At 44.8% G+C, this 288,358-nt stretch overlaps 1 protein-coding gene across 4 annotated transcripts; it reads right to left on the bottom strand.

Moving 5' to 3' along the window:
* Positions 1 to 95,912: 95,912 nt before the first annotated feature.
* Positions 95,913 to 285,406, bottom strand: EVA1A (eva-1 homolog A, regulator of programmed cell death). Of its 4 annotated transcripts, none has more exons than XM_048935343.1 (8): positions 285,165 to 285,406; positions 238,511 to 238,725; positions 229,331 to 229,454; positions 214,616 to 214,768; positions 199,076 to 199,219; positions 112,441 to 112,605; positions 108,390 to 108,563; positions 95,913 to 99,392 (listed from the first exon to the last, which is right to left on the bottom strand). In XM_048935343.1, exons 1-8 carry the CDS (start codon positions 285,262 to 285,264, stop codon positions 99,028 to 99,030), a joined length of 1,440 nt encoding a protein of 479 aa, XP_048791300.1. In that variant the 5' UTR covers positions 285,265 to 285,406; the 3' UTR covers positions 95,913 to 99,027. The 4 variants fall into 4 exon arrangements, with proteins under 4 accessions (XP_048791300.1, XP_048791301.1, XP_048791302.1 ...); XM_048935344.1 differs by having other exon boundaries at positions 108,390 to 108,560; XM_048935345.1 differs by lacking the exon at positions 285,165 to 285,406 and adding an exon at positions 239,961 to 240,033.
* Positions 285,407 to 288,358: the final 2,952 nt, after the last annotated feature.

Here is a 288,358-nt window from a genome sequence, read left to right as displayed (position 1 = left end):
TTCAAAGTCCGCCCTCCTGAAGTCCAAGGTAGCAGTATTACTATTCCCCCTCCAGGCTCCACCGTGAATCACGAAGTCTATCATTTCATGATCACTCTGTCCAAGACAGCCTCCAACCTCCACATCTCCCACCAAACCTTCCCTGTTTGTGAACAGCAGGTCTAGTGGGGCAGTTCCTCTCGTGGGCTCCCCGACCAGCTGTATCAGGAAGTTGTCCTCTACGCATTCCAGAAACCTCCTAGACTGCTTCCTCTGTGCTGTGCTGTACTCCCAGCATACGTCAGGGAAGTTAAAGTCCCCCATGAGGACAAGGGCAGGCGACTGTGCAGCTTGTGCCAGCTGCTTATAGAATATCTCGTCTGTTTCTTCATCTTGATTTGGGGGTCTATAACAGACACCCACCAGGGTGCCTGTCTTGTCAGCCCTTCCTCTGATCTTTACCCATAGGGATTCAACGTTATCGTCCCCAGTCATAATCTCAGTAGCGTAAAAGCATTCCCTAACATAGAGAGCTACACCTCCACCCCGCCTTCCTTGCCTATCTTTCCTGAAGAGTTTATAGCCATCCATTGCAGCACTCCAATCGTGGGAGCAATCCCACCACGTTTCCGTTATGGCAACTAGGTCATAGTTTGCCTGCTGCACAATGGCTTCCAACTCTTCTTGTTTGTTGCCCATGCTGCGTGCATTAGTGTAGACGCACCTCAGCTGAGCCCCTCGCCTCTCACCTAATCCCACTACCACTTCCCCAGGCTGCTCTCTAGCAGGCCTGGCTTTATCCCCCTCCCCCTTCCTATCTAGTTTAAAGCCCTCTCTACAAGTCCCGCCAGCTCCTGGGCAAGTATCCGTCTCCCTTTTGGAGACAAGCAATTCCCATCATCAGACCTCAGGCCAGATGCCGAATAGACCACCCCATGATCAAAGAATCCAAAATTTTTACGCTTGCACCAGCCTCTCAGCCATGCATTTATAAGATGGCTTTTCCTGGTCATTTCAGCGTTCATCCCTGTCACCAAGGGAATGCTGGCAAACACTACTTGTATGCCCGCTCCATCAACTGACTTCCCCAGTCTCCTAAAATCATTTTTTATAATCCTCAGGCTTCTAACAGGGATCTCATCACTGCCGGCCTGAACTATCAATAGAGGATAATAATCAGAGGGGCGGATAAGGCTGGGGAGTTTTCTAGAAATATCCCTGACCCGGGCTGCAGGAAGGCAGCACACCTCCCTACGGGTAGGGTCAGGACGACATATTGGACCCTCTGTTCCTCTCAGAAGAGAGTCACCTACAACTACCACTCTCCTTTCTTTCTTGGAGGAGGCAGTCTTTAAACGCGGAGCTGACCGCCTCACCTTAGGCAAGCTTGGCGGCAGTGCTCCCACATTATCATCAGTCACCTCTCCCTCTGGTTTCAGGGTTTCATACCTATTACAGAGAGGGATCAGGGGAACCGAGGTAGGTCGAGAACTTGGGGGTTGCCTGCGACGCCGGGATGAGACCAGCTGCCATTCCTCATCTTCTCTCAAGCTGTCTCTCCCTGTTTGACTACAATGAGAGAGAGGGTCCATTGTTCTCTCCGTCTGGGTAGTGCAATCTCTGCGCCTTTCTCGCAGAGAGTCACTCCACCAGTCAATCTCTCGCTCGCACTCCCTGATGGTCCGCAGTCTACTTACCTCCTCCCTAAGCTCCACCACCAGGTTGAGCAGCTCATCCAGCTGCTCACACCGCACACAAGTGGCATCCTTCCCATCCTCCCCCGGCAGCAGCAGGCTGAGGCACTCCCGGCAGCCAGAGACCTCAACCGCCACATCATTAAGCAGACCCTCTGTCTGGGTTGCTACAGTCTTCGCATGGGAAGCACGTTTCCTGGTGAGGACCATGACTGAAGGGGGGGTGTCAGTGTAAACAGGAGAGCCAGTCACCTCAGAAAAAGACAAGAGCACCCACCCTTGCTGACACAAGACACAGCCTCTGCTCCCCACTGCTGCCTTAATGAATGGGCAATGAAGTGCTAGTGGCCCTCACACACTGACTACCTCCACCCAAGGTGGCCAGAGCACCTTTCCACACCTTCTGGCTTGTGTTGTGTAGGGAACACCGGTTCCCGCCCTCCCTGGTCTATTTTTATTCACACAACAAATGGGTCAAGGTCAAGCCCCAGAGATAAAGAGCAGGCAGAGCCGGCACCACCCCCGCCGAGTCAAGATCCCGCCCACAAGCTGCTAGATCCCCGCTAGCAGCGCGGCACCACTGCTAGCTTCAAACTAGCCCTAAAAAGAGCTTTTTTGGTCAGACTTTTACTTGAGATCCCTTGCCCAGCGCAGTCTTACCTGCTCTGACGCACGTCACCGCAGCAAATGGCCGAAGCCACGTGCTTGGGGTTTTTAAACTGAGCGGCGGACGAGCCGGCACCACCCCCGCCGAGTCAAGATCCCGCCCACAAGCTGCTAGATCCCCGCTAGCAGCGCGGCACCACTGCTAGCTTCAAACTAGCCCTAAAAAGAGCTTTTTTGGTCAGACTTTTACTTGAGATCCCTTGCCCAGCGCAGTCTTACCTGCTCTGACGCACGTCACCGCAGCAAAAAAAAAATGAAAAAATGAAAAAAAAAATAATGAAGGACAAGGAGACCTTTAGACAAGTAATGTTGAAAATAGACATTGAACAAAGAAAGACCAGGTGCAACATAAGCACCACTAACCAATTTCTTAAAATAATATTATAGAAAGTGAACAGTATAGGTGAGCATGTTTTCGCTGACATCAAAAAAGTGACTTTCACCAGAGTCATAGGTCTCAAGACTGTTTTAGAAGGAGAGAGGAACCAAAGAGTTGTCATTCTAGTTTTGGAAAGATAGTGCTGTCCATACCTCTAATGTGAAAAGGGATCCAAGTAAATAAAGATTCCTAGAAAAGGGAGCAAAGATTCACACCTTCATCCTTACCCCACAGGGGCTGCAGATCTGGCATCTTCAGTAATTGTAGGAGTAAATAAATTAGGAATTCATTTGCACAGTGACAAATACTCAACTCTGGTGAGGCCATACCTTGACAGCTGTGTTCAGTTTTGAACCTCCACTACAGGAAAGACATCAATGTCCTGGAGCACGACCAGAGAATGTTACCCATCTTCTGAGTAAGTAGTGATAGAATTAGAGGAAATGGCTGGCCTCAGGTTGTGCCAATGGAGATTCAGATTGGATATTACAAAAAATTTCTTCTCCAAAAGAGTGATGAGACATGGGAAGGTGATCGGATCACCAAGAAACATTTAGATGTTGTACTAAGAGGCATGGGTTCAGTGGGGAAATACTGGTGGCAGGTGCACAGTGGGATTGGATGATCTTGGAGGTGTTTGTAAACCTTGGTGATTCTATTATTATATATGAGGACAACATGATCCCAGGAGGGATTTAGCTTAAGGTTGTTGGGTCTTCTTGGAAGGAATAGTGGAATTCTAAATGGCAATTTGCCACTGTCTAGAATAAAACATGAGTGTATCAGTAATGTCCTATGTTTGGCCATCCAGCTAATATTAGTGGGATCATGTTTTCTGGTCACATCCTATACAGAACCCTATTCCTTGTTTTTGAAAAGAATGAGCTTCCGTGTGGCCAGAGGTACCCTGCAGTCCTGAACTCAAAGAAAATCTTCTCTCTCTTCATACCTGTTGTAACCCTCTTTCCTGAACTATTTCAACTCCTATGATATCTGTTTATCACAGAATCACAGAATCACAGAATCACAAGGTTTATGATGCAATACAAAAAGTCAGTAACCAAAGCTGAGACGTAGCGTTGATTTATGTGTGGCAATGGCCACAAGTATCCTCTATACTTTTATTACTATTTATTCCTTTATGTCATTGCATATTATTGGCCCTCAGAAGAGCTTTGCAATTTCCCAATGCCAGTTCATAGTCGTAGAATCATAGAATCACTTGAGTTGGAAGAGATCTTTAAAGGCCAGCTGGTCCAACTCCCCTGCAATGTACAGGGACACCACAACTCGCTCTCTGGGCAAAATGACCCAGTGCCTCATCCCTCTTATTGTAAATAAACTTCTTCTGTTTATTTACATCCATCTCCCCTCCTTTAGTTTGAAACCAGTTTCCCTTGTCCTCCCTCAGCAGACCATGCTAAAGAATCTGTTCCCTTCCTTCTTACAGTCCTTTAGATACCTAAAAGCTGCTCCCAGGTCTCCTCTGAGCCCCTTTTTTTCTCCAGGCTGAACAGGCCCAGCTCTCTCTGTCCTCATGGGGATGTGCTCCATCCCTTGGATCATTTTTGTGTTCCCCCTCTGGAAGCACACCAACAGGTCCACATCTTTCCTGTATTACAGACTCCACATCTGGATACAGAACTCTGGGTGAGGTCACACCAGCACGGAGCAGAGGGGCAGGATCTCCTGCCTTGCTTTGCTAATCACTCTTCTTTTGGTGAAGCCCAGGATACAGTTGGCTTCCTAGATTGCAATGGCAGGTTGCAATAGCAGACTGCTGGCCCATATCCTGCTTCCCACCTGCCAGTACCCTCAAGTCCTTTTCAGCAGATCTGTGCTCTCTCCTTATATCCTCCAGCTTGTATTGAGAGTGGGGGTTGCCCTGACCCAGGTGCAAAACCCTGTACATGGATTTGTTGAACCTCGTGACATTCAGCTGTGTTACTAGTGAAGATGTCCCCCTGCTAATGAATATTATTATTACTTTTTCAGAGAACTGATTTTAATCCAGCCAAACCATCCAAGTCTATATCTGTGTTTTGCCTTAGTCAAGAGTCATTACTGCAGTTAAGGCGTCCATTGCTGATTCATGGGTGTAAGACCCCACAGATATTAAATAATGCATCAGACACAAACAGCATGTCTTGCAGATTGTTTTACACGTTAATAGCATACATTACAGGTAGTTTTAGATAACTGTGCCACTGACCACATACATCCCCCGGGGTCTAGGATTGCCTGCTCTGACATGAGGAGTGGCTGCTTCTCCTGCGCAGTGACACAAGCCAACGCTGCAGATGTGCTGTGCCAGTGGCTGCCTTTTAAAACAGATCAGGCGATGGTGTTGTGAGATGAGGTGAAAAGATGGCTGTGCTTAAGAGTGATGCTGCTGGTGTTCAGTAATATTGGAAACTACTTCCTCACAAGTGTTAGCTCCCACACTCCCGGCAGAATCACTCATGTTGTTGAGGTGAAGAAAATGTTCCCAACAAGCACATCACTGGAGACATTCGGGTGTTTCTCCTCTGGGAGGAGCAAAGGCAGAATGATTGGTTGTTTTCTGCCTATCTCCTTAACCACCCGAGGCAGGATAAAGCCATATCATGAGATGTAGGAAGGTTGTTTATGTGTTTACCACTTCCCCTGCTGTTCTAAAGCGTCCCCTGCTCCTGGTGAGTCATCTGTTTCCTCTCAACCTCTGCCTTAGGACTGGTTGTGACTCCAAAACCTTCACAAGCAATGCTGTCCTTCTGTGCCACACACAAAGTTATAGCTGAACTGGAAGGATCTTAGAAAACAATAAATTTGCAGCTGGAGTCCCCCCGGTGTGGTCACCTCTCCTATCAGTCAGGTATCAAGTGTGGCTCCTCAGAGGCTCAGGTAGAGAGAAAAGAGGCTGTCCTCCTTTTGCTCTCTGCTGTTTTGCAAAAGCTTTCATATCTCTGTCCTTTTCTCCTCTCATTCCTCATGAGCATCTAAAAGGCAGCATGGACACAAACAGGCCATCACCCAAGCTTCATTTTTCAGTGCATTCCTAGTTGTAAGAGCAGAAACCTGAAAGTTTAAAAAAAGCTTCTACTTAAATAATGCCACTGAAAACCTGTCTGAAAGGAAGACACTTAAAAAATGGGATAAGTGGTACATTCAGACTGCGACAGGACTATTTTGAATCTCCTTCTCTTTGATTTTTTTTGAGCTCAAGTTCAAAGATGACAGTGCAATAGCTTCTCTGAGATGAAGTGAAATATGCGGGTGACTTTGATAAATGAAAATATTCTTTTCTATGGTTGGCCTATAAGGAAAAAGAAAGAAAAATAAGGACAAACTATGCATCAACAAAAACTAAAAGAGCCAAAAAGAACCAAATTCTGATCAGACTTCCATTTAGCAGTGATTGAACAGTAAAATCAGAAATAACCTGCAAAGAGGGCTTACAACTAGGTGTGTTTTGCCCGTAGCAAGTAGTCAAAACACGCAAGAAATCTGGGAGCTTATAGAGAGCGAGGGAACCTTGGTTTGTTGCAGATTGCTGCAGCTTTCCCAGATTGATTGCTCCAATGCAAGTCTGAAAAAAAAGAAAGGGAAAATACTGCACTGCTGCAAGTATCTGCAATGCAGCAGACAACCTCTCTGAATCAGGAACACAACAGAAAAGTGTCATCCTTCTTCAACAAGAATTGAAGTCATTATGCTTGTGCTTAATGATGTTTCTAGATCTTGTAGTAGAACAAGTCCCAGGAAATACATTGGCCTAAGAACTATGATGCTTATTATCACCCCACAGAAAGAGTCACTCTCCTAGCAAAGCATAGCATTCCCTACAGGAGGTCATTATTGTCTAAGAGAAAAGATAGGGATCACTGCCTTTGAGTCACAAGTTGTGTTACCTACTTTGACAATCTTAATACTCTTACAGTATTTGACATTTGTTTTAAAACTCAAGCTCCCAGAATGGTAACAGCATGTAAATACCAAACAACCTGTTATTTGTGTTTCCCTTGTGCCTGGGAGAAGATTTTCTTTGCAAATGTCTTATATTCCTTTCAGAGTCCTTAAGACGCCTTTTTCTTCTTTGAAAATCTCCTACTTTAGGATTTTACATGATTTTGGGATGGTTTTTTTTTGTGACATTGGTTGTACTAGTAGTAATAGTCCAAAGAAGGGCAACAAGGCTGGGGAAGGGCTTGGAGAATGTGGCCTATGAGGAGAGCCTGAAGGAACTGGGGCTGTTTGGGCTGGGGAAGAGGAGGCTGAGGGGAGACCTGATTGCTCTCTGCCAGTACCTGAAAGTGAGTGCAGCAGAGCGGGGTTGGTCTCTGCTCACTGGTGACAGGACGAGGGGAAATGGCCTCAAGTGGTGCCAGGGGAGGTTGAGGTTGGATGTCAGGAAAGACTTCTGTACAGAAAGGGCTGCTAAGCACTGCCATGGGCTGCCCAGGGAGGTGGTGGAGTCCCCATCCCTGGCTGTGTTTCAAACCGTTTGGATGTGGTGCTCAGGGCCATGATTTAGCGGAGGGCTGGTAGAGTTGGGGTGGGATGGTTGGGTCATGGTTGGACTCCATCATCTTTAAGGTCTTTTCCTACCTGAGCTGCTCTGTGGTTCTATGATTCTATGGTGAAAGAAAGACCTTTGAGTGAGATGAGCAGCTGTCTGAATGTGATTTGCTGCTGACAAGAAGTCACCCTGCAGCACCATCGTCCTACCCAGGCTGAGCCGAGCATTGTCCACTGTGATGCCACAGGGAGGCAGCACCCAGCTGGTGTGGAAGAGCTGGGAGCAGTGGGAGGGGAACGCAAGGTGCTGTGTTTCACCTCTAGGAGTGTGGCAGAAGTACGCGTGTATCTGGAGCACTCCTATTTATCCTGAGATGGGGGTGCAAATATGGGATCTACATCCCTAGTATTGCCAGAACTGTATTACTGAGGTTTATCTTGATATTGATATTGAAACTGTATGTAGTTCAACAATTTATATTTAATTATGTGTCATTAGGAATTTATCAGCTTGAATATGATTTTGGTTTAAGGCATGTGAACCTAATCCTTGTGCAAACCAGCGGCGTTACTTTTTCATGACAGCAGTTAAACATCTCATCATAAATATCTCATCATATGTAAGGGTAGTGCAGGCCCTTATTTCCACTGACCTTTTGTTCACGGGAAACACAAATTGCAGTTTAATAGCACTGCAGCGTAACAGCAGCATCCCAACCACTCCACTGCTAATAATGGTACTGCAACAGTTCTGTTTAAAAATTGTAGCTTATTTACAAATGTGTCTGAGCACAAGGTTACCTGCCAGGTTGATCTGGAGAAAATACACGTATATAAATGAATGTACAATAGTAAGGCAAGCATTGTATTATACCCCTTACATTCCATCTTCTTCAGCAGTAATATCTTTGGTCAAATTATAGCCAGTGTAAACTTTACTACTACAAGCACAAGCATGTCAGTTACCTGTTCCCACCCTTTAAGCATAGAAGTTTTGCAAACAGATATGGCAAAAAAAAAAACAAAACAAAACCTAAATCCCTTCAGCTTTGTTTATTTTGCCTAGTAACTGATGAGCAACCTTGGGGTGAAGATATGCAGCACCCTGATGGAGACTGAGTGCAAATATTAATTGTGCTCATTTGTGTGCAGTGAGTTTCTTTCATAAGAAGTTCAAAAGCTATTCCTTTATTTTCCTTACCAATAGGCTGGCATGAGGCAGAGTGGCAGTTATTTTATTTCTACTGCAGAAAGGGTCCTGGTCAGTGATCTGAACTCTCATCCAACTACTCCTGTTTGAGCACAGTAAAAGGAAGTCCTGAATGTGCCTTGACATCGCAATTAATTGCTCTATGCTGAAAGAAAATGAAATTCAGGAGATGGTTTATCTATTACTAATTGCCATTTCGTGTTGTCTTTCATAGCAACCAGTTGGACTGAAACTTCTACCTCATCTGAAATCCAAAATGTGAAGAACATATTTCCTTTTCTGTGATTTACAGATAAGATACTTCCTGAAACAGATCTCAGTTTATTTGTGTAGTTGTCTATGGATTTTTCTTTCATATAATTATGTAATTCTTTATGTTATTTGTTGCTATAGGGTGGTGCATGTTTTGTAGTCTACATAATGATGCTGAAATGTAGCCAAGCAATGACACTTATCATAAAATGGATAATTATCAGCCCAAACAAAACACATCATAGCCTGTTCAAATCCAAAGTTTTTGGATACAGAGTTTAATAAAGATTTAATTTGGCATAATTGCCACACTGTTTTCTCATGTGATAGAATAAAGGTCACTCCAGCTATGAGCAATGGGTCTCTACAGCTACCAGCATCTACAGATTTCTGGCCTTTCACTGCCTAAATTTAAGTAAAGAACTGCAAAGTTCACCTTCCCACAAGCTTTAACAGATGTTGCATCAGCAGTTACTAGTTCTATAAAAAATAGGACATTCCAGGAACAAAGCAGGTTCAAGAACATCATGAAGGCACCGAGACACCCACTGGGGAAGTGTTATTATTCATCCTCCCTCCACTAGAGCAGACAACAGCAGACGTTCTCTCCTGTGGAGGCACGAGAAGATGAGGGAGAAGATGCCTGCCATGAACACAGAGCACAAAGTGAAGTCACCACCATCTTTCTTCCTTTGGCAAAGGGAGACACACCGTTAACTATACAAGGACAGAAAGGAGTAAGAGACAGCAGTGGTATGGAAAGCAAAACTTTACATCCTAAGCCATCTGCCTAATATTGGGTGTATTTCCGTTTTTGTGTGACAAACAGGACCAGACCTATTAGTGTGTAGACTGAGTCCTTATTAGTCTTCCTTCAAGGAAGAGAAGCGTTAAGACAAAAAGGCTTGATTCCTTCTACAGTCAATGGGAAGAATAAAATGACCCCTTTCACAAGTAATTCAGAGCAGGAGTCTCCTGTGCATTTCAATTATTTCATGCTTAGAAGAAAGTGGCATCTCCAGATGAGATTCAAGCATATTGAAAATGTTGAGTGAATCTCCTACTGACTGTACGTTTTTGCTTAATGATTACATGGGAACTTCAGACATACAGATTTTAGTTATGGTTCCTGTGTTCATATGCTAACATCTACAAAGTAAATAACCATATTTTGGATCTGGTTGTCCAGACTCTAAATTTAGTGGAGACTTGTACTCAAAGGATAATGCAGTCATCTTGAGTACTTTTCCTCTCACTCTTACAAAGATAGCCAGAATAGATCAGACAAAAGGGCCTGTTGCTTTCCGCTGTGTATAAGCAATGTCCGAGATGACTGTTTTGGACACAGACATCTACACTGCAGGCATACGAAGCCAAATGGCTACCATCCCATTTTTGATAAAGTGAAACAAATTCCATCAATATACGCCTGGATTCAGTTAATCCAGACTACTGTCTTTCATAGTAGTTAAGTACAGTAAAGAAAGACCAGCTTCTGCTGGGCTGGCTACCTGTGAACCTTACTGATTTTAGGCACCTTTCTAATTAATGAACCATTTACAGGAAGCTCTAACTTTTCATCTAACATAGGGATGAATTTTAAGTATCCAACAAATAATTTCTAGACACAGCTGTGCAACTTGCAAAGTATTCATTTCAATCAATGACGGTAAGCACAGGATAAAACATTTATATTTACCCCCTCAATCAGTGTTTGAAAGAGTGGTCTGATTTAAATTCTAATGAAGTCAGTGAAGAATATCCACTGATTTAAATAGAGTTTGCCTCTTGAGCAAGAAGATTATCAAAATGTGATTATTAGGCTAGAAACTTACTGGTACCATTCATGTGAAAATGATATTCCAGAAATAACCAGTGTCTCCAAAAGTAACTGATTATTTTCTTTGGACATGTCAGGAAACTGACAGGGACAACCAACTGATCAAGGACAAAGAACTGACAATGCCATTTTTCTTCATGAAAATAGTATCACCCTCTGGCCAGTGGCTTCATTGCTAAAGCAAAAAAAAAAAAAACAAGCAAAAACCAAAAACCAACAAGGAAGCATTTGCAAGCAGAGCAACCAGCAGTGCTGTGCTACAGATGGAAAGATCTCCTCGGTGCCTGGAGATGTCTATTCTGTGCTGGGGGCCATGAAATTTGCTCTTCTATCTTGCAGAACCAGTAGAAGAGCCGTACTTTTTTTAGAGATACCCACTCTATAAGCATTTTCACCCTAAATCTGGTGTTTTAAAAGTGGCTTTTCTGCAACACCATAATGTGACAGGTATGGATCTCAGTTATCAGATCATAAAGGCAATGTCTTCTCTTCTTCTTTCTACTTCTCTCTTCTCTCTCTGTGTCAAATTTCCTATCAGCTCCTTTTTCCTAACCTCCCTATGTCATATAGCAGCCATACAGTCCATGTATCAACCCCACAGATATCAAAACTTGTTAAACTGCCTGGCCCTGTCAACCAAATTTTTAATAAAGACATTAAAACCATTTTTCCCAGTATCAAACCCCGAGCATGCTGTCTGATAACCAATTGGCAGTAGGGTTTTGTGCCACTGAACATCAGGCTCCACGCCCAGTGGTCCAGCAAAATTTCCACAAGCTTTATGGTACAGTCATGCAGCCTTTATCTCCTACATTTGCCTGTAAGTTTACCGAGAGAGATTGTGCCAAAATCCTTACTAAACTGAAGCAAAACAACAACCACTGCTCTTCTCTTGACATCTCATCACAGAAAGCAATCAGTTACTCAGCAATACGCTCTTCTGGCATTTCAATTTTTTTGCTCTCGTTTTTGTTTTTGTGGAAAGAAAACAGTGCAAATAAAAGTCATAAAGAAATCAAAGCACCGCTGTTTCCGTTTGACATCAATCATGAACAACATTGAAATGTTAATAAAGCACAAGCAGCATTTTTCTTGCCTGAAAAAAAACTAAGTATAACAAATGTATACAACAGCAGTGAGAGAAGGCTTTTAGTTCTCATTCCCCTGCCTTGGAACTGCAAGAGGCACCAAGGCACTCTGTCAGAAATTTCTAGTGCTTCAAATTCTATGTTCCTACCTTGAGGTAATAGGTAGGTGAAACAAATTAATGGACAACCTGGGTTGCAGAGCTTGGCTAGCTCTGTGAATCCCAGCACTCTGAGCTTTTCTTTGTGTTTTATTTTCAGCATTTCTAAAAGTCAAGGCAGGAAGAAAGGCCACAGTTTGGCTCCGTCTGTGTCACCATGCAAACATACAGCAATATCATACTAATCTAATGGTTTTGATTTCTTAGAAATGAAAAAATTCAGAAAGAAAATTTCTTCCCTCTCTTTCAGTTCTGAAACAAGAGCAAATCACAAAGCCAAGAAAGCAGTAACTGGCTGTGAAGTCTTTTTTGGATGTAGGCCTTTGCATGCGTAGAGGCACAAATATCTTTAATAACTGCCCTCATCCTACTTGGTTATGCACAGCTGAGGGAGGCTTTGGAGAAAGAGATCTTTCTTGGGGCACTTGTTGCTAAACTCTAGCCCTCTCTGAGCTGTGAGGATCTAGCTACGGTTCTTGTTCTCTCTGCTTTGTGTAGAGACAGGCTGCTGTTTTCACCTCTTTTCTCACAAACAGTGGTACAGCCCTTGGTCAGGGCAACATGGATGCTCTCAGACCCCCTGCATCGAGGCACCTCTGTTTCTCTCAACATCCTTTGGCCTCTAGTGCATGCTCTGAGCTCTCCAGGTCTGATAAGATACTCTCAGGGGAGCGTGGCAGACATCCCAAAGTTAATTCATTCATTGAGGTCTATTAGATTAGCGCTTCAGTGGCTGGGAAATTTGAAAAGATGCATACAGATGTCAAAAGAATTACAAAGTGTATTGTAACCCTTCATTCCAGGTGGCTCTGTTTTGCCTAAGTATCTACATGGATTGATTTTTAATTCTAACATTAGTTTAGTTGAACATCCCTGCTCAAACAGATGCGGTGATGCCAAATGAGCTCTTTGTCGGGGCTAGTCTAAACTAAAGCATGGAAGTGTTCTTTGTAGATTCTTTTTCCCAAAGGAACTTGGCTATCTTAGTAGACAGAGGACAGTCTCTGTTAATAGCTCTATGGCCACTGAATCACAGAATCGTGGAAGCACAGGGGTTAGAAAGGACCTCTGGAGATCATCAAGCCCACCCCCCTGCTAAAAGCAGGTTCTCTACAGTAAGTTGAGCAGGGAAGAGTCCAGGTGGGTCTTGAATATCTCCAGAGAAGAAGACTCCACAAATTGACTTTGTTTCAATAATTGAGCCCATGCCATTTCTGTAGGCAGTGGAACTGACTGGAGGAGAATTTGGATTGCAGAAGCTGATTTTATCGAAAAAGAAAATAAGCACTTTCCTTTCTGATTTTCTGAAGTAGGCTCAGCTTTCACTTGATGTCTGATCTTCTGTCATAAGAGGAAGAAAAACAACAGATAATGCAACAGCAGTAAGTTCCAGTTATTCCTCGAGCAAGGAAGTGTCAGGAAATGCCTGGCCTGAGAAGTTCATATTCATCAAGTCTGCTGCATGATAAAATATTTTCTTAATATTATTGTGAAAGAGTTGGTCTTGAACCCATAACAAGTGAATATGCAGAGCCTCGATGGCCATCAGTGCCAGCTTGCAGATCCGCATCAAGACTGGGTTGAGACTGGAAACAAAATAGGATTTTTAATCTTTCCATGACATGCAATTGACTTACTTTCTTTTTAAGTGAAAAAGCAATTATCATTTTCCACCTTCCACCAAAGCAGTTTCTGACTTCCCACTCCATCAATTAGAGCAGGCTTACATAGAGTTCCATGTGACAGTGAACTTCACTGAGGGAATGGAAACTTAGAGGAGGAATAGGAGTAGATATCCCAGAGTTTCACTGTGAGACGTTGCAGCCCTCAGAAACTCTCACAAAAATGTGATCCACTTAGTTCATAGGTAGATGACCACAAGGTAACAGCACTCTCCTGTTTGACATGATGGTCATAAAGAAAAGTTAAGCGTTATTCAATGGGGTTAAGTGGTAAAAATGTCCATGGTATTTACTACTGATAAGTATCTTGCATGTTTAAGAAGAATGAAAACATTTTTAACAGCTCACATAAAACCCTATGTAACTTCACATTTTTTCCCATGACGAGTTACGAATCTTTTCATTATAAATGTTCTGCATAGATATAAAAGTCTTTTTTTTTTTGCTAAAAAGCTTGCATAAAGAAATTAAAATAAAAACAGAAAAGGTATGAATAAAAATTGCACAACTGCGAATTAATCAGATTGACTGAAGATCAAACATGTAAAAGTGCTGAGCCACCAGTTTGTATTTTCTGTCCTTTTTGCTCTGCATTTCAATCTGTAAAACAGCTTTCTCTTTATTTCCAGTTCAATACAGTCCAGACACGTGTGGGAGCAGGATGGTCTGCACTTCTACAGCACCACATCCATGTCTAAATTGAAAACTGAGGACATTTAACATGCTTGTTACGGTGGGATTGCTGCTGTTGTGCCACATTGGGCAGCTGCTCACTTCTCAAACAGACCAAAACAAACACATTTTATTTTGTTCTTTTTCATGCCAGTATCAAGTCATTGCTGTTTTCATTTTTCTTTTAATTATAGAGCAAAACCATCTTTTTTTTTTTTTTTTTTTTTTGAGGTTGGCATGAAAAAATCTGAGGTTACTTCTATAGCCTATGTGATTTTTCTGGGATTAAATACATTTAATCCTGTTCAGTACATTAGAATTATAATGAACAGCCAATTGTAGGGTCTTCTTGGCAAGCTTTGAGTGCCAGAATGCTGTGCTGCACACTGCTGTCTAGCCAAAATGGGCATCTTGGTGCAGGTGTCATTTTCAGGCAGTCACTACAGTCATTACACAACAGAAGGAAAGGCACCTTTTATAACATCTTGCATATAATAGTAATAATAGAAAGGGTCTTAGTATAAATTTCTGCATGCGTGAAGTGAGCTAGACAGTGTGCATTGGCAAAAGATCAACCAATTCATCTCCAGATTACAGATTCAAATAAGAAGCTGGGAAAGAGAATATAGATTTGGGCTGCTGAAGGCAAAGTGGGGAAAAGCGGAAAAAGTGGCTCCAAAAAGGTTAGAACTCAGAGGAGAATAGAGGTATATAGAGGTATGCCCAACATTCCCAGTCAGAGCTCTCCTGAAATGAAGGGTACTCCCCAAAGGTCTTAAATGACTGTAAGCGATACAGTTAACACAAGGCGGCTCTCTGCAGTAAATATGTGCCATCTTCCTCCAAGAAAGGCCTTCACCATGTTTTTTGTATACAAGCCAGTGGTTTTAGTGTGTATCCTCCTTTTTCCAACACACACACACACGGAGGACTAACAAGCATTCAGCATCATTCCCTGTATCTTCAAACTTTTTTTCTAAGAGATGTAATTCCACTTTAATAGGAATTTGACTGGAACTGACTGTCTGGGTCACCTTCCATCCAAAATGCCATTCGTCCTAGGTCTTGCTGTTTCCATAGATGCACAGTTCAGTGACATTTTGTTCCATCTGCCCATCTGGTTTACACCTGCTTTCTCTTCACATATAGAAGCTGATGACTGTGACAAATAAAAGATTAAGCTGAAAAACAATACAGTCCTCTGATTTCATCACACGCACTATTTTTGAAGGCAAATGTCAATGAACTTCCAACTCACTTTTTTTTATCTCTGCAGATCTGCAAGGAGTGAAAGTCAAAAGGAAGATACAGGGAAGCAAAGCTATTGTTCAACCAGCCTAAAGCATCACAGCAGAGCACAACTTGCAGAAGAATTTAATCAGTTCTTTTATTTTTAGATCACAACACTCAGTACATAACAATCTGTTGCAAAACATTCTTGCGCAGAATTAATTTTGCTGATTGTTAAAGAGTTGCTATTTTTCTTCAGGATAGAACAAGTATTCAGCTTTAACAGGAAAAAAAGGCAAAGGTTCAAAAACTCTGTGCTGAAGGTTGTTGGATTTTTGGTTTGAAATAAAAAGCAAAGGTACAAAGTGCAGTGCAAATAACTATTCAATATTCAAGTGGCTTTGCATGTGAGAGAGAGAGAGGGAAGAACAGGAAGAACTTTAATTCAAGTTTCAGTACCTCGTAGTAGATTATTTTATCTGTCCCGAGCCTCATGAGCCTGAGGCCTTTACTTCCTCAAATCTTAGTAAGCAAAGATGGCAGATGCAATTCTTCCAGTCAATATTTTGCCCAAGAACTCCTGAAGTTAGAGAAAACATCAACATGCGCAAAGGAAATAAAAACAACTTCTCACACAGGTAAAAATGTGTGATATGTGGCCATAGCCCTCCTTGTCAGCTTTCTATCCAGTGATAATTCATTTTTATGTGAGTTGGGACAGTTCAGAAAGTTCAGAAAGTCTCTGAAAGGACGCTTCTGCACTTCTAGGTGTGTCTCCTTCATTGGTGCCAACTTAACAGGCTTTCAGCACTGAATCAGGATAGAAAGGAAAGAATACCTTAAAACTGTCTGTTACTACAGGATAGTAAATGTTTGCCTCACGTTTCCCTCAGCAGATGAGCCGAGTTTGGGAGGCATGGATTTCTCTGACCTCATTTGGGTTTCTGCAGACTGGCTGTCTAGATGGAAGATTATGTCCTGTGTTGGTTAATTAAAATAAATAATTATCGGGTGATATTTCCTATTTTAAAACACATACAAGATGAATTGCTTCCTAGTGCCCAGCAAGCCAGGCTTTCTGAAGGATCCCCAGCAAGTGGCTGCACTCTTGCAAGCAGAGGTGCCAAAAAACGTCCAACAGGATCTTCCCTTAGAAGTTTTCAAAGTTAACTCCTGCAAAACCTTGAATGTATGAGAACTGTTTCATTATTAGCCTAAAACTTCATTTCAACATGACTGCCTCAGTTTTGTGGAGATTTTCTGGCCAATTTTCAGATGTGATCTTAAAAAAAAATCGTAATACACGTTGTCCTGGGCTGCTATGAAATGGGGAGGTTGGTGGCCCTGCATGGCACAGGGGGGCTGGAGCTTCATGATCCTTGAGGTCCCTTCCAACCCAAACCATTCTCTGGCTGCACCTCACAGACCCATCTGTAACTGGGTAACATCAAAAAACGAAGGAAGAAACAGACAGGCCCAAGGCAAGAAGACAGCATGTCCATAAGGTCGGTGTGATTCAGCACAGCTGTGACTCCTCCTCTCAGTGCTGTGCGGGTTGGTGGCTGACCCTGTGGTGGGGTCCGAATGCACGCTGCCCACAGGCAGCTGAATAACACTGCAGTACGTGGCTGGACGACAAAATAAGAGCTTGCTGCTCTCCGTTCAGAGGCAGCTTGTCCCCCGAGTCATATTCTACTCACACATAAGCCAACCATAAAGTTCACCAGCACCTCTGAGATGAGATCAGGCCTTTTCCATTATATATTTAATGCTCCTTCAATTGTTGTTCATGAAAAATGATAACGTGTGCCACCAAGAGAGCACGCTGTGAGGAGAAAGGAGCAGCACCAACTGAAAGAAAAAGAATTGTTGAATTGAGCAGTCCACTGTCCCAGTGCTGTAAAATTAATCCCTAAGGATCCCATTCAGCAATTGCTTTGCAATTACCATAAGCTCTGAGATGACAAATCTTTGTCCTTAGCATTTGCCATCCCAATACACAGAAGCTTAGAAAAAGAAGCTTAGAAAAACAAGCTGGAAAATATCTCAATAGGTGATCTAATACCTTGCCCAGGGCCTTTGTTATTCAAACAAATAAAGTGTAATTTCTGTACTACATGTCCTCTTAAAATTACTCCACTACAATTACCACCACTTCACCAACATGACAGTAGCAACAAACCAAAGGCTGTGCCATTCTCTGAGCTCCTTGAAAGACTTACAGCAAAATGTATTCCTATCTTCGTTTTGCACCATGAAGTATCACAGAATCACAGAATGGCGAGGATTAGAAGGGACCTCAAGGATCACGAAGCTCCATCTCCCCTGTGCCACGCAGGGCCACCAACCTCCCCATTTCACAGCAGCCCAGGCTGCCCAGGGCCCCATCCAACCTGGCCTTGAACACCTCCAGGGATGGACGGGGCATCACAGCCTCTCTGGGCAGCTGTTCCAGCACCTCACCACTCTCACAGCACAGAACTTCCCCTGACATCCAACCTCAATCTGCCCTCCCTCAACTTCAAACCATTTCCCCTTGTCCTGCTGTTATCTCCCTTTTCCAAGAGCTGACTCCCCTCCAGTTTGTAGTACCTTTAGGTACTGCAGGCTGCAATGAGGTCACCCTGCAGCTTCTCTTCTCCAGGTTGAACAAGCCCAGCTCCCTCAGCCTGCCTTCATAGAGGAGGTGCTGCAGCCCCCTGATCATCTTCAAGTAGAGTGAAATTGTTAAAACATCTCACAGAAAATCATACGGAGCCTATCTAGAAGTCGGGTGAGATCTTTCTCTGCCCTACAGGTGCTGTGGCTAGGAGGTGAGGGCATGGATGGTACCACTGGGAACTGTCCCTATTCAGAATAAGGCTCTCATACCACAGTGCAGTACAAGACCATAAACAACAAAGGCATGCATGTGTGACCACACTGGGTGCCACATAAAAGCTAAAAATGGTCAGGTCTTCTTCTTGCTTTATTCTTACATCATACTGCTAGATTTTACCCTCAGTGAGGCAGAAAGAAGCTGTATGTAAGAGAATGTAAGATGTTACCAATAAAGCTGTATGTCTTTGCGTCCCTATACTCTAGACAGACAGCAAAAAAGACAAATTCTACACAATTATCCCCACACAAGCTCCAGCAAAGCCTATTGGTGGGGAGGCCTTTTCTTTTTTCCTATTTTTTTTAAACAACTCTCACAAAATGGACACTTGCACGGCTGAATGATGCATCACTCCTTATGCCAGGTCACCCTTGAGGCAGGCATTGCAACCAGGTTTTATCAGATAACATCAGAGCAGATGAGCCAGCTTACTGTACGTACAGTAAAGAAAAGCTGCTAATAGAGATGTGTGACCCTGGGGACAAAGCTGGTGAGCTCCACGACAGAGAAAGAAGCAGTGCACTGACAGTGAAGGTCCACCTTGTGATACTCAGACTAACAGAAAAATTAATTAGTAGCAGCTGAATTCTTGAATGTGACCCAGTTTGGGGGAAAGCAGAAGTGAAAATGCTTTCTTTGACATCCACAGCTTCTTCAACACCTCTGAATCTGTTCTGCAAAACGAGACACCAGATAGAAGGAATGGGAACACGCACTCAGTAGTTTGTCAGTGTTATTCAAAGTACTGCAGGGTACATCCTACTGTCCCAGATTTAATGAGCAATATAAAATACGTGTTTTCTGATGGAAAGGTCATTTTTAAAAGCAATGTGATAAATATGAACAGGAGCTGCACTGGAAAATTACCCACAAGGGGCTTCCTTAATGCAAGATTATATTTAATTGAGGTCTCCTCCTGCTCCCCAGTTCGGCTCAGCCCATTAAGACATCACCTCCAGATCACCAAATCAAGGTACATAAATATCAGGCACAGTTTTCTATCCTGCTTCTTTCAATTCTTCAAGCTTTTCATGCTAAAAAAGAAAACAGATTTCAGAAATGGGAAACCTACAAACGAAATCACAGTTCTCCATGAAGTTCATGTTTAATGAGGATCAAATCTCACATCTTTCCAAAGGTAAAAGAGATCAGGAAAACTGAGGAGTAGCGAGCAGTGCAGAGGAACAGAAGCCCAACGTAATTCAGTGCTTCGTGTCATTCTTGGAGCTGACATTTTTTGAATGCTGATATGAGAATGAACATACAGCTGTGTGGTTTGCATGCCTCTTACTTCTTTGTATAAGCAAATGAATTTAATAATAAGTTTCCATATCTTCAGTACTGGAAACCGAATTATTCTCCTGATTTCAGGTGAAGCAAATCTGGGAAAAGGAATGACTGGGAAACTTTCATTCATTGTAGATAAACCTTTATTTAACACAGCTTTTGTATCAGAATAATCATTTTCTGAGCTCTTATCTATTTGTAATGGACATGTGGCTGTTCTGTCATCCTTAACCATGAAGCTTCTTCCAGTTTGGAGGGAATACAACAGATGCTTATCGAAAGCAAACAAAAAACAAATGCAGGGTTGTGGGTTAGGGTTAGGTTTGTTGTTTTTAATCATTGTTTTATTTTTTTTAATTATTTTTTGTTTTTGTAAAATGTATGAAAAAGCAACTGGACCAAAGTGGGAAATTATAAGACTCATATGCTACTCAAAGTTATTTAGCTACTGACATCAGAACTTGTGGAGAGACAGTGGAAGCCTGGGACTGCATATTGGAGCAAGGCAGGGAAGAGTGAGTCTGTTTTGCGTAAGGTATTGATCCTTCACTATCTGCATTCATTTTGCAACAGACAAAAGAGACCTTGTACTATTTCATGAAGACAAAGCACGAGGTTTGTACATGCAGATTTACCAGTTCAGTAAGGCACTCAGAATTCAGGGATCCCATACAAACTGCAGCACTACCTGGTGCTGAGCATGGGCTTCAGATGAGGTTTTCCTCAGCATACAGAACCTCCACGAAAGCTGTAAGAGATACAACATAGACATGTCCTACCTAGGAGAAACAGGTGAGAATTTTGCCAGGATGAGCACTAGTTAAATTTCCTTATAGGTGTCAATATGGGGACACTTCTCAATAACAGGAGCTTGGTGGTATGGGAAAAAAAGACTGTTATCATAGACTCACGGAATGGCTTGGGTTCATCATCGTCATAGAATCATCATCATAGAATCACAGTTGGGTTGGAAAGGATCTTAAAGACCATCCAGATCCAACCTCCTGCCATTTGCTGGGTGCCCCCAGCTCAGGCTGCCCAGAGCCCATCCATGGCCCTCAATGCCTCCAGGGATGGGACCACAGCTCTGGGCAGTGCCAGCACCTCACCCCCCTCTGTGTGAAGGATTTCTGCTAACCATCTGAATTTTCCCCCTGTAGTATCCAGCCTGAGCAGCTTCCAGCTCTTCATCCACATCCATTCTTTTTCATTCACAGCTGTATGACATTGCCAGATGCAATCACAGATCAAAGCATCCCTGTTTGCACTTGCAGTTTAATATTTCAGCATGTTTCTCCTGTGCTGTACCTTATGCCTCTATGCACTGTGATCATGCTGAATGCTGCCTGTGAGCAGCATTGGGCTGGTTCATCCCATCTGCAGGCACTTTATCCTTTAATGAGATTCCTACCAAAACCACATCTGTGAGGGACTGGAGTGGGTACGTTTTAGCCTAGAGAAGTTCTCTTGGTGCTTTCTTCCACTATGGAAGGGGCACAAATAGAGAAGATGAAAACCTGGCTATTCTCACAGATGGGCAATAGAAGAGTAAGAAGTGAAATTTTTGTCTTCATATGAGGAAAACAAATTTCAAGTGGGACAAGTGCCCAGAGAGGCTGTGAAATCTCAGTCATTCAGATCCTGAAAGCAAGCAAATCCTTGGGCAATTCGATCTGACTTTGAAGTTAGAATAGATCTGAGCAGGAGGTTGGACTGGAGACCTGCAGAGGCCTCTTCCAGCCTGAATTATTCTATGAACATATTCACTATTCTCTTTCATGTCCCAGAATTTAATGAAAACCCTGAATGATGACCCTGATTAGAGAGGTGCATTTAGCATTAGGTCAAGGTCATTAAATAGCAAAAAGTCCCAGAGAATTCTACTTGCATCTCACAGCTTCAGCAAGAAAAGCTCTTGATGCTTGCTCAACCTCAGCCCTATCACTTCTGTGTCATGAAGGGCAGTGAGATCTAGATGCAACTGCAACCTTCTTGTGGCACTAAAAAGAAATGAAACATAAGCATATTACTTTTAACAAATTCCACACTGCAACTCATGCAGATGAGGTTGCCCAAGGAGAGAAGGCCAATGTATTTTAATATTTCCATGATATACCCTCCCAGCACCTAACCACTTCCGATTCAGTCTCATTCCTAAGCCAAATTACGTATTTTATTTCAGGCCTTTCAGTAGAATTCTTTTCCCTTAGTTGCCTGGGCAATTCTTAAACTCATGGATTTTTTCTGTCTGTGATATCATGTGTTAAGTGATCCAGGAAAGAACCTACAACAACAACAGTTCTACGTATACTTGAACTAAAGCCATCACAGACTTTTGATTAACTCATGCAATTTTTGAATGCTCAGTTTAAAAAAAAATCCAAATAATTTTGTTTCACTCAGAAGAAAATAAAACATAACCCGTGGAAAGTAATACCGTAATAAAACAATTCCAGTCTTCTAACCACTCTGCACTGCTGTGCCATTTGGAAGATGTCAGCTCAGTTAGCAAACCCCAGGCAGATGGGCGCTGTGCTGGTCTGGATCCACACAGCCACACAGTGCTTTCCCCAGCACAGACGGAGCATCTTGAACTCAGTGCTGATAAAAACAGACCTGGAAGCTCCAGGATTAGTAAGATTGATCATTTCTTGGTCCCTGCCCACATTTTCTGTTACTTTCTGCTACTTCTCAGAGAAATTTCTAGACACTGCCCCTTTGTTTGTTATGAACAGGTTTTGAGATTAGATTGAAGGGAAATGGATAGCAGGTGGCTCTCATGAGGCCCCTGCATTACTTCTGCAGCACAGGAGGAAAGGTTGGGAATGAAGCCCCAGAAAGAAGCACAGAGGTTAACACAATTTCCCTGAGATTAAATGCCTCAGAAAATCCATTTCAGAGAGACATCCAGACATTCCACGGGGATTAAAGGGTTTTTAGTGCAGTCTTTCTATCAACCCTGTATTTGATAATGCAGGTCATTCTCCTGTTTTCAGGTCATCAGCCTGGAGCTGCTCCCTGGATGTTCACTTCTGGGCCCTTTCCATAAATGAGAAGCAATAATTGCCCTATAATATCACTTGCACTTGCTCACAACTCCTAGGACCCCTCTTTCATCCTCACCATCACTTTCTCCACCAGTCTGTGCAACCCCTGTAAGCATCTTCTGCACCTCAGTCCAGCCGCTTTGGCCGGAGATGTCTGACAGCCCAACACCCTCATGGTGCTCCCAGCTCCTGGTGCAGGCCAATTGGTCCGACCAGTTCTACTGGCTGGAAGACAGGATGCAGAATCTTTGGTGAGTACCAAAGCCCCATCACCTACCACAACAACTACAGCCAGTATTTCTGTACCACACTGGCCAGCAGTTTCTATGGATCAAGGAGGCACACAGATGCGTGAGTCAGCTTTGCCTTCAGCCCAGCAAATCTTTACTCTCAGTTCAGCAATAGAGGCTTTCTGTTTTCTGTCATTGCTTTTGAAGGAGATGATCTCATTTCTACTGGAGTTCTTTTCTTCTCAGTGTTTAGTTCTGATGGATTATCCAAGGCAGACATTGGAAACCACCACAACTGGGAACTCTGAAATAAAATAATGAGACCATATTGATCAGGAATACTTAAAATCAGAAAAGACCGGACTGTTAAAAAATCGAGTGCATCAGAACTGTCAATTAAAAATATGGTTCTGCACATTTGAAATTAATTATGAGATTGCCATTTCCTTTTAACCACTGAACAGTTTTGCAGTGGGAAGCACAGCACACAGCACACACTTCCCAACAAATACAAGCACTTTTTCTGTCATGGTTGTGTTGGAAATGGATTTCTTACAGGCTTGGGGGCAATTCAATAAATCTGCCATTGAAGCCACAAGCTGCTGAAGCAGCAGCAGTGAGGCAATGGGCAGCAGGTTGCCCTTGTTTATACCAGCTATGGTTGTTAAATACATTCTTGCTAAACACACCCTCTTGACAAGTATTAATAAATCAAGGGGGAATGGTTTTAAAGTGAGACAGGGGAGGTTTAGGTTGGATATGAGGAGGAAGTTTTTCCCCCCGAGGGTGGTGAGGCACTGGCACAGGTTGCCCAAGGAGGCTGTGGCTTGAATTACTGTGACCAGGAATAATGTGAGAGAAACAGAAAAATGTGTGCATGTCTGCTCTGCCCCCTAAGAACCCATGTGATAAGTGGACAGGAAGAGAGATGCTTCCATGGTCCTACTTCAGCCAAAGGCAGATGCGTATGTGTAGGACGTCTGATTTACTCCAGCAGAATTCATTTTCTCTTACTAGAAAGAAGCATCCCTCCTGGTTAGTCAAAGCTTCCTGAAAGCTTCCTCAGCAATGACACAGCTTCACACTGAGCAAACAATGCCACTTAACCCATGGTTGCTTAAATCCTGACTGATTAATCTGTCTGTGGCCGTAAGACAAACAGCCAACTCCACTCTAAGCCACCAGCAGTAGAAATCATATCTCACAAGTGAGCATTTTCAAACAAATTTCAGGCACATATTACACAGTGGGAGACACCAGCCATGATCTGAGACCAGGCAGGAAGCTGGGAATTATTTCAGACACATTCCTTCTGCTGTGAATCAGTAGGCAGCCTCTTAAATCACCATGTCCAACATTATATTGGCAAAATATGCAAAGTGCAGCAATATAAGTGATGAGATAATGTATCCTTTGGATTTATGGCACATTAAGTACCATAAAATTCCAGGCAATAATTTATTTAATTTTTCACTTGATGAAAATGAGTGTTTCCTTCTTAAATACGGAAAACTGCAAAAGTGCACCTTATTTTAAAACACTGGCTATAATCGCAATCTTTGCTAGAAAACAAATCTGAGAGTTAAGATAGAAGGAAGCATGCCAGGTGATTTTTATTTTTAATGACTGCTGCATTTAAACGATAGCATTTGACATCTGCTTTGGCCTTGTTCTGAGGGTCAGAAAAGCTTCTTCATTCTGATATGTAGTCAGATCAGATATGGCTTTCTTGGGCAGTTCTTAAAGAGCTGCAGGGATGGGGAGGTCAACCCCTCTGAGCAATCAGTGCAAGTGCCCTCCATCCTCATAGAAAACCTTTTTCAGGATGTGCAGCTTGAACTCCCAGGGCTCTGCCTGCAGCGCATTAAAACATCTGCCTCTCCCAAGAAAAGATGGATGGATAGCCATCAAAAGTTCAGCTTCATCACACTGGTGAATGGCATCCAATTAGGAGTTGGCTGTAACTAGGTAATACTTTGTTATCAAATATTTATTTGGTTTAGATAACCTCTTATCTTCCTCACCATTTGTTAATAAGATTTATATCCTGGCATTTTTGAGTTTCATGTGGTAAAGTTATCTGGTAATTTTACCATGGCATCCACCTTCTAAAAGAGAGCAAGAATACAGGAATTAAGACCTTCTCAAATGATAGCCATTATTACTCCCTTCTAGTTTGAATTGTTTTGACTCATCATAGAGAAAGCAAAAAAATGCATTAGTGCTTTAATAAAGATTGTGCACCTGGTGTTATCTGACGTGCTGTGTAACTTGGGTGACCACTGGCAGTACAGAAGCATCCAGAGAAGGAAAGAAGACACCAGTCCCTCACTGCCTTGATTTATTGCAATATAAAAAAGTCAATTTTGAGTACAGTGAGCTGCTGTTCTCTTACCTGCTGTGAATTTAATCTCTAAGGAAAGAAATTGCTGAAATAGAATTATCACCAGAATAATGTGCGTTTCTGCTTTGCCAGCTCACTGCAAACCAAAGAGACTCCAATGTAATACCCATCCTTCCAGTTCTTACAGGGTCTATGGAACCAATAAAATGGTCCAGGGCCTGGTTTTGTTTCACTCACTACACACGTAACTTTTGGAAAGTCACTAAGACCTCGATTCATCTGATCTACAGCTTTAGATCACCAGGTTAGGGGTGTTGTTTCCCCAGTCCCTTTGGATTCCTTCTACCACCCATAGAGAGAGCCAGTCTGGTTTTCATTTCAAAGGTCATTACACGTAGAGGAAGTCTGTGTTGGCTGTTATGCCATCACACCCATGAGCAAAGCTCCTAAATGGAGCATTTCTTTCCTAGCTCTTAGTAAACAGCCTCACTCACTCCTGATCTTTACTCCCACACTCCTCTGAGAAATGCCCATAGTGCCCACGATGGCTCACAAACCTGTTGGGCTGCCACCTCCTCACAGGAATGTGAGTTACGTACAGGGGTGAGGCGCTGACTTACATCACTGCATTACAATTCAGAAGTTCCTCGTCTGAACTGAACAGTACAGCCCAGCGCAGCCTGAACTCAAGAAAATGACTCTTGAATAATTCATTGTTTCATAAGGAAGGTTTTTGAGATGTTAATTTTCCAGTATGCAATGCATCTCCGTGGCATTTGTTCCGATTTATGGTTTGCCTTTTCATGAAGAAATCATTATTATGGACATGGAGAACATTCACAATTTAAATACCCAAATTCATATAAAATTTTGAATAGAGTCCAGAAGAAAGACATCACATTTACACATTCACAGCACCTATTTCTAATTGAGCTCTAATTGGGTTCACAAGTTAACAAAAATACCCTTCTTTGTGGAACCTGTGGGTTTGGAGAGAGAGCAGACCATTCTAATTTATTGCCATCTATATTTGATATGGCCCACAGTAATATCAATCCAGAGTGTAAAATTAAGCAGTGATCCCTGGTCATTCAGCCCTCTGATCTTCCTGCTTCAAATGGAAATCATGCATCTGGATGAAAATGAAACTTGTGCTGAAAACTTAAAAAAATTCAGCATTCTTTTCAACTTAAATGGGGAAAAAGAAAGAATTGAGGTCCACAAAGGAAATATAAAATAGCACCAGGAAAAAAACTCACTGTTTTTTGTCTTAGGGCGAAGCTGGGATGGTGCACAGCATCAGGACATCCTATTTGTGTGTGTTCTGTATGGTATCTTTTACGTCTTAGAACTTTTTGGTAGGAAAGTTTTTTCATCCTTTTGCTTTGTAAGGAACATTAATTTAGTGTCACTGATGCAACTTTACCATTTCTTTCAAAAGCTCCCACCTTTTTAATAACTTCTTAGCAAATCCCAAACCTTCAGACTGTGGGTGCCTTAAAGGGATTCAGCCCAGCACATGAATTGTTTGTCCAGTTCCCCTGCAATGAGCACGGCCGAGAAGCATGGAGTAACACAGCCTCCTTTCTGAAGTTTCTGTTTCTATCCAGGTGATGTTTGGGATCCCAATTGCACTGTCACAGACCCTCTAAACTACTCCTACCTCCAGCATTTTTCAAACAGTTCTTCAGGTGTCTCTGCACCACTCTGTCCTTTGTTAGCAGTGTTTTGTTTGGGGTTTTGTGTATTTTACCCATTATTCCTTTCTGCAGAAAAAGAAACAAAGACACAAGTGAAGAAAAGGCACTGAGGTGCAAAGACTGCAGCTTTTTTCTACTGCTTTATCTGCATGGCACCATCTCTGAGCTAAAGAGCATCAGCTCGAATTTTCCCCAGAGATGACTCACAGATTTTCCTCTTCACCTGCCTATTCTTTTCCTTCCCCACTCTGCCCCAGTAATAACGGAATCACATTTTCTGGCTTTGAGAAAAGGTGAGTAGAAGAATTCAATATTTTGTATAAAGCCCTAAAGCCCAACTTCTGGCTCTCAAATAACAGGAAGGGCAGTTCATTCTCTGGGATCACTTGGCATTTGCCCTTTCTACAGGAAATAAAAACAAAAAAGGAAAAAAAAAGACTAACATAAGACGTGATGCAGGCTTTGCAGTATGTATTTGTCTACTGCAGCAGGAACAGCACCTGTAGCCTGGGCTGTTCACATTTCATGACAAATAGCACAGTTGCTCAATTCTTTTTTTTTCCCCCACAAAATTAAGGGAAAAAAATGAAGAGTTCCTAGAGACACATTTATTATTTGGCTTTGCCCAAAAATTACTGTGTTCAACTAGAGGCTGATGATGCTCAAAATTCACATGGCATTGCTGAGAAGAGACAGGAGAGATGAGTCTCATTTACAAGCGCCTGTGTCTGTCCTTAGATGACTTCAGTAACGTTGGCTCAGTGCTGTGTGCTTCAATATTCTCTTTTGTGGAAGGGGCTGACCCCAAGCTGATCTGAGTATTGCACTTTTAAAGCAGTTCAGTTCAGTTCAGTTTTCTCTTCCCTCATTGCATTACAATTCACAGATTCTCTTTCCACAATAGAGAAGGCTGGAAAGATTTCCAAAGCAAATTTTCTATCAGCAGGAATCCTAAGTTTTCTCCTAACAAAATTGTGAGTTCACAAGAAAATTGTACTCTGCCCTGGACTGATTCAAAACCTTGCTTTAAAATAGATCAGGGCCTTAGTTGTTCTAAACAGTCCTCACCACTTGCATTTATGGATATTAAAAGTCCAGGTCATAAAAGGTGATGGTGAGAAGACTGTTATTAGCTCTTCTTACTCCTCAGAACAAACCAATCTGTGCTGAGGGGCACAGAGTGACACTGGGAGGATGTCAGTAATGGGAATGTGTCATCAAAACAAGATGAATGCATGCAATTAATTGCAGGAGTACACAGCTGAGATTAGGCGAAGAGTGCCCAGGTTCAGATGTACAACCCTGCATAGCCTCAGCCTGTGCTGCTCTGAGCATCACGAGGATGACTGAGAGCCTGCTTAGGCAATTCCCAGCTCCTTAGCAAATCAGCTCTGTACTTGATGGGAGCACTTACAGAGGCAACCTGGCTGTAATGAGACAAGCTGTGACCAAAAATGACTGATGAACACAGACTGATAAACACAGGAGAATGTGTCTGCCAGTGGAAAAGTCAGCCTGGAAACAGCCTCACAGCTCAGCCTGGGAATGAAGGACATCCTTGATGTGCAGGGGAATACCTCATAGCAGAGGAATCCTAAAAACACCACTGTTGAAAATGAAATAAGAAACTGAGAGACAACTTATCACCTGAGAAATTGGGAATTGACATGAAATATTAAACTGTGTTTAAAGAAAATAAAGCAAAACAAGGAATATAATGACTTTCCTGTTTCAGGAGGAAGACCGAAATGAGTGGCACCCATTGATTCCACAGCAGGTGGTGTCCTGTGCCCTCTTATATCTCAAGGATAAAGTTCTGATTTGTACCCAACATGGGCATTCTCTCCAAGAAAACTACCTTTGCCGCGTATGGTCCTTTTTCTTTCCTCTTCTTTTCTTTCCTCTTCTTTTTTCCTTTCTCATCACATGTTGAATCTTCACTGGAACATCAGATCAACCCCACGACTCCATGACACTGACTATGAAAGTCAATGACACAACACCCTTCATGATTTTCGTGATGAAGATCAACTCTGAAATAAGACCCTGTCCTTCCATTTCGACCTCCTTTCTGGGTCCACCCCTCAAAGAGGTCAGTCTCCTTCATGGTTGGCTTTGGACACTTTTATCTTGGTCTTTCCACAAGGTTGGTATAAATCTGACACTCTCATCCAGGATTGGTTTGGTTTGCTCAGTACTGGTGACTTTATGAATAAATGCATGTATAGCTGAATATCATAGAATGATAGACTGGCCTGGGTTGCAAAGGCCCACAGCGCTCCTCCAGTCCCAACCCCTGCTGTGTGCAGGTCGCCAACCAGCAGCCCAGGCTGCCCAGAGCCACATCCAGCCTGGCCTTGAATGCCTGCAGGGATGGGGCATCCACAGCCTCCTTGGGCAACCTGTGCCCAAGAGTAAACTCTTCAAAAGGGCTGACAACAGCAGGACTAGGGGAAATGGTTTTAAGTTGAAGGAGGGAAGATTTAGGTTAGATGTTAGGGGGAAGTTCTTTACTAGGAGAGTGGTTAGGCCCTGGAACGGGCTGCCCAGGGAGGTTGTGGATGCCCCGTCCTTGGACGTGTTTCAGGCCAGGTTGGACGGGGTCCTGGGCAACCTGATCTGAATGTGTATGTTTGGTGGCCCTGCTAGGCAGGGGGGTTGGAACTACATGATCCTTGGGGTCCCTTCCAACCCGGGTGATTCTGTGATTCTGTGATTCTGTGATTCTGTGCCAGTGCCTCACCACCCTCTAGGGGAAAAACCTCCTCCTCATATCCAACCTAAGCCTCCTCTGTCTTAGTGGAGTTAATATGTATAGTGGTAAGTATATTCTTCTTGTTAGAGTTATGATAAGTATACTTCTAACAAGCGTATCTGTGATAAGTGCACTTGCTGTTATAATACTGTCTGTTAGTCATAATAAGTCCATTCACTGTCATGGTATTATTTACAAGTTTGCTGAGCTGTAATTATCCTCAAACCCTATCTGTTGCTATATTACTGGTTCTCCTACCTCAAATGACCTTTCTATTACTGTTATTATATACTTAGATATACTTGCTGCCTGGTAATATCTGTAACAGTTATTTATCCATAAATATATAGATATATATATTTGCATTATTAATTACAGTACTCTTGCTAATGGTGATTTGTAGTGAATAGTAATAAATAGGAATTTTTGGTAACCAAAGCCTCCATGTCCTTGTAGTAGGGATCCCTAGAGACTTACTGCTAGGATCACTGTACACCTGCTGGCCAGGTTGCAATCCCCTTTGGATTGTAACTGTATTTAACTTACCAGAAGGCTTGAGACCTTCCGCATACTTCATACCTGAACGTGTCACACCTCAGCCTGGAGGGCTCATCTGCTTGGAGGACAACCAAGTTCAGTACATCCCTTCCCTCAGAGGGAAATCTCTATTATCTTCCTATTTGAATGAATGCCTAAACCTAAGAATGTGCCTGCCTTGCGTGCAGCACATCCATCAAGCTGACAATTGCTAAAATAAGCAGCAGAAGCCTGTTGCAGTGTTCACAGATGGAAAACACCAGCAGTATTCAGTTAGCTGCTCCATTTCCCCAGCCTAAGCAAGACTGGCTTTGCATCATCTTTTCTACCATTTTGTTCTTTTTAAGGCTAGACTAACTGAAGCCTTTTAATGTGGATGTTTGCTAGTCTGAAATCAATAGAACATCCTACTGAAGACTGATGACATTTTTGCACAAGTTGCACACTTTTCTTGGGGTTTTTTGACAGCATTAGAAAAATGAGCTGTCAACAAAGAAAACGTAGAGAAGTGGAGAAAGGGTTCAAAAATGAAAGTTGTACTACGTTGCACTATGAGTACAAGTCAAGTTAAAGCTCTCAGGACCTTGGAATATAAATGGCATTTTTGTTGCTTAGTTAAATAGGTTGGAATATGGGACTTCTGGGGTCAGAGCCAATGGTACTCAGAGAATTCTCTTTGAAGCCAATGGGACCCTTATTGTTACTTCCAGATGAGATCCTAGACCAAAACAAGGGCCCCCAACACAAGAAGGACATGGAGCTTTGGAGCAGATCCAGAGGAGGCCATGAGGGTGCTTAGAGGGATGGAGAACCTCCCTTAACAGGACAGGCTGAGAGAGGTGGGGATCTTCAGCCTGGAGACAGGAAGGCTCTGAGGAGACCTTATTGCAGTCTGAAGTGACTTTATAGTGCCTGAAGGGGCCTGCAGGAAAGCTGGGGAGGGACTGTTTATAAGGGCAGGTAGTGACAAGACAAGGGGAAATGGCTTTAAACTGGAAGAGGGCAGATTTAGACTGGATATCAGGAAGAAATTCTTTACTGTGAGGGTGGTGATGCGCTGGCACAGGTTGCCCAGTGAGGCTGTGGATGCCCCCTGCCTGGAAGCACTCAAGGCCAGGCTGGATGGGACTGTGAGCAGCCTGGGCTGTGGGAGGTGTCCCTGCCTACAGCAGGGGGTTGGAACTGGGTGATCTTAAAGGATGCTTCCATTCCAAACCATTCTATGCACACAAATCTCTTTATGCTGCTTAGCATACATATGAGGCAGAAGTAGAACACTGCTTTCTGCAACCAGTTTTGAGATACTGCTTGTGGCAGAAGGTGAGCTTGAGGAGCACCATGCATTCTGCTCATCTGCTCACACCCTTTGAGAAATAGTGTCACCAGGATACCTCAGAAATGCCCTTTTGCTTCAGGAAAGGGCTTTCCCTCCCCACAATTAATTGATTTATTAGTCCTTCCTTTTTTCCAGGAAGCATTTTATTTCCTGGACAACCATTAATGAAACTAAGTTTTAGTAGGTGACGCAAAAACACAGGTGGAGGTAAAGGCCATGTATTAAAAAACTTAAAATTAATTGCACAATAGAGAACATGTAGGGGAGATAAATGTGTGCCAGGGACTACAGAACATATATCAGATTGCAGATGATAATATTGTTTGAAGTGTCCTTATTACATTTATAAAAATAAGCAGTGATGTTTAAATTAGGATTGTTCTCTTCCATGATTATAAAAAAAAAGGCACTGAATTAGAAAAAAATTCTCCATAATACAAAAAATCTCTGCAGTAATAACACAGGAAAATAAAGTCCACATACACTTCTGACAGTATTAATGATCCCTTTTACAGAACTACTCTGCAAGCATGGAAAGAATAACTGCTTACATCTTTTACCAGCAGCTCTTAAAGTCAGTGTTGGTTTTGTGGGCATACTGAAAGTACGCTGCTAATTGTAGAAACACATTTATTCAGCACTTGCTGTATTTGCAGTACATTTACAGTACTTTTCTCGCATTCCAGAATGAGACACCAATGCTCCATCCCTGCCAGGTTCCCTTCCATGCCCTAAGGGAAGCGCAGCACGGCCACGCACTGCTTCCAGCTGCCCTGCAGGTGCCTCATCCCTGCATCTACCAGGAGCAGACTTTGGCCCACACGTTCCAGATGTGGAACAGAAACAGTCCAGAGGCGGCCAGCAGGGACAGGGAGGTGATCGTCCCCCTCTGCTCAGCTCTTGTGAGCCCCATCTGCAGCGCTGCGTCCAGGGCTGGGGCCACAGCACAGGAAGGACATGGAGCTCTGGGAGCGGGTCCAGAGGAGGCACTGAGATGTCAGAGGGCTGGAGCAGCTCTGCTGTGAGGAAAGGCTGAGGGAACTGGGCTTGTTCAGCTTGGAGAAGAGAAGGCTGTGGGGTGACCTCATGGTGGCCTTGCAGTGCTTGAAGGGAGCGGATAAACAGGAGCGGGAACGGCTGTGTGTGAGGGTGGATGGTGATGGGACAAGGGGAATGGTTTTAAAGTGAGACAGGGGAGGTTTAGGTTGAATATTAGGGGGAAGTTTTTCCCCCAGAGGGCGGTGAGGCACTGGCACAGGTTGCCCAAGGAGGCTGTGGATGCCCCATCCCTGCAGGCATTCAAGGCCAGGCTGGATGTGGCTCTGGGCAGCCTGGGCTGCTGGTTGGCGACCTGCACACAGCAGGGGGTTGGGACTGGAGGAGCGCTGTGGGCCTTTGCAACCCAGGCCATGCTGGGATTCTATGATGATACTCTGCACATTTTCCTTCTCTATGTCCTGTCCAAAACCTCATGTCTTGCACTGGCATAACAGTCGCAGAGAAGAGGGATTTTTAAGTATGGAAGTAATAATCCCTTCCTTTGGAATTAAAATAGAGGAAGAATCATTTCAAAGTAGTGTCGTTATTTCTAAGCAGATGCAGCAAGGAGCACAACCCCACATTTGCCTGAAGTGAGCAGCACATCCACCTGCAGTGGCTGCTGCCATGACAGACAGGGATGTCATCCCATCTCAGACACCTTGTACACTTCAGAGGAACACTGATCACATGTTTCTTGCATTAATAAGGCCATTCTGGTTCAAACCTCAACATATGAAGCAGTAACACCTCGTGGAATGAAGCTGAGGTAAATTATTTCTTGCTCAACAAGACAACAACAAAATATTTCAGCTGTATGGAAGGACAGGCTGAACAGCCCTCTCTGCAAGTTAATGCCAGTTTTAAACAAGAGAAATGGATTTCTTACCTCAAGCAAACGATGGCTCCCCTTCCTGTTTCAAAGCATATTATCTGCCTGCCAATAAGCGTTTCTCCCTAAATGCTGAATGGAGACTCTGTCACTGTAGTGACTCTGTGTCAATACACACGTTCTTCTCAGCGTATGTGTATTTTCAAACACGTTGCCAGGAAGGGACAGGAAATACTGTGCTCCCAGGGACAACCCAAAGCCTCAACAAATTCTTTAAATTGAAGGTGTGTCACCGAGCAGTCATCAAAGCATGCCTCTTTGTAGCTCATGGTGCATGGATCCTCCTGTACTGTGTTTCTGGACTGAACTCGAATGGATATTTACTGATCCTCTTTGAAAGTCATGGGAGCACAGCTTCCAGCCACAGATATTAGATTTCAATTTATGGAGCAGTTGAGTCAGGATCCAATGCTCCTCAGGAAATTGTATTCTTCAACCAATAAAAGACATTATAATTTATGAGATTCCTATGAACTAATGGCAAGGGAGCACTTTGTAATGAATCAGCAATGAATGATTACCTCTGGTTGTATTGCAGCTTTCACAGCAAACTCTGGATTGTCACCAACGCTCCCGATTGCTCTGACATGAAGTAACACCAGCTTCCCATTGTGTAAGACTAGCTGCCAAACCCCCGGCCTGAAGCTGAACGAGAACTTTTAAATAATGTACCAATAAAGTAAATTGTACAAGCAGTCATTCCAGAAAGTGTCTGAACTCATCAACAAATTAGATAACAAAGAGGTCTTTTTTCAAGTAACTTAAATAAGCAAATGGAAATGGGATTTCTTCAAGAGCTTCCTCAGCACTTTCTCAGCAGCTACCTGAGTTTCCTAAGCAATTTCATTAACTCTGGGACTTGCAAAGTCCATCATAAACACTGAAAATCCCCATCTGTTTTTTTCTCATGTGATGTTAAGGCACTCTCCACTGGCTGCTGGACCAGCTGGCAGTGTGGCAAATGGCCTTTCTTACATTCCTCCCTTTTGCATTAAGGGCATGGAGCAGGAGGTGAATCCAGAGCATCACAGCCCCAGCAGGCTCAGGGCTGCAGGTTGGCACATCACTGCTGTGACCCTCAGCATCCAAACGGGTGAGCAGGCACTGGAGTGACCCATGCAACATGGCAAAGGATGCTTCACTGACCTTGTTTCTGCTGTCCAGTGTCATTACATTGCCATTACCATGGATCTCATCTCTAAAAGCCCTTATAGAGAGATCTAAGCATCTTACAGGTTTTCATCCCTATCCCCCTTTTGTATTGAAGAGAACTGTCATCCTTGCTTCCATTTCAGGCAGATATGAGGAGGAAGTTTTTCCCCCAGAGGGTGGTGAGGCACTGGCACAGGTTGCCCAAGGAGGCTGTGGATGCCCCATCCCTGCAGGCATTCAAGGCCAGGCTGGATGTGGCTCTGGGCAGCCTGGGCTGCTGGTTGGCAACCTGCACACAGCAGGGGGTTGGAGCTGGATGAGCGCTGTGGGCGTTTGCAACCCAGGCCATTCTAGGATTTGTTAGAGGAGAAATTGTGTATCCAGCTCTACAAACCGTTTGTAAACAGCCAGCTCCCACTTCTTTTTAAGTTAGATAAACTAAAGTCTTAGGTAAAGACTGTTTCTGGGTCTCAATTAATACATTTATTTCAAGCATTTAAGTGACTGCAGTATAACCTGGACATACTGTTTTCACAACCCCAAAGAGAGATTGGAGTTCAAAGGTGTTTCCCCTGTTATACTGCCAGAAACATGATGGACCCTGAGAGAAACCTGTCTTAGAATTTTAAGATCAGGTCCTCAGACTCTCCCATTCTGCAACTTAGTGGAGAAGCACCTCACTGGAGTTACGGGTGAGAGTTCTGGGATGGACCAGAGCCTCTATTGCTGGAAGCCCTTTCTTTGGGAACAGTATTTCCACAGCTTTCCAGTCACCTTGTAATTGCTCCAGATGGTGGACAGACCTTAAGAGAGGAAAATATTATTGTTATTAAAGATAGATGAGCAAATGCACCTGGTTACTGGTATGTGAAGGGGCAGATCTTCTGTGCCACCCCTGACATCTATTTCACAATGCGAAAAACCACCCTCTGGAGATACGTATTTCTTCCTACTGACTCTATGCAGTCTGAGATGACCAGCTCAGATTTAAACAATGAATTTTTAGATGAGTAACCTAGGTGACATAAATCCAATGCAAAAAGGAGAGGATAGTTTTATGTGTAACAGCTGCCAATGACAACGAAAAAAATCCCATTTTGGCCCAACATCTGATTTCTGTAGCTTCAGCCCATACACAAGGCAGCCTTCCTCCACATTGAAGTGATAAGACGTTATCATAAGATTCATACTATAAATATACGGCTGAGCTGCAACAAATATATATTCATGTTTTTTATGATGTACAGTGCTCTCAGCTGTAAGCACTGACATTATAATGGAGAGCAACGGGGGATACATTGTGTTAAATGGCCTGCAGTAATTGTGTTACTGAACTGAGCTAATAACCATCAAAATGTGCCACAGCATCTTGGAAGAGCATCTTTGCAGCTTATGCAAAAATGTAACAGGGAGATTCCTGGGTTTACTGAAGGCACATTTCTCCTCACCTGTGAAGCGGCCTTGGGCGAAACCGCTGTTCTGATGCTTTATTTTCAGCCTGTATTTGGAAGCCTGCTGTAGGAATGGGTGAGGACTGCTGTGCAGCCTGGCTCCATCACACAGCTCTGCGAGACAAGAACCCACAGCCACCAAAAGCACTGCGTCAGGAGAAGCCCAGTCCCTTCATCTTACCTCAATTTCACCTTGTGCAACACAGCCCCAGTGACCACAGTGCAATCACACCCGACTTACCAGTAGGGAAACATCATACAGAAAGAACACAGCTTTCATCTGTGTCATTAATTTCACTTTGTGTAACTGGAAATCAGCCTAGATTTGCATAACTGAGCCCAGACTGATCTTCTCAGCTCCCAGCAGCCCTAGAGAGGACTCAACAGCTTAGTCAAGGCACTTTCATTGTAAATATATTTGTCTGAGAATGGAAAAACTAACCAACTGAGAAAAGGAACACCGATCTTTTGTCTTAACAGAGTGCCTTCTAATTATTGTTCCTGCTCCTCAGACTTTAAGTGGGAACAGTAAGTCTTCTCCTGACTGAAAAGAGCCCCGGAGCCTGGCCCAGGGAAGCCAAGCACAGAGCCCAGCTCCCAGTCCAGCTTCCTGCCTTCTTGCAGTCCCCAGCCAGGCATAGTGGTATTTCTCTGTCAGCAACACAACCTAAGCTGACCAACCCCCATTTCCAGCCGTGCCTTTTCGTCAGCCTTACCACTCTTCTCTTTTTAATTCTGTTTGCATCAGAAATGACAGAGTCAGGAACATGGACTGGGCTGCCCAGGGAGGTGGTGGAGTCCCCATCCCTGGCTGTGTTTCAAACCGTTTGGATGTGGTGCTCAGGGCCATGATTTAGCGGACGGCTGGTAGAGTTGGGGTGGGATGGTTGGGCTGCGGTTGGACTCCATGGTCTTTCAGGTCTTTTCAACCTGAACTATTCTATGATTCTATGTTGTGCTGCAGACACTGAATGGAAGAGCAAGCTGAAGGAGAAGCATGAATTTAGCTTCATATTAAATTTGCTTTCCTTGATGTCAAGGAGCTTCGTGGTCTATTGGCAAACTATGCAAGTTGGTCTCTGGGCCAGAGAGCTCGTTTATTAAGAGCAGGAAAACAGGAAAGCAGGAAGGTCCCACTTCCTTAGAGCTGCTTTTTTTTCCCCACAGCAGGCAGCTCCATGTCATTCCTCCTCATCTTTGTACATTCATCATGGACAAGGAGCAGCCCAGGGCCCAGCTGTCTCTTCTCAGCAGCACCACCTTGCTGTATAACTCTCCTGTAACCAGGAACCAGGCTTTCAGGCTCCTGCAACTCTTTCCTTTCCCACTGTTGGCACAGCGTGGAGCTGGCTAATAAAGAGCAAAGGTCTCTAAGCCTTCAGTCCATCAGATTCATTCCCCATTTGGCCTGTACTTTAATTCCCCTTCCAAATGGTTTTGGTAACAGCACAGAATAACTCACCACATTCAGGTTGCTGGAATACCACTCTCGTGCCGTAATGCTGTTGTGTATCAGTGTAAATGCCTCAGCCTCACAGTCCTCCTGCAATGCTCACATGGCAGACCTTCAGGAGAAAGGCAGGGGCATCATGTGGGCTGCGGAAGGGAGCAGCGTTGCCTGCTCAAGGCAGTTTGCACTAGCACTTAGCAGGACTGACCCTCAACATGGCTGTGAGTCACTGCTGGGCACCAGCTGTGGGTCAGACATCATGATGCACTTTTATTGACTTAGTCTTCCTAAGCCTTGCCAAAAAAAAAAAGCTCTTTAGTGACTCAAGCAACTGTATATGAGAATAATTGTTTAATCAAAACCTCAACTAGAAAAACAAAAAGTAAGAAAAGAAAAAAGATAGGGCAATGATGGGTCATTTCCAACACAAAACCAGCAATGACCCAATAGACCTTCTCACCAGTAGGACAAAATTACAAGCATGCTCTATGTTTTTGCTGCTAAATAAATCAGGAGACAAAATATCTGACCTCCACCAGAATATAAGAGCAGTCAAGCACCATGAAAAATCAGTGGTGCAGTGCCCTCATCCACACCTTGCTCTGATTTTCTAACCTATGTATTTGATTCCACAGAGAACAAGCAAAGCAAATTGCAGGAGGGGACTTGTACAGGGGACTCCTGCAGCGGAGAACTCACTATGCAAAGGAAAATGAGAGGCAGCTGCAGCATGGAGCTGAGTGTGAGGGGAAGTGGGCACCTGGTTCTCCCAGTCTCCTGGAAATGAGGCAGTAATAAAACATGCAAGAGGAGCAGATGCATGAAACACCACAAGAGAGCTTTGGGAGTGATGAAGTAATGGAACCCAAGGCAAAAAGAGCTTTGGTCGAACGAGTGACTAAAGGACAGGGAAGAACAAAAGAGAAGAGCAGAACCTGTTGTCCTAATTTTGCTTTAAAAATAAGTGTGTCCTCTTCTCTTCACTCCTACCTTAGCTTCAGCTGGGATGGAATTGTTTTCTTCAGAGCATCTGCTATGACACTGTATTTTGGTTCTAGGAGAAAAGCAATACTGCCAACACCCCAGTGCCATCCATCACTAAGCAGTGTGTATGGACCCAAAGCCACTCCAGCTTCTCAGTGGAGGGCCCAAGGAGGGGGGAGGATAGAATCAACACAGCTGACAAAGGGGCCGAAGGGATATTCTGTACCATGCGACAGCATGTGGAAGGAGAGTTCTGAAGGGGGCAGGACTTCTGGCTCCTCTGCTCGCTGGGGGGTGAGCAATATCACTTGTTACAGACATTTATCTATTGCAAGAACTATAATCCCTTTCTCAGTCTGCATAAATGGTCTATCTCAACCTACAAATTCTCCTTTGTTTTTTCAATCCTGTCCCCCCACCTGCATGGTGTTTCACCACCTGCTGGGTTCAAGCACAGCAGCTCCTGTCCCCCCTGCACACACAGGACAGCCAGCTGAAAACACTGGCATGCAGATCTCTCTATCATGAATAGTAGGGTGTTTAAAATCTTCCATTAAGCAGTTTGTTTCCCCTACAGATCCTACACTAAAGGTCTAGCTAACGTATGATGCAGTTATTCAACAGTAGGGTCACTAAAAACAAATGTCCTAAATCTACAGATGGATCTGCTAAACTCTCATCTGACCCAGCAGTGTCCTCCAGCACTTTTTTTCCCCTCCTGAAACTGAACTGAAAAATCAAATTGTCAGGAAGCTGCACTTGCCCCATATATCAATCCACTAAAAAACAGAAGCTGAAGGGATGCAGAGGAGGCAGAAACTGCAGCAAGGCATTTGTCAGATGCTGCTTCTGCTCCCAGGCAGATGCTAAATGCAGAGGGTGTAAGAGTGAGCAAATCTAAACAAGAATTTCCTTCCCTCACATTAGATGTTTGTGCTGAATAACATCAAGGGCGTGTTACCAAGAGAGAAGTTCATTTGCTGTTAGAGAAATGCAGATTTGGAGAGATTTAGGTCACAAAGTGTTTGGATGGGGGGAGGGGGTGTCTGTGAGTATGAACAGAAACACTGTTCATTTCCAGTGGCTGACTTCAGCCTGAGGAAGTGGAAATGCAGAACGCTGGGTGCTTCCAGGTGTAGTTCTACAGCTGAGGAAGCTTCAGCCTGTAGGTGTACCCTCAGGCAGGCTGAGAGCATTCGTGAGGTGAGAGCATTTAAGGCTGTTCCAGCTGTGATTTAAGCAGAGGGCATTATGAACATGGCTCATGCCACCGTCGGTAGGACAGGAAGCAGCTGCACACTGTGCTCAGAGCATGGCAGCATGCGGCAGAGGGGGATAGCTGGGGGCTGAAAGCAGACATGTCTTCAACCAACGCAAGTGAAGCATCAGAGGATATATGCCACGGCCTGAAGAAAATGAGGTGCGAAGGATAACGTCAGACTCTTGCTACTCCAAAAGCACTCTGCAGATAAAAGAATCTCCAGTAATAGGATCTGTGAAGTTATCAAGTACAAGGGGGATTGATTTTAACATCACCTCAAGCCATCCAGCACCATTTCTCATCTCAGTCCTAAAGCTGCCAGGGCCACATCAGAACCAGACCTGTTCAGAGCAGTGCCAGACTAACTAGGTACTACGAGATGTGAAGCTGTCTTCAGAAATATTACTGAAATAAGCAATGTTCAGCACATATCATAGTGAAATACCAACAATTTGGTACCTTTTTGGTGCCTTCAGAAAATGGGTATGAGGATAACAGCCAAAAGATGTTACACAGTAATGAGACAGACTGAGGAGTTCTGATTTGATGAAAACCAGAATTATCTTGGGTCAAAAATGTGGAAGTGGAAGATAGTTTGATTTGCACAGAAATTGAGATCCCTGAGAGTGATTGAAGTGGACACATTACAGGAGAATTTCACAGAGGTTTGGAGAACAAGTAACATTACTCATAGACTTATTCTTAGATGCAAGCAAATCTTTTAACTACATAGTCATTGTGCAATGGCTAGCATTGCACTGCCTTCCGTCCAGATAACTGGGAAGGAGTTATAAGCACACAACAGTCTAAGAAATGCTTTTAGATCAGATATCTTAAAGGAAAACAAAACAAAAGGGGAAAAAAAAACCAACAGGAATTTAGAAGGGCAACAAAGCTGTGAAGGGTCCAGAGCACAGATTGTATGAGGAGCTGCTGAGGGAACTGGGATTGTTCAGTCTGGAGAAGGGGAGGCTCAGGGGAGACCTCACTGCTCTCTACAGTTACCTGAAGGGAGGCTGTAACAAGGTGGGGGTCAGCCTCTGCTCCCAGGTAATGAAACAGGACAAGAGGTGATAGCCTTGAGTTGCACCTGGGGAGGTTCAGGTTGGCTATTAGGGAAAATTTATTATCTGAGAGAGTGGCCAGGTGCTGGCACAGGGTGCTTGGGGAGCGGTGGGGTCACCACCCCTGGAGGCGTCCCAGAAGCGTGGAGATGTGGCACTGAGGGCTGTGGTCAGTGGGTATGGTGGGCCTGGGCCGGGCTTGGACTGGGCGACCTCACAGGTCCTTCCCAACCTTAATGATTCTATGATTCTACATACTCTCTATTTCACCGCTGTGACAGTATAACAACCAATAATCTCTCACGTATCTCCACAGCTCCAAGAAACAGATAAGCACCTGTCCTGTACGGAGCCAGGATTTCCACTTAGTTATCCTTGTGGGTCCCTTCCAATTCAGGGTATGCGTTTATGATTCTATGATCTATCTTATAGGCAAGAACTGGAAATAAAGGAGAGGGATATGACCTTACTCACACCTTCCAGCACCTAAGGAGCCACATTAACACAAACCAGCCTGAGCAGAGGTCTCTACATACAATGCCATGTAAGTAGACTCCAGCCCCAGCTCTCCTGTCTGTGTCCTGGGGAGCTCAGAGAGCAGAAAAAATGCTTCATCTGTAGGAACTGGGAATGGTGAATGTGTCTGGCCTGCTCTGCATCAGCTGCTCCTGATGATGATGCACATAGAGCAGATGGTAGCATGGGTAGCTCTGGGCAAAGCTGGAGCAAACTATCCAATTCCATTAGTCTCTCCTCTGTCAGGCTTACTCTCAATATATGATAGCTACACTGGCAGCTGACTCACCGTTCATCCCTGTCTATTGGCACAGGTGTTAGCTATATCTATTTGATAAGACCATATTTTTTTTTATAATTTTATCATTCTGAAATTAAAACCTCTTTAATACACAACTAAATAGCCTAGAATGGGCTCTCACTGCCCTGCACCCTCAGCCAGCCTTTGACAACTTCAGCAAGCAGGTGTGAAGTGGCACCACTCACAAGGTAGAGGACAGGGAGGATCAGAGCCAGATCACAAGTGATGGAGGCTGGCAGGTTTCCACTGAAATCCCTGTGCAACTCAGCAGTGGAGACCACGCCAGCTTCCAGAGAAGCAGGTTTTCTCACAGCCCTAATAGCCAAAGCGCTCTGCACATTTTTTACCTAACCACATCCATTACTAGAGCTCTCATCACCCCTCACACCTGAACACGTGGGGACATTCACACAGCCTCACCTTCTTACACAGATTATCTTCTGGTGGCACAGCAAAGAGAAGCAAGGCAGGGCCGCAGATGGAAGGAGACACCTGCCAGGTGCTTTCTCATCTTTGTCTCTGGCAGTTCTGGTCTCCTTTATTACTCCTAGCATTCTACGGGTGTTCCTCTCTGAACTTTCAGTACTGCACAATTGTCCAGATGTCCCTATTAAACCTCAGGTGTCAGCTGACCCTGCTCAGACCACTGTGAATAATGAACGCCACGGAGATAACATCTGTCAAAAAGAAAGCCCTTGTGAGTGCTTCATTGACTGCTCTCCACTCCTGTTCAGCATTAACACCATCAAGAGCAGAGACCCCATTGATTCCCTCCCTGCTTGCCTAGCTAGAGATGCTTTGCAGCAGCAAGAGGCACCCACTGCGCTCAGAGCTGCTCATCACATGGCACATTCCATCACACAAAGTCCACAAAGGACAACACCACACACAGAATCTACAGAGGCAGTAGCCATTATCAGCCGGTAAGGATATGCTCATCATTGTGAACTGATGCTGTCCATATGGAAAGCTTTAGTTCTCATCTTGACCCAACCAAACTTGGTATTTGAGGAGTCACTAAGGTAATAAAACAATAGCTAAAAAACTACTAGAAATCTGCCAACAGACTGCACTAAGGCAGTAAATTCCCTAGCACTTAGCTGGTTGGTTCTTAAACCCATTCCTGCAGCATTAGGTAGTAGCCATTTGTAGCTCGGAGCTACAAGCCCCAATAAGCACTAAGGGGATGCAACAGCTCTGAGCTACCAGCTGCAACCCAGTACAGCAGTCTGGCACTTGAGCTGTCGTGCACTCAGGCTGCGCAGTAGCCAGGCCAGGACCCTTTCAAACACAGCCCATAGCCTGTGTTGGCAGGCAGGGTGAGCACTTTCTAGCCTTGAACTACCTGATGCAGAGTTAGTGTAAACCTTCATGGTTTCACTAAGCTCACTGGAATGATACTGATTTACACCAGCTGAGAATATAGCCCATTTATAATTTCTTCATCACTTCAAACCAGCATGATAAAACAGACCAGCTGAGAGTGAGCCACTTGCACCCTGTGGGGCTCTGAGGAGCACCCCCTTCTGATCCAGATAATAACTCAGACCATTTAATCACTGAGGTGTTTTTCTTTCCCACTTTGATTCAGAATTTGTCAGTCATTGTGGAGAACACAAGGCTGTGTGGCAGGTGCTTGGAGACCCGCACTGAATTACGCACAGCAGAAAATCTGCAAAATATACTTCAAGAGCTGGAAATTCACCATGTGTGACGGAAAATTGCAGGAAGACAGAACCCTCATTTCCAGATTAAATATTTCATCAATTAAAGCTGCATTTGCAATCCTTTCTTATTTGTCTGCCAATCTGCATCTACTGCTGAAACAAAACCATCATCGTAACAGAAATCAAAATGGATATTTGATGCCCTGTGCATATGGCAGCCTAAGGGTTTGGGGAGGTTTTTTACGCGTTTGTTTTAAAGGAGTTTCAGCTAATTAATTTTTTTCCATGTATTTGCTTTAGATTGTGGAATTCCATAGTTCCTATTAAGTAGAGACAGGTAATTAAAGGAGAAAATGAAGCAAGCTTTGCCACACACATTGTGCTTACAGAGTTGAAAGGGCAATATCCATATTTAGAATAATGCAACAGCTGCTTGCACAAGAACAAACAAGTCCTGCTGATCCATCCCATTCACAGCACATTTTGCAAGCATACTTCAACCCTCTCATGAGTCCAGCTGCATCCTCAGCATGCATTCCAGATCTGTAAGGTCCAACCCTTGGTGTTACCGCACTTAACAGTGATATATTTTGCTTAAATCCCAATTACAGATTGCAAAGCCTCAATCGAGATGCTGTGAGCTGAGGCAGCCCAAGTATTGCCAAACTCCTTGCAAAGATGTCATTAGTAAAAAGCAGGTTTGCAAGTGAGAAAATTGGTTCTGAAAGCAGTGGTAATGGGGAACCTTGCACTCTGCATCCAAACTCAATTACTTTAATACATCTGCATAGTGTTAGGTTTACGTGACAAGGTTTTGGTAGCAGGGAGCTGCAGGGCTGGGTGCCCTCTGTGAGCAGAGCCCCGCACTGCCCCATCCATGTCAGATCACAGCCAGCTCCAGCTGCTCCTAAGCGACTGCCAGTGGCCAGAGCTGAGCCCTGAGCAATGCTGGGTGCGCTCTGGGAGAGCAGACTGAGGAGAGGGAAAAACTGCTGTGCAACAGCAGCTGGGAGAGAGGATGAGAAATGGGAGAGAAGCAGCCCTGCAACCCCCAAGGGCAGCACAGAAAGAGGGCAGGAGGTGCTTCAGGTGCAGCTGAAGCTCCCCACAGTCCAAGGGATGCTCACAGTGGAGCAGGCCATCCTCCTGTGGCCCACAGGCACAACATGGAGCAGATCTCCACACGCAGCCATGGAGGAGCCTGCAGTGCAGCAGTGGATGTGGCCGGGAGAAGGCTGCACCCCACAGAGCCCCACAGGAGCAGCCTGGGTCACAGCTGAGCCCATGGAGAGGAGCCCACGGTGCAGCAGGAGGGCCGGGGGAGCTGCCGCTGTGGGGACAGGGCTGGAGCAGGGCCTGAAGGGGGACGTGTGGTACCGAGCTGTGCTGGGCACTGCCTGGAGGGCTGCAGCTGTGGGATGCCCAGGTGGGATCAGGAGGGGAAGGGCAGTGTGCCCACGGGAGGGACAGCTGAAGAGGTGACAATCAGCTCCCGGGGGTCATTGTGCCACTGCCAACCCGAAGATCAAGCCTGAGAAGGCGAGAGAGGGAGGTCTGCAGCCACTTCTGCTGCTGGAGCTGAGCAGAGCCTCACAGGAGACACTGAGCCTCAGCCAACAGCACCAGGCACCCACGGCCGCCTGCTGGCCTCCAGCAAGATGCTCATCCTGGCACGTGACAAGCCATGTTTTGAGGAACTGTTGCTTCATTCTAAAGTTATCTTTTCAAACCTCATCTGTACATGCCCCCTTTAAACTGATTAGTCATTATAACTGACTAAATTTTTTATTTAGTTTTGATTCTGATTAACTTCTTTTGAACCTTGTGCACATCCTGAACCTCCATACACATCCTTATGCTGAGATCCCATGTCTTTGAAATTAATGACACACATTCTGTCACCTTAAAAGCTACATGCTTTTTGGCCACAGGCTAGAAAGACCAAAACTCTGAAATCCTGAGTTTATGTCTGTCTTCTTTTTTCATAACAAAAAGTTAATAAAAAGCATACTGCCTTGAATATTTATGCTGGGACTATATATCTAAGAAATTGTTTGCAGTTCCAACTCAGCGAGGTTTGTTGAAACTTGGAAGGGTAAAATAATGGTGAGGAGATTGGGGTTGAATTATTGTTGGAATATCTGCTCCAACCGAGTCCAAAAAGAATTTGATATACTCATAAATCCAACCACTTTCTGAGGTACATTTTGGAATTTTTACAGCCATCGTGTTGGGCAGAGTACAGAGTACATGGACTTCTTATAATTCTAGAACAGAATCAGATGAACTGCCCCCTTGTCCATAAATCACACACAACATTACCAGAATTACTCAAAAACCCACAGGCTCCAGCTGAGATTCAGCCCTTATTATCTCTTGCCACCTGTCTGTACAATATCTGTTCTTAAGAATTTATGATATACATGAGAAAAAAGTTAAAGGCTATCAGCAGTATTTCCATTTTTCACACAGAAAGCCATGGCAGGGTAAGCTGAGGTGAACTGGATCTAATTCCATCTCACTGAAATTCAAACAATTCACTCACTGCAGTCTACAAAGCATACTGAGATCCTCTACGGAAAAGATGCAGAAATACTGGCATTTGGTAATCATGCCTTCTTAATTCACCCATTTGCCCACTGTCTTTCTTAGTAACCGCCTGCTTGCTTTAATGAAAATCCAGAGGCAGGACCTGTTCACCAAGGTCCCGATGTTTGAAGTTATTCTACCATGCCCTGTCAGATACATAACATGAGATACCTCCTTTGGAAGTTGTATGGGAATTGCTAGGTGATGGCCTGAACCAATGCTTGAGCACCAGGTGAGAAGGTGTGGCGAAACCAGGGAGCTCAGGTGCAAGCAACGTACCTTAACAACCAAAGGGCCACCTCTCTTACGCTCATTCAAGGCTTAGCAGCCCAGGGAGCAGCATCTTTCTTTAGAGATTGTGCTCTTCTAGAAATCAAGGAATTGCTCAGGTTGAAAAGACCTTAAAGATGATGGAATCCAACCGCAGCCCAACCATCCCACCCCAACTCTACCAGCCCTCCGCTAAATCATGGCCCTGAGCACCACATCCAAACGGTTTGAAACACAGCCAGGGATGGGGACTCCACCACCTCCCTGGGCAGCCCATGGCAGTGCTTAGCAGCCCTTTCTGTACACAAGTCTTTCCTGACATCCAACCTCAACCTCCCCTGGCACCACTTGAGGCCATTTCCCCTCGTCCTGTCACCAGTGAGCAGAGACCAACCCCTCTCTGCTGCACTCACTTTCAGGTACTGGCAGAGAGCAATCAGGTCTCCCCTCAGCCTCCTCTTCCCCAGCCCAAACAGCCCCAGTTCCTTCAGGCTCTCCTCATAGGCCACATTCTCCAAGCCCTTCTCCAGCCTTGTTGCCCTTCTTTGGACCTGCTGCAGCACCTCCATGTCCTTTCTGTACTGAGGTGCCCAACACTGAACCCAGCACTCAAGGTGAGGCCTCACCAGTGTCACCAGCCTTCAGAAAGGATGAGTCACCTTCTCCTATACTGCTTTCTAAACTAATTCATAATGCATACCTTTTTAAATGTGCTCCTGTCGTAGTAGAAGGCATTATCTTTGTTTCATAGTCCTTAAAGAAAAATGGACATGATTTCTGGATGATTCTTCTGACCTGTTTCTCACCTCATCTCATCTGCAGTCAGATTAATTTTCCTCTAAGAGCGCTCATTTCTCTCTGTCTTCATTAACAGGGTCTAGGCATTTTGTCAGATTTCTGCAATCACGCAGAAGAGTCCCACCTACAGAACTTTGAAAGAAAGAGAGCTATTGCAAGGTTTTCAAGATCTCCTACTGATGTCTAAATGTACCACAACCCCTTTTAAAATCCAGGCTGTAATGCCGGAAGGCTTCCCTCTGCCCACCTCTGCTTTCCCCTCTACTGTCCATGTCTCAGAGGTCCAGGCAACACAGCAAGCAGCTCTGCCAGCCCTGGGCGAGGGCTGCGTGCCTGGCAGGCTGACTGCAGAGGGCTCCAGCTGCCAGAGGTCCTTTCCAGACCTGAGCTGGAAGCAGCTCTCAGTGCCAGGCTCTCACGTGTCTCTGCTGGAGCTGCTGTGTCCCACACGTGATCACATTCAGCTAATGAACCACAGAATCACAGAACGGCCTGGGTTGCAAAGGCCCACAGCGCTCCTCCAGTCCCAACCCCTGCTGCGTGCAGGTCGCCAACCAGCAGCCCAGGCTGCCCAGAGCCACATCCAGCCTGGCCTTGAATGCCTGCAGGGATGGGGCATCCACAGCCTCCTTGGGCAACCTGTGCCAGTGCCTCACCACCCTTGGGGGGAAAATTTCCTCCTCATATCCAACCCAAACCTCCCCTGTCTCACTTTAAAACCATTCCCCTTGTCCCATCACCATCCACCCTCACAAACAGCCTTTCTCCCTCCTGAATGGTGAAAAAGTTGCTTTGTTATTTCACTTGATTGTGTTTGTTTGATGCACTTCAATCAACACTGCTTAAGACAAGCAGAGGTGAGCATGAGAAATACTGCAGAAGTTTTCCAGAGGCTGAGCTTTCCTAGTTGTCATGGTTTTGACTGACATGGAATTAATTTTATTTGTAGAGGCCCACGTAGCGCTGTATTTTGTATTTTTAATTAAAACAGTGATAACCCACTAATATTTTTGTTAGTTAGTTTAGTGCTGCCAGCAAGGGGCCGGGAAAGGACAGAGCCAGGATGGGCAGCCAAAGAGATGTGCCACACTGTATGGCTTTGTACTCTGCAATAGGAGGTGGGGTAAAGAAAGAGGAAGGGGAGGGCATTCAAAGTGAGGGCATTTGTCTTCTCAATAAACCAGCGTATGCAATGAGCCCTGTTTTCCTGGGAGCGGCTGAGCAACTGTCTGCCAATGGGAAGCAGTGAATTAATTCCTTGTTATGCTTTGATTGAGTGCAAAAACTTCACGTTAGCCAGAAAAGTGTCTTTTTTTCAACCCCCAAGTCCATGCACTTTCTGATTCTCTGCCGCATCCCATCTGGGGAGAGCAAGCAAGCGGCTGCATGATGCTGAGCTGGGTTAACACACAACACCAGCCCACCAAAACCCTGTGCTCAGAGCTTGTTGAGAAAAAGAGACGCAACCAGCTGCTCTGTAGCTCTGAAACAAGCAGAAAAAAAATCTCTTTGCATTTTTTATGCCTAATTTAATGGAGTAACCTTCTGCTCTGCTCCTCTGGAAGTCAACAGTACATCCACAATATCACTACATCAGCAATACCTGTTCTGAAAGTGAACTCCTAGGCTATTTTTATGAGCTGAATCAGCTGCTTTGCTATTCCATTCTAAATGGCAGAGGGAAGCAATCCTGGAGCAACAATCCCAAGAGCACCAGTCCCTACAAGTATTTCATAGCAGCAAGAGGTTCAAAACAACCTGGAAAGGTGACTTGGAATCCCTGGATGAAACAGTAAGAGCCTAGCAAGGTTAGTAATTAAGTGCAGAGTACTATATATAAGATCAACACAATAGTGAGTCTAATGTGTAATACAGTGAAAGTGAAGGGCTTTCAGAAATATGAAGTTATGCTCCCTCCTAGATTTGATCATTGGACTTGATTGCATCATTTTCCAGGTAGATGCACGATTACAGCTTGCAACAGCAGAAGTGTCTCTAGACCTCAAGGCCTGGTTTCCAGAGCAAAAAACAGACAAAAGAGGTACTGTATGTGGACTTGCTCCATCTTCCACCCCTTTCAGTATGCACGCATATCTCAGAACCACTGTATGCTGCCTGGCTGAGCAAGCCTGGAAAGCTTTCTGCAGTGCAGTTGCTGTAAGTTCTGGGTGCTCCAGAGGGCACACTCCAGCAGTGCCTGCAGCCACTGTTACAAATATATTGTTTGTGCAACCAGCAGAACTGCCTGGCCCTCAGGTTAAATCCTAGCACCACTAAATGGGTTATCATCTTCCTTTGGATCATGAGAGTATTAAGGCCTCAAGGAAACTGATGCACCATCACTAATCTGCAGGTTGGGAATAAAACCATTCAGCTCCTGAAATGCCACATGCTTCCTTCTCCCTTCTGCTCTCAGCAGAACTACGTAAGTGCTCACAGTAAAGTGAGCACACAAAGTCATCAATCATCTCCTTTCCCTCCTGCTCAGCAAATCTTACATATACTCATCCAAAGGGATTAAAATCAGGAAGTCCAGATACTACCAAGTCTGTAAACTGTGCAGAAATACCCAGCTGTCCCATGCAAACACTGCAGGAGTTCAAACGTTCAAGCTCAAGAAGAAACGCCAGGTAACCTGCAGGAACGGCTGGAACATTACTGCAGTGTTCACTGTAAGAGCAGGATAATCACAGAGAAAGTGAGAAAGATAAACAATGCAGGTACTGTACTGAAAACAAAACACTGTCTAATCCTTGTCAGAATATAATGAAATAAATGCATTTATTCGATAAGCACAGGTAAGTGTCTCTCACCTGGAGGATATCACACACTAACAAAAGCAAATTAAGTCATGCAGGCGGAGGTGGGACTGTACTAACTGCTGCAAAGCAAATTAGGAATATTCAAGACACAGAAAGAGGTTTGGGTAGATTAACCTCCCTGAGCTCCAGGAGGCACAGCTGAGCTGCTGCCTCTCCCTGAGATGGTTCATCAGAAGCTGTACTGGGGCTTCTTCACTGCAAACATAGCTAAATATATACTGCCTGGTTTCACGTACAGCAGGTAAAACAGCAGCAGCTGACTCTGCTTGCAGGGGGTTGATAGCTTTCTGAGCCGGAGAAAGGCTGCGGCTGTGCGCTCTCCTCTTTGGAGATAGCTTTCCAAGGCTGCCTGGACGCGAGCCTGGGCACCTTGCAGGGTACATCACTGCTGGAACAGGGATTGGGCCAGATGGACTCAGATCTGCCCAGCCACCTTCACCTGCTCTGCAATCCCAGGCTGTACTCCTCTGTGTTCTGACTGACCAAGTGAGTGAAAGCCTTTTTTATACCAAAGTAAGTCAGTGTAGCTATACCTGACCTCATCACAGAGATGGGCAATGTAAATGCTTACGTTTTCTACGTATTAAAGCTGCATCCCACCTGCAATGCTACAATGGGATGGAAAGTACTGTAATAGTAGCAGGGTGGCAAAGCCTTTAACTACAGCAAATGAGAACAAGCCCAAATGCAGCAGAGCCACAGAAGCGAAGGAAAAGTTCTGCTTACCTATGGAAGGCCTTAGGTATGCAGGGATCTCCAGCAAGGGATTCTCACCTCCACTGTCAGCCTCTAAATGAGAGCTGGGAAGGCGTGGATCCTGGCTGCACCCCTTCATCACTCAGTGGCACTGCATGCACCTAAGCTCCTCTGGGATGGCCCTGCCTTCTCACCAGGTGCTCCATCAGTGCTTCATGCTGTGATTTAGCATTGCCACTACACCACCTATGATGGGTTGTGGTCTCAGCAGGCATCTCTCAGCTGACAGTAGTAGAAGAAAAAAATCCCAATGAACCAGAAGGGAGAAATGAGATCAGTTTTAGGATGTGCCACTCTAATACAGAAAATTGGTGCAATGGAAAATCAGTTATTTCACTGAACTTAAAAATAGAACAAAAGAAAGTAAAAAATGAAGGAAATATCTGTTAAGAATCATGTTTATTTTCTCCTCCATTTTAAGCACTAGCAACAGAAAATCATGCAATCTTTTAAAAGCTTACCTATACCCAAAGCAGTTGTTTTTCTGTAAGAAAATTAAAAGTCCTCCATCTGAGACTACAACAGGAAACAAATAAAGACTATGTATGTTTGTAATGGCAATGGATTTTTAAAGGAAAATTGTGAATCAACTGTAAAATATACTTAAAAAATCCTCTATTAGCAAACAGCCATTGAGAACAATATAAATTTAAAGGCACTCTCCTAAATTTTGAAAATTCGTTTTGAAAATGGAGTCGCAATATGATTTTCGCAAGGAAAAAATCGAAAGATATGAATTTCATAGAGATCATTTTTCTGGAATCAATGAAATGTTTCAGACATATCAGCACACAGAGTCACCCAAAAGCAATAAAAACGAATGAATGGACTTACAGAACGGTTATCTACGCCCCTGGTTGTCCAGAGGGGTAAAGCATAGCGCCTTTGGTGGAACGTTTTGGCCAGCTTTGCAGGCAGACAGCATCGTCGTTAGGCCAGGCAGCAATAGCAGCAATATTAGCAGATAACTCGTATTTATGTCAGTTCATGCAGTGCCTCAGGAAAATTCAGATACAATCCTGCTCTTTGCAGTTCCACGTTGACATCAGCACTGCAGCAGACAGCTTCCAAAGGCCACATAACCCACCTCGCTTCCCAAAAAATCTCTCTCCAGCAATTCTGCCTGCAAAATAATAAGCACAAGGTCCTCTCGCTGTCCATGAGCAGCTATTGTCTGGAGAACATCGCTTGCTTTATATCTGTAGGACCTACAGGAGTCCTAGAGGTCACAGTCTGGACTGCTGAAGAGCAGCAACAATCAGAATTCATGCTCTGGTTTCAGTGGGTGAAGTGTTGTGTTTTCATACATGGCGTGCATTAGAGCAAATTCAAAGGGCTGCTCAAAGGACTCAGCCTGAAATAAACAAACACTGCATAGCCTCTTCTCCTCTGAGTCGCAATCCAAAGCTTGTCTGAATGAAAAGAACTCTTCATCTCTATTGTCTGTCTCAACTGGAGCTGGTGGCTTTTATGCAGTGTTTGCCTGTGAGCTCCATAATGCTACTTTTGGAAGCTGGGGTGTTTCTAGGCTGATAGATATAGAAGAAATATCTCTATATATAGCAATTTTATATGGGTATACCTTTAGTATTTTACAGGTCCCCATGACTTCTATTACAAAGCATTAAAGCAACAATTGACTCAATATCATCAGGGAGCACCCAGCTTCAGGATTGCCATAGGATTTTGGAACAGCCAAAGACATTCTTCCCTTCTCTTCCCTTCCCTGAAAGGTTATTACAAGATGCTTTTCACATAGGCTTCTGCAAGAAATGATGGTTAACATGAAATACGTTGCACTTTTTTTTAACACTTATTTCACCTGTCTGCTTGTTTTGTGTTCATTCCAAGATACTGACTTGCAGAATCCAACTCTATAACCCAGTTAGGCTATAAAGCAGGTGCGTTTCATTCAGCATTTGGCGCCAAGCTGGGCGCAAGGGGGATCGCTCCTCCTGCACCCCTAGGGCAAAAGCTTGGTGCACACAGAGGTTCAGAGGAGGAACACATGAGCAATGGTTTTCCTGGAACTCGTATCCATATTCATTTTGTGTCTGAGACCCCCCAGCATACGGCCCCTCATCCTGGGTCCTTCAAGGTCTACTGTACTTCTTTCTTTCATTACAATCCCTGCTTCTATATACTTTCCAGGCCCCCTCATTTAATTTGTCCAGGTCCCTTACTTCAATTCCTTTCCCCTGTATATTATCAGGGGAAAATAAAGATATTCTTGCTTGGACTAGCAAAAGACTCAATATTATGCATATAAAACCTACTTTTAAAATAAACCCTTCTGTTTGTTATTACTGTGCACAGATTCTTGAAGGACATTTTAAGGATATATTAACTGGTGCCTCTGGGGTTGGTTTACTAGTTAATTTTTAAAGTGCTGTGTTACTGAGCCATAAATATTCCTGTAACAGAAACTGAGTTCTGAAAGGTTTCCTGTGGGACACTTTCAGGTTTTTCCTAATGAAGGTAAGGAATAAGGTAAGTAATAGTCTAAATACGGTAAGTAATAATCAGGAGGAGAATGCATTCAAGTGGCAGGAGCGCACTGACTGCTCCCCCCATCACTGCAGAGCTCTAATAGATGTTGCATTCACACGTCCAGGTACAAATGTGACCCCTGCCAGCACGGCCATCTCCACTTTGCTTTAGCATCTGACCAAAAACACAAGGATGGGCTTCAGAGAAACAAAACAAATGCCTTGGAAAGAAGGGACGTCTGGATTCCCATGGCCAACAAGGCCCTGCAAAGAACACAGCTGGTGACACCAGTGCTGTTAAGGCCATAAGAGAGCAGCTCCAATGTTCTGAATCAGCTCTACAACTGTTGCATCCAAAGGCACCACTGTCAGCGTGAATGCAGGATATTTCTGTTTAAAAAGAAGTTGGCTGCTGCCACAGATTGGGAACCCCCCCCTGCTGTCACTCTGCCAGGTTCCCATTTTGTTCACATCCAATTCCCCACACCATATGAAATACAGATGAAAATTTTGCTGCAAATTGAACAAAAAATTCTTAATAAATCTCATCCAATCCATGGGTTGTTTTTTTTTTTCAGCTTATTACACTTCCCACATTAAACTTTTCACATTAAAACTTCCACTAATTTCTTACAACTCCTGTGGTTTTGTCAGCAACAAACCCAAATACTGCAATTCCAATTTCCAGATCTGATTTGACCTCTACAGGAGGAGCAGAGTTCCAAAGAAAGAATTTATTGCTTGCAGCAAGTAATAACAGATCAGAACTGTAATATATCAGAATATGTATTTTTAAATCTTTAAACCTTCAACTCGCCATTTTTTTCTTTTCTTTTTTTCCCCTTTCAAGATTATTTAACTCACAGGATTGAGTGCTTAGGAGCACAGGTGTGCTATTGCTTCTAAGGTTGTTCAGTGTTCTTCCTGGCCATTCAACTTGTGATGTGCCATCAAAAATAGAGGCTAGGAGCCAGGTAACAACCAACCCCATTCACTGGAGAACAGCTGGAACTCCCCCATCTCAGTGCATGGGGTTGGCATGGCACCAGACAACAGAACTCAGTTCTATTGAGTTGAAAAACAAAAGTTTGTTTATAAGAAAATTGTCTCCTTTTTAGCTTGTCAGACCTAAGGAGCTTCTTCTACAACAGAAATGTTTCAGTGCTGTGTTTAAGACTCATAGGCAAGATAGAGTAGGGGAATCTTTTGCAGTCACAGCCTTTAGTGCATCAGAGCTTACACTCAAACAATAGACTGCTATCTTCGTATCTTCAGTTTGGCCCATGTGAGCAATATTAAGTTCACTTCTGAATCAGCAAATGAAAAGATGATTGAATTTATATGAAAATAAGAACTGTTGTTACCTTAGCTAACGTAGCTGCCATGGACACAGAATTAGACTGAATTGTTAAATATAATTGAAAGATCCAAGATCAGAACAATTACCTTATACTGCAACTGTTAGGTCAGCAATGTCACCACTTACTGTCTTAATATCTCAATGTTAAGTCTTAGCAGCACAGATTTCATACTTCTGGCTTCAGCATGGAGCAATTTGTTCTGTTCCAGAAATACGAGGAAAGACACTCGGTTTCCTGGATCAGCAGATAAGGACCTGGGAGGGCAGTGAATTGGGCTACGTATTTATTGGATTATCAATTCCACAAAGTCATTTTTAGAAATGCAAAGACTTCTCTCTTATTTGGCTCAGTGCCTTATTATCCATAAAAACTGAATTCATGAGCCTTTAATTTCCAGTCTAAATCTGGTCTAAGTCTGATCTGAGAGCTGCACACTTCCAGCATCTCTCCTAAAATCCTCAAAGTCAGTTCCATCTAGACAAGCAACCTCCTTCTATTTCAGTTTCTGAAAATAACAGATGCAGTGTCTAGAATGGGTTTCTCTTGCATGTGTATGGAAATCACTTCAGAATTTGCCAAACTGTCCTACCCTGTTCACCACACATCTCTCATCTTTCAGCATCACCATGCAGGAGTAGGATTTTTTTTATCAGTCACGAGTCCATTCAGGATGGTAACTGTTGTCAGGTAGGGCACTGAACAATAAGAACACTTACATATGGGTCAGAACTGAACCTCTGGAGAGTGACAAGGGTAAATTTGTGGTAGGTGAGAAAGGCAAATTAGGAGGGGAATTCAAAGACAAGTTCTAGCTGACCAGCTCAACGTGGAAGACGCTTTCAGAGATGCCCATCTCTCTGTCTTTAAAAAGCTTAGACGCCTTGTCTATATTAGATGTCTGCTTTTGGAATCTAAATTTCTCAGAGAAGATCCCCACCCATAATGAAAGCTAATAACTTTTAATATCAAAGAGTCGGAAATAAGAGAGATTGATCATGTGTTCAACCACATTTAGCATCAGACTGAAAAACTGCTTTAGATGTGATAAAAGTTGGCCAGGAAGAAGATAAATAAAATCTTAACACCTGGTATTTAGCAGTTTTCATCAAGGACGGTATTTAAAGTTTGTGTGAGGTAATTAGTATTGCTGGAAGTTGTAAAAGAGAGGAAAACAAAGCTTTCTTGATCAATCCACCAATTCCTCAGCTAGTCAGGTCCGTGAGGCTGGAGAAGATTGGAACCCTAATGCAACAATTTGGAATAGAAAAAATGATGCTGCAGTTCCTCAGCTCTAAGTCTAAGGCGTTAAGATGAATGTAAAGCACAGATGATTACAGCCAAACTTTCCTGCCTCAGAATTCATTCTGAGCAATTGTTTGGGTCAGGATGTTGGCTTTGGACAAGCTGTGAACAATTCTCATGGTCTGTGCTTCAAAACAATAATAGATGCTGAGCTGCACAGCATCATTTTTCGACGCCAAAGTCTTTAAACAGCACAGTCTACATTTGTTCTACTTGCAGCCAGTGAAAAAGGTCTTGTGTTCTGTTGGAGAAGGATGGGGACCATTATTTGACCAAATTACTCTGGAAATTAAGCCAAATCTTTTTATTAGTTTTGAAATAAATGCTACTGAGCCTCAGAGAATGTAAGGCTCTAATCAGGCAAGACCATTGAGTTTACTTAGTTTATTGCTGGGTTTTAGGAGGCAATTTGACCATTTGATGTAGGCACACCTGGAAAAGTTGGTAAAGGTTTTGCTGTGGGGAAAAGAAAGCTGGACAAATTTTACCTTGAAATTGGACATCACTTCCCAGCACAGACAGTGGTGAGACATTGGATCATATTGCCAGAGAAGGTCACGCCTCTACCAGTCTTTGTCCTATCCTACTGTAGACACCGAAATGAGAAACTTCAGAAGGAAACAGTTTCTTCAGCTCCCTGCCAGTGGGGACACAGAGGTACTTCCAGAGAGCAAACCACACTTGAATCAGGCTGAACCATTCTCTAAAGTGCTTCTCCTCCTCACTGATCATATGTAGAGCCTGTGTCTGAGATCATGAAGCAGTGCTGAGTAAAGACAGCCACACCACTAATTGAGAGGTCTCCCTTAGATTGCAGAGTACAATCCAAGTGAGTCATAGATCACCAGCCCGGGTTTTCAGAGCATCTCCTCTTGTTGAGGAGTCTCCCTTGTCTGAGATCTTCTAGCACTGTCTGGACACGGTCCTGAGCACCCAGCTCTGTGTATCCACAATTGAGTAATGGTGTTGGACCAGATGGACACAGGAGTCATTTTCAACCTCAGTCATCTTGTGATTCTCCTAATGACTCCGCAAGAGCCTTCAGCACAATGTTTCCTGCTTAGAGAAGGTTGTTCCCTTTAATTCCAATATACTTCAGCTTGTCTTTGCTCTAGGGAGATTTTAGACAGGAGCAAGGGCTTGCAAGAGACAAGCAAGTTTACTTTTCACTGTTAGCAAAGCAAAGACATCTCACTCTGGATGTCTGCCTCTTCGTCCTGCTGATGTTCTTCAGCGTCAGGGTAATGGAAACCTGCTTATATTCAAACAGGCATCCTTTGACTGTAATTAACCTTTGGGGCTTATTCCAAAACCTATTCCAAAAATCAGTTAGCCACAGATTTGTAAAACTTCAGTAAAGGCTCTCGAGAGAGCAATGGCAGTCGGTGCCCCAGTTTTATTTCAGCGCAGCTGTGTGCGCGTGAGTTGGCACGAGGCAGCAGCAGAGTTGGGCTTTGGGCTCTGGTTTGCAGGAACGCCCTGTGCTGCAGGAAAAAGGCTGCACTCGGTGCTTAACTTTGCATTTGTGCTGTTCAGAGAAGCTTTCAGCTGCTCCCTGAGTGCACCGCTGAGACACATTGCTGATACAAACGCTCTCTCCCTTTCCTGTTGACACGTAATAGAAAGATGCAGTTTCCAAAGGATTCACTGCGCTGTGGAAATGGTGGCCCTGCGAAAGGTGGGATGAGTCAGGGCTCCCAGCTGCCTGCTTTACTTCTGCCCTGGTTCTCTTCCCACCAGCCTTAGGCCTTCTAGGTCAGTTTGCAACTTCACCTCTCTGCTATCAGCACTTTCTTCTCTGTTTTTTTGATGGAATTACTGAAAACTCAAAACATTTTTCATGTGATTTTGGGGTATCTAGTGATGAGGATGGGACTTTAAGTTACCCAGACTGGTGTTTGGTTCTGCTGGCTGACATAATTAAAAAGCTCACGATGTATTTAAGTATCTGCAGTTCCATATCATGTTCCCTGTTCTCCACAGGCTCTATTCCAGTAGGCTTCACTTTGTTTCTTAAAAGTGTTTTCTGGGTACAGTTTTGGTGGGACCATTAGCACTTCTGGTATTCCCCTGGTGGATATGAATCTTCATTTGCCACGCTGAGTTCAAAGCTGACTAATCTCACTTTGCTTGCAAAATGAGCAAAAAGATGTAAACTGTCACACATATAGGCTGTACAGAAAGATTTATAAAGCCTCAAGTGTCAACACATTGGGATTAATCTAACTCAGCTTCAACAATCTAAAAGTCAGCTGGACCAATCCAGGTGATAGAGAGAAGAAAGCACTGGCACAGGGGCTGTTAATGTCGTAGACGGTAAAGATATGAGCTAGGTCTTGTTATTGTTTTCTCAAATAGAGGGCTACTTGCTAAGACTACTCAGGTATTTAAGTTAGGTATCTGAGTCCAGTGAAAGTAAATGGGAATCTCACACAAAACAACTATGTCCCTGTTGACTGTAGGGGAGTTGAACTAGATGACCTTTAAGGGTCCGTTCCAACTCAAAACATTCTATGATTCTATGATTCTATTCATAGCTGACCTCTGGTTACTTGCCAGAAGAGTATGCTGGGAAATGTTCTATAAAATGGGAAATATGAGGCAGGGAGTTCAGAAGGAGCCAAACAATCAGAAGGAAAGCAAACTGGGGTTACAAACAGGATAAGTGAGTTTTTACGATCTGCGTGCATATAGCTTGAGTTTGCAGAAACAGGCTGTGAACGTGAACTAATCCCATCTTTCTTCTGTGCACTCCTGACATGTTAATAAATGGTCCCTTTTGGAGCTGCTATTTGCTTTGATGGAGGTTATCACTATTTCACTTCAGAAGAAATGATTATATGTCTTCACTCATATGTTACTATTGCTTATTAATACAGATTACTACCCATCCACATGCACAAAGCTAAAGACTGTGAACAGGACTCTGAAGATAAAGCTAACATCCAAATCAGCCAACCTTTGACTCAGTGAGATGAGCACAGTTCTTTCTCTGCAGGTAAAGTTCTGGCCACGTAGGAGTGAATGCATGTTTCATATTGACTTAAACGGAGCTAGAATTTCCTGAATGTGAGGAGGACATTTATTAAACTTCTTCCTGAAATGGAAATACTCTCCTTGTACCCCCAGGGACAGAATTCCCTCTGGAAAACTCTCAGGACACAGAGGTAGTGAGCAGGTTGCACAGCAAATCAAGGAAAAACGGAAGGTAATTGCTCGGACTTTATCTATACAATCCATGCAAAATGTATACATTTCAGCTGTGGAAATTAGGGAGAGAAAAGCAGATATCCAAAAGCAATCTTTGTTCTGTATATATGATGCAGACGGAGGAAACAGCACAGGATGGGACAAAATCCACATCATTTCAACATCTGCACTAGCAATTCTTGTGTTACATCGTGCTCCTAGCTAACAAACAACTGCCAATACAAAGAACAATCCTCAGTGAAGCAGCAGGTTCGGACATCTGCACTGCGGGTGCCAGAAGCCCACGCGTCTTTCGTGAGCGCTGTCGTGAGCGCCAGTTTGTGGCGTGGAAACGAAGCAGTGATTCTACGCCCTGCCACGGGACCAGAGGAGGGAGAAAGCAGCCCGGGTAGGACAGCAACGCCGACAGCCTTGTCAAAGACACGGAGACTCGTTTTTCCGAACGCGCTTTTATTTTCTCTGCAGACAGCAGCCTGGAGGCAGATGTCGGCCTCCCGGCCCGGCGGAGCCCCGCTCTGACGGCAGGGATGAGGCCTGGCGCTGCCGTCGGGGCCGCCTCTCGCGGGGCGGGGGCGAATCCCGGGGGCTGCCGCGGCTCTTCCTCTTCGGGGAGCGCCGGGGCCCCGCGCGAGCGCTCTCCGCTCCGGACGGAAGGGCCGCCGCCGCCGCCCGCCCGGCTCTTCCTGCGGCTCCTCCGCCGTCGCGGGATGCCCGGGTCGCTTCTCGGTGCCGGAGGCGGGAGGATCCCGACGGGAGGCGCCAGGGCCGGCTGCGAGACCGTCCCTCCCGCGGCGCGGCCGTCCCGCTGCTCCGGCCGGCATCGGATCCGGGGCCGTACGGGGCTGCGGCGACGTCGAGGAGGAGCCGCGGAACGACGCCGCGTCGCCGTCGCTGATCGCCTGCGGCTCCCGCACCAAGGCCGCCCGGTCGAGCCCGTGCTCGCAGAGGAGGCTCACGGTGGCCCGCGGTCCCGCCTGCGCTTCCCGCCGGTCGCCGCCGGACGCGGCCCGGATCTCCTCCTGCAGCCGGTGGAGCAGGGCTGCGAGGTCTGCCGGATGTCGACCGAAAGCCGCGGCCCGGCCCTCGGCTGGGAAGTTGTGCTCGGGTGCAGGGAACGCCGGCTGTGCGGGCCCCTGCTCGTCCTGCGGGCCGTCATCCGAGTGTCCGTGGGCTGCGGGATGGAACGCTGGAGATCATCCTCATCCGACCTCACGGAGCAGCGGATGCCGGTTATGTTGTGCCCGCATACGGCGTGACTCGGCTTGTGCTCGGCCCGCCAGGTGGCACAGCCGTAGCAGAGCCGGTGTTCGCAGAATCACAGAATTGTAGGGGTTGGAAGGGACCTCCAGAGATCATCGAGTCCAACCCCCTGCCAAAGCAGTTCCCTACAGCAGGTCACACAGGTCGGCATCCAGGCAGGTCTTGAACATCTCCAGAGAAGGAGACTCCACCACCTCCCTGGGCAGCCTGTTCCAGTGCTCCGTCACCCTCACTGTAAAGAAGTTCTTGCGCACATTGGTGCAGAACTTCCTATGCTGCAGTTTCCAGCCGTTTCCCCTCGTCCTGTCTCCACTCACCACTGAAAAGAGTCCGGCCTCGCCATTCTGCCCCCCACACCTTAGATATTTATAGACCTGGATCAGGTCCCCTCTCAGTCTTCTTTTTTCAAGGCTGAACAGACCCAGTTCACTCAGCCTTTCCTCATAGCAGAGATGCTCCAGGCCCCTCACCATCTTTGTGGCCCTCCGCTGGACTCTTTCCAAGAGATCCCTGTCTGTTTTGTACTGGGGAGCCCAGAACTGGACGCAGTGCTCCAGATGAGGTCTTACCAGGGCAGAGCAGAAGGGGAGGATCACCTCCCTCAACCTGCTGGCCACGCTGTTTTTAATGCACCCCAGGATGCCATTGGCCCTCTTGGCCACAAGGGCACACTGCTGGCTCATGGCCGACCTGTCATCCACCAGGACACCCAGGTCCCTCTCCACAGAGCTCCCCTCCAGCAGCTCATCCCCCAACCTGTACTGGTGCATGCAATTATTCCTCCCCAGATGCAAGACTCTACACTTGCTTTTGTTAAACCTCATCCGGTTTTTTTCTGCCCAGCTCTCCAGCCTGTCCAGGTCTTGCTGAATGGCAACACAGCCTTCAGGCGTGTCAGCCAATCCTCCCAACTTCGTATTATCACAAACTTGCTGAGGGTGGCCATTATCCCCTCATCAAGGTCATTGATGAAAATGTTGAACAAGACCGGACCCAGCACCGACCCCTGAGGAACACCGCTGGTTACAGGTCTTCAGCCAGACTCTGCACCACCAACAACGACCCTCTGTGCTCTGCCAGTCAGCCAGTTCTCAACCCACCTCACTGTCCACTCATCTGTCCCACACTTCCTCAGCTTTGTTATAAGGATGTCGTGGGGGACAGTATCAAATGCCTTTCTAAAATCAAGGTAGACTACATCTACCTCTCTTCCCCCATCCACCCAGCATGTGACAACATCATAGAAGGCCACCAGGTTGGTCGAGCATGACCTCCCCCTGGTGAACCCGTGCTGACTACTCCTGATAACCTCCTTTTCTCCCAGTTGTTTGGAGATGGCATCCAGCACCAGCTGTTCCATCACCTTTCCAGGGACAGAAGTGAGGCTGACAGGCCTATAATTACCTGGGTCTTCCTTCTTGCCCTTTTTGAAGACAGGAGTGACATTGGCTATCCTCCAGTCTTCAGGCACCTCCCCCATTATCCAAGACCTCTCAAAGATGATGGAGAAATGTTTGGCAATGACCTCTGCCAGCTCGCTCACGCACCCCATCAGGTCCCATGGACTTGTGGACCTTAGTACTGCCTAGGCGCTCATGCACCACCTCTTTCCTGACTAAAGGGAAGTCTCCCATTCCCCAGCCCCTCTCACTAACCTCCAGGGTGTGGGAAACCTGAGGGAGAGCCTTTTCACTGAAGACGGAAGTAAAGAAGGCATTCAGTATCTCTGCCTTCTCAGCATCCCCCCCTCCAAACCCTCCCCCCCTCACTTAGTAAGGGGCCCACATTCTCTCTCATTTTCCTTTTGCTGTTAACATACTTGAAGCCTTTTTTATTATCCTTCATCACTTTAGCCAGATTCAGTTCCAGGTGGGCTTTAGCCTTCCTCGTCGCATCCCTGCAGGCCCTGACAACATTCCTGTATTCTTCCCAAGTGCTCAGACCCTTTTTCCACATTTCATGGGCCTTCTTCTTTCCAAACTTCTTCGAGTTTGTGCACGAGCTCCTTGCTCATCCACACAGCTCTCCTCCACCCTTTCCCAATTTCTTGCTCACAGGGACACACTGATCCTGAGCTTGGAAGAAGAGCTATTTAAATGCCGACCAGCTCTCACAGGCCCCCTTACCTTCTAACATCCTGGCCCATGAGACAGCTCCAAGTAGGTCCCGGAAGAGATCAAAGTTGGCTCTCCTGAAGTCCAGGGTAGCAATCCTACTTTTTGCTTTGCTTCTTCCACTCAGGATCTTGAACTCCACCATCTCATCTCAACCCTACAGTTGACCAGCTAACCTGTCATTACTACTCAGTAGTGCAACAGACAGTATTTCTGCTATTCATCTATCATAAGCTTGGTATGCAAGACGAATGGCATGTGAATTCTGCAGTGGTGCTGAACTGCTTTTCAATTGCTTCTTTCAATCTGCTCACCTGTGGGCAATCTCGTCCATGCTCTCACATGCGTGTTTTTTGTAGGTTTTTTTCACATGAAGAGGTTTTGAAAGAGTACAAGGAATAGGGAGACAGTGGCTTGCTGGACTTGGATTCAAGATCACAGCTGATGTAAAAGCAGAAAAGAATCCTACTAAACTGTGAAGTACTCCAGTCAAACCAATCTTGTAGCAATCTACTTGGAAAAATAAGGCCCTTTCAAATTACAACATCTGCTGCAGCTACCTTTACTTGCAGTAAGATGCAATGTACGGGCACAGTTTTGAAACCTGCCGTGTTTCATCGCAGTGCTGTTGTGTTCGACCAGCAGAGATTTGCTTTTGCAGGCCTTGTAATACATATCTACTTTCCAGCAAGCACTTTTCAAGACAGCTTCATTTTCAGGATGAAAACCGCCTTCAGATCTGCCTCTCCCCTCCGCTTTCAACAACAACAAAAATAATCCCAATTTCTGCTCATTAATCCTTTAAAAATCACTTTTTTCTTTTAATTCTAGTCTGCCTAGAAATTAAACAGGTGCTATTGTTAAAATGTGGAACTTAACCACTAAATGTAGTCTATTTAGAAAACATTCATTTTGAAATTAACCCCCAAAAAGTGCAAAGGGCTCCATTCCGAGAATGCTGAGCTGGAACTGAGAACACAGGCTTCGATATTCTTGTATTTATTTATTGGCTATAGAAAAGAATTCGACTGATGTGTTCCTATTAGAAAGCGTACGTTGATGGACCTGCATGTTGTCATTAAAGGGAAATGTCAGCAGTAGTCCTGAGCACGCAGTTAAGTCCACCACCTCAAAATAAAGCAATAGATATGATTATTTGTAAAGCATTTCCTCGCCCAGACAGACATCATAGATTAGCACTGTTTTCAGCATCAAACTTTTACAATATCCTCTATCAACTCGTGCTTCAGCTTCGCTGTCTTCATTTAGCACATACAGTGCAGTGGGACCAGGCTAGCCAAAAACTCCTTGTGCTGTGTTGCAAAGTGCTGTGTAATAGATATTCAGAAGACATTCATTTGCCTGTCTCAGCAGGATTATAGGAGAAGGAAACCAAAACAAATGAATATAGCATTAGGATTAATTTACTCGTAATTCTCTCTCTACTATTTACCCTACCATTGACTAGCACATGAAGGAAGATATGACCATGCACGTCAGCTCAGCCATACCGCTGTGGTTTTCAGCAGCTTTCTCCAACCAGTCTGTCATCCACTGAAGTCTTTTTTAAAAGGAGCTGCAGGCTCCCGTGTCTTTCTGAAGTTCATCCTTGCTTTTCAAGGGACAAATGCTAGAGCAGGGGAAGGTTCGGTCCGGCGCCAGTGCTGCACGGCGCTGTGACCAACATCTGCAGAGAGAGCATTGCCATCGTGTGGCGGCACGACCTCACCGCAGCAGTGAGATTTTTCACCGCCATATCGGATGTGACCAGAATTGTGCAGCGAGGGAAGAGCCTGCAGATCCCTCTCATTTCCCCACCTTCTCTGATCTGCTTAAAGACATCTCAAGCCAGTTTGTGCGTCTCTGCTATTACTTCATCATAGTGGGAGATTTAGGAGTCCTCTACTGCAAAAAGAGCATATGAAGTTAGAAGTCCTGGTGCTACCACACCAACGTGACTTTGCCTCCAGGGATGCAGAAAGGTCCCCCAGGATGACAGCCACTGCATCATCCCAACTATTCTCCAGCCTCCTCACCCCTCTATGATGGGGACAGTTTCTCCATGACAGCATGGTTGTATCAGAGGAGGTTTAGGTTGGACGTGAGGAAGAACTTTTTCTCTCAGTGGTCAGGCACTGCAGTGGCTGCCCAGGGAGGTGGTGGAGTTGCCATCCCTGGCAGTGTTCAAGAGGTGTCTGGATGACGTGCTGTGTGATATGGTTTAGTGCTAGTGGTGGCAATGGTGATGAGGAGACGGTTGGACTAGATGGTCTTATAGGTCGTTTCCAACCTTGTGATTCTACGATTCTATGGCAGGCACTGGTGAGCACAAATTTATACAGATGCAGGGCCTGGTGGCTTTCTTATCTCCTCTGCAACCACATAGTCGGGGTGGTGCGGAGAGATGGAGCCAGGCAGGATGGCACAGCACCCTGCCCTCCACACCAGCCCTTCGTGATGTCTCTTGGCCATCACAGAAATGGCAAATGGCAACTTCACCAGCACAGGCTTACTGAGAAGCTCCTGGCAAAGAGAATTCTGCCATATGAAGGTCTGTTTTGGTCACAGCACCCTGAGCTTCCCCACGCATGCTACGTGAGCTGTGCCTCTCCTGATGTCCATGCTGAGCATTTCTGAATGGCCATGGCAGAGCAGGGACATTTCTGCAGGGAAAGGACTGCATGCAGATCCAACATGGTGTGCTCAGCCATTCACAGCAACATAGGTATGCAGCAACCAAACAGAGCGGGGCCATGGGGATGACTGGTGTTGCAGCCTGCTATCAGAAGAATAACTCAGCAACAACCTTTCTGCTATGATGTACTAACTCTGAGAAGCAGCAAGCTTCAGGTGACCATTATTCATATGGAAAGACACAGCTAGAAGATATCAGCCGATGTAAATAATGTTACTGACTTCCATACTCTAGAATTCCTAACACCATATTTGTTCTGTAGTTGAGAGAGTTCAGTTAAACTTCTAAGAGCTTTGTAGAAAGCGTAAACTTGTTTCCTGGCCTCAAGAAAATACATGACAGAAAAAGGGTCAAAGCAGGATTTGGGAATTCCAGGCGATGAAGGTGGAAAGGTTTGCTGGAGGAGATCATTTGTCTTTAAGTCAATGGAGTCACCTTTGGAGGTGGAAGAGCTAGTAAACAAGAGAGACATTCCGAAGTTGACATGTCCAACACTTGGGCTTGCCTGGGCCACGTGGAATGAACAGCAGTTGCCTTGCTTTGCATATAAAAGATATAATAAATTTGATGTATTTAAGTAACAAAGCTTATTTTTTAATGTATTTTTTGTCAAAACATAAAAAGCAGGGACAACAAACACATAAACAAACACATAAAACTAGTGGGATGATTGTCCTTGTATTTCTGAAGCCAATGCATCACTCTTGTTCGGTAGCAGTGGCTGCCATTCTTAGTGAGTTCTCAAGGTGTTTGTCAGAGATTTCTCTTGAAACATTACTTCTCCTGTACAGCATCCTTGATAATAATTGTTCACAAATGTACATACTGCCAAAAAGTGCTGAAGTGAATAAGGTGTGGCTGTGGACAGAGGGATATTTTTCTCTGGAAAGAGAGGGCTTATGAAAGTCTGGTAAAGAAACATGACCATGTTTTTCTTTGAGTGTCTCTATGCATTCCATGTGAAAATTTGCACGCAATGTGTTTATGTTGACCGTTTACAAATACACAAAAATATTGATTAGTTTTATAAGAAATCTTTAAACCTATTCTCAAATTTATTTGTGAAAGTGGAAAGCAGTGCTGCACATTTTTCACTGTTCACAGGGCCGTATTTAAGCAATGTATCAAAATGCAGGAAATCATTTGCCATAACATGAGCTTGCCGTAGCTTAAGTTTCATTTCAAACACTGTTATTGTCTGAAACATAGCACAGATGGATTGATTTTCACTTTGAAGACTCATGTTTGAACAGCCAAATCCATCAAAAATGCTAAATCTGAGTCATTTTTAATCTTCATGTTCTGACACATATTTTCCTTTTAATTCCAGAAAGGACTTGATGTCACTTTGCAAATCATAGCCTTTGGCATTTTTCCTCACCTTACTCACTTTCCTTCAGAAAAGGGAATGATGACCCCATAATCAGCATTTATACTTATAAGGAGCTCCTAGAATTAGTGTTGATTCGGTCTCTTGGACCTTATGAAATTCACAGATTTTGTTATTTGCATGGTATCACCCATTTTTTAAGCTTTTGCACATGAATTTTATTGCTGTCTGATGCAGTGATATTTCATCAAACTTAAGTTACCAGTGGTCATTGCATCATCTTCTATCCGTTTCGTAAGTTCCTCTTTTTTACCAACCATCGCCTGGGCACCATCAGTAGTTGTACCAGATATGTTGACGAAGGTTAAAGAAAATCACTTTAATGTAATTTTTAACTGCTTCATACAAATCTAGATATTTAGTTGTGTCTTTTAATGGCACCAAAGACGCCATTTCTTCAGTGACATTATATTCATTAGCAATGCCTCTAATGATAATGGCAAGGACAAAATTTGAAATTAGCAGCTTTTCTCTCCAAATTTATTTCAACAGATGTTCCTTTTCCTTCAGTTCACCTGCCTCGTCTGGTGAGACAAACTAATTTTAGAAAAATCCATTTTTTAAATCAGGACATATTATGTTGGCTGTGCTTTCCATACATTGCTTAACGAACTTGCCATCAGGAAATGGCTTTGATTTTTTGCATCAGTTCAGCTACCACGTAACTAGCTTTTATAACAGAGTCCGAGTTTTAACTTTTAAAAAATATTTTGTTGAGGTGACAGACTTCTTTCAATTCCACTGTTTTGTATTTACAAAGCATCAGGATTGGAGGGCTGGAGCCCCTCGTCCACAGGGACAGATTAAGGGAGCTGGAGCTCTTCTGCCTGGAGAAGAGAAGGCTTGGGGGAACCTCATAGTGTCAGTGCCTGAAGGGGCCTACAGGAAAGCTGGGAAGGGACTGTTTATAAGGGCAGGCAGCTACAGGACCAGGGGATACGGCTACGGTACACCCAGGAGGGGAGTAAACTCTTCAAAAGGGCTGACAACAGCAGGACTAGGGGAAATGGTTTTAAGTTGAAGGAGGGAAGATTTAGGTTGGATGTTAGGGGGAAGTTCTTTACTAGGAGAGTGGTTAGGCCCTGGAACGGGCTGCCCAGGGAGGTTGTGGATGCCCCGACCTTGGACGTGTTTAAGGCCAGGTTGGACGGGGTCCTGGGCAACCTGATCTGAATGTGTATGTTTGGTGGCCCTGCTAGGCAGGGGGGTTGGAACTACATGATCCTTGGGGTCCCTTCCAACCCGGGTGATTCTGTGATTCTGTAATCTGGAAGAGGGCAGATTTAGACTGGATATCAGGAAGAAATTCTTCAGGGTGAGGGTGGTGAGACCTGGCACAGGCTGCCCCCTGAGGCTGTGGGAGCACTGAAGGCCAGGCTGGACGGGGCCATGAGCAGCCTGGGCTGTGGGAAGCGTCCCTGCCTGCAGCAGGGCTTGCAACGAGGTGATGATCTTCAACATCCCTTCCAACCCAAACTGTTCTATGACTCCTTGATATGCATCAGCTTTGTAGCATGTTTCTGCATACTGTGTCTTTCCAAACTGTAATCTTTGAAAACTGATAGGATTTCCTTGCAAATTAAGCTCAGCACCACAGTGTCAGCACTGCGCTGCACCCTGCCTGTGTCAGGCCCGGCCCGGTGCTGGTGGGGCCTGGCGGCTGCCGAGAGCAGCAAGAAGCACAGGCTGCAGTCGAGCGCTGGGCCGCGGGCGGGACGGCTGCCTTAAAGGGACCTTCCTGAATGCTTTCTCGCTTGAGTTATTTCCGTAATCCCCAGACAGATTATTTTAAATCTAATCCTTTAACTCTAAGCTATTGATTGAGGCAGCCTCCAAGAAAGTAATTGGATCTGTCTCATTCCTCAGCCTTCTCCCCCCTAATTTTAACTCAATATGCACCTCTTCTGGCTTTCCGCCAGTCTGTCCCCACAACCATCCCATCCCTTCCTGTGATGGGAGAAGAAACCCAAAAGCTACACTGTTTCCTTCCTCCCTCTAGATGGTGCCATGGGCTTTCCCTGGGTGGTCTATGACCAAAAATCAAGGCTCTGATGTGAAGGGATTCTGAGAGCAGAGCTCAGTGATTCCACCCCAGAGAGGCTGCATTGCCCGATGGCTGGAGGGTATGGATGACCGGGTGCCCTTTTCTGTTGTAAGATCATTGGTCTCCTTTTTTCATTGCATTTTGATTTCTCGCCATCATTTCTTTATTGTCCAAGGTCACCCCTCTCGATGCAATATAAAACAATTTATAGCAGTGTGTTATACTGAACTTTGAGACCCATGGAGCGGGGTTAATCCATTCATAACAGTATTTGGCCCAATCAAGGAATTTTTATAGTCAGCAGAAGGAAATAGAAGTAGTTCCCTGAGGCCTAAAGTAGATTTCTGAAATTGGACAACAGAGAACCAAGGACGAGTTTTGCAATCAGTCCCACTAAGGGGTGCGATTTGCCACTGCATTTTTCCCTCACCCTTTCTTCTGTAGGTGCCACGGGACCATAACAATTAATACATCTTTCCAAAGCAGGATTTGAAAGTGTGGCATTGCAGTAACAACCTGCATTTGGTTCTGAGTGGGAGTCTCCCCTGCACTTTTCCTGGGAATGGCATGAACTGATGTTGTCTTTGTCATTTTGAAACAAAATCATTTGTAATGTTTCTCTGCTTGCTGTTTTTCAGGAAATGCATGAGTTATTGTTTCCTGTGTCTTTCTGAAGAACATTTGCAATGCTTTTATAAATGAGGGAGTTTGAGGAAATTGCTTCTCAACCAGTGGTGATATGACACTTTTATTTACATTGGAAAGCAATAAAATTGATTGTTTCTGAACTGAGCAAAAGTCGTTTGGCTGGAATTCAAGATAAAAAGGTATGTGGGCAGCACTGCTATCCAACCCATGTGGGAGGGGACTGCCAGGCACTAGTCTGCTCTCTGCCTTGGACAGGACATTTATTTGACACATTTTATTTTATCCACATGAGAACAGGGGCTTAGTACTAATTGTTTTCATAGAAATCTTGTAATACCTAATTAGACAGTCCTGTAAAAATCAAGAGTGCTCTGAATTTTAGAGTGGAAATATCTTCACCTGATGGGCAGGTGCTGGAGTAGAGGCACCAGGAGATTGCAAAGACAGCCCTGCATGCAGCCTGGCACAGCTTGATATTAAAACCAGGCTGAAAAAGAAATAGCAGCAAGAACAGAATAAAGTCAGAGATTCAAGGGCTAGGAAAAACACCTTCCACTGAAAAGCCCTTTAAATTATGTTTTGTGTTTAGTGTTGGAGAACATCTGAGAGTGCAAATGCATTTATGAAAAAAGCAGGAATCACCGATAGGTTTTTGGAGTTCTTAAGAAATGCACAATAAGAACCAGTATGTGGGAACTAAAACTGAAAATTACAGATTAGCAGCTGGCATGCCTGCTAGCAATGAGCAGCCCTTGGGACCTGGTGCCTTGGCACAAGTCATAGGCTTGCTCTGGGCTCACCGCTGGCCTGGCATGTTCAAATGTAAAGGCTGGGAATAGCAGAGATCAGATTAACTGAGCTAAAGATCATTGCTAGCCTCTAAAACCCCCACTCCTGCATCTAGATTAGGCTAAGAAAGTGCAGTTTTAAAAGAAAGCAAGAGATGCCCAACTCTCCTTGAGAAGTACCTTCTGCTGGAAGCAATGGGACAGAAACCCAGGTTATCCAGTGACTGTCCTCAGTGCAAGACAGCTCTCATTTAACTATTATCATGTAGAGAGGAAGCTGGTGGAAATCAGAAAGCCTGATCACACAATCTTGGCTGCAGCAATCCACCAGAAAGTTGGGAAATTGAGTGTAGACATAGCAAGAGGAAAGGATTTTCCTTCCCACGCTGTGACACAATAATGAGAGAGTAGGACTGGTTTGCTGACAGAAATGTTCAGTGCTGTAATTTTTGAGTAAAGCAAGGCTTGTGGAGAGAGTTAATGTATTTTATTAGATCATTTGGTATAGCCAAATAGTACCTCCCAAATAGCGTGGGGACTCAGGGGTGGGAAGTGCCTGTATGCAAACCCATGTTTCTCAGCATGCTTCCAGTCACTAGGAAAGCAAGCTCAAGTACACAGACCCCACGCCAGCATCCCCTTGTCCTTTTTCCCTCTCCAGCTTGCCTAAAACTCTGCCTGAAAATGCGTCTTACTGCAGCTACATTCCCCTCTGTTTCCATCAGGAGAAAGATGCACTGAACACACTGCTTTATAACCATTCACATCTGTCACTGGTTGTCTGACAAATAGACATACTAGCAAAATATACACCTGAATGCAGCTACTGTTTTTGCTGAGGGACTGTTTCTTTCTGCAGAACCCACGGAATGTGTACTGCAGCTGTAGCAGACCTCCTTAGAGATGAATGGCATCCAAAAACGTACCTCGATGCAACAGCACTGCCGGGAAAGCGAGTTCAAAGGCATCCAGCTCTCTCCGGAGGATACAGCTATGTCAGACCCTACCAGAGAGATGACTAGGTACCTGTTTTAGCACCAAAGTATTACAAAGAGCTTTTTCTGCCTCAAGGCAGTAATTTGCTGCAGCACATAAGGCACATTTCCCATTGGCAGGATGAAAAGAAAACTTTCACCCCATTTTTTTTTAAACACTACATTATGTCATCTCTGAAAAGAGCTCTATTGTACATGTGGGCTGCAGCAAATACGGATGGGAGAGAAGTGAAATAACAGCTTGTAGTGCTTGTGTAAGCACACATTAACCCTGCACATCCAGGGCTCTGCTCAGCCTCCAAGGCTTGGCTCACACCAGAGGCTGCCAGCTGCAGTCAGCAGCACCGAGCAGCCCACTTGCTGAGCTGTTAGCCTGCTGGAGTGCTTCATCCATTTCTGTCTGCTTCGAAGCAAGACTGGGAGAGGTAGGAAAAAGTCTTTATTTTCCTCTCTCAGATAGATGGAGCATCTCCCCTACGAAGACAGGCTGAGGGAGCTGGGCTCATTCAGCCTGGAGAAGAGAAGCTGCGGGGTGACCTCAGTGCAGCCTGCAGTACCTAAAGGGAGCCTGCAGACAGGAGGGGAGTCAGCTCTTGGAAAGGGGAGATGGCAGCAGGACAAGGGGAAATGGTTTGGAGTTGAGGGAGGGCAGCTGGAGGTTGGATGTCAGGGGGAAGTTGTGTGCTGTGAGAGTGGTGAGGTGCTGGAACAGCTGCCCAGAGAGGCTGTGATGCCCCGTCCATCCCTGGAGGTGTTCAAGGCCAGGTTGGATGGGGCCCTGGGCAGCCTGGGCTGCTGTGAGATGGGGAGGTTGGTGGCCCTGCATGGCACAGGGGGGTTGGAGCTTCGTGATCCTTGAGGTCCCTTCCAACCCAACCATTCTGTGATTCTGTGATTCTGTAATTCTGAGATGATGTGCTGTGCCAGTTTCCCATTCAAATACACTGAGAAATATTTTAAATCTACATTTCAACTTGGAAAAATACAGAGCAAAAAGTAAATTAGATTTTACCCAGTCTAATTCTTGTCTCATTTCCTTCAGTTTTACACCGGTGACATTAACATAGTTAGCTTTCAATTTGTATTGTTAGAAGGGAGAGAAAAATGGGCCCTTGAAGAGCTGGCTTTAATTCAAAGCAGTTGAGCAGAAAAAAGGTGGACTGGGAAAATCTTATTTTCCTGGGAAATGAGAGCTCACAGAGCTATTAGCTCTCCCTAAATTCCATTTGAATGCATTGCTCAAGGAATGTAGTTGGTAGCTCCTGCTGAATCTATAACCCACTGTGAGTTACTGGCTTAAGTCAGTGTTAGCAAGAAGCCCATGTCCAACTGCAAGTGCACATTTTTATCCTTACCCACTTTTCAGTGCTCAGTTTAGATGATCAGACGGGGGATTTGTTTTAAGATACTGAGCTGTACAAACTCACAATTTAGCAATTAAAATTGTGGAGATTATTCTACATAAGCTAGGAAAAGGTTTGTCACGCATTCTGCCAAAGTTACAGCCTTTGCAATCTGCTAACTTGCTGAAAATTGCTGTTAGCTTCTAACAAGACCTGAGGGAACTGAATAATTTCTGTGTTGATGAACATGCATTAAGTAGAGGGGCAATAATTCTCTGGTAACAGAAGCTGTGATTTAGCAGATAAGAGCACATCTAGGAAGTGTATGGTCTGTTTCAGTCTGCACATCAGTTTTATATCCTCATTTTTCATGATCACTTTGGATTCTCATTACCTTTTAGAGTCAGATCACATTTATTCTGGTGCCTGCATATGTTTCTGCCTTTAAGCAGTGGATTTTGATATTTTCTAATATTTTCTAAGCTGCTTGTTATCATTTCAGTGCAGCAGTGTTTTCCACACTCTGAACCTCTGGGTGCCCAGCACAGTTTCTGGGGATGTTGCTGTGACGCACAGCATGGAGCAGCAGCTCTTTATTCCCCCAGGACTCTGGATAATCCAGGCTTTTCTCTGGAGCAGCTGCTATCGTGGGAGCTGGTCAGGAGCCATGTATTACATGCTCAGTCCAAATGACTTCCAGGGCTTTGCTAGCAGCAACAGGCAAAAAAAGAAGAGAATGAAGTGATCCTCGAGGTCCTGATGTCTCCACTGCAATGTCATAGAATCACGGAATCACAGAATGGTCTGGGTTGAGAAGGACCACAGCGCTCATCTCGTTCCAACCCCCTGCTGTGTGCAGATCACCAACCAGCAGCCCAGGCTGCCCAGAGCCACATCCAGCCTGCAATCTCCTGTGCCACAGCTGTGGAGCCACTGGAGATGGGTGGCACTTCCTTGAGAGAGGCAGGAGAGTCTGGAGAATCAGAACGCTGTGTTCATTACAAAATATCAGTTCAGCAACCAGAGATCAGGCTCTGCCTGATGAATTTCCCATCGCACTTTGTTTCCTTGGCCACGAGCGAACAACGTGCCACAGGCTCCCTCCTGTGGAAATAAGCAAGGTGAGCCCCAGCCTTGAGTTCTATTAGCCAAAGAATTGAGTGAATTTGCAAAGCTGTGCTACCCACAACTTCTCCAGGGCTTGCACAGCGTACTGGCCCTGCCTAGGTAGCTTTTCACACACGGATAGAGAATATTAATGGCCTTGCCCCAGCAACCAACGGGCTGCCAGAGGAGCCTGCTTAGATATGACTACTGCATGTGGCATGCATTAGCAAATGTGGTCTGGAATCAACTAGAACCCCTGTGGCTTTTTAATGTTGAATTTGCTGTAGTGAGACGAAAAGGCACAGATGGTTTTACTCATCACGCAGTCTGTGTTGCGCAGTAGACCTTTTAACAGCTCAGGCAGAAACGCTGGGACTTTCATGCACCTGTGGGGACTGTCAAATCCCAGCTCCAGCCCTTATCAGTCACCCTGCTCACTTCCTATGTGCTGTAGCCCATTAACGTTGCTCTCCTCCAGCCCTCACCACATTCAGCTCTGTAGTGGCAATGAACTACATAGCCAAGCCCAACACATTCCCTTACTGCACCATCATCTGTCAGATGCCTCACCTAAAAGATTACACAATTCAAAAACCAAAAATAACTCCTTGTGCTCTTTAAGGTTTTATGGTCGGCTGATCCTGAGCAAAGCCTGAGACTGAGGGATGGAGTGCAGATCAAACTGAATTTAGGCAACAGTTTTTCTTCTCCCCTATGGAAGAGCAATACAGAACTTAAATTTTCTCACATGTTTTCTCACCTTTGTCTGATTTGCATTCTCCTTCCAAGGCAAAAGAAAAGGCATATCTGTGCCCTAGCAGAGCTTGGGAAGCAACTTGTTATTTTTTCACTTAAATCCCAAATCTTACAACCCTGGAGTGAATGAGCTGCTACCGGAGGGCTCAGAGATCCACACAGCCATGTGTTTTTAGCTGCTTGGCCAAACGTCTTCTTGCTCTTCAAACATTTGCAATTATTCATAGAGCGAGAGAAAAGATTGTTGAATATAGATACATGTATTTGCAAGACACGAATCTCCAATCCATAGTATCCATGGAACTCTTTAGAGCAGCTCTCAAACATTAAGGACGCAGGGACAGCCTCCAAGGAAATTCTCCATGAGGGATATTCTATAGAAAAACCCTCCTTCAGAAATGAACTCTCAGAAGAATACAGTCTGATAAGACATCATTCTCCTTTAGCAAAATCTCAGTCAGTTTCCTTTTTTTTTCTCTCCATCTCTTCTACAGTGAAAATACAGTAATTTCAATTTCACAGTGGGTTAGAAATTACAGACTCGCAATGCTGTCCATCAGTTCAGTGATGCTGAAAGGAGTATCTAGAGGGTCATCAAACCCTGAGAACACCCTCACCACTGTCAGAGCAAAGCCTCTGCTATCTGCAGATGACACCTTCCTCTTCACCTTGTGTGTGAAGGAGTTTTCTGCCTCTTCTGGTCCAGTCCGTGCCGCCCTGCTGTTCAGCTGGATGCACGGCTGCGATGGATGTTTGGTGCAGGGGCAGTTTTGTAGGCACACCTCTCTGTGCAGTTGCTTTCCTTTGAACAGCACTGAAGCTAATGCTCAGACATTTCACACCAGTGACATAGAAGCATTTCACATGGGGTTCTGTTTTCTTTACTCCTCACTTCATTGGCATCCAACCACCACTTCTTCGTGCAGGAAAATATAAGGAACTCTAGCAGGAAAATGGAACCAAAAACTCCAAACACACCAGGAATAACTCAAAATAAAGGCATAATAATAGTAGTAATTAATAAATAAATAAACCTAGCTGGATTTAAGGCCGTTCTTCCAAACATGATTGTATTATTTCTTTTTCCTACTGGTAATCCTTCTACAGCTTTGGGAGGATTTAATAGGAAATTGCCTCCCCAAAGATTCATATGACATGTAGGGACAGTTCCTTGTATTAAATATCCATCTGAGAACTTCCAGCACATTTAGTTTATTTAGGGGCATCTGAATTCAGCTATGTGAAAGATGTGTATCCAGAAGAATTTTATGAAGGATTTCACCTCCGGTAGAATTTTACTAAGATTTACCATGAATTTGCTTCATTTAGTTCCTTAGAAGCTGGAAATCACACACCACCACAGATGTCCTCAAACCCTGAAGGTAAGATAGATGACCTGTGTAGCACATGGATTTGCATTCCCCAAAACTGCCCCTACATGGCTGCATGCATTGTTAGTTGTCTGCTAACAGAAATCGTTAGCTAGAAACTAGAATAACAGCCACGAAAATACAGCATGAAAAAGCCTTCACTAGAATACATAAAGATCCACCAGCTGTGTTTGGAAGCCAAAGCTTGTTGCCACTCATCATCAGACAGGAGGTCTTGTGGCCTAAGAAGCTTAGGAAGGCTTAGAAGCCTCTGTGTGCTTCTATTCAATCTGGTGGGGCCTGGTAGCTTTGCATGGCTGTTTCAGGTCTGCAGAGCCCCAAAGAGCTGTGCTTGCATAGCAGTAGAGGACCATAGGACCCCAAACTCAGTCCATCTGCAGGCTGTAGCCGTACTGCTTTATAACTGCACAGTGCAAATCAGCAGCTCCGTGCTTGTATGTGACCTCAAGACAACTGGAATCAACGTGTCCTGAAGGCCGACAATACAAAAGATGCATTTATATCATTACGTTGGGTTACTTCTTTACGAAGGGAGGCTCCAGGCTGCCCTCGGTTCTTGACTCCTACATTGTCCTCTCTGCCATTGGCAAGGCTCAATTTTCAGGATCCAGCATGACATACACTGACCGTGCCCAGAAACACAGACATTGAAGGAAACCATTCTGAGCTTCAACCCAAACCCTCATCAAGGCCGTGCCTTACATAGCCACTATCACATCACCTGGGAAGCTGTCTGGAGTCTTCATGTTGCACTTAGCGCCTCTTTCTCTGCACCTAGTGTCATGCCCATGTTCTCTGAAGAGTAAAAACAGCAACACTCAGTACAGGACACTTGGCACCCACTCAACAAACCCCTGTGATTACCCAATTTATAGTCTGAATTTATAGTCAGGACAACAAGTTAAGCCAAAATTCTTTCTTCCTCTTCGCTCTCAAGCACCATTTTGAGATGTCTACCAAGTTAATTCTACTAGTTGGAGGTTTTAAAAAGTAACTGAAATGAAATAGGGAGCTGAATTACTTCAGAAAGGAAGGACATCCCAAGTGCAACGCGCACATCCTCCTGTTTGCCTGAGACCATTTCTACTTTTGTGTTTATTTCTTTTCTGAACGCTTTGTCCTCATAGACAGCCAAGAGACCATCTCTTCCCCAGGGTTTCATCCACACCAGAGCCTGGCAGGTCTTCTCCTCACCAGCAGCCTGACTCATGATGTCTTGAGAAACAGCTGCTCTTTCACAGAGCAGTTCATGTCGTGACCCTTCCCAAATACACTTGTGATCTTTACTAAAAATACCACAGTCCATTCCAGCTTGCATGCCTTCCCAGAGGGAGAAGCACCAGCCCCAGTGCTGTAGCAGAGGATACCACAGTTGCCAGGCCCAAAAAGAACAGAGCATGCTTCAGAGGCCAGCAGCTCAGGGATGATATAGGAGAAAGGCAGGGTCTCCACTTTTGTTCCATCACACTAGTGTGTTGTTTTTATCCACTCCTCCCAGCCTTATTTGTAACCACAGTATCATGACCTGGGATTTTTTCTCCAGTATTTCTTACATTGCCAGTCCCCTTTCCTGAAGAGCACTGGAAGTTCACTGAATGACAATCTCTGCTCTTGCAGCTGGGCAGCTCTGTGTTTTCCATGCAAATTTGCTGACCTCCAACTACTTGTAAACTTTCGAAGAAGCCTACAGCTGCCAAAGGACAGGGCTGGCACCTCTCCTCTCCTCTCCTCTCCTCTCCTCTCCTCTCCTCTCCTCTCCTCTCCTCTCCTCTCCTCTCCTCTCCTCTCCTCTCCTCTCCTCTCCTCTCCTCTCCTCTCCTCTCCTCTCCTCTCCTCTCCTCTCCTCTCCTCTCCTCTCCTCTCCTCTCCTCTCCTCTCCTCTCCTCTCCTCTCCTCTCCTCTCCTCTCCTCTCCTCTCCTCATTCAGCCTCTCTTCCCATTGGGTCTATAGCACCTTTCTGTTTCTGTAAGACCTAATATAGGTGATGAGGCTTCCAATATTCGGTCTGGAAAGGGTGAGAGCTTCAAAGGAATCTCCAGTGAATCTACAAGCTGGATGTGGATCAGCAGGAATTAATCCTAAGAAACACTAAACCTCTCTGGAGAGCTTCAACACCAGCCTGTGCTAGTGGGAAGAGAAGTATCATCTACCTGACACAGATAGCTTTGTGTACAGGGGCTGGAAGCATTTCATTCCCAGCTTCTCACCAAGGCCTCCTGCCACAGTAGATCACAGAATGTCTTCACCTGGATGACATTAAGGATCATCTAGTTTCAGATGCAGCTCTGCTGTCTGTTCCTTTGTTATGGATGCATCTTCAAGAACTGTCCCAAGAGACAGAAAAATAATTAATGGAGAAGGAAAGTATCCCCTGAGCTGGATAACTTTACTCAAACAATCAGGGATATCTCCTTTATTGCTCCTGGAGGTGGAGATAAGTTCGTGCTCTGGGTGTAATGTGTTTTGTTGATCAACAAGACTGTGAATTTATTTAGGTTTTAGGATGAAGGATGGGATTTTCTCAGGTTTCATTGTTGGGCACTGTTGTTTGGAAAGCAGTTGGCTACAGGAGCACTGACTCCCAGAGTGCTTCCCAAACATCTGCAAAAATAAGGGACATCAAAGATCACGAGTGGAGGTGGTGACGACATGTCCACCCCTTGGAAAAGGAAGTGCAGCCAAGATGGCCTGGCCTCGGTAGCTTAAAGAGCAGATCAGCTGCTTACAGGAACAGAGGGAGTTAGGAAAGCTTCTGGGAGAGAAAAGCAATAAGCATCAGTGAAGCAGGCCAAGTTGGAGGCTTTTTAAAGAGTAAAGGTAAGACCCCTGCTACAAAGAAATCCTAAGCAGAGGTGCTGAGTGATTGCTTTATTGTTTCTTACAAACCTTGCTGTGAAATCCCTGTAAATATGTTTATGAGCTTGTTGGGGTGGCTTCCCCACTGCCAACTGTACTGTAAATAAACATACATGCCTTTGATTCACGGAAATTCGTCTTCTGGACTGCATTATAGTTGCTGGCTCTGCTTCCAGCTCAGCCTTGGGGCCCCTCCTGCTCTAGCTCGCGAGGAGCATGATTTTTCTGCTCTCCACTGAATAAACTGGAAGAAGCAGTGCACATGTTTAGGTTTATACATCCCATATGGCAGCCCCACTTGCCTCCGCTTCTCTTTTGCTTCCTCCAAGAAGAGCTGTGTGAACCTCACCAGCTCTGAAAAAGCAGCTCGTAGTGAGGCTACCAGATCTGGAGACAGATTGAATGCACTGTCCTCCTTCCCCCCACGCAGCGTGGACATTTGGGCTTGACCCCCTGAGTTTGGATCAGCAACAAGATCCCGCAAGCTCTGAGGATACATCCGTGGCAGATGTTTGCATACACATCATGCATGTAGTGTTGAGGGCAGTCTCAAGAGATCATGTGTTTTGGCCTTCATTGTGCAGTTTCCCTTGGAATAATCCATGCCAAAGCTGTATGACCAAAGAGAGCTGACACAGCTGCTACCCCGAGCAGTCTGCCATGTCCCTCTGAACAGCCAAGCTGCCTTTGTATCATCACAGCTTTGCACTTAAAGCAAGGTGGGTTTGGAGCTATTTTATATTAAGAGACGAGATTTTGTGATGTCGAGAATGTTCTGGCATTGCCAAATGAGTGGCCAAGAATGACATGGGAGGGGATCTTAACAGAGGGAGGGACAATTCCTTTCAAGCCATCCCAGTGCTCACAGAGAAGGAGCTTCCATATCCCAACACAACCCTGTATAGGTAATTTATAGGTACTTGTAAGTTTCAAGGTTTCAGGGTAAATGAGTGGTTCCAGCACTGGATATACCCATGAACTACATTAAAATCCCTGTTGAGGGATCCACCATTCTCTAACCAAACCAGCACCCAGCCCGGGTAGCAAATGATGAGGCTGTTTGTCCCTATTGCTAAAGCTGGATTCCTAACCATAATATTGAAAAAAGGGGAGGGGAGGGAAAGGGAAGGGAGAGAAATAGAAAAAAAAAAGAAAAAGAAAATCTGAATAAAGTATCTCAGAAATGCAACAGCAACAAAGTGAGATTTTATCAGCTTCTCTGTTTCCACCCACTCTCTCATTACTGAGTTTGAAAGTGAGGTTGGTCCAGGAAGCAACATACATCAAAATAAAACCAGGATATTTGCCCATCAATATAAACCAAATGAGAGACATTAAAAACATTGTAAAGAATTCCAAAAGCAAAGAAATATCTTGTGCATGCAGAAAGAGAAACGCTCCTATTTTGTGCAGTACCTCACAACCCTACTGTGATCTGAAGTGTTTGCACCATAACTTAATGAATTGTCATAGCTATAAACAAGAGACCAGAGAGATATTTCTTAGCTGACTTGTGAAATAAAACAGAATAGGTGCTGCAGGAAGGCAGCTCCAGAGGACCAAACACTGAACAAGAAGATTTTGAGACAGAAAAAAAACCCACAGGAACTTGAGGATGCTTAGTAGTGTAAGAAGCCACGTGGTGGTGAAAGGCTTAATCATAGACTCATAGAATTATCTGAGTTGGAAGGGATCCTTAAAGACCACCCAGTCCAACTCCCCTGCAGTGAACAGGGACACCCTCAGCTCAGTTGGGTGCTCAGAGCCTGACCATGAATTTCCCCATGGATGGGGCTTCCTCCACCAATCTGGGCAACCTGTGTCAGCTCCCCACCACCCTTCTTGGTCCTAGGCACCAAATCCCATCAATGCCAGTGGGGAATCAGGTGTGCATTTTCAGTGGGGATTCTTTACCTCTCCAAATTATTTGACTCTATGTAATTTGGTTGTCAGTCTCTATTTCCTATCTACAGGGCAGTAATAATTGTCACGCAGTTCTCCTGCCGGCCTTGGCTACATAGATTTCAGATTTTTTTGGCTAAAGATTGCTTTCTACTGTAGGGTTTTGTTCAGACCATGTGATAATAGGAGATGCACTGAGGGCCCAGGAATGTTGTGGTAACCATACCATAACCAGCAGATCCCTTTTTTACATAAGCAGGAGGAAAACTCATGAAGATATCGGTCTGGAACCAGCAGCAGATGGAGCCTGGATGCCATTTGTATCATCTACACACTGCAAGGATACAAGGAAAGAAGAAAACAACCAACGTGTCTCCTTATTTTCTGTATCTGGAAAGAGAAAAAGGCTCTATTCTGCCTCCTGAATACTCAGTGTAATTAAGAAAGATGATTGATAGACAGGAGAGGTCTGGTGCTGGATGACTTACTTGAATGGTTTGACCCTGGGGTGTCAGACCACTAGCCACAACGCAGAAGGTTCCCCTTACTTCCCAGCTGTCAGCAGAGATCTTCAGGAGAAAAGAGGACAGGAGAGGAAAACACATGGAAAATGAAAAACTGACAGAGCATTTCTAAGATATGTTTGCAGGAACGTCCTGGGAAACCACCAGGGTTTGTCCAGTCTGGCCCTTTGCAGTGCAAATGAACATGTCTCCAAAGAGTAAATCTGAAGTCTGTTCCTGCTATGTTCTCTCTGGCTCAGCCTGCCTGCAAACATTCCCATTGTTTGTAGAGACTAAGGAACAACTCAGAACTCTCTGGCATGGCCACATCTCTAATTTTAGCATCTAGCCATCTGGACTACACAAATGTAGGGAAAGAAAAGCGAAGAGGATTTCCCTCTCCCTGCACATAGCTACCCGCTGATTTCAGAAAAGAATGGGATTTACTGCTCCTATTTGCTGGCTCTTGGGAAAGGGATTGGCTCCACAGCAGTAAGTCAGAGGTGGGGAGGGGCAGCCCCTGAGCGATGTCATCGATGGCCACAGAGCAGAATTTTCCTTGCTGTTCTGCAGGCCTCTTACTATCCCTTAAACTTTGAGCAGATGGATGGTGCCTGACCTTTGGAAGCTCATCTGAAACCTTGCCTTCCAGGTTTTTTCTATTTCTTTTTCTATTTTCACTCAAGCAAAAATTTCTTTTTTTTTTCCTCCTCCCTTTGCTTTGGCTTAGCCAAGCCCTGAGGACACAAGACAGCAATTGTTCAGCATAATTCTACACCCTGCATTATGCTGGTAGTCAAGTGAATGATGTAATGATCCTTTCTGGATGAAAATCTCTTCAGGTGAAATCCATAATGGTAATGCTCATGTAGACATTTTGCAGATGCTCATTTCAGGATATGCATGCTTGCAGTTTACTTCGCTTGGTCTAGGAATAATTAATTCAGTTCCCAAAACAGCACTGACAACCACATTCATTAATTTATTGTCAATCGCTTCATACTTATTTTGTTTCAATATAAATTACTTATTCAAGAAAAAAAAAAAGCTTTCAGCAAGCTGGCTGTATTACTTCCTTGTATGGCTGAGCATTGGCTTATTCTTTTTTAAACAAGATGGTTAAAGTCAATTAGCTGTAAGGAAATGTTCAATCCTCCTCTAGCCTACAGGATTCCCGTGTCAAGAGAAACCGAACCTGTACTTCTAACCAGTATGAATTCGCCTTGAAAAGCAGTAAATCAGATAGTTCTTCCAACTATGGGGTACACTTTGTCACAGTATTACACTCTTGCAAGTTTCATATCTGATGTAGAAAATGGTTATTCAGAATCAGTCCTAAAAATCTGTGTTTGATGCCCGCTTTCAGCTCTGATCATAAAAATGAAGCTTGAATTAGGTTATGAATTTATGTGATTCACAGCATTCTTCAGTGGAGGTTCCCCCCTCTGTAAAAACACCTCCACAGGACCAGTGCCCAGGCCTTACACACAGCTGGACACCAAAGATACCCCAAAAAAGAGAGTGTGTGGAAAAGGGAGAACAGAGAGATAAATGTCAGGTTAATCCAAACACCGGTTTATCCCTCAATCCAGATGCTTAGGAGATTTAAGGGGGAGCAGAGCTACCACGCAGCCAGTGTGTTTGTACTGCAGAATGGTTGATGTGCCTGAGAGTTTGGTAATCTGGATAAAAATGGATTTGAGAAATTGATTTGGATTAACTCAATCTGTGTTTTAGTGACAAAGATTTGGAATCCTAAACGAGCAGCTTAGCCACCATCAGCTCATTTAAATACTTTCACAGCTGAATGTACCAATGCCCCGAGCTGTTGAAGTTTTACACTTTGGGGATTACACTGAAGCTTATCTGGGGTTTCTCCTGCTCTCCTCCACATCCGTCTGCTCTGCAGACATCTCCTCATCATATCCCCTGTGTCCTTCCTTTCACTGTGAGGGACTGACAAAAGGAAGAGATGGGAAATTCTACCTATCCATTCCCACTGGGTGAATTCCTCTCCCACCATCTGGTCATTGAGGAGCCCAGCAGCAGAAACAGCCTTGCAGATGCTGTCTCAGGCAGATCTGAAAGGCCTCCAAAGGGAGCGGGGGGATCAGCACCCACATCTCTGCTGGGACAAAATCCAGTCATAACCACAGAGCTGTAGGGGCTGGAAGGTACCTCTAGAGATCATCAATCCAAGCCCCCTGCAAAGCAGGCTCCCAAGACCAGGTTGCACAGGTGGGCATCCAGGTGGGTTTTGAACCAGTCTCCATAGAAGGAGAGCCCACAACCCCCCTGTGCAGCCTGTTCCAGTGCCACCCTTACTGTGAAGAAATCTGTGCAGAACTTTCTATGTGTCAGATTGTGGCCATTTCCCCTCGTATTTATTTATAGACATTGATCAGATCTCCTCTCAGTTTTCTTTTCTCAAGGCTGAACAGACCCGGGTCACCCAGCCTTTCCTCATAGAGGAGATGCTCCGGGCCCTTTATCATCCTCATGGCCCTCCGCTGGACTCTTCCCAGGAGATCACTGTCTTTTTTTTGTTCTGGGGACCCTAGAACTGGATGCAGTTCTGGTGAGGCCTCACCAAGGCAGAGCAGAGGGGGAGGATCACCTCCCTCAACCTGCTGGCCACGCTCCTTTTAAAGCACCCCAGGATCCCATTGGCCTTCTTGGCCAGCAGGGCACACTGCTGGCTCATGGCCAACTTGTCGTCCACCAGGACCCCCAGGTCCTTCTCTGCAGAGCTCCTCTCCAGCAGGTCAGCCCCCAACCTGTACCAATGCATGCAGTTATTCCTTGCACCAGTTATTCCAGGTGCAAGACTTTATACTTGCTCTTGTTAAACCTCATCAGGCTCCTCTCTGCCCGACTCTCCAGTCTGTCCACGTCAAAGAATTAGTCCTTGAATTATTTGCAAGCAGCCTGAGCAGCTCTGCTGATGTGTTCTGGCCTGTGGACCTGGCAGAACTCAATGTCTATGCCCATACCAGCAACCTGAATGACAGGAGGGCACGGGCCCAAAACATGTCAAGTAATTCTCCATGCTGTGTCATTATTTGCATCCCCCTCAGCACTGTGCAGACGCAGGGCAACTTTAAATGCATGGGCACGGCTCACAGGTCAGCACAGGGTCTGAGATTACAGAAATTGATATAAATATAAATTGCACAAAGCTTCAAAACCAAAGAAGACTCCACAGCCTTTTTATTTGCTAATATGGATGGAGCTGCTAATAGCAAACCTGGAGTAAAAAATACCACTTTAGGAGTTCCTTGAGGCAACCGAGATGCTGGGGAAGGCTCAGAGATGTTGCTGGAAGGTGGGAAAAGCTGCCGAATGCTTGTGTGAGGTACTGCACCTCCCTGTTTACTATAAAGAGAGAATCTGTTGGGAAAGGAAAAATACTCATTTCACACCATAGGTTGCAATGCACACTTATAGTGCTGGGATAAGGAACAAAAGCACTCACCAGCAGTTCTGAAGGAATTAACACTGAGAGCCAAGAAGTTCTCTGCCAAAACTGAAATATTTTCTGTCCATTAGATTGAAAGTGCTATAATTCCCAGTGCCAGAGCTCATCAGAAATAGCTGCTTTTCCTCATAACACTTTTTTAAATGAAAGACTGTCTTGTTTAATCTCTACAGGAATGTGCTGGGGCTTTGTTTTGTCTTGTTTGTTTCTTTTCCAAAGGAGAGGAAAGATCTGTTTTTTGGACTAAAAGCACCTGGAAATAACATGTATGATTTAAACTAGACCTTCCAATACTGATGCTTTGACTCTGCTTTTCTAGAGGCCTGCTGGTGTCCCTGGCATGTTGAGTGCAGCCATGGCCCATTACAAGGCAGTTCTTAAGCCTTATGCTTCTCCTCAGTGCAGACACACAGTCTGTGCTTTCTCATTCGGACATTGTGTTTTAATTATTTTCTTTTGCTTTATTGCTTTTGTTTTTAGTGGGTTTTTTTTAACATTTTTTAATTAAAAAATATATCTTTTTTTTAGCAAACCAAAATCAGAAAAGAAACAAAGCAAAGTCTTGAGAAGAGAGCACAATCTGAACCTCTCCTGCAGGATCCAGCTTCTCATAGCACTAAACAGCAAAGTCAAGCTCCAGAAGCTGTCACAAGATGAGGTATAGAGAAGGCCAAATCTAATCAGAAATGTAGCTTCTTTTGCTCCAAATAAATTGTACGACTTATGCAGAAACTCCAGCTACTACACCAGCCACATGATTCAATCCAACAGTTATAAAGCTTTTTCCGCTTAGTTTTTTACTAAAACATTAATATAAATGTCACATCTCCCAAAGGCACAGGATTTACTCCTCTCTGGGGTAACAGCCTACAAAATATCGTGTCAAGGAGGTCTGCAGCTGTAGCAGGAACGAGGTTCCTGACCGGAACATTGAACTCTGCTGCAGCCTTCAGGATCCACCAGGGCTGTTACTGAACACCCACAGCTGCCCTGGACAAAACCACCGAGACACTGCATTGCCTTCCAGCAGCTGCATCAGGGGCAAACCAGACCATGAATGCTTGGAAGCCCATGTGTCCAACAGAGACATTCCCTACTTATTCTTGGTGCTGCTGTGAAACATGGCAGAACACATTGCTCCAGATGGGAGCAATGAGAACCCAAAGGGCTGAGGTACTGGGTTAAAAGAGTGGGAAAAGGTATGAGCATCCTCTGACAAGTGGTACTAATGTGTGGCTGGCACACATATGCATGTGGAGAAGTAACCACAGCTGGTAACTTCAGGGCCTTGCTGGATGGTTCCCAGTCTGCCCAAACACAGGGCAGGTAATGAGCCAGTCTTCAGGTGTGTTTTCATCAGGAGTCCTGCAGCAAGCAGGAGATGAGGAGGCAGTGCTGCAGCTGGGTGTTGTATTGGAGGCCTGGTCTTCTACTCAGGACTGTGAATTTACCTACATTATACACTAGCTAACATTTAGGCACTGCAGTACCCAAAGCATTTCATGGACACTTCTTGATCTTTCACAAGAGAGCTGGAAAAAGAATGAAAACTTTCCAGTGCTCTGCTCCAAGCAGAAGCTTAATCGTGACATACTCTGTCTGGTTATGTAACATTCAGAACAAACCTTGAAATTATTTGCCCTGCACTTACTCAATTTCAAGGTTATTATTCAGAGCAGTTCATTTCTTTCAGCATAAACAAAAGCACTGATGTCTTTCATGGTGTCTATGATTCCCTTCTGTTTTTGTGCTTCTGCCTTTAGTATTTTTCCCCCAAAGTTCAAGATGATTATAAATTCTTGCTCCACACAAGGAAATGAGCACTAAGTTGTGTGCGTGGCTTCTCCTTTCGAAGGCCTGGAACAGAGTTCAGGAGAAAATTCCCAGGAAGCCAGCCTATGCAATGCTAGCCATGCCATGTTTTTCTGTCTATAATTATCACAGGAAAGCTGACATTGCTTAGCTCAAATGGTGTTTTCAGCATAGATCTGGGAAGGATCCAAAGCTTCTTTTTGTTGATTTGTCAGAGTGGATTAATTTTTCAGCAGCCCATTACTGGAATGCAGCCTGCTCAGCTTCAGGCTTCATTGTAAAAAGCCAGCGATACTGAGCTGACAACAGTCATAGGCAGACAGAGCCCAGATGTGGTACAGAGCTGCAGGAATGTAGTGATGACATCTGGAGATCAGCTTCCTCCTCCAGAGTAAGTCTTGGAGGATGTATTTCAGCCACTTCCACCACCCAGCAATCCCTTCCCAAACAAATTGATCCACTTAGAATCACAACTGCTGAGTTTTGAATATCATCTATCCTCATCTGGTATCTTTAATGGTACATCCCAAATGAGAACATACAGCATAAATGCAGTTTCAAGCATTGGATACTAACCTGTGACAAGGTTTTGGTAGCATGAGGCTTCAGGGCTGGGTGCCCTCTGTGAGCAGAGCTCCGCACTGCCCCATCCATGTCAGATCACAGCCAGCTCCAGCTGCTCCTAAGCGACTGCCAGTGGCCAGAGCTGAGCCCTGAGCAATGCTGGGTGCGCTCTGGGAGAGCAGACTGAGGAGAGGGAAAAACTGCTGTGCAGCTGGGAGAGAGGATGAGAAATGGGAGAGAAGCAGCCCTGCAACCCTCAAGGTCAGTGCAGAAGGACAAAAGAGGCTCCAGGTGCAGAGCAGAAGTTCACTGCAGCCCAGGAGCAGCCCTTGCTCTCTCACTCCATGTTCTGAACCAGCCAGCTCTGTCCCACAATGCAGAACCATATCACAACATGTAATTGCTGTCTCTACATGACTGCAGCTCACAGACAGCTAAGAACTGAACGAAAAGGCATGGTAAGCATGTCTTTGAGGCCTGGCGACATGCATTATTGAGTCCTGAAGGAACTGACTGATGTAGCTGCCAAGCCACCCTCCACCATATTTGAAAAATCATAGCTGTCAAGAGAAGTCCCAGAGACTGCAAAAAGGGAAGCATCTCTCCTATCTTTAAGAAAAGGAGAAAGGAAGACCCACGGAGCTACAGGCTTGTGAACCACACGTCTGTGCCTGAGAAGATCGTGGAGCAGATATTTCTGTAAGCTGCATTAAGGCACATGCAAGGAGAGGATGTTATCCAGGACATCTAGCATCACTTCACCAAGGGCAAATCAGGCCCAGTCAATCTAGTGGTCTCTATGGTAGAGCAATGCCATCAGTAGACAAAGGAAGAGTGATTGATGTCCTATACCTGGGCTTCTGCAATTCTGGATATGGTCCTACTCCTACATTCTTATATATAACTGCAGAGATATGGGTATACAGTGGATAAGGATTTGGTTGGAAGGTTACAGCCAGAGAACTGTGGCCAGTGCCTCCATGTCCAGGTGGAAGCAGTGACAAGTGGTGCCCCACGGGGTCTGTTTTTGGACCAGTATTCTTAAACATCTTTACCAGTGACATAGATGATGGGATCAAGGGCACCCTCAGCAAGCTTGCAGATGACAACAAGCTGAGTGGTGCGGTTGACAGAACAGAAGGAAGGGATGCCATCCAGAGGGACTTCAATGAACTCAAAAAGTGGGCCATGTGAAACTAATGGGGTTCAATAAGGCCAATGCAAGGCAGTGCACAGGGGTTAGGACAATCCTGGATACAAGTGCAAGCTTGGAAAATAATTCAGTGAGAGCAGCCCTGCTGAGAAGGACCTGGGGGTCCCAGTAGATGAAAACCTTAACATGAGCCATCAGTGTTTTCTTGCAGCCCAGAATGCCAACGGTATCCTATAAGGATATGAATCTGTCGTAACAGATCCAGAGGAGGGCTGTGAGGATCAGAGGTCAGAGGCTGGAGCACCTCTTCCATGAAGAAAGGGTGAGGGAGTTGGGCTTCTTCAGTTTGGAGAAGGCTGTGAGGAGACCTCATTGCAGCCCTCTGCTACCTGAAAAGAGCCTGTAAACAGGAGGGGGAGAGACTTTGTACAGTCTGATAATGATAGAACAACGGGGAATGGTTTAAAACTAATAGATATTATACATTAGGAAGATAGACATTACTCAGAGGGTCTGAGGCCCTGGCACTTCCGCCCAGAGAACCATGGATGCTCCATCCCTAGAGGGTCTCAAGGCATGAGGCCCTAGGCAGCATGGTCTGGTGGAGAGCAACCAGACTGCAGCAGGGGTTTGGACTGAATGGGCTCTGAGGTCCCTTGCAACCCAAGCCTCCAGCCTCCCAAAGATCGGTGTAGTGGAGACCACCATCCTCTTTCTGTAAATTCACACAGTGTTGTGTGGCTGCCCAGGGAGGTGGTGGAGTCTCCTTCTCTGGAGATGTTCAAGACCTGCCTGGATGCCGACCTGTGTGACCTGGTGTAGGGAACCTGCTTTGGCAGGGGGGTTGGACTCGATGATCTCTGGAGGTCCCTTCCAACCCCTACAATTCTGTGATTCTGTGATTCTGTGATTCTGTAATGAAGGCCTGGTTTTCTCCCTCTTGTCTGCAAAGCCACAGGTATGTCTAATAGGCCCATAATGTTATTCATGAGACTTAATATACGTGAGATGTCTGTGAGAGGGCTGGGTCTGCTTCAGACATGAACGTGGGTTTCTATATAGCAGAGCCAAGCTATACTTTTCAGTCCTGCAGATTCATTAATTGCAAGGAAGCTTTAGCTGATTTCACTGATGTATTTGTGGACTACTTTCTCTCCAGTACAACATCAGTTAGCATGAAATATCAACCACTAAAAATAATGTGACATAAAAAAGCAGTATGAAGTGCACCAGATCATTAGTATGCATGTCAGAAGGGTTAGGTGTGAAATTTATGAGCAAACAGCAATTGCAAATCAGTGATCAATGACAAAAGAGCAATTTGGAACACTGCAATGCTAAAAGTGAGTATACAGCTCACAGAGATCAACAGTCAAGCAATTTGGATGTATTTTCTGTAAACACAGAATCATATTCTCAAAATCTGAAGCTTTCTGTGGCCACTTACTGCTCCTCACAAACCTCATCCGTCCTTATGAGAGGAGAGGTGTTGTTCAAGCAGGATGCTGACACACAGTCCTGCCCAATAGTCTCCTCATTGAAAATAACTGGATGTCTTGAGCTTCAGTGCTTGCTTAAATCTGTACCTTTCCAACACTGAATACAAAATTGCTAAGTTCATATAAAAACACACAAACACGTTGGGTCTCTTCTGCCAGAGACCCAGAGCCTGCTCAAAGCACACACCACCACTAAGTCACTTTGCCTCGGCAGTCATAAGGCAAGAAAGGACAATGTGCCCTTTGAAAGAAAATGAACACAGGGATAGATAGGTCAATAAGGAAATGTTTTATTGCTCCTGCCACGCCATGAATAAACCAAAAGATAACACAGAATCATCGAATGGCCTGGGTTGAAAAGGACAATAATGACCACTAGTTTCAACCCCCCTGCTATGTGCAGGGTCAGCAACCACCAGACATATGACTTTAGACTCAGAAGGTGTATGGGACAGAAGCTGAAGGATGAAAAAGCTTCACAACCAGGACAATCTTGTCTTATGAAGTTTGCAGTCATAAATCCCGTTAAAAAGATGCCTCTCTCCAAAGAGAACTTGTTCTTCAGATTAATGACTTTAAAGGAATATTTAGTGCCCTGAGTTGAGCTCATCAATGCAAGTCTCTTCCCATGCTGTCAGTTCATCAATATTTCATGCATACAAATGGATGCCCCATTAGCATTTTAAGCTGTTTTGCCCTGAGTAGTTTTACTTCACACAGAAGTGCACCTTCACTTCTGCCTTCCCCAGCAGATTCAGATCCCTGCACAGAAACAAAAATATCACTCTTCCACACCACCAAGACCTTCAGGAAACAGCTCACACTTACTGTTAAGGTACTTCAGTTTTCCCTTGAAATTGCTCCAGATTTCTTCCTACCTGAGTTTATACAATCCTTTCCTACACAAGTAAAACTTGCAGGAACACCTTTTTCATCTATTGGTGTCAGAGGGGCTTAACTTCAGGAGCTTTATCTATGAAGCTGCATTCTCAGCACTCAAGAACCAGTGCAGATTTCACGCTCTTCATAAATATTTTTAGGCTTTTCTTGTCTGCCGGCTTTGGTTTTCCCCCAGCTCCTACAAGTGCTTTCTCACACACATGCTGAATGTAATTTCTGCAAAGCAACCTGACCTTCCACAAGCCTGCAAAGGTAATGAGAAGCCACTGCAGACCATGCTGGAGTTTCACAAGGATTTGGCACACAAAGCCAAAGGAGGGAGCAGTAGCTGCAAGGAAATACCACAACCCATTCTGCTTATAAAACTGGAGCACATAACCATGTTATTAATGATGACATTGTTCTCAGAAGAACCTGTTCAAAGAACGTGTTCAAAGGAGGGCAACAAAGCTGGTGAGGGGTCTGGAATACAGGCCATATGAGGAGAGGCTGAAGGAGCTGGGAATGTTCAGCCTGGAGAAGAGGAGGCTCAGGGGAGACCTCATTGCTCTCTATAACTTCCTGAAGGGAGGTTGTAGTGAGCTGGGGGTCGGCCTCTTCTCTCGTGTCATTAGTGATAGGACCAGGGGGAATGGTTTCAAGCTACGGCAGGGGAGATTCAGGTTGGACATGAGGAAGTATTACTTTTCAGAAAGGGTGGTCAGGCACTGGAATGGATGCCCAGGGAGGTGGTGGAGTCACCGACCCTGGGGGTGTTCAAGGAAAGACTGGATGTTGTGTTGAGGGACATGGTTTAGTGGGAGCTATTGGGAATAGGTGAACGGTTGGACTGGGTGATCTTTTAGGTCTTTTCCAACCTTAGTGATTCTATGATTCTATGATTCTATGAACCTAGTGGTGGCTGCTTTCATTCTGGTTTTCCTTAGGGTTTGTGTGTGCCAGAACCCCTCCAGGGGTTTTGCAGAGGCTGAAAGTGGAGTACAGCCTGCAGAGGAGTCTCAGTGTTGTGGGGTCTGTGGGTGGTAAGAGCCATTCTGACCATCTCACGTTACTTCTGTATCACATATGTTGACGCTTTCCCTGAATTTCCATCTAACTTGGAATCTAGAATTTCATTTAGAAGTCATCCATCCCAATTACAATTTTCCCCATCACAAGCAATCCACCACCTGCTAAGGTTTTCCAATCCCAAATTATTGTCCCTATTAAAAGAGTTCACTCTATGCCTACTCTGAGCTTCAGCCCCATTGGCTCTTGTTAGTAGAAGTGGCTGAGAAGTTTTCACCAAAATATTTGTTTATAAAAAAAGCAGACAGCAGAAAAGAGTTATTTGTCATAAGATTTCTTAACTCATCCCTCTTGGGCAATTTTTAGTTGAAACTTTCCAGGTCAGAAGACAAAAGATATGATTTGTCCTCCTGCTTTATATAAAACAGAAATAGTCCAAAGAAAAATGACACAGCTAGAAATTATTTGCTCCTTCCTTCTTTCCCTAGAAGCCTGTGTGGGTGCCTGAGACATAAACATTGACTGCTGTCACTGCTGCTTCTGCTTTTGAATGGCACTTTACCATGAGGATGTAAACAGAAATAATTTACATTCAAATGGCAATTTTTCATCCTGAAAACTGAGTGTAGTTTATAGGCAGTGCATATGCAATGGAAAGCACAGCAATGAGAGTGCAGTAGCAAAGTCCCAGGCTGCAGCAAGCAAGGATATGCTTACATGCAGCAGGTGCGGACACAGAAACAAAAGAAAGAAGCTGCTCACCCTTGAAAGGCCTCCGGGACATAGAAAACTCCAGCAAGGTCCCCTCATTTCCACTGCCAGGCCTTAAATGGGGGCTGGGAAGTGGCACCACCATCTTCCCACCAGGTGCTCCATCACTGCTTCAACCCAAGACAGCAGAAAATGCAACCTTTGGAGGTTCTGCTCTGTGAGCATCAAAGCACACGAGTTCCTTGGACTTCAAGCAGTACCTTTAGTGGATGGTTTTTTTGTTTTTTTGTTGGTCAGTTCTCAGAGGCTGATTTGGCCATTCCCAAATCCCAAATTGTGCACTGGGTTTAGATGCAAATCACCCATTCTGACTCACTGTGGTTTACCTGTGCCCTCTTGAACATTTTCTCTTAAATTGTCCTTTTAGAAGATGCTGTAAATGCACAAACTCCTTGCTAGTACCAAATTGCACTGAGCATTCAGAGACCAGAAAAGCTTTTGGGATGGAACAGCAGCATGCACAGCCACTGCTGGGCTGGGTGCTTTGAAGCAGCATAGTGTGATTTCCAGAAATGAAAGCAATTCATACAAAGTACAGCTTAGAAGAAGTTTGGGATGCCTCTGAGTGCTGTAAGTGGGTGGTCTGAAGGCAGAATCACAGGAGATGGAGGAAGGAGAATCACCTCTGTTATTTCTAAACAACTCATTCATTTAAATAAATGTCCCGCATAAAAAGCGGAATGAGGGGGAGGGTTTAAAGACCTCTGCAAAAAGGAGATGTACAAATCACTGCCTTGTTAAGAGCCAGAGGATGTTTTTCCAGCATGGCACCGCACCCACAGAGCAGCGCTGCACGGATCTTACATTTTACACACCATACGGAGTAACACCAGGCTCCAAACATAACCAGAAAATTAACAAGCTGAGTCACTGCGTCACTCAGATATCCTCTGTAAGATGCTTTTTTTAATACCAGTTGATATCACATCATTTCTCCATATAGTCATAACAGAAAGGGAAAGGTGTTTTCTGATGGCTCAGACACACAAACTGACTTTGCTCCTCTCTGCTATCACTGTTTGTGTTCAGAAAGTGTGTGCTCCAAAAACAAAAGCTTATTACAAAGGAGAAAAGCTCGTAGCTCTCAGGAGGTGCCAGAGAGGCAATGATTGCACTTGGCAAGGGATGGAAGGCCTTGGCAGAAATAGTTCCCCCTTAGAACGGAGTGTGCTCTGAGCTCAGCCACAGCCTGAGGTTTGGTTTGCTGTGCAGCCACTCAGCTTTGCTCAGAACAATGTACATCAACAGGAAAAAATATACAGAACTGGGTCTTGATTCCTCCTTTCCACTCCACAGCTATTTGTTGTTCAGTAGGAAAATGGGAGAAGTAGTGAAACCCAAAATCCTCTCCAGTGTCATGAACAATGTGACTTTTCCTCAGCAAAAAAGAAAGGGTAGCACAGATCCCCACCTCAAGCACTGTGTCCAGTTTGGGACCCTCACTACAAGGAAGACATGGAGGCCCTGGAGCGTGTCCAGAGAAGGGCAAGGAAACTGATGAGGGGTCTGGAGCACAAGTCCTCTAAGGAGCAGCTGATGCAGCTGAGATCATTTAGTCTGGAGAATGGGAGGCTCAGGGGTGACCTTAGTGCTCTCTACAATTACATGAAGGGAGGTTGTAGTGAGGTGAGGTCGGCCTCTTCTCCCATGTAACAGCGACAGAACGAGAGGGAATGGACTCAAGTTGAGTGGGAAATATTGGTGGAAGGTGCACAGTTGGACTGGATGGTTTTGGAGGTCTTTTCCAACCTTGGTGATTCTGTGATTCCATATACATGGGCAACTTCCAACCAGTATATCCCCACAGCTCAAACCAGTTTCTCCAGCACTAATAAGCCAGATTGCCCCTTGGAGGCTTATCCAAGAAGAGCATAGTTACAAATCTTGTCACATTTGACTGTTGTATTAATAGTGATGGAGATCTGACCATGTCCACAGCCATGCTCTTCTACTGTCACAGCCTCTCGCCATCAGCATGTGGCTGTGCTCTACAGGTGCTTGAGGAAGCTACAGCATCAAATTGGTGAAGATAAACCTGGCAAGCTCAAGTCCCCCATTCCTATCTGACAAGGACTCTGCTTGGAGTTTCAGTGTGAAGCACATTAGTCCAGGATTCTCTCCATCTGGGGCCATTTCTGAGAAGCCCACTCATGTGCAGAGGGAAAAGAGAATCATTGATGACATCCATCAGATATCTCTGCGGTGGTGCTGGCCACATTTCCAAGCACTGCATCATGGAGTCTCTCGTGCATTTCCCCTCAGCCATCAGAGACTTCTATAGGGAAACTGTGGGCCAGTTGAAAAATTCTACATTGAGAACGATAAAACCGTGTCTGCTTTCCTTTCTGTCCTTCGGTTTTCTTCTGAAAAGGACCACAAGGGAGCCAGTAGGCATCTGTAGTAGGCACACAAATCTCAGAGCAGCATTCAGGTGGTCCTGTTTCTTCCAACACATAACTCACTGCAACACTGTACCCATGGACCCGTGCTACTTTAAGCAACAATCCAAATGGTGGCAATAGCATTGCTGTGCTGCCACACGTCCAGGCAGTAATGGGCAATGCAAAATCCAAAAAGCAACTGACTTGCTTAAATTCTGCTAAGGCACCATGTCGATCCAGAGCAAGCTGTACTGATATTAATGAGCGGACAAGGAAAGGCAATATTTTGACAAGTCAGCCACCTTCCCTAGGTAACAGCCACAGGACAAAAAATAATGGCTTTAGCTTGTGCCAGAGGAGGTTCAGGTTGGATATTAGGAAAAATAACATCTCAGAAAGAGTGGTGAGGTGTTGGAACAGGCTGCCCAGGGATGTGGTGGAGTCAGCATCCTGGAGCTTAACAAGAGAAGGGCAGATGTGGCACTGAGTGACATGGTTTAGTGGTACGGTAGTAATAGGATGATGGTTGGACTAGATAATCTTAAAGGTCTTTTCCAACCTTAATGAGTGTGATTCTGCAACACCACAATCTCAGATCACCTTATTAAAACTTCACTGTGATTGAGACCTCAATATTGACTATGAGCAGAGGGATTTCTGGGCCAGCCTAAGATGATTCATTGCATGTGATGCCTCGAGAAGCTTGGGAGAGTTCATGCAGCATGAGGGGAAATTCGTATTCCCCACTGCACCACGAGTGTATGCTGCACATCCCGGCAGCACAGCAGCTGAGACAATCTTTATTTGTGCAGCCCCTGGGGTGCTGGCAACAGCAGCAGGCAAGGAGTTAAGTGGTGGCATCAAGCAATCTGGAAGGGAACACATGCCTTATTAACTGGCTGGAATGTCTGGAGGATGTGAGCAGCATCGTGGACATGGGAAAGGCAATGAACACCATATCAGTGAGATTTCCAGGGAACAGTGAGCACAGGTCTGCAGGAGAGGTCAATGGAGCAAATGATAGCAAGAGCTGAAAATGGCCCTGAGAAGCCAAATGGCAATGCAGAGAGAGCAGCAGAGCAGTGGTGATCCAACTGGGACAACTTACCTTTTAAGACTCTTGTGGGATGAAGAATACGGGTTTGATCCCATTCTGCAGTGAATCCAGCTCCTCTGTGCTCCAGCTGTGTGGTGTTGCTCTGCAGGTTTATAGAGTTAAACGCAAGCCACCAACTCCTGCCCTGTTCAGCTTGATTGTGTTTCTTTTTCCCCAGAACTATTCAATAGTTTTGGATCAAATCCAAGAATAGTTACAGAATGACTTAAAGTATTTTATTTAAGGCAGCTCAAAGGATTGTGTTTTTCTTTTTCTTCAATCAAAGCCTTATTAGAAATGCATGGCCCTGAGACCAAAGGAGCTGTAAGTGCACAGCAGTATGCATGCACTGTGAAGATGGTGAGCTGTGCTACACACTGATACCCACGGAAGGCTGAGCTGAAAGCAGTGTGCACAGCCTGCTGCTTTGCCTCGCAAGCTTCAGCTGGAAGATTTACAGCAGTGCTCACAGTGCCCAGGGTACATCCTTCATCAGTTTGCATCATGCGCTTACTCGTGATTTACAGTTGAATCCCTTGGTTGTATCTGAAGTACACTCAGGCTTACTGCACTTGCTCTTTCCTCTGGACAAAAGAATTTATTTGGAAAAGTTGCATACATAAATCTATTCATTTATATCATTTTTAAAACCAGTTTTGCAATCTCTCTCTCAGGACACAGCACTCCAAATCCAAATCTCTACCATTCCTCAATCACCAAAGTTGAAGGAATGTATTTGTTACAGCGGAAAAGACACAGCCAACAAAACTGATCTCCCTGGCCTCATCCTGTCACTTTGCTCCTCTCAGCACAACACAACACATTGGAAATTCCAGCTAAATCACAGCACCTGGTGACTCACCCAGGGTTCAGGACTTGCCTCCTGCTTTATTTCTAAATATCAGCTGTAAAATTACATCCCATGTCAATACCGAATCATTCCATATGAAACTGCACAGGCTCAGGAACAGGAATCACTCTGCAGAAGCCAGCCCCGCTCTCCAATCCTTTGTAATCCTGTGGACAGGTCCACCCACCTCCATCTCCCCACGAGGCTGTGGAAAAGCTCTGGGAGTTCAGAGCTTTTGGTCACTGACACTGTTCTGCAAACTTAAGATACAAGTATGAGGAGCACATCCCAAAGCCGTGTGGGCTAAAGCAGTCTTATGCAGACCTGGAAAACATCAAGTCTTATTACTCATCCAATCACAGAATTACAGAATCACAGAGTCACCAAGGCTGCAAAAGACCTACAGGATCACCCAGTCCAACCATCCACCCACCACCAATAGATCTCACTAATCCTTGTCCCTCAACACAAAAACACAAAATCCAAACGTTCCTTGATCACCTCCAGGGTCGGTGACTCCACACCTCCCTGTGCAGCCCATTGCACTGCCTGACCACTCTTTCAGATAAGCAGTATTACCTAACATCCAGCCTAAACCTCCCCTGGCGCAGCTTGATGCCATTCCCTCAAGTCCTATCACTGTTACACGAGAGAAGAGGCCGACCCCAGCTCACCACAACCTCCCTTCCGGTAGTTATGGACAGCAATGAGGTCTCCCCTGAGCCTCCTCTTCTCCACACTAACAATCCAGCTCCCTCAGCTGCTCCTCATAAGGCCCCATTGTGCTCCAGACCCCTCACCAGCTTTGTTGCCCTCCTTTGAACATGTTCCAGGGCCTCAATATCTTTCTTGCAGTGAAGGTCCAAAACTGGACACAGCACTCGAGGGTGCAGCCTCACCAGAGCTGAGTACATAGGGACAATCACTGCCCTGTTCCTTCCTGCTGCCAGCACTGTTCCTGATGCAAGCCAGGCTGCCATTGGCCTTCTTGGCCACCTGGGCACACTGTCGGCTCATGTTCAGCCGAGCATCAATCAATACCCCCAGGTCCATTTCCTCTACGCAGTCCTCCAGCCACACCGCCCCAAGCCTGTAGCGTCGCCTGGGGTTGTTGTGGCCGAAGTGCAGGACCCGGCATTTGGCCTTGTTGAAACTCATCCCATTGGCTTCAGCCCAGCTCTCCAACCTGCCCAGATCCCTCTGTAGGGCCTCGATACCCCAAGGCAGATCCACACTTCCAGCCAACTTGGTGCCATCCACAAACTTGCTGAGGGTGCACTCGATGCCCTCATCCAGGTCATCAGTAAGGATACTGCAGAGGACAGGCCCAGCACCGACCCCTGGGGCACACTGCTCACAACCGGTCGCCAGCTGGATTCAGCTCCATTCACCATCACTCTCTGGGCCCGGTGGAATGTGTCACTAACCCACTGAAAATTCCACAGGACAACTGAAAGAGCACTTCCACCTTTTTTTTTCTTCTCATCTATTACTTTGTTTCATTAACATTTGCTTCTGGCTCAGGTATGATTTGGGACTGCTGTACAGGCTGAAAGCATCATGAAATCACTGGTACTCTTTCCCTTAGTGCAGGTAGGCTTTGGGATGGCTGTTGGGAAGCAATGCATCGCTCAGCTGCTCCTGTGCACTGCAGAAGCAGGCTGATGGGCTGAGGCCAAATAAAAGTGCCTCCAGGTTCCTGCTTGCAAGGCATGTCAGCCTGGATTGCCTGCAGAGGTGTGTTACTCTTCCAAACCATTTTCCTTGAGCAACAAAAGCATCAAAAGTGAGGATGCAAATTCAAATGTATTGAAGCAAACTAGAATTTATTTAGCATTTATTACCCATTCTGTTGTTATATGTGGCTTCTTTTGTCTCAATTTTCTTCTAGTAAACATAGACCTTTTCCTTTTTCATTTTTATTAATAAAATATATAAAAAATTGTGCATTGCTATCCATAGGAAAACCTCAGTTTAACAACAAAAAAAGAGTAAGGCACACTCCTGTGCAGCATCTTCATATATATATATATATATATATTTAAAACAAAACAAAAAGAAAAGCCTTTTCAACCTCTTTGAGGTTGTTAACATCTCACCAATCACTGACACATCTCCTATATTACCATAATTTCACTGTTGGAGGTGAGTTGGGTTGTATTTGACAGGGACCAGCAGGGAGAACAGACTCCAAAAAAAAAAAAAAAAAAAGGTTTTATCCCTGAGGTGTTGGTTAAAAAAAACAATGTTTCCATTGAAAAGGAATATGAAAGAAAGACAGCCATAAATAACTGAATACACTATGGCAAACATCCAAGCACCGAGATGATTTCATGATGGAAGAACACTCCCCTCACTCCGCAGTTCTTCACAACTCATATTTGCCATTGGTTTTTAATGGGGTTTATCTCATGGCTTCTGAAGTCACAAGACAGTCCATCAGGATGTCCCCCCCTGCCCTCCCCAGTCATCTTTCCAGAGCTGTAGCTTTGTTCACAGTTCTCCCAGAGTCCACAGGAAAGGGAAGCCCAACATTCCTAAATGAAAACCAAAACCTGGATGACTTTGCTCCCCCCACAAGTGGCAACACTCGTACTACGGCGTGCCAAGCTCTGTGCTCCACACTGGGGACTCACACTGTCAGCTCCGTGCCAGCCACTCAGAAACGAAGATGGTCGCCACCTCTGATGTGACCAGAAGGTGTCCACGAAGGGGCTGATAGTCATACGTCAGGGAAAAGGAGACAGCGAAAGCTTTACTGCTGTCCATCGCACAGCACTCCTGGAAGGAGAAGAGGAAGCACCCCCACGGCATTCCTCAGCACCTCCCAGCTGCCCGGCAAGGCTGGAGGAGCCCCGTGGCGCAGCGGGACGCCGGGCGCCCGGCTCTCAGTAGTAGCGGTTGAGGCTCCTGGTGCCGGGGATGTCGGGCTGGCCGTTCATCCAGATCTCGCGGATGATGCGCTCCCGCTCCTCCAGCCGCTGCGCTCTCTCCAGCTCCTCTGCCGAAGTGAAGACGTTCATGTTCAAAGTCCTCTCGAACCTGCGGTGCCTGCGGGCCGACACGTCCGACGTGCTGTCCGAGTCCCCATCGCTGTCGCTGCTGTCGCTGTCGCTCTCCCGGGGAGGTTTTTTGGTGGAGGAACGTTTGCAGTCTGTGCGGCAGGACACCCTCAGCACCAGGGCCAGCAGGGTCAGGACGAGTCCAATGCACACCCCGGAGACAAAATACAGAGCGGCGCGCTCGGGGTTTTCTGAAAGGGGAAAGGAAAGAGTGCTTGAGAACGACTCCTGAACAAACAAAACGCACGACTTGTTCCTCTGTGCAAACACCAGCAATGGTCTCCAGAGGGGCAGGGTTTCTAATGGTTCTGTTTGCTTCCAAGCCCTCCTTCACCTCCTTTCCCCGGGGAAGCCAGGGAGGGGATTTTATGTGGTAGATCTGCTGCCGGCAGTGACCCACATGCAGAATGCAGGTTAGCTGCAGTTGTCTCTTGGAGTTATCTGGAAGGATAAACTGAATTGAAATTGAACTGAAAAATGAATTAAGTGCTAATTCCAGTTCCTACAAGAATGGTGTTGAAACCTGAGAGCAGCGCAAGCAAAAGCAACTGAATGCATCTTTCTGTCATAGCCATTATCACTGTGCAAAGAATAGAGTTTATTATAAAGCTTTACATTCGCTCTGTGCTGTAGCTCAGCTGAAATGGCGAGCCTTGCAGCATGGAAAAATGCATATTATTTATCTGTAAGTTTCTTCTGCTTATCCGAGGCGAGTGCGCTGGCTTTCTGCCCAGACCACCAAAAAGAATACCTGTGCTACAGGAGCACTGCTGGGGTTTGTGCCCTGACACGATGAGTCCTGCAGAGCTGCGTTTTGGGGTGATACAACAAGACTCCAAAGGATCCACAATGCCTTTTCAACTAGGTTATCTTTTTATTTACTACAGGGTGGTGTTTTTTGGTTCATGAGACTGCTAAGGAGTGTAATTGTGATAAATGTTGTTATTGCACTTGCCCTGGGCTAAATCACCTCAGCATATTTCACGTTTATAGACACCTTGAGTGGGTGAAGATGAACCAAGCAGAAGTGTCACAGCCAGCTCTGCTTTGCTGTGTCTGTTGGAAGTCCTGAGTACGAGGATGGACTCAGCTCCTCAGATGAGCCTAATCCCCTGAACTCAGAGATGAAGCTGACCTAGATCCCCCCAGCTGATAGACCAGTATTTGGTCCCTGGAAAAACTAAAGACTCGGCTCTACCTTCACCCCCCACACTATGCTTTTAGATCATTCTCCAAGTGATTTCCTTCAAATAAACTTTTATAGGAGAAAAGGAAAACAGCAGGAGCAGGGAGTTGGACCAGCTGATGTCTGGAGGCCCCACACAACCTAAATTATTCTGATTCTGTGTCCAGAACCCAGACACCAACCTGTGCATGGTTTAAGGCAATGCGTGGTTCAATGCCCCAAGATGCTCTTGGAACAGTTACGTGAACAAGAAGTATTTGTGTTCTGTGTTTCTCTCCTACCAAATGGATTTCAAAAGTAAATGACAAGCCATGGAAGAGGAAGATGTCATGACAGTATGAAATATGGCTAATAAAACATGAGACTTGCTAGACTGGATAACGGGGAAGGCATGAGGAAAAAAGAGGCTGAAGACAGACTGCAAAAGAAGGAGGAAAGAACTGCAAAAGATGCATTTAGCAATGCAGAAGAGGAAAAAAAGGCAGCAATAGTTGGAGAAAGAAGGGAGGCCAAAGCTAGAGACTTTAAGCTAAGGTATTTTGACAAGAGTGAGTCAACAAAAAAACAGAAGGTAAAAGAGAAGAAAGCTATGAGAACAATCATGGAGAATGTGCTGATAGCTCTGCAGCAATGTGACTGAAATCCTGGCCCCAGTGAAGTTAATGGAATCCTGAACTCAAGGGGCAGAACTTGAATAAAAGCTGCAGCCCAGCTTATGCAATAGCAAAGCCATTGTCCATCTGCTACCACGTGCACAGTGAAGCTGTCTTCATTGCAGGACATTGCACATCCCCAGGAGAAGTGTCATCATCCCCTTTTACCTCCATCTGGACAACTCAGGACAGCGAGCTGCCCTCGCAAGTAGGCACAAGGAGGACTGCAGACTGGGAAGCACAGATGAGCAGCACTGATCCGTTTGTCCTGGAAGCCAGTAAGTGCAGTGTGCCCCTGCTCTGCCTTGGGCTGACACGATGCCCAGCACTTTCCTGAGCACCGCATTCCTGCACACACAGGGGCTTCGTTTGGTTGCATTAGTTCCACTGTTCACTCTTTTTAAAGCAACTCATAAGATAACATGGGTTTGAGCTTGAGAAGGACACGTGGTTTCTCTCCTCCCATTTTTGTCCATGTCCTGCTTTTCATTTCTCCTCCCTACTCCTTTTTCCATGCTACTGTATCCTGCTCATGTGCAAGCAGCACCTCCATTGCTACTTAAGCAACTTAAGCAACTTTTTCATCCCCTGCTCGTCCTCTTGTGTACAGCTCTCCATGCAGTGCAAAGGCTGTAATCGAATCTTTGGGCTTTGCTGGCATTTACGAGCTTCTCCAGCTACTCTGTCAACATCTGAGACACTGTCTGGACTTCCTCATGAGCTGTAACCCTCCATTCAACTGCAGCCTCGGCATTTATCATGCATACAATCCACTTGTGCAGCAACATCTCTCATTCTACAGCAGAAAGAGCAACTTAAGCTAAAAACCAGGGGCTGTTTTTTTCTCAGCTGAAGCAGCCAAATCAGCAACCCCCTGGATTTGGGGGATTGATCAGTTCGCCTCCTCCTTTGCACATCCTCTTTGCGAAGAACAAAAAGCAGCATCCTCTTCAGAAATGGATGCTCAGAACCTTCCAAAACTCAAGGGAGCTCACGTTCATCATGCCCACAGTAACACGTCTCAAAGTATTTCAAAAACTCTTTAAAAGCATATGGATATCAGTTAACAATAGTTTGATATGAATTCATGTGTATGTGTGCCCCACTACCCCTTTAGCACACGGATTTTGATCAGTGGAGCTCTTTCTTCCACTGCTGTGGATGACAGCAAGGCTATGTTTTCCTCTTACGCTTCTGGAAGGACCCAGCTGCTGCCAATCTCTTTAGATGGGGTTGCCTTCCCTTCTGTGGTATTTCTCTTTCTGGACTAAAAGCGTTGATAAAAGTCACTGATTCAAGCCTGAATTTAATCACTGCAGACAAAAGATACATGCTCTTTGTAAACTCTCTACACAAAACCCACCACTTTTGACACAGTTTGACTGCCCAGAAATTAGAAACACATTTTATTTTGTTTTTCCAACCAAACCAGCAGCAATTGTGGAGCCTGTTTCCTGAGGGCTAACAATCTGCTGGGAGCATCAGCCCAGACTGCCATTAATTCCCCAGGAAATGCCACAGGCCAAGGTTGTTACTGGTATTATAATAAATCGTTTCAATAAATACAAAGCAATCTAGGCATTAATGCTGCTGGCTTCCTGTGATGGCTTCATATATTCAGAAACCTCAGTGGGGAGGGATGTTTCAGAGCTCCCAGTGAAAGGCTCAGCATTAAGCACAGTCACACAAACAGTAGCAATAACATCTTCTTGGGAATTTACAGTCAGCCCCACAGGCTGCCGAAATCCCCTGGCCGGACAGAGGAAGCTCTCCAGCAGCCCCTTATTAAGAAAGCTCAGGCCAAGCAGCCTAAAAGTTGGAATGATCCCTCCCGGGTTGTTTTTTGGAAGCTCCTTGTTAATAACTTGGCACCAATGGTTTAGGGCTTACGGAAGAATGAAACAGGGATTTGTGGAGGTTTCCCTCTAACTACTTTATCCTGAATACAAAACTAGGGTAAGTCCTCTATCCAAAGGAAGGCACTGGAAGTGATCTGGTACAATTTAGACATTTAATATTTATGTAAACAGAAGGGATAGTTCTGGTCCTGCTGGAAGATTGTGACTGCAGAGGCAGGTCCAGCTGTCACTGAGAGCAGTGAAGTCTTCTCAGATACTCAGACAGGTTTTGGATCAGGTCCGTGACAAATAACAGGACTGAGATTTACACACAGGGTTTGCATCTAATTCTAATCCTAACTCTGTAACAAAAATGGCTTTTAAATTAAGGGCATTCCTCAGCCTTTTGCAGGACCACACTCCACGTAAGACTCATTTGTCTGATCAGCTGATAAATCCACTTATCACAAGGCACTGCTGACTCCTTCCCTCTGTTTCTGAGGAAATGTTTTCGAGGCTCTGGAAACTGGGTAACACTTAACAGGCTGTGATGCTCCTAAACACGGTGATAGCCGCAAACAGATTTGACGGTGAAAACCAACTCTCCTGCAGAGAGGCTTTGCTTCCTGCTGTGCTGTGATTTTTCACCCCTTGGTTGTCAACAGGAACATTTCCAACATTTACATGGCAACTGCAACCAAAAAGATTGTAGAAATGAGCCCGGAGGCTTTTGCTAATATTGGTGCTCATCCACTCCGTGTGCAGTAAGACTCTGCACGTGCCAACTGTGCAAACAACAGAGCCTGCAGCTCTTCATCTGCAGCTTCCCAACCGATCCTGTCATTTTGTGCAGAAGCAAACGCCAGCGTGGACGTGGATTTTAGTGCTCTGCTCAGGATAAGAAACATTCCACTGCCAGGAGGCAGGAAAAGTAGCAGAGTGGAAGATCTTTTCAAGCGTGTACTTGATCCATGCAACACCAAGTGCCCCTAAGGTCCTTCTCTTGGAGGAGGTCTGAGGCTGTACACCATCCTCTGTCTCAAACAACAAAAAAAAGTGTACGACTCTTCCCTGTCTGTTTACAACTTGCCTTTACAAAATATTGTTTTGAGTCAACTCACCAGCACAGGCAAGTCCTGATCAGCAGTTTCATAGAATCACAGAATGGCACAGTGTCAGTTTCAGTTTGCAGAGTGTACCTGAGGGACATTTCAGTATCATGAAGCAGAGCACTTCTTGCATTGTTTCCCTTTGGCACAGAGGCTGGGGTCAGGGGTGGTGGAAGATATATGAACCAAAACCTCCCTGGCCATCCCTGCCTCCCTTAAGCCACTGTAGTGACTTCTCTATGGGCATCAACAGCTGCTGTGGTGTAAGCCCTCTTCAAGGCTGCAAACTCAGGCAAACATGAAAATTTCCAAGTGATCTCAAAGTCTGCAACAAGAAGAGAAGTTGCTTTGCAGTGCCTTAGTTTTATCCTATTATATTTGTGCCCTGTCACACATCGTGCCTTTGAACTCATAACCTAAAGCCTCCTCCCCATACTAACATACAGTAAAATAAACCAGGCCAAATCCATCCTCCTTGCGAAGAGCAAATGACAACATTACATGTAGCAAATAAAAAGAGTTTACAGCATCTGCTGTTTCAATCCATAGGACAGTCATCAATTATTTTTGTGACAAATACCAACCTGAACCTACATACCGCTGAGATTAAAACTCATCCAACATTCACCGTTAAGTGCACTGGAGAACACGAGCAAGAAGCTCTGGAACTCATCACTGGAAGCCAAAGTGGTGAGGTCTGAGTTATACCATTTATCTGGCATTTAGTGAATCTGAACATATCATAGGGAGACCACTTTATAAGAGGGTAAGCAAGTAAGTCCCGCATCAACACGACAGCTAAGGCTGTCAATTTAGGGATGCGATGAGGAAAGCTAAGGCCCTCTTGGAATTATACCTTACGAAGAAGGTAAAGGGTAACAAGAAAGGGTTTTTGTAAGTATGTCAGCAGTAAAAGGATGACTAGAGAAAATGCGGGTCCCCTGCTAAACAAAGTGGGTATGTTGGTAACAGAAGACACTGAAAAGGTAGAGATTCTGAAGGCCTTCTTTGCTTCAGTCTTCAGTGCTAAGATGGGCCCTCAAGAATTCCTGACCCTGGAGATGACAGAGAATCCGGGGGAAGGAGGATTTCCCATCACTTGAGGAGGACCTGGTCAGAGAATGTCTAGCCAAAATCAATGCACACAAAACCATGGGCTCCGATGGGATGCACCCATGTGTGCTAGGAGAGCTGGCAGAGGTGACTCCTGAACTCCTATCATCTTTGAAAGGTCCTGGCAAACAAGAGAGGTGCCTGAAGACTGGAGGATAGCCGATGTCATTTCAGTCTTCAGAAAGGGCAAAAAGGAGTATGCAGGAAACTACAAGTCAGTCAGCCTCACCTCCATCCCTAAAAAGGTGATGGAACAGCTTGTTCTGGATACCCTCTCCGATCAACTGGAAGAGAAGAAGGTTATCAGGAGTAGTCAACATGGATTCACCAAGGGGAAATTGTGCTCGACCAACCTGGTAGCTTTCTATGATATCATCACTAGCAGAGTAGATGGGGGGAGAGCAGTGAGAGTTGTGTACCTTGAGTTCACCAAGGCATCTGACATCATCTCCCACAACATCCTTGTTATGAAACTTAGGAAGTGCAGGATAGATGAGTGCATGGTGAGGTGGATTGAGAACAGTCTGACTGGCTGAGCTCGGAGTGTGGTTATCGGCAGTGCAGTCTGGTTGGAGGCTGTAACTAGTGGTGTTCCCCAGGCGTCAGTACTGGGTCCAGACTTATGCAACATCTTCATCAACAACCTGGATGAAGGGATAGAGTCCACCCTCACCAAGTTTGCTGATGATACAAAGCTAGGAGAAGTGGCTGACACACCTGTAGGCTGTGCTACCATTCAGCAAGACCTGGGCAGGCTGAGAGTTGGACAGAACTGGATCAGGTTTAACAAGAGCAAGTGTAGAGTCATTCTTGGGGAGGAATGACTGCATTTATCAATAAGGGTTCAGGGCTGACCTGCTGGAGAGGAGCTCTGCAGAGAAGGACCTGGGTATTCTGGTTGCCAACAGGTCAGCCATGAGCCAGCAGTGTGCCCTGCTGGCCAAGAAGGCCAATGGGATCCTGGGGTGCAGTAAAAGGAGCGTTGCCAGCAGGTCGAGGGAGGTGATCCTCCCCCTCTGCTCTGCCCTGGTGAGGCCACATTTAGAATACTGTGTCCAGTTCTGGGCTCCCCAGTTCAGAAAAGGCAGGGATCTCCTAGAAGGAGTCCAGTGGAGGGCCACAAAATGATGAAGGACTTGGAGCATCTTCTGTATGAGGAAAGGCTGAGTAACCTGGGGCTGTTCAGCCTGGGGAAAAGAAGACTGAGAGGAGATCCGATATACATTTATAAACATCTAAAGGAAAGTGGTAGGCAAATGGATGAGGCCAGGCTCTTCTCAGTGGTGCACAGCAATAGGACAAGGAGCAATGGCCTAAAACTTGAACACAGAAAGATCCATACAAACATGCAGAACTTCTTTACAGTAAGGGTGAGGGAGCACTGGAACAGGTTGCTCTGAGAGGCTGTGGAGTTTCCTTCTATGGAGATACTCAAGACCTGCTTGGTCAACTACCTGTGTGACCAACTGCAGGGAACCTGCTTTAGCAGGGTGGTTGGACTCGATGATCCCTTGAGTTCTCTTCCTATCCCTGCAATTCTGTGATCCTGTGATTTACTATTTGTTCTGGAGCAAAAGGCTCCTGCCAAGATTGACACCTTGGCAAAGGGATGAATCGAGGCCTTGTGCCCCATAAAATGACTGCAAGGTCACAGAGTTGTGCTGTGGAAGCAAATGGAAGCAAAGTCAGCAGTCCTAAATCCTAGTACTACTGCCCCTACCGTAAATCCTAGAACTTTCTGCTACCCGTTACTTTGCAGATGGGGAAAATAATGCAAACAGCATTTTATTTTCTATTAGCATTGAGAATACAGGCATTTTTTTTCCACAGCAAAAATAGATGTAGGTAAGAGAGGGAAGAAGTATGATAGACAGAAGATACATTTAATGTTTCCTTTCCCTAATCTTTCCTTAGAAAGTCCAAGCAACAAAAATATATCCCACTCAGTCATCTTTTGTGAAGAACATCACTACTTGCATTTAGGCTGCCAGCTTCTTTAAAGTGTCACCAACAGCCAATTTCAATGACACCATTCAATGTGTAGAAAAGCAGAACTTTGCATTCAATATTCACGTCCTCTTAGAAGGATCCTTCACTTAACATGCAGAAAAACTCTTATTAAGCTACTTAGTGATTCCAACATGAAAAGCCCAAGTTAGTTACTTCAAATCCAAATACTTGTCTGTAGCAGCACGGCGGTATCTCAGCAAGAGCAGGGCACCAAGAATGCATTTCTATTTATTGAATCAGTAAGGTTGAATGTTACAAAGACGTGGAATAACTACTGCTCCCGAATGCAGTTTTAGTTACACAGATCCCAGCTTAACTGCATTAGGGTGGTGTGAGCAGAGTGGCTATAGAGCACAGAATCATTCACAGCATGTACTAAAAGAGCAGCACATTAGCATTACCAACAAGGTGCATACAAACATTTCATTAAAATGGAGAACATTCTGCAGTCTCATAAGAAAAACTGGCTGTAAACAGCATGTCACAGCAGGCCAGTGAAAAAACAGGGCCCTCATTCTGCAGAAAGCAGCAGAGATTGTCCTAAAATACGTAGAGCCAGTGCTACCTTCTTGGGGGGTGGATCCTCCAGCTCTGCAGTCAATTCTTAGTTTTGACAAGGCACCTCACAAGATGGAAAATATTTGCACTACGTTGTCTGCCTCTACTGGACTTCTTACTCTCAATGATACTGAGTCCAAGCACTGAACACAGCACACAGTCTCTATTTCAAGAGTAACTTCTTAATGCAAATCTTAAAAGGAAGACTATTCCTCTGCTACTTGAAAGATACATGTGGGTGAAGGATAAACTGTGATCCAAGGAAATTTCGCTCTAAACCACATTTAAATATATAATTAAGCAGACTCAAGCTACTTCATCTTCACATTCCTACTGAAGATAAGCCAAATTCTCTTAAGCAGGGTAATGATCTCTTATTTTCCAAATTACGGGACAACAAGCTTGCCTTCCTTACGTGCCAGGCTTTGATCTTCAGGAAAAACACAGCATTAGAAATAAGACCACATTTAAGATCACACTGTATTTAACTTCAGATGAGAGCAAATCCAGGGGAAAGCAGAGCACCATAAACCCTGTTGCGCGTTGCCTGCCAGAGCTGCCCGGGTCAGGCCTTTCAAGGCAGAATTTGCTGAGAGACAAATGAAAAATACCAACAGTTCAAAGAAACAGATTTAGCTGTAAATGACCGAGACGCAGGGCTCAGTGCAGAGTCCACAAGCAGCCCGTGGGAGCGCAGAGAGGTGGCAGCCCCCAAACCTACCTGTGATGAAGGCGTACGCTGCTAGGATGTTGCTGAGCAGTGCCATCTCTGTGCTGACACCCATGGGCTCCATGCTGCTGGCGAACGCTGGTGGCTGTGTCTCATCCACAGGAAGCAGGAAGGAGGTGTTGTCTAGAGGGTAGAAGGTGGCCGACCTCCCTTTCTTCTTCTCTGCTTCAAAACAGAAAGGGAGTGAAGAACCAGGCACGTGCACCAGCCCTGTCCTGCCCTACCTATCCTCATCTGTGTTCAGAGATCTGGAGCTGCTCAGCACCAAGCCACCCACATTCGCTCCCCTTTTTGGGGCAACAAAACCTTTGCAGTTAGCTTCGGTCGAGCCCATGCCCTGTCTGCACCCAAACAGCATCTTCTCTCCACTGTCTCCTGCTCTTTCATGTCACCGCCTAGACACACCCACCCATGTTACAGCAAATATAGAATCAGGTTTCTTTTATCTTACGTAAATCAACAAAGCCTTTATCAGCTAAGCTTGTTATAAGTCTGCACATGGGCATGGAAAACACAGCCAGAGCTGGCAACCCTGTGCTGGAGTTGTGCTGCAGTGATCCACCCGCACCTGGCAAACAGACAACACTTTCTCCCCAGCCTTTGCAGAGAAGGGCGAATCTGAGTTTATGACTGCCTTCAGAAGCTCACTTGCATTGTGTTTCACCCAGACATCATTTCCCTTTGGAGAGGTGAGCAAGCTTGAGTTAATGATTTGATTTTATTTGTAGAAGACCAGAGCTGAGGAGGCACATAATTCCAGGAGGCTCAAAGAGACCCTTTCAGACCTTATCAGCTCGCTGCCAAGTACTTCTTGCACCTTGATCTGCTGGCAGACACTCTCACTGGTCACAAAACACTAATTGTTCTGAACACATGAAAACCACTGCACAGGATCCAGCTCCATCATCCGTGTGATTGTTTAAGGGTAGTTGTTGCAGCTTCTCAGGCTCCTTTTCCTGGGTGTCTGGCTCCAAGCAGCACACTGTAGAATCACAGACTTGCCTCTGGCTTCCACTTGTCTGCAAGTACTAAATTCAGGAAACTGTCGGATCCACCTCCTACAATGCCACCAGTGCCATGCAAACAAAGGGCACAACCAGAGATCATCTGTGCTCACCCAGTCTGTGCCCATTCCCTACTAACCCAGCAAAGCAAGATGAGACATTCAACCTCCTGCTGTGTGTGCTGGGAAGCGGCACAGCCCAGAGGAGCAGCAACTGAACGAGGGCTGTCAGAGAACAGGTAATACTGGATGGAGAGGGACTGAGTGCATGAATGTGTGTGCAGCAATGCCAAGCCCTAATGTGCCTCAGAGGAGAAGCAGCAGAGATGGATGTCCGGGTGTTGCTGTGAGGGTTCAGCCCCAAGGAATGTGGGTGCAGTTGTATCTGCCACTGGAAGACTGCATGGCCTTGAGAAAATCACACCTACCGAGCTACCAAGGTGTAAATGACTGCCCCAGAGAAGGGTTTTCAAACATGGATTTCTGGGTGGCAGATGCAAAAGAGAAAAACATCCCCAGAAGCCCTTCCTTTGGGAGAATAGAGATTGCTACAACTAGGTGTATAGAGGCACAGAAGGGCAAAGGCACAGCCAGCAGGAAATTAACAGCAAATCTTTGGAAAATATTTTAATTCAAATGTAGGCCCCAGAATATCGTGCCCTCTAATCTTTCTTTTTATTCTCCTTGCCCAGTAAATCCATGTCTGTAAAAGCGGTTGACTTTTTCTTTACCACACCACCACTCCCACCAAGAAACCCACAGGAAGCAGAGTACATTTTTTATTCGTTCAAACTGAACCCCCGCCCTCCTGAAGATGCCCTGGGTACTTCAAAGTATCTCATGTAGCACTAGGTATCTAAACCATGGCAAGCAAATCCTGCTGTTAGCTGACAGATCTTAATGGAGTGACTCAGCTCCCCCCACATAGCAGGAACTTAAAAGCTCAATGTATTTGTTCACATGGACGTTTAAGCCATCTCAGGGTCAGCAGGACATCCACACAGATGGCAGATATGAGAAGGGATGTGGGGAAAATTCCCACTCTTTTAGAATAGCTTCTGCCACTACAAATGACACATTTGTGTAAAAGCAACAGAACCCTGCCCCTGGATGTATGCACACAGAGCTCTGGTTCTAAAATAGTTAATCTAAAATCTCTTTACAACTAACAACAAGGAAGAGCACTGCCAGCATATAATCTCATAAACATACTTCTCATCCTAAAGAGAACCACTGAGTTATGTGCTACAGGTTTCTGATAGGTCTTTACGAGGTTTCTGTGATATGAACCTGGCACCTCTTTATCACACTCTCACGTGTCCAGCTCTGAATTAGTGACTGCCAATGCAGTCACAGCATCTCACTAGGAATGAGATTTAAACTATACTTGCCATGGGGGCTTCCCTGTTTGCATGTGCTACACCAGTCAGGAAAGGCTCAGATGAAAACACTTCCGTGGGGATTTGGACATCCCCTGGAAAACAAGCTGTGCAAAATGGCGCCTTTTAGGAGAGAGTAAGGCACAACTCCTCTTATGTGAGATGTAAAGAGAGTCTCCTTTTTTTTCTTCTGACTTGTCCGAAGAACAGATGCGATCAAACAAGTTTTTCAATGAACATTCATCTGCATACACTGCACTCCAGCAAAGAGCATCACAGAACTACACAACTAGTTTTGTCATCTACAGGATTGTACATGAACAGACAGGAAAGACAGAAAATGGCTGGGGTTATGCAGGAGGGAAAAACAACCAAACATCATAAGGGTCACGTGCTGGTTTGCTACACCGTTCCCTTGTCTGCCTTTTATCCCAGGATCACATTTCAATACAACCCCTTTCTGCTTCCTAGCTCTGAAGACCTCACTTGCCCTAGCAGCCCACCTGCTGCTGGTTACCCCTTCACCACGTCCACCTTTTCTTAGTTGTTCTGACTCACTCAGGCTGTTTTCCTTGCGACTTTACACCAAATTAGAGCGAAAGTACTTCAGCTAGCAGAAAGTCTGCCCGGTAACCTAGGAGAAACTATTCAAGATACTGGGCTGACTTTAGCAAACAGTTTTAATAAAAGAAATAAAACAGGAAGGGAGATTACAGGAATGTCCAAATATTTCCTTTTGCAATTTCTGAAACAATATTTCAGCTGTTAATTTCAAACTGACATCCTTGTTTGAAAAGCACTGCATTTTTTTTTAAATGGATGAATAAACGATATGAAAACTAAAGAGGTGTCATTTGTAGAAGTGAAATGTTTACAGGAATGAAAACAAGCTCTGTGTTTTTCTTCTCGTTTGAAAAAACCACCAAGATGACAGATTTTATTTCAGGCCAATCCAAAGTTCGTTTTCTTGACAATTTTTTTCCCAGTAAGGTCTCCACTGACCAAAGTGACATCGCTGACGTGTAACCGCCTGCAGGCTGTGAGGTAACTTTGCCTACAGCACAGACAGACACAAGGCAGCTCTGTGCACAGCAACCCTCCACTGCATTTCAGGGAGCGCAGGGTAGGAAATTCCAGCAGTCCTGTCATCACCGCCCCCCTGTGTTGGGAAACACAATGCAAAAACATTGCCTAACCCAGTAAGTGCTCACTTGCCATTTTCCTTTATTCATAATCAATCCCTTCCTCCTACTCACCTACCACTCGATAGCAAAGACCTGACTTCATTCATCTCCCTCCACTTTGCATTCTTATGAAAATGGCATCACAGTTCAAAGCTCAGCTGAAAACCTCTGTCCCCAGTGAAGCAACCTCCTGCCATGTTTGCCCTGCTTTGGATTTGGGACTGCATTGGATGGGTCTTCAAAGTACTTCTGTGACGAATTTTGACACGCATGGCCATGACTGCTATTTCAAGAAATTCAGTGTGAGTTTAACAGTTCACTGTGGTCAGCCAGTGTTAATGCCTCAGAACCTCTCGTTCTGACCGTCACATGGACAGGTACAAAACAGAAACCCGGATAAAGTATAAGTTTCCATAAGGGGAAGAGCTACCAGAGCACAGTAAGGTCTGAGCCAGTCATACAATAGTCATAGCTACCTGGGAGGGCACGTCCTACACCGGGAGGAGAGACATCAGAAAGGAACACGCCGTCTCCTATAACATCGGCATCAAACAGCCTTGGTCGCAGTGGAAAATGTGGCTTCTGAAATCCTTGGTAATTGATTGGCCTTGGCTGGGTTTCATGCAGAAGCTTCCTGGGAACTGAAAGAGAAGAGTAAGAAGAGCACAACTATTAGAGTTACTTCAGCTGATCAGAATGAGAATTATCGCATCATGCTGTGGGTTCAGCTGATACCTAATTACAAACAGGCACTCATTTACCGCTGTGATGAATGCACTTCAAATGCCTGCACAGAGATACACAAGGGGAAAAGGCTAGGAACTACAAAGCGCTCAACATATTGTTTACTTCACTGGAACAGGCTGCCAGGGAGGTGGTGGAGTCTCCTTCCCTGGAGATGTTCAAGACCCACCAGCACACCTCCTTGTGCGACCTGGAGCAGGGAACTGCTTTGGCAGGGGGTTGCACTCAATGATCTCTGGAGGTCCCTTCCAACCCCTACAAGTCTGTGATTCTGTGATACTTATAATTAAGCTTTGAGACTAGACTGAGGGTCAGATTCAGACAGCTTATTTAGACACCCATCTAAGGCAATGAAATGAAGGCTAAGTTGGCCTTTGGTTCCAGCCCTGAGCTTTAGAGATCTGCAGCTGGTCGTATCATGGTGGCAGGCACAACAGGAAGCCCCTAGCAAAGGGCACTGTCAGTTATGCTTGAATCCCTGTCTCCCTTCAGGCATTGCTGACTTGAGACTGCATATCCATTTCTTGATACCCAGAACCCACCTCTGGAAGATGCTGTCCACAAAAAGCAACAACAAAAAAAACCAACTTAGATTATCCACCATAAAGTAAGAAATCCTACCTGAAAGAAACCCTCTCCACCCTATGAGGTCTAAAATATTCCCATCTTTGGACTTCAAGCTTCAGCCACACTGAGAAAGACCCCTTCTCTGTTCCAACCATCCTGAGAAAGAGGATGAGGGCTTGGCTAGTACCTTGTTTCATCTTCAGTGTAAGTAACAGACAGGTGAGAAAGGTTAACATGCCTGCCAGAGCTGCGTCTGTGCATCACTGGTCCCTCTGGACCAATGTGTGCCTTAGTAAGAAAACTATCTTCCCTTCCTTGATGTCGCAAGGCCAGCTCTCTTTGGCTGTACCTCTAAGCAAAGCAATCAAAGCCAGTGCAGCTCCTGTAGTGTACACCCACAGAAGGTGAATCCACACAGTAAACTCACTGATTTGCCCTGTAGGGACACAGCAGCATATCATTTATGGAGCTGAACCAGTTCTGTGCCTCAGTCATGGCCAACACCTGAGGCTATTTCAGAGCAGAGTGCCTTTCTATACAAAGAGAAAACAAACAAACAAACAAACAATGCTTATATATGCTGTTCAGCTCAGAAATTAGAGGAACAGTATGCTGAAGGACCAAGTAAATAAACTGAAATTTACAGGGGAGAAATGCGTTTTCCCCTCTGGTGACTGTACCCTAATACATACATCAAAGCACCACTTTGTTCCTGCAGACAGCCAGCACTTTACTATGTTAAAGATACAGACTACTGAGAACTGACACAAGATCATGAGACCCACAGAAATCCCACGAAGAACTGCTGCAATGTTCGGCCCTCCCTCCTTCAAGTCTGATGGTCACAGCTTCTACTGCCCCAGGTTGGCTGCCATCTCCCATGCCTCGGTTTCCCCACTGCTCCATTGCAGGCTGTGATCCTGTGATTCTGTGATTCTGTGCTATCTCTCATCTTTGCTCTTTGCAGAGGCGTGATTAAGAGTAATTAAAAAACCAAAGCACTTTGAGATCCTTGGCACAAACTTGAAGGAAGATTTTGAAAGCGTGCAGCCCTGGAAGAGAAAGGAAATTCCTGACTGCCCCTTGCAGCTAATCAGCTGCCAAGCTGGAGTGTGAGATTTAATCACACCCAGTAAATCTGCCTGCATAAATACAAATATTCCTAGTGGGGGAAGCAATCCAACTGCCTTGTTTACATTGTGTTTTACTTGCTGTCTTTGCTGAGGCAAAGAGAATTGTTTCTATATTTGCAGACTGACCTCCTGTATCAGGCTGCCAAGATATCAGTGTTGAAGTTGCCATATTATTAGAAGAGTCATGATAAGTCAGGAAACAGACATGAAAACCTACAGCTTCTGAGCAGCAAAAGCCTGGCACAGCAATCTGCAGCGAAATGTGAATTAGCAACTGTCCTCTGATGGGAAGGCAGCAAAAGATGCACATCTCTGTTAGGAGCTAAACAAACTGTTCCAGTGTCTCACCATACTTACTTTTTCCCTATATCTAACCTGAATCTGCCCTCTCTGAGCTTGAAGGCATTTCCTTTTGTCCTGTCACCACAGACCCTGCTAAAGAGTCTGTCCCCTTCTGTCCTGTCGCTCCCCTTTAGATACTGACAGGCTGCTCTCAGCTCACCTCGCAGCCTTCCCTTCTCTTCTCCATCTGCACAGCCCCAGCTCTCAGCCTGTCCTCACAGGAGAGGTGTTCCATCCCTTGGATCATTTCTGTGGCCCTCCTCTAGACACATTCCAACAGCTCCATGTCTCTCCTGTACTGAGGACTCCACATCTGGATGCTCCAGGTGAGGTCTCACCAGCACAGAGCAGAGAGGAAGGATCACCTCCCTTGCCCTGCTGCCACGCTGCTCAGGATGCAGTCCAGGATATGGTTGGCTTTCTGGGCTGCAAGGGCACACTGCTGGCTCATATCCAGCTTCCCATCCACCAGCACCCTCAGATGTTTTTTCAGCAGGGCTGCACTCAATCCTTTCATCCCCCAGCTTGTATTGGTAGTGGATGCTGCCTTGACCCAGGTGCAGACCTTGCATGTGGATTTGCTGAACCTCAGGAGCTTCACCTGGGCTCGCTGCTCAACCTGTGAAGGTCCCTCTGGATGGCATCCCATCCCTCCAGTGTGTCAACTGCACAAGGCTAAGTATCCTTCAGATACTGCCGCATCTCAGGCTGAGGGCCTAAAAGGCATCTGGAGAACAAATCAGTATGGCCTTAAACACCTTCCATCCAAACTGCATCCCATAAAACCTGCTGATACGTGTCTGATGAAGATCGTGAAGCAAAAGGAACACAGAAACGCAGTTTAATAGATTTGGGCTACTCTTTCGTGTTCCAGATTGGCTCTTCTTCACAAAGATCTCCTTTCACCTCCCAGTCTTCATGGTCAACTCTGGGGCAGAACACGGGCTGGGTGGAGCTGTACCTTTCTTTGAACAGGTCATGCCACCCTTCAGCATTCAAAGAAATGGACAAAAAAGGTCTTTCCTAAGTGTATCTAGGGAATTGAGCTTTCCCTCCCACCCTGGCACCTGTGCTAATGCCAATGTGAATGCTATCTGTGGTACCAGGAGAGAAGTCGTGGTAAAACAAAGCATCGCTAAATCACAGCAGCTGGTCAACAGCATCCCAGGGAAGAATGCAGGAGAAATAATCAGAAGAAAATATTCAGAAAGATTGTTTATCATTAAGGCACCTTAGGGTGCAGTTATTCCTCTGGGATGGATAAGAAGGTCAGGTAAAGAAAGACTGATGCCAAATAGGCTTTTGGTGCCTGAAGATAGAAGTGGCTGTGTAAAGAGAGTTCCAAAAGCAGGCAGGTATTTAACATTCATGATTAGCTTTGGTACTTTTAAAACTCCTAACTAGTTCCTGTCTTCAACTCAGCAACTAAATTCTGGATGCAGCTTAGTGAAAAGAAGGAAGAACCTACAATTTTTTTGTTTGCAAAGAGCTGTCCACTCTTCTTTGTGGACTCCATAAACACCTTGAGGACGTTTCACCAGGACAGACCTATATTTGCAAAGAGTAAATAGTGTGAATGGCACATAGCAAGTCTTCTCTTATTCTAGAGCATTTATACAACACTAAACCCATATATAGCTCAGATAGATTGATTTAGAAAGTAAAATGGAAAGGCTTTTTCAAGTGCAAAACACCTCACAATTTCCAACTAGCTTCTGTGCAGCAGCCAACTCCACAAGAAAGATTAAACATCTGGTTCCTTTAAAATACCTTCCTTAAATCCCCCAGAGAGCAAAACACCTGACACAAAGCACGGCATGAACTGCAGCAAGGTGTCAAAAAATGTTATTTATGATTAAACCCACCAGAAAAAAAATACCTAGGATTTTAGTCTCCTCTCAGCATTAAGCACAGAAATCCTGCAGGGAAGGGCTGGCACTTGGCCTGCTGCATGCAATCCAGCAGAGAGCTTAACACAATTTGGCCTGCAGAACCAGTGATGTATGCAAACAAAAGGCAAAGAAATAGGGTCATCAGTCAAAATGCTAACAGGTCTGATAGTCAGGAGCCCTGCACCTTAAGAAGTAGATGGGGACTGAGTTGGGATGAGTTGAAAGAGAGGCAGTGCTTGGAGGACCTCTGGGACCTTCATTCTCTCAGAGGGCAGCAGTCAGCACTGAGACGTGGGCATTCAATCAAATGGTTAAACTGTCAGGTAACGTGGGCCAAGCAGCTGATAAGGCTTTCAAATCTTTATGTAATCTCTCTGCTCTAAAAGCAGAGCCAGCTCCTTGCTTGCACTTCTCTCACTGGAAGACTGCTCATCTCCCTGAATCCGCACCGTGCTACCAATAATTCATTACATTTCCCAATCCAAGACCTGTATTATTATTCATGTGCAGTGAATTAATGGTACCAACCTCACAACACATCCACACCATCACTGCGTGCCACCTTCCCCTTGCAAAAAATGAGGCAAGTGAAAATTAAAGCCACAGTGTGCTCTCTGTGGCAGAGTGGGCCTATCAGCCTTGAGTACAGGCAGCTGGCAGGACAGTGTGAAGAGATACATGCTGCTAACAGCATCCTTATTTGTAGGTGGTGGAGACTCTTTCTGCTGGGATTTTCCATACAAGCACTCCCTTGCGTGGCCAGAAGACAGACAGGTGACTAGAAGTTACTGCACCCACAAGCAGCAGAATTCCCAATGACTGTGCTAAGCCATGGAAAATGCCAGCCAACACCTCGCCTCTTTGTTAATCAAGATCATTTGCTGCATCTTGTCTGCAATGCTGATCTGTCTAGTTTTAAATACTCCAGTTCTGCAGGTTCGGCTACTTGCCACATGACATTGCTTTGCAGAGGATTATGGCTCTTTCTCGGGATCTCTATCCCAAAATGCTGCCGAGTGTTTCAGCTTAAGTGCATATATTATTCCACTAAACAAAACGTTTGACTGCTATAACCCCCAAATTTTACAGATGGGAACCTGGCTCAGGGACTGAGTTTTGAAAGTGTTTAAATATCAAAGCAATTCACCCAATCCCACAGAGGGAACCTCTGCCAAAGAAAGGAAAATTTGGTCTCCCTGTAGTCCAGCCACACAAACCACCCCCTTTCTGCAAGTTCCACCATTTGGTATTTCCTGATGCTTCCGCAGTCCTGAGCACGTTTAAAGACTTCCACTCCCAGGACTCAATTACTGTCTGACCTCCATCATCACCATACACACCTATCAGTCAGTTCCAGGAGAGATCCACGAAAGCTCATTCTTAAAAACACACAGATGGGTTTTGTCAGTCTCTACTCCTCTGCTATATATTCACGTGTGCATTTGCAGCCCATAAGCTCAGTACAACGAAAGCAGATCAGCAAATCCTGCCATGAACGACAGAAGCAGTATGCAGTTTGAATAAAGTATGATTCCTTCGCTGATGAAAATTATAACCAAGCCTTTTATCTCGGCAGGTTGGGGCCAGGAACTGTTAATGCTCAACGTGTTTTTAATTAAAAATAATAAAAACACCCTACTGTGAGTAAGCACCCAATATAAACCACTGCATTTTTTTTAAAGGTGGCAGCTCTGAAGCACTGCTGTTTGAGACTTGAAAATGTATGGCATGCAGACATGGAATCACTCATGTTTGTGAACTACTAAAAGAAAGCAATTTCTCAGCACATATGTAAGGTACACAGCTCCATAAGACTGCAGAACTGGAAGAGTTTTAAGTGCTGTAAAACATAAGTTAAAATACTGGATTGTGACTGCATCAGACCACCAAATAGAACAAAAAGGAAAACTCACATATGTAAGAACACTCCAAATCTGGTGACAACAGCAATACCATGATGTAGTTAGAAATATGGGAGTGAAGAAACTAATTTGAACACCAGAGCTAAATAGAGGCACAGCCTACCCCTTTGGTTCCTTACCAAACGTCTTAGGCATGGTCACAGAACCACAGAATCATAGAATCATAGAATGGGCTGGGTAGAAAAGGACCACAGCGATGAGAGCTGCTCCAGCCCTCTGCCATCTCAGTGCCTCCTCTGGACCCGCTCCCACAGCTCCACGTCCTTCCTGTGCTGGGGGCCCCAGGCCTGGACGCAGCGCTGCAGATGGGGCTCACAAGAGCTGAGCAGAGGGGACAATCACCTCCCTGTCCCTGCTGGCCGCCCCTTTTTCAATGCAGCCCATTAAAAAGGGGTGGCCAGCAGGGAGAAGTCAAGAGTTTTCCTCTTTTCATGGTCTCCTCTGTCACACCAGATATCCTAAGCCTGCCTTCAAATCTTGCCCCATGGCCAACCATTCCCCACTCATCTGACAGAGGAGCTGCTGCTTTTTGGTCAACTACAGATGTAATCATTTGGTAAGAGACCATCAGATTGGAGTCTCCTTCTCTGGAGATGTTCAAGACCCACCTGCACACCTCCTTGTGCGACCTGCTGTAGGGAACTGCTTTGGCAGGGGGTTGGACTCGATGAGCTCTGGAGGTCCCTTCCAACCCCTACAATTCTGTGATTCTGTGATTCTGTGATCCTACAGTGTTTTGTGTCGCCATGAGTGACCGCATTGGACAGGGCACTGCCATATAAAAGCCTGAGGCCATCAGCTCCGTGCCTTAGCCAAAAAGCCATACTGTACCTCTGGATAATCTACATCGCGTTTGAAGTATGGTGTAGTTTACACACAAGTGTAAAGTGTCCCAGGACACAGCAAGAGAAGGACTCTTGTGCTACTGAACCTAAGCCTGAAAGCTGGAATTTGACCTGCGCTTCAAAATCCTCACTCTCAAGCAAATAAAAAGGAGCAGAGACTTAAGGAGACCTTTCCTTCTCCTTCTCTCATTTTAAAAGGGGAGCTTCTTTTTCCAGAGAGTGCTGGCATGGTCTGTAATCCTGAAACTAAATGTAACATCCAAGAGAAAGGAGGAGTGACTCAGCCTACTGCAGGCATGTTCTGTGAGCGTGGTGGTTCCAAGCCGCCGATAAAGAGGAAGTGACTCACGCCAATTACAGAAAGTCCACTTCCAGGCACCATGTGGAAATCAAGTGAGATTCTCTGGGAAAACAGCCCTGCCATAAGCAAAGCTACCTACGCCCAAAGCCTGAACCAGGGCCCTCCTCCCCTGCCCCTCCTTGCACACTGCCCAAAGCAGAAATTCAACTCTTTTGCTGGTGATTTTTGGGCTGGAAATGGTGCAATCTGGGATGCCATTGAGGCAGACCAGACATTTCTCCCTTTGCTGCATCCATTGAAGCAGCTAACTACAGAAAGGTTGTGCAATAAGTGTATAAACAGAAACAAATATCTTGTTTTCTCTTCACAGAAGAGATGCTTATCCTTGTCTCACACAGCTGTAATTAGAAGTAACTTTAGAAGTCAAACATTTCTGGTCCAGAAACAATGACCACACAACAAAAATCCACTCAGTCTCACTGTTTCTCCCTGTGGACTCCTGGAGCTGCATGGGCCTGCGACTTACGAGGTTTAGGAGATGAAGGTATACATGGGCACCTCTGACTGAGACTCTCCATAAGGCAAACAGTCACTGCTGCCTCCCAGCCTCTCCTCTCCCCTCTTGCATTGGACTGCAGGACAGCTTTCTCCTAACTCCAGAAATGTAATAACCTTATTAAAAGAGCTAGTTCACCTCACTTGGGCACTCAACACATGTGTGCCCTGAAGAAGTCATCCTTAAACAAACTGAATTCCTAAGCTCCCTGTACAGCCACAACCGTAAAAGGTGGGTGCCTTGAAATGCCCCAGGGGAGATTCTGTCTACTTAAATTTAGGAGCCTAATTAGGTGTAGTTAATGAATCATAATGTTACCTGTGGATTTATTCTCCTGTGTATATCTGAGTTAAAATCTTACAAACTGCTTCACATCTTTTGCTTAGATATTTCGTTCTACCCTGAACTTTTCAAATCAGAATTTGAAGCTACAAACACCTTAATTTGTAGCCAACGATGCATGTGCTTGATCTATCCACAGGCAGTTTTCCCTCCGCTCTCATAGTCATGAAAGTTAGTTGTTGTTCTTTCATCATCCTAAATGTAATAACAGAATCTAAAGCATCTATCTTCAGCAGCTCACAAATCTCCTGCTTGATGTGGCTTTTTGTCTCCACAGGGCACAGTAGAAAGCATCACATGCACCAGTCTGCTCCCTGCAAGCTCTATTTGGAGAGAAAAATGGATCAAAAGGAAGAAAGCCTTGTAAAAGATATCTGCAGATATGCAGAGTTATGTTCATCTGGTAGTTCTGTGCTTGGTGCTGAAGTCAGCAGAGTTCTGCACTTTCATTAGGTAACACGTTCAGGGGGATGAGACTCACGCCGAACCTTGTCCAAATTTCACTATGCTTGGCTACACTCCTCATGGGATGTTCTGTCAGTGTAGGTCCTCTCTGATGGTCCGGCTGTTTCTAATCTCCAACAGTCCCACAGGAGACCACAACAGCAGCTTTATACACCTGAGCAGCTGCAATACATTTTAAAGATTTGAGGTGGGCATGGATCAAACCCTTCACCTTCAGCAGCTAATGTTAGAAGCGTGGGTAGCTACAATCAGCATGCAGGAACAAAGCCAGACTCAGAACTCACTTACAGAGGTAACTGACAGACAAAGCAACCTTCCCCCTGCTGAAACCCTGAGTACGATCAGAATCTGGCCATTCAGTTATGTAGCCTCAATTCCACAAATGGCAGCATTCTTCTGGCCTTCTCTGTTCCCTGTTTGGGCTGCATCTTTCACACACTTTCACTGACGCTTTGCAAACCAGCCCACTCACATATGGATCTCTTTGGTGCTACAGAGAACTGCTGGTCTCTTCGAGGAGAATTTTATTATGGACTGAAGTTTTGGGCAATGCTGTACGTATACTCACTCAATTTCTGAACAGGCCCTAAAATGGAGCCCTGTGGAACCCCACTAGTGACTAGTTATCACTTCAATTTTAATCAACAATTTCACACTGCAAGAAAGGCTTTGCTACTGTAAACGACTTTTGTCTTGACTTATTTAGGCTATGGACCTTGGCAGAAATTCTTCTGTGCAGCTTATCTATTTTTCAGGAAAATACGTGGCACAAGATGTGGCTCCCAGGAGAATGCCTGGGAACAGTCAGCATTGTGTGTTCAAGTGTGGCTGAATCAGAACCAAGGCGTTGTTCATGCAAAGAACTGTTTGCCAGTGACGGAGGAGAGTCTCTGTGCTCAGGAAGCCAACACATGCAACGTGGCTGCAAGTTACCAGGCACCAAACATACAAGGATATCTAGGATAAAGGAAGGAGAATGTGATGAAGGACCAGAGCTTCACAGAATCCATGGCAGCCTCCAACAGAGACGGAATAAGGGATGTCAGGGAATGAGGATGTCCTGAAGGACAGAAGTAAAAACATCCATAGCCACAAATACTTGAACAGGGGCTAAGAAGCCTCATGCTTCAGCATCTGATTCAACTGCTTGACTGGTACAACTCAAGCCATTAAATTCCAATAGGTAGGAATATAATTCTTCCTCTGAGATTAATGAGCAAGATTTGTGGGATATTCTTTGACTATCTCTGAAGCAGTATCACCCATAGTGAAGTCCACAGACCACTGGTGACCTGTAAGGCATCAGAGAAGTGATCTAGAAAACAACTAATTAGGAATAAAAGCAAACAAAACAAAACAGAAGAACAATCAACAACATTTCCCCAGACATTCCCACTTAGTTTGTCTCAGTACAACAGCAGGCACAGGCAGGAGATGTTTCCCATTTGTTCTCATCTAATTAAAAATGGTTGTAATTACAGCAGTAAGTATTTAAAAAGGGATTATAAACAGGAGGGGAATCAACTTTTTACAACGGTAGATAGTAATAGGACAACAGGAAATGGTTTGGAGTTGAGGGAGGGCAAACTGAGGTTGGATGTCAGGGGGAAGTTGTGTGCTGTGAGAGTGGTGAGGTGCTGGAACAGCTGCCCAGAGAGGCTGTGATGCCCCGTCCATCCCTGGAGGTGTTCAAGGCCAGGTTGGATGGGGCCCTGGGCAGCCTGGGCTGCTGTGAAATGGGGAGGTTGGTGGCCCTGCATGGCACAGGGGGGTTGGAGCTTCGTGATCCTTGAGGTCCCTTCCAACCCTGGCCATTCTGTGATTCTGTGATTCAGTCAGGCTACGCCCTCTAAAAAAAGTCTATTTTCTATTTATCTAAGTGCTACTTATCTGGCAATACATGCTTAGTCCTTTATGAGTTCATCAGCTTTTCCTGACAGTAATCAAACAGCAGGGAAGCAAACTAGGAAGGGGCTAGATTTTTATGGAAAGGTAATGATGCCTTGGTAACAAGGACTGAGAAATGCCCAGAGAGTAGCTCTGGAGGTTAATTTGTCACATGTGGCAATTCCCAGGATCTCACAAGATGCCCAAGCTGGAAACCTTGCAGAAGGAAAGCTTATCAAGAGAACTGGAATAAGAATTAAAAGTAAATGATATAAGTTGTCTATAGTGCTAAATGCCCTTCAGTCATATACAGATGAATGCAAATTAATATTTACTGAACCACAACGCAATCAAGTTTGAGATGCTATGCTTGATGCAGCTTCTGTTGTACGGACTTGGCTTATATGAGAAGCCAGGGTACACAAACAAACTCAAAATCCAAGGATCTGTGCGCAAAGTGGCTGAAGTGCTTTTTAATATAAATCCTCTAATTTGTAGAGTTTTGACTTGAGAGATCTCTTCCTTTGGGAATGAGATTTCCTAATCCCAGTGGAAATTTTGAGGATAATGTCCATAGATGTTTTAAAATTATGAGAGTATTAAACCTCAATTTTTTTTAAACAAGTAGATTTAGGTAGTAGAACTCCCTCATGCACAGTCATCTGGTTAAGTCATCTGGTTTTTAGACTGTGAAAAGCTCTTTCCATGTTTTTTGTGTTATTTTTTTTTCTGGTACAAAACCTCATAGCATGCATCCTCTTGCATCCATGCATATCCTGAGGGAGCAGTGAGGACGGTGTGCTCAAGTGTTACTACAACCTCTACTGCAAGTAACTGCCAGCTTTCTGAACAGTAAATTACACTCACTTTCTTGCCAACCCATAAAAGCAGACACACACCATGGAAAACAATGCCAGGGTTTTGTTTAAGCATAGCAATGTTACTGAGCACTTACCCATGCTCTTATACAACCTGCCCTGCAGTTACTTCCACTGAGAGTAATCCGTGAGCACCAAAAAACTGTGGGAATGTGCAGTGCTGCTTGTGGCAGCTTCCCAGTACTTAATTATGGCTTTTTAAAGCAAACACGAGGTTTCAAAAGCTAAATGTTTGTTTCTATTAGGCTTCGTGAGACGCTCAGTGAGGAAGATATTTGAGAGCTCTAGCCTGCTCTTTTTCACCTCCATACGCAAGCAATTAATTTATATGGAAACCCCTTTCTCAAACAATACCTGGATCCACACCACCCAGTTGAAGACACTTTACTGGACTGAGATGGGTGAGTAATTAATCTTTCCACCAATTACACAGGAGGGCTGACTGGTCTCCCAGTTTAACCATTTCAGTTAAATGAAATGGTGTGCACTGGTGTGACTGAGGCTTTGCAAGAGCTGCAAGTACACAAGTTATATGCATTCACATACATACAGGTGTAGGGCGTAACTGGGGAAAAGGCTTCTCTCATTTATTACAGTGTTAACAGAGCTAAACAATGCTCAGTCAAATCCTGCCCACCAATGAATGGAGAAAACATCCCCTTTCTAATTGGGACTCCCTTGAGACCTCTCTAAGAGACTAGCAGGTCTGACACATCCCAGCTATCTGTAATATTTGAGTCACTGGAAGATCTTCATCGTGTTGCCACCGAGCCAAACCTCGGGGTGGTCATTCTGGGAAGGCCAGCAGCACTTCCCTTTTCATGGTCTTTGCCACGCACAGTTCAGTTAGGTCTGTTTGGGCACCAAGGTCTGTTCATTCCATCTTTCCTACTTCAAAATGACTGAATAAAAAGAGTAAATGGAGATGCATCTTTGCATTCCCTAGGAAATACAGACAGCAAAGGAACTATGAGGCCTCCAGTGGACCCATTCCATGATGTATCACCTCTATTTTTAGGTTTCCTTTAGGGGACTCTTAAAACAATTTTTCAGACTTTAACACATGCCTTTGTTGCCACTAACTTGAACTCAAAGCAGATCCTTTATCTGGCACACACTCAATTTAAGTTGCTGCCTCTTTCAAGTGGAAATTAATGCTCTGTATCACACAGTGTGTTTGTTCTCTCTACTTAATGTCCCACTAACTGATATTTTAGCATCAGATGAAAGCATCAGTCCAACAAAGAGCCAGTGAACATCTTCTGAACAAGTAAACCTTTAACAAGCACATTTCTGAGAGGTCGCACAGACAGGGATGGTTGACAAGATCCTATAGGCATTAAGGAAGCTCATCCAGTCCCATCCAAGTATTTCTGTCTCTTGCTGGGGCGACCACAGTTTATACCAACACGGGGACTGCTCCTCTCTGCAATGACACATGCTGCAGGACCTTCTTGGCTCACAAACAAAGGTGGCAGGTCCTCCAAGGAAAAAATTAACCCTTATTAATTCAGCTGCTTAGGATACAATCTATCTCACAACCTGCTCAGTTTATAGCAACAAGCTATAAACTGATATTAATAACTGCTATTAACTGCAGTTCCAATAACCATCACGTTACTTCAAATCTGAAGTAATCCACCTTAATTACCTTAACGTTGATAACTGCTTGTGATCGTAGCAGTTAGAGGAGAAAAATACCTGTTAACTTGTTGACTGCCAGATGCAGACTGCTGATAGGAGATATATCTGATGTTCAAGTTAAAAACTGACCTCAGCCTGGCAGGAGAGGGCTGTGATTCATGCCCATGACTTCTAGGCACTGCAAGAACGCAAACAAGTAATTGAACAGAGATCAAAGCATTAGCTATTTGACTGGAAGAAGGCAGAATGCTCATCTCTGGCTCACTCTCACAGAAACCTCCTCTCCAATTTCCTCCCAGTTCAGCAAGAACTTCAAGCCCAATACAGAAATCTGTTCATTGCCACCTTGCTTAGTCCTGTGCCACCCAACTAAAATTACTGCTGTGGTGGAGAGTGAGAATTAGCCTAGGATTCTGCTTAGTCAGTTCTGTATCTTTGAGTTGCTTCAGACTTTTCTCTGAAAAATAGAGACCCTATCTGAAACAATCCGTATTAAAAAATCTTGCATGAAGGCTATTTTTTTCTTCATCCTTGAGCAAATAATTCACTTCAAAGGACGGCACACCGTGAAAGAGACACTTTAATTAAAAACACAGTATGTAGAAGAAACGCTGCCTCTGTGCTTGTATAACCATCAGTGCAAAGAACTGCCTGCACAATTTCCCAGGAACAACATATGCTTTGAAGATACGCAGGTACTGATTTGATGCCAGGCTTTACGGAGCTGGAAATCAAAATCTATCATCAGCCTACTTTCGATATACTTGGCCGCCAAAAGGGATGAAATATCTACAACATGGTTTTCAAACTCAGGCATGAAATGAAACGTACGAGTGGTAACTGAAATATTATTCACAAAATTCTCCTACCCAGGGAATCACGGCACACTGCAGTGCTGTGTGCTGCAGCAGTCCTTACAGTTACAGGCTGGTTCGGTTTGTAGCAGTCTGGTGACAGCAGATCTACGTGGCGGTACGCTGTCACAGACTGCTCCTTGCTGTGCACTGAGATGGGACTACCGCCAGATTTCTTCACAAAGCAGAAAGGACTCTTTTCCCTCAACAAGGGCCTGATGTCACCTGAGGGTTTGCACTGTTTACCTTCCTCTGAAATACAGGACACTACAACAGCCACAGCTGTCTGCAGACTAAAACACCTGGCGAACGCAGAAAGAAGGAAGCCAGGATCTGGAGATGAATTCCTGCACAGGAAGGTGAGCCTAGCCTTGCTGGCAGGCCTGACCTTCATGCAGCGGCACCCAAAGTGATGAGGAAATGCAGGAAGGGAAATGCATGTGGTCCTTCTGGCATTCCATTTAAACCTACAGCAATTTTCTAATAGATAAAATCAAGATTGGCTAATCTTTAGAACCACCAGAAATACACAAAAGAGCATTAGCCTCCACTTTTATACATCCTGGGAAAAATAAACTGTGGTTACAGGAATAATAGGAAATCAAAGATGTCACTGACTAGGAACAATCTGACAATGTTTGTGCCATTCAACTCTCTTAGGACTCTAAATAACAGATCCATCCAAAACGCCCACTGGAGGTAGCATACGGACAAGTCCACCTCCAGGCTGTGTCAGGAATGGGCAATACCAAACACTGCACCTGCAGCTTCACGAGGCAGTGGGTCGAATTCCAGAGGCAGGAATTCCTGGGCTTTGGCACTGTTTTTATTTTGTTCACCAGCACTGACATACCCCACTATGTCCAGAGCTCAAATGCAGAAAGCTACGCAGCTGGGCTGGCTTGTGAGGTCAGGGCTGTTCCTTGGGACTCAAAGCACCCGTGACATGTAATCACAGCTCCATAGCAATTAGGAAGACATTATGCTGATGACCTGGAGATGTGTCAGGCTGAGAAAGATCTGCTCTCTGTCCCTAGTAAAAGAACCAGAGTCAGCTCTTTGAAAGGTCAGATAACAGCAGGACAAGGGGAAATGGTTTTAAGTTGAAGGAGGGCAGATTGAGGTTGGATGTCAGGGGGAACTTCTGTGCTGTGAGAGCGGTGAGGTGCTGGAACAGCTGCCCAGAGAGGCTGTGATGCCCCGTCCATCCCTGGAGGTGTTCAAGGCCAGGTTGGATGGGGCCCTGGGCAGCCTGGGCTGCTGTGAAATGGGGAGGTTGGTGGCCCTGCATGGCACAGGGGGGTTGGAGCTTTGTGATCCTTGAGGTCCCTTCCAACCCAGGCCATTCTGTGAGTGCAACTGCAAGACCAGGGATAGCCCTGAAAGACAGCACACAGATCCAAGGCCGTGACACATATTCAACTTTGCACCATTTGAATGGACACCCTTCAGAAATACTAACAAAATCTTCCATGGGTAAAGAGGACAGTTGAAAATATTTGAAAATATTTGCTTAGCCTTCCCTGAGCTGTCCCTGCATACATGTTCCAGCCATGCTGGTAACACTAAACCTCATTTACACAGAGGTACCTGTCTGACAGACCATCCACAATGCTCCATCTGCCCTCATGGAACAGAACGTATCGCCGCAGGGCAACACGGACAGCAGCACTCAGCCTCCACCACAACGGAGAATGAGCTCAGCCAGCCCTCGCTAAACACTTATCAAACCAACTTATTAGCACAGCATAGAGCCATTACTGCCCAGAAACAAGAAGGAAACACAGTACTGTATTTCCTCAGTTTCCTTTAAACACAAAGAACAAAAAGACTGTGTTAGAGAATCCAGCAGGGTATGTGACTGAGAAAGGATATTAAGTCACAGGAAAGTCTTTGGCTTGATCTTTCCATATTTTAATTAAATGATGAAGTGACAGACAGCTAAAATGGATGATGGATGTGCAACTAATTTCCCCCTTGTTCTTGGATTTCTAAAACTTCTCCCTTAAATACCATTACAACCACTGTGTCAAATTGCAGCGGAAGCTGTCTTAAGCCACACTTGTATCAATCATTTACTAATGAGCTATCCAACAACTGCTTCCCTCCAGTGCTTTTCTGCACTTGTGGCTGTTCTATAGCTAACTGCGTAGACATAAGACAGCTTCCTACTCTCATTCCCCATCCATGAACATCTAAGCAAATCTTTAGAACCACACCTGTATGCAATTAATCACAATTATATTTTGAAAAAGTATGATGCTACAGTTCGATATTAAAACTCTTTTTACCTTCTCAACGTGACAAACTACAAAACAGAAATCCAGTTTCTGGGGGAACTCCCTGACACCAGTACCTGCCTGTTTAAAGCAGTACATCTCTTACATGCATTTATTTATTTTCTTGTTCCTTTGTCAGTATTTATCAATATTTTTCTAACAAGAAAGACCCTGACTGCACTACCAGGAAAACCATCAGAAGAAACAGTCCAAGGGAAAGAAAGAACCCATTGCCTGCAGAAGAGATGAGCTGTATCTCCCCATTTCCACTGAAGTCATCAACAGCCAGAAATTTATAAGCATCCCAGCTCTCTTGAGACAGAAACCTTCCACTCAATTTAAAACCAGGTATTTCCCTACCAGGGCTGTCCTCCCAGATCCAGATCCAGCTCCAACTCTGGAGAGTACAAATTCCTCACAGAAACAATTATTACTGGAGCACTTGCCCCAGGACACCTCAATGTAGAGCTCAATAGCAGGTCTTCCACTGGTTTCTTCTAGTGCTGGCACGTTCACACAGATGGACACAAGCCACCATGAAAGACAAACTGTAAGGAAAGAGAATAAAAGTTGGCTGTGCAATTCGTCCTGTACACAGCCTTCTGTACCCTTTATTCTGTGCTTCACCCTTCACTCTAATTACAGCAGAGAGCTGAAAAATGTTGCCAATAAATATGGGGCTTCATCAAACAAAGCTCCCGTATTGTTTGATTAAGAATCACTTTATTCTTACAAACACAGAGAAAATTAAAAGCAGTTGTGTCATTCTGCATAATGTGGAAGTAACTGCTGTGGAATCAAAATATAGTTAGCTGAGGTTCTGAGTGCCAGTCCACCATAAGTCAGACCACGTCTTGGCCTCCTGGGAGGAACGGCTGGACAGAGAAATTGCTCTTTTCCCTGGACAGACACAAGCAGCCAGCCAGCCATGTAGCAGGCATCAAGACATCAAGACGCAGTCTGGTAATCAAGTACTACATGGACGTCAGTCAACCAGTATGCAGGAAAGGCAAAAAATGATGTCTGAAAGACAAATCATGTAAAATGAATGTGTTAACCTTAGAAAAGTCATAATTACAAATGACACCAATGGGAAGACTTGTTGGCTGTCACAGTTTACCTGCCAAAGACATCATCAATGATACCTCTATCTTGGGACGGCACGACTCGCATGCACAGAGGGTTCTCCAAAACAAGCTCATGACAGGCAGGAGACATACAGGAAGCTTACATGGCCTGGACTGCATCATTTTGGCAGGAAATCTACCTCAGGCTACACAGCTGTCAGTTTCACCACCTCACTTGTAAAGGAAGGACCAGAGAAGCCACATCTGCCAAGTGCTGAAGGCAATATGCACTTAAGAGACCATTCCTCCGGGTCAGCCTGCAGCAGACTTGAACAATATAGCCAAGGATATAATCCACTGACATAAAAAGGAAGTAAATATGATTTTCATATTAGATTCAAATATGCCAGTACCATACAAGTATTATTATCAAAAGTGATTGAATGAAAGTAATCTTCTGTCAAGGAAAAAGCATTTCCTTTTAAAGTCCTCAAACAATCTCATCCACTGCCGACAACTGCCATCTGTTTCTCTTCAAAAACAAGCCAACAGAACACTTCCCAGCAGAACAGCACATTAAGTAGATGGGCATGTTCAGCCCAGCCCTCAGGCGGCACCAGGCTCACCAAAAGTCCCACCAGCTCTCATTGGAGAACAAAACACGAGAGATGGGCTTAGAGCTGGCACCCGGCCTGTCTCATTGCTCCAAGCTCACTGAGTGGATCAGAGCATATGCAGCTTCTGTCATGAGTCAGAAGGAAGTTTGAACACCTACAGTATTCCAGTGAATGTCACTACTTGCTGCAACAGTACAGGCCTCCCCTCCAGGGTTTGACTCCAGAGCATCCTACAGAGCTGATCTACAAAGTCCCACGAGCACTGAGCTCCATGGCACTGCTGTTGTAGGTCCACAAGCTGTTCTTTCTGTAAAGTACGGAGGCCCAGGGCATTGTCCACATGATTACCTGTACTCCAGATGCTCACATCATTCTCAGCAGGGTTTTAGGAATGCCAACTAGCACTCCCTGGACCACGGCTGGCTACAGCCTGGATCACTGCCCTCAGGCAGTTGGTATGCATGACCGACCTGTTTTGGAGAAAAAAACATCTGGCTAGATGCAAGTCCTGCTGCACTGCTTGCACATTTTATTTCCCACTATTAGTGCAGCAGTGCTCAGAGCAGCGCTCTTTCATCACCTTTCCTCAACACCTAACTCCAGAATTTTGGTAAGAAATAAAGTCTCCAGTGCACATGGCCTTACCTTTCCATTTGCACAAGAGAGAGTAAGCCAAAGTCAGAGCTGATTTAAATCAGCCTGAGAAATCTGGCAGAGAGTCCTGTGCTGCAGATTGAAGCCAGCTGGATAGGAAGGCTTTCCACTCCACAGCCTGTATGCACAGCCAAAAATCACATGTGGGTAGCATCACCAAAAAACATACACCTTCTCTTGTCCTGCCTCAAGCTTTGTGTGAAAACAAATGATGGTCTTCACAGTTGGAGAACTCATATTTCAAGGTATGCTTTGGGAAAAAATAACCCGGAGTGAAAGGAGCAGCATTAGTTTCTGGCAGTGCTGCAGAAAAGTCCAAGCAGGGGTTCACTGGCATACAGTCAGCAAAGAATGGCAAGTCCAGGCTCTGTGAACCACACATTATGTGGTTTTAGGCAAATCAATAGATCAGTCTGAAGCAACTGCAAAATAAAGCTGAGTGCCACAGAGCCACAGGGCTATAAACAGCTCAGCAAAGTTGTCCAGTCTGTCCTTCTGGTCCTGCAGCACGATTAAAACTAGGCTGCTCCTAAAGACCCCTGATGATGAAGAGCCCACTGTTTACCATCCACTGTCTTCCCATACCTCTCTCTTTTCACCACTGTAATTAATATTCTTCTGATCGCATAACCCAAATTTCCTTTGCTACAGTTTATGTTCTTAACTACCAACATGAAGGGTAAGAATAGCAGTTCTCCACATCTCTGCCACAGCCTCCTCTATGTCCCTGAAAACTACTCACCTACTCCCTTCCAAGTATTCTTTTATTTGAGCTAAACAGCTTCAAATTGTTCCAAAGGCAGATACCAGGATGAAGTCATACCTAAAACAACATTAATGCAGCCTATAAGTGCCCCTGCTCCAAAATGCTCATAACTGATAGGGAAAGGGAAAAAGAAAGTAAAAAGGTCAAAGAGAAAGATAATTCGTATTTTAAAGGTAGAAACTTGACGTTATTCTACTACAGCTTCAAAGGAGTGGGCTTAATACCTAACAAAACCTCTGCATACAAAAATGTGCCTATTTCTGCTTCCCCTGAGCTGCTAGGTAAGTTAAAATACAACCAGTAGATGTGCGAGCGTTCGGCACAAAGCTGGGAAACACAAACCAGATCCCTCAAGTCCCTCCAATCTCAAAACGAGTCTTCCTTGTAGAGAAAGCAGTGATGAATAACGATATTTCCAAAGTCCTCTCAGATTTTTTTTGTACAGGAGCTAGAAGTAAAATGATTGTTACTTGCTTGAAAGAGTTTCAGAGCATCCCACCTTGCAGGGCAAACTTGGACAGAGAATACAGCTGAAAAAAACAGACACATCAAATTTCACAGAATCACAGAACTGTAGGGGTTGGAAGGGACCTCCTGAGATCATCGAGTCCAACCCCCTGCCAAAGCAGTTCCCTACAGTAGGTCGCACAGGTCGGCATCCAGGCAGGTCTTGAACATCTCCAGAGCAGGAGACTCCACCACCTCCCTGGGCAGCCTGTTCCAGTGCTCCGTCACCTCACTGTACAGAAGTTCTTGCGCATGTTTGTGCAGAACTTCCTGTGCTGCAGTTTCCAGCCGTTTCCCCTTGTCCTGTCTCCACTCACCACTGAAAAGAGTCCGGCCTCGCCATTCTGCCCCCCACACCTTAGATACTGATAGACCTGGATCAGGTCCCCTCTCAGTCTCCTTTTCTCAAGGCTGAACAGACCCAGTTCACTCAGCCTTTCCTCATAGGAGAGATGCTCCAGGCCCCTCACCAACTTTGTGGCAAATTTACTGTCCTTAAGACAGAGACATTAATAATTGCCAAAAATGGTCAAATTTAGAGATTTCTAAAAGTGTATTCTGAGTTAGTGTATGCATTACTGATCATCCGTAGCCTTCAGTGAACCATTTTAATTCATTGCTTTTGACAGTAATACACACAAATTCCCTGCTTGTTGAAACTTTATGCTTTCACAGCATTTTTCATGCACCACACAAACACAGTTTCATATTTAAAATCACACATGCAATAGAAGCAAGTTCCTGTTCCTGTTCCAACCTACTGGTCATGTTACACCAATCTGGAGGACTAAGATACTGCACAACTACAACACTGAATATACTGCAATAATTGCAAAGGTAATGCTGATGAGGCTAAAAAATGTCACAGAAAACAGAATACATCTAAATAAAATGTAAACATTGCAGATTGATTTTGTGTCAGAGCGGGATGTGAGGATGGCGTTCAACAACAATTAAAAATTTTGGTCCTAAAACAACCCCACAGAAAGCAATAAATCTTGGATTGTTCAGATATAAAAAAATATCCTGCAACTGGAAAATCTATGGAGGCAGCTGTTACCCACTGATTGCCTCAGCACGCTCAGGAGGACGACCTCAGTCCATTCATGCACACAGAGTTGTGGCAGCTAACTGTCAGCACAGTTAGCAGGGCAGGAATCAAGTCACACTGCCTTTGCAGTAGGTAAAACTACAGCACAAGGAGGAGGAAGGGGCAGCTCCACATATCAGCCCAACTGGCTTGTTGAAACAGACCTTTGCAAAGGCAACTGCACCTGAAAGACAGAGGAGCAGTACTGAAAAGTGATGCAGAGGTGACAGTGGGTAAAAAAATATGCAGCATGATGTTCTTACTGTGGAATATCACTGAGGGATATAAAAGAGAGCAGTATTTCAGGGACAGGACGTGTTACCTCTCCTGTGTGGCACAGCTGAGACTGAAACTGAAATATCACGCATAATTCAAGCAGTCCATTTGTATTAACATAGAAAAAAGATGAAATAAACAGAGGAGAAGTGGCAGAATGATACAGTCAAATAATGCTTTATGCTGGAAAACTGGAAGAGCTTGATGTTCAGTAGATCAACACCCTGACTGTGAAAGATGTCTTGACCTTATGTGTAAAGAGAAAGAAACCACGCGCTTCCACTGAACACTTCAGTTTAGCAAAGGGAGTCATAACAAGAACTGCTGGCTGGACAAATCCCAGATCAGAGAAACAGTGCAGGTCCTTCAGTCCAAGCTGCTGATATTCACTGTCACTGCCTCGAGTGACTTGTCCTCCGTATGAGATCTCCAAATCAGGCCTGGACCTCCAGGTGGGATGTGTTTATTGCAATGAGCTTAGAATAAAAGCAACTGGATAAGATGTCATAACATGTATTAGATCATGTTGGATGATCCAATGGTCCCTTCAGGCTTTTAAACTTGGTGAGTGAACTCACGACCTTTATAACACACTGGCTGCACTGGATATTTAAATGTATGTGTAATGAGTTTCCCATCATGCTAAACAGGCATCTTCAACTCTGTTTCTAGGACTGACTTCATGTTGTCACAAACATCACCCATATGTTATATGATCAGATGCTGTATTATTGTGAGTTTAATTTGCACACTAAAATAGTATTTCTTTCAGTCTCAGTCCCATCACACTCCTTTTTTTTCCTGCCAAATCCATGCAAGAAGCATGGGTTCACTGTACCTTTGTAGCTGCTTTGGCTGTTGGTGCTCTCAGTGCTGTAAATCTTACGCTTGGGAGAAAAAACCACATACCACCATAAATGAGATAAAAAGGCTATACTCACCTGATGATAAATAGTAATAAATATTAAGTGGGTAATGGGATATTTTATATATAATCCTGTTTCTAAGATTAGCTATTAAGACCCTTTAAATTGAATACAGGCATTTTGCAGATGTTTATTTCATGACGATGCTCTTTTCTTCTAATCCCTGATTCCATTTGTCCCACAGAGACATCGTACAAGTTAGCATGCCTTACCCTGCTGCATTTGAAAACCAGCACACAGACCTGCAGACGCCAAGCCCCTCTTTGTTTACTGCCTCGTTATTTTCATTCACTTTCACTTGCATTTGCAAGCAAATTGTTAATGGCAATCACATGTGCATAGGTTGTCACACCCAACACATGCCTCTCTGTAATGTATAAACCCTCCACTTCCTGGCACAGGAGGCAGCCCAGCATCTGGTTGTAAATAGTGCCCCATTTTGGCTTGAGGTTCCTACTCTCCCATGGTCTCTAAATGCACTGAGAACCAAAAATGACTCAGGAATCAAAGCAGTCCATGCTGCCCTGGAGCAAGGCTTGAGTCTCGCCATGAAAGCAGAGGACAACTTGCAGCAACATCCATGCACAAAATGCACGGTGCTTAAATCCAGTTTATAGTGTTAAATGAATGTGTGCACACATCTGTGCCCTGCTGACTTTCAAGATGAGACTGGCAAGTCACTAAAAATGTTTTTTTTTTCCAATATAACTTTTTTTGTTCCCTTCACCTTTTACATCTTGAGGAGTTGAGCACATAGATGGCATGGAAAATAGAAACTTACGTGATGGAGAGTTAGATGGGTTTGCCCATTCTTATCACAGATGGCCAGAGGGCTCAGTACCTCCCCTACGAAGACAGGCTGAGGAAACTGGGCCTTTCACTGGGCTTGAAGCCTTTCAATATTTAAAAGGGGATTATAAACAGAAGGGGAATCAACTTTTTACAATGGTAGATAGTAATAGGACAAGGGGAAATGGTTTGGAGTTGAGGGAGGGCAGATTGAGGTTGGATGTCAGGGGAAGTTCTGTGCTGTGAGAGCGGTGAGGTGCTGGAACAGCTGCCCAGAGAGGCTGTGATGCCCCGTCCATCCCTGGAGGTGTTCAAGGCCAGGTTGGATGGGGCCCTGGGCAGCCTGGGCTGCTGTGAAATGGGGAGGTTGGTGGCCCTGCATGGCACAGGGGGGTTGGAGCTTCGTGATCCTTGAGGTCCCTTCCAACCCAGGCCGTTCTGTGATTCTGTGATATCAGTATCTGGCCTTAAAAATAATCCTTGTGGATGCACTTTCTGTCACAAGAGGAAGGAGAACTTTCAAAATCACTGAAGCTGTACATCCAAGTATCTGCTACCTTTCCTCACATTTGTAAGGGTGCTGTGATTGCTGCGCCTGTGCTTATAAACAAAACTAGTCAGGGCTCTTTCCCTGACCTGCAGGGAAACATGCTAGCACAGCTTGTGACCATATGGCTGCATTTTCTCCCTCTCTTCCCTCCCCCACATAGCACAGCCCCATACACGCTGCTCACCAGGAAGAGCTGCTGGCCCACGCTCGCTCCCAAGCCTGGGCAAGGGCTAATTCACACACAGCAAAGCCATGCCAAGGAGCACGGGAGCAATTCAGCAGCTCCACTGATGGTTGGCAGAGCTCGAGCCCACAGCATGGACCTTTGCAGTTTGCTGGTAAGGATGCAGCCAGAGAGAGCAGTCCTGAGATACAGACAAGAAGCCATTGGCTGTGTACAGAATATAAGCAGAGTTTGATCACAGGCGGGGTAACATCACTCTCTGGGCTGAAAACACTGCAGAATGATGAAATTGTGCCTTCTTCCCAGCTAATGCACTTGTACTATGGAAAGTACCACAACAGCATACTCTCACTTAGTGCCTATTTATATACAGCATCATATATTCCTCCCAGCTGGATCTTGCTCATTACTGTTAAGTAATCGGACTCCTAAATTTTAACCTATTCAAATCTCACTGTCAGCTAGGACTTACTGATTGATTACCAGGACTTGCTGATTCTGCAAATAAAGTCTGTTTTCAAGGCAAGATTGTTTTCCTACTGTGCAGCCGTTCAGAAAAGTGCTGGAACACCAACACACTTTGTACACAGTATTCCCCTGTCCTGGGAAAGGTGTTTTGGAGCAGGAAAGTTTCAAGTGCCTCCAGCATGAAAGTTAAGATGAAACATTCATAGAGATGCACTGTTTGCTCTGCAGCATTAGTCCAATACCTCATGGTGCTGGAACAGAGCAGTGCTGCTGCTCAGAAAATGCGGTCAGGAAAATACACAGCAGCTTTCAGTGTGACCACTGTGAGCTCCAGCGTTTCTTTGATGGCCTGCATTTACCTGAGGATTAATTTTCTCTTACTCTGCACATGAGCAATGTCTTCAAAAGAATGTCTCTCAGCTTTCCTGTAATCAAACCACAGCAATGCAGTGTGCTATCAGGGCAGGCACTGAGCTGGGTGGAAAAGATTTAGAGTACAGTTATCAATAATTGGTTTTCACAGAGGAAGGATACATTGAGTGGGGTTTTGCAGAGGTCAGTCCAAGCTCAAGTCCTTTTGAACATACTTTCATTTTCCTGGACAGGATGCTCGAATATAAACAACATTTACTACATGTGCAGATGATGATACCAAGTTAGGAAGAACTGAAATAAAGGGAGAGGGAGAGAATCCCACGTGCTCTTGACAGGTTGTAGATACAGACTAGTCCAAGATGCCAAAATAAACCAGGGACAATTCACTGGGCAAATGCAGGATGAAGAACAGCTGTCCACTTAGCAGTCCTGCAGTTCACAAGGGTGAAAATCCACCACTGATGTCAAGAAGCTGACGGACAACAGGTCAGAGGATTTAAACCCCTTCTTCTGTTCCTACTGGTAAGATCTCAGCTAAAGTACTGTGCCTGGTCTGGCATCTCATTAGCATGTGAAACAGGGTCCTTCCAGAAATAATCCAGAAGAGGTAAAGAACGACTTAGGTGATGCTGATACTCTCACTGTAAAGAGCGTAAGACCAAGAAGGAATGTGTGCTTTAAAACCATAAAGGTTGCTTGACAGCAGAAAGAAATTGTGTTTTATATGCTTACTTGGACACACGAGGCAGGTGGAAATCTCAAGCACAGAGGTAGCTAATTAAAAAGATGATGAACTTCTAGATAATCTACGCAGTTCAGCTGCACTAACCAAAAATTCAGTGAGCAAAAGACAGGAAGAGGGCATTTCAGTTTTTAAGGCCTTACAGCCACGGCAGATGTGCACACTCAGACCAAACAGATCTCTTTCGTACTTCCCCACACAGCACAGCAATCCCATCAGAGAGAATGTTTCAAAAGAACAGCTGGCCAAATAATAAAAGCAGGAGCAGAAGCACTCTGCAAGTGGTACAGATGGGAACTCTGGGGGTGCACACATTCAGGGGGCTGTGGGAAATGCATTTCTGTGTGTCAGACACACTCAGCAGGTCAGCCCTCCCATCTCTGAACACGAGGAACACAAAGCAGCCAAGAATGGTCTGTCTTCTCACAAGTCCTGTCCCAACCTCCTCCCTCCCATAAGTGAACAAGGACTCTGATCTGGGACTGATCCCTTCTAATCAGCATCCCTCACTTGTGAAACAGTTAAATTGTTTGTTTACTAATTTCAAACAACATAGAAGCACCAAGGCGGAGGCTGTCAGGTTTCATCAGTGAAGGGAGAAGGCATTTCTATTCACCTTTTGCACTTCTGCTTTGGAACAATGAAATGTTATTTCTCACTAACAGGATTAAATGATCCCAATACCCACCTCCACACCTTCATCCTGTGTCTTAGGAGTCACCTATATAGACAACTTACCAAGCTGTCTTTCCTTTCCTTTTCTCTTGGTCTTTTTTTTTTTTAGAGAAGCACATCTATGCCTTTACTCACTGAGGGATGCATCCTGCCCTGCCTCACTGCCATCCAAATCCCACCCAGTTTGGTTTATAATGCACAGTGTGACCTGGACAGGAGCTTCCACAATGCAATGCTTGGAAATAATCACCCAAATGCTTCAGAGTGCCAACACCTAAAATAAGCAAGCATTCAGCAAGTAGCAGCAGTGACCAGGTTCTGGCAGTCAGCAGTGATGCTGTTGCAGCGTACATTGCCTGACACGTAACCCAAATAAATGCATCATCCCAGCAAAGCAAAGAGAAACAGAAAAGGTGCAGACAAATCGGTGCAACAGGGCAAAGAGAACTTGGTGACCACTAGGATGAAGGATGCTGCTGGTGCTACCATAGAGAAGGAAAACCTTGATGTAGCAGCTGGTTCCCTGCTTGCTTTGCTTCTTTTTCTTTTTTGCACTGTGATTATTGCTCACCCTGGGTATTCCACTTAGGGGAGGGTTTACAACCAGCAATCAAGCACATAGATTTCACTTCAGAGAGAAGGTAAACGCTTAACACTAACAAAATGAGGCACAAAAACAATCTACCAACTTCCTGCCCAGGTGTCTCACTAAACTTAAACTTCTTCCTTTGGTATCCATGGTTGGCGTCTGTTGCACATGCCCAGAAATGCCACCAGGTAGGCAAAGCATCCCTGAAGGCTCCATCTCCTTTGCAGCCTCCCGCCCTGCTGATGGCACTGAGCTCAGTGCTCAGATGCTTTCCCATCCAATATGATCATGTCATGTCCACCTTCTGCAGCTCCATCAGTGGAACTCAGGAAACAAGAGATTCAGTTCTAAACCCCAGCCCAGCTGTGCTGGGCTCATGGAGCTCCTGCAGCCTTCGAGCTGGGAACGGGAGAAGTCCTGGTTCAGATGGGTCACTGCTGATCTCTGTTTTAAGGCACCGAGTGCCAAATTCACACGCACGTCACTAAGCAGTGAACCCAGATCTCCTCTCACCCATCTCTGTCCTCTGAGGATGAGCCCAGGCCAACCTGCACAAGGTGTGTGGGGGCAGCCAGAGAAATATGGGCACATGGAAATGCTAATGCAGATCATGCCTTACATCCCGTCTTTGCCCCTCCATAAAGGCAAGAAAAAGGCATTTCCTGCACCCATGAAGCACTCAAGGCTAACACAAAGATTGAGTTACACTGAGCAGAACCTGGAAGTGGCTCTCATGAACAGATAAGGCTTTTCCCATCACAATGGGCATGGCAGGAAAAAATGAGTAAAACCATATCCACGTGCCCTTGGACTTCAGAAAGAACCAAACCTTGATCCAACTTCTGTCGAGGTTAATGCAGCAGGCATCTCCATAGCACAAGTCAGACTGCGGTAAGCACTGCCATGCTCTCAGGACAGTGTCACTCCTCTAGCCCTTACTGCAGAGCTCTTGTGGTATTCTCGCTTTTCCTTCTGCCCTCTTTCATGGTCCCCCAGAGTTTCAATCAAAATTAAATTCCCTGCTTCTCATTCCCCTTTTGCATTCCAGGAAGTAAAACACAGCCAGAGCTGGCTGGCCATAAAAAGCCCTTCTCACAGCGAAAGCAATGCTTTCCAATAAAACTGAAGCACTCTGGCTGTGCTGCCCAGGCTTCACTTCCCTGCTTTAGGGCACATCTGTGGAGATACAGCAGTCTCAAAGGAGGGAGATAAATAATAAGGAATCACTCTTAATCATCGAGCAACTTCCAGCCATACCAAAATAGTAGCCAGTACACCCACTGATGCTGCTGCACACTTCAGATGTGCTGATCTCAGGAGCCCCTTCCCCACACAGCTGCTAACAGAACCGCCCCGGGTTTGGTTTTTCTCTTAGTTGATTTGTTTATTGCCACTTGTTTAAAGCGCTTTTCAGACATGATTTATGAAGTGCCTCTAAGGAAGCACACACATATACACATAAAAACACACAGAGCTGTGGTTCCAGTTGTACGGGAAAAGCAGCAATAAGAATTCTCACTGCATAATAAACAGTACCTGAGCAAATCCTTTTCTCTGTCTACAGAGCCCTGTGGCCAGATCTTCGGGGAGAGGCACAACTGCACTGCTTTGGTGGCCTTATTGGAGCTGTGAGGTGATGCTTTTTACATTCCATTTTGAAAAAGTTCTCTTAAACATACACACCACACACATGCAAACACACAAAAGGCAACTATCAGCCCTTGGTTAGTTCAAACTGCTACCCCTGCCATCCCTACATGTCCCAAGAGTGCCAGCTTTAAGCCTTTACAAGCAGCTTTTCTCTAGCATCAAAGATGAAAGCAGTTTAATTTTCATTTTACAGGGTTGAGGTATATTACTCTACATTCTATCTTTATTTAACGAGGGTGTCATATCCCCTGTCCCAAAGCAGTACTCATCACTCAAGATGCTCTCTCAGCTCTTTGTGGAGCAGAGGCTCTTACATCACTTTTGTAAACTTGATGTGCAAGTCTCAGGGAAGCAAAACAGGGCATCTGCCAAAGAACAGAGGTTGTTTGTTGCAGCCTGCATGCTACAACTTGTAAGTAAAGCATTTTGAGCCCCAAGTAATGTTCCAGGTAAAGCTCAACCCAACGAAGGTGCTGTGCTCAGGGTTACTGGGATCAGCAGCCCCTGCTTGGCTGAGCAGAGCTTTGGATCTCTGCAGATCCATGCTCTCAGCTTTATCCTGGCTCCTGCTCTCCTTCCCAGGCCTGTGGATGTTCAAATATTTTTAGCTGCTTGCCATGAGTGAAGGCATGGCTTTTCCTGTTACCTCATTCACAGGGGCAGCTCTGCCAAGACAAACAGGTCCAAAGCATGATACTACGACTCCAGCCAGGGGAGAGAGCTCCCATCGCATTACTGCCTGCACTCAAATCACAAGCACCTGGAATTATTAGCATCTGTGGTGCATGAAATGACATCCCTGACTTCCTCACCTGGCCACACAGACGGGAGAGGGGGAATTTCAGCCTCTTCCTGCCCTTACACAGCTGAACAGCACTGAATGTGAGTGAGGGTTCCTGAAAGCAGCCCTGACAGATCCAGGACGAGCAACGGGGTCATCAGGAGGGGCTCCCCAGACTGCAACCTCTGCAGGAATACGTGCCAAAAGGAAAGTCAGTGACCAGCAGCGGCTCAGTTTCTTGCCTGGGGAAATCTGCTCTGCCCCAGACTCACTGTGTTAATCACACACTCAACTCCATGTTCCTTCACTCTGCAGAACATTCCACAAGTGACAAAACTCAACCACGAGAGTCAGTCAATGCATTCAAGGTCAAGGCAAATCACAGTCCGAGTAAACTAAAAGCACCAATTACACTTCCTCGCCTTGTCCCACAGCTGCCTGTATGGTTCCAGGCCCACAGGACCTGCACACCAAGGGGCTTCTCTGCTTCACAGGCCTTCCTGGAGGACAGATCTGTTCAAGGTGCCCTGACCCAACCTACCTGCAGATACCTTGTAAGCACCGGCAGTAATCATTCAGGGGTATGGGCTTAAATGGCAGGCAGGAAAATGCAGATACTGAGTACCAATACTACCTAAAAATCTTTACCTACTGAAAAATCTATCAGAAAGCATAACAAAAGCTAGTTCAGTGAACAGACAGAACTTTATTCACATTATTCCCCACTGGCAGACACATATTCAATGTAAGTGCCTGACCCATAGGGAAATAGTATGTCAACCAGCTCAAAAAGGGAAAATACACATCCCAGTGAATCCATTCTGAACATATACTCAGAACGATCAAACAACCTCACACTCCACTCCACTCCACATGGGCTGTTGCACCATGAGCACATTCTTGCTTAATATTAAAGGGAATTGTAAGGCAGTGACAATGCACACAGAGACAAGGACATCCCCTTCAGGAGGTGTGTGCTTACTGTGGTGCACCTCCTGAACAGCGCTTACCATTCTCTCAGCAGCAACAAGCTCAGTATCAACAGCAACAACAAAAGTGCTCAGTCAGCTTCCAGGGAGCCCTTGTCTGCTAAATCCTCTTTCTAAGAGACAGGTGTGAACTTGACAGCTTCAGCCAGACACAGAAAGCCCAGGTAAATGCAGGAGTGAGAGTTCTCTTACACAGAGCTGGCAAGAAATAATGGGGAGATCCAAACAATGAAAGAAGTAAATCACTTCAATATGACAGGCTGGATTTCAGAAAGATTTCAGGCCATGGTCATAGAAATCAATCATCTCCGGAAATCCCAAAGGAAAATAAAACCTTGCTTTTCTCCAGAAAGTGAAGTTATAAGCCCAAGTGAAGTGAGGAAGGGAATGGTCCCTATTCAGAGAGGCACACGGCAATAATCAAGTGCTGGGATGTAATTTAAAGCAGAGATCAGATTCTACAAAGCAAGACAAAAGCAGAAGTAATAGCAAAGGAATGCTATGAGCAACAGGAAAGCCCGGGCAGTGCCGGGGCTCACTGAGCACTGCACCGCCCATACAGCACTGCCTGCACCTGGGAGCAGCTTCCACACTGCACAGACCCCCTGTCAGACTGTATGCATGACTTTTCTTTGCTTTTAATTACCAGAGATCCAAATCCAGCATCCAAGAAAAACTCGAAGTATCTCTAACAGGAAAAAGAAAGATGTCAGGCTAATTTGCTAGGTGAGAAGAAACGAGGAGAAGTTCAGGAGGTCAGAGATTTACTCTGGCCTTTCCGCACTCAAGACCTGGGGTAAAGAAAGCATTTGGTTCTTGTCAGAGTACAAATCATACACACTATAGGCACAAACAGGGCTATTTCCCCCTTCAGCACCAGCAGACAGCCTAGTAGCTTTGCAGAGAGGATGTGGCAGAGGGCTGCAAGGAGCAACAAATGCAGACAGAGCAGAGCATCCTCATTCCCAGTGAAAGAAAACAGCAAAGGCAGCTCTTAGGCTTTGGAGGTTTGTGCTGAGGAGTCAACGCAGTCCCCTCCCTTTACACCCCACCGCTGTCCTCTGAATGCCCACCTTCACATCATTTCCAGCCTCATCCTCAAAACTACATGTACAAGTGGTGACAAGACTGAAAAATGAACCAGCAAAGAGAACTCGGGCTGTTAGCACTCATTGGCAGCTGGATAATTTAGGGAGACATCCATAAGTACTCCCCATTGAACCCAAAGCAATGCTCTCTTCATCTGCCAGATGTCACAGCCCTCCTTTCCAGCTCAGAAGTACACAATTCTGGACACAGTAACTCACACACTTCCTTTTATCTTTTTCTCACTAATTTGAAATTTTATCTCAGTTCTGCCATCAAACAAACCATTACTGCAATTATTTCCCGTAAGCTTCTTTCATTTCATATTGAAATGCCCAAGGAGGCTGTGGATGCCCCATCCCTGCAGGCATTCAAGGCCAGGCTGGATGTGGCTCTGGGCAGCCTGGGCTGCACACAGGGGGCGCAGGGGTTGGGAATGATGGTCACTGTGATCCTTCTCAGCCCAGGCCATGCTGTGATTCTCTGATGATTCTATGAAAATGTTCCCCAAATTCCTTTCCTATTAAAATAATGAGTTCGGGCCATATACCCCCTTCTCTGGCAATATAAATGCTCTGCAAACCAACCAGAGCTGTCTCTTATCATAACTTATATATATAAGAAAACCACACTGTCCACTGTTCATTCACAAACTCAGTTTGGGGGCAACGTAGCATACAAATGTTTTGGCCTTACAGCTGCCTTTCTCCCCACAAAGATGTCATGGAACTGTAGAATGGCCTGGGTTGAAACACAAGAGTCTCAAGGTACAGTTTAAAGGTGCCTCTTTCCAGCTGATTAAAAACAAGATCTGTCCTCTTCTTCAGCCCAAGGAGTGCCATCCACACCTGCAGGCTGCCAGTAGCTCAGGAGAAAAATGGAGCACATTCACATCTCCTGCTGCAGTAATTGTTATCTATTATAATCTCCACTATCATCAAGAAATCAAGCTGCATACATGAAAAGATATATAAAATGTCTGATATTTGAAAATCTGTGTACAGAGCTTGTCTTCTCATTACCTCCTCATTGTTTGCAGCTCTGATTTCATTGAAATGACACTTCAGAATATTGATTTCAAGCAAACTGCAAATAAATCCAGTGAGCTTTCTTGAAGAAAATCAGATATATGCATTTCATAGTCAACAGTTAGTAAATCTCTCTAAGTTGCCCTTGAATCAAGAAAAATGTGGCCCTGTTTAAGAGGGCTGTGTAGTTGTGTAACACAGGAGACTGAAGGCCAAGTTCCACCCCCAAGATTGGGGGTTCACATCTTGTTCTCAGTCCAGCATCACAAGACCCATTTAAGACTTGAAGGAAAAGTCTACAGGAAAGCTGGGGAAGGACTGTTTATAAGGGCAGGTAGTGACAAGACAAGGGGAAATGGCTTTAAACTGGAAGAGGGCAGATTTAGACTGGAGATCAGGAAGAAATTCTTTACTGTGAGGGTGGTGATGCACTGGCACAGGTTGCCCAGTGAGGCTGTGGATGCCCCCTGCCTGGAAGCACTCAAGGCCAGGCTGGATGGGGCTGTGAGCAGCCTGGGCTATGGGAGGTGTCCCTGCCTACAGCAGGGGGTTGGAACTGGGTGATCTTAAAGGTCCCTTCCAACCCAAACCGTTCTGTGATTTGATGATTTACCTAGTGCTATGTTTCCATATTTCCCAGTTTTGATGCTGAAAAGAGCTGCAGTAAAACTTATCATTTAATTCTTTTCTCTGCCGCATCTATCACCATGCCACCAGCTCTACTGCCCTCCCCATTATACTCAAGGTAAAAGGCAGGGGAGCAGAGCTGGCCCTTCTCCAGTGGATGGAGAATGCAAGTGACATTGGCTCATTTTGTACTCAAATATTTTACCAAAAACGCCATGTCAGTGAGAAGGGTGGAAAATCACGAGTGTATCTGACATGGCTACACAAAACAAGCATTGCGTGTAGGGGTCAGGAACACTTTCATGCTACAGCTTCTCTTCCCAAGCAGGAAGGTGAAGCTACATCAGCAAAAAAACTTCCTGGCAGAGACTAATGATGTATTTACTGGACAATTTATGAGTAGAGCTTGGCTGACCTAAAATCACAGAATCATAGAACCATTAAGGTTGGAAGAGACCTCTAAGAGCCCCAGTCCAACCCCAGCCCACCGTGCCCACTGCCCACACCCCTCAGTGCCACATCTCTGCAGTTCTTGAACACCTCCAGGGACGGTGATGCCATCGCTGGCAGCTGTGCCAAAGCCTTGTCACTCTGAGAACTCTTCCCTAATACCCAACCTCTGTTCTTCTAGAGAAAGTGGTCCAAGCATCTTCTCACTCGTTCCAGGGGATTATTGTGAGTGCCAACCCCTGTATATCACCCGTTGCCATACCACCAGGGGAAAGTGTCAATGCTCCCAAAGAAAAGGGCTTTGCAATCCCCTGCAGACAGAAACCCCAGCTACAAACCTTCGCACCAGAAAAAGGCTGGGAGGCATGCGGAACCCAGATGTACAACCAAAATAATTTCCAGTGAAGTGTAGTGAGGTGGGAACTGCCCTGCAGAACTCCTGCCGAAAGAGATAATTATCAGCTGCTGGGTTGCCTCTGATAAGAACCGCTTCTGCAGCGCTCCGAGCTCTCTGGTTATCACTGCTCATCAGTCAGCCAGAAGAGAGAGAGACTGGGGCTTCTCCTGGGGGGAATCACTGGTAATTCAGTTACAGTACATGGAACACAGAGTGGGAACGTGCTGACCCACCAAGCACTGGAAATACCTGCAGATAGGTCAGAAAAAACACTCCTCTCACACGGATGACAACATTGCCCTCCCTATTCAAGTATTTCCAAGACTGCTTTAATTAAACAAAGCAAACAGATTGTCTTACAGACCTTTAAAGCTGCAGACATGCCACTCACACATCGTGACCATCAGCTGCAAAACACACGTATTACAAGGCTATGCTGCACGTTAGCCTAAAAACACAAGTGCAGATGAAGTGCCTTCATCCACTGCCCATGCACGTTGGTAGTCACCCAGCTCTGATAGGAGCAGAACCTCCTACAAAGGCCCAGTCTGGACAAGCAGCTGGTTGAAGCAACCTGTAGCACAGGAGGAGGTTTGTCGCATAGGAGGCTTTTCATACAGGAGGTTTTTCATATTGGACAAATCTCTTCTTTCACAGAACCACAGCATTGCTCAGGTTGGAAAAGACCCTAAAGATGATGGAGTCCAACCCCAGCCCAACCATCCCACCCCAACTCTACCAGCCCTCCGCTAAATCATGGCCCTGAGCACCACATCCAAACGGTTTGAAACACAGCCAGGGATGGGGACTCCACCACCTCCCTGGGCAGCCCATGGCAGTGCTTAACAATCTCTTCCATAAAGAAGTTTTTCAGCAGGAACACACAAGGTAACTATAACACTGGTGGCTGTGCTCTTTGCTGTGTCTTGGTGCAGGACAAGAAAGATTCCTCCCAGATGATTTTCTCTTTTGGAGTATCTGCTGGAGGAGGCTAGCATGAAACCTAACAGATGTGAGCTGGGAGGATGCATTTAATGCAGCACCATCTGCTGCAGTGCCCAAACAAATCAGAGTCTCCAAAACACTTCACAACCTCACAGGGCTTCACTGTTCGGTGTCACAGAACCCTGCTTGACTGAGGCGCCCGCCCATGCTGCCAGTCTGTGGCAGCCCAGGGACCTGGGCATGTGTCACCAACAGGGCAGACACCACTCAGGAGGTAAAACTGAGCATTCCCATGCAGACACTGGCCTAGGAAAAAAATATCCACCACACACACACACAAAGAAAAGAAAAAAAAAAAGAAGAAAAGAAAACCAACACAGAACTGCTGCAGAAAGAAACCACCTTTGGAAACCTCAAAGCCAGAGTTTCACACTTCTATATCTGAGAGAATGGGACAAATGGAAACAGAGAAGCAATCCAGAGTTTCCATGCAGTGGTCTCTGCAGCTTGTGCAAAGCTGATGGACATTTCTATCTTCTCATGATACTCCTGTATTTAACTCTACAATCATATAAATGGCTTTAGTTAGCACAGAACCAAAAGAATGGCCACATTATGTGGCAAATTCCCCAAGGTGTCAAGACTGACATAGGGCCTAGAGAGCCCAGAAAAGGCACAGTGTCTCGGGCTGAAGAAAGAGCAGAGTCTGTTTCAGTCTCACACATAAATGCCTACATAACCCTACTGAATCACTGTGGTTTAAACCAGCAAGCAGCTCAGCACCACGCACCCATTTCCTCTCTGCCCCCTTTCATGGGATGGGGAAGAAAAGATGGGGGATCCCTTCGGCCAGTTTAGGCCAGCTGTCCTGCTTCTGTTCCCTCCCAGCTCCTCGTGCACCCCTACCCCTTATTGACAGAACAGTATGAGAAGCTGAAATACGCTCTGCAGAGAGGGAACTGGTGGACAACAGGTCGGCCATAAGCCAGCAGTGTGCCTCATGGCCAAGAGGGCCAATGCCATTCTGCGCTCATTAAAAAGAGCGTGGCCAGCAGGTCGAGGCAGGTGATCCTCCCCCTCTGCTCTGCCCTGGTGAGGCCTCATCTGGAGCACTGCGTCCAGTTCTGGGCTCCCCAGTACAAAACAGACAGGGATCTCTTGGAAAGAGTCCAGCGGAGGGCCACGAAGATGGTGAAGGGCCTGGAGCATCTCCCCTATGAGGAAAGGCTGAGTGAACTGGGTCTGTTCAGCCTTGAGAAAAGAAGACTGAGAGGGGACCTGATCCAGGTCTATAAATATCTAAGGTGTGGGGGGCAGAATGGCGAGGCCGGACTGTTTTCAGTGGTGAGTGGAGACAGGACAAGGGGAAACGGATGGAAACTGCAGCATAGGAAGTTCTGCACCAATGTGCGCAAGAACTTCTTTACAGTGAGGTGACGGAGCACTGGAACAGGCTGCCCAGGGAGGTGGTGGAGTCTCCTGCTCTGGAGATGTTCAAGACCTGCCTGGATGCCGACCTGTGCGACCTGCTGTAGGGAACTGCTTTGGCAGGGGGTTGGACTCGATGAACTCTGGAGGTCCCTTCCAACCCCTACAAGTCTGTGATTCTGTGATTCTTGCCTCAATGCAGCACTGCTAAGCAACAACTAACATCAGTGAGTTATCAACATTATTCTTATCCTAAGCCCAAAACACAGCACCATACCAACTACTAGGAAGAAAATTAACTCTCTGCCAGCTGAAACCAGGTCAGCCATCAAGGCAGATAGCATTTACTGCATACAACACAAGTAAGGAAGCTTCTATGTAGAAGGGACCTCCAGATGCAAAACCTGGTTATAAGGAGTGGTGCCCTGCTGTTTGGGGAACACATAACATTACCCAATGGGACAAACACCAAGAGGAGAAGAATTCTGAGCTTTTGGACAAAGCTCTTAATGTCAGTATTGAACTTACCAGCAGTTACCACAAACTGTCATTTGAGATACTTGTCTTCTTAAATTTACTATAGGAAGCAATATCTATTGGCCAACACTGGTTTTGAAGTGACAGCTCAGGTATACACAAGTCTTGATCTATACACAATAAAGGAGCCAGGAAACAGGTAGCACGTACAGTAGATCACAGAATTGTAGAACTGTCAAGGTTAGAAAAGACCTCCAAGCTCATCCAGTCCAACCATCTATCTGCCACCAATATTTCCCACTAAACCAGGTCCATGTCAAGAAACTTCTTGGACACCTCCAGGACAGTAACTCCACAGCTTCCCCGTGCAGCCCATTCCAGCACCTGACCACTCTCTGGGAGAATTATTTCTTGATATCCAGCCTAAACCTTCTTTGGCACAACTTGAGGCCATTCCCTCTCATCCTGTCAGTGGTCACACAGGAGAAGAGGCTGACCCCCACACCACAGCCTCCCTTTAGGTAGTTATAGGGAGCTATAACATCTCTCGGAGCCTCCTCTGCTCCACACTGAACAATCCCAGCTCCCTCAGCCACCCCTCATAAGACCTGTGCTCCAGACCCTCACAGCTCCGTTGCCCTTCTCTGGATACTTGCCTATAAAATGCTGTCATTGTAATGTTCCTATTTGCTTCTCATCCATCTGCAGGAAACCTTCAAATACTAAAAGTTATTCATTCCAGAAACAATAAATTAACTACGAGGAAAAGGAGAAGAGGCAGCTTCTTTAATCTCCTAATAAAGAAGCAGAGGAAATTGCATCATGCCCAGATGGGAGACTGATGTTGGCTTGGCAGACAGATAGACAGATCCGAGTGTTGGCATTAATGGCATCGCTTTCACAGAGGCAGACAGATGGAGCAGCCAAAACATTGCCTGCATGCAACTCCTTCTTGGCCATCCAGAATCTTGACTCAGATTTTATATCTCGTTACTATTTCTCACAAAAAGCGAATCAAACCCTTGGCTTAATCATTCTCACACATGGAGAGGAGCGAACTTCTCTACCCAGACGCGTGTCTAATGCGGTTTTCAAACACAGTGAGAAAGCAAAGTTAGAATCCTTTTTCCCCAGGCATCAAACTCACCAACTCCACTAAAGACCACGCTGGAAAACTATACTTGTCTTTATTTTAAAGGCAATGTGAAAAAGGAAATAAGAAACAGCTTTTTGCCTGAGTTTTCTTTACTTTCTTAGTGCTGCCATCTGTCTTTAGAAGTTCGGGGCTGGTATTTTTCTTTGGTGACCCATTATCTCAGTATTTATTTTCTGGCCCCCTTCTACAAGCTATCTGGGTCAGACAGGGGTATTTGTTTTCACGTAACAAATATGGTTGTTAGACTAAAGTGGGCAGATGTTCATCACAAGAATATTCCCTACACAACCTCAAATCCCTTTTCACCAAGGTTACTCCTGTTTGAATCAAGTGCCTTTAAAAACTTGTCTAAAGTAAGCTCTCCAGAGGCCAACAGATAGCCATTATGTATGAAGAACAATCTCCTCATTCCCTCTTGTTATGCCCCTTATCATTTACACTTTGCCAAAGCGGAGTAAGTGCTGCCAAATCAGAGCAGCACCATTTCAGACCTGGCCTCCGTGGTGTAGCCAGGGAGCAGGTAAGGTAAACAGGCCCTGGATGCTTAGGAAATAATTCCCTGGATTAAGTTATCATCTGGTGCAGGGTTTTTCTATGCATCAGCACTCCCAAGGATTTGAAGTATGGACCCCCGTATGCCATCAGCTTAAACCAGCTGCAGTAACTCTCCAAAAAAAAAAAAAAAAGAACAAAACCAACAGGAAGCCGCTTTCACGGCTCACTAAATGAAGGCAGATGAGCAGATGATCTGCCAAACTCGCATGCAGTTTACAGCAAAGCATCTGAGAAGCACTATTGCTCATCTGAGCCCACCAAAGGCTGATACACCATCTGCTTTTGCCATCACATCTAGCAGCAATTCCATGCTTACAAGGGAGAACCCAGCTGCACAGATGGCAGGAGTGCTGCTGCTGCTCCTTCTGTTGATAGATCTATGGTTAAAGGGAGCAGTTCCTCACCTTGCCTAAATTGGCCATTCTTAAGGACTGCTGCAAGGATGGATGTGAAATCACATCCACACGTCGACCTAACTCTGGAGAAGCAGAAAGGTCATTAGCAGCAACGACACAGGGCTCCAAACTTCTGCAAGGCCCTCAACACCAACATATCGGCCTGAGTGACTTGCCAAGGATGAGGTTAACACAAAGGGACACAGCGGGGAGAAAACCATTTTAAATTAGAGGCAGGAATATTTATTAGCCAAGAGAAACCCTCCCCCTCCATTGGGACCATGATGGTAAACACAGAAGACACAAATCACCTGAAGTGCCTGGACAGCCCCTCGCCCTGCATCCACTGAGCAGAGCCAGATTCCTCTGCTCTCTCCAGCAGGAGACTCTGCAGCTTTCCTGCTCTGAAGTCTGCTTACATTACTTGCTCCCTTTGCTGACATTGGCAGCTTGCTCAAGCCTTAGCAAAACTATTTTCTCTTGGATATACTTAATCTATCTTATTTTTATCCCATCTGTGAGAAACAGCGGCCGCAGCACAAACAGATCTGCTTAGCAATGCTGCCAGCCGTGCAGATCCCATCGCCTCCTAGCTGAGCTGCTGCAATGTCTGCTGTTTATCTGGCGCTGCTCTCTTGCACTCACACGTCCTACCAGCAGCACAGCACCTATTTCTCTTAAAGGCTGCTTCAAGGTGAATTAACCAAATCCCACGCTGACTGCATTGCTGAGAGTGGATTTCCAGTCCTTACTTTTTCCATATAAAGCTTTAAATAGGCTTTATATGCCTAAATAGACTGAAATTCTTACTGAGGGCTCCCACGCATTCTCCGCAGATGAAGGCAGCCTGGTCCCACACAGAGACCATAACAGCACACACAGCTTCACCAGGAGACAGGGCCAAGCAGAGACACTGTGCCTGTACCCACACAGCCGCCCCCAGGTGTAAGCACGGCTCTGCTGGCACGTCCCACGCTGCACCCCCTGCACGGAGTGCCGGGCAAAGGCTCATCCAGGCCGGCCGTGCTGGCTTATGAGTGCTGGAAGGTTCTCCAGGACAGAAGAGACGAGGCTGCTCCTCTCCTTCTGCCACCCCAGACAGCACTGTGTTGGGATTAAGCCTGTTGTGCTTGGAGACAGAAATGGTGTGTTATCACAAGCAGATCTGCAAAGCCACTGCAAGGAACTGCTTGTAAACTCCGTGCGTCTGCAGGTCCAAACATTTGGAAATTTATTCCCAGCAACTGGAAATACATGAGTCAGTGACCAGGATAAACATAAAACCACAGTATTTACAGGAAGAGAGAAAGATACCATCTTTCTTTTTTAAATCAATATTTTAACCAAAACTTCCTGAAGTAAGTCATCAAAGCAAAGTTTTTTTTAAGTAGCTGCTTAGGTACTTGATAGTTCCTTCCAAGCAATACCCTTGTACCACTGCATCTTCTTGTAAAGTCCACGGCCCAGCTTCTAGAATGTTAGAAAATTACTTTCATTTACATATGTATTAAAAAATGGCTAAACTTTGAGTGCTTTGCACCTTACTTTATATTCTGTTTCTTTGCTGCTTACCAGTCAGCAAGGAGGCTGTCTCTGCAGGTCACCTCCTCATGCATTCAGGTCACAGACAAAGGAACCTGCCCCACAGGGTGCTGCAGGAGGTGCCCTCCTGAAAGTTTGAATTCTATCCAGATATCATGAATCTGGTGCTTCCCCTACCTCTGCAGATGCTCAAATCCCTGCTGGCAGCACAACGCCATTCTTAATGCTGAATTCATGCTAGAGGAACAAAGTACACGGAGTTCTCAGGGAGGGAGAGAGAATGATTGCATTTTTAATTCTCCTAGAAAAACGTAAAAGTGTTTCTTTGGGGGTTTTTTGGAGCTAATGGCTTTTCCTGCTGCTCAGCCCATCCAGAGAGTTCCTCCTGTATTTCCTGCCAGCATTCGTCTGTTCCTTTCTGAAATGCAGGAGATAAAGGAGACTCATCTTGTGAAGAAGATGCGGTCCAGAAGCACAGAACATGAAAGATTTGGAATGCTCCCTTTCCTAAGGATTTCACTTAACCAAATTACCACCAAACTGTAGGTCATTTCTAACAACTAATTGCCCACCGCCTGGAAACTATTTTGAACAACTGTAAATGTGTACAAAATCTGGTTGATGAAGGCCTTTCAATGTAGAACCTGGGAAGTTTCTGAACACTAACAACTGAGGAGAAACAAAACCACCGTTTCTTTTTGTAACTTTGATCCTGCTCTCGGAGGAACATCCAGGCACACCTAACAGCTATTTCGTTCCTCACTGTTCTTGTGCCAAGGATGCCATTTAAACACTTTGGAAAGTGCTCTACAGCTCCTCCATGCTGTCTGTGCTCCAATGTTTAACAGACATCATTTACACAAATGCATGCTAGAATTTTTCTACAAGCCTTCCCAGCACACAGCAGCTGTAATGAGCCCACGTGCAGAAATGCAGGATCCAAAAAAGCTAAAGCAAAATCAAATAGAAGAATTTGGTATTGACTTACAGTACGAAAAATTAAACAGTCACAATAAGGAATGAAAGACCAGAGGCCTTTCTCACAAAACAAAGAAATAAATAAAATTTAAGAAGACAACAGTCTGCCTTAGCACTGACTTCTCTGTGCCCTCTGAACCTTACAGGAAAAGCCTGTCCGTACGCAGTGCACCATGGCAGCAGAACCAGCTGCCCTCCTCTGGATGGGTGGGAAAGGCTCCCACAGGTACCCGCAGGCGGTGCACATCCCTTCCGGGCATTTCTGGTCCAGTTTACTTCATCATTCTGAAAGTCACAGTCACGTGGCTCAGTGGAAACAAGGTAGAACTACTTCCCTTAGAAGCCACATAGATTTTAGGTTAAGCTTTCCCATACAGTGTTTTTAATCTGTACATCCTTATGACAAAGAGATTTCTCAGATTGAAATATCAGACAGTTTTCCGTGGAACAAAGTTCACATTCTCACTATGGTCCCTATCACAAAAATTCATAGAATCACAGAATCCCAGCATGGCCTGGGTTCAAAGGCCCACAGCGCCCCTCCAGTCCCAACCCCTGCTGTGTGCAGGTCGCCAACCAGCAGCCCAGGCTGCCCAGAGCCACATCCAGCCTGGCCTTGAATGCCTGCAGGGATGGGGCATCCACAGCCTCCTTGGGCAACCTGTGCCAGTGCCTCACCACCCTCTGGGGGAAATTTTTGCACAAAGGCAGCATCCCAAGCTCAGAGTTGCAGTGGAAGAAGGACAGAGATTATGTGGTCCTTCAGCTGCCCACCTTGCAGCTCCTGAAACTGTACTTACCCAGAAATAAAATGTATGCAAATGCAGAAGATAAGCAGGACTAAACCACAACACAGACAAGCTGCATCAATTCATCAATATAGAAGGAAGAAATACTGATGAAGTCAGAGTTTTTTTTTCTGAGCCCCAGTTTGAAATCTGCTTTTTCTTCCAGGGTCAACAAGACCTCTGGTTTCAATTTTTTAGATACAATTTGAGAATTTACATGCTGGGAGGTCTCACTCTGGATGCAGTGCCTTTTTTTCAAGCAATGTGTACAACAGAGAGTTTGGGGGATTCTTTCCAACCTTCCCTCATTAATTACTCACAACAGTCTCATGGTTTTTTGTTTTTTGAGAATGTTGCAAACAAGAATGAATTAAACCTCTGACAGATGGGTTTGAGACAGCACTCTCATTTTGCCATTGGATACGATGAAATTCCTACCATTGTGAATGGGGTGGTTCAGTCTGAGAAGAGCAGGCTCAGGGGAGACCAGATTGCTCTGCAACTCCCTGAAAGAAGGCTGTGGTGAGGTACAGGCAGCCTCTTCTCCTGGGTAATGAGAGGTGATGGCCTCAAGTCGTGCCAGTGAAGGTTCAAGTTGGGCATCAGGAAAAAAGTCTTCTCAAGAAGAGCGGTGAGGCACTGGCACTGCTGCCCGGGGTGTGGTGGAGTCACCGGCCCCGGAGGGGTTCAGGAACCACGGCGATGTGGCACTGAGGGATGGTGGGCACGGTGGGGATGGCTGGGGCTGGTCTATACCATCTTAAACCTTACCGACCCCAGGATTCTGTGACTGGTGGAGGACACAAGTGCCTTTTCTCCCCCAGCTGCAGTTATTCCCCACCTCAGATCCACGGCAATGCTGAACAGAATCTTAGGGGCACAGTATAAACTGCATAAGAGCCACTGCAACAGGGCTACGATTTAAGGTGCCAGCTTCAGGTTGTGATGTTGTGAAATAACTCTAGGCCGGCCAGGAGACATAGAAAGGTGAGACACAACGTTTTAAGTCCACCTCTCAAGGTTGCTTGTCTGAAGCAGGTGGTTTTCTTCATGTCTTTGCTTGAATTCCTGTTTCCCAGAAAATCCCTTTACTCCTCTCCAGCTCAGGACACAAGTGTAGCTACTGGAACCTGCCGTCTATGCTATTGCACAGCTATCTCACTTTTAGCCCAAGCCAAAGAATACTCACCCAAATAACTCTCAGAAAAGACTCAAAACCCAGCATGTACCAAATATATAGGAAATACCAACCACTGGAGCACTCCATTTCCAGAGACATGGGTACCTCAACCTTCCTAATAGCTCTTCCATCATCTCTTGTGGAGATAGGAAACAACTCACCGCTTGGCATCCATCTCCCAACAAGCATTTGTAAAATATACTTGCTTCTGAGTAGGGAATTTGTCTGATTCTATGTTGAGTCCACTTGCATTACTACACACCATTCACTTTTGCTTTAAGGATAATGTGTACAAGTCAGGAGAGGGTAAATGCAGAAGAGTACCTGAGAACTGATCCTTTGCAACTGCTGTTATCTCACAGAACAGAGGCGGCAATTGGTTCACAGTAAAAAACACACCAGTTCAGGGCAAACGGGTGCACAGTTTTTACCATTGTTGCAATGCCAGGGAAATGAACAAATTCGCCCTGTGGGCTGAAGCTAAGGGAATGAAATTCTTGAGCCCTGCCTAAAATCACATGGGTGTGCTTGGTTGTCTGATGTTGTTCCATGGTGAGTCACAAACTCTTCTTTGCCTTGTTCTCTGTATTGCTATGTGATGCTGGGCAGGGAGCTGCACAGTAAAAGCTTGCAGGGCACAAACTGGGCCCTGCATGGACACTTTCTTCTTCTTTTTCTTTTTTTGCAGGCAATCTCCTGCCCCACGGCAGCAACTCGTGAAAGCAGAACAGGCAATATCTAGACTGAATCAGTGACTATTTAGTGCTGCTAGAAAATAAAGTGACACTACATGGCATGATAGCCATGTGACCCCCTTCCTAATTTGCAGAATTTCTCTTAGTAGCAACAACAGACGGTGCCTCGCATACCTTTTTTAGCAAATTCTGATTAAAGCCAACAAGGCTTCTACCTGCACAGCCTCCCTTTTGCACTGGCAAAAACAAGCTCCGGAAAGTTTGCTTCAGTTCAGCTGCAACAAATGACACCGTGAACCTGCAGGCATCCTGCCCACAGCACGACCCAGAGCCCCTGTCTGAAATGTTCAGGGATCTAATGTGGTCAAAAGGAGAGCACCGAATTTCTCAGGCATGACTCAGAACCTGTAAGCATACGGGGATTGTACTGGGAGACAAGGTGTCTGTGCAGGGCAATTAGGTGTTCCCACATGCCAGGTGAGAAGGTGCTGAGAGGCAGCCAGCTGGCGGGGAAATCTGTCAGTAGGCCTCCCGGCTGGGCCCTCTCACCAACGACTTGGCACAGCAGAGAAGCCTGCCCCAGGTTTCAACTGGAAGCTCCCACGGTGCCATGAGATCACAGAACCACAGAATCACCAAGGTTGGAAAAGACCTTCAGGATCATCCAGTTCAATCATGCACCTATCACCAGCAGTTCTCACAAACCACGTCCCTCAACACAAAATCCAACCGTTCCTTGAACGAGATGTTGGCTGCCTGCTTCCAGGTGAAGGAGGGGCGATGCAGAACCTTGCAGACAGCTGCAGTCAGAGGTGGAGGTTGGTCTGACTGTTGCACAGTGTGCTCTGTGCCCTCCAGCGAGGGTTTCTGCTGCTGTTCTGTCACTGCATGCAATCCAGTTGAACAGCCGCTGCTCAGAAAGTCAGCAAGCCTGGCAGGTTTGCCCTGCTGGGGTTTCTTCAAGGGAGCAAACGAAGAGGAGGGAATTCCCCATGAAGCATTTGCTTGCTTTTAAAACAATGAAATTGAATAGTGAAAGCTATTTAGACCCAAATATCATACCCAGAGCTTCCATTCAGGCCATCTGCTGCAGGTTTTGGATAGAGAAGGGAGGTGACAACCATCTGGATGCAAAACTGGAGAGGACAGGGAACCTTCCTGGCATTGCCATTTGAGCCTCCTTAGCTGGCTGAAGAGCACTCTTCTCACCTCTGGACTGCAGCAGAGAAAACATCCCCAGACTTCCTTAAGAATGAGGAAAAAGGGCAGCAAGTAAGACCTGCTTCCAGCTCTTGCTTGTAGAAGAGAGAGAAGGGAGTTTCTCTGCTTCTGGTCACACCTTCATCCTTTCCTTATTGTATATCTGGTGCCCAGCACAACACACACTATGGCATTCATTCCATCACTGCTCTCAAAGCTTCTTGTACTTACTCTACAAAGCACTGAACTCCAAACCTGCTAAATATATGAACCTAATTGTAACCATTGCACCAAGGGTGCAATGTAAAAAAAATAAGAAATGTAAGCTTACAGTCTGCCAACTATTCCAAAACTGGAGCACTGTGTATAGTAAATAGTGAGGAACAACAGAACAGGAGTCGGAGGAATTTGAGTCTTTCATGGGCACTGATGTAGTAAATCAGCTCTGCAGTTTAATGCAGCCAAATGCAGTGTAAAGTAATATGTCTGAGGGAAAGGACTGAACTCGAAAGCACATATTCAAATGTGACATTCATGCACTTTGCTAGCCAGGAAAAGGAGGCTGATTTCATTAAAGAAAAATAAATCTCTGCAGACCATGCAGTCCATGCATGCATTCTAAAGAAGAAAAAAAGTAAATGGAATCCTCGCATTATTTTCATCATTTTAGGCTATCTCAAAGGGGAATCAGAGTGGCTACTAAAATAAAAGGAGCACAAGGTGTATGTTATTAATCTAGAACAGTATCTTGCAGGTAGTGTGAGAGGCTCTGAGGAGGAGCCACGGGCTTCACACAGCGCTCTCATTATTCTTAGTACGGGGACTGATAACCAAGAAGACTCAGACTGACATCGCACGTTCTCTGTGCACGTTTCAGTTACAGCAGTACCAAAATATTTAAATTACATCCATTTCAAATGTTCTCAGCTTTCGATTGCTCCAGTCCCTGCAGAAATAACTAGCGCTTCAAGGAGAGATGGTCAAGAAGAGAGCAGGAAGTGCTCTGTCTCTCCAATGGTCAGAAGGAGAAATTTTAAACAATGTGGTCACTGGGGAACCAGTGACAGTGCCATAATGCTTTTTTTTCTTACTTTTTAGGAGCGCAGAATGCTTTCTGAACTGCTTGATGCAGTGCCAGCCAGCTGCTGCCAGTGCAGGAGATGAACTGCACTGTGCACCTCGGCATGAGAGCAAACAGGCTCTGGTCAAAAGTCCTCATTTTCAGCAGTGCTGCTCTACAGCATTGCTGCAGAGAGCCCGGCGTGCATCCAGAGTGATCTGACCCAGCAAATTGCTGGAAACTTGCATGACAAAGATGACGTCTGAGTAGCTTGAGCTGGGACTCCCACCATGGCTCTGTGGAGATCACAGATCTCAGAGCAAGCACCTCAATGCTGACCTTCTGCAGGGTCAAGTTTGTTCTCAGTGGGGAAAGAAAACCTTTCACAGTTACCAGATTAAGCTGAACAAGAGCTAACAAGAACTGGAGAAGCAACAGGAGTGGCTTCTTCATTCTGCCTCAAGAGAACAATCTGGCACTTATTACGAAATTCCAGCCTCAAGCTTCCTCCCACAGGACTGAGCATGGAGGCCCAGACTTGTATGAATGTACCAAAAATAACACTTCCAGGGAGGGAAAGGATGGCTGAGGGGACTGCTGATGGGACACAGCAGCCTCTCACCTCGTGCTCAGCAGCTCAGCTCCAGAAGAAATCAGCAGTAAGGAGAAGCTCTGAGCTCATGTCAAAGCATTTGGTGTCCCCAGCCGGTTCCCTGGGGAGCAAGTGACTGCTACAGCCACCAGCACCTGGGGCAGCCATGTCAGGAGCAGTTCTTTCAGCCACCCTCCCACCTTCAGCATCAAACCATTTTAAACAACTGTGAGCTGCACAGTGTCAAAGCTCAGGCTCGTATCGATCTTCAGCCCCTCGTAGCAAACATTTAAGAACAGTCAACGCAAACAAGACCCTGTCTGGGGAGGGGTGGAGAGGGAAGGAGGCACACAACTTTCTGGCTCCTGACTGTCCCAGCTACACATCCTCATTGCTGTGGCAATAGCCCATAAACAGAGCAGCCACCAACAGCTCCCTGCAGAACAAGGCAAGAGCTGTCCTCAGGTAGCAACACTGCCTTACAATGAAAACAAGATCTGTGCAGGTGAGTTGAAGACTCAGTAGAGCATGTAGATGTTACCTTAATTCAAGTATCAGCACTTAAATACCACAAGAACTAGAGCTCCAACCCCAGCAGGAACTGAAGCAGGCAGCAGGAAATATGAAGCACCAGAGCATCCTTGAAGCAACCTCAGGAAGGACAGGGAGCACCACACTGAGCTGAAGCACTGAACTACAGAGAGCAGCTGACAGGACCACCAGAGCCACCTGCAGCCACCAGCAATGGGAAATTTCTGCTAGACACTGCAGCTGCCACCACAGTCTGCAAAGCACAGAACCACAGAACCACAGAATCATGAAGACTGGAAAAGACCACCAAGATTCCCCAGTCCAACTCCAGCCCATCCCCACCATGCACTGATGTGTGCCTCAGTGCCACACCTCCACGGCTGCTGAGCGCCTCCAGGGACAGACCAGCACCAACCTGAACCTGCCCCAGTGCAACGTGAGGCCGTCACGTCTCATCCTACTGTTGAAGAGGGAAGCGGCCCATCCCCACCTTGCCACAGCCTTGCTACAGCTCCTTTCAGCAGCTCCAAGAGGTCTGATTCAGGAACCAGAAGTACTAAGAGTACCAGAAGAGCTAAGGTGATACACAGCAAGGCTCGTTCATCCTGCATTTGAGGAATATGTAGAAAGGGGGAATGGAAACACATGTTCATCCCACCTTCCTGCAGCCTTCACGACCTGAGGCCTCCTACAATACTCCCTTCCCTCCTGCAGTGAGGCGGTGCAGAAGAGAGGTTTTACTTAAGGTAATACTTCAGTGATGTAATTTAAGACAATAGGATTAAACTGAAACAGACAATTTATGTTGTGCAACAGGAAATATTTCCAGACAGTACGGTCTGTTGGGCTCCAGAGCACTTTCCCAGGGCAAGCAGCAGAACTGGAATTGCCATCCCTTGACTCATCTGTCAAAGCTACATCAGCACTGGAAGCGTGGTATGGAGAACATGCTCACCTAGGAGAGAGATGGGACAGGGACCTGCTCTTCAGCATTTGGTTTTATACAGTGCAAGGTTTCATGAGATGTGGACAAAGTGAAAAAGACAGAAAAACCAGGTGAGACTCAAAACCCTCCAGTTCCCGAATACATGGACTCATCCACTTTCAACTGCTGTAAATCAGGAATAACTTCACTGAAATCAGTGACATCAGCTTAAAATAAAGTGGGTTCAAAATTAGACATAAAATCTAAGGATGAAATTGCATTGTACTTAACTAAGGTAAGATCCCACTGTAGCATCCATGGGTTAAGTTTTAGGATAGTTTAGAATCAGCCCACCCAAAATTGTATTGAAACAGCCTTTCTCTCAACATCTAAATACAGAGATGGATTTCTAACGAACTTTAGGTCTTAACCACCCTCCTTCCCAGGCAGCACCTGAAGTATGGTTAGACTCTCCCTTGCACATGCAGTGACTCAGCTGAAGAGTTGAATTGCTGGACGCCTGCAAAAACATCAGTCTGTTATTCAGGTTCCTTCCCCATCTAGAAATACAAAACATGGTTCCAGGTAAGCACTATTTCTTCAGCTTCTTAGATATGCTGGCAGTAATTCCTGCTGCAGCTTCTTCCCTCCCTCTCTTATATGAGCTCATCAGCCTCTTGACTGCATCTCTACTAGCAAACCAAACGGTGCCAGAGCCCATTCCTTGGCCCCAAAGCTAACTGGCATAGCTGCCAACACGTTGTTAAACTTTCTTACACTGTGAAACAAGGTGATCACATCCAGACTGCCTTTCTGGAGTGCTCTGGCCCATCCTAGCTCCCAGCAGTGCACAGAAGCCACGTGGAGGGCTGTGTGTGTGCCCAGTGTGCCAGGACAGAGCGTCAAGCCCAGAGGCCAACTGTGGGGAACACTGAAAGAACGTTTTTTGACAAATCAGTGAGGAGTAGCACAGTGCTCAGAAAGAGTCTGGGAGATGGGAAGACAAAAAAAGAGCATTACCTGCAGAACTCCATTAAAAAAGACCCAAAAAAAACAAAAAGCAAAACAAAAAAAACCCTTCTTCTGGGAGTAGTAAAAAAAACCTTGAGCTTTTGCCTAGAATCAAATCCAAACCAAATTGTCAGCACTGTCTCCTGGGTTCATCACTGCCTATGGCAGCAAGACAAGGAATGCCAAGGCTGGGCAGGGAGCTCAAATGTTCCCAGGCCATGGGAGGCAATGTGCCTGAGCTGGAGGCTGCAGCAAGAGACTGGTGTGCTGAAGGTGTGCTCAGGGTATCCCCATCTGTACCTTCTTCCACTGTGTTTCCATCCTCGGGGATCACTGCAGAACTAACATCAAACAAGGGTGACCTGAGAGAGTAACAGGAGTTTAGGACTGACTTGGAGCTAAACACATTGCACACAAGGCATTGAGATCACTGTTCCCAAGGCTAGATCTGAGATGTTCTTCCCCTCTTCTAATTAACTGGTGCATATTATACGCACAGTTGGCCCTTCCAAATGCTGCTGCATAGCTGGAGGAGCTGGAGCTGATCCTGCCCACGAGGACCCTGGGGTTGTGCACCACTGTCTGCTTGATGGTATACAATGCTCTGCAAGCTCCTCTCTCCCTCCCTACTGACATGCTGAAATTTAGCGTCCTGTGTCAGTGAGTTCAAGAAAGGCTTTAACCCTGAGAGCTCCGGGAGTGGGCTCCAGCACACGGCATGGGACAGAGCTGTCACTTCGTTATGCCCTGCTTGTCTGAGAAACAGCCGAGAGGAGATGGACAGAAATGGCAGATGAAGTCACAGCCGCCCCGCTTCAAAGCACAAACATTTGTGAGATTTTCTCACCAAATCAATAAATAGACGTGCTTTCGGCCAGCGAATAAGGAAATGTCAGAGGAAAGAGATGGCAGGCAGGTTTGTACAGACGGCAGCCGACCCGTGCCCACATTGAGTGCAATGCAGATTCCAGCAGGCATCGGTTCTTTCAGCCAGCGGCCACCGTGACCATACGCACGCACCACCAGCCTCAGGAAACCCCTCACCGAGGTAAACGCCGGGCTGAAGCTGAAAGGCAAACACGTACCGGAGAACGCCGCGCACCCCTTCTCTTTCCCTCCCTACCTTCCGCACGGCCGGGACGATTCCTCCTTCGGTTTCCCGTTTGCAGAGCAGCCCGAGCCCCGCGTTCGCTGCCCGCCCGGCAGCCCGCACCGCTCAGCTCCGCATCCCAGCGCTCGGCTCCCACCGCGGCCACCGGCAAGGAAGTTCTCGAGCAAGAAGAGCGCCGTGGCTCTGCCTTAAACACCCAGCTGCCTGGGATCAAAATAAAAGCGCTGCTGAGCTGCCGGGAAAAGAAGAAAGTTGTGTTACCGTTCGGCTTTGCCCGAGAGCTGAGCCTGCGGGGCCGGGGGGAGCAGCGCACAGCCGGGACGGGAGAGAGGAGCGGCTGCGGCTGCTCACAGCCCAGGAGCAGCGGGCAGCAATGAGAGCGTGTGTGTAGTGTGTGTGTGTGAGAGTCTGCGTGTGTGACCGTGTGTGCGTGTGACCGTGTGTGTGTGTGTGTGTGTGTGTGCGTTTGGGAGCGGTGTCGGGGCGGGCAGCAACAGGAAATGACAGAAACTTCACCGGGCTCCAATCCAAACGTGGCCCTTGACATGAAAGAAGGGGGAGGCAATTCGGGGAGTGGAGGGGAGAATTTTTCCCCCTCATTAACTAGCCTGAAAATCTGCTGACGGGCGAGGGAAAAAAAAATGGGGAAAAAAAAAAATCCACCAAAACGGAACTGTGAGAAGTTGAATTAAAGCAGAGAATGAAGAGAGCTCTCATCTGAGTTCTGTTCTTTGAGCAGGAGCTGTGTGATGCTGTTAGAGCAGAGAGGTGCCCCATCCTTGGGGGAGCCCAAGGTCAGGCTGGATGGGGCCCTGGGCAGCCTGACTTGGTTGGGGGCAACCAGCCCACGATAGAGGGCCTGGGATTGGGCTTTAAGGTCCCTTCCAACCCAAGTAATTCTATGATTGTATGAATTTAAAGCATCCTGTAGACCTAAACACCTTGTATGTGTTGTTCCAGCATCTGTTCGATGCAGCAGGCAGTGCCATGAGCCCTTTGGAAGGATCCCGCAGCACTTCTAAGGAGCCCTTTTGCCTTCCTGGCTCAGGACCCATGCTGCTGCTGTAGGGTGGTTGGGATGGATGCCAGTCTCACCTCCGATCACTACGACCACTTGATCTGATTTCCTGCATTGCTGGAGCCACAGAGCACTGTTATGAATAAACACCACCATGAATTACAGCACATCTTTCATTCCATATCACAGACTTTTAGTGAAGGACGACCCATCCAGATAAGATATTTCAGTGCTTATCACCTTGTCAAGAACAAAAGCTTCCTTTTCAATCTGTATTGCTCTGGTTTCATTCCTTGCTTTCAGCTCTGGCCATCACCCTTCAGTCTGCTTCACAAGAATCACAGAATCATTAAGGTTGAGAAAAGAAACCCTAACCCCAACCCCTACCCACCCCACCATGCCCCAACCACATCTCTCATTGCCACATCTGTACGGTTCTGCAACACCTCCAGGGATGACTTCCAGGGCAGCTGTACCACTGCATCATCACACCTTCTGAGAAGAATTTTTTCCTAATAAGCCAAAGAATCACACAATCATAGAATGGCCTGGGTTGCAAAGGCCCACAGCGCTCCTCCAGTCCCAACCCCCTGCTGTGTGCAGGTCGCCAACCAGCAGCCCAGGCTGCCCAGAGCCACATCCAGCCTGGCCTTGAATGCCTGCAGGGATGGGGCATCCACAGCCTCCTTGGGCAACCTGTGCCAGTGCCTCACCACCCTCTGGGGGAAAAACTTCCTCCTCAGATCCAACCCAAACCTCCCCTGTCTCACTTTAAAACCATTCCCCTTGTCCCATCACCATCCACCCAAACATCACCATCCACACAAACAGCCATTCCTTCTCCTGTTTATACTCTCCCTTTAAGTACTGGAAAGCCACAATGAGGTCCCCCTGGAGCCTTCCTCTCTTCTCCAAGCTAAAACAGAACAGGCATGGACAAAGAGGGGCTCCAGCCCAGCAAGGCACAGTCCAGTCCCGGTTCACCCTTCAGCACAGCAGGCACATTTTAAGCCCATAAGCTCACATGTTGGTGAAAGCACCCAGGCCGTGCAGCTCCACGTGGAAACCAGAGCCTGCTTTTCCCTCACCACATAGGCTTGACCTTACAAAACCACAGACAAGTTATCTCATAACCTTGTCCCAAATACATAAAAGTAGCTCAGCTTTTTCAGCCTCTCACAGTGAAGTAGATTTTACAGGCAGACCACAAACTGTGCCTGTCGCTCTTTGGAGAGCCATTTCCATTGCATTAAAGGCTTTATTTTAAATGTGCCTCCCAGAACTGGATGTGGTACTACAGCAATGAGTTCACCTACACAGTCCATTTTTAAGACGCTGGCAACCAGTCCATCAGAAATATCTCTCTTCGCTGTGCTTCCATCAATTTAGTAGCTTGTTAACAAGCTGAATTAGAGATCTACTGGTGTAGTATTATTTTACTCCAAACTTCAAACTTACATACAAAACACTTTAGTATTTGGCTTTTACACAGTGTTCAATACATGCTTTGATCCAAACAAAGGCTTTGACCTGCCTAACCTTTGGCGCATTTTTTCTCTCTTGTGAAAAACTTGAACACAATTTAAGGTATCAGCTGTCACTTCCCTTAACAAGAGGTTATTTTCAATTAATCAAAGAAATATAAACAGAGCCTTGTATTGAGTTCAAATAAGCTTGGAGCAGTTATGCCCTTGAAACAGATGTCTCAGGCTGTGTCATGTTTCAGATCAGAGCTGGTGGACTGTCAAGAAGAGGCCTTGCAGATCTGTTTGTTCAGAACACTGCTGTCAGCTCAGAACACTGCTGTCAGCTCCACATCCCGATATGCTCCTGCACGGACCATGGCAATCAGTGCAAGGGATAGTCCACCATGCAGATCAGGGCATTCAGGCCAGAATCTGATTCCTAAAGTCACGATAGATTCGAGAGAATAGTGGACGAGGAATTAGGCAGCACCATCCTATTTCCAAAGCCCTGCATGCTATACCCGTTCCCCCATAGCTCTGATCCTGACAGGGATAATAAAATGAGCACAATTGAAACCATAAAAAATATGTTTTGATAGGATAACTAGAATAATAAAATCAGGAGATGAAGAGACTGTAAGAGAGTGTTAGCGAACGCCGTGATACCTCATCCTGTGGGGATTGCATTACATTGCTCACATTAGGCACATGTGTACGAATGAACGCAGCAGGGTCTGGTCTTTGGCCATGGGGTCAGCAGTCACAGCCCAGGCACACACGCACTTCAGAAGTTCAATGCCTGAACCTTGAAAAGAGAACAGCAGCGTCCAAAGTTCTGTTGGAATGAGCTCTGGACAACGCCAGGGAGCTGTCATGGGCTGGGATAACCAATGTGCCAGGGGCCATGATGTCACACAGTATACAGAGAACAGATTTCCAGTGGCTGGCACTATTTGATTAGCTAAAGCAATTAACTAAAATATAGCAGCACCTAACTCATCTCAGAACAAGTAACCCAAAAGCCAAACAAAACTCTTCCTTCATCCCAAGGCCTTACAAAAATGGAAGCCCACCCCTGTAAGTATCAGAGTTTTCTGCACAGCTGTTATTCATGCAGTTTGGAGGCTCTGATTTTTGTCTGTGCAATGAAGCAACAGTACATCACCCCTCGGACCTCAGCCCTTGCAGTTCAAAGCCCAAGCGCAGCTCCTCCGACCCAAAAGACAGGCTGCATCTCTGCTCATCTCAGCCATCTCCCAGTCGTATCTGAGCTGAACTCCTGCGCTGCCTCTCGGTAGTTAACAGAGACTGGGAGGGATAATGGCCTTATCCAAACACAGCTTAAGACAGGTGAGATGGATCACCTCCAGAGCTGCCCCTCCTAATCCAGGGGCCACGGAGGGCAAGCCTCAGGAATTGTGTCCATCTCAGCACCTCATTTTTCAGTGTCTAACACGGGAGCCAAACACAAGATATTTTTGCCTGCATAACACACAAATTCGTTACCATATGTAAAATAACTGTGATAGTAGCATCCTGATGCCTTCTGATGCTGGAAGCACGGCAGACTGTGATGAGACCATTTGGTTCAGCAGTCCCTGCTGATGCCTCATAAGCTGCATGGTGCTGAAGCCTATCTGTGCAGCAGGACATCCCCTCCTCAAGATGTCAAGAGAGGCAGAAGCCACTCTGCCTCTTATTAGCTCATTATACTGAGGGTAATAATTCGGCTTTCAGGAAGAATTAATCTGAGGCAGCTTCCTGTAACGTGCTGTATATTTATATACAATGCATTTCTTTATTAGGTAGCATTTTCTCACTCTGAAAATACCTTCTCAAAATAATCCATCAGCTTTCAAAGTCCTGATAACTGAGCTTACTCACAAACAGCACCTGCAGCAACACCTGGAAAAGGTGTGAGCAGTGCATTTGAGAGCACTCACTTTGCAGGTAGCTTCCTGACAACGAAGACAGCATTATTTGCATTTTTACCTAAAAATAAGAACAGTGGCAGGGAAAAGGTGTGTCCCAGATAGGTTTTGCCTATTTATCTGTGACGATGTGCAGTGCACCAAACCCCTCCTGACAGTCATTTACCTGTGAGGTTTTCAGTTCTCCTAAGTTCACAAGACAAGGGTGTTGGAGCTTCATGACCCTTGGGGTCCCTTCCAACCCAAACTGTTCTGTGATTCTGTGGCATGATTCTATGACTATTTATCCTCAGCCATGCATGGAGGCAGGATGAAGGTCTTGTGAATCCAAACAGAAGGAACAAGCAGCTTTACATACAATTTTTTAGTCCAGTATATTTAATTTCACAATAACGTTTCTGAATCCCACAAAGAAAACCACTCCACAAAGATGAATCTTTTTCTGGCTTTGGAGTTTCACAGCAATCTCTGCAGTTTTCACACATTATTATTAGATGACCTGTTATTTTATAAAACATCCTTGCTCATTTCTAAGCATGCCTGCTTCTTCCCGCTTTACTTTTGGTATTTACGTAACCAGCTACACAGACTTCACAAGCAAGTGACCTTTAAAAATGAATAAAGATCTGTAACATTTAAATCCTGCTTACTTTCAGCAGAAGAAAAGCTGATTTCAACTTCCATTCTCTCCCTGCACCCCCAAAACAAATAAGAATTGTTTCTTTCAAGTCCTTCTCTCTCCTGAAAATCTGACCTACAAATGGCTTTCTCATAACCCAGCAGACTAGTTTGGTCCTCAGATGGATTTATCATTAACCACATAAGCACATGCTGTCCATTCTGCTCAACCTAATGAGCGTGCTATAAATAAAACATCCCTAAAAGCAGGTTTCACCATACTTCACCACGTTGCTGCAAGCCCTTCTAACTCCCCAACCCGCTTATGTTAGAAACATTAATCACTTGATTGTAATTCAAAACATCAGCTCCCTACAGCTTAAACTCCCCAGCACTTGACTTTGGCTACACCTCTAACCTCCACTTACCACTTTCAGGCTCACTCCACCTTTTCCTCTCCAATCTGTCACTAATGTAAGAAAAGACATAGGAAGTCACCCGTGGAAGGCATTTTTAACCTAGGAGCATCTCATTAACAGTGGAACTGGTACAGAAACTCTCAAACAAAACCCTCTTCATTTTCCTTGGTGCCATAACCTGAAAATACCAGAGATGCATTTCACCACAACCTACGTCATTTAAAGCCCAAGCAGCGTAAACAAAAAGGAAATTCATCTTTCAAAGACACTGAGTGTCAATTCCTATCCCACAGATGTTTTATAGAATCATAGATTGTCTGTAGAGCTTATATTCTCTACCTTGAATGAAAGAATCTGAATCAGGGCACCTTTTAATTCTGACTGCCTGCTCATTCATGGAGTGTAGGCAACAAGTCGGGCTGTGTTTTCTGTTTGCATCAGCTGTCAGCACAGAGAACATCAGTAATCTGAACTGAGCTTTTAAAAAGCCCAGAGAAACAAGAGATTAATCGTAGGAAATTATTTTTAAACATTATACATCTTAGTCTAGAAATAGAAAGATGTAAATAAAACTTCCAGAAGGAAAGTTACAGCCAATGAAAGCCTAAGAGGAAATAATGGCACTTATTCTGCTCTTCTGATGGATGTTCTACAAATCAAACGTTTCTGATGTCGATAAATCACTGAAGTATGATAACAGATGAAGGTGAAGGATCACAATAAAAGAGGAAAAGGAGAGGGAGCCACATACAGCTTTATAAACTGCATCCTCAGCTTGTGAGGACTTGCAGCTAATAAATGTCATTCCTTTTCTACATTATCTAGGAGATTAAGAATGTTTCTCAGCGTGCAACTTCTGGGAAGCCTCTGTGTCACCTTCTCCAGGAGGTTCACATTACATCAGTTTATTTTTCCAGCAATTATGATTTTGTTCACAAAGAGAAACTTAAACTTTCCTCTTCTAACTGTTCTCAGAGGACATGGGCGGCAAGGAGAACCCAGGCAGAACCGAAAGCTTTGAACTTAAAGGTCTGTCAGATTCTGTTCTGAGGCTCCAGCAAGTTTTCTTGTATGACCTTACCCTGTGCGAAGCATCTAACGTCGCAGAGGTACCAGCAAGGTCTCTAATTAGCCCACGTAGAGAGCTGTTGGTTTCTATACTCAGCAGAACCGCCCAGCTGCTCATCTCCAAGTATCACAGTTTGTGGTTTTTAAGGGAAACATTCCCAGAGCTCTGCAGAGCTAAACAAATGCATTTGAGATACTATTTCTGATGAATCAGTTCCCTTCCAGTCTTTGTCCTTCATTAGTAGATTTAATCATACGGAAAACAGCGCTGGTTGTCCAAAGCAAACTGAAGCTACTGCAAATTCAGAATCAGAGGTAATTAAAACCAGGAAGATTGCCAATAAGGCAAAATCTCCTTTGAGTAACAAAAGCCAAAGGCTCACCGGACACCTGTGAGAGAAAGGACAGAAGCACACTGGAAGCCTGTGAGGATCATTTCAACTGAAATATGAATTTGTGTGGCTTCCCATGTATTTTTTATGACTTTTGCCACTGTGATCTCCACTCTGTGATACAGAGTGATCTCCAAGCTGAGAACAGCTGCGAGGAGAAGGACTTGGGGTTTTTGTTAATGAAAAGCTGATCACGTGGGCTTGCACCCCTGAAAGCCAACCACATCCTGGGCTGTATCAGAAGAATAATGGCCAGCAAGTCAGGAACGAGGTTGTCCTGCTCTGCTCTGACCTCATGAGGTCCCATCTGGAGCACTGCCTGGAGCTCCCACCACAATAAAGACATGGAGATGTTGGAGCAGGTCCAGAGGAGGAAAGATTATCAGAGTGATAGAGCAACTCTCCTACAAATAAACACTGAGGACGCTGGGCTTGTTCAGTCTGGAGAAAAGAGGGCTCCAGCAAGATGTTATTGAGGCCTTCCAGTACCCAAAGGAGTCTGTAGAAAAGCTGGAGAGGGACTTTTTGTAATGGCATGTAGTCATAGGGCAAGAGGCAATGACTTTAAACTAAAGCAGAGTTGGTTTAGATTCGATACGTAAGCTCAGATGCATGGCAGATATTGCCTTTATTCCAGTAGAGCCAGACACATCCCTACTGAAATATTCTCTGCAATGATTTTAACTTGGAGTTACAGCTGAGTTTCACTGCGCACCTCACAGCTCCTCTTGCTGTGGTTTCTCTGGCATTACCTACTGAGAACATGCCAATTTTAGTTTGCAGCAGCTAACGGGGAGATCAGCGGCAGAGTCAACGGGGGAGCCTTGGAAGTCACTCACTTGGAAGTGAGATGTTCCCACAGCACATAAAGCTTATTTGTCCCTGTAATGAGTGCCTTGTGCTGCACAGAATGGTAGAGCTGACATTTCTGTTGCTCCTGTTCTTGACAAGCTTTCTATATGTAGCTATACTGCAAGGGAAGTACTGAAAGCACACATGAATGGACATTCAATTACAGCATTTTCCTCCAGGCTAACTCATCACGGGCAGGAAGAGGAGACAAGTACATGTTAACAGAAAATCCAAGCTAAGATGTGAAATTTTACCCATAGAAATGGAAAGAGTAGGAAACAGTGCAAACAAAGAAGAAAAGACAACAGGTGAAAAGTCCTGCAAATGAGCTCCAGCACTGAGATAAAGCAAGGAGAATACTTAGCATGCAGTTGTTTGAGTTCTGCTGTGAATAGCTGCAAGAATCTGTGGCATGGAAATGAGTCAGAATTATTGTCCCAGGGAACACACTCCACCGGAGCACTCTGACTTCGCTTAGGAGTGCATGCAAGTCTTACAGATGTGATTCTTGACAGATGTCTGGTCACTGATCACTGTTTTCACAATGTCATGTTTCAGCTGAGAAGCAGTTGCTAGGACCACATTCTTAAAATGAAAAGAACGGAATGCTCACAATCAGAGTAGGAATGATCTTTATGCTACAAAGCCTCTGCTCTTCAAATATAGAGGCAAATTAAAAAAAAAAAAAAAAAAAAAAAAACCAAAACAAAAAACGGGGCATCCAGGCCCTCTGACCAGTGCTTTTGAATGCAATGTGGTATAGATTTCTGGCTCTGAATTCTGACCTGGAAGCCCATCTGGAAGTATCTATCCTTGCATACATTAGATTTGTGCTACAGTCAAGAAATCATAAGTTCCACAAATGACATAGATAATTGAGAAGGTCCTTGGCCTAAAACTATGCATTATGTGTTATGTTTTATTATGTTACACTGAGACCAACTCCTTAAAAGCTACTGATAACAACATCATGAAGCATCATCTGCAAAGTTCTGGCCAGCTATAGCAACGTTCCTCTAAAGCCAACTGTATGAAAAGTCACCCTTGTGTTAGCACACCAAAATCTTCCCAAACAACAGAGTTGTTCTGCATTTGGTACCACAGCAAAAACATTACACATATCAACCAAGTTTCACCATACTGCAGTACTGAGCTACTGTCCTTCGCCTGCAAGGGGAGAAGGAAATGCATCAGGAGAAAAAGGAGTCTTTGGCAACACACTAAGGTATGAAAGAACAAAGACAGCCCTCTCAGCAAGCTCACCTGGCACAGCAGCTGCAGTGTTTTATATGATCAAACACCACCTTGCAGTGCCAGCACTGTGTTGATGTGTTGTGTTCCTGAATAAACCCCCTCCTTCCCAGCATGGCATTTGTTGAACTTCTTGTTGAGCAGGGAAGACAGTTAGAAGCAGAGGTAGAGCTACCTCTGATCACAGGAACAGCCACATCCCTGCAGCAGCTCTGCTGCAATGAAGCATTACATAAATGAGTTCACATTGGGTCACAGGCAGAAGGCAGAGGCAGAAACACTCAAGCAGGCATTGTTTTTCCACAGCTATTTTTAAAATGCAGTAGAACACCTCTGTGGAGGCAGACACCACAATACTAACAGTGGGATGGCTTCACAGTCAGGTTGTATTATTGCCTCTAACACTACCTTCACTGCACTAAGTCAGTGAAAGCAACATAAATTTACAATGAACAGTCACTTAAATGAAGGTACACAATTCCCCTGGAGATCCTCTGGGTAGATCTTGAGGGCAGAGATCCATTCCCAAATCCAAATCCTCTAAGCAGCTCCATATCCACACAATATGGAATACTGATAAAGCCAGGACAGTCAGGAACTTTGGGAGCTACTGCACTGACAGCTTTTAGTTAACTGCTTGTATTTGATGTCTCAGAATGGCATTTCTTTCCTCAGGAAGATGATGAGTTTGATCAGGAGGCTTAACGTTAGGAACTTTAGCATTAACATCAGGCTGGACATTAGGAAATACTACTCCTCTGAAAGAGTGGTCAGGCAGTGCAATGGGCTGCACAGGGAGGCGTGGAGTCACCGACCCTGGAGGTGATCAAGGAACGTTTGGATTTTGTGTTGAGGGACATGGATTAGTGAGATCTATTGGTGGTGGGTGGATGGTTGGACTGGGTGACCTTGTAGGTCTTTTCCAACCTTGGTGCTTCTGTGATCCTGTGAACATATAAAGAAGTTGAAAGAAGAGAGGAAAAGCAGGGGGGGAAGGAAAACCGAAACCAGGACTCACTGTACCTCTGACCTCACTGGCACTTACAAATTCTGCTCCAACTTTTCTGACCCTCAAACCATCGGTAACTGCATTGCACATCAAAACTGGTAATTGCAAAGAAACATGGTCACGCTCTGTGAATAATATCATATCTTTTTGTCTCTCTCTTAATGGCACTGTTCATTTGGTTTTTAATCTGTTAAACATCAGCCCATCTGCACTCCCAAGAGTCAGTCTTGCTGATGTGTTCTGAACATCCTAAAGCAACTGTGAATTAAGATTCATGAATCAAATATCCCTTATTCCTGACTTGTGCCATGGTAACACTTCAACCCAAAATCCCCAGTGCCTCAGAGAAGAAATCTTTCTTTTCCATGTGTAGTTGTACAGAATATAACAAATGCTGATGCTGAACTCTCATATATACTGTTATTTTTAAACAATGCCTTGTAGGTTGAGCTGGCTAAATCAACAGAACTGTGGGACATATACGCCCAGAAGGCTTTCAAGATCAGGTTGGATGGGGCCCAGGGCAACTTGATGTGGTGCCTGACCTACTTAGTTGGCAACCCTGCCCAGGGCAGGGAGGTTGGAGGATCTTTCAGGTCCCTTCCAGCGCAAGCCATTCTATGATTCCATGGTTCTGTGACATACTGGCATGAGGATTTGATAATACAGGAAAGATTGCCAGCTAAGAACATCACTGCAGATCACACCTTTCCTCCACCATCATTGTAGGCCATACCTCTCCTCCACCATCTAGTTCAACTCCCTGAAGAATTCTGGAATATTTGTCATCTGGATCTCCAAGACTTGTAAAAGCTCCAGAAATACACAGTGGTTAGCAGATACGATCCTCTGGCTTCATGGAAAGAGTAATAAGGCTCTCATCAAAACAGAAGAATGAATTCCTTTGGGAACCTCAGCCTACTTCGAATCCCACCTCCTTTCACTACAATTAGTGGGTGCAATTCTTTGCCTTTGCTACATGAAATAAAATACGTAAGTGAATACATAGCTCATAAAAACCAAACCACCTTAAAATCCTATCAAAATCACACGCTGTGCTTCATACACTCCTCCCCAAAGGGGGGGCTGCAAAAACAACAGTTGAAACATGCATAAATCAACGTGCTTAATGCACTACTAGAAGATGCTCCACAATTCATCTGATGAGTGCAGGAAAAGAATAGGAAAAAAGAAACGTTCATTTCAGGCCAGGTGGTTTTCTGAAGAACCACAAAACCCAGGAGATTCTGTAAGCAAACATCTGTCCGGAAGGGAATATGATACAATAATAAAAATCAACAGTCCCAGTTATAATAATATTAAAAATTAAAAATCCTTCAGTGAAATCCAGTAGCTGCTTGCAGGTACAGCCCCAGCTCACTGCTACACAATGATCTTCTGCAACTCCTGGGTGATTTTAGAGGGCAGTGAATGAATTGATGCTCTCCACACACTATGTATTAACAAGGTATAAGTAGGTTGGTCAAACAATTCTGTGATTCTAATTTGAGTACAGACACACGCAAAGTCCTGGATGTAACATCAAACAGTGAGAGCTTAATTCTCAGACATGAGACAAGAGGTCAGAAACAGCAAGCTGGAAAAAGCCCAGCAAGTTATGGAGTCTGTTTTGTTTACAAGGGATGATGAGTCCAATATCTTCAGCAGTAACACATGTAGAAATTGTACAAGAAGCAGTGTAATTATGCATCATCCCAACTGGTATTTGTGCAACTGCTACTGGTATACAGAGCCTATTTCAGAGGCTGCAGACACTAAAAAAATGGTAAAGATTTCAGGGTAAAGGTACAAGAATGAATGAAGAATTGGAAAACTTCATCCTGGAGAAAGATATGAGGTCCTCTAACTCTAATTTCACAAAGAGCACGCAAAGAGATTGTAAGCATTTAAAGACAGAATAAAAATCAGCCTCAAGGGCAAAAGCCCTGGTAATGAACAAGAGGTAGAAGTTGAAAGTAGACATTCAGAATAGAAATAAATCCCATTTCTTACACAATTTTGTTGGCATGTGAGATAGTTTCAGTCACTAGAATGTTTCAAATCAACTTTTTAAATGCTTCACTCCTGTTCAAATAGCAACTCACTGAGGGAACTCTTAGGGCTTGTTCTCAGTAACTTACCAATTAATTGACAGGGCTCTGAATGCTTCATGGAAGGCTATTTAACAACCTAATACATGTCAGCTCTTGGGAAAGGCTTCACGGGATTCGTTTTTTTTCTTTAGCACATTGCTCATAGACCACACAGAGTACCAAATCCCCTTGCTTTATGTTCTCATCAAAGAACAATTACAATAGTGATCTTTCAGCAATAACTGATCGTAATGCGTTTTCTAATACTTGGACAGAATAAGTAGAGAATGAATCAAACTTAGCTTTTATTCCTTCTTACCACACAATTCCTGAACTCAGCACTCACTTAAACACAGGAGTAGGTGGTAAGGATTTCCTTTAGCCAAGCACTGGAGAAGGAACAAAAGGAATTTTGTTATTTGTGATGCACAAATTGCTATGTTTTGTGGTATCTCTGCCCAAAACAGAAGATTCCACAGAGAAAACTGAGACTTTTACAGGGGCCAAGGTAAATGTGCTCCCGTGGCTATCACTCACACTCTCTCTCCAACCTCACCTACTCTTTGGCTCCTGCTTGTTCCTTTTGTCACTCATGTTTTAATTTAAAATCCTGCTATTCAGTCTTTAAGCATGCATGTTTCCTTAAAACCACAGAGAAACAACTCTGTTGTGTCAGTGAAACCCACGAAGTCTTTCCCTGCTCCAGCGGGTTCACAGTGTGGAATATAAACCAGCCTTGTCCAACAAGTGGCCTGCAAACTGAGCCCAGCACAGACAACTTCACCATAATAATTCTTGATCCGTGGAGGAGACATTCATGGCCACTTGGCAGCTAATGGGGTACCATGGGAGAATGCCTAGCAACGGGCCTCATAACATGGTTGAGCAACACCAACAAATGTGCTGCTAATTGACAGCAAAATCACTCTGCATTTCCTGACCTCACTGTATTTCTTCCCCTTCTTCCAGATAAGCGGTGGTGCTACTAGGCCCACCTCAGGGCACCCACCCTAAGGCAGCACCATGCCTATCGCACCCCAGAACTGCTTAATACACACAACCAAATCAGGAGGTGACAGATTGCCCAATCTGAATCTCTAAACACAAAGCAATTATGACAGCTTTCACTGAATACATCTCTGAGGGAGAGGTTCCAGGCCCCTGGAAACAGGTTGGAGGACAGCAAATTTAATAGGGAAACAGAGGCCCTACATCTCTTTCATAGAACTGCTGAGGTTGAAAATGACCTTCAGACCATCAAGTCCAACCACCTCTTTACTGCTTCACCAGCTCTGTCAGAAAAGGTCAGTAGTACCAAGTTATGTGCTAGAATCATAGACTTGTTGAGCTGCCAGAACCAGGATGCTGATTGGGTCAGCCAGAGGAATCTCAGTTCTGGTACAGGGAATACAGTGTGCACAAAGTTGGGCAAACAGTAGGTAAGGAAGTGGGAGAGGCTGAACCATCTGGTTCCCAAAGTGGAAACCAAGAAAAACTGCTTGCTCCAAGTGGCAGCCCTCAGACACAGACTCTGGAGTGTCTACACACACACTGGTGCAATTAGGACCTTAGACATGACCCCCAGACTGAACTTTTTGGCACCACTTTCTCTGATCCTTATTTATCCAAAATTTGCCAAATCAAAACTTGTAAGTATGATCCCTCCCAAGATGGGCACTGTCCAGGCAAAGACCTTACCTCATAGCCAACCCTCTTTCCAAACTGTTAAGAGAGATTTTAAGCAAACACATTAACACTGAATCCACCCCACCAAGTGTTAGCATGTACTCAACACTGTGAGTTTTGGGTTCTTCCAGACTCTTTTATAATTTTCATCTCCAGTCAATCTAAATTAATTTTTCAGCTCAGTATTCATTATACTATACATTAATTGTCTTAATACATGAACACACATCTTATTTATGTAGATCAAATGCCCAACTTCTTTTCATCTATTCGTACTGCAGACGGATCAAACTAGGCAGGGTTTGTTTTGTACAAATCCATGTGCATGTTATTTGTGTTCCTTAATTTTTGAAGGGTGAAGTTAACTGACGTAGAGGATCCTCATACTTCCTATACGCTACTAAAGGAATTGAATTAATAACCAAAATGTGTTTTGAGTTGCACAGAAAGCTCAATAAATTCTTCAACAAGAATGAAGTTTATTTTAACTGCTCATAGAAATATTTATTATTTAGTATTTTCTGCACTGTTCTATTACAACAAAACTTACTCCTTTTCTTACCACTTACACTCTGCCTTGGCAACTGTTTTGAGGGTTAGCTAAAATACACACGGCTCCAAGCGCATGCATGGCACAGTAAATTCTCCTTTCCTTACTTAGACCACTCTACTGGAGATGGAAGCCAAACTTGTGCAATAGTTACTAGCTCGTTTACTGACTGCTGGTTATTCTTACAGATCAATACAATGTTGGCTATGGATTGTTGATTTTTCTTAAAGATCAGTGCAATCAATTCTTAAAGATCTTCAAGACATTTTTTCTCAGTCCTCTGATAACAGACTGATAACAGATAACTGTCTGTAGGCCAGTCACCTTTCTTGATAACTGCAATAAGGCAGCAGACACATTTTTCCAAGTTCTATTTCTAGGATTTTCCTGTTTCCTATATCCCTGAAATCTGCCTCACAGAAGCAGCATTCCAGCCCACTCCCAAAGCATTCAGCTAATGTTAGCATCAGGAAATAGCACAGTGCCTTGGTAAATTCAGCAGCATTGACTTGAAGTTCTCATTCCGTGGGGTTCCCTAATGCTCTTAGACAGTTTGAGGTCTAAAACAGGATGAAAGGAGACAAGGCGAGGTAAATATGTCACTTCCATTCAAAGCTCTGCTTATGGATGTTTCCTAACTTGGTGAAAGTCAACTAACTCACAGGAAGAGCAGTAAGGTAGCTTGGCACATAAAAAAGCTACTGCCTAGAGCAACTCATTGCAGAGATCTCTGTAATGCTTGTAATGCAAACCATTATAAGAACAGGATTCTGAACCAGTTTAACATTTGAACCATCAACATTTTGTGGGATTCAGGGTCATGAAGAAAGAGCTCTTCAATGCTTTGTATTGTTCCCTAAGCAAACATAAATGTGAATTTCCATCAGCAGAAAATAAAAAGCTGTTTCAACAAAGTTCCTCAAGTTTAGAAACACAACAGCAGCCAAAATAAGTCAAAACTCAGAGGAGAAAAAGTATCCTTTTCAAGGAGGCCTACATTTTTAAAGTAGACAGACTCATCCAAAGTAAAATGAACAGAACAGCTCATGCCAGCTGCCCTGTGACTCAGACTGGCATAAATGCAATGATTACCTGGGCAGTTCTGCAACAGCATAGGAGTGGGTGAAATAAAGGCCAAGTTCTGCCTTGGTTCAGAAAATGTGTGGGCCAAGGGAAGTTTTCAAGCAATTGAACACTGAGTTATTGGATTCTTGCTTCTTACCCCGTCCCACTAGTCAACATATCTGCTACACACATAAGGTATAGAATCATAGAATCACCAAGAATTGTCCAAGATCATCCAGTCCAACTGTGCACCTTCCACCATATTTCCCACTAAATCATCCCTCTTGTTACAACATCTAAATGGTTCTTGAACACCTACAGGTTAGGTAGGCATACGAGAAGCAACCAACCCCACCTCACTACAACCTCCCTTCAGATAGTTGTAGAGAGAAATAAGGCATAGAAGAATGACTGAAGCATGCACAGTCATGAGCTTAATAGTCACAACTGTATCTGAAATACTTATACCTGAAAGCTTCATCATTTATTTGAGTTCTGAAAAGAGAACGGAGTGCCATCTTAAGACAGGCTGCTAGGGCTAAGATCCTCAAAGCTGCCATTTCTTTACCTTCAGTCTGTGGTTATGGATGCTAAGACATCTCAAAACGACAACCTGTGGCTAATGATATGAGAAAAGCAAGACAACAAAGATCAAAATGGCCTAGCTATTAATATTAGCTTCTGAGACTTACTACGAGCTTCTGTGACTCTTTTCTGTCAACACTGGAACACTGAATTATTTGCCTCTGTTGTCTCAACTAAGACTTACTGAAATGAGAAGCAGCACATCTCAGACAATTTGTTAAAATCCATTTGAGTCTCTGAGCGACAGTAACGATCATTGACTGAGGGTAGAGTGCAGCAAGCTGAATGGCACGATGACTGGCAGATGCCAACCACACGTATTTCATGGACTCTCACAACACCTCATCGCTTCCTACTGTAAGTTCTCACAGAATCAGAGTTGTATGGGTTGGAAGGGACTTCCAGTAGTTCCCTATAGGAGGGGCACACATCACCTTCCTAGACAATGTTCTTTTTTTCCCTTTTTTAATAGAGACCTGAAGCACAGAGGGAATATATGATGAGCCTAAGGTCACCTAGGTCTGCTCAGTTCTCCACCACTGTTGTAGGCAGAGACATCCATCACTTATACTTTTGGAGCTGCAGTCAAAACTTGTGGCTGATTGGTCCTTCATGATGTGCTCAGGGCTCTGCTGCTCACTCTCCTCATGAAACCTCACATTCACCAGACATTGCAAAATCTGTCATGAGGAGGCAAAACAGTTATGGGCATGAGTATCAGTGTCAGACAGTAGAATCATAAAACCATATCACAGAATAGCTTGGGTTGAAAGGGACCTCAAAGGACTTCCAGTTCCAGCCTCCTTCCATGGGCAGGGTTGCCTACCACTAGATCAGACTGCCAGGAACCCATCTTGTGTAGGTTTGGTGTACATGCTCTAGAAGGTGCCAAACTCGAGTACACTCAAGATTATCTCAGAAGTATTCACAGAGACAGCCTATTTCCAAGCATCCATCTACAACACTCAAATGTCACCACTGCCAGGCAAGGATCTTAAGATGTTCTCACCTGCTGTAAGGTTGCTAATGGCCCTTATCCCTGTTTCAGAAAGAGGGAAAATCAGGCACACAACAATAAAAACAATTATTCTGCAGTTGCCCACAGATCAGAGCAGGAATTAAGAACAAACAAACAAAAATGTATAGGAATATTGGCTCAAGTATCATGTATTATCTACAAAATTACTGAATCATTTGTGCTCTCAGAGTTTTCTATTCCCTTTCCGCCAGTCCCATCTTCTTCTGATTGCCATCATCTGTCTCTTTGCTCTTGTCAATCCCATTCCTATAGTCTTTCCCAGTGCCTCTCTCCCAGCAATGATCCCTTCCTCCCAGTTTCACCTCAAGTTTTTCTCTATATTTCTTTACAGCTGTGCCTCTGCCTGCCACCTCCTGTAAACCAAGAGGTAAGCACCTTTCCAAGGCTCCTGCTTACTCAAGCCAGAGGAGGACAGCAAAGCATTTCAGTTCCCTTCTAACAAAGGCTGTCAGGGGGAGCAGAGGGAGTGCACAAGCAGGGCAGCCACCTCCCTTGTGTATCATGAGGAAGGAACCAGAATGAGGAGAAGGTTTATTTATGGCACTGCTGCTCTGATTTGAGCATACAAGAATTTGATAATGTGCAGTTTTCATGTTAATGTATTTTTAAACTCAGAAGAAAGGGCTGGGCTTTCTACCTGTGAGCACATCGCTGGCCTGCTCCTTGGATCTATCCATCTCTGACATCTTTCTCCAGTGTCTCTCTCCCAGGACATACTTCCTCAGCTAAACCTAACTACACACAAGTTGCTCTCAGGATGTAGAAGGGTCAAACAATGGGAATAGTATGGAATGCAACAGATGGAAAATGAGCCTTTGTGGAAGACAGGTACTCTCCAAGCCTGCCTTCCCAAGCATCATGTCTCCAAGCAGTGAAAAGCAATGCTATCAAATACCATGGCAGAAAGCACAAATAAATAAAACATAAAGGTGCCTCTTAAAAATAAATGTTGCTCCACAGGCTTTTTCCCAGGAGAACGAAGTTTCCAGCGCACTCTCTCTGCTTGTGGTATCAGATACTGCATGGTCTGTTCCCTATAAGCTCTCAACATATGCTACAAATCTGCCTCTCCAGTACACACACTCTAGATCAGATGCTTATGCCTTCTCCTGATCTTTTGCAGTCACACATTCATATATATATGAAAATATATATGAATGTATATATATATATATACACAATCAGATTTTGCCACAGGCTATCAACCATTTCTCCTTTCCAGCATCTGAAACGCATGACCCACAATTTAGTTTTATGCATGTTTTACTACAGTTTCTACATAATCACACAGGAAACTTTAATTCTCACCTTATGAGGCCAAGCACAAACACATAACACCAGACACAGACTGCAAACTTCTAATCCTCATCTTTCAGAGGCGTCAAGACTGCACCTCTGATCAATGACAGAATGCATTTCTCACAAATCGTGGAAAAATACCTGAATTGCAAATTCCATTGCAAGCAAAGCTTTACTCTTCATATTCAGCTCCATACATATGCCATTTTACACTTCCGATCCCAGAGCAGTACCTAAAGTCATCGTTATTCCCCCCACCTATGAGTGCTCCTCTTTCCAGCCGTGGGTTAAGCGCAGTGATGGTACATGAAGCAGGCATTTTCCATTGCTGTAGTAGACAGAGCAAAGGCACACATCAGTCCCACAGCACACTGCAGCCTGTGCTCCTCTGAGCCATGGTTAGGTGGGGACTCGGGCAGTAAATCCCTCCCCACTGTAAGGGCAGAGCAGGTCCAAGACCACCTCATGAGACTGAATGCATACAAGTCTATGGTGTCGGATGGCGTGCATCCCAGCGTTCTGAAGGAGCTGCCTGAGGTGGTTGCCGGGCCACTCTCCATTAAATCTGAACAGTTGTGGCTATCAGGTGAAGTCCTGGATGACTGGAGAAAGGATCACATCACTCCCATTTATAAGGGAGCAAGAAGGACCCGGGGAACTACAGGCCGGTGAGTCTCACCTCTGTGACTGGGAAGATGATGGAACAGATCCTCCTGCACGACACGCTTGATCACATGAGGAATGGGTGTGTGATCCGAGACAGCCAGCATGGCTTCACCAGGGCCAGGTCATGCTTGACCAATGTGGTAGCCTTCTGTGATAGAGTGATGGTGTCGGTGGACAAGGTGACCGATGTCAGTTAGCTGGACTTGACCGAGGCCTTTGACATGGTCCAAGAGAGATGTGGATTTGACAGGTGGACCACCTGGTGCAAAAGGAATTGGTTGAACAGCCGCAGACAGAGGGTGGTCCTCAATGGCTCTGTGTCCAGGTGGAGGCCGGTAACGAGTGGCGTCCCCAGGACTCTGTCTTGGGAGTGGTGCTCTGTAACATCTTCATCATGACAGCGATGGCAGCCTCAGCCATTTGCTGACGACACCAAGCTGAGTGGTGCAGTCCGCACGGTGGAAGGAAGGGAGGCCATTCAGAGGGACCTCGAGAGGCTGGAAAGGTGGGCAGGGGGAACCTGATGAGGTTCAACACGGCAAAGTGCAGAGTTTGGCACTTGGGCCAGAGGAATCCCAGGTATCCATACAGACTGGAAGGAGCGGTGCTTGAGAGCAGCCCTGCGGAGAAGGACCTGGGGGTTCTGGGTGTGAAAAATTGAACACCAGCTCGGAAAGCAAATGGTATCCTGGACTCTGTCAGCAGAGGGGTGGCCAGCAGGGACAGGGAGGTGAGGTCCCTCTCTGCTCTGCTCTTGTGAGGCCCCATCTGCAGCACTGCGTCCAGGGCTGGGGGCTTCAGTACAAGAAAGACAGGGAGCTGTTGGAGAGGATCCAGAGGAGCCACAAAGATGATCGGGGGCTGCAGCACCTCCACTACAAAGACAGGCTGAGGGAGCTGGGCCTGTTCAGCCAGGAGAAGAGAAGCTGCGGGGTGACCTCATTGTAGCCTGCAGTACCTAAAGGGAGCCATTTTATGATTCTATAAATAAGCATCTTCTCTGCATATAATATTGCAGGTGAAAAGCTCAACTTCTTGGCAGAACACAATGTAAGTACAGACTTTACAGGCCAAAAAAACCAACACAAAACATTAAAAATAAAAAGGAAGCAACCCCATCCTCTGCAGATCCATCGTATCTCAAGTGAGACTTGCCCTTCTCATTCCTTTCTGTCTGTTCCCCACTCTGCATAGCCCTGTTCCCATTGCAAAGCACAAGCAGCAGGCACAGCTGGTCAGCATCATCCACATCCCAGCTGCCTCTCTTTCAGGTCACAAAAAGAGGCCAGAGGTCAGCCCAGCCTCTGCTTTATGGCACAGCATCCACTTCCCAGCTGTACGAACCCATGCCTCAAGGCCTGACTTGATTTTGCACAGCACCCACCAGAACAGTCCTATCTGTACACAGGGAATACAGCTCTTCCAGGACAGCATATGCCAGGCAAAGGCAGCTTTGGAATGGGGATATGCCCTCACTGGTTGGGTGTAAGACAGAGGATAGTTTAGTTCCCTGAGAAGTGACTATCTGGAAAGTGATGACAGAAAAATGGTGTTGTAAAATACCCACCCTATGCAAGGAGCAGATGGCACAGAGGCATTGGAGAAGTTCCTGCAAACAACAGTCAAACTCTAGCCATAAGCTGATTCAGCTGCCTTGAATACAGCCTCCATCACCACCAGACAGGGCTGGAAACCATCAGGCTGGGAGTTTGCACGTCCTGAGTTACTGCCAAGAGTAAGATTGGTTCTGGAGGGATCCATGTGGGCCCTAGATCAGGACAGCAGCAGCTTATCCATGCAAGAGGGAAGTCAGGGACACTGCCTCCCCTGTCAACTATTCCTTGGCTCTTTACATTAATTATTAGCCCTTGGGAATATATTTTCCTCTCTACTTTTCTGCGGCTTGCATTATAATTTGCTAAATATTAGCATCTGCTATCTATCATGAGGGCCACAGCTCTCATCCACTCCAGGAAGTTTGAGACTAAATCAGAGCAATACATTTTCTGACGGTTTATGGGTTGTATAAAACCAAGAGGCACACAGCTGAAGTTATTAACTTGGAACCTTCAGGCTGTAATCTCACTGCAAAACCTTAGTCACCAAAGGATGCAAATGAAGGTAGGTTATTACACTTACACTGGATTCAGATTCAGACTCCAAATGTGTTTGTTTACTAGGAGTGATTACTTTGGCTCCGCTGCTTTTGATGATGTTTAAAGGCTCAGGAAACCACATTATGTACAGCTCCCTTTCAATAGTATGTTTTGTTCATAAAAACTGCTAGGCAAGCTAAGGAAACAGGGTGAGTTTGTGGACTAAGAATCAGTCATAATTGCATCATAATAACCAAAATGGACACCTTGGTCTATAATACTGCTGTTTCTCTGTGTTTGTTGCAGAACAGAATCTTCTGAGACCTGACTTCAAACCTGCTGGCTCCACTGAAAGATTTTTCATCAAATCCTACAAGCTGATCAGACATTATCCTTTACTGACCTGTTCACCCAGCACAAGTGGGGAGTTTGGCCTTTCTATCTGCAAGAGCTCTTGTCTAAAAAGAGATTCAAACCTTGACTAGAAAGGTAATTCTATCGCCTTCTTCATTTCTGAGCTCCAGACTTCTTTTCAGACACATCCTTGGTTAATGACTAAAAACACTCCAGATCCTTCCGGCTTTCTGGATCTGATCCCAGGCACCTCCAATGCAAACTGGAGTGTAGACTGAACAGGGAATGTTTAATAAAAAATGTTAGATTTTTAAAAAATTATTACTGAAGAAATAAATGTTAATTGAATGGCCAAAAAACCCACTGGTCTGAGAAGTCTGTATTTTTAAACTTTTCAAAGTAGCCTACCTTGGTGTCCATTCACAATAATGGTGGAGGTTCTCCAACAACTTTTTCCATCCAAACATGGGCAAAGTCATTAGTATCAGACAGAAGAATCCCCCTGCCCTCAGTGGACCAGAGAGCAGCACACAGTGCAGCTGCTGTCTGAGAACGGGCACCCAGGAAAAGGATGCATTGAGCTGCTGGGTGACTGTGTTCTACCCTCCTGGATCCCTTGCTCTCACGGGACCATGGGATCCAAGGCAGGAAAATGCTCCCCAATGTAGGGCTTATTGACTGGGATGTTCTCTCCTCCTGCCTAGACCTTTCTACAGGTGGCACAGGATGCCCAAGCAGATTTCTTCTTGCAGATTTGGCTGGAGTATGACCAGAACATCGCGTTACTACATGAATTTACTGTAAAATACCTCAAGGAGCTTTTGACTGTAGGACAAATTCCTATTCTTTAATTGGTTCAGAGTAGTTCTTGTTGGAAATAATTATGTTTCCAATGTTAGGACTACAGCCCTAACACCAAACCCTTGCTTTTGAGTTTAGTAGTTTTCCACTGAAATAAAAAGAATGGGAATGTTTTTCTTTTATCGCTGACTGGAAAAAGGAAATGCTCTTCAGAAGGACATGGATTCTTTTGATAACTTAAAACAGAGATTGATCCCCTTGCTTTTCTGTGCCACAGGCAGGATAACACTACCATGTCCATTTTTGGGATTTGTTGTTTTCAAAGACTGGTAAAAGCAAATATGAAATAGCAATGGAAACAGCCTTTCTTACGTTCCCACTATTCTCCACAGGGATGGCTGCCAGAGAAATGACACTATATTAGGACCGGCGTATCCCTTAGAAAAATACAAACCCTTTCCCCAGGGTTTCCTCCTCACAGAGTGACAAGAATCTGGGGAGCCAGCTCCGAATTCAGACAAACATTTACGTGGCTGCAATGTGAACATTCACATGGCTGTTAGGTGTACGAACTCCTGACTGCAAACTCCTGAAGGGAACCTGGTTTAGTGGGGGTGGAGGTGAACTAGATGATCCCCAGAGATCCCTTCCAACCCCTACAATTCTGTGATTATATGATTCCGTAAGTGTCAGCACTGATCAGATCTTGACAGTCTGAGAGCAATTCAACCCTGCAAATACCCACAATCCTGTTAAACTTAAGTGCAGAATGATTTTGAAAGGCCTGGGCTCCAACAAAGACAAGGTCTGCAAATAATAGGTAGACTCTATGAGGAAAAACATTGTCTAAAATATCTCAATGCACATATATATAGGGAAATGAACTCTTGTATCTAGTTGGTATAAAAACAAAGTTTCTTAGGCTCACTGCCTATAATAGGAGCTTTGATATTTCATCTGCCTCCAGGCAGCTACAATTGGTAGCAGAATGAGAAACTGAATCCCATCCTACAGAACTGGGTACAACAGCAGCAAATACGCGCCCTTCAGAAGAGGCTTATTGCCCTAATGTAGATGTTACTGAACTACATCTCACTTGTGGGTTTTCTGTGATACAACTACTTTTTAACAACTTCTTGTAAGTTTAAAAAAAATAACAAACATCTGAAGCAAATTATAAACTTATAACCAACACAATAGAATTGCATTTAAATATTGTGAGGTTTGAGGACTCTTTAAGAAAAACGGCAAACAGTTCATAAAATACATAACTTTATAGAATCCAAGCTAAGATTTATTAGACCTAACTACAGATGTTAATAACACGTCTGTTCCAGTCAACACAGTTCCCCTTCATCAATGAAAGAAAAATAAGCACTTGTACGGTGCCTGAGACATTTTAAAAATGAAATGAGCTGCAACCCAGAACCGTGTATTTCTTTTCATATACTGACTACAAAGGGAAGCCAGGTTATCTAGTCCATATGTGGTGATTATAATGTGTATAGTTACATCTGGTCAGCATCAGAGCATTTAATGACATACCTATCTGCAACTGCGTTCCCATTCAGATCAATATGTCTATGCACTCTGCTTACACTCAGGACTGCATCCACTGCTAGTCCAACCCTTTAGCCTTGAACTTCAAAAGCATCTGTGGGTTGCACTGGCCTACAATGAGATCTACAGCTTGCTCCACGAGGAAATACAAGTCACCAAGCCAGGATGAGACACCTGAGATGCAATGAGAAGCCTGCAGAGGAGCTCTTCCAGGAAACAGAGAGAAATCATCACCAACACCTCTTAGAAAAACATTTTTTACCCTGAAAAGCAAACAAACAAACAAACAAAAAAACCAGCAGTGCTGATAATTAAATACATTTTCTTGAACTAAATCTATCTGCTCAAGACTTTGGGAAACACATCCACAAAGAGCTATCATGCCAAGAAGTAAAGCAGTTCATAAGACCCTGAATTCAAAGGCAAGCCAGTCTCACACAGGTAGAGAACTGTTGAACCTTCATGCAGTCTGGACAGGTAAATCACTCCTTGTTGAAATTCAAACAGCCTGGCTCAGACAGGAGTGTGTTGGCATCCCAAGGTATGGGGCAGAGTTTCCTGGCAATCTGCAAAAGGCAGGTCAGTCAGTCATCCGGAGCTATAAAGCAGCAAACTGTGCTGCTATTAGAAGCCTGCCTCCCCATCTGGAAATTAAATACAAACATATGCACGTGCCGAAGTGTGGCTTGGAGAGAAATTACTGCCCTGACAACACCGAATGGGAACAGGAAGGAAAATAAAAACAAAAATTCAAACATATCTGTGCCTTCACTGTTTCGTCTTCTGTCAGAGGCAACAGAAGTTTCTAATTAAGGATAACTTAAGGGACAAAGAGTTACAAGGTGATGAAGGAGAGTGAATCCACGCATTTGTTAATATAGCAATAGGCTAATGTCTGATAGAAAATTTACATTACTTATTCCTACTGCAATTTACTAAGAGACTCACTCCTCTCAGCAGTCACAACACAGTACCAACACCCTGCACTTCATTCTTTGCTGACACCCAACGCATCTGCAGAAGGTTTTGATATCTGTAATAGCGAAAGGAGAAATTCTGCCTTTTGTAATTGTGGGTATCAGGTACAGCTTTCACACAGCAGGATTTGGACCCTTTTATCAACACGGGGCACATCAAGGAATGTGTGTTAGTGTGTAATCCTGGGATAAACCCTGAATGGTTTGGGTTTTTCACTGAAAAAAAAAAATAAAATCCACAAACACATGAGATGGGAATTTAATCTCTGTTATTTCATTCTATGAATTATAAGAATAATCCAGAAGAATGAAAAAAATAAAGGAAAAATGCAGGACAGCCATTGAATTCGTGACTGACTTCATTACCGTGACCACAGTGGAGACATTGGGCAGGAGCTTAACACCTGTACTTCCCAAAGCTTCACACCACTGAAGTTCAACAGGAACCGCAGGCACTGACAGAGACTCACCACACCTGCGTGATCACTTCTGCACTACATGCATAAGCTGAAAGGCCAAGGGAGGTGGTGACGCTGCTATTTCTCTGGTTTGCCCAGCAGCTGGCAGCCCTGGGCCCTGCAGTGGCTGCCCAGTGCCAAAGAGCTTGTGACAAACTGCTAGGGCTAAGAATTGTAGAATCATTTTAGATGGAAGGCTCCCCTGCCATGAACACCTATAGCTCATCAGGCGCTCAGAGCCCTGTCAGCCTGACCCTCAGTGATTCCAGCGATGGGGTTTGCACCATCTCTCTGGGCAAGGAGGATGTCTAAGGCCAGTGTCCATGAGCCATGCCAAATACCAAGCTGTCCCCCCCCCCCCAAAAAAAAAACCCCACAAATATTGTCAGTATAGAGAAGGGTTAATAATGTGCTGGGATATTTTTGGTCCTTGTATGAGACAATTCATTTTCCTTCTAAGTTTTCATATACCCTCAAAAAAAAAAAAATTATTCATGTTTTCTTTTTAGAGAAGAAATACTAGAACCATTTTGTCAAAGCTTGAAGCAAATATACATGACCTACGGACTAGCCAGAGTAAGTTCCATCTACTGCCTGGTACCTGATACACACTCCCTAGATCACTACAGCCTCAGTCAGGATGCTCACTTTTCAGATAGACAGATAGATAGATAACAGATCTGTTGGACTCCAGATGGAGCTGCATACCAGGTATATTCCTCTCCCTGATGCTTCGGCTTGAACCACAATGGAGTGACACTTCCAGCAAATGAAATCTCCAACTCTTTGTCCTCCCTCCCTCACTCCTTCCCTGGAGGCACCAAGGCTACATCTGGTTGGATTAACCAGCCTCCAGAGTTCTTGCACCCACCTGTAAGATGGCTTTTAAAGATAAGACACGGCCCAGCCTGGCCTCATGGGTTAGGAATTTAGTTAAATATATTCTAAAGGGATTTAGTGGGATTTGCTTTGCTATTTATACTATGCAGTATCAGTCATCCTTAAGTCCCCACGTCTTTATATTAGCAGAGCCAGGCAAACTACCAGCTGGAAGGGATGCTGTGACATCAGCCCCCAGGATCCTGCTTCCAAGCAGAAATACTCTGGCTTTCAGAAGTTGCTACTTTCCATCAAAATGAGGGTAAATAAGGGTTCACCAAAAGGTGAAAATGTGGGTTCACCAAAATGAGGGTAAATAAGTGAAATACTGAGCATCAAGATACCTGAGAGTGAAACTCCAGAAAGAGATTCAGCCATGGCTCTTGGGTAGCAATTCTGAAACAGCATCCATCGTTAACATATGGCAAAAAAAAAAATATCACAAGCTTCTGCCCCCAAGGTAAAAAGGCCAGCAGCTTACTCAGTGCTTGTTACAAGAAAGAGGTGACTGAGGAAAAGAGCAACACAAAGACAACAGAGACTGGGAAGCTTGATTTATGAGGAAAGATTAAAGGAGCTGAACAAGAGTGGCTTGGCCAAACAATGACTAAATCACAACATGAAAAGTAGCCACTGCCAACAGTATTTGAAGTGTCTGTCTGAAGGGCATTGACTGTTTGGGTGGGTCCACTTTGAATGAACTGAGGTCCTGAAACAGAAACAGGAAAAGTGGAAGCCGGACCTTTCCTGAAGATGGAGTGTGCTGGGGTTAACTGCCACAGCAATCTCCTCACTTAACGCGGGGAGTGGGCGTCCTGAAAGTTCACCTGCACTGAGCAGACATTTCCTTTAGGGGGCTTCCCGTGGATCTTCCCCATTGCTGAGCACAGGGATACCAAGAATGTTAAAGCCTGTTCTAAAGTCTCCATACAGCCAGAAGATAAAATACCACTGCATCAGGCTTCAGAGAGCCAGCAGAAACACAAGAAGATGTACGAAGAGGGAGAGGAGAGTGGCTCTCCAGACCCTCAGCATGCCACCGAATGTTGAAAAAGCATTTCCCATGGGTAGTGGGAGGACATGGAAACATCAGCCTCTGTGTCCTACAGCACTTCTCACAGAAGAGAGCAGAGGAACAAGAGAAATGTTCTTTAGTGGCCACACATCCATCAGTGAGCCATTAGAAATCAGAACAGTCATACAAGTCACATAATTCATATAAGGCACAGCATCAACTCCCTTGACTAACTCATGTAGGTCAGCTGTTAATGTCTGCCTGCTTTGGAGCTCCTCCCCGAGTTCTTTTGGCCAGAGAGGCCCCCAGCTGTGGTGACTAACACGTAATGACAAATTATCTTGCCTGATCCTGGTGCCTTTCATTTCAGGATGTAGAAAGGATTGGGTAGAAGCACTGCATGATGAATGTCCAGCAGAAGGACAAAGCATGGCTCTACTCATCTAACAAAGTCACCACCACCAGTAAAAGTCACCACTGCTGGGGGGGGAGGAGGCACACACAGGTAAGGCTTTACGCTGAAAGATCTTAGACTCAGCTCCTGTGACACAAACCTTCATGTAAACTGTCTTTGCACTTTCTCCCAAGATCCACCAGCCCTGCCTACGTAGCCACAGAATTACTCACAGCAGGGATGGCTTCTCAATAAGCCAGTGCACTGCACAGCAGGACAGGCCTTGCGGCAGCCTGTAGGCATGCCAAGTGATGTAAGTCATTAGTGCACTTCCTAGCAATTAAGTATGCATCTGATGCCTATGATATCTTTCATCAAGGGACTACAGACACCCCTGAGAAGCTCCTTTTTTTTTTTTTTTTTTCCCCTCCCTATGTCAGCAGTCATTTACAAGCTCCAGTTGTACCAAAGGGCCCCGTCACCGTGTTCTCATATTTTATCAGTTTTGGTGGCTTTCACAAAATCACTGTTTATATCCCCTCTCCATCGTGCTCTTCTCCTACTCAGGAGCAAGAGTTTTCCAAATCACAGCGAATTTCTTGTCTGCTCATTGAAGTGGAGAGATGAAAAAGTGTGCAAGCAAACAAACAGCAGGGCAGTGGGAGATGTGCAGAGAAATGGACTGGTGCTCACAGACAATGCCAGCTGAGAGTCCTTCCATAAACAGTGGAAGAAAATGGCATTATCTTGGTACATTTTCAAAAGTCAAAGAGAAAGCACATATGTGATCTATGCAAATATATCTTAGTCATATTGCCAAACACTCCCTTTGCATTTCATCTAAACGATATGGTACTGAGCTGTCAGCAATCTGCAGTAGCCTCCGGGCACTAATGAGTTCCCATCAAGGTGTCAATGCCTCTGGCATTAACCTCAATTAGGAGCAGTTAAGGAGATCGCTGAATGAAGGGTCAGCCATCCATTGCTCAGACATTCCTCGGACCACAGCCTGCAGTCTCCCACATGGAGGAGGATGGCAGACTGGCTGCCTGCTGCCATCTCGGTAAAGAAGCCTCACATCTGATAACATTAAAGTCAATTACCAACTCTGCTTGTCTTGACATGCATGGAAAAATCAACAGGAACCCTATTTAACGATGATGTTCAGTGAGGTTCCCAGGTGAAGAAGCTGGCTGTGACAATAAAACAGTAGATGTCTGTAAATTATCCAGAACTTTTAAAAGAACTCTGTAAAAGGAATAATCATGCCAAAGAACAGAAAGTCTCAATAGCAGAGTTATGCATGCAGGGAAAAAAAATATCGTCATACACATAATCCCCATCACTTTAACTCTGCTTCACTTATCTCTCCCCATGCTTCTTGAAAGATTCCCTTACAATGGATTAGGTTCAAATGCCATCCTGCACAGCCATTCGCAGGTAGGTCTGCTTTTCTTGGGTGACATTAAGAGTGGACTACAATTGCTTTCAAGGCTGTGTCCCAGAGTAGGATGGTTTCAGCACAGCCAGGGGGGGACCCACAAAGCCACACTCAGTCTGGGACCAGTTCTCTATTTGGCAAAATGCTGTTCAGCCCCAAGGACTTGCATATGTATGCCAGAGAAAATCATTTGACAGTAGCAACTCTTTGAGGTTAGAAACCTCAAGGATTTGTCAGCCAGCATAAAATCTTGGTTTATGTTAGTCTAGCATTACAATTATTGCAGCGGGCATTCTGGGTTCATACTAACACATTTCTAAAAGTCTCTAAGAAAACGTAGGTAATATCAGAAGGAAAAGAAATCCCACCTGCCTTCCCACCATCCTTGCCATCAGCCCCTGCACAAAGTCTTCACATACACCAGCCATGGCTGTACCTCCACCTGTACCCTCTGGGCAAAACAACCCTGGAGCATCCCCTACACTACGTGAGAACCCCACGCTGAGCCCCTTACCCACTGCACTTTTAGATGGTGGTCTTTATCAAGTACAACAACAACAACATCATAAAAGGAATAAAGGATTCAAGCACACAAAACTGAGTGTGTCAGGAGCATCAGAGTAATTTAACTAACTCTCTATAGGACTCTTTTCTTCCATAGTAGAAGCCCTACACAATTTTCAGTAAGGCTGAAGTGAATGACCGCAGCAGGCTTGCTAAGCTTCCCTAGTTGTAAGGTGGCATTCTGCTTCCATCATTGTAAAAAGTGTCCTTTGAACTCTCTCAGCATCCTCCAGCCCCTTCTTCTTTCCTCCTTATCCCCAAGGCAATGACTTTTATCTCCAGGTCTCCATTTCTTCTCTGCAATAATTAAAGGGCTTCCAAGCCTTTCTCTAGAGGTGACAGCATTGCCTACTCCTCCTCCACCTGAGATGCCAAGCTCTGCTTCCTCAGAATATTTATTTATCCTAATCTACATCAGACAAGCTCATCCTTCCCTGGTAAAGAAAATCTGCTGTCTGGGATAGCCAGGCCAGACATGATCGGATTGTTCTGGATGTACAATTCAGATCACACTACAGTGAGTTGTATGGTGAGCAAAGACAGAAAGGAGCCATGCACTGACATCTTCCCATTACCTCATTTACCAAGCTTCATCTTCAAACTAATTAGGCTGTTTGTGCTTTTCTAACTCCGAGCTATGTTTGTTCCTGGACACATCATCCCAATCCACGTTCTTGGGCAATCTCTAACCTTAAACCTAAACAAGCCATTGCCTCTATAGCATATTCTTCCTTGATGTATGATAGCAGAGCCACTACAGACTCTGTTCATAACAGGTACTTTCAAGCCCATCAGTAGAGTTGAGTGTCTCACTCTAGCTCAGGCCAGCAAGAGATCTTGCCTTTTCCTTTAATCAATCAATCATCTCCAATAGATTTGTACTGTTGATCCAAGTTATAAGAACCTTGCTTAACGAGGAGTTTCCTTCTTTGCTTCTCTCCAAGGTCCAGGAAACTGCAAACATAAAGAAAGTTGCTCCATCATCAGTAAAGATGAAAAAGTCACAGCCTCAGAAGCTGGAAAACATCAGCCTTAAACTGATATGTCCGACCCATCATGGAGCAGTTACACTATTACACATATGCTTCTCTAATAGGTTCTATGAAGTTTGAGAATTCCTGAATGATCTCAGTTTCTAAAAAGAAGAAAAAGGCTTTTTTCTTTTCCTTCCCTTCATGGAAGTATATAAAAGGCTGGAAGGAGGTTCAATACATCCATTTGCTTGCAGGAACAGGAAACAAATGCTATAACCAAATGAAAAGCCACTCTGCACTCTCTACCAACTTCAGTCCATGGCAATCTACAACAAAACTAAGAACAAAAGATCAGAAAAATCAAACGGTGGGAGTGGAAATCAGGACTCATAAGGAAAAAAAAGACAGGTGTTGTAATCATCATTATAAGGCAGTGGTAATTTTGACCAAAATGAGCACTTGACCAAGAACATAGTGGTTGAAAGCCATCTAATCAGATGTAGATATGTGCACTGTAGAAGTCCTGTGTATAGATTGTGTATCTCAACTAGGTACAAGCAGCTCAGTTTACAGTTAGCACAGGGGAACTGTCACCTCAAATATGCTGTTCATCTTTCAGGCATCTGCTTTAGGATGAGATGATTTGTGCCTCGAAGGCAGCTGTTCCTCTCAATTACCAATAAAAGTAATTTTTCTCAGATGGGAACGTTTACACTGTAAATCTCTATGCTTTATGCCTGCACTTGGTTAGATGAATCCCACTTCATGAACGTTTCATTCTTTGTAGTCATTACATGGGACTGGATAAGAGATGCACATAACTTGACCAGAAGCACAGGTTTGATGCACAAAAAAACAAAACTACACAAGCTTCTATCATCTTAGAAAAATAAGACTCAGGCTTTGAACATACGTCCCAAACCTCATCTGAACCTTGATTTCTGACAATGAAAGTAGCTATATTTGGGGATTATATTCCAAAATTACTTATTACTTCATTACTTGGTAGGTCAAACTATTTGGCCTTAATTTAAAATCTGAGTGCCTTTGAGTTCTGCTTTACCATATGGCAAAAGAATTCTGTTACACAGTTTCAAACACTGTATATACAGTTTAATATCCTTGGAGCTAAGCTGCTTGAAATGTTTGCTGGCAAAAATCAGTTTTGTAACTTCTGACAAAAAGAAGTCCTTGTATATATTGTGTCTTCCTCTAGCAAGAGGCTGCCTGTATTGCTCTGTTTCAAAAGGTGTCTAATAAGTTTTCTTCTTAATTTGAATGCTTTTTCCCCATTTGTTGGGGATCCTGGACATTTTTTTTTATACCAAGAGAAAGCACTTTAGCAGTAATAAAAGTACATGCAGCCTGAAACACTGACAAGTTCACTATGCAGGAGGTAATGGACAACAGCACGGCCCTTTTGAGATGACAGGAGAGCCTTCGTGCAGATCTTCAGCCTCTCTCCTCATTGCGATTAAAAAGGCTCTCATCTAAAACGTCAGTGCTCTCATCTAAAACAAAGCCTGCCTCTAGTCTAACGTACACAGGATATTTATTTAACCGCAACATTTTGGAGTTAGCCAAACTGCTTTTCCAAGTACTCAGAGATCACCCCAGATAATCTCCATCACCTCTCATCGGCCTCTTTAGTCTCTCAGTAGCACAAAGCTACCATAAAACAGCACTGGCTGATGATTGCAGTGATGCTTTATCCTTTACTTATCAAGCTCCCTTATTGAGTTACCTGTGACTTCCTCCATTTTGTTATAGCCATGTCTAACAGAACATTACCACTACCAGTTATGCAGACCTGATAACCAAACCACTGAAACATGCCTACAAACAAAGAAATTCACAATCTCCTTTTTTTTTCTCCCCCTCCTTTTCTTTCCCCCATCAGGCCATTTCTGATCAATTCATGCCTTTGAAGACCAGAGGCTTACACTGACTGCAAGGGTCAGGTCTGGCAGGCAGGACAGCAGTCACTTGGATTGCTCGCTTCTTATTGCGCCGTTCTTGCTACATACAGACAAGCCCTATTCAAGGACTTGAGAACGTGTTAAACTTTCATGGTATTTACGCGTGGGACTTAAAAATAATGCATACCTTTAAATATTCCCTTGAATGAAGTGATATCACTCGTGAGACAAAAATGCAACTTTTCTTTAAACTCACTGCTGGGTTAGAAGTTCAGTACAGGCAGAAAAAGTCTAGAACACCAGGGAGGAAAGATGTTTAGAGAGTTAAAGAGAATCTTTAAAGATAATAAATAGACAATTAAGAAAAAGGAAAAGGTGAGGAATACAATAACTTTTATCAGTAAGTACAAAAATCACTGCAATAATGACACCAGCAGAATCATAGAATTGTCAAGGTTGGAAAGACCATCAACATCATCTAGTCTGACCCATTACTGGGGAGCAGAGGCCAATCCTCCCCTCGTCACAGCCTCATTTCAGGAAGCTGTACAGCATTTTAAGGTCTCCCCTGAGCTCCACTTCTCCAGACTGAACAATGCCAGTTTCCTCAGCCACTCCCCATGAGGGTGGTGCTCCAGATCCTTCACAGCTTAACCGTCCTTCTCTGGACATGCTCCAGGGCCCCAACATTATCTCTGTAGTCAGAGGCCCACAACTGAACACAGTACTCAATGTGCAGCCTCACCAACGTGAATACAGATCACCTCACTAGTCCTGCTCACCGCACTGTTTGTGACAGAGGCCAGGATGCTCTTGGTACTCTTGGCCACCTGCGCACACTGCTGGTTCACATTCAGCCAGCTGTCAGCCAGCACCCCCAGATACTTTCCTGCCATGCTGCTTTCTAGCTGCTCTGCCCCAGGCCTGTAGCGATGCACGGAGTTTTTGTAACAGAAATGCAAGACGCTGCACTTGGTCTTGTTAAAGCTCATGCAACAACGCTTTTCCTTTAAGCCAGATTCATCAACTTAATTCTTTATGTCTGGAAGGTATTCTTACAACCAATAAAACACAGAGGCTGTAGGAATGAATCTCCAAGAAATCTGGAACTAGCTAATAAGAAACCAGAGCTGTTGCCTTACCTATTTATCTCTTGAAGAAAGCAGGAGATTAGGAATAGGGCTCAGCTCCTCCTGAAAAGTCACAGAAGAAGAGTCCAAGAGACTTTTTCAGATGTACTCCTCTCAGGACTTGGAGATGTCACATCACTTGCTGTTCACAGCTTCTCTATGCAAACTGCATACTAACAGCAGTCGTAAAGCCCACCTCAGCAAAAGGGCCACGATTTCTGCTCACAATACAAGTTTTGAATTTATATAATCCTTTATCACCTCACAAAGTAATCCCTCATTGGATTTTTTCTTTTTTCAGGAATTGCTGTCAGCGAGAGACATTATTCTCAGCCCTGTTCATGCTTTAGCACCAAGAGCTGAGTTCAGGGGCCCTGAACCTACAGCTAGTAAAGTTTCTCACAAGGAAAATGGCTGTTTGAAGGTCCTCCTATGCACACAGCACATCCATCAGCGGGCTTGCTCTTACCACCTCTTCTGAAGAGGCACTGATGGTCAGTAACTCTTGGCACGGACACATCAGTTTTTTTGTCGCAGGTAAGACAAGTGACATGGTCAGTCAGACCACGGCTGAAGCGATGCCCAGAGAAACCTGTGACGTACATCTGTCTTGCTTCCAGGTGACACTAGGACTACTCTGTGCCTTTCACTTCTCTCCAGCAAAAACCATCAAAGCCACAAACCCACTCTGCATGAATCCAGCATCTTTAACTGAAAGAGATGGGAAAATAAGATACGTATCCAGACACAGGTGACAGAAGAGATTGGCCTAAATCAAAAGAAATCCATCTGAGTCACTTTTAGCAGTTGCCATGCTATAATGGGATGGAAAACAACGTGATAATAACAGGGTGGCAAAATCTTTGTCTACAGTAAATGAGAACGAGCCCAAATGCTGCGGCTGTGTACACAGGAATGAAGGAAAAGAACTGCTTACCTTTGGAAGGCCTCAGGCATGCAGGGACCTCCAAGAAGACCCCCTCACCTCAATGCCAACCCTTAAATGAGGGCTCAGAAGGGGTGGATCCTGGCTCCAGCCCTTCTGGTCCACAGTACATTGCATGCAGCTGAGCTCCCTGGGTTGGCCCTGCCTTCCCAAAAGTTGCTCCATCACTGGCTCAGGCCATGACTTAGTCAAAGCCAGTCCCTTTTCACTCCCATGGGTTTTGTGAAAGTGAGAGAACATCACAGCAGGAGTAATAATGCATGCATGCATCTTTATGAAAACCCAAAACAAGGAGATATCCAACAGGAATACACCACATTTATTCTTTAAGCTATAAAACATCAAGTTGCTTGGTTTTATAATTTCTTTTAAGAGAATACCAGAATGATCCTTGATCCAGCATGGCCATGTGGAACTAGAATTTGATTTCTTGTTTAGTTGGGCTTTATATTTTGAAGGATTTTGCTTTTTGAGAGGAGAATTATGTGTCTGATGATCAGCTCAGACATGCTGAATCATGACAGCTCAGATCGTGGTTTTGAGAAGGAACCATGGACACCCTCAAATAATGAGGCAGATTTCACCTACTGGAAATCAAACCAGGGCATATTGTGCTCTCAAGCATGACTCATTTCCTGATGCAGTTAGGCTTTAACTAGGAAAGCTGAAGTCATGCGAAGAGATCAACAATGCCTTCTATAGTAGGCTTTGGGATCAGAACCACAATGCGTGAAGGCTGCATAGGGCTTTGAAGGAGATATCTTCTTGGAAATACATCATGGGGCCCTATTTGGTTTGTTCCTGATTTTGAATTATGGAGCTCACATCCCCATGAGAATGAGATTCTCTCCAATCTGTTTATGAAAAAAATAATATAGCAGTGTCAACTCCCTGGCAAGAAAATTTGCAAGGCTTTGAATAGATAATATTTCTGTTTCTTGCTAAATCATTTCAAACAAAAACAAAGAAGTGACAAGGGAAAAAAAAGTTTAACATTCCTGCTGCTTCTGCCAAATGAAACAACAGCCAGGCAGGCGTTCAGAGCTTCATGCTCTTGATTCTTCGCTCTGTTTTTGAACAGGCAACACATCAGCCACACCACAGCATCTATTCAAATTCTATAGCATTCCATATCAAAAATTATATATCAGATTTAGCATGCTGCTGTTGCACATAGGGATTCATCCACAGATTTGCTGTTTGGAGACACAGCCAACACCTCCTCTGCTAGATCAGATGGCTCATCTACTCAGCAGATCCAAACAGATCCAAAACAGCACCAGGATTTCTCTTTTCAGTGAATGTAGAAAGAAACAGAGGGAGAGGCAAAGCTGATCCTAGCAACAACTATACAAACAAAACCCTCAAGCAAATATTTTCCTATCTATCAGCTACAAATGATCAAAATTTCTTAACTGGGAAAGTCAGACCTGAAGTTGTTTTCATACTGCATCGTTCTCTTCTGCAGCACAGGAGGATTAGTCAGATAGGAGTACAGTGTCTACTCAGCACCGTGACTTATGATCCCAAATGAAGACATATCATTTTCAAACAACAGTATTTTCTTAGGAAAATATTGCCATATTCACCTGAAGTTTTTTCAACGAATGCCGTGGGCATGGATTAGTGATTGCCTTATTGTTTGGTAAAAAATGAAATACAGAACAAAATAAAAAGGATCCTACTGTTAACCACAACTTTTCTGCAGGAAAACGAAACAGCAGGGTATCATTCAGAGTAAAAGCACCTGATGGATCATAGAATCATTAATGCTGGAAAAGACCACTAAGGTCATCTAGTCCAGCCATCAAATGGGCTAACAGAATTTGCTGCCTCGAGGAGGCAGTGTTGAATGGGTTAACAAAATGTCATTTCCATGCTTCCTGCTTTTTTCTGTCAACCCAATAAATAGAAAAAGAGACTGAATTAAACCTCTCAGGTAATCCACAGGCTTTCCATTTAACCAAATGAAAATAACAATGAGCCAACTGGAAGCTCAACAACATTTTACGTACATGCGTAACTCTTCTCGTTTTTCACGTACTGCTGCTCATCAAACACATACCCCAGCAAGAACTGATTTTGTGACTCACCGCAGGTATAGATGACATTCAGATGCTTTTGGATGCCGGGATAACAAGGATCTCCAAATTCATAGGTGCTGGCATATATGCTACAACTTCTTTTCCCATGGCAGCGCTTGATCATGAGTTGGAGAGCAGTAGCTGACTTGCAGTCTGTAAAGGAAAAAGGACAGAGCATGGAAGAAAGATCTCAGGAGTCTCTTTCCAGTGCATTTATCCAGAAACACTACACGCTTCCTTGTAAATTAAATAACTGCCACAGGAAAAGAAAATACATGGATAACAGTTAAAATATGCATGTGGAATTTATGACGTGTATCATTTATTGGTTTATCATTTATTTAGCTGTCTGATAATGCAACTGATCGCAGCAACATGCAAAATTATTAGCAACTTTCCACTTTATGGGTATGAGCAAGATGGGCTTTGTGAACTTGTTCAGGGAAGAGTAAAATTGATTTGAGTGTGTAGATTTTTTTCCAGATGTTGCTTGTTTCATTTTGAGAGGAAGAGAGAGAGTGAGTGTGGGAGGTTTGTGAGGTTCTTTAGCCTTTGCTATGCACAAAAGAGCTGTCTCAACTCTGCAGATTCCACACTACTTCTGCAGTCAGAAGTGGTCATTGTCCCTGTCTGTTCTTTGCAGATGCTGTATTTCTAAGCCTATAGTTTTTTACAGTTTTACTGTCCACCATCTAGGTAGAAATATTCTATTAACTGTGTTTGTTCCACACAAGTATAAATATTTGTCAGATCAGGACTTGAGAATACGCAGAAGTCCAAAAGTACTCACCAGATTGTTTGCAACTGTTTTCTCATGTAAAACAGAGAGGACAAACTCTCCAAATTTTCAGTGCCAGACTAACAGTTTGCTTTCACTGTCCAACCACAGCCAATGACAGTGGGAATCAACAAGATAGTTTTTGTTTAACATTAAGAAGTTATAGCAATAGAAAATCTCCTGAGAAAAGAACACAAATCCATTTGGTCACTCGTTAGGAAGCAGGGAAAGGGAAAGTGGACCCTAAAAGGTATTGAATGATACAAAAAGTATGGTGGTTTAACACCAATAGGCAACTAAACACCACTATGTTGCTCTCTTTCTCTCCTTCAACAGATCAAGTGGAGAAAATATGATAGAAAAAGGATCGCGGGTTGAGATAAGGACAATGAGATTTCAAACCAGTTACTGTTACAGAAAAACAGATGAAACATTAGGGAGATTAATGTAATTTGTGAGCTGCTGCTAACAAATGAGAGCAATAAGAACTGAAAGCAAACTACTAACACCTTCATCCCCACCCACCCTCCTTCACCTCCTCCTCCTGAGTGGTGCAGAGGAATGGCACACTGGGCTGAGTTAGTCCACAAGACTTACTAGGGCTGGCTGGTTCAGAACATGGAGCGAGAGAGCAGGGGTTGCTCCTGGGCTGCAGGGAGCTTCAGCTCTGCACCTGAAGCACCTCCTGCCCTCTTTCTGTGCTGCCCTTGGGGGTTGCAGGGCTGCTTCTCTCCCATTTCTCATCCTCTCTCCCAGCTGCTGTTGCACAGCAGTTTTTCCCTCTCCTCAGTCTGCTCTCCCACAGCGCACCCAGCATTGCTCAGGGCTCAGCTCTGGCCACTGGCAGTCGCTTAGGAGCAGCTGGAGCTGGCTGTGATCTGACATGGATGGGGCAGTGCGGGGCTCTGCTCACAGAGGGCACCCCTTGCAACCTGCTGTTCAACAAATGCCAGAGGTTCCAACAGAAACATCTGCATTTGTGTTTTCGTCAAAGGTCCAGTAAGAGAAAGTCATCAAGTCTACTCACTAGACAAGATTTCATGGAGGATATCTATTCTTTTTATTTGTTTTGGTTCCCACACAAAACAGACAGCATTCCAGGGCAGTGCAGTGGCCTCACTCCCCAACACTCCATGGGAGGATGAGGAATTACCCACACATCTTCCACGGCTGGTCCTGGGATCATCAGCCTTTGGGTTCTCCTCCTGTAGGAACAAGTAGTTTCAATGGTTACAAGCCACAGGCTCTGCTCTCCAGCTCAGCAGGCTGGATTGACTCTGCAGGACCCAGTTCTGTAGAGTCAGCACACTGAATATGCTGTATGCGAACGTGATGATATCACCAGCTTCTCTGGACACCATCAGTCATGTCTTGGTACTGACAAGCTCCTTTCTCCCATGCAGAGAGCTACAATCTCTATCCATACTGACCTTAACAGCTTCATTGGCACTACAAAACCAAACAAGGCCTGAATGCTTACACACCAAGTTTAAGAGTTATCCTGTGAGCATGATTTTGCCAAGTGGCATTATGCCAGACACTGCAGAGGTCCAATGTGAGAAATCACAAGGGCTGTTTCCAACTGTCAGTTTGCAGAAGGCTTCCCTGGATATTCTGAGAAGAGCAGGGGCACGTGGTAGAGGATTTCACCACACAGACACCATGTCAGCCAGTCACAGCACCAGGCAGCAGGCTCTTTCTCACTGTATTTAGTATAGTACGTGAGCATAATCCTGTTGCTATCTTTTTCAGGTAGAAGCTTCTCCCCAGGAGAAGACAGTCTTGCCTATGCTACCCACCAAAACCAAAATGCCATATTGCCAACAGACAGCTGTGAGACCCTGCTATGGCCTCTTTGCAGTCCCACCAACCAATGCAATGGAGCCCAAGTTATAATGGCCAAGCAAAGAGTCATGCAGCTTCATCTGGCAGAGTAGGTCCTAATGCTGCTGTTCCTATTTGTGTGTTAACTGTGCTAAGGAACAGCCTATGCTGTTTGGTTAGCATGTTTTCTGGTAAATGAAAACTTCCCCGGCCCATTCCCAGGCCCTGAGGCCAACTGTGTTGGAACAACCAACATTAATACTGTTAAATACTCTTACCTTCCAAAATAGTGGTGAAACACGATAGGAATCAACCCTGTCCCATATACAACTTTAAACCAGTTTCTGGGCTGACTGTTAGTGTCAGTCGGGCCAAGACAACTAATTATGGCAACAAGTGCAGTGTAATTTAACAGAACAGAAGATCTTACAGTATCTGTACCCAGGCCTTGGCACTACCAGTTTGCCACATTCAGGTAAGCCTAGATACCCAACTTCTTAGGGCACAAACCTACGTCCTCCATATTCACCTAACCACCAGTAGTGTCATGCTTGACTCTCCAATCACCAGGCTGCTCCAGCTCTATCTGTGCCAGACAAAATGAGCAGAAAGCAGAAGAGACTCTGCATGCTCCAATTATACATGTGGATAAGATCCCTCAGCACAGGAAGTAAAGAACCAAGATTTTAAAAGCCCGATTTATACAGAATTTTTAGAGACTTCAATATTGAAAATACTGAACTCATTGAATATTCAAATAATACGGAAGAGTCACCTGTTTGGACTGTAGCACATAAACCATACAGTAACTACATTGGAAGCAGTATCTGGAGCTTATCCAGTACAGCCTGCTGCTCAGAACAGGGCCAGCTTTGAAGTTACATCAGGTTACTCAGGATTTTGTCTAGGCAAGTTTTGAAAATACCCACAGGTAAATAATCCCCAACCTCCCTGGGCTATGGCATTCTTCAGCTTAATTTTTTTTCTCCTGTATCTAATCAGGTTTCCATTCCTGCAGCTTGTATTGACTGCTTTTGTGATTATTTTTGTTGGGTTTGTTTATTTATGTTTGCTTTGTTTTGCATTCCCAAGAAGTCTTCTGCACAGCCACCTCTTAGGTATTAGAAAAACAACAATAACATCCCTACCTGAGCTTCCTCTTCATGAAAACAAGCCAATGCAGGTCTTTCACCATCTCCCCACATGCTGTGTGTTCCAGTCCCTGACTACCTTGGTGGCCCTTCACTGGATTTGCTGCCGTTTTTCAACATCCATCTGAGGAGTCCAAAACTGAGTACTCATTTTTTCCATGGTAAGGACAAAGACATTCTCTTAGAATCAGTCATATTCTTCCAGTCCAAATAAATCAATAAATAGACTCTATGGCACAATAACAAATTACATATTAGATATTAATAACAAATTAATAAAAAATAACACCGGTGACAGTGGCAAGTTTTTCCTTATTTTTCCTGCACATAAGCACAAATGCCCTGTGCACTTCCAGGATTGCCAGGGCAAGTAGCCCACAGTACTTCTTAAACTGAAATTAGTTTGGTCTCCTCTCTCATATTTTGAGCTGTTAACTTGCTGAGCCTCCACAGAACACACTGAACTGAAAAAATGCAGCAGCAAGGTCCAAATGGGATCATCTCCCTTGAACACTTCTAAGGATTTGTAATATAGAGGTCATGCCAGAGTGTCATATCTAGCATCTTTATTCTCTCACTAACAAGCACTGAAGATGCCAAAATATACCAGAGCAACAGATGGGTGATAGGTGAGGCTACCAGACCCTCATAAACCACAGTTAGCATCATATCATCTAGAAGTGACAACATGGTCCCATGTCTTAGGAGTATAAAAACACCCAAATCACTCGTGTTACTTTTTATGATGTACATGCTGGTAATTTAACTTCCAAGAGTAAACAATATATAAAGGAGCTGGATTGAAGTGAGAATTCCAAATATATTTGTACTTCTTCATGAGGTGATTCCAGGTATGAAGTCTTCACCTCCACTTGCCTCAGAGTAGCAATAAAATAGAGGTTCTCTTCTCTATAAATGATGTAGCTAGCATCCCGAAAAGATGCAGAGGAGGCAAGCCCAGCAATGTGGTAGAGCAGAGTAGGGCTATGACCCCATACGGCTGGCCAAACTCAGTTCCTGTTCCTTAGAAGAGGAAAAGTGGATTTGGCACTCTTGTTTGCACTCGTATTCAGGACATCTCATTTCTCCTGTGGCTTGTTTGTTTACTAAGTGCAAACAGTGCATGTTATATTAAACACTATACTAACATCAGTGATGTTAGTACTAACAAGTGATCTCATGTGTCAGATACATGGGGAAGGACACTCACAAATGCCAACACCATAGCTCAGTCTAATGGAAAGTCTACTGCTAAATAGAGCCAGGTCCCTGTCAGGAACCTTTTAAAGCCCACAAAGCTCAAATCCCACAGCAGAGCAATAAAAAGCACTTTATGTCCTCACAGATGATAGAGAATGCACTTATGAAGGCTGGGATAGAGTCACCATTTGCTTTCATTAATCTTGGATAGCTCCAGTGCACTAAGAATAGATCTGATTCCTGGCTACGGTGAAACTTCCAATGCAAAAATGTTCAAAGATATAAGCTGTGCTTTTGAAACATGGTATTTCAAACTAAAGTTCAGGTTTGAAGGACGGTGGGATCATCTCACTTTGTCATCTTTATCCTGAACATGCTTTCTAAAAGCTGTACTTCCCTCCAGCCTTACTATTGCTGCACGTCTACATGGACTGACTCCACAGAGGCATAGAATCAGAGAGTCCTTAGAGTTGGAAAGGACACTTAAGGTCATCTAGTCCAGCTCCCCTGCAGTGAACACCACAGCTAGATCAGGTTGCCCAGGGCCTGATCCAGCCTTGCCTTGAAAGTCTCCATGGATGGGACATCCACCACATCACCTCTGGGCATCCTGTTCCAACACCTTACTATAGAAGACTTTTTCCTTATATCTAACCTACATATCTCCTCTTTAACCTGCAAGCCTATCACCACAGACCCTGCTAAAGAGTCTGTCCCCTCCTGTCCTATCGCTCCCCTTTAGATACTGACAGGCCACCCTCAGCTCACCTCACTCTTCTCTATCTGCACAGCCCCAGCTCTCAGATGTGCTGCAGGAGAGGTGTTCCATCTCTTAGATCATTTCTGTGGCCCTCCTCTGGACACACTCCAACAGCTTCATGTTTCTCCTGCACTGAGGACTCCACATCTGGATGCGGTGCTCCAGAGGCAGATCTCCTCCCTCACCCCACTGGCCATACTGCTTTGGATGCAGCCCAGGATATGGTTGGTTTTCTGGGCTACAAGGGCACACTGTTGACTCATGTCCAGATTGCCATCCACCAGCACCCCCAGGTCTCTTTTGGCAGGGCTGCTCTCAATCCATTCATCCCCCAGCTTGTATTAGTAGTGGGGGTTGCCTCGACCCAGGTGCAAGCCTTGCATGTGGATTTGCTGAACCTCATGAGTTTCACCTGGCCCACGGCTCAAGCCTGTCGAGGCCCTTCTGAATGGCATCCCATCTCTCTGGTGTGTCAACTGCATCCCACAGCTTGATGGCATCAACAAACTTACTAAGGGTGCACATGACACCACTGTTGATGTCACTGATGAAGATATTAAAGAGCACTGGCCCCCACACCAACCCCTGGGGGACACCACTCATCACCAAACTCCGTCCAGACATTGAACTATTGACCACCACTCTCTGGACTCCATCCTGCAGCCAGTTCTTTGTCCATCGAACAGTCCATGCATCAAATCCATATCTTTCCAGTGTTGTGGGGTACTGCGTCAAAGGCGTTACCAGGATGATCATGAGTCAGCAATGTGCCCTCGTGGTCAAGAAGGCAAAGGCATCCTGGGGTGTGTTAGAAGGGGGATAGTTAGCAAGAAGAGAAAGGTTCTCCTCCCCCTCTACTCTGCCCTAGTGAGACTGCATCTGGAATACTGTGTCCAGTTCTGGGCCCCTCCGTTCAAGAAGGACAGGGAACTGCTTGAGAGAGTCCAGCACAGAGCCACAAAGATGGTTAAGGGAGTGGAGCATCTCCCTTACAAGGGAAGGCTGAGGGACCTGGGTCTCTTTAGCTTGGAGGAGAGACTGAGAGGTGACCTCGTTAATGTCTGTAAGTACGTAAAGGGTGAGTGTCAGGAGGATGAAGCCATTCTCAGTGATGTGTAATGATAGAACAAGCTGCAGTGGGTGCAAGCTGGAATGTAGGAGGTTCCACGTAAATATGAGAAAAACTTCTTCATAGTAAGGGTAACAGAACACTGGAACGGGCTGCCCAGACAGGCTGTGAGGTCTCCTTTTCTGGAGGCATTCAAAACCCGCCAGGATAGATTCCTGTGTGATTATCCCAGGCTGGATGTGGCTTTGGGCAGCCTGGTCTGGTGTCTGGTGACTCTGCACATTGAAGGGGTTGAAACTAGATGATCATTGTGGTCCTTTTGAACCCAGGCCATTCTATGATTCTATGACCTGGTCCAGGTGTTCCTGCTCTGGCAGGAGGTTGAACTAGCGCCCTCTCTCTCTAGTATAGTTATGCCCTCCCACACTTTATCGTGGAAAGGCTCACTGTCCATCTCCCATCCCCCTTCACATCTGATTTAAAGCCCTCCCAGTGAGTCCTGCTAGCTTGTTCCCAAAGACCATTCTCTCTGAGAAAGCAAACCCCATCCACTGCCTAGAAACCCAGTACCATATAGGCTAATTGGTCATCAAATCACAGAATCACAGAATCACAAGGTTGGAAATGACCTGCAAGATCATCCAGTCCAACCACCCTCCCATTCCTATAAGTACCACAAGCACTAAACCATCTCTCGTAGCTCCTCATCCAGGCACCTCTTGAACACTGCCAGGGACAGCGACTCCACCACCTCCCTGGGCAGCCATTCCAGTGCCTGACCACCCTCTGAGAGAAAAAGTTTCTCCTAATATGCAACCTAAACCTCCTCTGGTACAACTTCTGGCCGTTTCCTCGAGTCCTACTATTTGCCTGGGAGAAGAGGCCAGACCCTTTTGCACCACACAGAGTTCTGGTGATGGCATCAGCCACAAAGCCACATATTCAGAGAAGTGATCCTTTGGTTTGTTACCTTGTCCTCACCCAACACAGGAGGCAGAAAAGATGAGCTGCGCATTCAGTTCCTTTAGACTTGTCCCTAGGCCCTGAAGTCTCTTTTGACAGCCCTTGACCCATGTAGCCTCATCATCTGTCCCTACATGGAAAAGGGATCCAATCACCTACAGCTAATACCCATTTCCTCTTCTTCAACAAAGCAGCCTTAGTGTTGGGGGTCGGCTTTTCCCAATTTGGACTGAGTGAGCTGTAACTACTCTTCACAAAAGGCCTGTTTATTGCTGGGCAGCTTCTTTTCACAACTTTTAGCCTAAGCCCTTGATAGGCAATTCATTTTACCACTTCAATTTAGTATTCCAGGACTGGTAGGCTGCTCTTGGATCTTCTGTCTCCATCTGCCCGGCTTCTGCCAGGGGTAAAACCCAAATCAGATGATAACAAAACCATACTGGAGAATTTTACCAGCTGTAGCTTGCAGAGAGCATCAGCTCTACTGGAATCAATCTCAGTGACATAGCATCCAAATCATCGAGCTCACCACAATGAATGGGTTCTAGTCAGTTAAAGGCTGTTTCCCAGCATGACTGATTTTTATTACTTTTTCCTGGTGAAAAAAAAAAAAAAATTGAGACATTTTAAAAATGCCTATTAATCACATCCACTACTTTGGTTACTCACTGTTACTACTTTTGATGGCAAAACCTACTTGGGTTCAAAAGAATGCTTCCATTCAGTTCAGTTTTTGTATTACAGTAATTCTTAGCTCAAGCTGTGGTGGAGGTCACAGCATTTTCGAAGTCATCACAGATGGATCCACAGATGTGGAATCTTGCTTTGAGATGGGTAACTAATAGCATAATGAAATTGGGCATGTGCCAAGTGCCCAACTATATCTTGAGCATCTGCACATTTACTGACCTTAGGGTCAGACTCACCTGCCACATCCTGCCTCTTCTGCAGCCTCTTTCACATGAGGCAGGCTTTTCAGAGCAAGCAGGACTACATACACCTGAATGCATTCACAAGTTAGCATGCTGTAAGGCTGTCAGGTAGTGCCTTTTCCACAGGCTGCCTATGGGGACAGCAAGGCAGTGGGGCATGGAGAACACCCCAGTGACTCTTTGTCAGAATAGAGAGAGTCAATTCTTCCTATTCTTCACAGACCTCAGGATCTTAGGAGTGTTGTCTGACAGGACATTTTTATTCTTCTAGCTCATTATTCTTTCATCTTTCATCAGGTCTGTTTTCCACCAATAATCTCAATGGCTCCCACTGCATATTACTCCTGAGTGCCCTTATTTCACATAAGAATTATGTGGGAACTTGACAAGAATTAAAACAGAGCTTAAGAAGAAACCTTCACCCACTTGTCAGAGGAAACACTCTCTGAACCTAGGACAAATATTGGAGCACTCATGCTACTTTTTCAACAAAGTAAAAGATCTTGAAGTATCAGAAGAACCAAGTGACTGGCTGTAATTGAAGGGTTCAGAAACAGAATCCCTGCCTGAAGTACTGTTTCCATTAGTGCAAGGGAGGTAAGCAACGAGGAACTAAAACACAACTGGTATTACCTGATCAAGGGACAAATTCTGTGGCACTCTTTGGCTCAATGATACTTTGGCTGCACTGGGAGTAGACCTACACCTGATATTCCATTCAGTGGAACCCCTTCTGTCCTCATTAACTTTTGATGAGAAGGCAAAAGGAATGAGCTAAGGCAAGCATTCCTTTGAGGGAAATCATTCAGAAGCAAGTGACAGCTCTAGGAGGAAATGCCTCTAAAGCAAGGGACAGGATTTTTCTCAGAAACACACAGTAAGATTTCTGGATAAAAAATAAAACAGGAATCTTAAAAAAAAACAACCCGCTTTACATCTGCAGACTGGAGCTGAATACACTGCAGACTTAGTTGCAGATGCTATAGTTACAATTGGAAGCATTTGGTGTATTAATGTGATCTCAAATCTTCTTGTCACCTTCGTATCTAGAACCAGAACTCATATAAAACATGTGAGGCTCCAGTTTGGCAGAGACTGAGTGTGTGAAGCTGAGCAAATGAATAATATTTTGCAGGTCTGGGAGCTAAAGTGAGAATCTGAGGACACCAATGAGCTTGGCTTCAAGAAGTCTCAGAGAACAAAGAAGTTTGGGGCTGGCAAAGACAGTAAACTTTTATTATTTAATTTGCAGCAGAAAACAACTGACTGTGGGCCATAAATCACTCAAGTTACAAAGCAAAGAAGCTAACAGCTATTGCTTCAGCCAGTAGAAGATAGGGCTGGTGCATTAAATGCACTGCTTTGTGAAGGCCCTGAGTCTATCTGTCCGTTCCATTTGTTACAGCCCAACAGAAGCGTTTTCCTGAAGATGCTCACACTTCAATTAGTGCCTGCATCTACACGGAAGCAAGATCTCTACCTCAGAGGCAGTGGGAGTGGACCACCCATCTTAAAAGGCTATCCTGCTGACACAACCTGCAAGTCACTTCTTGGTCTTCTTAAAGTAAAGCACTGCATGCTTGCAGCCTCATGGATTTCACATTACCTCTGTTTCTCAGGCTCAGGATTCACCACTGTGGTAATTATATCATAATCTTGACTGACATCTGAATTGTTTTAAGAGGAGCTTCATCAGCTGTGGACAAGTTACACCAGTTTTCATTCAGAGTGACTCCATGGAAATATGCTGAAATGCTACAGATTCGTATCTCCTACGTTCTTCCCTTTTATTTTTAAAAGCATATTCTGAATTTGCTTTTAGCTAATACAAAGACAACAGGCATCCTTTATAAGGCTGGTTACAGCATACATTTACCATTCTGAAGGAGTGAGAAGTACCCCCTTCATTTCCTCAAGCATCACATGAATATCAACACAAAGTCTGCTAGTGCTTTTTGAATTACAACTTCCAGAATTGTTGTTTACAACCATTGCATAGGGTTATATACTACACTATATATATATATATTTTTTAAAACCAAGTTGAACTTTGGCTTTGAGGAAGCTCTTGCCCAGAAGCCAATTTGAATGGAGCTTTTCATTATTATTATTTTTTTTAAAGGCAATTGTGTGCTTACAGAGAACTACACCATGTAAATCATTTTTATGACTACGCGACCCAACGATGGTTTGAGCTTTTTAAAAACAGTTGTAGAGTGATTTTAATTACCTTCTGGTGCTTCGAAACAAAAAGTGAAACATACAAACTAAGAACTGAAAAATAACTTTCTGAAAACAGCCTTCATTTCACTTTAGCCTAGCGTTCTAAATGGATTTTCATTTCGGTTAAGATTTAATAAGGTATTATGTGAATTAAACTGCAACTGGTATTTACTTAGCTTTAAAACCTGGGTACTTGTGGGTTTTATTACATACGAACAGATCGGCCTCTAAAAACTTGTTCTTAATAGCTATACATATAGCACAGCAGGTTCTACAGTGTGAATGTAAAATACATGCAGGGAGTCACACTTACAGGAAGGAGAATTCTGGAAGCCTGGTAGGAACCTTAAAGATGAAAATCAGAGTCCAAATCCATTGTACTTGCTGCTCATGCCACGAAGTCAATGTTTGAGCCATTTTAAAGGCTGCCATATTCATGGTGAAAGGCCAAAGCACAAGAGTGCTTCAGCCCCAAGCACTCAGATCTGCTCAAGGATTACCCCGTTACATGGCATTACCTATTAATTACTAAAATCAGCAGCAGCATTCCAGCAGCTCCGCCATCTTAGGTTGGTAGCCCTACATGTGGCAGGGGGGTTGGAGATTCATGATCCTTGAGGTCCCTTCCAACCCTGGCCATTCTGTGATTCTGTGACCTTATCCTGCCACCCCCAGCCCATCAGTGCCAGCAGTCGCTGCTCCTCATAGCCCCACCTCCACAGCTTGGAGACCTTCTGTTTTTAAGCATTTCACTTAAGACCAGGTTTAGAGCCCAGTTACAGACTTGCACTGGCAGAAATATAGGGTGGAATAGAACATACCACAGATTGAAATGATTTTCTTTAATTGCATGTAATTCATTCTAATTCACATGCTAGATCTGATCATGGACAGACAAACTTAAAGAGCCTATTATTTATGTGGTATAACAAATATTTATAAGAGGAACCGTGAGAGCTCTAGTTCCAGTCATATATACATTTGCCTCAAGAGGAAGAAATCAAAACAAACAGGGTTCAATCATCTTCTTGCATTAATATGAAAAAAATGCCAGGGAATGAGCACCTAAGGCACAGGCTTCTTCGCTAAACTCATTTTTCTGCTCTTTCCTTATCAGATCCAATGACCTAGAGAGAGTCACTTCCATCTGAGTTTCCACAGGGCTTTGCAAACACATCTGTTTTCTCTACATAAGATTACAGGAGAGAATCTATACATTAAGTGATAAAAAAATTCTACTTCTCAGCAGACTACTGAGTTTAAGTTACACACCATGAGCTGAAGCAAGGCTTTGGAGCTTTGCTCCTCCAATCCTGTGCCAACTCAGGAAACCAAGCCCAGATTATTTCTACCAGAAGAGGAGAGAAATTGCTGTGGTAGCTTTGTATCTTTCAGGCTGTCCAGAGATGCTGTGGACGCCCCATCCCTGGAGGTGCTCAAGGCCAGGCTGGATGGGCCCTGGGCAACCCATACTGGTGCCTGATCTAGTGGGTTGGTAACCCTGCCCACAGCAGGGAGTTGGAACTGAATGATCTCTGAGGTTTCTTTCAAGCCATTCTATGATTCTGTATCTGATGGAGAGAGACAGGGTTCTTGAGAGGAGACCTGAGTCCTGGTATTAGCAGTAAGCTAGACACATCTATCTCATTCCCTGTGGTTCAGGGACTATTACTATAAAAATGTTCATGTGAACGTATCAGGTGCATTGAACATGGTCAAGGATATCATACCACTGAATACTAAAAAAGGTTTTTTTTTTTTTAACATCCAGGTTCTTGCTACTCAGGCTCTTAATTAGGTATTTACCTTATACACTCAGATCTGGGTAAGAAAAGTCCAGTTTTTAAATTAGCTTCTCTTGTATAAACTCAGAGATGCAGACAGAGGCAGCTGTAAACAGCATGATAAAGGGGGCAAAGGGTTCCCTGTGCTGAAGGATATTAACGACTTGTTGCTTGCAAATAACCTCTTCTCCATAGACCTCTCTATGCTCTGCATATTGTCTCTGCAAAGCAAAGTGGAATCTTTATTAAGAATGGAGTTACAAATAAGGTCAAATTCCTTTAGGAGCTCCTCAGAGTTCCCAAGGCATTCAAAGGAGAGGTCCAAATGTTTTCAGGGGATTTCCCATTATGCTCAGAGGCACAAGTTTCAGTGTGTTTCCAGTTAAAAGGGGATCCTGGCAGTTTTTCTCTTTAACATGACAGGGATAGGATGGAGTCCTTCACAAAAACTTTCTCTTCTCAGATGCTAAGCACGGTCATATAGACATAAGACAGCACATGTTTGACAGGGAAATGGAGTGCTAAGTCTGACGGGGGACTCCACACTACCCAAAAGCAGCAGAAGGATGGCTGGGTGTCCAGGTGTTAAAGGGCTATAATGCATTGACAAACCTCACACTCCTCCCAGTGAGCACCCAAAATGTTGCGTGTCTCTGTAGAACCCAAGAAATTCACCATTAGCAGGCTTTACTGCTCAACACTCCTATAGGAGTACAAGGTCTTTTTCAAGGCAGAGCAAATTAAATGATCTATTCTGTTACCTCATGGCAATAGTACCCCGATCTGTTAGGACAACTCTCCTCCTCATTCCTCAGTGTTTTAAAAGTCTCATCTGTAGATGATGAAAATTGCTAAATTCAACCCAAACGTACATTTTATTCACAAAAGCAATGGATGGAATAACATTTTCTGAGCTGCTTTTCATCAGGAGAGGATGATCTCTCTCCCCACCTCTGGGGCACCGACAAGTTCTTCACTCATCGGTAACTCATACTACCTGAATAAACTAATGGCTGCAGACTTTTCCAGGACCTACATCCCACGAAAAGGCCCTCTGCCAAGGCTCTGGGATGACACAAATCATAATTCCAGTGAAACTGAAACAGAGCAAATCTTTCGTGTAGCTGGGTTCTGCCTTATGAGAAGTGGTGCTGCTGTAAAGTCTGACTCACAGCCATGTTTGTGAGATCAGCTCCTTGCTAGTGTTTGAGATCAAAGGCTGTCACAGAGCAGCCCTCTCCATATCGCAGGGCTGTGGAAACGTGTGGAGAAGTGTTCCCTAGCTAGAGAAAGCTTGCCATGATGCTTTTACCAGTTCCTGAAGGAACAGTTGCCTTCTGGGCTAGATAAGCTCATGGCAGGAGTGCAAGTTCTGAAGCAGTTTGGGGGACTTTGCACACAGATCCCAGAATTGCTGGTGGCAGCTGGGAATACAGCCCCCTCACTTCAGTACTGTGAATGGATGCACGCCTGTTACTTCTTCAGTATGCCGTGGGCAAGCATGGTGCAAATATGCTTTTTGCTGATTTGGGTTACAGACCGATCCTACGCTGTCTTCTCCTGTGGGGCCAACAGTGGAATCATAACCACAGCCACCTTCCCCTTCCTTGCATAACTAGAGCTCTGGCCCATTGGGTCACCTCCCACAAAACCTTGTTTCCTTGGCAAATACCACACTTAGTAGGGTGTCTGTGGAGCTCTGCTTCATGCCTTGCAGTTTGTTCCTTTAACTACAGCTTTGCTCCACTGCCTCCCACCCCACTTTCTTGTGCCATACACCCCACTCTCAGCCTGGCCAAGTTTCAGGACATTGCACATAGAAGGAGAAGAGGAAAACTTTACCCTGCGTGTCTTTGATTCAAAATGAAGAGTTTCACTTCACACTGACATACAAGAGCAAATCCCAGCGTTAGCACTTTGTCACCAATACATGTCTTTTTCTGCACTCTCAGGAAGGAAAAAGGAGCAGTGTGCTCAGGTGTGCTCTAGAAACCCATCCAATTTTGCCGACTTGGCAAGTTGTCATCCAGCAGTCAAACCACCACTGCACTGGTCTGCCTGCTTCGGCCATCCTGTCAAACTTAATAGCTTCTACTCCAACTAGGGGACAAAAGGAGTGCATCCAAAGGCACGTGTTACCTCCAAAGATGGGAGATTAAAGAACAGGGACTTTTCTACCATGCATCCAAAACATAGGACTGTGTAGGAGACCCTGAACTACTCCACCATGCTGCAAGTGCAGAGGTTTTTCCAGTTACACAGCCAAGGCACTCTCCATGCAGCACAAATTAATTGACAAGCCTGGTTCTACCACTCATCTACTGACACCCATCACCTGCATATCATGTTTCCAAGCATGGTTCCATTTGAACAGCATTTAACTGTTCAGAAGTACCCCGAGCTGATTGTAACGTGATTCAACTTAACAGCTTGCTTTTTGAATTTTTACCCTTTGCTTTAATGGGAATGAAATTTTAAATACAATGTCAAAGACTTAGCCGTAGACAGTCCATGACACCTACCAATAACATACATCTCCATGGTATAGATAGAGGGTATGGAGTACCAGGAAGGCAAACAGTTGAGTAAGGAATTCAAGGAGCACCCTGAAGTCTGATGAATCTGCCAAAAGCCTGCAGCTTCCTAACTTGGCTATGGCTTCTACCTGTACCTCAGTTAGGCACTTATGATGCAGCTCACCACTGGCTAAGGAAGCTCCACACATCAGGAGCACAGCAGTGACAGGTTGCATGTGCCAGTTCTGCCTTTCCTACCCAGGCTCTCTGCCAGCACTGTGAGATGACAGTAAATGAGATAAACCTGCTCAGACTCCCAGAACAGTGTGCTCCATAAAGCCATTCTTACCAATCATGTGCATCCCTAGGTTTTGGTATGGGCACTCCAGGCTGCCTCCCCGTGTCCTTCCAAAGATAGCAGAGTAAATGGCTATCACCATGCTCTTCTTACAGCTTAGCCGCAGCTTGTCATCTTCACAGGCTACTTTACTCTTGTACTCATCTAGAAGAAAACAAACAATTACTCAGCTGATACAGAGGCAAGCATCCAGCAGCCTCATCACTTCTCCATGGTGTGAGTTTGTCAGAGGCAGTAGTGACTGGGCATCTGTCCAGAGATGCACATCAGCTGCCAGAAGCCCAGCTTTATAATTGCATTTGCTAGAGTAGCAGTGATCACTTGCATTACCAGAACACTTAATGAACACTGTTCAACCCAGCCCATGTGAATTCCAATGAATAGGTGGACACGTGCATGAAGTATGGCAACTGAGAGATTTCTCCTAGGGATATTAGAAGTCTGTGGCAGGGGTAGGCGAAGGCACATCTTTAGACACATTTCTCATCAGCCCTTCATGTGCCAAATTTTTGTTCCATATTCTGCCCCTCAAATCCTTGAAATAGACAGTCCAAAGCCATAAAATATACCGTCGCTTTTCTAAGACCGCAGCACACAAAAGAACTCAGTTTACATCTGCCATAACGACTAAGCAATTATTTCACAAGAAATCTCATCATTCCCTTCTCTTTACTATTATCTGTATTATGGGAACCCCTAGAGGTCCCAACCTAGAACAGGCCCTCCCCAAGCATGTCTGCTAAAACACCACAGAAGATAACACTAATCTGAAGAGCTGAGTCTTAATAGCTAGACATCTATAAGCATGCAAGATAGAGAGAAAGAAAACCAATATGCATGCTTCAGATCAACCCAGCTGATACCAACTCCCCCAGTCTCAGTAGAGTGACTTACTTTCCACTTGACTGCATTATTTACCGTTAGAAATGTAGTCACAACAGGTCAAAGACTACTCTCCAGCCTCAAAGCCAACTGATATAATTCAGTTGGCATTCACACAGCTGAACTCCTTTCTTCCCTACTGCAAGGTGTTGCATCTGAATGACTTAATGGGAAGTCATTCCCATTACTTATGTCCCTGATCCACAGTAACCTCCAAAGCATAATCAATCATCTTAATGCTGCTGACTGCTGCAGATCAAAGCCGTGCCACAGAGCATGCTAACAACTAAAGAGTGTAAATCATAATCAGCCAGCGCCAGCAACTGTCCCGGGCCCTGTGTATAGTACAGACATGATAGTTGTCCCTATGTGTGATATCACAAATAGATATATCTATATATACAGATAGACAAAGACTTCTGCTAAGTCCATATTTATAAAACATAATAAATGAGAACACAAGATATTTTCATTACAGTTTAATACTTAATATTTAGTTAATTTAATGCACATCTCAAATACTGTGTCCAGTTCTGGGCTGCCAGTTCAAAAAAGACAGGAATCTCCTAGAAATAGTCCAGCAGAAGGTGACAAAGATGATGAAGGGCCTGGGGAATCTCCTATATGTGGAAAGGCTGAGAGACGGGATTGTTCAGCCTGGAGAAGAGAAGGCTGAGAGATCTCATCGTTGTCTCATCCACACCTAAAGTGTGGGAGCAAAGTCAATAGGGATGGACTCTTTTCAGTGGTGAGCAACAGTAGGACGAGGGGCAATGGGCAGAACCTGGAACACAGGAAGTTCCATATTAATGCAAGGAACAACTTCTTCACCATCAGAGTGACAGCACTGGAACAGGCTGCCCAGAATGGCTGTGGAGTCTCCTTCTATGGAGATATTCAAGACCCTCCTGGACACCGTCCTGAGCAACCCGCTGTAGGGAAGGAACCTGCTTTGCAGGGGGTCGGACTTGATGATCTCTTGAGGTCCCTTCCAATCCCTGCAATTCCACGATTATGTGACTTAAGTCTTTTTGCATCATGGGAGATGTGACATAATTCAACAGTTTTTACTGTACTGCAACTACTGGCCCAGGAATCATTTATTCCTAATGGGAGCTAGACAGAAATGCTCCACAAAAGTTGAATCACAGATGAATTCAGGTTGGAAGGCTTCTTGGAACACAATCTGGTTCAACCCCTGCTAACAGTAGGATCAGTTTTTTCAGAAGAAACTACATGAAGGAAACACATTACACCAAAACACACACGTACTGATTGAAAAGAAGTGTCCAAGTGACTGCTTATGCTCAACATGGAAATTCCAACCCAAAGCTAAAAAACAGCCCCTTCAAAATATCCTATTACCTGACAATCAGAGCAACCACCCAGAGAGTAGAAGCTGTGGCCCAGACCCTCACAGACCAGATGACAAACTTAAACCCACACACCAGTTATTTGGGTATCTCATCTTCCTTCTTCCCCTCCAGCTTCGTATAAAAATCTTTGAAAAATTCTATCTTTCATGCCACCACCAGAAAACTTTCAGACATTCAAAAGATTTATGGAGCAGGGAAACACCTTCTTATCCAGCTCTCTTCCCTGTAGATGAAGGCAGAATTAAGATGTAACTCATTCATGGGAGAATCTGACTGTTAAAAGAACATACTCAGCAATACCTGCAGTGCTCAACCCACGGCCAGCTCTGCATGCAGAACAGACTGGAGGCAGCAACAGAAGCTCTTTTTAACATCAAAGTATGCAGAGAGAGAGGATACCTCACACTGCTCTAATGAACCAGTCCGCCCATACTTTCTGTGTGGGTATTGCAGTCATTATCACCATTACCTGCATGGCACACTGAATATACTGAGTGGTTATCTTCATCTCTAGTTTGTTTGATTTTTAAATAAGACTTCTGTATCTTCTGGGATGGAAATGGGATCACAGCTTTAAATTTGATTACACAGTGTTAACACCTAACAGTGTATAACAGATATTAATAAACTTAAAAAACAATAGTTTCAAGCTAAAAGCACTAGGGCATTAAACTGTGCAATAGGGCAAGCTATACATAGTTGCAGCAGTACTACAGAAAGAGAAAACACTCCTGACTGGCTGAAATATGAAATAGTAGATCGACTTAAGAAAAAGAAAAATCCCAGTATGCCTAAAGAACAAGTGCTAGGGTTCCCTGCAAAGCTCTTGTTTCTCAGAGGGCAGTAACTCAATTTCCTCCTCTGATTTATTACTAGCTACCACTCCCAATTAACAAGTGTAACTGATTGCTTAACTACATGTCCTGAGGTCTCATTTAAGGCCCTTAGAACCCTGATAAGTTCTGTTGATTGTTCAAAGTTAGAGCTTGTGATTTGGAAACTTCACTGGGATTGGATGCAGTGAGTATTGTATCTTCTCCAGATGCCATTCACTCCTCTGCTGAGAGTCAGTCCAGGAGCTGAGAAAATCAACAATAAAGCACGTTTTCAGTTCTTACTCTCAGAGCAGCTCTGGGAAATTACATTCAGAGCTGGTGGGGGAAACTGTCTGATGAGTGACTCACAGTACTAAACCAGGGCAGTGAAGCTGACCACGCACTCCTTGGGGCTTGGCGCAGGGCGACGTGCTGCTGACATGCTGCATTGTGGTGCAGGAGGGCTATGCCATCTGCAACAGATGTCACCTCCTCAGAGCCACTGAATTCTGCCATAAGAAAGTCTGCTGGAGCTGCTGCTTACCAAGGGCATGAATACTCAGTTACTGCCAAGGCAGGGCTTATCAAGAGCGCAGATCCCTGAGCTGTCACAGATTAAAATGCAACTTTTTTGAAAGGAAGGACTAAAGAGAACAAATACAGATGAAGCACACAGTATTACTTCAGACTCCTTAAAATTTCCCATGAGTTTGATCATTGGAGAACAGGTTCTCTCTGTGTTTCTGGGCAACCTGACAGAAGTCTACATAAACAAACAGAAAGTGATGTTACGTAGGACATAAAACCCCTGGAAGTATTTTCTGTTTCATAGCTCTGCCACCTCCATCTTAGCCAGGATGAACTAAAGCCAGTTGTCTTACATCCAGACAGTGATGGCTCCCAGGCATCGGGTAATTTTAAGGGCTGTGACTGATGTGAAAAACAATACAGAGCAAAGCATCATCCATATATTTACTGGTACTTCAACCCATAATAGCATTATATAAATATTGAAAAGAACTGAAGCAGCGTAAGTGACTAGAAATGAATCTGCATTCTTCTCTCTTGTTCTCAAGTAGAACTGGCCTCCTACAGATCAGTCACAATCTGGCCCTAACCCTGATCTAACTGTTACAGACTGGATATAATTCAGTCCAAATACAAACATTTGTATTAGTGGGCTTCATGTTTCACCCTGAAAAATTAAACACATTTAAATGGCCTAGGAAAGGTGGCAGTGATATTCAGCAAATGCTTACTCAACTCTAATCCCCATGCAGTCACTTGTAGGGCAAGAGAGATTTATCACGATGAAGATATTTACTAAGGATAATATCCCTTCTATTACTGCCTGTTTTCAGATACACTGACTTAAACATAATTCAACAGAGAGAAACCAAGGAGGGAACAGCTGCAGGCTTTTCTAGACACATTTTAGAGGCCAATATATGGCATTATGATAACAAAGCTAGAACAATTGAAGAGAAATAATCATAAATGTTTCTAATGGAAAAAACGGCTCTCTCAAATAGCAATGTAAACAAGAACCATTGTGATAATAGAATGCATATGAGAATATATGAGAATACCAAAATATTGACCTGCAGTAAATCAAATCAGTGTCTTAAGGACATTTTCACCTACGGCCCATGAATATTTTCTGAATGACCACAATTGAGAAACTCAAAATGTAACTCAACTGGCTAAGGCTCCAAAAGAGCTTCAGAGGTAAAAGCTCTTACAAAGACTGTACATCTAACAAGGCGTTGGAAGCCTTAATGCCAGAGGTCTACTTTGTCTAAAACTGTTTTTAAACAGAACTAGCAGTAGAAAAAAAATGAAATTTTGCTAATTAAAATATGCATGGTTCACATAATCAGTGCATAAAAGTTGACCTATTTCCCGGATCAAAGAGCTGGAAAGACATGGAAAGAGGAATCTGCCTTCCTCAGAAAGCCCTGAAGGATTTAAATCTCAGAAGCAGGGATCTGAACAAAGAGGTTATGTAGGAAACGTAGCTGGTCTCACCTACAGTAGGTGTGGCCTGGAGAAGGATGCAGCCCCACAGGAGCAGCCTGTAGAGAGGAGCCCATGGTGCAGCAGGAGGGCCGGGGGAGCTGCTGCCATGGGGACAGGGCTGGAGCAGGGCCTGAAGGGGGACCTGTGGTACCGAGCTGTGCTGGGCACTGCCTGGAGGGCTGCAGCTGTGGGATGCCCAGGTGGGATCAGGAGGGGAAGGGCGGTGTGCCCACGGGAGGGAGGTGAGCAGAGAGACCATGGAGGAGAGGCAGAGACTAAATGTTATGGGATGACTGCAATCCCCATTCCCCTGTGCTGCAAGGGAGGTGTGAGGTAAAAGAAGGTTTTTACTTTGCTATCAGTAGACAATAAATTACACTAATCTCCATTACACTGAATCCTTTGTGCCCATGACAGCAATTAGGTCAAATTTGCTTGTCCTTATCTCAACCTGTACGTGTTTTTCACTGTATTTTCTCCTCCTGTTCCATTGAGGAGGAGTGAGAGAACAGCATGGTGAAGCTGTGCTGCCCACCAGCATGAAATCACCACGGATGGTAATTTGTGTGATCTGCTTTTTTCATGATGTAGAACTACTCCACCAACACTACTTTAATTGTGTTTAACCCTTTGGTGGCAGATAGTATTGGTCTATAAAAAGGGGCATAAAGGCTACTCTCTTCCTCACAGAGCCACTATCTCCACATGAACAGCGCTAAGGACAGCACACATCCAAAGCACTCCATCACTCTTCCTGCACCTGTCAGATACTGATTGGTTTTGAAGTCGAAAACTTGAAATACACAGTTGTAACACTGTAATGAGATGGAAGATGAGATGAAAGGGAGATAGAAAGCAGCAGTGACAACAGAGTAGCAAGGCCCTAGACTGCAGCAAGCAAGGACTTGCTTGAATGCATCAGCAGCAGGCACAGAAGCAAAAGAAAGAAGCTGCTTACCTTCAGAAGGCCTCAAGCATGCAGGGATCTCCAGAGGGACCCCCTCTCCTCACTGCCAGCTCTTAAATGAGAGCTGGGAAGGGTGGATCCTGTCTCCAGCCCTTCTGGTCACTCAGTACACTGCATGCAGCTGAGCTCCCCTGGGCTGGCCTTGCTTTCCCACCAGGTGCTCCATCACTGCTTCAAGCTGTGACTTTTAGCATTTCTGCTACAACAGTGGAAAGGGAAGTGGAATAGTACAAATGGAATACATAGCAATTTAGTCATAAGTTAAAATTCAGCTTTCACAGAGACTGAAAGTGATCACCTAATTATTATGATTCTGGCAGAAGAAGATATATTGCAGGAGTCATCACACTGCAATTTTTTTGTGTCAGCCTAATGGAAAAAGCCAACACAAGACCTAACCATGAAAAGTTGAACTCTTTTCTAGGGATGTGATCACTCCAGACCATAATTCATACAGTCACTCAGGTCAGAAGGCCATTCTGGGGACTGTCTAGGCCAACCTCTGTGCTTAAACTACTGTAAGTGCTTAAACTACAGTAAGCTAGAGCATGTTGCTCAGTCCATGTCCAGTCAAGATTTTAATGTCTCTGAGGACTGAGACTTCACAATCTCCTTGGACAACCAGTTCCAGTAATCTTGTTGATCATACAAGAGATGAGCATAGCTAGTATCTGTTAATGTCTCTTCTGGGAGAATTAAAGTGTCCAACACAGGAAAAGTATTAAACACCAGTACGATAACTAAGGGGCACCCTTGAATCACAGAATCACAGAATCACAAGGTTGGAAATGACCTGCAAGATCATCCAGTCCAACCACCCTCCCATTCCTATCAGTACCACAAGCACTGAACCATCTCTCGTAGCTCCTCATCCAGGCACCTCTTGAACACTGCCAGGGACGGCGACTCCACCACCTCCTTGGGCAGCCATTCCAGTGCCTGACCACCCTTTGAGAGAAAAAGTTTCTCCTAATATTCAACCTAAACCTCCTCTGGTACAACTTCTGGCCATTTCCTCGGGTCCTACTATTTGCCTGGGAGAAGAGGCCAGACTCTTTTGCACCACAACCTCCCTTCAGGAAGTTGTAGAGTGCAATGAGGTCTCCCCTGAGCCTCCTCTTCTCCACACTGAACAATCCCAGCTCCTTCAGCCGCTCCTCATAAGACTTGTGCTCCAGACCCCTCACCAGTTTCGTTACCCTTCTCTGGACACGCTCCAGGGCCTCAATGTCTTTCTTGTAGTGAGGGGCTTGTGCAACAGAGCTGCCCATGAATTGCTCAGCTTAATATACCCACCCAGTATCCTTCCTCACAGCATGTGACACTTACTTCTGCTTTTACATTTATTGTCTCCCCCAGAACCCAGGGTATACCTTCTGTAAGAAAGAGAGAACTCTGTCACTTTCAATTACAAAAACCTCATATCTGAGTTCCAGGGCTTCACCTTTATCAGTGTGAATCTGCTACGCATTCATCTCTAGATTTGTATAAATCCATATCAATCAAGTCAGCCTTCCCTTAGGCGTAAGTAGGTAAAGACCTTTCCAAGACAGCAAAGACCTCCAGAATCCAAGTACGGCATTTCCTCTGACTCCACCACAAACACGTGAACTGTGGACTGTGTGTGCATTCACTCATTTCAACATCCGTGATCTTTGAGCATAAACAAATAAGAATGCCACAGATTCATACATTCTCAAAGGAATGCCTTTTAACATCACTTAAATTCAGACTCCCTTTGATAAACTTTTTTTGAAGATGCTGTAATTTAACCTTTAGAAACTGATGTTTACTATCTTTCGTGGCATGGAGAACACTACTTCTGCAAAAGAGAAATTGAAACTGAAACAAGCAACTTGCATGATAGCCCAGAGTTATACTAAGTAGGCAGTTTGCCAACTTAAAAGTACCCTGAAATTTCAAGATTGCAGAATTCTGAAGGTCTGAAGCAGTTTTGACAAGATTGCTCTCTGTTAACAACCTTGTCAGATTCCTTTAAAATTACAGGCCTGATGTACCCATTCTATCTGTAGTGTTTAAGAGGAGCCCTTCCCCACTGTTGCTTTCATTGGTCTGAAGCAGTTGTCATTTTATATTCTGCTCCGTAAGTCTGGCACTGTTGCAAATTAACTACTCTGTTCCATCTCCAAAGTAGACTTTAAACACACTTGGCTGCACTTTCCTGTAGGACAGAATAGTACGATTATCTGAGGAGGAAGAAGAGAGCAGTATCAAAACTTATACACTACACTCTGAGATGAGAGTTAAAGAAAACGTTTGGGAGCAAAGAGCTCATTTTTCATCCCACTTCATCCTATTAATGACTTTGGGCTGATTTTCTGAAGTATGACTGAAAGGCCTAAAGCAATATTAATCATTCTCATTAAGATTTCTCTAACCCAGATCACAGGCTGATGGATCTATGCTCTGTTATTTATAACATTCCTTTATTTACACCTTTTCACAGCTACCGCACTTGCTGCCTGAAGTTTTATTGCTCTTATAAATTTCTTGCGCAGCATTAGCAGTTCTGAACTGATACAGATAAGCAACAGCAAGTTGATGAATACAGGAGGCAAAAGACCTATTTTACTGCCTCAGCGGCTTGGCCAGGAGAATGTGCCACTTTAACAGCCCACACTTCATTGCACTGCTTTGGAAAGGCTAGCCCACCAAAACAGCAATGCAGTGAACAATACAGTGACCTCTTCCTGCCACCAATAAAGCTGTCTTATGAAGCAGATTAATGCTTTTCTGAAAAGATTGATAACTGCTGAATTACCAGCCTATCCCAGCACTGAAATTAATCACCAGGCTAAAGGCACCAGGAATATATTCAGATGTGGCTCTGGGCAGCCTGGTCTGGTGGTTGGCGACCCTGCACACAGCAGGGGATGGAAACTGGATGTTCATTGTCCTTTTCAACCCAGGCCATTTTATGATTCTATGATCCCTCTTTGCTCCCATCAGAAATTTCTATAAGAACTCTCTCTTTGCATGGCCCTTCATTCTTGCTCACAGCATCTGCAAATTTTGGCTAGAGAGTGAAAGCATTAAGGACACATAACAAAACCCAGCTTTTCAGGCAGCATTCACTGAATTCAACAGAAAAGATGTAATCCTTAGTCCAGCAAAACCAGCAGCAGCTCATAGTAGGTTCAGTATTGTAGGAAAGGATCACAGAGAAACTTTAAGGCAAACGAGACGCATTCACTCCCTACATCTTCCTTCCATAGCGTCCCAAAATTCTCAGTTAATCCATTTGAAAAGTGATGCACAGAACCAAAAATTCTCCAACACACGTAAGGTACCCACATGTAAGCCTTCAAATTCACCAGCAACTGGGAATCGCCAATGCATAGGATGACTCTACAGCTCTCTGATGGCTGCAGAAGCTCTGGCACAAGTAATGGTATTACTGTATTTATAAAAGTTTTCAGTTACCATTACCAAAAAAACACACATCCTCACTGAAAGGCCGGCACGTCTGGGACAGCAGCTGCATCACCATCTGATAGAGATTATTACTATGCGATAGAGACCAAACTCAAGACAACATTTTTATCAGAAGATCTAGTTAGAATTCCTAATTGATCTCCAAATTCATTTGTTTTATAATTACAATTCATGAGTGCTGGTAAGAGAAATCTGAGTATGACTTTGGCAAGAACATCAGAATGAGCATTCCCATGTTTGAAAAACAGTAATTGACAGTTCACACAAATTAACTGGGCTTCTTACATAGAATTAAATCTGTGGTGGGGAGAATAACTGCCTGCTCTTTTCAAAACACTCGTCCAGGTCGATTTTCAGCCATAAATCAAAGCTGGCCAGGCCCTGAACTAGAACAAAATGACCTCCTCCACTCCCTTTTCTCCTCCTACCCCCATAAACACTTCTGGCACTTTACCCTTTGCCAACAAATGCAGGCTTCCCAGACACATTTCTCAAAGCCTTGAGAAAGCTTTCACAAATAAGTTCTTGTATTGTCACAGAGGGAATTGAGCTGTAACTGGACTGCAGGTCACAATCCAGGCTTCCTGAATCTTTAAAAGGTTTTAGGCTTTAGAAGAAAGAGCAGCACAGTTTGTATTTACACTTGGCTAAATGATAAAGATTATGGGGAAGCCACTAAGCCCCATTATCACACCCAGGTGCACCATACAGCATTTAAAATGAAATAAAAATAATTATCATTTGGGAAAAAAAAAAAAAAAAAACAAAAAACAAACAAGATAGAAATTCTCTCTCCCACAGTCCTGGAAATCATAAGCTAAAATAGCAACTGCCTGGTAGGAAAGAGGGAAATGTCACCAGAGCATTGCAGGAGGCTACAGCCCAGGTCACTCAGAAGGGGACAGGGCACACAGGACAGCACAGCAATGGCAGCAAATAGGGGAAGAAGAGACAAGGGAAAGGCAGAACATGGAGCACTCATTGCCAAAGCCATATAGACAGGGTTGAAGCCTTCTTAGTTATCAACAACACTACCAGTGAATAGCAACTTAAACATCCCAAATAACCCCTCTGCAGAGACAAACATTTATGTCCAGGTTTTGTTCAGGTGCTTTTAAAATAGAAAATGAAAACAAAGAAGCAAAAAGCCAGCATGGGCAAACAGATGCTGCATGAAGGCAGATGGATTGCTTCTCCCACAACAGCCAGAGCAGCAACCAGCTCTGGTGAACTCAGCTATGGTGGCATTGCTGGGATGCAGACAGGTGACATTATTTCCTCAGTGTGACTTGAGCAGCGCCAGAGATTCTGTTTCCTGCCGTGATCAGAATGCTGCCCCTCCAGAGGTCTGCACACAGAGCAAACATTTACTAACTCACAATTACACATGATCTTTCTGTGAAGGTTGGGGGAGGTGAACAAGCACTGAATTGTTTAAATAATATTGGTGAATCCAGATTTCAGTTACAGGGAATTCACGCGAGACCAACTAACTAGTATGTCAGCTCCCTCTGATTCTGCGTTCCTGTAGCCTGCCCAGTAATTACACTTAATGGGCCTTAATCAAATTGGCACAGTACCTGAGAAGTAATTGGATTTGGGTGCAATTTTTTAATGATTCTGAGAGGTACCCTGGAGATTGAAATTCTCAGCGTGTTCAGCTGACACGAGGCCCCAGTGTGCTCTGGGTGTGCATCTCTGGCTACCACGGCCCTGATAAGTTAAATGTGCAAGGTCACAGAATCACAGAATGGCCAGGGTTGGATGGGACCTCAAGGATCATGAATCTCCAACCCCCTGCCACATGCAGGGCCACCAACCTCCACGTTTAATGCTAAACCAGGTCTCTGGTGCTGAGGCCAGCTGGCACGGAAGAATTCATAGCCACTGTTACAGACTTCCTTACCTTCCAAAACAGGGTGACTACATCCAAACCTTCTATTGGAAATCATCCCTGGCCAGTGCTGAACATCACATTTGGGCCTGGGAGTTGCTCAGGGCAGCACTGGTTGGCTCACCTTCAGCAGAGCCAGGACCCTGTCTGGAGTTCCCATACGCGGAGCAGCTCTGTGGCACGGCTTGTTTGAGGCTACATCAACGCTTGCACTTGAATAGCTCCAGGTCTCACTGTTGGGAATAACACTGCCCATTCTGTAGCGATCCTTTGGGGATCTTTAGTGAGGCTGCAGGTAGCAGGATGATCTGCTAAAGCTGTCCCAAGTATATATCTGAGCCCTCCAGAGGCAGATGAGTGTTGGCTAGATCTCAGAAGCAGCAATTAGATTACTGGGGACAGCACAGGACTTCCCAAACCACACAAGCCATTGTATTTCTCACTACCTCTTGTCAAATAAACACTGTGAAAGCAGACTCCAGGCAGTTACTGCAGCACACCCTATTTACTGGAGCCTCATAATTTGGAACATCTGGGCTTTCAGTTTCAGCGTGATATACTGGTCCATATTTCCTTGAAATTCTGCCTCTGAGAATCAACCTTGCCTTATGAATCAACCCCACAACACCACTGAGCACTGAAATCATTAGATTTCAAGGGCACCGTAACATCCAAGAGACATAACTGCAGTCATAGTGGCTGGAAGGCATGGCTACATCTTCTATTATTCTTCAGCAAAGGTGTAAGTAAGCACCACTAACCTCAGTACTGCTTTGTGTTTTTAGATAACTGCATCTATACAGGGACCTTTTGAGGCTCGAGTGCAGTTCTAAAAGTGGGAGGGCTTTGGCATCTTTATATTTTTTTAATGTCCTGTGCAAATTCTGTAGGCCTCTTCCCAAAGTTCTTCTCATATCTGTATATAGAAAGCTTCATGTTCCTGCTACCTAGGTGGGCACTTAACCAAGGCAGCTACCTTCAGTTGCGTTATCACATCAGGCTCCCTCAATAGGCAAAAACAGACAAAAAAAAGATATCTCTAGAATACAGTTCAGACCTTAAGAGGCTTCTTAATAAAGCACTACTATCATGCCTACTGTTAAAAAGAGACATAGGCCAAAAAATTGCATCTGTCTTCTGCAATCTTCTGGGAGTTTAAATCAGACGCTCTTTCAGGCCCCTTCCAATGTAAGCCATGTTCTGACTCTGACAAAATGATGGATCAAAGCATGTGTCAGGCAGTGAGCTGTCACCAGTGACACCAGTGACTGTTACAACTACGGGTGCTCAGACTTTCTGGAGCAGACCAACATTTCATGGGACCACAGCTTTTGGGATCACTTATTAAGCATGAAGGCCTTCCACTGGATTCATCTGTAGCTCAGAAGAGATGAGCAAGTCGTATCACGGTCCTGCACTGTGCGTTCTATGGACCATCTTCATCAGTCTGCTCATTAACATTCTGAGAGTGTTCTGCAGAGTGAAAAGGCTTGGTTACCAGACTCAAGCACTGCTGAGGCTTAGAGTTCTGAATCATCAAAGAAAGGTAGAAAGTGCATTGGTATCTCTATGCAAGGCTGATCCTCGCGTATTTTACACTTTGTTATTAATGCAGTGGGTTTGATTAAGGTTTGCCCAGTGGCAAAGTGTTGCTGCCAGATTACTATTTTGCCCTGCAAAATGGAAAAACGCCTGAAAAAACTGTCTTGGGGAAATGTTTTTAAGCAACTTCCCCTGCTCTCTTTCTCAGGAAAATCACTCACTCTGTACACACACACATACTCTTTCTTTTCTAGCATAGCTGTAATTAGCAAAGAATGCCAAGCCATAAATATTTATGCACAGATGGGATCCTGAAGTACTTTCAGAAGTTCAGTCTGGCCTCAATAGTCAGATTTCTCAAGTGAGCTTTCATACAAAACCCCCAGGTTTATGAGGACTTGTCAGAACACCCTGTTAATCACTCCTGCTTCACAGAGATGTGCTTCTCACCTAACGGGGAATGTTCCAATCACTCAGAAAGCCCCACAGTAAATGCAGGTGCTACATTACCAACTTTTCATTTGAATTCCTCATAGGTTCTGCCAGATCTCTTTACTTAGCACAGGTCTCTGCATGCTGAGGCAAAAAGTATTCTCTTCTGCAGCTTAGTTTTTAAATATTTCTTCTGTTGTTTCAAATTTTTTTCTGAAATCAGTTATGTTTTACTTTCCTATGTAAACATCTTTTTTCCCCCCAAAATTTTGCCGGTGTGATGGTAGCACCATGTCACTAACATAATCAAAAGGGCTGAAATCTCAAATCCAGGCTAACAACTTACAGGCTGTCAACATCTTTCCTCTGGATGAAATCTGGTGGCACAGTTTGGTCACTGCTAGACTCTATCTGCCTCCAGGATGATGTGTCTGCTGCCAGAGCACCCGAGGGGACAGTGTCCACATCATGCTGACTGCCCTAGCAGGGCCAGGAATTGGCCAAGGTGTCAGCTGTCCCTGTCTAAAACCACACTGACCTCACTGCACTGCAGCAGGCATGATTGCTCTCCTAGTACCCCCTGGCCTCATTTAATTTAAACACAGCTAATGAGAAAAGCAAAGAAAAGGTTAATATTTTCGAGCCTGATCTGGAAGCAATTAAAAGCTAGATTATGATATGGCGTGGTGAGTGTGGCACTGACTTATGGCCCTAACTGCTCACTTTAGGCACCTGAATCCAAAATCTTCATCCACTCAGGCTGTCCCTATGCTGCTGTAGGCAGAAATAGAGGGGATGAGTCCCACTAGCTTAGAGAAGATCATAGAGTCACAGAATGGTTTGGGTTGGATGGAACCTCCAAGTCTATCCAATCCAACACCTGCTGTGGGCTGGCTGCCCCTCACCACATCAGGCTGTCCAGGTGTTCCATGGCCTTGGGTACCTTCAGGGATGAGGTATCTACAGCTTGTCTGGGCAGCAGTGACCGAGTCTGGAACCAGATAGGAGCTGCAGCAGCCCCTTCATTGCCAGCAGTATTGCAGGGCAGCATGAGCTAAGTCTTGGCAGAAGACCTCCACTGGCACCTGCAAAAACAATCTTCACTGCAGGCTGCTGGGAAGAGAGGAAGAGACAGAGCAGCAGCAAGAGCAATGCAGCAAATGAGGGGGAGAGGGGAAATGCTCTGCACCCAGGCATTATGTTACACTGAAAATAAAGGTGGAAGGGAACAAAAAGTATCAAAAGTTCTTGCTGGCAAGGACTAAGCACAAAATTGTTTTTGTCTCACCAGGAAAAAAGCAGATCTGATGGAGAGATACTCACTTGGCCTGCACTTATACCACACGAGGAGGTATTTGGCTGTTTCAGGGCACGGATCTACGCCAAACAGCCGGCTGCTGACAAGGAACCGGCAGCTCCGTCTGTCCTGGCACTCATCCAGCATCTTCTGCAGCGGGGGATGCACAAACATGGAACAGAAAACGAAAGCACTTCAGTACCTCCCTAAGGAACCATCAAATACAGGCAAGTTGAAGGACAGACAGCATGGCAGTTCCTGCCTCCTTAGCCACCCCAGCAATGACCGTATGACCAGCTGAAAGCAATGGGTGCTGATGGAGCTACGCAGCGAAGCAGATAACTAAAATTTGCACTATTTCAGTGAGCACGTTTTCCTTTCATGCATGCAAAGAGAATGCATTAGACTGCTGGCAGAGACTTTGGAAGACTCATACAGTTTAATCATAGCATCAGGCAGCACCAGCAGTGTGTCCCAGGAAAAGCAATGTGGAGGAGACGGATCAGCCCTGACTGTTAACAGCAGCCCCAAACACTGCCCACACCATTCTGCTTCAGCTTCCTCTGCAGATTCAGTTTCAACCACAGGTTTCAGAAAAGCTCTCTTACTGGTAAGGGAACATTTTGGCAATAGCTGGTGTTCCAATAATTAGTCCTTGTGGTGGGAATGCTGATACTTCAGTAAGTTGTCTAAGCACACTCTCCTCCCTGTGACTTTCGCTTTCCTTTTAGCTAAACTCACCATGGGTCTGTGAGTCACAGGGTCCTCCTACCACTGGTATTTTGGGCCTTATCTCCATTTTTTCACACTACTTTTCCTCCAACACTGGCTTCCCACCTCCCCATTCATAACACTCACAAAACTGTCTCAGAATCCACAGGGACGAGGCATTCTGTCTCCTGCTAGAAAGTAACTTCATTAAGGAAGATTAATGATTTTTTTTTTCTAACCATATGATTCTTCAGAAGTGGGGCAGAGGGAGTATTATTAAGTGGAGCAGTAATTACATTTTAAATCCAGCTGGATGGCTTAGATATCCTCATTTAGAGCCCCTAAAGCACCAACACTAACATAATGTTTGTCTGACACACATGAACCTGTGTCAAAGCATTTTGAGACCGCAGAGCGAGGCAATCCCACAACCTTGCTCAGCCTCTGCCATTCAGAGCTATGAATTCCAGTCTCAAAACAATTAATTTCCTCTTGCAAGGAGTTGCTAGAAAATCTTCTCCCAGAAGCTCTCCCAGGTTCCCCTCAATTTCATTTTCTTGTACCTACCCTGATATTGGACTTTCCCACAATCTCATCTCTATGACCTAAAGGCCACAGCATGCCTCCCAAACCCATTTTGTCTCTGCCTCAACGGTTCTCTATTTTTGAGCTCTCCCTGAACAAAGTATCTATTATCTTCAGCATTATAACTCTGAACATCATCCTTTAAACAACAGCAATTTCTGCTCCAGCTTCTGTTCAGTCTGGGAGCACCTCACTGACAGTTGCTCACAGCTTCCTAAAGTTTTCACCTTTCAGGCTCATACATCTTAGGGGGAAGTTCTTTACAAGGAGAGTGGTTAGGCCCTGGAACGGGCTGCCCAGGGAGGTTGTGGATGCCCCGTCCTTGGACGTGTTTAAGGCCAGGTTGGACGGGGTCCTGGGCAACCTGATCTGAATGTGTATGTTTGGTGGCCCTGCTAGGCAGGGGGGTTGGAACTACATGATCCTTGGGGTCCCTTCCAACCCGGGTGATTGGGTGATTGGGTGATTCTGTGATGCAAGAATTTGTGCCTACACAATCTTTGTTTTAAACTTTTAATCCATGACTATTCAAGCCTTTTCTAGAGAACAGAAAGCACGTGCTGCTGTTGTTTTGCACTCATGAAGGTAATAAAACACAGGCATCTCATCTCAAAAAAACAGGGCTTAGGATGGAAAGGATTAAAGGTGAACAGTATGAAAGGGCCCGCAAGCACTACCCCTAGCTTGACCAGTATGTTAAAATGCACAGAAACAGCATATTCCTTTTTCTGGACTCCCAGGGTTAACAGCTAACTAAGCATATGAAATTTAATTTAATGCAAAGTCCAAAGAATTGCAAAGGAATTCAAGTAAGACCTCTATGCAGATACCTCTTTTGATCTCACAAGGCAAGGAACAGCTGGAACAACTCTTGAGAACTTCATACATGGTAAGAGACCTTCTCCAAATCATAGTGGACCTGAAAAGATTTTCTACTACTGCTCAACCTTGACTTTACACCTACACAGTGCCACAGATATGCAGCTAAAGGAAATTAGGAACACCGTGAAAGTTTTCTTTCCCACAAGGGAGTTTTGTCTCCTCAAAGGCAGCACTCTGCTTTTTGGTCAGCAAACCTTTCCATACCACAACGGGTAGAATTTTCACCACTGCTTATTAGGGGCTTGGTGTTGTGCAATAGGTGCCACTAAAACCAGTGGGAAAAGCACAGTGGATTTAGAGACCAACAAGAAGCTGCTTTGGAAGTTTTTGCTTCAACAAGCAACACATGTTCATCTGTCCTTAGATGCAGAACCAAGAACAAAGGTGATTGCTTCACAACCTCAGGCTCCACAAATTGCCACTTCAGAACCACAGAATCATAATTTAGGTCAGAAAACTTTGTCATGCCCTGCTCTGATCTGTGGTAACTCTTACTCAATATTTCCCAAGTAAGAGGAACATCCTGAGCTTCTTTTCAGTGGTACTGAGAGTAACAGCCCTAAGGAGAAATTTATACCTAAATGAAGGAGCAAAAGTAATCCATGCCATTGTGAGAGGGCAGAAAATGATAAAAGTTATTTAGGCTGAATACACCTTCTATTAATGACTCTTCTGACTGGCTTCATCGTTCATCTACAGTTTCAACTGGATAACTGGATAACTGCCATAATTCTGCAGAGTTACTCCATAGGGAGTAGAAGCTCCAACCCCTCTGTGCCATGCAGGGCCACCAACTGCTGAGTTGATATTTGTACATGTAAGTCAGGCTGTTTTATTTCATGCAAGGTAAGAGGATTTCAGATTTGCTCTCCAGGATCACAGGAATTGTTCCCCATTTCACAGCAGCCCAGGCTGCCCAGGGCCCCATCCAACCTGGCCTTGAACACCTCCAGGGATGGACGGGGCATCACAGCCTCTCTGGGCAGCTGTTCCAGCACCTCACCACTCTCACAGCACACAACTTCCCCCTGACATCCAACCTCCATCTGCCCTCCCTCAACTCCAAACCATTTCCCCTTGTCCTGCTGCCATCTCCCCTTTCCAAGAGCTGACTCCCCTCCTGTCTGCAGGCTCCCTTTAGGTACTGCAGGCTGCACTGAGGTCACCCCGCAGCCTTTTTTTCTCCATGCTGAACAAGCCCAGCTCCCTCAGCCTGTCTTTGTAGTGGAGGTGCTGCAGCCCCCTGCTCATCTCTGTGGCTCCTCTGGACCCTCTCCAACAGCTCCCTGTCTTTCTTGTACTGAAGCCCCCAGCCCTGGACGCAGAGCTGCAGATGGGGCCTCACAAGAGCAGAGCAGAGAGGGACCTCACCTCCCTGTCCCTGCTGGCCACCCCTCTGCTGATGGAGCCCAGGACACCATTTGATTCCCAAGCTGCATGAGCACACTGCTGGCTCATGCTCAGTTTTTCACACCCAGGACCCCCAGGTCCTTCTCTGCAGGGCTAAATGCGAACATTTCTGAATTTGGAGACGATCAGCTAGACTGACCCCAGGAAGGCTGTGAGTTTTCTTGATGATGTGAGAGTATCCTAAACTCACAAGCATTTGATGAATGGCTGAAAAATTCAGGCATTCTATTCTTTTCTCTCTGTCATTTGTAAAGATAGAAATACACAATCAGAAAAAAAAATATGCCCATGAGCAAAATGAATTTGCATAGAAATAGTTTTAGAAACACAAAATGGCTCCCATCCTGTACACATAATGAGCTGTTTATGCTAAAGTCAGCTAGCAGACTCCTGAGTAACACCAAATGAAGTCATGTAGGATACATTATGTAAGAAAAAAAAGTCACTCCAACAAAAGAAGGTGGAGGAGAAATTCCTGTCTGGCATGAAAGAGGAGGGAGGACACTTTAATTGTGTTGTGCCATTTTATAATAGTTTTTCATTGGTAAATCAAGCCTGAGGGCTGACAGCCAGTGATCAGGAGGGAAGCTGTAGCTGCTTAAAGCCATTCCATTCCGAGGTCCATGACTGAGCTAAGAGGCTGCAAGATTTGGAGGAGATAACAGAGAAAGAAATGTGAACTCAAGTAAAAGAACCACTAATCTAATCCCTGAGATTTACGCCCTGGATTAATCTCACTGCAGTGACCCAGGTCCTAAAGCAAGGGCAGTCTCGAGATCAAAACCATGTCTTGGAAGAGGACACTACAGGTGAAACACATTTCTTGTGTTTGTTTTGCTGAGCTTGTTAGCATAGTAATTGCTTGTGGTCATTAGTTATCAACTGTTTGATCTGGAACTGAATGGGAGCTCTGAAACAAGGCTGTCCTCAGCTACTCCCAAGGAGGCTGTCCTCAGCTATTCCCAAGGATGCACTCATTTTTATTTTATCTCTTCAAATCGCTCTTGAAGAAATACTTCTGCTCATGCTTAAAATAGACCACAACTGAGCTTAATACCCAAGGTAATTAAATTTATCTTAGCTCTTAGTACCTTGCAGTAGCTCATAGATTTAAAACATTCGGGGTGAAACCCTAAACCATAGAAGCCAATGATGATATTCCATGGGAGCTGGGATTCTGACATACAAATTCCCTCTGCGCAGCCTCTGTCATCAAAGGAACATAAGGATGACTTCAGGTCACATCAGTTCAGGCATGAAATTGCACAGAGGAACCCCGCTAAATGATTTCCAAATTGTATGCTGCAGAAGATAAGAATTCAGGGTGTGAGCTTAAGAATGGAAAAGAGCTGCGTGCCAGATGAAGATGGGCACAGGTTGGTACTAAGAATTTTACACAAGAAGATAACAATAATTAAAATATAATCAATCATTTCTAGGTCACACTCAGCCCAAGCACTGCCACTATGGTAGAATTAAACCAACACATAGGTTGGTATTCTTCCATGAGCTTTGCAATGAGAAGTAAATAGAACAAACAAGGCAGCATTAATTCTCTCCATGCTGACACACAGCACAATGGCTTCATAATGGCTTTATGTCACGTTTTATTTGAATTTTAACACTCTTTTATATATCTCAGATTGTTAGTGTTACCCTAACACACTGTAGACTTAATATTTTAATGCTGCAATCTTATTTAGAGAGCCTTCTGCCAGTTATGTGCAGATTGCACATTAATGCAGCAAGAAGATATTTGAAGGATCAGCAACAGGGAAGGAAAGAGTACAGGAGGAACTGGACTGTGTACTGCTGAGATGCAGGTCACTTGTCTACGGTATTATCAAGAAGCCTTCCCTGCTCCTCAGGAAAGTAATTCAGTTTTGCCCAAAGCGCCGTATCCAAACTGCTCATTAAATTAAGAAGAGCACAGAGGCCCTGGATTTGACCACTGATCTATGGCATGTTTCAGTGCTCCACTAGCTCTCCCTTATTACTCCCCAATGGCCTTTCTGATGCTCACCATGGAGTTAGCAGAAGGAAACTATACCCACATAACTGGTGACATACACCAACAAACCAGACTGAAAAATAGCTGAAAATTGGGCGTGCATGAGCTCTGCTATGGAAGTAAATTCCAGCAAGGTGAGTAGTGCAGGCAGCAGTGGTACTAAAATGCTAGAAAACAGCACCAAGATTTTCCAGAGCTCCTCTGCAAGAACCTTAAAAGAGCCCGGAGACAGCAATGTGCAAAGAACTGCACTATGTTCAGTAACTAGAGCTAGTAAAAAACGCACTACTGCCTAATTAACCATTACCTGCATTTCCTAACAGTGGGAAACCTAATCCGTGTGGAGGGCTGACTTCAAAGGGCAAGGAAGGCTAAGCTAAAGAAATACAAAAGGATACATAACTGAAAGTCATGGGATTAAGGAAAGGGAAAGCATAAAAACAGAGTGGAGAAAAATCACTGAGAGCAAACCATTACACTGTCAAGCAGAGTCTTGGAAGCAGTGACAGAAGCCCCATGACTTGGAAAGTTTAAATTTACAGTAAACAAAGCTTTAGGAGGCTTACAATTCAGGGAGCAGTCCTGCCTCTTCAGGGAGACAGGAGCCTCTGCCTGTCACACCTCTCCTTCCACTGCACTTCAAAATGCTCTGATAAACTATTTCAGCCAAGGAAAGACGTCAAAGATACAATGTAGAGATATCTGCGATCTCTGCATCAAACAGATCTTCAATTTGCAAATCGTTAGCCGGGAGACGATTGCCAGAGAGCTGTATTTCAGGCAGTGCACAGTGCATGAATGAAGGTGCACAGGTTCCATAGCTTTTTATAGGAGCAGCTTTGGCACTGCAGTAACCTCCTGTGCACCCTCAACTCACTGCTCACGAGCACCTGCAAAACAAACAGCACAGTTTGATGAAGAGTTGCCCAAATTCTGCTCTTGAATTCACTGGAGTCTCTGAAACTTTTCCTGCTCAAATTGTCTGTAAATCCTGGAAATGTGATGTGCAATGTGACAAGCCCTGAGCTCTCCCTGCTGTACTGACCACAGTGTGGTCTGGTGTAAATTCCTTTCTTCCTTTCTGTCATTTTTCCCTCTCTTTCCCTCCGACCATCATCATCTTACAGGTTGTTTGGAGACAAGGGAAGGGCTCTTCCTTTGTGTCTTTATAATACCAGTACAGCAGGACCCCAGTTCCTGGTGAGGGCACCTCAGTGGCCTTACATCAGTGTTACATCAGTGGCACTGTACAACATCCTGAGACTGGGCACGACAAGTAACCACTACCCTTCCCAAAAAGTCACAGTAATTGAATCATTTTCTTCTTCTTTCTGTTTTACTTTACCACACTATTAAGCCACACTAAACTATGATGCTTGGAGAAAATAAAACCCTCCATAACACACAGACACCTCTAGCTCCATCACCTTCTGACCAACTCTCAGCTCATGATTTGGAAGTCTTGCAGCTAATGAACAGTTTACCTAATATTTCAAGCCCCAAAGAGGTCAGCTTTCCTCTGCTTTCTATCACATAAATCTTCCTATCCTTTTAAAAAAAGGGGAGGAAGTGCTGAGGGTGTCCTGCGGTTAGCATGCAAGGAATCTGCTGCTCCCTTTTGCAGGGCTGCTTCATATACTGCTGAAGTGCCTGTGGGAGAAGGTGACAGCAGAGCTGTGTCATGTATCTCACTTCAGGCACATCCCAGCTATTTCCTGCAGAACTCTACGGAGAAGGTACAGAAGAAACAGTTCCAGACCAGACTGTCTAATGACGCGTCAGAGCACAATATTTGCTCCTCATATGAAAGGGTGAGTGGGCAATTTCTACACCCTCAGCTTTAAATCATCTTCTTGAACACAGCACAAATCTCTCTTACTTCCTACAACACATCTCAAGTGTCTTGTGCTAATTTTAGGTTCCCCTGTTAAACAGAGTGGAATAGGAGGCTGTTCACAAAACAAATATCTGGCTTTCAACACAACTTGATTTTTGTTTTTCTGGTATCTCCATACACGCAGTTTGGGGTCACTGCCTTCACATCTTGGACACATTCTCCTAAATGGAATGTATTTCATTTCAAATAAAAGCGTGATTAAGCAAAGCATCCAGGCCACTCGTCACATAAGACTGGACTAGCTTTGGTTGCCTCAGTGTAATCAACACCTTTTTTCAACTTTCCATTGTTTCTATGTCTGAACTGGATATTTATAGGACAGAGAGCAACCATTATGCACAAGTATGCACAGGTAGTGTTCAGGGAGAATGGTATTAGTACCTGTCTCTTACACTCCAGGCCAATCTCAAGATAAGAGTATGTACAGTATAGTAATAGTATGTAGTCATGGGCTTGATTAGACATGGTGATTTTGCATACTTAATTTGGCAAGGTTTGGTTTAGCTGGCTTTTTAAATTAGCACCAATCAGAATACAAACCTAACTTTCCTGTCTATAGCAACCAACATAACCAAGAATAAACATAACAAATCCAATTTTATTGTCTAGTTTTCTTTTCTATGTCCAATTTTCTTACATATGTACATTTCCACCACATAGATGCAGGCACCCTGCTATTCAGCTTGTGGAGAGCCTAGCTTACCCTTCAGAGAGGCATCAGCCTTTCCAGGTCTGAGAAAGATGATGAGATCCATCTCTCGTTTACACTATCTAAAGATTTCATCTCCCTTGCTCTCAAATTCTTCCAGTTGCTTTAAGTGGGCCACTCACTCAGAGGAGATGAGCTTATATGCACCGGTATCAATGATGTTTCAAGTAAATGTAATCATGAAAAGAAACAAAAAAGGGAAGGCAGACTCTGCTAAAGCCTTCAGTCAGAAAAAACCCTGGATGAAAGAATGAGAAGTGATGGGGGAAACACTGGCCTTTATGCGAGTTATAAATGAAATTATTCACTAGCTCTGTGGGTTCATTAATCTAGCTCTAAGCTTTACTACAAGTTACTACTGGTTCATAGCTATAAACACACAGCATGCTAAAGAAAAGTCTCTGGCCTCGGATTTTCAGTCTCAAAGTGTGCACGTAGAAAGAAGTGGGCTTTCTTTTGCTCTGGGGAGCAGATCACTCATCACAGATCAGCCCAGCAATGTTTCTAATTTTTGTTGCTCTTACTGACAGCTGACTAACAATGGCACCTTCCATATAATCCTCTGATTTGCTCAAGTTACACGTACATATAGTCAGCATTCCCTACAGAAATGGACAGAGTTGGTTAACTGGGAGATAACAAGCTTAAGTGATGTATTATCACTTACAGCGGCCTAAGAGCCAAATGAGTCAGGCACAGAACTCAAGGATTGCCTCTGGATTTCACGTAACTGAAGTAAAAGCCTCGAGACAGGATCATTTCTGAAGCAAGAAGCCACAGAAACCAGAAACAGCAGAGAAACTCCTAAATGTGTTGAAAAAGCTATCGGGAAGGAGAAGTATGAAGAAGTCTTGAAACACAGTCCAAACACAATCTGGTCTTCCAGAATACTCCTTTTTAATCATATGCCTGAACTATTATTGATAGAACCATAAGAAAACTAAATGCCTGGTCTAGGAAAAGAACTCCAGAATGAGCAGATCCAGTTTAGCATGAAATACCTGAAGTGAAGTGCCAACTGAACAGGCAACATCTTCCTTAATTAAAGTTGCGTGGGAGCGGGGAGAGCGAGAAGGACACATCTGGTGACTTGGTACAATTCTGCCATAGAAAGAAGACTGGATGCTGATGGTGGTTCTGTGAGGGCACCTCAGGGAGACATATTCTCCATCACAGGCATGGTCAGTGTAATTCTTTAGTACTTGTGATATGTAACCTGCAAAAAAACATGACACAAATCATCATTAGTGACAGGTAAGTTAATTATTAAGTTAATTATTAGTAAACTAGTGCAGTTTAACAAACACAACTAAAACAGTGAGGGCCATAGATTTTATTACTCATCATCACATACAGGAAAAGAAGATAGACACTGACAGAGTCTGAGAGAGAGAGGTTGAGCAGTTTGTCCTTCAGCAGTGTTGTATGTCCTTAAATCTGAAGCATCTCTATATTGCTTCCTCTTAGTACACTCGTACCACTTGCACTGGTACAAATACCAAGACTACAGGAAATGCAGCTGAGCCAGACTCATCATTTACACTGCATCGCGATACTACATGCAACTTTTGGTCCACCAGTACAAGACAGCCATTGATAAATTGGAGTGAGCGCAGCCATGGGTCACTGAGATGAACAGGAGCTGGAACACTTGACCTGCTGGAAAAAGGCAGCTTTTGGGGAAAATAAAAGCAGTCTGACAGTGTGTATAGGGAGGTTATCGAGGAGGTGGAGTTAAACCCTCCACAGGAGCACATGCTGGAAGAACATCAGGCACAAACTGCAATGAGTATTTCAGACTATGTGTATGGAGTAGCTTTTCACAGCGAGGGCAGTCAGTCAGTGGAACAGGGTGCCCAGAGAGGTCCCACAGTCTCTGTTACTTCAGGATCTCCATGAATAAAGCTTTGAGTAACCTGATCTGATCTCTTAGTTGATCCTGCTTTGAGTAGGAGGTTGGACTAGATAACAACAGTCCCTTCCCACCCCAGCTTTCCTGTAACCCTACAACAGTAACAGGTAAGAAAGACCCAGACTCAGAGCTGCTAAGGGGTAAATCTGGTGCAAGTACTTATAGTTTGTTGGATGAGAACATCATGGCACACCAGTTATACCTTAGATCTCCCTTCGCAACGTACTATTTCCTTCTCATTTTTACCAAGTTTCAATAAAGTTAGAAGAAAAACCATATGCAGAAATCAAATCTCTTCTGTCTGTTACAAGACAGCGTTATTCATAATAATAAATTTGTTAAAAAGAACAAAGCGTGACAAAACCTCATTAAAGTTATGCTGAGCTAAACAGGATTGATTGCAGTCAGGTTTCCATGGTGTAACATAATGGAAAGCACAACAGTGTCAGCTGAGTAGCAAGGCCCTAGATTGCAGCAAGCAAGGACTTGCTCAAATGCATCAGCAGTGGGCACAAAAGCAAAAGAAAGAAGCTGCTTACCTTCAGAAGGCCTCAGGAATGCAGGCATCTCCAGAGATATGTGTGACACCACTGCCAACCCTTAAATGAGGGCTGGGAAGGGATGGATCCTGTCTCCAGCCCTTCTGGTCACTCAGTACACTGCATGCAGCTGAGCTCCCCTGGGCTGGCCTTGCTTTCCCACCAGGTGCTCCATCACTGTTTCAAGCTGTGCCTTTTAGCATTTCCACCATACATGCCAACAGCCCCAAACCTTGCCACACTCAAGCCTGAGGAGGAATCACGGTGGTGCTGATACAGAGATGTTTGCTCATGGAACTCTACAGCCTGTGCAAGAGCAGCAGCAGCCATGGGTCTGTTCTGCAGACTTCTTACTCTCTGCAGTGACTTCAGAAGTCCCCTTCCCAACCCTGGCCAACAGAAGCCTGTCAGTAGCAATCCCACAATATCCTGTCTCTGTCTTACTGTACTTCTTTCTCTAGAAGTAGAATAGAGAGGAAAAACAACACCCAGACAAATTTCTAAAAGGAAACCTGACATGTATCTTACACTTGCATTTTTAAAAATCAGCAGAAATGTCATCATCCTCTCAGTTGGCCATAACCATGAAATAAATTGGACTGGTACCTCTGTAAGCTATCCAGTACTATCTTTTGCTTAAAACAGGGGCGCTTTACATCAGCTTGCTCAGAATCTAGTCCACTGAAGTTCTGAATATTTCCACAGGACCTTCAGAACTTCTCTGGGCAATCTGTGCCAATGCTTAACAGCAATTAAGTTTAAGAACAGCCATTACTGATTCTTTGTTGCCTCTGGCTCTACCACGGTGCATTTCAGAGAAAAGTTTCTGGTTTCACTTCATCTGTAAGCAAACAGCAACTGGATCCCACTCTCCTTATTCTTTAGTTGCACTCACTGTTGCAAGGTGCACTGCTTACTCACGTCCATCAGCATGTTCTCCAAGACCATTGTGATAATTTACACAAGAAAGCACAAACTGTGGTTTGAGAACATTCACGTGGCTTCCTGAGAATCATTTCAATGTCAAATTGAGCTGTATGTGCATCTGAAGGCTATTTTTAGTCACTAAATAAATTATGCTCAGGGCCTCTTCTCTGGCCCCAAGTCTATAACCAACAATTTCCTCTTACATTCTAAAACAGTACATTCTCATCTAGATCTTTGACTAGGAATAGTTTTTTATCCACACTAACACTGAAATCTTGCACAGGAGATGTGTGAACGCATGTTCTGGGTGATGCTATAACACATAATCAGATCAGCTCTCCCTCAAAAGCGAGGCAACCCTACAAGATGGACAGGAAAAGTAAACAGCAAACAAAACCAGAATATGACGTGAAATAGTAACCCTCATTTTCCATGCTGATCCTCCATTGCATTAGGACTTCTCCCTAAATCTGACCTATTAGGGAGGGAAAGAACTATAGCCAAAGCACAGTGAAGACAGCACTGGCTCCTCCAAATACTCAATTATTCTGTCAGAGCAGCTATTCTGCAGCATGCCTTTCACAGCTCCAATTCACCATCAGGTAAGGTTTCCATCCCTGCAATTAGTGCTGATCACTTGTTGAAATAGTTCCTTCTCTCCTTTTCTATCATCAGTCTTGTAATACCGTGAGTTTGTTCAAGCTGAAGGTATTGAAGTGCTCGAAGGCTTTGATGGTGACTGGCCAATAATGAACAAAGCACAGCGCCTGAAACATCTGGCACTGACCACAGTTAGGAAACACTGAATTAGGCACTGACATGATCAGGAAAGACATAATGTTCTCCAAAAAGCAAAAGGAGTGGGCTGCAGAGAATCAATGTTTTCTCTTCAAATGTGCCACATCTGCACTACATTCGCTGGCAGTTCTTCTGAAAATGCTGACACTTCTATACCCACTGATTCATGTTTCAGTAAACCAAAACCCAAATTGTTTTCAGCATTCCTGCTGGGTTTTAGGTGACAAGTTTCCAGTGACCTCTTGTACCACTACGTGCGGCACAAGCAAGAGAACTACAGGGAGGCTCTTCACTAAATGAAGTGTCTGAACATGGAGCCGGTGGCAGTGATTGAGGACTTCAATGGCTCTTATATACCAAAGCGAGAAGCAATTCATAAATAATAAATACAAAAGGAATAGCTTACAGGCCTCTGACTGTTTCCTGGCAAACGTGAAAAAGCCTCTTCTGGGTGGCTGCAAGAAATCATTGGTGTACAAGTAATACATTGGTGTAGACAGTAAAACTGCATAGCAGATCAGCTATTTGTAGATCACAGAGTATGACAGTCAAGATATCAAGATTAAAAAAGTATTGTGAAATGATGCTATTGTCCTCCATCAGGTATGTTTATCTGCTTTGCTTTCCGAGGTATCAGCCATAGACTTGCAAGAGCCCAAGTTCTCTTACACTTACGAGTGCAAGAGAAGGCTTTTAAAAGCCAAATCCATTCATCAGCCTCAGATTCTAGGATTTAAATCAGCGTTGTTGGATCCAGGAAGGCAAGCAGTTATTTAAGGAAGACATCACAGTTGCACGGCCACAGTAAAATCTATTCTGTGTTGTCATGGTTCATATTGGAGGAATAGTGACGTTGATTTTCACAGAATCATAGGATCACAGAGCTATAGAATGGTTGGGGTTGGAATGGACCTTTAAGATCACCCAGTTCCCGCCCCTGCTGTAGGCAGGGACACCTCTCTCTATCACAGCTGCTCACAGCCCCATCCAGGCTGGCCTTGAGTGCTTCCATGGAGGGGCATCCACAGCCTCACTGGGCAACCTGCGCCAGGGTCTCATCACCCTCACACACAGTACATTCTAGCTAGAGAGAAAGGGTTCACATCACAGAGCCCACGAAGCTCTTCCAAATCAAATCACAACTCGTTTAATTAACGGACAAGACACTCTCCTCTAGATGGTTTGTGTACAAGGGACTTCTAACAGCAGAGCTGTAGTGGAACATCAATAGGCTGCCAGGAAAACACACAAAAAACTTTCCACAGTAAACACACTTACAGGGGATACACCTTGCATATAACCACCAATGCATCGTCACTGCTAAACCTTCTTATCTAGACAAGTTCCACTTACATTAATTTTGATTGCAATTCCACAATAAAATTCATCTCACTCCTTTCTATGAAAATTCTTACAGAAAACAAATTCACAGAAATCAAAATTACAAATCTAACATGCAAATAGAAAGACACCAACTAAGTAAACAAACCCAAAGCTTGATGTCTTTTGGCAGCACTGACTGCAGCTAAGTTTAAGAGTCTAAACAGGACCTATACCCACACTCAGCCTCTTCCCCAGGCAAGCTAATTCTCAACCTTCCTACAAGCACCATTGGGTCATACGGCAATAGACAGACAGCCCTTTTGTGCCTTCTGGTCCAGTCACTAAAATTGCTGAAATGAAATTTGTGCAGTTTTTCAAGGGCCAGGGATCAGCTTATTCATGTGTTGATAAAGCGATTACCCAAAGCAGTGCTTATATAACAGGGGATGGAGTCAGGCACTGAATCCCTGCACCTCCCTCAGGACATATTCTGAGTTCACTGAATGTCTTGTCACTTATTCAACAGACCAGGAATGATTTACAGCGATCAGCGTTTAAACCATCTCTACATTTACTAGTCCACCATTTGCACTTTGATGGTTTGTGTGGTCAATCTGCAAAGCATCACTGTCACTTCTACATTCCCAGAGAGAAGCACCTGTAAGACTCTGCAGTGCACCTTTCTCCCTCCATCAGGTTCCTTCTTAGGCTTTCCTTGTTCCACCATGTTTGGCATCGGTGGACAAGGGAAAGGCAACCGATATAATTTACCTGGACTTGAGCAAGGCCTTTGACACAGTCCCTCACCACATCCTTATCTCCAAATTGGAGGGATGTGGATGCGATGGGTGACCACTTGCTAGATAAGAAACTGGTTGAATGGCCGCAGACAGAGGGTGGTCCTCAATGGCTCTGTGTCCAGGTGGAGGCCGGTAACGAGCGGCGTCCCCAGGGCTCTGTCCTGGGAGCGGTGCTCTGTAACATCTTCATCATGACAGCAATGGCGGAATCGAGGGCAGCCTCAGATATTTGCTGACGACACCAAGCTGAGTGATGTGGTCGACACGGTGGAAGGAAGGGATGCCATTCAGAGGGACCTCAAGAGGCTGGAAAGGTGGGCAGGGGGAACCTGATGAGGTTCAACACGGCAAAGTGCAGAGTTTGGCACCTGGGCCAGAGGAATCCCAGGTATCCATACAGACTGGAAGGAGCGGTGCTTGAGAGCAGCCCTGCAGAGAAGGACCTGGGGGTCCTGGGTGTGAAAAACTGAGCATGAGCCAGCAGTGTGCTCATGCAGCTTGGGAATCAAATGGTGTCCTGGGCTCCATCAGCAGAGGGGTGGCCAGCAGGGACAGGGAGGTGAGGTCCCTCTCTGCTCTGCTCTTGTGAGGCCCCATCTGCAGCTCTGCGTCCAGGGCTGGGGGCTTCAGTACAAGAAAGACAGGGAGCTGTTGGAGAGGGTCCAGAGGAGCCACAGAGATGAGCAGGGGGCTGCAGCACCTCCACTACAAAGACAGGCTGAGGGAGCTGGGCTCGTTCAGCATGGAGAAAAAAAGGCTGCGGGGTGACCTCAGTGCAGCCTGCAGTACCTAAAGGGAGCCTGCAGACAGGAGGGGAGTCAGCTCTTGGAAAGGGGAGATGGCAGCAGGACAAGGGGAAATGGTTTGGAGTTGAGGGAGGGCAGATGGAGGTTGGATGTCAGGGGGAAGTTGTGTGCTGTAAGAGTGGTGAGGTGCTGGAACAGCTGCCCAGAGAGGCTGTGATGCCCCGTCCATCCCTGGAGGTGTTCAAGGCCAGGTTGGATGGGGCCCTGGGCAGCCTGGGCTGCTATGAAATGGGGAGGTTGGTGGCCCTGTGTGGCACAGGGGGATTGGAGCTTCATGATCCTTGAGGTCCCTTCCAACCCTGGCCGTTCTGTGATTCCCTCCGGAGAAGCCAAGGCTGGCGAGCACAGTACATGACAGCAGTCTTCTGATTGATCCCATGCGACTGACAAATGCACCTTTTGGCTTTTCCTCCAATATTTTGGAAGGATGGAGTTCAGCACATACCAAAGAAAATTCATTCGTAAACTGATAGGAATTGTTTGGCAGTAGGAAATATTAAGCATTTGTCATGAAACCAGCTGCTGCATACCAGGTCTCCAGCAAAGTTTGCAGCAGCTCCTTTATGTCCCCAAGCAGAGTGGCAGTAAGTGGCCAAGCACCAACACAGGAACATTGACAACTGTCCAATTTGACCACAGGAGATTTTCACCATTGTAAAGCATGCAGAGGCTTTTTTTATTTTTCTGTAATAAAAAGTAATAAAAACATGCAGCAGAAGAAATACAAATCAGCCTTCTTATAACCACGTGTCTTTGCAGAGCGTGTAGAAGTAGCACTTAAAAGCAGTCAGGCCTTTTACTGGAAGTGACCGGGAAACAACCTGCTTTCACTCAAGTTAAAGGAAAGCTTTTACACAGCACTTCACACTGAGACAGCCAAAATAGCTATTTGACCACACCAGTGACAGACAAAACTGTGCATTGACCAATTCTACAAGTACATTAATAACAAAGCCATGACAATCTGACAGGAGCTAGGAAACACCAACTCTGAATGAAAGGCCTTCTGTCCATTTGGGAGAACTTAATTCTGTCAAGGCCACGAGTGCAGGGAGATGGCAGCTTTGTTTGGACTAGGGCAAATGGCAGGAGTGAAGGCAAAAGTGCACAACCCTGTGGGAGCTGCTGCTAAAACCATCAGAAGCAGCCACGTGTTCCTTGCACACAGAACCAGAAGGCAGCCCCAGAGCAGAGCGCGCTCCTGAAAAATGTGTATTTCAACTGGCAGGCCAAAATGTGGAACAATTCCTGTGATCCTGGAGGGCAAATCTGAAATCCTCTTACCTTGCATGAAATAAAACAGCCTGACTTACACGCACAAATATCAACGCGGCAGTGAAGGGTTCTCCAAGAGGAAAAATAGTTCCCACCAGCTTCCAGTCTCTCTCACTGATTTTAATGAGCACTTTGACACTCTGATGGACATTTTTATTAGAAATTTTTTGAACTGCAGACCGTGAAATTCCAGACCTCCCTCATTGAAACTCTGTAATAAGGAGAAGAGGTAAGAAAATCTTCATGCTCAACTAGGTCAGATCAGCCTGACTTGCTATTTGCCACCTTGCCATTCTTCCACTGAAGAAGCAGGGAATTTCTGTGGATGAGGACATTGATTTCCATGGCAAGAAGGCACGGAGTTCACAGACAAATGTGAAAGCTCTGCCAAGACACAGCAGAAAACCCACGGATATGGTTTCCCTTCAGACCAGAGACTCCAAGTTTAATTCTTCATGAACTCACTTTCTGAGAAAAATATAAAAATCAGGCAAAAGCCTGTTTTCAGCACTGGAATGCTAACATTTCCCTTTTCCCCCTGCTTTACATTCCATATTTTATTTATTTATTCTTATTCTAGGTGGATTTGACAAACTTAATGAGAGCAACAGCTCTGAAATAACCTTGCATCATTTTCCCCAGGACCGGCAATAAGAGCTGCAGTGCTGCCCTCTGCGTGACCCTCGCCTGTGAAATGCATATTTCTCTTTGTTTTGGCTCAGCCTTGGCAACTTTATGAACCTCGAGAGAGAAAAGGAAATAAGGAGAGACCGAGACAAGATAGAAAAGGCTAAACGGTGAAAGGGAGATGCACAATAGGGGAAAAAGAGGGAACTGAGAGAGGGAAAACAAAAGAAGATAGAAGATAAAGTAGGCAGGTAAAAAAATCTTGTCTTAATTTGTCAATTAGAAGCGTGGTCCCAAGAGTAAGGATTGGCTGAAAACATCACAGGGGCTGAATCCCTTGAGCAAAGGTAGAAAAACATGAGCAACAGCAAGAGCGAATCTTAAAATACTGTAAGGGGGGGAGAGAAGGTTTTGGGTAAGAATACCCATCTGTAAGCAACCTCAGGGTCAAGCTGCTAGATTCAATATGTAACTGCCTGCAGAAAGGCAGAGATAAAAAGTACTCAGGAGAAAAGGGAGCTCAGAGTGGCTATCAAAACAGAAAACGATTAATAAGTAAGTTTGCATGAATATCTCATCATTTTGAATGTGTCCTATCTCTGATGGCTTGTCTACAGACTCAGTTATTGACTTAACAGTACGTGCAGAGCACTGTGTATTCAACAGCCAGGCAAAAATGCCAGATCAGCATCTTCTGCTTTTGCCATTGATTTTAGCCAGAAGAGAATTTACTGTTCACCAGTAACCGGACAGCTTAATGCAACGATAAATGTTGCCAGGGTAGCAAGAGGGATGATTTCATATATGAATTATTTTTTTTCAGTTTGATATAAACAATATCAACAGGAAATATGGATCCCTGAGCAGTACTAGTTTAAAGCTGTCAGGCTGCCGAACTCAACTTCCCTCATGCTGCTTCTGGAAAAGGCACTGCAGGAAAGGATGGGCAGTCTGCACTTGGGAGTAAAGGCAGGATGGTCTCCCTACTTTGGGATGCGTTCAAGCCATTCAGGCTTCCTCCTGGAAGCCACAATTTCCTGGCAATCAACTGAAAAATCATGCCTGTGTCAAAATATCTTATCAATTTAATGGTAGCTCTACTTTTCCTATAGAATCCTACAGAATCATGTCATTTGCTAACAGAGCTCATTGTGCTTTAGGTGTGGCTTTTAAAATTATTGCCTATAGTTTTTTTTTTTTCTGCATCGGTGGGAAGGCAGCATTATTTCCTAGCTAGGCAAAGCTGGAATGCAGAAGAAACTTTGGCCTAGAAGACTGCTCTTTGGACACCAGTGGCATGCAATTATGCTACCATCTGAATGGTCTCCATACAGTCAGTACAGGAAGGAAAGTCCTATCAGGTACAAAACACTTCATTCCAAAGTAGATACCTAAGCTAGAACAGGAGCACAGGTCAGACAAAACATGTCTGAGTCTCTTTTGTCCCTGCCAGTAAAGGGAACACCACCTAATTAGCTCAAATACATTTTTGCAACACTCACCAAAATAAAGATGAGTTGCAGTATTCATTACTTATCACAGTACTGAGCAATGGCTTCACGATCTACTTCTAACAAGAGTTACCCCAAGGAGGAGCTCACCTCGAGTATGGAAGGTGAGCAGAGCACCAAGCTCTCACTGCACTGATCCTTCTGGAGTCCTACGGAGCGATTCTGTTCCAGCAGTGCAGCAGTTGCTTGCACTAGAACACAGCCTTCGGAGAGACACTGGCATTCCCAGCTCTTACTATCCCTGAAGTCACTCGCAGCATTAACTTTTGTCATCAGTATACCTACAGCTTGAAGTGAATGCTACACAAGACAAAACAAATGACTGAATTTACCTACATAAAATGAGCCCAGGGACAATTTGACAATGCATAGCCCTGAGGGAGAGAGGCCACACACCACTAAATTGACTAATAAATTAGAATGACCGCCACATTCCTCTCATTCTCCCAAAACAAGGTGAACTTTCTTTTCAGATATCTTAGAAGTTCCCTTGAGCCATGCTCTGACAACGACTAGGAAACTGCTAGTTAGCACGGGTCTAAACGGTGACTTTGGGTGTGCAGAAAGTTAAGCAGGACAGTTGTGGCAGTGGTTAGCACATCCCCTTGCTCTATCTTGCCCTTTCTCTTACTAGCCACCTAACTGCATACCTCTACTATATATACTAGAGGCAAAGAGTATAATAACACCTCCATTGTGCCACTAAAGAAAGGTCAGCTCTGGCCATCAGACTCAGGGCCAGAGAAGTGTTCCCAGCTTACTTCATTTGGCATCATTCCTGCAGCTCAGTTTCTGAAATGTCAGATGGAGATGACCCATTTCAGTACCCATAGGTAGGCAAGAGAAAGATAAGGACTCGTGGAAGTGAAGTAACATGGAAAGACTGGTAATAGAGACATAGAAATGCATACTGGTTTTTAATCAGGAGCACTCAGCACTTCGGGATACACCAAAGGAGATGAAAAGATACATGGGAGGGAACCTCAGCCTGGAATATAACTTAATAACATTTATAAAGACATCTGACTAAGAGAAAAGACAGAACAGCCCTGTTCCACCACACCATCACAATCTTCCCTAAAAAAGCAGTAAGTGAAAACACAAAGGACATTTTTCCACAGGGTCTCTTTTCTCCCCCACCTCTCACTAAGGCCATTCCCCATATTTGCAGTTTCTTTCAAAGACAGAAATAATATTTGGCTTCCCTAGCAACTAAGAACAAAGAGACAATAGAAATTCGACAGCGGAATTTATTAAGCTGCATACTGCACTAACCCCTTGTACAGGGACAGCAATCAGGCAGAGCAGAACGGCCCCAAAGCAACAGCAGATAGAAAAGCATTTCGGCTAAAAGCTATTTGTGCTGCTGTGACACAGAGCAGCTGCTTTGACTAATAGGCTAGAGAGGAGATTTGTTTTGCAAAGTGGCACTTTGAAGGGCTCACTGCCTCACAGCTGTAACAGTAACTACATCCACAACACACCTTTTCCTCCTGCTTATGGTATTACACTCCAAACCCAGCACAGGCCAAAACAGTCTCAGGATCAGCTGCTGCTAAGTTGGCGAGAACTGGGCATATACGTGGGCAGTGCCACTCTTCACAGCTAAAAGCAGTGCTTAAACAACCTGGGGGCATTCCTCAATCCCTGAATCTTGAGAGCACATCCCAGCTGCCTCTCCTCAGAGAAGGTGATAATCTAAAGAACATGATTTTCAACTCGTCTCTATGTACACATACATGTATTAATCTGCTCAAAACGCAGACTGACCAATATGCCCTCCTACATTATCCTCGTTTGGGACAGGACATGGAACTGTACTCAAGCATTCTAGAGCTCAATCTAATATTAAGCTTCTCTGTTGCACTAAAAACACTTCTGAACCTATGTATGTAATCCATGCATTTTGCACATGACACAGAACTGGAATGAGCCCTTGATAGAGCAGATTACTTGGTGAAGTCCACCATTCAGAGGGATCTCAACAGCCTCAAGAAATGGGTCAGCAGGAATATCATGAATTTCAGTTAAGGGGGGATGCCACATCTGGCTCATAGGAATCTATATACCAGCTGAGGCTGAGGGTCAAGAGACTGCAAGCGGCTATGCAGAAACAGACCCAGAGGTCCTGGTGAACACCAAGTTAACCACAACCCAGTACTGTATCCGCATAGCAAAGGAAAAGTGAGAAAAATAAAGAAAATGCAGCCAATCTTCTCAGCAGTATCCAGAAAATGGACAAGAGGCAATAGGCACAAACTGAAATACCAAAAATTCTGTTTAAATATACAAGTTTAAGGGTGGTCAGACATTGGAACAGGTTTTGCAGAGAGGCCATGGAGTCCCCATGCTTGCATACATTCAAAATCCAATTAGACATGGCCCTAAGAATCCTGCTATAAGTGACCCCGCTCTAAGGAGCCAGATTGGTCCAGAAGATCTCAGGAATCCCTTCTAACTGAAGCTATTCCATGATATCCAACCACTTCTCAGCATGCACTGACAAGATCGTGTCTCCTTTGAAACATTCCAAAAGAAAAACAAACAAACAAACTGAAAAACAAACAGACATTTCTCATGACACCGGTTGATACATTTCAGCATCATCCCGCTCTGTCCACACAGGCATTTACACTTGGTGATGCACCCAGCAAGGGAAAGCAAACTCCTGGTCTTGCAGGTTGTTAACAGAGAAGCTCTTGTGGGGGATGTAAAGGTTACAGGCTGACTGGGGCAGAGTGATCATGAAATGACAGCTTTTTGATCGTTGAAGCACAAAGTGGAGTCAGCAGAACTGCCACCTGGCACTTCCGGAGGGCAGACTCTGTTCTCTTTTGTACCATGGTCGAGAAGGGCCTCTGGGAGGCAGTTCTGGAAGGTATCTGAGCCCAGGAAGGCTGGGAATGCTTTAAGGAAGTTATTTTAAAGGTGCAGGAACTGACCATCCCCCCCAGGTCATGGAAGATGAGCTGACAGGGAAGGAGACCTGCCCGGCTGAACAGGAACCTTTGGATGGAACTCAAGAGCAAAATGAAAGTTTGTGGTCTTTAAAAGAGGGAGCAAGCTACTTATGATTGATTGCAGGCATGTAGTGAAGCTGTGCAGGGAGAAAACTAGAAAGGCCAAAGCCCAGCTAAAACTGAACTTGGCCACTACGGCAAAAGACAACAATAAATATTTCTATAAGCACATCAGCAGTAAGAGGAAGGTTAGGGAGAATCTCCATTCCTTGTTGTATGCAGGGCGGAATACAGTGACCATAGATCAGGATGAGGCTGAGGTACTTAATGCCTTCTTCGCCTCAGTCTTCAATAGTAAGACTAGTGACAGGACAAGGAGAAATGGCCTCCAGTGGTGCCAGGGGAGGTTGAGGTTGGATGTCAGGAAAGACTTCTGTACAGAAAGGGCTGCTAAGCACTGCCATGGGCTGCCCAGGGAGGTGGTGGAGTCCCCATCCCTGGCTGTGTTTCAAACCGTTTGGATGTGGTGCTCAGGGCCATGATTTAGCGGAGGGCTGGTAGAGTTGGGCTGGGATGGTTGGGCTGCGGTTGGACTCCATCATCTTTAAGGTCTTCTCCTACCTGAGCTATTCTATGCTCCTTAGACTCAGACTGTACTGCAGCAGAGTTCAGGGAAGAGAAGTCTAAGAGAAGTCTTTCCCAAGAACATCTCTTGAACAAGAAGCATCAGCGACCTTCATAAACATTAGCATTCAATAAAACTGCTGCTTCAGACAATGGAAACAGTGCTTGGCACTTTGCTTCTGCTGAGTAAGTGCTATAATGAGATCGCCTTTCATGATTTGTTTGGTTTTCTCACCTGAATTTATTAATTTGATCTACTGCAAAAATTGAATGTGCTACAGGAAGAGAATTTGGTAATATTTGAAAATTTTGTTATGAATTTTACATAATGACTTCATACCTCAACAAATCATGTTCCCCGTAGCCTGCTTGATTAGCCTTCCTGAATTTTGTTCTCCAAACCCCAACAAATGCCTTTCCAAACGATTGCAAGCAATCTCTCAGCAAAGAGGTGAGAATCATCTGACTGGTCAAAAGATGATGAAATCTGTTTCCGTTGTTTCCACTAAAAATGTCACCCTCCGGAGAGTTGCTTTCCATGTCCAGAGGCACAGACCATGCCAGTGGGACTACAGAAACTGTACTGGCAAATCCAAGCCATCTTGACTCCTTTTCCCCCCCCCAACAGTGCCTAAATAAAGGACAGCATCCTTGTGAGGACATGCTGTGTTGGCAGCAAACCCAGCATTTTGAGGTCAATCCTTGTACATTGTTTGATGAAAGGGATTCGGTATGTGAGCAACTTGTTCTCCTAGAGAAGGTAGTAAAGAGAAGCTAGTGAAGAATGGCTGTCCTTTCCCATCTTCCTCTCCACTTCAAATCAGAATCATGAGGTGCAATGAGAAACAGTTCAGGGAACGGTGTTAAGTTGAAACTAACCCTCTTTCTATCTGGAAGAAAAACAACTGAGAGGTGCAATAGACCAAGTAGAAGCTGAAACGGAGGTAAAACAAATTGAAAGCATTGTTTCTTTCCATAAAAAACAGTTTGAGGGTGGGGGCATCAAAAAGGTAACCGCTGTGACAGTGAGCAGTGGTACTTACTGGCACTGCCCTGATGCAGATCTCAAATATGTACACAAGGTTAAAGAAAAAAAAAAACAAGATTAATGAATATGAGAAAAATCCATGAGGAAATACAGTGAATTCACACACAAATCTTGATTTTAACTGTCCCTGAGCTCTAAGGATGATGAGAATGGAATGGACTGATCAGAGCTGTTACTGAGCTTCAGCCACTCACTAGACCTGGTTCAACATTTCCCAGATATCAGTGAAGAAATTCCAATTCTGCTTGCCTTGTTCCTTCATCCTACTGATAAATCCTAACTCTGGTTGGCCCTTCAGTCCAAGCAGGTATCTGCTTGTCATGGTTTTGTGCTTTAGTATCGGTATCCCATATCATATCGTGCAGTGCACTGGCTGTTAAGGAGTGAATGCTGCAGCTCTGTCTCAGAAGAGACAAAAGAACCGCAGTTCCCAGCAGACTTCACTTTTTCCTTTCCATCGTCCAGAGAGAGGAAAAATAAAACTGACTGGAAGTCACCAAACTTTCTCTTTGTTCCCTGGCAGATCTGAGTAAGAACTTCAGCTTTCAGAAAACTCTTATTTATTTATTAGCTTCAACCCCAATTAACTTGTATTTTTGCTATTATAATTAGTAAACTAAGTTTGTTTTCCTCCTCACATTGGTTCCACTACTTTTTTTTCCTTTTCACTCCCTTTCCCCCCTTTTTGGCCAGTGGGCTGCTGTCCCCATCACGGACACAGGTCTAGAGACAATACCACGACAGTGCTCTGGCATTACATCTCTGCAGCAACTATAAAGGGAGCCAAAAATGAGCATCTCACATTAGCAATCTCAGAGATGAGCAGATTTGGAATAGAACAGAGGACGCTCATCCCTACCTTACGCTGTGTTTTTTCTCCAGCATGCCAATCTATCAGAAGATAACCAATAAAAATTGTGTTTGAATTATCCAGAAATAAGCCGTTAAGCAACAGGCTCTTGAAGTAGAAAAATCAGCAGGCTGCCGCTCCTAGCAGACAACTAAACAGTGGAAGGGAATGCGTCTGTCAGACTCACATGAAGGTTGGCTGTTGCACAGAACACTGCCTTCAGCACTGGATGGCATGTTTATTAACTAAGTCTATCAATCTGCTTACAGTATCTGCCCTGTTTCCACAGCCTGGAGATGTGGTCCTGAGATGGATTGTATTAAGTAGGGTAAAAGAGAGAGAGGAAGAAGTGAAACAAGAGAATGCTAGAGAGCAAGGAGATGAAAGACACACAGGAAGGCACTGGATTAATGGACAAACATTTATGTCATGATCAGCTAACGTACAGACATTAGCATGCAAGGTATTTTCTAATAATAAAAAAAAGTCCTGTCAGCCAGAATGTGATGTAAAAAGATAAAGCAGCCAGACAGATGTCTAGGAAGCTGTCACTCCATCTTTCCTTTGCTGTTTCTCACTCTAGAGGTAGGAGGGGAGTAAGCCAGGAGAAAGGCCAGGGGATAAAAACAGCAGTGGGGAATTGGCTGAATGCCTCCAGCTCTGTGAAGCAGAACTGGCCCTCCCAGAGGATAAAACAAGGGCAGAAAGCTTGAGTTTCCACAACCAGCACCTTACAAAGGACAGAAATTTCTTGGATACTATTTCAGTATAGACATTACTTTCCCTGCATCCAGAAACAACAGAACAGTTATATGTTGGCTAAGCACCAGAAAGCAGCACCAATATTCTGCTGCATATTGTTATTAAAGGCAGAGGGATCAAGCAGAATTATTCTTCAAAGAAAAACAGTTCATCTCCTGATCCTCTATCTCATTCCTTTTGGTTGGTTCTCGTACATTTCTGTGACAGTGTCTGTTCACAATAACCCTGTGAACAGCAGATGCACAGAAACAGCAGATTTCACAGGGGTATCCCAGTTTTAATTGTGATATTCCATATCATGGCATGATGCAGCAGGCTGTCTGATGTTTAAGAACAGTGCTGGGTGCAGCTCCTGCGTGCTGTGCTTTTGAGCAGGTTCAGCCATTTCACCTCAGTTCGAGCTCTGGGAGATGCGATCCTCCAAAGCCAGGGAAGGGGAAGTTCTTTTGCCTTTTCCAGCAGGCCAGCCGTCCAGTTTGTTTTTGGTTCATCTGATTTATTATTCTTAATTATTTTGTACTATCTCACATCCGTTTAATAAATCAGTTTCTACTATCTCAATCAGGTTTATTCTCTCCCTCCCCCTGTTCTCCTGAGGGCAAGGAGGAGCGTCGTGTGATTAACTCCTCAAACCGCAACAAGGGGAAACAAAACAGAGGTAATTATTAAGAAAACAAAAACAAAAAACGTTTTCAACTTTTTGCCATGATTCCAAGTCATAAATATCAGGGAAACACAGAGAAGCTGGAACTTTCAGTAATGCTTAACTAACTGGAAAGAGTAACGTTGACTCCTTACCCATTGGAAACTGAGAATTAAGGGGAAGACAGACAGACCAATCATTAACAAAACTCCCACTCCTAACATAGAGTGGGCTTGACTGCTCTTGACTGCTCTGATGCTTCCTATCCCTGAGCTTCTCCCATGGGCTGGTGGAAATCTCACTGAAGCCTCTCTCTCTCCTTCTGACCTCAGATGGAGGTCCCTTCCAACCCCTACAATTCTGTGAAAAGCAACAGCACGATGGAGTTCCAGTCTACACACAGTCACCAGCAGATGCAGTCTTACCAATACAGCAAAAGACTTCCTTGTTCAATATCTGCTGTGCTCAAGAACACCAGGATGATGAAGGCAATACCAAAAGACAGGTGGCTCCCCGATCAGTGCCTTTAACAAAACCAGCGCCTATCAGTGTGTTCAAGATGGCATAGCTGTCTTTTTGTTCTCTGTAACCAAAATTAAACCCTGAAACTAGGAGACATCTATCAGTTAAACCCATTTTGAGGTTTTCGTGCTACCCTGAGCTTTAAAAATCTCAAAGTCCTTATTCATCAGCACCACATCCCACAAAACACTGACACAGGCAACTCCCAAGCACAATTTCTGCATTGTTTAAGAGCCCCTCGAGATCCTATTTTGCAATTTCTGTTTGTGGTGATACCCAAAACTCAACAGAACAACTTTCAAACTGTCATGGTCACAGATTTGTACCAGCTCTAGTCAAGCATCTGGAGATACTTTAAGCTTACGCTGAAATGCTTCCAACTTCATCTGTCAAAGAACTCATGGTTCTTCACAAAAGAAGCACAGCACCAAACGCCGCGCTGTGTGTAAAGGCAGAACCACGCTCTGTAACTGCTTCTGCAGAACAGATTATTTCCTGACACAGTGTTCTTTGCCTTCTCTTTCCTCAAGCAATTTTGAAAGTCTCTCCAGACAAAAGACAGACTGTTTTATTAATTGCCTTTTAAATATTTTGGAGAATGTATGCTATACTATAGCAATTTCTCCTCCCTGCACACAAGGTAAAATTCTATCACCTGCTCATTGTCAGGCAGCCTATAAGGCTAATAATCTATCAGAAAAATAGCTTTAAACTATATTCCTTAACGTTGTATTTCACATTGCACCTTCCACAGCTTTGAGGGAAGAGGCATATAGCACTTTACATTGGAAGTGGCTCAGTGGTAACAACAAGTGCTTTTGTACCAAGGAATGGCACGCTAATGGAATGGGCCAGGACAACAAACTGAGATGATAGGCTTTGTCTACCGGGCAAGAATTAAATCTCAGCTCCTAGTGGAACTATCATCCTTCTGCAAGTCTTAACCGCAGAACGTAAATGACTCACGGACACGAGGGAATGTGGGAGAGACTGGATTAAGTCTCATTCAGCCTGGAGGATGGGGAAGGGCATTTTCTAAATGGGTCCTAAAATTAAGTGAAACAACGTGCATCCCTTTTCGTCCTTGAGACAAGTGGGTCTACAGAATGGCGAGGCACACAGCAATGTATTCAGAATAATTCAGGCATGGATTCTCTCAAGAAGCCTTCGTTTGCACATCAGCACATTGAAGCCGATTCTCTCATTAAGAATAAAGCGAGGACTCCCTTCCTTTTAGGTAGCCAGCCCCAGCCAGTGCATTGCCATCATGAACCAGGGGACCCTCTGGTACCAAAGAGGTTCCACTCTGGCATTTAACACTCACTCTCATTCGAGGAGAGGTGCTTCTTAGGCATTTGCCTAGCCCTTCTAAAAACAGCACTGTGACTCTCAATTCTAAGCTGCTGCCATTAATCTAAAATCTAGTAAGGGACAAGCTGCCACGTTCCCACTCCTCTGATCTGGTGTCCCAGACAGAGTGAGAGATGAGCTCACAGATGAGGAGAAGCAACTCATCATGAGGCATAGGCAATTCCGTGGATGAACCTCATAAAGATGGTACCAGACTCTTACATCTCATTAGAAGTGCTCAGTGAAAAGGAGACTAATCCACTTTGGGATTTGAAAAAAAAGAAAGAGGAAAAAAAGAAAAATATCAATAACACTGTCAAAACACATACTCAGAGTTCATTTATCTCCTACTTCGTCCTTCATCTATTTTCAGAAAAGTAGTCAGTCACCCAATATAAATAAGCCAAAGGTTTATGACAGCAACAAGAAACAGGATAAAGATATCATTCCTCAAATTCCTCAAACCTCAGAGGAGGTTTAGGCTGGACATAAGGAAGAACTTTTTCTCTCAGTGGTCAGGCACTGCAGTGGCTGCACAGGGAGGTGGTGGAGTCGCCATCCCTGGCAGCGTTCAAGAGGCGTCTGGATGACGTGCTGCGAGATGCAGTTTAGTGCTTGTGGTGGCAATGGTGATGAGGAGACGGTTGGACCAGATGATCTTATGGGTCATTTCCCAATTCATACCTTCAAATCCACCACTATCAGCAAGCAAAGAAGAAAGGCAATGCTTTTGTTTCTCCCCAGAGCTGGACAGCTTGCATGAAGTAATAAGTGATGTTTAAATAGATAACAAAGGGGGAAAGACTTTTGCCTGCAACACTGGAGTTCTGTATATCAGTAATACCACTTACATCTGTGGCTGCAGATATTCATTGTTTTTGTAATATGTAACACTGGAGATACCATATCTGCAGGTTTTAGGAACAGCCTCCATAGCAGCATCAGTGGTCTTCGTGGAAGCTCTCACAAAGAAGGGATTTTCACAAAGGCTCTTAGGAAGGGGAATTTGCATGGGATTAGGATTAAGCAAGTTTCAGTTACTTAAAAGCTAACTTTGGCCTAGGGAATTAAGGTTGGGATATTTAACTATTTGGCTTGCTTTTACCCCTACCTTTCACTACTGAACTTCAGAGCATGCTAAAGAGAGAGACATAAGAAGTCAGACCTCCGGCAGCAACTACCTGAAAGTAGTATCGCTGTGTGTACAGCAATAAGTGGCCTTTTAGTTGAAATTAACCTCAAAGAAATTCATTGCACTCTTGCAAAACAGCTTATCATCACAAAGTCAAAGCTTAACCCAGAAAGGTTTCTAACCTCATAAACCACAAGCTCCTAACAAAGAAAGAATCAAAAGATTTGTAATTCAGCTCTTTCCAAGAGCAGCCTCTGGAGCACTCCAGTACCCATGTCAGTCTGGCACAACAAAATCACAGCAAAGCAGCTGGAGGATCTAAAACTTAACGGAGCTATTCAATTCCAGAGCCTTATAAGTAGCAATAGACAGGCTAACAGGATACACCAACACTGACCAAGTGCTGCACTCAAGACCTGCTGTTGTTCCTAGCACTGGACACTACCTCAGTCAGGAGCTAGTGCTTCTAGGTCATTTAGGTCTCAATTCAGGAAACTATTTTATGCATCTGACCTCAAATTCAGGCAAGATACATGGAAGCAAAGCATGTATTCTTCTTTCCTGGGCCTCTGTAGATTTGGGCCTTGGCCTGTGCAGACCTGCATTGGTCTGAAGCACTGAATTACCACTACTACCATGCTAAGCAACCTCTGCTGCTTTACTACCCAAACAGGGGTTAACACAGCTGTATCTGATACCTGTGCTGACGCAAGAGTGCCCATATGCGATACCACCATTTTATTTCTGTAAGAGTGATACCACCACACAGCCTCCTCAAAATTGGTGCTACACAAGATTTTATTAAAAAAAAAATAGGAGCTAAATGCCAAAACTTGCTATTAGGTTTACTACAATACTGGTTAAATTTTCCTTAGCTAGATATAACTACACTGCATCTTCTTCTTCCATGCAAATTTAACCATGACTACCAGCATCTGACTGTGGTCTTCAGAAATGCCCGTATGCCAGGATACCTCTGGTGCCCCATGTTCTCTCTCTGCCTTCCACAGTGAGGAGCTCAGGACTCCTTGGGGAGACTGCAGAGCTGGATCAAGAAAAAGAAAGGAGGGAAAAAGACAGTAGGATTTTATCAGAGAAACCCACAAACCATCCTAGGCACAGCCCAACAGGGAACATGCATTCGCTCCCACGGTTAGACATAGTTTGAGGGTGTTTCAGTCTTGTATTAACTAGAAATGCATTGAAAACTCGGGAATGAAATAGGAAAAATGCCAGACAGGTAACATACTGTGATTATTCATTCCACATGAAAAAGAAGAAACCCTGCACAGCTGTTTTGCTTATCACACCACACAGGTAAAATTTCCCTGATCAAATCTCAGCAGTTTCTCCCTATCCTGGCCTCCACCAGCATTCTATCCCCATTCTATCCCCACCTCCAGGCTCTGTGTTTTGTCTAGCAGAGAGCAGGTGAGATTGGCTGTGTGGTCTCAATAAAACAGTAATATTTAGCCCAAACTTGCCTGCCTGATCTTTTTGCCTAAAAAAAAAAAAAAAAAAAAAAAAAAGAAAAAAAAAAAAAAAGAAAAAAAAATATCAAATCAGCTTTCAGCATTGTTTACATGAGTGCTTAAAGCATCCCGGTTCAGACAGCAGCAGAACAAGAACCCCTCACAAGCAGGCTCAAAGATGTGCTGCCCTAACAGGGTGCAATTTAACATGGAACCATTCAGATGCAGCTGTTCTGCTATTCTCTTGTTTCACTATACTTTTCCACATGGAGTCAAAAGCAGACACAGCATGGCAGGGCACAAAGTACAGAAGTATTTTATATGGCAGGCCAGCCTGACTACAGGCTGATACAGGAAACATTTAGAAGAACAAAGCAGTTTCTGAGGGTCAGGATACAAAGAAAAATGCATTCCACACCTCAAGACTTCTTTTCATTATGATTGTGTTTTGTATGAGGGTGTCTCCCAACTCCCAAAACAAGGTTCTAGAGCAGCTATGAAGTTAGCAGTCAGAGCAGATCAATGACCTGCTATGGAAGTCCCAGGGCTGCCGTGCACAGGACAGATCCATACTGCCACCTTGCCATCCACCAGCACCAGCACTGTCTTTTTGGCAAGGCTGCACTCAATCCCTCCATCCCCCAGACTCTGCTCTTGGATTTGCTGACCCTCACAAGGCTCACCTGGGCCCACTACTCAAGCCTGTCTAGGTCAGCCTGGATGGCATCCCATCCCTCTGCTGTGCTGACCATCAGATCAATACCACTGCCGCTAATTCATACACAGAAACCAGGATGGTCCAACGTGAATGCCTCACCAGCAAGCTGTTTAACATTTACCTCATTTACCATTACAACTCAATCATGAATGACTAAGTAGCTGGTTTGAAATGTGGATTACATGGATTTGTAACTGAAGGAAAGACCAGAGAACTCTATTAGTATTCCCTCTGACCTCATGGATTCCTGATTAAAAGAAAGAGAGTTTTGTCTTTGCTATTTTACTCTCCTGTCACTACTGGAGCTTTTTAATAGACTTAAGAAATATTTGGATGCAAAACAGACATCACTTCCTCCTTGCATATCCATGAAGGAATTCGGTGCTGTTTTCCAATGGGCTGCCTCCCAGGATCTGGGGGACATCTAATTTCCCATTCAGATGCAGGCAACAGAAAAAGCTGAAAGGGAAAGGACTGCTCCTCCATCTCATACCCAAACCTGTAACATGAATGAGGCTTTTGGTAGTTTGTCCTTCCTTTTTAATAACTACTTCATTTACTATTCACAAAAGCCAGTCTTCTTTCCCCATTGCAACCTCCTAATAGGATTCCCCCCAAATCACTGAAGCCCAACTGTCCTCAAGGGCTGAGTTATTCAGGAAACAGGCGAGTTCAGATCACACAGCTATTCCTGCTGGCATTCAAAGCCGCTGCACCCTCCTCATGCAGCTCGACCCTTCAGTGGCACGAGGTCCTGCAGCCAGTGCCACCTCACTTGTGGTACGATGCTTTCCTTCCCTGTCCGCTTCACAGCCTTTATTCCTAATGTGGGCAAGAGAAATCCTGGAGGTGAGAAGCTAAAATTCTTCCATGCTAACACAACCTTTCTCTTTTGGAATATCTCATCTGTCACACTGGATTTCACAACTGCCATACACTCTGTGGAAATGCAGTCTTCTTGCATTCCAATCAGACCTCAGGTGTATCTGCAGAGGAAAAGGATCTGCTTTCTTTATGGTCTCTGTTCCACCACTGTCTAGGGCTTCACTAATTCTAGTTTCATCTCAGCAATCCTGGTTTCATTCCACCATGTGCCATGCTGCACAGGAAGCGATTTGTTAGTCACACCGTCCATGCAAACTGATCCGTAGCAACAGCAAGGGCTCAGGATGCCCTAAGCAACTTCTAAAAGACTAACAAATCCCCGTTCCCCCCAGATCCTTGAATTTCCTAATGACATTTTGGCTCAGTGTCTTCCATGCAAGAGGCACTTCAGTCCTACGGTACGAAGAACTTGGTGTAAAAGCCTGTTTCTCTGAAAACCTCTGTCTTCCTTTCTGTTCCCTCCCAAACTACACAGTGACTTTCTCCATTTTGAGTAGCAGCTGAAAACCTGCTCTGTTTTGGTTGGTTTTTTTGTATTGCTTTTTTTAAGTGCTCCAGCATTATTATTTTTTTCCTAAGGGAAGTGTCTTCATTATTCCTCATCCTCATATTTACCAGGACAGACTGAGAGTGCTAGGGCTGCTCTGTCTGAAGAAGAGAAGGCTCCAAGGTGACCTTACAGCAGCCTTTTGCTATTTAAAGAGGAGCTACAGGAAAGAAGGGGACAGGCTGGCAGGTTCTGTGGTGACAGAGCAAGGGGAAATGGCTTCAAGCTCAAAGAGGGTAGATTTAAGTTAGACAGAAGGAAAAGATCTTCTAAAGTGAAGGTGGCGATGCACTGGAAGAGGTGATGTGGTTGATGCCCCATCCCTGGAGACTTCCAAGGTGAGAATGGTTCAGGCCTTGGGCAACCTGACCAATCTGTGGATGTCTCTGTCCACTGCAGGGGAGCTGGACTGTGATGGGACATCTAGTCCCTTCCAACTCTGAGGATTCTATGATCCAGATGCACTGGCTAAACCAAATGGAGGGATGTCTCACCCCTGTAAGCACATGGAGTAATTCAGTCTTGCCATCTGACTCAGAGTGAACAATGCAGGCAATGGCAGAAGGAGAGACAGTGAAACAACTCACCGAGTCACGCCGTCTCACAGACACACCTGTTGTGGGCACTGCTGGCATTATTCCACTCATCGTCATCAGGTCATGAATCCACTGTCTAACGCTGCTTTTACATTACTGAGAATCACAGAATGATTTGGGTTGGAAAGGACCTGTAAGATCACCCAGATCCAAAACACCTCCCTCTATCCCAGGTTGCTCACAGCCCCATCCAGCCTGGCTTTGAGGGAGGGGAGATCCACAACCTCACTGGGCAACCTGCACTCCAGCTGGGGTCTCATGAGAGCAGATGGGCAGAATCACCTCCCTCAACCTGCTGGTCACACTTCTCAGAAAGTAACAACATAAAAAAAACCATTAAATTACACTGGCACTAACAAAAGCTGGTCTCCTTTTTTTTTTTTTTTTTATCTGAAAGCAAAAGCGTATCTTGATTTCTACTTTACTCATCTTGAGAAAACACGTTCTATGTATTTCCAACAGCATGAAGCTACACGGCAACTTGATCTTATTCCCTAGATGGATTATTGTTGGGAAAACATTGTCTAATCTCATAAAAGCATTCACAACCCCAGCTGGATATATCTAAACATGTCTGTCTACAAAAGCAAGTTAGTTTTCAACCTGAAGTATCACTTTCAGGTGATCATCTTCACTGCCGATTTTATTGTTGAGTAAAAAACTCCTAAATGACTTAAAAATTCTCTGTGGCCAAACACACCCACCTATCTTAGATTAATGCAGGATGAAATGGAAAAACAAACAAAACTGTGCACTATTTGTCTCTTCCTATCACTCTTCCTCTAAAATTAAAGACAGACTTTTTGAACAAAAGTTTTCAAGTTGTTTTTATTTTGAGAATTCATCCTACTTGTAATTCTAAAAGCTAGAAAAGCAAAACTATCTTACAGAAAAAAAAAAAAAGAACAATTAGTAGAACTTGTTTACATTTTTATACAAACCAAAAACTATGAATGTTCCTTGTTATGCTTTAAAGCAAGGTGTTTTCCCTCTGCCAGAGATGAAAAACAATAGCTGACATTTTTGACTAGCCACTTGATAGATAGCTTCAAACCCTTTGGCAGGTTCTTAAGGCAGAGGTGAAGCTACCATCTGTTTCGAAAAGAAAAATTTTCATGAATCTTGGCAAAGAAGTCTAGCCCTGAACCACAGCATTTGGTACCAGTATACTTCCATTCTGAGAAACTCCAGAGCACAGCATTCATGCTCCTTTAGCTTTTTTAAATATATATTTACACTACCTACCTACAGTGGAAGGAAGATAGCAGTACACACATGCACACAGGCTGAATTTTTCCTTCTCAAATCTCACCCAGTATCATAGTGCACACATGCACAGCCAGCTCTTCCTTGGGAAGGAGAGCATTTTCATACAATTGTAGAAGGGCCTGGGTTGAAAAGGACCACAATGCTCACCTAGCTCCAAACCCCGGCTGTGTGCAGGGTCGCCAACCACCAGACCAGGCTGCCCAGAGCCACATCCTGGATGCTGGATGTATTTTCCATATTAAAAAAAAAAAAACAAAACACCTCTCTCAAACACTGCAGGAGAGCACATTCAGGTAAAGCAGGGATGGAGGAAAAGCAGTCAGAAAGGGGGAACAGCAAAGAGCAAGGACTCTACTCCTGACAGAAGTGCAGAACAGCAGCTCTTCATCCAGTGAAGGGCTTCATCTCCCTCAGAATCTTGAAAGCTGTCAGAGCCAAAAGATAGTGGTCCACTCAGATCCCATAGGCACAAGGTCTCTTCAGTATAAATTTTCTTAATCAGTGAAGACTAAATTCTAGCCTCATAGCCAAGTGTGCAACCCAATTACTGAGAAGTCAAAGTGAGGCAGTGCTATCATCCTGTTTAGCCATACCTCCGCCATAACACAGGTCTTAGGTATTCACAGAACAGAGCTTTCACTAAAACTCAGTAACTTCAAAAAGCTGTTTTCACTGAGTAAACTTTTGCATTTTGTACTTTAAAGCACTAAAACAAAACTCCGTGGCATCTCTTCATAAGCTACACTAATAGTTAATTATCTTCCTCGTTAAATGCTCGCGTCTTGTTTCCAGCAAGCATTACCCACACACAGCTGGATACAGGCCCAGGCTGAGGTAAATGAGGTGCATTTTTCTCCTCTCAGTTCCTTTCACTACACTTCTGAATACAAAACCAGATTTGCTAAAGATAACTGAGCCGCTGACAAATCTTCCCAGCCAGGGACACAGAATTAGTGTTGCTGGCCTTCATGATTTAACCTACAAACCCAACAGTAATTAGCATTTTCTTGGAGTTCCATCCCCTGGAAACAGGCTATTATGAGATAATCCCTACCTTGGTTACTTTCATAGTAAGTTACAGACCTCTGGAAAAATGCAGTAGTGGCCTGAGTGCCTCTAGCGGATGTATGAGAATGACTTAACTCTAATTCTACTTATTTCTCTAAGATTAATTGTTATGGTTATAGTTGCAAGTCACGATATCTTCTAAGTTTGAAGGGAAAGACAGAAGAGCTGAGAATATAAAAAAAAAAAATAAATTCTAGAGTCCTTCTCCTGGACTTGAGAGAATAACCAATGAACTTTGAGGTTTGGATGGCCACCATCAGCAGAAGTAGTACACAAAAGTTCACATCAGCTTTGCTTTTAGCTTTGACAGATCTAGCATCAACTCCAATCACAGCAAAAGCCCAAAGTTTTGGATGCTTCTCTTAGACAACAGACATTTCCTATGGCTAAGAGGACCTACAAAGATACCTATAAATGATACGAGCTGAGATGCTGAAAGCTCACTTAAGCAGCACACTCCTGATCTGAACACATCACGATAGATGCACCTCTTGGAGCTGACCTTATATAAGGGAGCAGAAGATGGCCCAGGACCTGCCAGTCCTCCGTACTAACAGAAAATATGACTACTATGAACTCTCACTGCCTACTATTCAGTGCTAATTAGTTTGACTGTATTATTTTAAAGTTACTACTAGTTGTATTACTTTATTATTTTAATTGAAATTAAGTATGCTTAGCTGAACACAACTGAGAACTAATTGAAGTTTTCCTTGAAGACTGTACCCAGTGCACCACGAAACCAAGGCAAACAGCTTTTACACAATGGCCTAGTTGTTTTAAGAGGGCAGCACTACACTAATCAGCAAGAGCACAGAGTATTTCAGCTTCCGCGTTCCCCATGTTATTCTTTTCAGTCTGCACTGTCAGTGTTTGTCTCCAGGTTCAGTTTGCCTTACAGATAACAGAGACCCCAGGTTCTCACACTGCACAGGGTTAAGCCAGGCTACTGCAGTGAGTGGCCCAGTGCACTGAGACAAACAAGCCTCTCAAGGAAGGGGAGAAACCACAACTCTGAGGATGAGTCCACAGTCACAATGAGTCCATTGGTGGCAGTTGAGACCCTCGCCTGTTAAGAAAAGGACATTTTCCAGTCCCTGAAGTAACTACAGAAGGATTTTTCCTCTAAGAATTCACCTTCTGTTGCTCAGAGAGAATTACCAGGTCACAGATAGCAAACTTTGGCTTTATTTTTCATTAATTAATTACGTTTTCTGTTCACAGATCCTTGCTGCTGTTCTACTGCAGCTCTGCTCCACAGAAAATCTGAAAAGCCCCTAGCACTTCCCCAGGGACTTTTCACTCATCTGACAAGCCCCTTGATAATTCCAGGCATTCAAATAGCATCGTCTAAAGTCTGTTGCTGCTTGCTATCAAATATGTATCCTATAAATGCTTTAATTGTTCTTAAGTTGTTAATCATTATTTCCCATTATCTCAAAAATACGGCCCATGTGAAAAATAGTTGGCTCCCATCTGTGGTGCCTCTTCAGCAACAGGGTCAAATAAGAGTCTGCAACAAATACAGAGAAATCTAATTTACAAGTACACTTTAAAAGTCCTACTTAAACCTATAAGAACCTTTTAAATATGTTAAATATTAACTTTATATCCACATGTTCTATAAGTTTATTTTCCCTTGGCTTCCTTCAGTTCCAAAAGTGACTTTTGTGTGTGAAATTTTAACAAGAAATTCATTCAAAAGGGAATCCAGTGTGTTTTGGCTGAGTTATTGTTCTGTTCTTAAAATCATAGTTCCTAAAAAAAAAAAAAAAAAAAACACCATCCATATACTCAGACTGAACATTTCCAGAAAATCATTGAATATTTTTAGTCTTAGTTCCCCCTACAATGGCAACTGACACTATAAACATTTCAAAACAGGGAAGAGAAATGAGAGATTCAGGATTACTTCTAAAAGCAGAATAAAATAAATCCTTCTCCTACAGCTTTCAGATGGCGTCACCACCTGGATGCATCTGCCTGCGTTTGTAAATGGAAACCACAGAACTGTAGGGGCGAGAAGGGACCTCTAGAAATCCTCAAGTCCAACCGCCCCGCTCAAGCGGTTCCCTATTGCAGGTTACACAGGGAGGTGTCCAGATGGGTCTTGGATGTCTCTAGGGAAGGAGACCCCACTACCTTTCTGAGTGGCCTTATATTCTGACAATGCTAGCGTGGAGCGACAGTCTTTAGCTACACCTGATCTAGATGGTATTTTAAACTGACAGCTGAAAACACAGCAGAATGGATGGGAAAGGCAACCTTTAAGAAGGTATGTGCAGAAGCACTGGGCGCCCGTTTGATTTACTGATGGAATAGGCTTCGTTTAAGAAGGATAGCAAGCATATTTAATCTTCATGTCAAAAGACAGAGTGGCACTAAAGGGTAGAGAGTTATCTCAGGGACAAAACCGAGTCTTTAATCATCCCATTTTCCCTTATTTTGAACACTGGAGCTTGACTCAATATCTTCTCCCCTGTATCTTACTCCATGCTTCTACAGCACTGCCTACTAAAGATTTGTACCTGAGCCCTTGTTTTAAGGTGGTAATTACATAAAATTGGCAACACAAACAGGTTTTGGTTCCAGGTCAAGTAACATCAGAGAATAAGGAGATATTAATTATAGAGAGTGGATAATTTCTTCCTTAGCAGCTAATCCTCCCATTTATCCTCTCCAAAGGTCAGATCCAGAAACCCAACACTCTTCCAGCATAAAGTGAATAATCTGTCTTCATGGCCCTATGCCATAATCCTGGCTATGCATTAGGCTGGACTACCCAGAGGTACAAAGCCCATGCAATCCATTTAATGGAAATGTAAACACCCACCTTTCTTCCTGGCAGCTTGACATAGGCACCTTAAACCAATCAGAAGCAGGCACAAGTGCAATTCACCACAGCTGATTTCAGTTGTTTAGCCAAGAGAAGCAATGCTTTGGTGTCTCATTATGCATGAGGCAAGGCAAAACATGAGGGCTGTAAGCTTGCCATGGCATAAACTAGTATGAGGCAGGACTGTGTTTAAGTAAAGATCTGCTGGGTTAGGCAATTAGGTGCTTCTCTTTCCACAAGTATCTCACAACTCTAACCTCCCTGCTATAAACGTGGTCACTGGTATTTGAATGCATTTCACTACAGTTTCACCCTATTTCCTATAGCCTACAGATACAAAGGAAGAAAGCCCATGGAGAATGAAGATGGCATTTATCAGACCTGCCAATGCAGAGCACACAAGCAGCATTGCCAGAGCTCATCACTCCAAGCTGATGCACTCCCAGCTCTTCCCCTTGAAGCCATTTGGGGCCAGATGGACAAGTGAGTTGCCTAGGTTGAGGCTACTGACCTGCTGCCATTCAGACCAAATAAAACAGCAAAGTTAATGTCATTTTCCTGTAATACATCCTACTGAGCAACAGCCTTAGAGGCACCACAGACGCAGAAAGCCAGTGAGATCTTTCAGGAAAAATATGCCTGTTCTTTCATTGTTCTTTGAAGAACTTGTCACCCCAAGCAAGCAGATGTTTTGCCTACCTCCAAACACACGCTCCATTTGATTTTGATCAGGCTGTTCTTAAGATCCCCACAAACAGTCCTTTCTCACGTGGAGATGGATTTTTCTTCTCCATCCTTCTATGGGTAAAATGACCAGTCAGGCACTGGAGAATGAGCTGTGGTGGCAAGAAGGCAAGTAGCTGGAAAACTGCTCTCTGCTCTTCTTAGCAAAGATCAAGTGAGAAACAAGGTTTCTGAACAAGAGCTAAGACCCAACTTTGTCAAATCCTACTTCTTAAGTCTTGGTATTTCAAAAGACTCCTCAGAAGAACCAACCAAGCTGCATCTGTTGTTGAAGAAGGCAACCACAGCAACACAGAAGATGGAGGGAGTCAAATTCCAGTTCCCCAGCTGAGGTCTCTACAAAGGAATTTTCACAAGTAATCACGTCAGATCTGGGGATATCGGGGCATTTTGTTCTGTTTCTTTTATGCCTAGAGAAAACAGCTTTATTTTTAATATATAAAACAGGAGAAGCAGGGCTCACATAGGAGCTGAATAGATGCATCAGGTAGATGAGGGGATGTTTCCCCATGACATTTAAAAGCCACGTAATGTCTTTTATTTAACGCAGTGTGGAATCAACAGTTCTGATTCGGTTTCTTTCTCCTCACACAGACCAGACCCTCAACTTGTTAGAAAACAACAGAAACCTTTACATTTCATATTTAATAATAGAAAATTGTTTGGCACGTGTAGGTTGTGTCTTAAGCCATGTTTACAAGTTGTTGCTCTGTTTACCAATCAGAAATGGACTGGTGAGCTGGGAAAAGCAGGTGCCTGAGGAGCAGCTAGCAGAGATACAGCCCAAACCTTTCTATTCTGTAATGCCTACACTGCCTATGTGAAAGAAGACAGGAGAGAATCTTCACAGACTGAGATTTGGGTAGTCTGATCTCTGCAACAAACAAATGCTTATTATCAAACATTATAATATTAAACACCATTATGAGCCACAATCCTGCAAGAATGCCATTTATCTAAAGAGTTTCAAGTTAGTGCTTGAACCACCCACTTGGGTTACTCCTCCCCCCCAGGGTTTTATACTTTTTAAAACCCCTTTTCCCCATTCTGCTTGCATGTCAGCCTCTGCCTGCAACATTCCTCAGCCTTTGTCTCCTTTCCCCTTAGGAAAATGCCTACTGAACACCAGGCAGCATCACAGCCTGATACATTGGCACTTTACTGCACTTTCCACTCCAACAGTTCTTCTCTGCAGCAAAGCAACCTGCAGAGACTGTCAATTCACTGGGCCATTAACAAATGCTTTCTGTACAGGTAACTTCCAAATTGATAAAAGCCACACAGGACCAGAGCAGAGATGCCAGGCTGCCTGTGGTTGGCTTAGCTTCTCTCCTGCATGAGGGCAGGAGGCACAGGGAGAGGTCAGAAAGCGGCTGGCAGGGTGCTGAGAGTGATACATTAAGATCAAATGCTGATGCTGCTTTCATGTCTCCTCTCCTTCCACAAAACATCTGATTTGCATGTAAATTGTGAACCATTCATTCTTACTATGATGAACAGAAGAGGTGCCCAACCTTTGGGCAGGGCAAGTAACACGGGCTCCTCCGGGCTTCCCTGCTCAGCCCCTCATCTCAAACAGCTTTATTTGCACTAAAAGCACAAACCAGATACAGAATGTGCAAGCCATACCTGACTCCCCAATATCTATACTTCTGTCACATATATAATTGTGACTGAGGCATTTCTGTTTATGTCATACAACACTTGGACAAGTCTTCTATCACATCACAAGGGATCCGCAAGATCCTTCCGAAAGACTGACAGACAGCAGGTCTTACAACAATTCAGAAGGCCTGAAACCATTTCCTGTCCAAAGGTTGGTGGAATTTAAGAAAGAATGTCTGGGAGCAGAGAACGCAAGTTTTTCTGGCAGAGAGCTCCAGCACTGGCAGTTCCAACATCACCGCTCCAGAAGACTGTCCTCCTAACTGCAGCTCCCCAGACACATGCCATACAGAATCATTAAGGTTAGAAAAGACCACTAAGACCATCTACTCCAACCATCAACCCATTCTCCTCCATGCCCACTAATCCATTTACCTCAGTTCCACATCTACCCTTTCCTTGAAGGCCTCCAGAGACAGTGACTCCACCACCTTCCTGGACTGACTGTTCCAATGCCTCACCACTCTGGGAATATATATATATTTTTTGCTAATATTCAGTCTATCTACATCACTGTTTTACTTGAATCAACCAGGCTGGTAAAACCTTGTGTCAGGCTGTGAGAAGTACTTGCAGCACAGAGCTGGCAGCGATGTTAGGAAGCTCTCTGATACCCAGGTACCACCAGCACCTTGGTGCAGGGATACATACAGCATTGCACTGTTTCAGCCTTAATTTCAAGCACATGCTAGCAAGAGTCACAGCCCATCCCTTGCCAAAAAGCAAGGGAAACCAAAGCATTTCTGAGCAGCGTTTTCCTGAGATCAACAATGCAACACTTCTGGAAGCTAACTACAGTTAATATTTATAAGGGATCTTTACCTGCCTGCTTCCAGGATTTTACTACCAACTCAATCTGAAGTTCCACCATTCGTCAATACAAATGTTAGAAGGGTGCTGAATGCCTGCAAGTCCATTCACCCTCCAACTCACAAGGTACAAGGGTGGGTCCCATATAAACAGGTTTTTGTTTGAGGGCCCCCAGCAAGACAGAGTCTGACCTTTCCCCTTTGGAGGAACAGCAGGTTTCCATGAAATACGGCTGAGGGTTGTTTTCCCCTCACGTGTGTCAGGGGGACGCCTGAACTCTCCTTAACTCCACTCCCCCACCCAGCCCATCAATCTCAGCTCTGCTGTGTCTGACAGCTGGGGCCACTGGGGCTTACAATTGCTCACTGCCTTTGCTTGTAGGGCTTTGGGTCTCCTTTGGACCATCACAGAGGCAGAATCTAGACCCTCTGCAAGAGGAGGAAGACACTTGCCAGGGTGATGCTTTCACATTAAATCCTGAGCTGGCAGTCTGCCCTTTGGAAGGCATTAGGTTGGAAGTAGCTGGATTGAGTGCACTGTTCTGAAGTGCTGCAATTTGCATTGCATTTGAGGGCAAAAATACCTTTAGCGTTGACTCATGATAATGTTGACATAAATAGGACTCCAGATTAGAGCTAAGAAATGCCACTCCATATTACACTGTGGGAATAGCAAAAGATCCTAGGAGAACGGTCTAACAACATTTTACCACAATTTACACTCTTGAGCTACTTCTGTGTGGTAGAAAGATCATCACATGCTGCACTTCTCAATTTGTCATTTATCACTGCTATCAGAACTATGATATTCTGCACTAAAAGATCCAGCCCATTCACTTCCTAAATACTAAAACCAGTAAACTACTAAATAAAAAGTTCATCTTCTCCTTTCTGCCAGGAGACACTGAGTGCTGATAGGCTGCATCCAGTTACAAGCACATTATGATTCTAAAAGAAAGGGTGCTGCCAAGTAAGGTGACCAGAGCTCATTTCCTCCACTCTTGTTCTATGTAATACAGCCAAGTTTGGCAAAGGCGATAACTGTTTGTTTCCTGGAAAATCCTAGGTGTGGATTGGTGAGAGAAATAAGAGATGAGTGCTCACCTGGAACACAGAGCAAGGCAGAAAGGAAGACTACATCCAGCCTCTTCCCATTCATTTTTGTGGAAGCTCTCAGGCCCTGCAGACAGACCCAGGATGGGAAGAGTCTCAGCTTCCAACACGCACCAGTACCTAGCAGACCAGAAAGGAGCAGTTCTGGTGGATCTTCTGTGAAAGAAGAATCTAGTAAAAACAGCTCAGGTTGGACCAGGAAAAAAAAGTGTTTCCATCTCAGAGGTTTTTTTTTTTTTTTTTTAAAAAGCTATTTTCCAGTCTCAAAACTTTTTTGTTCTCACAACACTGACAATGAAAACAGGAATCCAAGAAAATGAAGAGTTGAGCCTACAAAATGAAGTGTTAGCCTGAAAGATCCTACAGTCTTGATCCAAAAAGAAATAGGATTTCTAAATATCAGCCTAAATATTTGTGGAAAAGAAGAAACTGTGAAGACAGTTTCTTCTTACAGTTGCTTCTACAGAACAAAGATTTTATCAGCCTCTTCTGAAAGAATTAATTCTTCCTGCTGAGCCATCAATCACACAAAAACAATAGGTTAACATTAGTGTTACTATCTTAGTCATTAACTTGAGATTCTCTCACTGCCCAAAATTGGACCAAAACGCCAAAATAAAAACAGAGCAGGCCTGAATGAATCTCCCAGGCCTGCATCCAGCTGCATCATCGCATAATCAAGTTTTTAGCTCAGAGAAATCACATACCATACCTCTTGCTGCAGCTTTTATTCCTCAAGGCTACTGTGGCTCTCCTTCCTCCCACATTAGTAGAGTCACTATGCTAGGCCATCTGGCACACCAGAATTTACCTTTAGATTTCATTATCCAACCCACTGACTTCAGTGTTTCCTCCCATTGACTAATGGAATTAGCTCATCACCGCCTAACTGCAACATTCATACCTAGTACAGCACCCAAGAAAAGCAATCTCTAGGTTGTTTCAGAGTGAATGTCAGGCTGCTCTTAGAACAAGCACAGCATTTATAATAGGAGACAGGTGCATCAAAACAATTAATGAATGCATTCAGGCTGCAAAATGAAAAATAGAAAATACAAACACACGCACTAGTCTCAAACCACTGATGTCTGCACTCACACTGCTGGGGCTTGTTTAACACTATCAGAGCAGTACAAGGAGTATTATCTAGCATTCCTCATGGGAGGAGAGCAAGGCTAGCAAGGCTAGCAATTCACTGCATATTACCTGAAAGGACACTGGCAGAGGGTGGTCTTGTTCTGTGTCCTGTCACTCTGCTAAGAAGCTTCCTCCAAAAAGCGTTATGAAAAGGCAGAAAGAAGGAGTTACAAAGTCTGTTGCATATCAGTGCTATTAATAAAATATGGCACAGGAGAAGATCCTGGAAGTCTGGATGCCAGCTCTGCTACTCTTCAGTTGTGTAACTTTGAGCAGGACCTGTTTAGTCTAAGCTAGCTGCCTGGACCCTCTTTTAGTGAATGGAGCAGTCCTGGGATGCCTATGACTTCACAACGTAGATGAAATGAAAGTCAGATTGCATTCCTAGATGTCCAAAGGAACAGCTTACGTGAGATGAAGGTGCTCTTCATACGGCTAAATAAAATCAAATCCCATTGTCTGAGACTCAGTTTCTCCATCTACAAAATACTATGGTTAGACTCCTGTACAGCCATGTTGTAACACTACAAATTGCTCTTAATAAACTTATTCAGTGTGCTTGAAAGTGATACTTGGAGTCCTGCAGTAAATTCAGAAGTAGAGAAAAAAGAGATAGGAAACATTATGGCTTTCAAGTGAAGGTAGAAAATTTGGAGTTAAGTTACAAACAAAAAAGTACCTGACCCCTCCTGCCTTAAAGGCAAATCAAACCTCCAAAGTGCTTCACCTGTCTCTGTCTTCCTGCTGAAGGTTTTAACTTTTCCAGAGCAGCCCTAAAGGCCTCATTAGAAATATCAATAATGATTTATCATTGAAGCAGTAGCATGAACAAGCCATCAGTGAGAACAGAAGTCTCCACCAGAGCACTCAGACTGCACAGAGCTTTGTGCATGTCAGAGCTTCAGGAGTCTGGATGCCTCAAAGACAGCCAAGCAAGATTCACATGGGGAGCAGTATGGGAGAGCATGTTTCTCTCTGTCTGCCTGTTTCCCACGTGCTCAATCTCTGTTTAAATGCAGCATCAGACACATTTCCCCTGCCTCTCCCCACCACATTTTTTGTGACAAGTGTGCCTTCTACACACTGCATGCCTGAACTGTGCACACCATAGCAGCTGGAACACAGCTGAACTTGGTTGCCATAGGAGCCAGGCATTAGTTACATGACAACTTTGCTATAGAGCAAATGAGGCCAATGCAGGACAGCCCTAAATGGAAAGCTATTGCCCCTTGATAGCCACCTCTTTAAGAGCAGAAAAGGGTTTAGAGCAAATGCTCACCACACCACGTGTTAGTGCAAAAAGCATCACGCTCTCTCCACATTTGTCTGCCATCAAGCCAGTCTTGGGCTAGCAAGTCCCAAGAGTTCAAGGATTTAGTCAGCCTCCCTCTTTATCAACCATTTTGTGGCTTGGGCCCCTTTGGCCAGCAGACCCAGAGCTGCCCCTCTGTACTAATCCACAGCACTGACAAAGCTAAGAGGGGCTTTAAAAGGCATTCAGCAGGCACAAATTCTTGGACCATGTACTTCCCAAGATACTAACAGCATCCTGCAGCACTCACTGACCTGCAGTAGAAATGTAGTTTTCAACCAGAAGAAAACTATTTCACAAAGGGAAAAATCTGAGTTCAAAGAGAATTCTTATTCATATCTCTTATGATCAAGGTGGGTCAGGTTAATTTCTTTCTTTTTAAGCTAGTGAGTAAAGTTGGGACACAGCAAATCCTGACACCACACTTGGAGCAGAGAAGTCAGAACTGGACACAGCTCCAGCAGTCGAGAACCAGAAGCGTTTCATTCTCTGCCTCCGTGAGAAACACACTGGAAGGTGCGACATCAGAGCTCCTGGCTGCCAAGCCATGCTGGCAAAGGAAATGAACTCAGCTGCACCCTTAACTTTCACCGCTTGTTAAAGCAGAGCTCACCAAAAGCATTTGCTGGCAAACCTCACGAATGTGGACAAACCACTGCATACTCCCTTTGAGCTTACTCTTACTGAAGCACCCCTGGGTAGTCAGCTGCACCTGTCCCCTGCCACTTTCATTCACAGACAAAAGCTGACGTTATTCCATGCTGCATTAACCCCCTTCTGCAAGATAAATAAGCAGGTCCGTGCCTGTCAACCTGTAACTCCACTTTTTTTTTTATCCTCCTATCAATTATTTCTGCACTCTGTGAGAATCACGTGAAAATATTTCATGCCAGAAAGTCAAAGGCAGCACTACTTACTAATGGGATAGCAGACTTCAGGAGATCCAAGGGTCGCGCCTTCAGGAGGCCCAGAGGTTGTGCCTCTCATTTGCTCTATAATATTTCAGGTCACTGACTGAAGTTTCTACGTCCCTCATTTCCCCACCATGCACATAAATGATGGAAGCCTTTGAAAAAGCACAGAAATCCAGGGTGGGCATTATTTATTATTGACAGCACTGAAACAACATAGAAAGCAACAAAGAAACCTTTTTCATATTTCTTTTTCCTTCTCTAAGCAGGAACTCAGCAGGCTGTGGGAACAGAAGAGGAAAAGGCTATAAATTGGAGCACAGGAAGTTTAGCACCAATATGAGAAGGAACTTCTTGTGAGCTCTGAAACAGGCTCCCCAGGGAGGCTGTGGATTCTCCTTCTCCAGAGATACTCCAAACCCACCTGGGCACCTGCTGCAGGGGGCCTGTTTTGCAGCAGGGCTGGACTCAATGAGTTCTGAAGGACCCTTCCAGCCCCTACAGTTCTGTGATTCAGGGAAAAACAGAAGGCAGTGAATGCCCCATCCAGCACGTGGCTGAGAGCAACAGAGGTTGGCTCTGACACAGCACTGCAGAAGTTGTGCTTCTGGGGGAGAACTGTATTCATTTCTGGAGGAAAAAAAAAGAGGAAATGAGTAATCCTAGAAGGGAAGGGCCTGCATGCTTTCTTAGAGCCTACCACTGAGAAAAGAAGTGCTATTGTAAAAGGGGGCTGCATTATTTCAGTCCTTCTGAGAAAACTTTAAATAATATGCAGAAGCGTAACAAGTAGAGAAAACAGAAGTGTTTCTTCAGCTGCATAAATGCCTATTTTCAGCCTGGCTGGAGGAAGAGATACTGCTAAACTGCAGTGTTAATTACCATAGTTAACCTTTGTTCTTGCTAATGACACTTGTTATTAAAAAAAAAAAAACACCTTCAGATTCATAAGCAGTGAGCATGTCTGATGAGAACCGCCACACTGTTTTAAATGGAACTGTACACACATCACAGTTTAAGCATTAGCCTCCAGGACGTCTGTAACACCAAATTACTGCAGTAACCAGCCATGCTTCCACTGGTGCCACTTTTCCTCTTGTATCATCCATCTTGGGCGAGACAAGAATCCCATGGGGATGGGAGGTGGAAGTAGTATGTGCTCATCAAAGAGAAACTCAGACTGGTGAAATGCAAACAGCCCAGTCGGGTGGATTCAAGCAGTTACATCTACCTTAATTTCAGCATTTATTAACTTCCACATGCTTAATGCACAACCTTAATGCAGGTTTTGAATATTCCTCACAAAGGATAAACTCCAAAACTAAAGGATAGAATTGTGTCCCACAGCATCCTATGGATGCTGTCTGGGCCACAGCAGCACTGCATGCACAGGTCCCATAGAGAGCACAGACGTAGAAGATTTCTCAAAGTCTGGGGCTCAAAATTAAATACAATTCAGATACAGCAGGTCAAGTCATCGCCTATCAGCCTAATTACACTACATGCAAGTCAAAAGCCTTTGCAAAAATATAGCAAGCATGGAAAAATCAATGCCAGAAATAGTAACTGCCATAGAGCAAACTTAATATCAGCACAGTGGAGAGAACAATAAAGGATCACAGCTGAGCCCACACATTCCAGGCACAGAATATAGGTCACCCTAGCACACAGAATGATACAGCAGTAAAAATCTCCAGTGGCATACAATCATACAACCATAGAGTAGCTCAGGTTGGAAGAGACTTTAAAGATGGAGTCCAACCGTAGCCTAACCATCCCACCCCAACTCTACCAGCCCTCCGCTAAATCATAGCCCTGAGCACCACATCCAAACGGTTTGAAACACAGCCAGGGATGGGGACTCCACCACCTCCCTGGGCAGCCCATGGCAGTGCTTAGCAGCCCTTTCTGTACAGAAGTGTTTCCTGACATCCAACCTCAACCTCCCCGGCACCACTTGAGGCCATTTCCCCTTGTCCTGTCACCAGTGAGAAGAGACCAACCCCGCTCTGCTGCAATCACTTTCAGGTACTGGCAGAGAGCAATCAGGTCTCCCCTCAGCCTCCTCTTCCCCAGCCCCTTCAGGCTCTCCTCATAGGCCATGTTCTCCAAGCCCTTCCCCAGCCTTGTTGCCCTTCTTTGGACCTGCTGCAGCACCTCCATGTCCTTTCTGTACTGAGGTGCCCAACACTGAACACAGTACTCAATGTTTGTTTTTATATTTACTTGTTGGAGTAAAATCCCATTTTAAATCCTTGAGGCTAATGTAAGACATGTTGATATTATCATAGCAGCATAACCACAAACAGAAGCAATCTGTAAGCAGATGAAAATAAAACCATCACATAGGGAGCCTTCGAGCAGGAGGTCGGAACGGTCCCTCTTCAGGAAGCAGCAGCATCAGGTACCTCACCCATCACAGGTTTAGCAGAATTGATCTGAACACAGAATCACACAATGTTGGGGATTGGAAGGGGCCTCAGAAGATCATCTAGTCCAACCACCCTACCAGAGCAGGAACACCTAGACCAGATCACACAGGAACCTGTCCACGTGGGTTTTGAACGCCTCCAGAGAAGGAGACCCCGCAACCTCTCTGAGTAGCCCCATCCAGCATTCTGTTACCCTTACTGTGAAGAAGTTTTTTCTCATATTTAGGTGGAGCCTCCTATGTACCAGCTTGCACCCACTGCCCCTTGTGGTATCACTGCATGTTGCTGAGAAGAGCCTGGCTCCATCCTCCTGACACTCACCCTTCACATATTTATAAATGTTAATGACATCATGTATAATCAATGAATATTAAGATGTTGTAATTACGAAATAAACAAGAGAGTTAGGCAAAGCAGACCATGATAACAAAAAAAGAGGATAGAAAGCTTACCCCTGTCCTGGGCTCACTTACAAAACTCCAGCAAAGCAGATCTCCAGCAGAGATCCTTCCCCACTGGTAGCCAGCTCTTAAATAGGTCTAGGAGGGCCTTAGCCTGGCTGCACCCCTTCCAGCAGCACAGCTGCATTGCCTTCACCTGTGCTCCTCTGCCTGACTCACTGCTCGCCTCAGGTGCTCAATCAGAGGTTCAGGCCGTGACTCAGCAGTTCCCATACACATCACCCCTCAGTCTCTCCTTCTCCAAGAGACCCAGCACCCTCAGATCTGTAGCTCCCCAGATCTTCCTTACGGCTCTTCTTGTAAATGGGAATTATTTATTATCAGATTTAATCAGCAAGATCAGTTCTTCCAATATCCAGGCACCCTAGAAAACCTTTTGAAAGTAAATTAAACTGCCTTACATCCGGGCAGAACAGGACTCTTGCCTGTCTGGGCCATCAGCAGACTCACAAAGACACACGAGATCTTGCACTATCTCACTAAATGATGCATCAGTAAGGCACTGGAACAAGTCAGCCCACAAGAGGTGGTGGAGTCACCATTCCCAGAGGTGTTCAAAAACAATGAAAATGTGACACTGAGGGACATGGTTCAGTGAGCATGGTGGGGTTGGTGATCTTAGAGGGCTTTTCCAATCCAAATGATTCCATAATTCTAAACCTGACCAGAAATCCTCTAAGCTACTTAGAGCAGCATGATAGGCCTGTTTCTGCAAGCAGCTGCACACCTGCCAAGGGACAGAAAAATGGCTAAATTAGCAAAGGCCTTGGAGATAAATAAAAGGGAATGACAAGGACACAAAGAAAAATAAATTTATGCATGCACAATCAGCCAATCTCAAGCAAAACACAAACAATCCTGGTGTTGGCCACCCAGATTGCTGCACATCCACTGAAGTGCAGCACAAGCCAACTTCCAGTTCTGAACCAGGTTCTTCAGGAGACTAGGCCACACTAAAATTAGCATCAACAAAGTGATCAGCCATATACCACGTACAAAACTGTAGGGTTATTCAGCCCAGTCACCCAAAAAATTAAAAAACCCACCAAGCTTATTCTGCCCCCCCACAGCATAAATTGTTATTTTAGTTGAGAAAGGATAAATTAGAATTCCCACTTTTTTTATTGCACAAACCATTTATGTCTTAAGAAATTTGCTTTCAGAGAGTCTTAAATTAGCAAAGTCATTTACCAGAAGACAAACTATCACTTTGATTTTGCAGAAATTTTGTACCTAATAACACAGACATAAGAAGAATGCTCCAAAAATGTTTTCCTGGAATAGACTGTGCATGAAACAGCATCCTCTGGGTAGTGATAACCCCAGACATTTTAAAGTGTTACAATTTAAACTACCACAGTGTATGTTTTGTTATGCCATATGTCTTTAGAAGTTGTTAATCTTAAAGCACTTCTGGTCCTGATCAAAACTTCCAGTGGATCAGCTTCTATCCTGTAGCATTTAGTATTTAGACATTGCCAGTCACCATGCACTTAAGAATTCTTAGGGACTCAGCCCCTGCTGACAGCTCCAGTGGTAGAACACTGGATTTCCACATGACGTGAGCCAGAAGCACATCACAAGGGCTCTTGAACTCAGCACACCAAGGCCTGAAGTCATCACAGAACGGTGCAGGTTGAAAGGAACCCTGGAGCCCATTCAGTCCCAACCCCTGCCACGGGCTGGTTGCTCCCAGAAGACCAGGCTGCCCAGGGCCCCATCCAGCCTGGCCTTGGGCACCTCCAGGGATGAGGCACCCACAGCTCTCTGGACAGCAGTGCCAGGGTCTCACCGCTCACTGAGTAAAGATTTATTTTTTCTTAATACCTAACTTGAATCTCCCCTCTTTTAGTCTGAAACTCTTTTCCCCCTTCTTCTGTCCCTATTGGAGCATGCGAGCAATTGCATATGAGGTTTCACGGACTCATCATGAGGCACGCTGGCACCCAAAGCATCCCCCTCTTTCCTTTGTGGATGCCCACTGTATAATCAATGAATATAAAGATGTTATAATTATGAAAGAAACCAGAGAGTTTGGCTAAGCAGGTCATAATAACAAAAAGAGAATAGATAGAATGCTTATCCATGTCCTGGGCTCGCTGCAAAACTCCAGAGGAGGGATCTCCAGCACAGATCCTTCCCCACTGGCAGTCAGCTCTTAAAAGGGTCTGGGAGAGGTGCAGCCAGGCTCCATCCCTTCCAGCAACACAGCTGAGTCGCCTTCACTGTGCTCCCATGGCTGACTCAGCGCTCACCTCAGGTGATCAGTCAGAGGTTCAGGCCGTGGTTCAGCAGTTCCCATACACCCACAAAGCCACATCCATGCTGACAAGCAGTAACAGATCTCTAAGGCACTGAAATAACCTCTTCATTTGTGCTTACTTCCCCAGCGCTTGGGACCCATCCCCGATTTCATCCTCCAGCACTACCCGGCTCTGCCCACTGACAGGCAATGCACCAAGGGCAGTTTGTGAAAACTGCTCAGCTTTGGCTGCCAGGCCCAGCCTCCCTCCTTCAGCTCCTCAGCCTTTCTGGTACAGCTCACCATGCAGTTACCTCTCCAAAACATTTTCAGGAGTTTCTTCAGCAGCCTCGATGAGGTTTTGGAATTTGTTGCTTCTGCAAAGGAGAATTTCCCTGTCCTGGCACAGACCTCCCTCAGTAAGCCCACAGAGCTGTAACCTCCAGCTGAGGAAGAAAGCAGCCATCTGGGCTGAGGCCTATCCAACCACAGCACTCAGAGTCCTGCATATAGAGGACGTGCGAGGTGCTCTGGGTTTGTCCCAAAGCAAAGGCTGAAGCACACCTATTTGCCCTTAGAGCCAACAGCACAAACCTTATTACTTGTTACAGCTCTACACTGAAAAGAAATTGTATCTGCCTTTCTCTTCAAAATGCCCAAAACCAATATCAAAGTCCAACTGAAGTCATTCAGGGAGCTGCTAGCGTGTAGGTGTTGGTGATAATGCGATGAACAGATTTGTCAGGCAAATTGCTTTTATTGTGGATTGATAAGACGCAATCAAGTGCCTTTCCCCTCCCAAATGCAGCTCATCAGCTTCAACAAATGCACTGAGCCAATTAGCAGAGAGGCACCAAAAGCAGCTTTCACCTGAAACCTGCCATTCTTGGGGAGGAAAAAAAGGAAAAAAAACCAAACACCTACCAAAAAAAAAAATCTGTGCTCTCCAGAGAGAACCTCCAGAGAAAACTGCTGAAAGCTACCCAGGGCTCACCTGCAGGGTGTGGATGGGAATTATCAGGATTCACCTGGCTCAGTGCCTGATCAGCTCCCTTAAGCAAAGTGCTGCTCACATTCAGCTCGTGCCAAATATAACACAAAGAACATTAATATTAAAGTAGGCCCAGGGAGTGAAGTACTACTGGGGCTGTTTTTCCTACAGCTTAATGTCCTCCAGATAGGTTGTCCCATGTCAGAAAAGGCAGGAGCTCCAGTCAAAGCTATTTTCATGCCTAGAAACTGAAATCTTTGGCATGGCTTCCTATAGTGTCTTCTACTAGGTCTGCAAATGGCTAAGTTCACAGTACAGACTTCTCTACGCTGCAGCAGTAGTGAAGGAATCCTTCTCCACTAACATGAAATTGATGGAAGTCAAGTAGATCCAATGCCACTGCTGTTCTGTCCACCTTACCTACTGATGAGCTCATTTCAGGTAAGTTACCACAGGAACAGATAGCAGCAGCCACGTAATCACTACGCCTAATTCCCTGTGGACATTCAGCTGGAAAGTAAATAGCCAACAGCCAGCATGGGTTTGCATGATTCATATGCAGTGAAAGAAACCCTGTGGCTGGAGCTAGAGATAATACATGGGATATGAGCAAGAGTTGTTGGCTCAACTTTCAATGCCTGCAGTAAACCAGCACCAAGATGAGTTTCAGCCCTGTTTTCATTAACACTGTGAATGACCTCTGAGTGCTGTAAACACATCACCAGCTCCCAGGGTCTACCCAGAGCAGCAGCAGCAAGGAAAGCCACTGACTTCTTTATCTTGGATTCCTACCACAAACAGAAAAGGGCTAAAACAAAAGTGAAGCTTTACCTTCCAGCAAGGATTTCAGAGTTCATTGCAAGAAATGAGATTAGGATTGAGGGTGTTACACTTAAAGTACAGAGAGTTGGAAGACCAGCCTCTTACCCACACCCCATCACAGACTTCAGACCTCACTGTAAACAGAAGGGGGTATGTGACACACCATGACATTGAATCCTGAGCCTTCAAACACTCCTGAGCACAAGAAGCAATCACAGTGAGATTAGAACAAGAGCCCACAGCACAAGAAGCCACAGAGAGAAGAGTTCAGGCCTTTTTTAAGTAGTGGCTACGAAGTGCCTAGTTACTCCACTTGCTCCCCAGAGACTTGCTTCCTATTTCCTTGCTTCTACACCCACACCCCCTGCAAACATCAATGTTTAAAGAGCTATTGAAGAAAACTAAAACTCTTCACATAGCTCAAATATTTCACCTAAATGGAATTTTGATTCTTACATCTCAGATTGCACCAGTCCCCAGCACAGTGCACACTTATGTTCACATTGTGGTGCTTGAACTGTGCAAACAGAAGGCACAGAGATGCACAGCTGCTCATGGGCCTGGGACCACAACAAGGAGATCTCCCAGCACCACATATGTTTTCCTGTGGGAAGGGCCATGCTGGTCCTCCACTTACTCTTTCAAAGTCCTTTCCATAGCCTACATGGAAAAGAAATCCTCCTGCAGCTAAGAGACACACACCTTTAATCTTGTGCTGTTTCTTTACAGGACTGGAACTGCAGAATATTTCTTTCTTGCCCCAGAAAGAACATAACACGTTACTAACCACCATTACACCATTAATACTTGGTCAAACCAAGCAGAGATGCTGTGTGGCTGAATGAGGTCTACAGGGTTTTAAAAACATCATTCTCCAAAGAGCATCAGCCGCTGTCTGGGAAAATACTGCTATTTGAAACCTGGAAAAGCCTTTCCATCCCGGGGAATCTCATCATCTCCTTCCAACAACTGGGAGCAGCCAAACTGCTGCTGAGGCCTTCCAAGGGAATAGATCAAGCCTTGCATTCCTCAGCAGTGGTACTTAGTACAGATCCATTCGTCTCCTTGGGATGCAGACAATTCATGTCTCAGATGAACATCCTCTGGGTAGGGTGGTAGGGTTGTATGTGTTTCCTGAAGACCTTCAGCTACTCAAATGCAGCCATATCAGAAAAACGCCCAGAAGTATAGAAAACACAAATAAATGGCCAGAAACCATTACAGCCAAATTATACTACAAGATTTTCTTCCCTCCCTTATTATACCTGGCAACTCTTGTATAGGGGTAACAGTAGCAAAAAGCAGTGTTCCATCACACAGCAAGAACTAATAGGCTCCACCATTGCTGCTCAAGCTCTCAGCATTGATCTCTGCAAAGTGTTTTGCAGAAGCATAACGTGATTTGGAAAATACTCAGTCTTTCTCTATCCTTTTTCATCTTGCTGTCAACATAGCTCTGAATGCTTAAAACTCTATCAGAACCACTCACAGCAGGCACAGCCCTTTCCTGCAGCAAAACATGTTTCCTGTCCCGTAAGGTACAGTTAGTTCAACAAGACTGGGGACATTTGCCAAGCCTGCTATCAGGAAACTTAGCTTGAATCAGATGATGATTTCAGCCACTGTGGAAACACACTGCAGACTGTAGGGCTCAGACCCTGCATCACAGTTCGACCACTCAGTGCAGGTACACAAAGTAACACCCCTCATCACATATCATGACCACATGGCTGATGTTGAGAAGTTTTTTGGGTTTTTTTTCTTTTTTAAATGACAGCATCTATCCCCACTGTCAGCATCACCAAGGCCAAACAAGTGTGCACTTACTGCTCTGGTTATGTTACATACACAATGTTAAGTACTCTCGCTCTGGGACGTTTTTGCACACCTTAATGTTTATCAGTTGGCTTGTCTGGGATCTGTACTTCCCATAACAGCTTTTGCTGCTGTCCTGCCCACTCTACACACCCCTTTCTGCACTAACTTCACTGCGATAAGGAGTATAGAGAAAGCAATAAGGAGTACAGAGAAAGCTCATTGCCAAGGAAGGGGGAGAAAAACACGCTCTTATTTCCATTCAGAGGCAGATCTGCTTTGAATGGCAGCCCCTCATCTGACCTGCATCTGAACAGGACTTCAAGCAAGACAGTCCCCTTCAATTCCCACTAGAGGTTTTCAAACTACTGTATGCTTTTCCCCCTCCATGTCCAGCACAAGCTCCTTTCTAACACAAATCTGAGCTGCACGCAGGCTACATGCACTTCGAGGAAACAAACAGCAGTGCTGCAGTGTGCTGAGACCACAGTCTGGCAAGATTCAGCCCTTGCAAATGAATGTTTTTATTAGCAAAATATATTTGGCAGGTTTTGTATGCTACAACAGTTTCACAGCACTCACCTAAACAACACGCCGGACCAGAGTCACAAAATTAAAGGAGATACCCCAAAAGCAAAATGACCCCAATAGCCATTCCTGAGCAAAATAATCACTGCTCACATGAGACCTAGGATGTTTTCTCTTACCCACATGCACATTCACAAGGAACAGAAAGCCAATTTTGAAGTGACTGATGCAGTTACATACATAGAAGTTATAGGGGGCTCCACACTTCAAAGCACTGTGCATTTAAATGTTGTGCACAAAAAAAAACAACACTATAAATATTTTTAATTTCCTGTTGCACAATTAATTTGTAATTGAGACACTTCATTGTGGGTTAAGCCAACACAGGCTCAGAACGTAATTTATTCTGTGCACCTAATATCTCCTTGTTTCCTGAGCTCAGGAAACATTTGGAACAGTGAGGAACTGTATCTTAAAAGCAAAAGAATCTGGCCCATTACGAAAGGTAAAGCTCAGAGAACATCAAAGTATTATATGCTAAGTTGTCCCAGGTCCTAGATCTCTCTTTTCATTTCTCAAACACAGCACAAAAGCAGGTACAAGCAGAAATTAACATCGTTCCCTTCCTCGTTCCCAAAATTACTCAGATCTAACTTATCTGAAGCACTTTTGCTAAGGGTTATTGAGACAGAATTTTAACAAACTCGAAATCTTACGGGAGATCCTTTTCATCAGATTACTTTAAAAGGATTGAAGCCGCTCCCCGCGCAACTACCCCTGATCTGCTCCTATGCGCTTTCCTCGCGCTGCTCCCCCACGCTGTAACAGGAGCTCCCAGCAGGCAGCCAGGAGGGATCAGCGCTTCTTCCCTACCTGAGAAGTCTGCAGAAGTCTTAGCAAAGTTGCCGAAAGCTGTCAAGCACATCAGTGCTACGAGAAAAGTGGAGGCGGGAGACACATCTGGGCAGCACATCCTTAATTATCCTCACGGCTTGTTTTCTTCCAGAGAGAAGGAAAGCGCTGTCTGCCCCAATTCAGCACTCACTGCCCGGAGAAAACTGTTAGTCCCATTGCTTGGAAGGATCACAGCCAACAGCCAGGAAGAAAAAGCAGTCGAGCACACCCCCCACCCCATTGGAATGAATGAATCCCACAGAGCGAGGCTGGCGAATGACGCCGACCCACCTGAGCCCTGGCGGCAGTCCCAGGGTCCTAAGGCCAGCCCTTCGCCCCGATCGCGGCCAGCTCCCGGCGTGCAGCTGTTCCGCGGGGCGCAGGGAAAGAGTCGTGCGGGAGGGCTCTGGGGTGCTTCACAGAAGCCTGGTTGCTGGTACAATAGACTCTCGCCTCTCTGATGCAGAGGGACAGCAGGATGGGGAGTATTTTCAAAGTCGGGAGCCCAAAACAAAGCGCTTGAATATACATGGGTTTCTGGAGAGGTGGGCGCTTGCAGCTGCTGCTGATCCTGAGAAGCAGTGTTCTGCCAGGCTGCTGGCAGGTCAACCCTTTGGTTACAGTGTTGCAGCTGATCCCACCTGGGATACTCAGCACCGGCCCTGGGATTAAACCCCCCTGGATCTCATCACTGGTGACACATATGCAAAATCCTCCTTCCTTTTGATGGCAGCCAGCCACACCAGGATTCCTCTATCCCACTGCGTGCCTCTCCCTCCCTCAAATCCAACAGGTTTTAATACAGGTCTATAGTGTTCAGACCAGGAGACTTGTCCCCTGCCATAGAAGTTGCTTTAATCAAGTAGTGCAGCACTTGAGGCTGACCCCTGCACTGCTCAACCTACAGAGTTAAGAGACAGCTTTGGTACATGTGGAAGCATGTTCAGTACTTGATTGTCCCTGATCTCCATCCGCATCCACATGGCATCAAGCCAGCCATCCAGCTTGAAAGACTCAAACTCAGGGAAAATCAAGGTGGTTGGGCTGGTAGATCTGCTCTCCTCAGGTTAAAGAGCTTCCTCTTGGGCTTCGGTCATCCTGGAGATCTTAGGCTCTGGTCATCAGCACTAGCTGCATCTTCAGCATAGGCTTTGTGTTTAAATAATGGACATAGCCAATATATCTAAGCTAGAACAGACAGTGCAAAGAGCAGATGGATATTTTTAAATGGGCAAAACCAAAAGCAGAAACGGGCAGCCTGCCCACACACATAAGCCCACTGAACAACACTTCATAGGGCTCCCGGGGAAGAGTAGATGGAGCTGCTCCTTTACCCTGCAAAAACAACTTGAGCAGAAACCACCAAGAAAAACCACAACTGTCCACATAGAATTTAGCCACCTTAGATCTGAAAACAAGACTTCAGCACAAACACCTATTTCTTTCCAGAGCTGCATGCCTTTGCAAAGAGTTTTCTTATGCTGAAATTTCTAAGTGTTTCAGCTGTTCTCAGACCAGAATCAGACTGGCTGTGGGTTTACGTGTGCACATGAGAGATGCCTTCGAGAGCACTGCCATGAATATCAGTTCCATTGTATTCACAAGAAATCCTCCCTAAACTGGTCCATGGGTTAAAAGCAAACTGAAAGGGATCTGTACGGCTGTGGCCTTGTTTGCCTTCTGTCCATACTGCTGCTTGCTTAAGTTTCAGCCAGCAGCAGTAAGAATGAGGATAACATGGGATACCCTGAGTTTCAGTACTGTGCATGCCCTACCCACCCAGACCACACGAACAAAGGGCTGATCAGGCTCAAACCGCACGCAGGGAACCCTCCTTCCCACACGCAGCTCTTTGTACCTCAAAGATCTACAGCAAAGACACAGATTGGGCAGCTCCCAAGGGCAGCGGTGGGCCTCATAGCACGGATATACCCCAAGGTCTCCCAGGCTACTCTTTGTTTCACCTAAAACTTCAATTCCACTGGCATTCCACTTTCAAGGTAAACCTAAGTTTTAAAGAGAAAAGATCGGGACTTATTCTTCCTAGGTTAGCTAGAGGCAGTCGTGCCAGAAGTGAGGAAAGATTCAATATTTCCCTGAGACAAGTTAGAGCTCTGTCCACCTGGACATATTGCCTCCTTGTACATGAACATGAATTAATAACTATCTATGTTTACCTATGGAAATCTGTCTAATCTGGCTGGAGAGAATATCAAATACAAATTGGCAAATCCTCCCAGCATAGCATGGCTCTTCATATCTTTCTTATTTTTGATGTTTCCCCTAAGAGTGTCTTATGGAAACCAATTAGGTTACTCATAGAAGCACAGTTTGCTTTCATCAGTGTGAAGGCACAGGGCATCACATAATGCAGTTTTGCAATACTACATCAAGCATCTCAGAAATTAAATCCTTCCTTGTCTCCATATTCAGTGTTTAACAACAGCTGTGCAGAATGTTCAAGCTGGCGAGCCTTTTAAGTTTTTCCACATTTTGCATCATTTAATCACTCAGTTTACAGAACAGATATAAATTCTGGGGACTTTACTCCATACCAGGACAGGTTTGAAGTGGGTGTGTTGCTAATTCATAATGGTGGGAAGTCCCCAACTTGTGAAAGTGTCAGAAATAAATATTTGGAGATTGGAATCCTACAGAAGGATTCACAAAAAAAAAAAAAACATAAAACCCTTCTCCTCATGACTGCACCCAATAATTGATGTTGAAACCTCTCATCTGCTATTCTCTTTTCAGCAATGATGTGTTCCATTAGAGGATACAGTATGGCCTGGTGCTTTGTTCCAGGCCCGCACATCCAATTTGACTTGGTTGGTGCCTTGTGTATGGAGCGCTATTGAATTTATCACTATACTAGAACTACAGAGATTTGGAGTCACCTTCATATTCATACTCCACAAGTAACAGGATTCCAAAAGACAAAGGGTTTCAAGGATCAGAGTCCCAGAATCACAGACTTGTAGGGGTTGGAAGGGACCTCCAGAGCTCATCGTGTCCAACCCCCTGCCAAAGCAGTTCCCTACAGCAGGTTGCACAGGTCGGCATCCAGGCAGGTCTTGAACATCTCCAGAGCAGGAGACTCCACCACCTCTCTGGGCAGCCTGTTCCAGTGCTCCGTCACCTCACTGTAAAGAAGTTCTTGCGCACATTAGATG

This window comes from Lagopus muta, chromosome 2 (assembly GCF_023343835.1).
Source record: "Lagopus muta isolate bLagMut1 chromosome 2, bLagMut1 primary, whole genome shotgun sequence".
NCBI classification, from domain to species: domain Eukaryota; kingdom Metazoa; phylum Chordata; class Aves; order Galliformes; family Phasianidae; genus Lagopus; species Lagopus muta.
This window is presented reverse-complemented; position numbering and strand designations above follow the sequence as displayed.

Coding starts and splice junctions, on each gene's coding strand:
- EVA1A (XM_048935343.1), bottom strand. CDS start 285,264: ATGTGCTGCCCAGATGTGTCTCCCGCCTCCACTTTTCTCGTAGCACTG. Junction 199,220..214,615: donor CCTAGGGATGCACATGATTG/GTAAGAATGGCT, acceptor TTTCCTTTACAG/ACTGCAAGTCAGCTACTGCT. Junction 99,393..108,389: donor AGCGTACGCCTTCATCACAG/GTAGGTTTGGGG, acceptor TTCCCCTTTCAG/AAAACCCCGAGCGCGCCGCT.